Genomic DNA, 288,358 nt, shown 5'->3' with positions numbered 1-288,358 from the left:
AGAAATCGGTAGACGTGATGTACATGCACAGACAAAAAAATTATTACGATTTCAGAGAAATTGAATGATTTATCCAAGAGAAAAATCCTGACAAATTGAGCAAATACACTAGTGGCCATTAAAATTGCCACACCAAGAAGAAATTCAGGTATTAAACGGGTATTCATTGGACAAATATATTATACTGGAACTGACACGTGATTACATTTTCACGCAATTTGGGTGCATAGATCCTGAGAAATCAGTACCCAGAACAACCACCTCTGGCCGTAATAACGGCCTTGATACGCCTGGGCATTGAGTCAAACAGAGCTTGGATGGCGTGTACAGGCACAGCTACACATGCAGCTTCAACACGATACCACAGTTCATCAACAGTAGTGACTGGCGTATAGTAACGAGCCAGTTGCTCGGCCACCATTGACCAGACGTTTTCAATTGGTGAGAAATTTGGGAATGTGCTGGCCACGGAAGCAGTCGAACATTTTTTGTATCCAGAAAGGCCCGTACAGGACCTGCAATATACGGTCGTGCATTATCCTGCTGAAATGTAGGGTTTCGCATGGATCGAATGAAGGGTAGACCCACGGGTCGTAACACATCTGAAATGTAACTTCCACTGTTCAAAGTGCCGTCAATGCGAACAAGAGGTGACCGAGACGTGTAACCAGTGGCACCCCATACCATCACGCCGAGTGATACGTCAGTATGGCGATGACTAATACACGCTTCCAATGTGCGTTCACCGCGATGTCGCCAAACACCGATGCGACCATCATGATGCTGTAAACAGAACCTGGATTCATCCGAAAAAATGACGTTTTGCCATTCGCGCACCCAGGTTCGTCGTTGATCACACTATCGCAGGCGCTCCTGTCTGTGATGCAGCGTCAAGGGTAACCGCAGACATGGTCTCCGAGCTGATAGTCCATGCTGCTGCAAACGTCGTCGAACTGTTCGTGCAGATGGTTGTTGTCTTGCAAACGCCCCATCTGTCGACTCAGGGATCGAGACGTGGCTGCACGATCCGGTTCCGTATTACCCTCCTGAACCCACCGATTCCATCTTCTGCTAACAGTCATTGGATCTCGACCAACGCGAGCAGCAATGTAGCGATACGATAAACCGCAATCGCGATAGGCTACAATCCGACCTTTATCAAAGTCGAAAACGTGATGGTACGATTTCTCCTCCTCACACGAGAGGCATCACAACAACGTTTCACCAGGCGACGACGGTCAACTGCTGTTTGTGTATGAGGAATCGGTTGGAATCTTTCCTCATATCAGCACGTTGTAGGTGTAGCCACCGGCACCAACCTTGTGTGAATGCTTGAAAAGCTAATCATTTGGATATCACAGCATCTTCTTCCTGTAGGTTAAATTTCGCGTCTGTAGCACGTCGTCTTCGTGGTGTAGCAATTTTAATGGCCAGTTGTGTAAATAAAGACTTGGTCCGCCTCTGGTCCTTAGGCAGCAATTGTAAGATGTCTTGCTGATGGGTGTCGGGCCTGTTTCTATCCATCTGTCGAATTAGATAGTCAAAATGCCGAGATGGTTGGAGGGCCCTGCCCATAATGCTACGTGACAACCAAAGCTGTCTTGCTATGAGAAGAAATGACACTACGCCCTGTCACTCTTGGTTGTCAGGCCATATGGTGAGCGCCAGTCGTTTTGGTATCCCATTGGCCTTTGGCTGATATCTAGACACGTTTTCGCTGGGCAACGCGGTTCAATTCGAAGCGTATGGTGTTGGCCGTTTTACGACAACGTTTGGATTCATTGATTTGACTAACACTCAAGTGCCTGTTAAAGCTCGACTGGCTCACTAAATCTCCTGCTCTTATTCTCACAAAAAATTATTACGGCTGTTGAGAGCAGAGGGTGAAGCCTGTTAATCAGTCTCCCAGCAAGTTAGTAGCTCTACGATATCTAATCTTTAAATAGTGGCTTCAGTTGGATATGCAGTACCTCAGTAAACTTCTGGAGTTTCGTCCTCACCGAATGGTGGACTTTATCAAGGCTAGAGCTGTTGTAACGCGGTAATAAGTGTGATATCTCCTGGGTGGGACTAGTTTTTGTAGCGCGTGCTTCAAAGTTGTTTGTCCATACCCACTTCCACTTTTGCTCGTATGATAGTGTTTGGCAACCTCATTTATATTTTGCGCAGATGGTTTTTCTGTGTGTTGAAGTCCCGTAGAAAGAGAATACTCTTGGTGCGGCAAAACGTATTTTGTGTAAATCTTCTCCTCATCCACTCCACGTCTAAGAACAATCTCTGCCAAGCACGGATATGTCGGTGTATGTATTAAAATGTGCTATTGAGGGAAACAGACTTCCTTCTGCTCTCTGGTAGTGCGGTGTCAACCTTGACAATCTTTTGAGAACTCTAAGTCTGACAAAGTTTACCAGCCTTTTTTTTTTTCTTTTTAACTCTTATGAGACTTAACTGCTAAGGTCATCAGTCCCTAAGCTTACACACTACTTAAACTAAATTATCCTAAGGAAAAACACACACACCCATGCCTGAGGGAGGACTCAAACCTCCGCCGGGACCAGCCGCACAGTCCGTGAGTGCAGCGCCCAAGACCGCTCGGCTAATCCCGCGCGGCTCCAGCCTTTTCTCTCTGTGTTATTGGTTTTGAGATCGTCCTCCACTCTCCTATAAAGACTCATCTTCTCAGCAACTACTACCGGCTAGCTTTTTCGAGTGGTACTCAGGGTTCCGTCGTCGAGATAGTATTCATGAATGGTCATTGGAACATGCTTTGGTACGATTTCTATTTCGGACAGTGAGTGCTGATACTTGTCTTTTATTTGGAAATTGCTTCTCTAATTTCACTAAATGCATGGGAATGTTTATTTCTAATCATAGAAATTTTCTAATGATTTTCGCGAGTGATATTTGAACTTGAGTTCTTCCATTGTTCAGATCAGTACCAACTATGAGCGAATGGTGTATCTTCAATTGAGAATCTTCACGAATTTATTAAAAGTAGGGTTCCTTAAATCTATGAGCATAAGGATGTTGAAAGAAATTAACTTCTTGCAGTATAAGCAGATTTAGTATTTTGTTTGATGATTCTTGTGTAGAAGAAAGGTGAGGTTGCACATGCTTTGTCAAACGTATCGCCTTCAGAAATCAGCTCGTCGGTTTGCTGTGTATTTACGTGAATTTGATCGCAGGATTTGTTGTTGTTTCTCTTATTCTGGCGTAGGAATCTTTGTGAGACCAGACAGCCATTTCTGAACGAATTAGAGATAGTGTGAGCACAGGCTTTCCTACTGAGTGGAGTAAGTGATTCTAAGAAAACTGAACTTCATTTTACGCAACTTTATCAATTACAATGGTAGTAACGGAATTTACTAATTTTTATGGCAAGGCTCAGACATCGACTTCAGTCGATCTGTAGCTCAGCCTCCTTCAGCTGTTTGATTCATTGCTGGTGGAGAAGGAACTCTGTCTTTTATTCACTAGTTGTGTTTCATTATTCCAACGTCCGTGCAGGATTATCTTCCTTTTCTTTGTGATATCCCAGTTTTCATGTGCTTGCCTCTGAAGTCATTCACGCCGGCCGCGGTGGTCTAGCGGTTCTAGGTGCACAGTCCGGAGCCGCGCGACTGCTACGGTCGCAGGTTCGAATCCTGCCTCGGGCATGAATGTGTGTGATGTCCTTAGGTTAGTTAGGTTTAAGTAGTTCCAAGTTCTAGGGGACTGATGACCATAGATGTTAAGTCCCATAGTGCTCACAGCCACTTAAACCATTTTTTTGAAGTCATTCAAATTGGTTTCCTTTCGGAATCGTATATAAGCATGGTTATCGTGCAAGTACGGAACTGCATACTATACGATTGGCATCGTATCAGTTCATGTGTTTCATATGGGTTATTGAATCACTGGAATAAATCGACAGGTTCATTCATAGATGTTTTCCTAATTTTTGCCCTTGCCTTATACTCCCACATCCTACAGTTGTTTTCCTGAAAAATAAATAAAAAAAGTCCTTTTGGGATTCAAAATGACATTTAATCAGATTTAATGTGTAATGGATGTGTATCTAATGTGCACTACATTACCGAGTGGTCGAACCATATCACAAGGAGTTATTCTTTGAGCTATAAAATATCACGGTTTTGATGAAATTTGTAGATAGTACTGAACGATCGACATTGGACGAACGGTTTACTGAAGTGGAACCGAATTCACGTGAATTAAATGCCTCCGCCATTCAGTACTCTAGGGCAAATACCAAAGACCATGGCTGTATAGCAGCTAGTGTAATTCCCTGAATTTAAATAACAGCCAGTCTTCAGAGATTAATTACCCATTTAGAGCAAGCTAAGCAAAATTATTTACCAAGGATTGCATAGTTTAAATCATATTTCAGGCAAAATTCAAACAAAACTAATAATACGCCTGCGCGCTTACATGAACTGAAACATGGGACGGAAGTTGTTAGATGTGATGTACAGATATAGGTAAACAAATTCTTACAATTTCAGAAAAACTGCGTGATTTATACAAGAGAAAGAGATTCAGAAATTGGGGAAGTCAATAACGCATTAGTCCACCTCTGGACTTCATGCAAACAGTTACTCGGCCAAGCGTTGACTGATGCCCAGTAAATAATATTTGCATTTACAACAATTACCAATGACAACTGCACATATTTTTGTAAACAGTACATTGTGCTGATGGCATATATGTGCCTATATAAATAATATAATCGTATAATTACACGATTGTTACGAAATATCATCATAGATAGATGATAGAAGGAATTAAACGTAAGGCAGATCACATTATAATGATACGAAAAATCACATTCGCATGAAATACTGAACTAATCCGAAGACCTCCTTCAGTAGAGATTGATAAGATCCAAGAAAAAGAAAATAAATATAAATTATACACACCCTTCATATTCATACTCGAATTAACATTGAGCTAAGTACAAACAGCACATATAGTACGGCCTACGACAAAGCATTCGCGAACAGAAGAAATATTTTTTTATAAACAGCATCACAAAGTCAAATTGTATATACGCATATTCAAACAGAAACAAGCGTAACTTCAGGTGTGCCCCAGGGCAGCGCAATAGGTTCACTGCTTTTTACGATTTACATAAACGATCTGGTTGATGGTATTCACAGCGGCATTAGCCTGTTTGCCGATGATGCTGTAGTCTACACAAAAGTAGTATCACATGAAAGTTGTGAACAAATCAATGAGGATTTGACGAAAATAAATATATGGTGTAATGACTGGCAGTTATCTCTCGACATTAGTAAGTATAACCTACTGCGTATAACAAGGCGAAAATCCCCATTCAGGTACGAGTACAAAATAAATGCCCCGTCTTTGGAAGCTGTAACTTCCGTCAAGTATCAGGTTGTGACTATTCGAAATGATCTCAAATGTAATGATCAGATTACACAAGTAACGGGTAAGGCGAACTCTAGATTGCGGTTTATTGGTAGAATACTGAAGCGATACACTCCTTCAACGAAGGAAATTGCTTACAATACGTTAGTTCGCCCAGTCTTAGAGTATTGTTCGTCTGTATGGGACCCTTACCAGGTGGGTCTGATTCAAGAGATTGAGAAGGTCCAAAGACGAGCGGCAAGATTCGAGACTGGTACATTTAGCCATAGCGAGAGCGTTACAAATCTCATAGAAAGTTTGAAGTGGGACACACTTGCAGATAGACGGCGCGTTAAACGGAAGGGACTGCTCACTTAATTCCGAAATCCGATCTTCACCGAGGATGTAGGGCATATATTATAACCACCAACTTTCAAATCGCGCAATGAACATCATTTAAAGATAATGGAAATTAGAGCTCGTACTGAGGCGTTCAGACAGTCGTTTCTCCCTCGCGCTATCCGTGAGTGGAACAGAGAGAATACGACTTCGGCGCGAACTGTTCTCTCCGCCACACGCCGCTTGGTGGCTATAGGAGTATATATGTTGATGTAGAAACAGCATGAACATGAGTAGTTACAGGGTAGATACACTGAGGTGACCTAGTCATGGGACAGCGATTGGGGGTACTATCACGTACACAAGGTATAAAAGGACAGTACAAATGTACTTCTTATTTTTCCAGTCTTTGATAACAATATCAATTCTTTAGACGATGACCGGTCTCAGTCCGTAATGAACATCCTCAGATCTACAATATACAAATACATGCATCTAGTGAGCAGTGTGTCTTTCAACATAATACAGCAATACGTATCACAATATACTGTCATACAACCAGGGAAATGCACAGATAAAATACGGTAAAACGTACCTTTTTGTACAGCATGTCCTAAAGTGATAAGGCCATAATGTCATCTTCAAAACATATAAATATAATCAACACAGCATCGTCACGTAGATCTTAAATAAGGTGTAGAATAGGCCACATCGTCCACACAGTCATTATTGTAACTGGTCACTAAAGTACAGTAGCTACCAGAAATCTGTTTGCCTACATCCTCCTTAGATGTCGCTACTGTGGGCTTGGATGTTGTCATTATTCACGCAAAAAACGTAATCTGGTGCAAACACATTAGGCAAAATACATGTAGCAGACTTTTAAAATTGATAACTGTCATGGAAACCAATAGTGATACATTAAAAAACGAATATAGAATTATTAAACGGAAATATATGAAGAGAATAGGAATGATCCTTTATTATGGTGACTTTATGGTCAGCAACGGTCATCGTCTAAAGAACTGATATTGTGATCAAAGACTGGTCAAATAAAAAAAAAAAGCATTTGACAATATTGGATCACTGTTTGAATATGCGACCATGTCGCAGTTGGTGAAAGGACAGTACATTGGCGGAACTGTCGTCTATACTCAGGTGATTCATCTGAAAATGTGTTCGAGGTGATTACTGCCTCACAGTATGAATTAAGACTTCAAACGCTAAATCGTAGACGGAGTTAGACGCATGGGACATTCCATTTCGAAAATTGTTAGGGAATTGAATATTCCGAGATCCACTGTGCCTAGAGAGTGCCGAGTATATAAGATTACAGGCATTACCTGTCACTACGGACAACGCAGTGGCCGACGGCCTTTACTTAACGACTGACAGCAGTGGCGTCTGCGTAGACTTGTCAGCGCTAACAGACAAGCAACACTGCCTGAAATAGCCATAGAAATCAATATGGAATGTACGTTGAACGTATCCATCAGGACAGCATGGGAAATTTGGAGTTAATGGGTTACGACAGCAGACGACCGACGCGAGAGCCTTTGCGAACAGCACATTATCGCCTACAGCGCATATCCAAGGCTTGTGACAACATCGTTTTGACCCCAGACGACTGAAAACTGTGGCTGGTCAGATAAGTCCCGATTTCAGTTGGGAATAGGGATGGCAGGAGTCGAGTGTGGCAGAGACCTCACGAAGATAGGGACCCACGTTGTCAACAAGACACTGTGCTATTCGGTGGCGGCTCCATAATGGTGTGGGCTGTGTTCACATGGAATGGACTGGGTCCTCTGGTGGAAGTGGGGCGATCATTGATACGAAATGGTCATGTTTGCCTACCTGGAGGCCACTTGCCGCCATTCATGGACTTCTTGTCTACAAACAATGATTGAATTTTTGTGAATGACAGTGCGCCATGTCGAAGGGCCATAATTGTTCGCGATTGGTTGAAAAACATTCTAGATATTTGGAACACGACATGAATACCATCGAAAATTTATGGGACATAAACTACAGGTCAATTCGTGCACAAAATCCTGCACCGGCAACACAGTCACAATTATGGGTGGCTATAGAGGCAGCATGGTTCAGTATTTCTGCATGTGACTTCCTACGACTTGTTGAGCTCATGTCACGTCGACTTGCTGCACTATAACGGGGAAAAGAAGGTCCGACATCTTAATAGAATTTATCCCATAACTATTGTCACTTTAGAGTAAATATCTGAACTAAATCGGTAACAAGCTTTTCGAATATTTTTGCAGCAACGTTAAACTACTACTTGTCTTTATATAGTAGTATAAACATATGAACAAGGCTTTATAAAGAATATGTATCTCTTGCGTAACACATACACAGCCAATGATGGTAGATGCCCATAATTATTCCGGTTAAATAAAGTAAAATTAACAAGAACCTTCTGTCAAGCAATTAATTGATAATATTACATAGTTAAAAATATCCTTGAATACAGATTAATAGGTTTCAATAGACGGAAGAAACATACGCGTTACTCACACGCTTCATATCTATTCTCAAATTAATGTGAACTAAGTACACACATGTTCGTCACATCTCGCATATAGGCCCACGACAAAGCCTTCGGGAGCATAATTAATCTCTTTCTAGACTGAAGAGCCAAAGAAACAGGTACATCTATCTAATATCGAGTAGTTCCCCCCGCGACCACACAGGAGTGCCCCAACACAACGTGGTACGGACATGACTGCTATCCGAAGTAGTGCTGGAGGGAACTGACATCATGAATCCTGCAGGGCTGTCCATGAATTCGTAAGAGCATGAGGGCATGGAGATCTCCTCTGAACAGCAGGTTGCAGGGCATCCCAGGTATGCTCAACAATGTTCATGTCTGGGGAGTTTGGCAGCCAGCGGGAGTGTTTAAACTCAGAAGAGTGTTCCGGGAGCCACTCTGTAGCAGTTCCGGACGTTGAGGTATCGCACTGTCCTGCTGGAATTGCCCAAGTCCGTCGGAATGCACAATGGACATGAATGGATGCAGCTGATCAGACAGGATGCTTACGTACGTGTCACCTGTCGGAGTCGTATCTAGACGTACCATATGACTCCAAATGTACACGACCCACACCATTACAGAGCCTTCATCAGCTACAACAGTCCCCTGCTGACATGCATGGTCCATGGTTTCATGAGGTTGTCTCCATACCCGTACACGTCCATTCACTCGATACAATTTGAAACGAGACTCGTCCGACCGGGCAACATGTTTCCAGTCATCGACAGTCCAATGTCAGTGCTGACGGGCCCAGGAGAGGCGTTAATCTTTGTGTCGTGCCGTCATAAGAGTACTCGAGTGGGCCTTCGACACCGAGATCCCATATCGATGATGATGACGCACTTCGTGAAAGTCCCACATTGAAATCTGGAGAAATGTTGCACTTCTCTCACGCTGTACGATTCTCTTCAATCGTCGCCGGTTCTGTTCTTGCAGGATCTTTTCCGCCCACAGCGATGTCGAAGATTTATTGTTTTACCGAATTCCTGGTACTCACGGTACACTCGTAAAATTGTCGTACCGGAAAATCTCCAATTCATCGCTTCCTTGGAGATGCAGTGTCCCAAGTTCAAACTCACTTAAATCATGATAACCAGCCATTGTCGCAGCAGTAACCGATCTAAAAACTGCGCCAGACACTTGTTGTTTTATATAGTCTTTGCCGACCTCAGCACCGTATTCTGTTTGTTTACATAGCTTTGTATTTGAATACGGATCCCTATGTTACTTTCTTTAGCGCTTCAGTGTGTAAACAACGTCAAGAACATTTGTGTAGGTATTCAGGAGCAGCATGAATACGAGGAGCTACGTAATAGATAAAACACAGGTAACACCTAAAAAAAAAAGCCTTCAAAGATATAAGACCTGAGAGAGATGCAGAAATACCGACTACATTTTCTGAGCTACCTCAGAAGGCGCCGACACGCCCGCAGAGAGGACGTGGCCACTGCAGCGGTGGCACCTTGCATACCAGACGCCGGAGAAGCTCTCGCTTTGCGCGCTGGGAAGCCGGCAGCCGCGGTCAGATAACGTGCTCGCTCCAGTTGCCCCTTTGGCGAAATACCCGACTAGCCGCGTGCTTGCAAGCCAACTCCGCGCTTTCCTCACCGACGGGGCAAACCGCAGGCAGCCAGCAGGGAGGCGCAACGAGCCGGCGAGGTGGAAAGTGCTCTCGTGAGCAACGCCTTGCTCCGTCTTCATCCTCACACCAATAAACGCTCCATAATTCACTGGAAAAGGCAGCAGCTGCCACGAAATCTTTCGTCGAGGTTTGAGTGTTTGAATGTGAGTGCTTAAATCCTACTTTCCCAGCTGTTATTAGAGTACTACCATTTTAAGACTCCCATACACAAAACACAAACACACACACACACACACATATATATATATATATATATATATAGGGTGAGAGGGTGAGTCACCTAACATTACCGCTGGATATATTTCGTAAACCACATCAAATACTGACGAATCGATTCCACAGACCGAACGTGAGGAGACGGGCTAGTGTAATTGGTTAATACAAACCATAAAAAAATGCGCGGAAGTATGTTTTTTAACACAAACCTACGTTTTTTAAATGGAACCTTGTTAGTTTTGTTAGCACATCTGAACATATAAACAAATACGTAATCAGTGCCGTTTGTTGCATTGTAAAATGTTAATTACATCCGGAGATATTGTAACCTAAAGTTGGCGCTTGAGTACCACTCCTCCGCTGTTCGATCGTGTGTATCGGAGAGCACCGAATTACGTAGGGATCCAAAGGGAACGGTGATGGCCCTTGGGTACAGAAGAGACTGGAACAGCACATTACGTCCACATGCTAACACCTTTTTATTTGTCTTTTTCACTGACGCACATGTACATTACCATAACGGTTGAGGTACACGTTCGACGGGCGTTTCATAGGACGTGGAGGACTCATAAATTGGCCAGCCCGTTCTCCTGATCTTACACCTCTGGACTTCTTTCTGTGGGGTACGTTAAAGGAGAATGTGTACCGTGATGTGCCTACAACCCCAGAGGATATGAAACAACGTATTGTGGCAGCCCGCGGCGACATTACACCAGATGTACTGCGGCGTGTACGACATTCATTACGCCAGAAATTCCACTGTGTGCAGCAAATGATGGCCACCACATTGAACATCTATTGGCCTGACATGTCGGGACACACTCTATTCCACTCAGTAATTAGAAAGCGGAACCACGTGTGTACGTGTACCTCACCCCTCATGGTAATGCACATGTGCGTCAGTGAAAAAGACCAATAAAAAGGTGTTAGCATGTGGACGTAATGTGCTGTTCCAGTCTCTTCTGTACCTAAGGGCCATCACCGTTCCCTTTCGATCCCTACGTAATTCGGTGCTCTCCGATACACACGATCGAACAGCGGAGGAATGGTACTCAAGCGTCAACTTTAGGTTACAATATCTCCGGATGTAATTAACATTTTACAATGCAACAACCGGCACTGGTTACGTATTTGTTTATATGTTCAGATGTGCTAACAAAACTACCGGGGTTCCATTTAAAAAAACGTAGGTTTGTGTTAAAAAACATACTTCCGCGCATTTTTTTATGGTTTGTATTAACCAATTACACTAGCCCGTCTCCTCACGTTCGGTCTGTGGAATCGATTCGTCAGTATTTGATGTGGATTACGAAATATATCCAGCGGTAATGTTAGGTGACTCACCCTCTCACCCTATATATATATATATATATAGTCTTGGATACTATTAAATAATTCGCGTTTTCTAACGTTCTAGGAATGCTTTCGTGATTGTAGGATTTTGCAGAACTCCTGCGACATTTTACCGCTACTCAAACAAGTCAGTTGATAGTCTTTCTTTAAAGTGTTGCCTATCAAATTCTTCATTCTTTACGAGGTCTGAGTCGCAAGTCCATTGCACAGACCTTCTGTACTATGTTATCAAATGGCTCTGAGCACTATGGGACTTAACATCTGAGGTTATCAGTCCCCTAGAACTTAGAACTACTTAAACCTAACTAACCTAAGGACATCACACACATCCATGCCCAAGGCAGGATGCGAACCTGCGACCGTAGCGGTCGCTCGTTTCCAGACTGAAGCGCCTAGAACTGCTCAGCCACACCGGCCGGCCTACTAGGTTATCGATTGCTTTTTGTACTAGTTGATTACATTCGTTTCTACTAGGATATAGCGTTAGTGAGGAGGAATGATTTGAGCTGTGATAGAACTTGTTAATCTGAACAAAAAACTTCAGATGAACATATGACCATTTCTTCACTGTATCCGACGTACAGCTGTTTGAAAAACACGAGCATGTGCAAAAATGCTCAAATGTGTGTGAAATCTTATGGGACTTAACTGCTAAGGTCATCAGTCCCTAAGCGTACACACTACTTAACCTAAATTATCCTAAGGACAAACTGTGGTGTCACCGCCAGACACCACACTTGCTAGGTGGTAGCTTTTAAATCGGCCGCGGTCCGCTAGTATACGTCGGACCCGCGTGTCGCCACTGTCAATGATTGCAGACCGAGCGCCGCCACACGGCAGGTCTAGTGTGACGTCCTAGCACTCGCCCCAGTTGTACAGCCGACTTGCTAGCGAAGCTACACTGACCAATACGCTCTCATTTGCCGAGACGATAGTTAGCATAGCCTTCAGCTACGTCATTTGCTACGACCTAGCAAGGCGCCATGACCAGTTTATACTGATATTATATAATGTATCAACAAGAGCGATGTTCTCCAATTATGGATTAAAGTTAAGTATTACATTAACTCCGTACTTTATTTATTAGACTCAACTCCTTTAATCTGTTCCAGACCTCACGCCAGTCTGAGTGAGCTTAAACGCGTGCTATTCGGCTACAAGTCATAGTGGATTGGCTGTCGGGTCAGTCCACTACAGAAACACACACAGCTATGCCCGAGGGAGGACTCGAACCTCCGCCGGGACCAGCCGCACAGTCCATGACTGCAGCTAGCATGTCCTTTTTCACCAGCACTCACATGCGAATACAAACAAAGCGACAGTAGGCTATGTATTTTGTCCTTACTGACCGTTTTAATGCAGTATTATTGATGACCAACCCAGAGCTGTCCACTCGTTTTAGATAACCATGTTAATGGAGTACGCTATCTTGATTACCTTCAAAATGCGTTAACAGAATACCTGGAAGATATTACTTTGGCATCACCACGTCCCATGTACATTCAGTACGACGAAGCTCCTGCACATTCCGCATGGCCGGTGACACAGTACCTCAATGAAACGTATCCTGGGGGTGGATCGGTCGCCGTGGAGTCGTTTGTTAGTCACCGAGGTCAGTCAATCTTGCTGCATTAGATTACTGTTTGTGGGACTGGAGAAGTCTACAAACGGGTACTGGACACAAAGGAAAATTTCCTCGCTCGCTTCTTATGAATATATCCCTATACTCAAGCATTGAACCTTACGAATTACCTCAGATAACCAACACAGCAGCTGTCTAAAACAGCTGCAAAATGTATTGCGGTTGAATTTGAACTTTTTAAACATATTTTGTGAGGAAATATATACAATTAATCACGACATTAGATCACAATGTTTGCTTTATCATCAACTACATTTTTCTTTGTCCTCAATAATTTCATTGGTTTCCTGGTAACTTTTGAAAACAGGGCATACGTTCATATGACGTTTTTTGTTCATAATCACAAATACTATCAGTCCTCAAAGCATGTAGCTTTCCTCCTAACTCAGCCTGTATACACTCACGTTCAGAGAAAACAAAATACCTTGAACGACTATAGTTGTTGTTGTTATGGTCTTCAGTCCTGAGACTGGTTTGATGCAGCTCTCCATGCTACTCTAGCCTGTGAAAGCTTCTTCATCTCTCAGTACCTACTGCAGCCTACATCCTTCTGAATCTGCTTAGTGTATTCATCTCTTGGTCTCCCTCTACGATTTTTACGCTCCACGCTGCCCTCCAATACTAAATTGGTGATCCCTCGATGTCTCAGAACATGTCCTACCAACTGATCCCTTCTTCTAGTCAAGTTGTGCCACAAGCTCCTCTTCTCCCCAATTCTATTCAATACCTCCTCATTAGTTATGTGATCTACCCATCTAATCTTCAGCATTCTTCTGTAGCACCACATTTCGAAAGCTTCTATTCTCTTCTTGTCCAAACTATTTATCGTCCATGTTCCACTTCCATACATGGCTACACTCCATACAAATACTTTCAGAAATGACTTCCTGACACTTAAATCTATACTCGATGTTAACAAATTTCTCTTCTTCAGAAACGCTTTCCTTGCCATTGCCAGTCTACATTTTATATCCTCTCTACCTCGACCATCATCAGTTATTTTACTCCCCAAATAGCAAAACTCCTTTACTACTTTAAGTATCTCATTTCCTAATCTAATTCCCTCAGCATCACCCGACTTAATTTGACCAAATTCCATTATACTCGTTTTGCTTTTGTTGATGTTCATCTTATATCCTCCTTTCAAGACACTGTCCATTCCGTTCAACTGCTCTTCCAAGTCCTTTGCTGTCTCTGACAGAATTACAATGTCATCTGCGAACGTCAAAGTTTTTATTTCTTCTCCATGGATTTTAATACCTACTCCGAATTTTTCTTTTGTTTCCTTTACTGCTTGCTCAATATACAGATTGAATAACATCGGGGACAGGCTACAACCCTGTCTCACTCCCTTCCCAACCACTGCTTCCCTTTCATGTCCCTCGACTCTTATAACTGCCATCTGGTTTCTGTACAAATTGTAAATAGCCTTTCGCGCCCTGTATTTTACCCCTGCCACCTTCAGAATTTGAAAGAGAGTATTCCAGTCAACATTGTCAAAATCTTTCTCTAAGTCTACAAATGCTACAAACGTAGGTTTGCCTTTCCTTAATCTATTTTCTAAGATAGGTCGTAGGGTCAGTATTGCCTCACGTGTTCCAACATTTCTACGGAATCCAAACTGATCTTCCCCGAGGTCGGCTTCTACTAGTTTTTCCATTCGTCTCTAAAGAATTCGCGTTAGTATTTTGCAGCTGTGGCTTATTAAAATGATAGTTCGGTAATTTTCACATCTGTCAACACCTGCTTTCTTTGGGATTGGAATTATTATATTCTTCTTGAAGTCTGAGGGTATTTCACCTGTCTCATTCATCTTGCTCACCAGAACGACTATAGATAGTATAGAAATAAACAGGATTCGAACAATGTCGACCCGCGGGTTCAAGGTCAACATCGATATCACGGCGCAACACCACCTATCGTTAAAATGTTCCTGCCGCTCTCGTTGTCGTTACAAACCGCAGGTAATGGATCAATGTGACTTGAGTAGACGTAGAGGATGCCCCGGAGACTTAACCGCGAAGTGTACCGTAAAATCAGTTATTTTTAAACAGTGCGCATTATTGGCATGAGAGAACGCGGTGCAGCCATCAGGGAAATAGCTGCTCGTGTGGGACGAAGTGTTTCGGCGGTACAAATGTGTGTGCAGAATGGTTCACAGACGGTCGTAGAACCCGACGAGGCTGCCCCCCCCCCCGCCCCCCCCCCCCGAGAGGATCGACACCTCGTCCGAATGGCATTACAGGACAGATCTGCCTCCTCCTCCGCTCTGGCACAACAGTGTGAACCATGGTACACTATCAGGGGTTACAGCACGACGCCGTTCAATGCGGCATGGTTTACGTGCGCGTCGCTCTCTTCTCCTCCTACCATTGACTAATGTGCAGAAACATGCTAGGCGGCAGTGGTGTATGGATTTACGTCAGTGGGGACAGAAATGGCATCAGATAATGTTGCCGGGCGAACCCAGATTCATTTTTCTTGAAAATGATGAGTGCATTTAGGCCCGTCGCCGACAGGGGGAGCTTCAACACAGTGACTGCTTTCACAGAAGAGATAAAGCCCCACTTTAAGGCCTTATGGTATGCGATGCTATTGGGTACAACCACAGACTACAGCTGGTTCATGCCAAGGGCACTCTGACCAGTACGACCTACGTGAATGACGTCCTGTGACCCGTAGCCACACGCCTTCTGCACAACACCACAGACTCCATTTTTCAGCGAGATAATGCACTATCACATGTTGCTGCACGGACACGTGCCTTCTTGGTGTCGCGGGAAGTCAGCAGTTTGACCTGGGCCGCCAGAGCACCAGACTTAACACAAGTCGAAAACATGTGGTATATGGTGAATCGACAGGTATAGCGCTGTAGCTCCGTGCCAACCGCCAATGCAGGATGCATGGCTACACCACAGGACGCCATTCGTGCCTTGCATGCGTCGATGACATCACGCATGCAACAAGTTACCAGGGCCAATGGAGAACCCTGTGCTTACTAGGCAACAGGACACATGGTCAACAGAGGTGACTGAAGTGCTAATCATTTCTGCTGAAGATGCTGACGTATATGTCTTGTGAATATACACGTCCAGTATCTAGCCGTTCAAGGTGTTACGCTTTTTCCTGAACAAGATTGTACTACGGAGACAGTGCATACAGGCCATTACAGGCGTGCAGGCGGCTTGTCGAGTCTTTGTTAGCCCCGCCAAATGGTGAAAAAGAAATTCCGTTCCTGTTCTTGGCTTTTGGGTCGCCTGGCCGCTACCACGGTGTACTAGGACTGATATAGCAACTTGCTTATACATGTTCGGTATTAGCTTTGAGTTACTTTCTGGTCATTCTCATGCTAGAATGTACCAGAATAATAATGAGGTGGTGGTTGGCATCTGCAGATGTGTGTAATACTTTGTTTGGAGCATTTTAATGCTTTAAATGTGCCTTAACTCTGTTCAGAGTTCCAGAGCCAGAATTGTTCCCTCCGGATCACGGAGTCCAGAGTTCGATTCCCGACCTGGTGGGGTCGGGTGTTTTTGTTGTACTCATCATTTCCTAATCAATCGGGGAAGTGGCGAGTGTGGACAGTGAAAAATTGAAAATTTGTACGGTCGCTAATAACTGCATAGCTGAGTGCCCGACAAACCAAATATCACCATAATCATCATCATAGTGTTAAAAACTTAACGTACGTTGTTCCAAGAGTTAGGTCGCGGTCCACGCACGTTGTATAGTGTGAGTATTTTAGTCGTTGATCTGCAGGAAGGTTTATTTGTTCGTTTTCCCCTCGCGCTATTCGACAGTGGAATGGTCGTGAAATTAGCTGAAAGTGGTTTCATGATCCCTCTGCCAAACTCTTACATGTTAATTAAAGACTAATCATAGAGACGTAGACGTAGACGTAGTGTGTATGAATTCACCTTTCTTCTGAATAAACCGGTGAACAATTTCATTCCGGTGCTTAATTTTATTTTTCTCTATACCATCCTTATTATTGTATCGAGTAACACTAAGTGGGAGGTGCTGTTCTACTGCTGCAGGCTTTGAGATACCAGCGTTCATTTGCAACAATAGCTGAAATTCATAGGGCATTCTGCGTTCAGAATATTTCGGAGTTCAATCAGGGTGACGCCAGCAGGCGTTGATGGTCCATTGTTACGATTTGCTGGTCGTTGCCGAGCGACACACCAGTTTCGAGCTGTCAACATGCAGGGCAAGAAGATAGATGGCCCAACTGGACATGTGGCTGTTTCCGTGAGAGGACTGGCTCCTGCAACAGGGCGTTTCCTGGTCAGAAAGCAACCTCGGCACTGTGAAGAGATACAGGTATGTCCCACGAGCTAAACTTCACTATAATAGAAGCAAATATTTGAAGAAATCCTACCAAGGGTAAACTGCAGTACTATCCAGAAAGAAGGACAGTTGGTAACGATAAACGAGGGCTTCGGTTTCGTCTCTTTCAGGCATGCTTAAGAATTAGCTTCCAATCTTCGCACATGTAATGCCTCGTACGGAAAATATATGAATGTAGTGGAATTTCTTTGGGTATTATTAATTAAGAAAAAGGCAGTAAGTTTGATCTGAAATTAGTTGTTCTTACATAATATGCTCCATGGCGTACGAATTTTGTTGAGAATCTGTGGGGGTTTCCGAGGTGGCGGTTCTGTTGGGACATAGAAACTCGGGCTAAATTGTGCGAATGCAACGAGAAGCAGTAATTTTCACAAACATTTTTGTCCCATATGTTTGGCGCTGTTTCGGAATATACTGCGTTTTCCTAGCTTTATGTTGGGACCTAACTTACATACTCTGTTCTGTTCCATGTAGTATATATGTATATTTCCTGGTACCACCCCGTACCTTGCTGCAGGTGTCAGGATGACGTGTACCGAATAGAATTCTGTCTTCGATCCCACAGCCTTATGTAATCAGTCAGAATCGTTTATTTCGAACTACTATCCTGTATTTTGCAAATTTGCCTCAAAATATCGTTTTCAGCATTTTATGAATATTTTTGTTAGATATACTTCTCACCTACATTTCAGTATCACAGATATGTATATGATACGCTATTTGACAATTGCTATGGAACAACTGACACTAGGCAATGAACGTCTGCTAGTTGCTACGGAACATCCTAAAATTGCTGCGGAACAACCGGCTAATGGCATTTAAGGGAAATGTAGAGGGTGGGACGTGTTAACTGCAGCAAAGCCCGTGCACGAACATCTGTGTGCATTCGACATTTCATGCAGTGCAGGGTTTGGCTATGGTGGATGTGGGAATGGTTAGTAGGACATTCCTTGTGGTACGGTAACATGTCTGCAAAACATCATTTGAGTGTTTGCGATCATAGCTGAGCAGTTCAAAGTGTCACTACAGTGGCCACAGTAATCTGGCAACTTACTTATAGACTTCGGCTGTTTATTTTGAGTTGCTTTCTGGTGTCCATTCTCGTGCAACGAGCTACCAGAATAATAGTGAGGTGCTGGCTGGCACGTGAAGCTGTGTGTAATATTTTGTCTGCAGCATTTTCATGCCTTTAAATGTGCCTTCACTTGTGTTCAGAAGTCCGGAGCTCTTGGTCTAGCGGCTAGCGTTTTTGCCTCTGGATCACGGAGACCGCGTTCGATTCCCAGCCGGGTGGGACTTTCCTCTGCCTGGGATCTGGATATTTGTCTTATTCTCATCATTTCTTCGTCATTCGGGGAACTGGCGAGGCTGGACAGTGAAAAGCTTAAGAATTTGTACGGGCTCTGATAACCACGTAGCTGAGCGCGCCGGAAACCAAATATCACCAGAATAATGTCATCATCGCGTTTAAACTTGACTTACGTTGTTCAAAGAGCTAGGTTGTGGTCCATGCACGTTGTATAGTGTGAGTTTTTCGCTGTTGATCTTTACTATAGTGTACTGGCAACATCAGAATCCAGTTAATTTAAATATGTCTACGATATGATAATGTGTCTAGAATTTTTCTTTGTTAAGTTTATTATACAATGTGACCCTGCATACAACGTGGTCCATCATAGGACAAGTGTAATATTTCGTTTGATGCGGGTTTGAAATACTCCTCCACCTTGTTGCACTCGCTGGACAGAGTGTCTAAGGCGTTCAGCCTGACCGTGTTGCCTCCAAACACGCCTCCGACGATTGTCTGGTTGAAGGCATTTGCGACACTCATCGGTGATGAGAACGTGATGCCAATCTTGAGCAGTCCATTCGGCACGTTGGTGGACCTATCTGTACCGTGCTTCATGGTGTCGTGATTGCAAAGATGGACCGCCGAGACATAATCCGTAGCCGGCCAGAGTCGCCGAGCGGTTCTAGGCGCTACAGTCTGGAACCGGGTGACTGCTACGGTCGCGGGTTCGAATCCTGCGTCGGGCATGGATGTGTGTGATGTCCTTAGGTTAGTTGGGTTTAACTAGTTCTAAGTTCTAGGGGACTGGTGACCTCAGTAGTTAAGTCCCATAGTGCTCAGAGCCATTTGAACATAATACGTAGTTAGCGGTCATCCACTGCAGTAGTAGATCTTAGGCAGCCTGAGCGAGGCATATCATCGACAGTTCTTGTCTCTCTGTGTCTCTTCCATGTCCGAACTACATCGCTTTCGTTCAGTCCGAGACGCGTGGACACTTCCATTGTTGAGAGACCTTCCTGGCACAAAGTAACAATGCGGACGCGATCGAAACACGGAATTGACCGTCTAGGCATGGTTGAAGTGCAGAAAACAATAACCGTGTACTTTCTTTCTGGTGGAATGACTGGCACTGATCGGCTGTCAGACCCCCTCCGTCTAATAGGCGCCGCTCATGCATGGTTGTTTACATCTTTGGGGTGTGACATCTCTGAACAGTCAAAGGGACTGTGTGTGTGATAACAACATCCACAGTCAACGTCTATCTTCAGTTCTGGGAACCGGAGTGATGCAAAACTTTTTTGATGTGCATACACACACACACACACACACACACATATATATATATATATATATATATATATATATATATATATATATATATATATATGACCGTGTCAGCCAGTTTGCCGTGGCATACGGAGCTCCATCGCAGTCTTTAACACTGGTAGCATGCCGCGACAGCGTGGACGTGAACCGTATGTGCAGTTGACGGACTTTGAGCGAGGGCGTATAGTGGGCATGCGGGAGGCCGGGTGGACGTACCGCCGAATTGCTCAACACGTGGGGCGTGAGGTCTCCACAGTACATCGATGTTGTCGCCAGTGGTCGGCGGAAGGTGCACGTGCCCGTCGACCTGGGACCGGACCGCAGCGACGCACGGATGCACGCCAAGACCGTAGGATCCTACGCAGTGCCGTAGGGGACCGCACCGCCACTTCCCAGCAAATTAGGGACACTGTTGCTCCTGGGGTATCGGCGAGGACCATTCGCAACCGTCTCCATGAAGCTGGGCTACGGTCCCGCACACCGTTAGGTCGTCTTCCGCTCACGCCCCAACATCGTGCAGCCCGCCTCCAGTGGTGTCGCGACAGGCGTGAATGGAGGGACGAATGGAGACGTGTCGTCTTCAGCGATGAGAGTCGCTTCTGCCTTGGTGCCAATGATGGTCGTATGCGTGTTTGGCGCCGTGCAGGTGAGCGCCACAGTCAGGACTGCATACGACCGAGGCACACAGGGCCAACACCCGGCATCATGGTGTGGGGAGCGATCTCCTACACTGGCCGTACACCACTGGTGATCGTCGAGGGGACACTGAATAGTACACGGTACATCCAAACCGTCATCGAACCCATCGTTCTACCATTCCTAGACCGGCAAGGGAACTTGCTGTTCCAACAGGACAATGCACGTCCGCATGTATCACGTGCCACCCAACGTGCTCTAGAAGGTGTAAGTCAACTACCCTGGCCAGCAAGATCTCCGGATCTGTCCCCCATTGAGCATGTTTGGGACTGGATGAAGCGTCGTCTCACGCGGTCTGCACGTCCAGCACGAACGCTGGTCCAACTGAGGCGCCAGGTGGAAATGGCATGGCAAGCCGTTCCACAGGACTACATCCAGCATCTCTACGATCGTCTCCATGGGAGAATAGCAGCCTGCATTGCTGCGAAAGGTGGATATACACTGTACTAGTGCCGACATTGTGCATGCTCTGTTGCCTGTGTCTATGTGCCTGTGGTTCTGTCAGTGTGATCATGTGATGTATCTGACCCCAGGAATATGTCAATAAAGTTTCCCGTTCCTGGGACAATGAATTCACGGTGTTCTTATTTCAATTTCCAGGAGTATATATATATATATATATATATATATATATATATATATATATATATATATAAAGCGGCTGTTTCCATATTGAAAGCTGAAAATTCTACTCTCTGAGATTTAAATCAGCGTAAATCGGCTTGCAATATACTGAGTGGCTGAGCCGCCCACGGACTTTCATTCACCCAAAACATCTGAAAATGTCGACTTAGCACCTTTACCTGCCTCGACAGTGAACCTGATCACACGCAAGGTTGTCGTCGTGAGCAATTTCATTCACAATCTGAAATCGATCTTCCACGTTTCATCCGTATTCTCTTATTGCCTGAAAACACTTGGTAACAGACCATAGTAGAGTAGACGCTTTTACGAAAGGCGTGATTATTTGTGACCCCTAAGTGTGTACTGCTGCCTTGATTGTATTCAGCTTTCGGATTCAAGTGGTTCTCCACTTTTCAGTTTTCCTCAAAATGTTCCCAATAGCCACTGCTAACTGTTTTCTATTTTGATTCTCTACAGTTTAGCTATCTGAAGGTCATTCCTACTTAGATATCGACAAACTCTCCTTGAAGAGTTATTTATTCGCAAACTAGCCAAACCAGTTTCGGAGCAAACGTCTATTTTCGGGGACAAACATCACTACGGAAGACAAGTAGGAAATCTAATAACCAGTGTCGTGCATAAATCAGTGCAAAACATCGTTGCCATACTACTGTCATGTCATAGCGAGAGTTTGTTACATTTTATGAAACCTTAAACTTTCATGGTATGTTTGGTGCGTTACGTGATATGGATCCGTACAGTTAGCTAAAATAATTTCAGAGTCAACGATGTCACAAATAACGTGATATTTAAACTTCAATATGTAATTATCTACGGCGTAACAGATAACCGCAGTGCAAACAAAACTGATGAATTAATATTTAAACTGAACCGACACTTCTCTTCCATAACATTTTACCCCGAAGCACATATACATCAAACCGACTAGTAATCGTGTGATGTTCATTCCGCTAAGCTTGTAACAATTCATATCCCAATATTTGCTGCAAACAGTAAAAACGTAATTAAAGGACGCTATTGTCTGTGTATTGGTAAGCCCATTACGAAATTTCTCCTTTCTTTAACGTGAAAACAAATTCAAGGTTAGCTTTGGCGATGAAATCTGTACTTTTGCGGTTAACAAATCAGTGCTTCACTTGAATAATTACTTTCCGGTGGGAATCTACCTATCTCAACACTAGACCGCCTTGTTTGTGAATATGCAGCCCTTCATGCAGATTTTGTCGGTTTCCGAATCACAATCACATTCCTTAAATCAATTTTGAACATAAAGTTTGCGATTAGGGCTTACAGTGATTCATATCTGACGTAATGTGTTGCAGATCATACAATTGCGCCTCTTCTATTCAAAGATCAAATCAAGTCTTCTCGCTTTTGTTTCTGCGTTTTGTGGTGACACAGTGGATAGAGCACAGAACTACCACACGATAAGAACTGGGTTGAAAGCGTCGACCGGCGATACGAACTTAGTTTTTCCTTGTTTTCCCGCAATCGCTTAAGATGGACGCCGAGATATTTCCTTAGAAAACGATGTAGAGGATTTATTTACCACATTATTGAAATAAGCGATAGTGCTCGAACGGCTAGGGACGTTCGAAAGTAAAATTCGTCAGTCTTTCTCACATAGAAACTTTATTTCCAAAAACAAATACACCACAGCATCATGAATTGTACACCTTGCACTGTTTTTCGTCACAGTGGATATCGACATTGAGACTTTGGTCTCAGAGTGCAATTAGTGTGAAGAAACCACTTTGATGAACCTCGGTGCCCTGTGATGCAAGGACGTGTCATACACGCTGCTCCACCTCTGCACTAGTTTGAAAGTAACGTTCCGGGTGTGCGGCTTTCAGTGTAGGGAAGAGAAGAAAGGCCAGTGGGGAAAGATCGGGGCTGCAGGCTGGGTTATCCAGTCTCTCCTATCTGAAGCGACGAACCTGATAATGTCTGACCCTTACTGTGAGTGGTTTCACATTGTTGTGCAAGAGCACAACACGTGCACGCAAGATCCCTGGTCTCTTTCGTCGAATGGCGGAGCTGCGTTTGGAGACGGTGTGACAGTAGCTTGCCGAATTGATTCTCCTTTGCAAGAAGAAAGCAAAGGGTATCACCGCTTTTACATTCCCGAACAGTTTGGCCATAACCTTTCCTGAGGATGGTGACACGTTGAAGTTTTTTTCTCACTGGTGAACTGAGGTACTTCCACGTCAATGTGACGTCAATGTGACGGGGTTAAGTGGTGCACAAATTTCTCAAGCCAGTGATGATTTTGAGCAGGATATGATTTCCCTCTTGCAGTACGGCGTAGACTGATTGAGGCTGATTTCAATTCTTGCACTTTTGTGATACATGGCTAGATTTTTCGGCAGCCATTTAGCAGACACATTTCGATAATCCCACACATCATGGAGCATGTGATGGTTCTGAGCACGATTTCCCTCTAGTACAATGTAAGTCGTTCCCTGATTTCTTAACAGATGTCTTATCATCCTGTCCCTTCTCCTTGTCAGTGTTTTCCACATATTCCTCTCCTCTCCGATTCTGCTTAGAACCTCCTCATTTCTTACCTTATTAGTCCACTTAATTTTCAACATTCGTCTGTAACGCCACATCTCAAATGCTTCGATTCTCCTCTGTTCCGGTTTTCCCACAATCCATATTTCGCTATAATACAATGCTGTGTCCAAACGTATATTGTCAAAAATTTCTTCCTCAAATGAAGGCCGTTGCTTGATACTTATAGATTTCTCTTGGCCAGGAACGCCCTTTTTGCCATTGCAGGTCTACTTTTGATATCTTCCGTGTTACGTCCGTCATTGGTTATTTTGTTGCCTAGGTAATAGAGTCCGCCTCCATAGCTGAGTGGTCAGCGCGGCGGTCAGTCACGTCGAGGCGCCCGGGTTCGATTCCCGGCTGGGTCGTAGATTTTCTCCGCTCAGGGACTGGGTGTTGTGGTGTCCTCATTATCATTTCATCATCATCAGTGGAAGGCAACGGGAAATCACCACTGGAATCACTTCCCTAGACGCTCATCCCGTGGACCTCTCTGACGAGGCTTCCCCCATGACAAGACCTGCCGTAAGGCAGAACACAAAGCTTTCTTAAGGTAATAGAATGCTATGAAAGTGTCTTGACTTTTCTTTAGTCTTGATTCCGTTATCAACCGCAAGGTCATAATTGCCTCTATGTTGCCTTTGCCTCTACTAAAGCCCACTGATCTTCATCTAACACATTCTAAATTTACCTTTCCATTCCTCTGTATATTATAAATAACACTTTCTTAAAGATTAACGATTAAACTAAACAGGCAGGGTTTACAATGACGAACAACTTAAATTGAGAGCAACTCACAGGAATTGTTAGGGGAAGACGAACCAAAGATTGCGTTTTACTGGCAGAATACTTAGAAGGTGCAACACATCCACTTAGGAGACTGCCTACACTTCGCTAGTCCTTTCTCTTCTGAAGTAATGCTGCGTGGTGTGGAATCCTTACCAAAAGGAACTGACGGAGGACGTCGAAACAATCAAAAGAAGAGCAGCTCGTTTCGAATTACCACAAAATAGAAGAAACACTGTGAAAGATATTATAAGCGACTTTGGAGAGGAAGTAATTATATGACGGTGGCGGGTAAATTTTACAAATTTTCAAATCACTAACTTACTTCTTTGGATGTCAAAATATTAAGTTCACTTCTACCTACAAAGGGATAAATGATCATCGTAATAAAATAGGAGCAATTATTGGTCGCACGGAAGGGTTTAGATGTTTGTTTTTCCCTCGCGCTATTCGACAGTGGAATGGTCATGAAATTATCTGAAAGTGGTTCCATGATCCCTCTGCCAAACAGTTAAGTGTTAATTAAAGGGTTATGAAACAGACGTAGACGTAATGTGTATGACTTCACGTTTCGTCTGATTAAACCAGTAACCACTTTAATTCTGATGCTTGATTCTTTTTTCTCTATATAGTCCTTATTATTGCATCGAGTAGCACGTAAGTGGGAAGTGCCGTTCTCCTGCTGCAAGGTTTGAGTTAGCAGTGTTCATTTGCAACAGTAGCTGAAATTCATGAAGCAGTCTCCATTCAGAGTATTTCGGAGTTTAATCAGGGTGACGTCAGGAGACGTTGACGGTTCATTGTTACGATCTGCCGGTCGTTGCCGAGCGACACGCCAGTTTCGAGTTACCGACATGCCACGCAAGAAGAGACTCCAACTGGACATGTTGTTGTTTCTGTAAGAGGACAGGCTCATTGGACAGGGCGTTTCCTGGTCAGAAGGCAACGCTGGCACTGCGAAGAGATACAGGTATGACCCACGAGTGAAACTTTCCTAAAGTAGAACTTAATATTTGAATAAAACCTACGAAGGTTAAATTGTGGTACTATCCATAAGGAAGGTCGGATAGTAACGATAAACAGGCCCTGTGGTATCTTCGAGCTAATCTAAGAACTAGTTTCCAGTCGTCGGAGATACAGCGCCTCGTGAGGTAAATATGTGAATTCAGTGGGATTTGTTAGGGTGTTATTTGTTAAGAAAGAGGCAGTAAGTTTGATTTGAAATCAGACCGTATTACGCAGCTTGCTACATGGCGAACGGATTTTGTTCAGAATCTAAAGGGATTTCCAAGGTGGCGGTTCGGTTGGGACCTGAAAGCGGAGTACAAAATCTGCGAATGAAACGAGAACCAGTAAGTTTTACAAACATCATTGTTACGTGTGTTTTCCAAGAGTGAGTTTATGCAAGGACCTAAGGACGAAGCTTATACTAATTTACATGTTCTGTTCTATTTCACGTCGGATTTATATTTCTTGGTGCCAAACTTTATCTTGCTGCACGTGTCAGGATGACGTATACCGAACACAATTCTGTCTTCGATACCGCCGCCTTGTGTAATCAGTCGGCATCTCTAATTTCGGACTCCTATCCAGTACTTTACGAATTGGTATTAAAATATCATTTTCAGGATCAGATATCTCAAGTTTTATGAAAAGTTTCAGTAGATATAGTTTATATCTACATTTCAGTATCACACACACACACACACACACACACACACACACACACACACACTGCTTAACAGTTGATATGGATCAATTAACACTTGCTGATAAAGACTGCTAGCTGCTACGGAAAAACCGACACCTGCGAAACACCAGAAAAATAATAGTAAAAGGAGATGTAGAGGGCAGGATGTGTTAACTGCAGTGAAGCCTGTACACTAACGCTCTGTATGCATTCTACGTTTCATGCAGCAAGGGGTTTAGCCAATGTGGTTGTGGAACAAATTAGTGGGACATTCGGTATGGTATGGCAGAATGTCTGCAAAATATCATTTTTGAGTACTTCCGATCATGGTGGGGCAGTTCAAAGTGTCACTATATTGGCCACAGTAATGAATGTGTCCAATAGTGTCAGCTTGTGAGTAAAAAATAACCCAGAAGGTGGAAATGCTATGCAAAAGCATGCTGCTTGTTGTAGACCGACCACCACATCACAAGAAAATCGATACGTACTCCTAGTGCCGAAAAGGAACATACATCTCACTTGCAGTTTGATCGCTGCAGACCGTAAAACCGCTAGCGGTACACGCGTCTCTGCCAGAAGCATTTTGCTGCGATTAAATCAGACTTGTTGGTGTACTCGGATGCCAGTTGAATGCATCCCACTTCAACCACTCCGTCGTCGAGAAAGAGGCCGTTGGTGTAGGGAGCATGTTTATCGGAGTCAGCAACTGTGGTCCGGTTTGCTGTTCTCCGACGAATCTCGCTTCACTGTGACAACTGATTCTGGCTACCAGTTAGTTGGACAGAGAGGAGAACGCACTACACACAATCTCCAAGATATTCTTCGGTTTGGGCGAAACATTGTGGTGTGGGTAGGCATGATTCACAGTTGGTTTTATGGGTGCGGTAGGTCCAGACTTTCTGTTTATGGATGACAATGACCACCCACAAAGGACCTCTGAGATGTCGGATATTGGAATGTGAAGATATTGAGCGCATGGAATAGTCTGCGTTCTCCTAGGACCTAAAACATATAAGTCGTGCCTCGGATTCTGTTCACAGATGTGTTTCTCAACGAACATCCAAGAAATCAAAATCGCCCTGAGCGAGTAGTGTGACAATATCCCCTAAAGACTTATCAACAGCGTGGAGTCAGTATGTGTAACACGTGCGAAATGTACGTTGTTCTGCTTTCTCCTGTAGTGAAATCCGTACATTATTTCGTTATAACTAAACCTCTCCAGCTGTATTACGTACACTATGTGATAAAAAGTATTCTAACACCGCCAAAACATACGTTCTCCGTATTAGGTGCTGCCACCTACTGCCAGGTACTCCATGTCAGCGATTTCAGTAGTCATTGGACGTCCTGAGAGAGCAGAATGAGGCGCTCTGCGGAACTCGTGGACTTCGAACGTGGTCAGGTGATTGGGTGTCACTTGTGTGACACGTCTCTACGCGACATTTCCACACTTCTAAACATCTCTATGTCCACGGTTTCCGATGTGGTAGTGAAGTGGAAACGCGAAGGAAAACGTGCAGCACAAAAGCGTACCGGCCGACCTCGTCTGTAGACTGACAGAGAATGCCGACAGCTGAAGAGGGTCGTAATCTGTAATAGGCAGACATCCATCCAGATCATCACACAGGAATTCAAACTGCATAACGATAGACTACACGTACTATGACAGTTAGGCGGTAGGTGAGACAACTTGGCTTTCATGGTCGAGCTGGTAAATGCCAAACGACGCCTCGCTTGGTGTGAGGAGCATAAACATTGGACGATTGAACAGTGGGAAAACGTTGTGTGGAGTGACGAATCACGGTACACAATGTAGCGATCCGATGGCAGGGTGTGAGTATGGCGAATGCCTGGTAAATGTCATCTATCAGTGTGTGTAGTGCCAACAGTAAAATTCGGATACCGTGGTGTTATGGTGTGGTCATGTTCCTCATGGCGGGGCTTGCGTCCTTTGTTGTTTTGCGTGGCAGTGTCACAGCACAGGCCTACATTGATGTTTTAAGTACCTTCTTGCTTCCTGCTGTTCAAGATTGTATCTTTCAACACGATCGAGCACCTGTTCATAATGCACGGCCGGTGGCACAGTGGTTACACGACAATAACATCCCTGTAACGGACTTGCCTACAAAGAGTCCTGACCTGAATCCTACAGAACACCTTTGGCTTGTTTTGGAACGCCGAATTCGTGCCAGGCCTCGCCGACCGACATCGACACCTCTCCTCAATGCAGCACTCCGTGAAGAACGTGCTGCCATTCCTCAAGAAATCTTCTAGCACCTGATTGGACGTATGCCTGCGATAGTGGAAGCTATCTTCAAGGCTAAGGGTGGGCCAACACCATATTGAATTCCAGCATTGCCGATGGAGGGCGCCACGAATTTGTTAAGTCATTGTTAGCCAGGTGTTCGGATACTTTTGATCACATAGTGTATGTACGATGTTTCACACCGTCTGTCTTTGCCTGTCCAAGAATTTCTCTGTTCCTTCGCAATTGTCAAGGAGTGTATATGCCCGCAACTTTCAACTGGTGTGGGACGCCTGTTAAAGATTTACCGCTACCTAGGGTCGATCGTAGATAAGTTCAACATCATCTCCTTGAGCGCACGTGGCGCTACTCTTGTTAATCGAACAACAGAACCAATTGAAACCAAGGAGCCCCGTTTCAAGAACGTTCCTCGGGAAGATGTACATACCCACAAAAAAATGGAAACACCAACACAACACGTTACTATGCCTAATATAATATAGGAAATCTTTCGGCATTAAAAACAACTTCCAGACACCTCGGATTGGATAAATGCAAATCCTGTATCATTTCCGGGGAATCTTGTACCGTTCATACTGCAAAATAATGGCAAGATCAGTTAAAGATGATGGAAGTGGACAGCGATCACTCACCCTTCTTTCGAAAGTAGACCACAAAAGCTCAGTAATACTGTGATACGGTGACTTTGGTGGCGACGAGAGGTGCGAAAATTGATCCTCATTTTCACAAAACCAGTACTGGATGATGCGAATTGCTTTCACAAGGTTCCTGTCGTTTTGGAATTCAGCATCACTTTTGGGGAACAAACATTGAAACATGGGACGGACATTGATCGACCAGAATGATCATGGGGCCCATGGAACACCACGATATGGCTGCACAAATCGTCGTCGAACGCTACCATTCTTCACCCCCTGGACGTAAATTCAGCCAGAATTTGGAAACAGCGTGTAACAAGATTCATCATATCGAATGCCTTTCTTCCATTGCCCCATATTCTAGATTTTGTGGCTTCTGCACCATGTTTTCCTCTTATGGGAGTTTAGTGACATTGGAATTCCAACTCGTCCTGCACTTCTCTTCTAACCGATCTCCTTTACTGTTGTTTTGATAGTGACGGGGTTCGCGTGTGCGACATGGAGTTCAGCAGTGACTTCGGACCTGTAACCCTCCTATTTTTCATAACAATCCCTTTCAGTGACTGTTTTCCACGACCACTCAAAACACACTTTCGTCCGCGTTCTGACACAGCAGCTGACGTTTTCCCAGTTTCCCTGTATGCGGTATAAATCTTTGATAGCTGCCTCTTGAAAAACCAAACACCTAACTCCGGCATAATGCACTCACAACTACACAGAACACTGCAACGTGCTGAGAACATTGCAAGGTGCGGTATGTATTTAAATAAAACAGCGCAACCTGCAGGCTTAGCTGGAAGTCGGATTTACGTTCAAGCGCGAGTTTCTCACGATACTTCCGTATTTATGATGAACCTCAGTATTTTGCTGACGTCAATCTGTTTTAGAATTACCGCAGTCTGTCTGAAGGTGGCATATTATGACATTTCTGGAAGTTCAAAATTTCCTTTGCAGGATATCGATTTCACAAACAGGGATCATCTGTAACCCATCTTGTTGCTTCTTCCACGAGGCATAGCACGTTAATAGTGTTTTCCTCGACTGTCGAATGACATTTGATTCGGTGCCGCAGTGTTAGTGAACAAGGAACGATCTAGATCAATTACGTAGAGCTTTGTGAAAGCATTCAAAATTTCCTAGCACATAGAGCTTGCAGGCCGTTACAGTTCAACGTGGGAATTTCCGTGAGGCTTTACTTTACACTCTTGTACATGGGAACGCTCCAATGCAAGCAAACCGTAGTGAAACGGAATAAGACCTGCAGAGAATGGACGATTGACGCAAGGACAGGTAGATAGCAAGTATTTTCTTTAAGTATAGGACGATCGAAAAGTTCTTTAAGATTTCAAAATGCGCTACTTCACGGAAGAATGTGGGTATATAGGTAAATTTGACACACATGTATGAGATGATGCGGAGCTTTATTAAAACCTAAAATGAGTGCAAAAACCAGAGAACAGATGGTGTTGGAAATGCGAAGTGGTGCCTTTCAAATTGTCAGCGCGATGGGTTCGAGGTAGACTGATGTGTTACAGAATCGCAACATCCTTCATCCTTAGCCTGGCTGATAAACACCTGCTGGAAGATAGGACTTTTATGCAGGATGGCGCTCCACCCCATAGTGCTACAACTGTGGAAGACCTCTTGCGCACATTGTTTGGTAAGGATCAAGTGCTGAGCTGCCATTTCCGTCATGCTTGAACCCCCCTCCCCAGACCTCAATTAGTGTGGTTATAGGCTGTAGGTCCACTTGAAGTCGCAAGTCTAGCGCAGTAGTCCGACCGGGTTACGGATGCTTGAAGTCAAAATCCACTGGCAGTTTCTCACCACACTTAATGATTTGCTGTACAGTGCTATTCGCAACGCTCTCCTTCGATTACGGGTATTATTGATGAATGACGGCCGACATTTTGAGCATCTGTTATAAAGAACACCGTCTTTGTTAATAATCTACTGTTACGTTAATTACTGTTTCTGTGTGATATGAAGCGCTATCTAATGGTCATTTTCTGCATCTTTTTGATTTCAATAAAATCACACATCATTTGAAGCAAGTGTGTCAACTTTTACCTCTTTACCTACATTATTACGTGAAGTACTGGATTTGCATATATTGGCTCTGAGCACTGTGGAACATAAATTCCCAGATCATCAGTCCCCTATAACTTAGAACTACTTAAACCCAACTAACCTAAGGACATCACACACATCCATGTCCGAGACAGGATTCGAACCTGCGACCGTAGCGGTCACGCGGTTTCAGACTGTAGCGCCTAGAACTGCTCGGTCACCTCGGCCGGCTTTGCAAATATTAACGGACTTTCGGGTGACCCAATAAAAAGAATGACACGTTGATGTTTGACTACATTATTGACCACGAAACACCACATATTCTGAAAGAAGAAGAAGAAGAAGAAGAAGTTGTTTTCGTCTTTTGAGATGGCCATTAATCGGAATCGATCGATTACGAATATGTAACTTGCCTGGATAATTACTGATGTAATTTTCAATGACTGTTCTCGGCGTTTTTAGAAACTTCTTCCCTTTCATAATTAACTTTGAAACGCAATGCGGACATTTTTGTTTAGTCATCGAGGTGCGATGTCTTAATTTTGTGGCTGTCACATAAGTTCCTGTTGTACATATAGCGAATGAGTCCTACTTTTTATACTTTTGACTTCATTGTCTGCTCATTTATATTCATTTCACTGAGGTACTCAAATCACGTGACTTTGTCGATCTTTGAAGTATCTTCCTTTTTATACTTCTGACTTCATTGTCTGCTCATTTATATTCATTTCACTGAGGTACTCAAATCACGTGACTTTGTCGATCTTTGAAGTATCTTCCTTCCACGTTGTAGTCTGCTCTCTTGTTCCAAGTAAGGTATTAATTCTTTTTATACTCTACTGGCCATTAACATTGCTACACCACGAAGATGACATTCTACAGACGCTAAATTTGACCGACAGGAAGAAGATACTGTGATATGCAAATGATAAGCTTTCCAGAGCATTTACACAAGGTTTGCGCCGGTGGCGACACCTACAACGTGCTGACATGAGGGAAGTTTCCAACCGATTTCTCATACACAAACAGCAGTTGTCCGGCGTTGAAATGCGAACCATCACGTTTAAGACTTTGATAAAGGTCGGATTGTAGCCTATCGCGATTGCGATTTATGGTATCGCAACGTTGCTGCACGCATTGGTCCAGATCTAATGACTGTTAGCAGAATATGGAATCGGTGGATTCAGGAGGGTAATACGGAACGCCGTTCTGGATCCCAACCGCCTCGTATCAGTAGCAGTCGGGAAATGACAGGCATCTTACCCGCATGGCTGTAACGGATCATGCAGCCACGTCTTGATCCCTGAGTCAACAGATGGGGACGTTTGCAAGACAACATCCATTTACACGAACAGTTCGACGACTTTTGCAAGGGCATGGACTATCAGCTCGGAGACCATGGCTGCGGTTACCCTTGACGCTGCATCACAGACAGGAGCGCCTGCGATGGTGTACTCAACGACGACCCTGAGTGCACGAATGGCAAAACGTCATTTTTTCGGCTGGATCCAGGATCTGTTTACAGCATCATGATGGTCGCATCCGTGTTTGGCGACATCGCGGTGAACGCACATTGGAAGGGTGTATTCGTCATCGCCGTCCTGGCGTATCACCCGGCGCGATGGTATGGGGTGCCATTGGTTACACGTCTCGGTCACCTCTTGTTCGCATTGACGGCATTTTGAACAGTGGACGTTACATTTCAGATGTGTTACGACCCGTGGCTCTACCCTTCATTCGATCCATGCGAAATTCTACGTTTCAGCAGGATAATTCACGAATGCATGTTGCAGGTCCTGTACGGGCGTTTCTGGATACAGAAAATGTTCGACTGCTGCCCTGGCCAGCACATTCTCCAGATCTCTCACCAACTGAAAACGTCTGGTCAGTGGTGGACGAGCAACTGGCTCGTCACAATTCGCCAGTCACTACTCTGGATGAACTGTGGTATCGTGTTGAAGCTGCATGGGCAGCTGTACCTGTACACGCCATCGAAGCTCTGTGTGACTCAATTCCCAGGCGTATCAAGGTCGTCATTACGGCCAGAGGTGGTTGTTGTGGGTACTGATTTCTCAGGATCTATGCACCCAAATTGCGTGAAAATGTAATCACATGTCAGTTCTAGTATAATATATTTGTCCAATGAATACCCGTTTATCATCTGCATTTCTTCTTGGTGTAGCAATTTTAATGGCCAAAAGTGTATTAACTTTGCTGGAACGTGCACTTCGGTTTTAATTACTCTTTTTCTTGTAGTCGCACCGTAACGTACATTCTGAGTTACTCTCTTGTGCGCATCTAAGCAGCTTGTAAGAATTCGCAGTAACTTTAGAATATGCCCCTGTCCACTTCATAGCAAAGCAGGTGTCAGAAGGGCTTGGTTGCTTGCAGAATCCTTATTAAGGAACATTTCTGCTGTTCGCCGGCAGCGTAGCCAGGCGTTCCCAGAGTGTGGGAGGCTGGAAGCTGGGCGGAGGGCGGGGGTGGCGGAAGTCTGGCATTATTGCGAGCGACACATGCCTGCGAGCGGCGCGGGATACTCCCCCCGAGCCCTCACGAGGCGCGAATTCTCCAGCCAGACTCGATAATGCGCAGTGCCGGAGGCCTGGAATGCTGAGGGTCGTCGCACGTGCCTTCGTGTCTTTATGGCGACCTGCGGCAGCCGTGGCGCGTCCTCTCCGCTGTCACGTCATAAGGCTTCCATTAAAGTTGTGGAAACACCCGCGACTTTAAGGGAGTTCATGGAATTAACTGATACTGTCAATTTTCAGTTTATTTCTTATTTATTAGCAGAACTCATGAACAACGTCTTCCCAAAGTTTCAATGACAAAATCACATCCTAATTGCGTGAAAAAAGAAATTTAAATGCGGGTCACTTTTCGAAGCAACACTTCAGTACTAGCTCGATTAAAAGCAATTCAGTGGATTACAAGGAAACTTGTACCAGATCCATCTAGATGGATTTGATAAATAATCTTGGTTTTATAGATCATCCGTGAATTTGTTCCGTAGCTTAGAAACAATAACAAACCAGCTACTCTGCTCTGTTTATGAGGAAGCAATACTTGCTTTGCCTTTAGGTGTGTTATGGAAAGCTTACCAGACAGAACCTTTCCAGTTTAAGTGAGATGGGAAGTGCAGTATGGACTTCGTATTTCGGCACGGTGTCAATAGATAAACATCCCATTCATTATCCGTGCCATATTAGCAGTTGTAGATATCTGCAGACTCAGAGGGATAACAACCCCTGTTTTCACAATAACAGGCTTTAAAATTGATGTTGCCAAACCTACTTCCAGGTTTCTTGCCGATCCTAAACTTCTGTAAAAGTGTGTTCCAACAGTACCTTAACCCACGTTTCCACCTGATACAGTTGCAGCTTACGATGCAGTTCTTATCTTTAATGATCGTAAAGTTGGAATGATGAAGGTATTAGAGAGAATGGGCTCTATGACAGGAAATGTCACTCAAGACATTTTGAGAAGGAGAAATTTATAGCGCCACTCTCCAGCCGAAATGTCAGTTGAAACCCTGGTAACGCGGGACTGCTACGGTCGCAGGTTCGAATCCTGCCTCGGGCATGGGTGTGCGTGATGTCCTTAGGTTAGTTAGGTTTAAGTAGTTCTAAGTTCTAGGGGACTTATGACCTAAGATGTTGAGTCCCATAGTCTCAGAGCCATTTGAACCAAACCCTGGTAAAGTAGAGACAGTAGATAACAAGAAACCGGAAGGGAAACCTTGAAGGAGGAGAGGACCCTGAGTACACATCTGGGGCCTTCTGAAGAGGTCACAGAAGAAGAAACGTTAAGATGAACTTGAAATTGGACTTCCTGAAAATTATATTTTTTGATGTTTATGTACCTTTTTCTCAGAATATTTGAAGGCTGTAACTATCAAATTTTGCACACTTATTTCTATAAAGCAAATAAATGTTGTCTCAAGCGTAAATTTTGAAATTCTGGGTGTAAGCTGAGGTACAGAGCAAATTGCTTGGAACTTTATATGAATTTAATGTTGTACTTGCACAATTAAAATTAATTATTATTAAAATTTTTCTGTTCCCTATATTCAAAAATACTTCTTGAGAGAAGATTACTATATACAAAGACATTGATCAGACTAAATATTGTAGAAATCTCATGAAGACTTTCTGAGTGAAAGGTACATTATTTATTTCAAATAAAATTTTTAAATTCCATAAAAAAATTCAATGTATTAATTTTATGCAAAGTATGGTACAAAATCTCATTGTTGTTCCTTCAAGATTGTGGATTTGACATATCGTTTAAATAGCCTGTGCTGTTCACAAACGTCCCCCACTTAATATGTTTCCTGCAATGAATATTACAGGAAGCGCATGAAGCGGCACATATGGCTGTATGATACGTTCTTCTTTCAGTGACCATCAGAGGGATGATCATCAATTATGTTTAACCTTCATAAGACGATTAACAGTTATTAGCCATAAACACCATAAGCTCCAAATCATAGTACATAAATCTTCCGAATGTTTGTGCGAAGACATAAGCTCCAGAATCGCAAACACAAGTTATGAGTAATTTGGCCTGCCTATCTTTATAATTTCGCAAGACAAAACATTAGTCATTCTGTTACAAGAGCTTGTTAGTCGCTTTATATCTCTGTAGTTGGCGTAGAGCTGATACTAGGTAGTCATGCCAGCGATGTGGTGTGTATGTGACGGTCGGATGTATGAAATCAACGCAGTCAGTTAGGTCGACATGGGGCGCAACAATAGGAGACAAGGCAGCTATTGTGTTTGACCGTGCCCATGACGATATGATAAATCAAGATACCTAATTTGTAGCTATATCAACATTTGTTGCTGTATCAACACGGATTGTGACACACGTGTTTAAGGAATGATATACCACTTGCAGCCATGAAAAAGGATTCCAACTGACAAGTACCGCCGCTGTCTGTCACGCCTTGTCAGTCACAACTCTTTTCAAACTCGGCAGGGATTGCTCCTGTGAGTCAGGGTATCGGGTGCTTATAATTAAACTGACGAAGTTCCAAGAGCTGTACTGTGGGCGGTATATGCCGCATGACGCTGAAACATTGTAGGTATGTTCATTAATCCGTGGGGCTCGAGAGGCAACCTTCCGAAAATAATAGTTCCACTTCCTGACACCAGATGCGATTACGGCTCTGTAAGCAGTTAGAATGTGGCGTGGGTACAGGAAGGGGGGGAACGAGTATTGTATGACAACGGCGGTTCTGGCACATTTGCTAGGACGTGATCACAATTTACAACATTTGTTCAGCAACATGCTGCATCGGCAAGACTGTATAGTCGACAGTTGCTCGCAGCAGATCCAATAGGAGCAACATGTCGTCGTATACTGTCCTTCGGATCAGGAAGAGTTCCGACACATTCCTGATAGACACCACCTTTCAGATGTTCCCACAACCAGAAGTCACATGGTTTCAGGTCGGGTGATGTGGAAGGTTACTCGTCTTGAAATTGTCCAGAAATGATACGGTAGTCACCGAAGGTTTCTCGGAACAAAATGGAGTCGCACCATCTTACATGAAAATACTGGTGTGCTCGCAGTTGCGTTCTTACAAAGCTCGAATCACATATTGCACAAGGGAGTCCTTATAGCTTTCACATGTTTCTGTACATAGAACAGCCTCAAGAGGTGTCTTCACCTTGAACAAAAACTGACCGACACTGAAGGACCGTTTGAAACCATACCACACAGATACATAATTTGAAAGTAGTAGATGTTCCTGCACAGCACATGGCGGAGTAGAACAGTTCTGTACTTCCACTTACTTTGCATACAGGTGATGATGTCAAGGATGGCGGTGGCAGTGGTGTTGATGGTGCCGGACTAATGGTGACCATATTTGTAATTATGATTAGTAATTTACCGTTTATGGTTTTTACGGGAGAAACATTAAAGATGATGATTATGTTGATAGATGCTGCAGTTACTGTTGTTGGTGGTGATGCGTGTTATAAAAATGATGGTATGATCATGGTAATTGTGATAGGTATTTTTCTGCTGTGGATGGTTGTGGTGATGGTGGTTGATGCTGAAGTTTTAAAAATGTTGATTAATGTGGTAGGTGTTAGTGTCTATGACAGCATCATGAATCCTTCAGAAAAACATAGTTACGTAAGATTGTTCATACAATGTGTACTGTGGGATGTAATAGCCACTTGAACAACGCAGTTAAAGACGTGCGACCTACATTTCTCACCCAGATGAGCTTGTAATTCCAATCGAGTACAAAAAGTAGAAATTGATATTTAGATAATTTTAGAAATATAGATGCCCCAACCGAGGAATAATAGGAAGGTTGACGATTTATAAAACTGTATATTTTTTGTAAGAAACATTCCTGTGTTGAGCATTAATTCTTTAACTAGACGCAACGGTGGAATTAAGAGTCATGGAGTGCAAGAGTCGCTGGCGGTAAAGCACACGTGTGAAATTGTCTTCTTCATTAAAATAATATTCATGCTCTACACCCTTCGGCCATGTGTCTAACAGAGAGTTTCCAACAAAGTTAAGACGTTAATGCTCTTTAGAATATCTTAATGAGGAAGTTTATGTCAGTCGTTTCATAACCGTACCCTAGTAGAGACAGAAGTCGCTTCCTTATTTAGGGGTCACGAGCGTTTGTCGTTCAGAAGGAAGACAGCTGCAGCACGAAGAAGCCCTATGCGCCGCAGAGCTCGGGATTTGCGGCCGCTTACAGAAATTCCTGCGGCTTCCCGGTCTATTCCGACGCCCGCTGCCATTGTGGAGCGCCGAGTGCTGCTGAAGTTCTGCGAGAATTAACAGCCGTTCTGCTGAGCGCTCAGGCGCGCGCTGACTTGGGTAGCTACATCGAGACAATACAGGCACTAAGTATATCAGGCGCGTTTCTAATTACCAGCTGCGAGGTTTTCGTCATTCTCTGTGCATCCAAATAAGCAGGGTTGGTAAATGGCTTCTTGCCCTATTGTAGGAAAGTACACTATTCTGAAGCAGAAACTGCATATAAGCGTGTTCTCCGCACAGGTTTAATATTTAAGCGCTCCATCAACAAACGAATTTAAAAAATCTTCAGCCTCTTGCGACATTAAAACATAGGGAACCGGGAGTTAAAGGCTTAAAGCCTTTTCGCATCCTCCCCCGTACGTCTTGTACTGTTATCATTTACTTCAGCATCTGTGAGCATTAAGACATATCTTTTCATTATTTCGTTAATGTTATCTTTTTTTTTAGATTGAATAAGACTTATGGATATGACACACGTTAGCTTGTTCGTAAATCCTAGATTTCGTCTTAACCTCTGTACCTGCTGGAGACGCTTGTACAGGGTATTCGGAAATCCCCGTTACGAACTTCTAGGACTCGTGAAGGGGAGAGAGTATATAATATTTTGAATAAAAATCCGTTTCTGGAAATGTACCGTTTCTATTCAACTACGGTTTCAATTCTGATTTGTTTGTTTTGTTTTGTTTTAGAGCCCAAAAACAACTAGGGTAATACGCGCCCATGTCAAAACTGATAGAACATGAAGACAAAGAGAGGAGTTAAAAACTACTACACGTCAAACCCAATCGACGGAAGAGAAGACAGCTGAAAACAGGGACATGGAGAAAGGTCTGTAAAATGTGCCATAGAGAAACGGACGTCCAGAACTAAAAATTAAACGGCTTTCGTCATATTTTTACGACGGGTAAAAAGTGAAACGCGGTCCACAGCCCACATGTCGTTCAAAAATGATTCAAATGGCTCTGAGCACTATGGGACTTAACATCTGAGGTCATCAGTCCCCTAGAACTTAGAACTACTTAAACCTAACTAACCTAAGGACATCACACACATCTATGCCCGAGGCGGGATTCGAACCTGTGACCGCAGTGGTCACGCGGTTCCAGACTGTAGCGCCTAGAACCGCTCGGCCACCCAGGTCGCCACGCATGTCGTTCTCTAAAATGGCCCACAGCTGAGACGGCAAACACAGACGGGAACGTAAACGAATAAAAAAGGGCATTACGTCAGGAAATGGCGGACAGTCAAAAGTTGTCCGCAGTGTGCACAAAGTGGTGGGAGAGCAACACTTAGCAAATGGCGAGGGCCATAAATACAGTAGTGTTTAACGCATTCGCTTCTGCTTGATGAACTGAAGTAGGCGTGATGCGAAATAATTATCTGGTAACAGTTCGATAGGAAACATAACGAACATCCAACGAAACAACGTAAGCACATTTGTTTGTGTTAACAGTTAAACATTACTTATTTACATTATTACAAAACATAGAATAACGCAGCATACTGTGTGTACAGAACAGTAGTGATGTATTAGAACAACAAAAAAAAATTTTCAAATGGCTCTGAGCACTATGGGACTCAACATCTTAGGTCATAATTCCCCTAGAACTTAGAACTACTTAAACCTAACTAACCTAAGGACAACACACACACCATGCCCGAGGCAGGATTCGAACCTGTGACCGTAGCAGTCCCGCGGTTCCGGACTGCAGCGCCAGAACCGCTAGACCACCTCGGCCGACTATTAGAACAGCATCTCGATGTGGCCACCACCACGTTGTTTCAGGCGTTGGACTTACGAAGCGAGTTCTCTGACACTCTCCCCATCCCACCTGGTGTCTCTTCAGTTTCTTGTGCAGCAGCCGGAGCTCGGGCGAGCAGATCGTCCTCTGTCTCTGAAGGAGTTTCGTAAAGTAAACTTTGTACAGGCCGGCCGCTGTGACCGAGCGGTTCTAGGCTCTTCATTCCAGAACCGCGCTACTGCTACGGTCGCAGTTTCGAATCCTGCCTCGGCCAAGTGTATGATGTCCCTAGGTTAATTACGTTTAAATAGTTCAAAGTCTAGGAGACTGATGACCTCAGGTGTTAAGTCCCACAGTGCTTAGAGCCATTTCAAACTTTGTACACAAACCCACAGGAAGTACTCCATAGGAGTTAAATCCGACGATCGCGGCGTCTACGGGAATGGACCACCTCGGCCTATCCGTCTTTCACCATATCGTCTGTTGAGATGTCTCCGAAGTGCGGGTGAGAAGTGAGATGGTGCACCATCATGCTGAAATCCCATTTCCTGACGGATATTCAGCGGCACGGCTTCCGAGAACGGTTCTAATATGTTTCGGTAGAAAGATAAAGTGTGTAGGATCTGTTAGCTTGAGTAGCAGCAGACATAGGAGCGTTACGCATCTGAACTGAAACCGCCGTAGAACGGAAATGGTACGTTCCTGGGCAGAGGTTCCTACTCAAAATATTATGTACTCACTCCCTTCTCTAAGTCTAACAAGTTTAAAGGGAAATTTCGAGAACCCTAAATTCGCGTACTTGCGCGAGTTCAAAAAAATGGTGCAAATGGTTCTGAGCACTATGGGACTTAACTTCTGAGGTCATCAGTCCCCTAGAACTTAGAACAACTTAAACCTAACTAACCTAAGGACATCACACACATCCATGCCCGAGGCAGGATTCGAACCTGCGACCGTAGCGGTCGCGTGTTTCCAGACTGTAGCGCCCAGAACCGCTCGGCCACACCGACCGGCACTTGCACGAGCTCTGTACCAAAAACGTATACAGGATGTTCAATAATTCAGTGCCCAAATTAAGAGAGATGATACAGAGGAGAAAAAAGAACATATTTCGTTAAGCAACCATGTGTCGCAAAACAAATATTTCTTGAGCACTGAGTATGCGTAGGTAATACTACAAACACGAGTGGAGCAGATACGTCTTTATCACTTACGCTGTTATACCAAATGTTAGTTTGAGGTACGTACTACGTTGTGAAGTCACGCTCTTCGACACTAAGTCGGTAAACAACGGGTTGCACTAGTGTTTGCAAGACAGTTGCTGTGTCAACATGCAGCACCGCGCGTGGGGAGAACTGCGAGACGTGCACTTTGTCTAGGGTGCTGTTGAAGTCCATAGTCGAAGAGCCCAGCGAATGTACGGCGAACGTTTCCGTGCACGCTGATGTTCACATTATCGCACATATACTGCGACCTATGGTCGATATGAAAATACCGACACATTGATGGTAAGCAAGGCTAATGCCTGCAGACCACGAACAGCGTGTGTACCTAACATTGAGGAAGAAGAACTGTCAAACGTTGAGAACAATCAAGAGAGATGGATACGAGCAATTGTTGCTGCTCTCTGTATTCACCATTGCTTGGTATGGGATGTGTTGCATGAACAGCTGATTGGTCCTTTCGTCCTATGATGGTGCTTGGACCAGATTATTATCCATCTGGTCTTGAGTATGCACGCTGGTTTATCCCGAAGTTATGTTTATAGATGAGGCTTAGTTTACTCGAGAAGGCATTCATAATTGTCACAGTTGACTTGTATGGTCCGATGAAAACCCTAGTATTACATTTGTCTAAGGTCATCAGAGACATTTGGCAGTAAATGTGTTGACCGGTATCGTGGTCGACTACTTATTGGACCTTACATGTTGCCTGCTCGACTCAGGTGACCAATGTACAGAGTGTTCTTGGAAGTTCACCTGCTGGAGTTATTAGAGGAAGTACGCCTAGACATAAGGAGGAGGATACGATTTTAGCAGTGAGGCCCCAGTCCGAGTAGTAGTAACCGGTACTTTGGGCAGTCGGGGGTTTGGCTGAGAAGAACCTATACATTGGACTCGAAAATCTCCTGACCTTACCCCATTAGATTTCTTTCACTGGGACAACATGAAAGTCAAGGTGCGCTCTACGCCTGCCGACTCACACGCCGAATTGCTTGGAAGAATTTTTGCAGCAGCCGCACAAATACAGAACACACCACGCATTTTCTAGTGAACCCAGGACTCCCTCCTATGTCATGTCGACGCCGGCCGGAGTGGCCGAGCGGTTCTAGGCGCTTCAGTCTGGAACCGCGCGATCGCTACGGTCGCAGATTCGAATCCTGCCTCGGGCATGGATGTGTGTGATGTCCTTAGGTTAGTTAGGTTTAAGTAGTTCTAAGTTCAAGGGGACTGATGACCTCAGATGTTAAGTCCCATAGTGCTCAGAGCCATTTGAACCATTTTATGTCATGTCGACTCCACGTTGAGGTTAATGGTGCTCGTTTTCAACATTTATTACAATGTAGTAGTGATCAGAACAATAAGGCAATGATGTCATTTAACACAGTTTTATTCTCAATCGCGCACAATAACCTACTGCATACTCAAAACTCCAACAATATGCACTTATAAGACGTGGTTGCGTTGCGGAAATATATTTGTTTTTGTCTCCGTCATCAACCCTGTAAGTTTGGGACATGAATTCTTGAAAACCCTGTATATACGATAGGAGTGATTAGCGTTAGTAGCGCAAATATCAGCTGCGTTCTTTTTGATGCTTTATTGCAGCATAAAAACTGCCTTACAGCGCTTCATGGGGTGGCTAATCGTAATAACAATTTTATTAATAGTGCTCGTAGACTGCAGAAGAGGCTTTTTTATTGGCGATTCGCTTCTCTTGGTGGAATTATAGGGCAGGAACGTGTTGCGAATCTGTTTGAAGATAAGCAAGCACGGCAAACGCGGATGTGGAAAGGTTACTTACAAATAGTGATATAGAGCTGAATTTAATTTTCCTACTCTCTCGGATGAAAATATTGTGCATATGTTCGATTCTGGCCCTTTTACATGTCGCGAAGAACGGTTTTGTCAGTGTTGTTTCCCGTACCCTGCTCAGGGAGTGAAAATGTTCAGGGTAAGGCCTGTTGGTGAGAGCGTAGCAAAAAAATGCTGATCTCTACTCATTCCGTTTCCAAACGTATGTGTTGACGGAAGCTTTCTGCTGTTCAAATGGTGTCACGTTTTAATGTGCCACGTTTTTAGGCAGTATATTTCGTCGAAAACAAGTGGTTTCGATATAAAACTGTTTGTTCCGCGTGACTGGATTTCTCAGTGCACACAGACTGATATGTTAATTAATTTAGGTCATTTATAAAGATCAAATGATACTGTAACATCACTTCTGGAAACTCACTTCGGGAAACGTACGACATTGTACGTTGACAGCTAGCAAAAAAGTCCAGATATTTTTAATTATTTACATGACAAATGAAGTAATGCACCAGGAGCTTCAGACAGTAAGTTACGCATGTCTTCCCACACATAAAGATCATTGCGAAATAAGAGTGGCGCATTGTCAGAGAAAGAGTACGCGTTATGGATTTTCTGAAAGCACAGTTGTGTCGTGATACGGATAACAGACGCATCAAAAGTGTGCGATTAAAACTGCGCTGCAAAACGTCCTCCAAAACTAAAGTAAACGAGACAGTATAGTTACTTTGTGCAAAACGCCTAAATTGCTCTCAGATTCACTGTGATATTCTGGTGGTGTGTAGACCAAGTGCAGTGTCGCTTCCAGTAGTAGTGAAATGCTACCTACAATTCGACTGCGGCCGCTCTGAGGTGCGTGATGGTGATGGGGAATCGAGGTCTTGCACTAGCAATTTTTTCCATCTTTCGGCAAGCTGAAAGAGAATCTATGGGGAAAGTGATTTTTCTACGGTGTGAACGATTACTCAGTGGTTCGCAAATAACTCCTTGACCAATCCGCGGATTTGTAGTGTTGAGGAACTAAAATGATCGTATGGCATTGGCGGCCGAGAGGCGCCATTCGGGGAGTTCGCCCTTTTTTTTTTTAGTTTACGCCACGTTGGCGATTACTGACTCAATGATGATGAAAATAATGATGAAGGACACACAACACCCAGTCCCCTGCCAGGAATCGAATCCGGGCACCCTGCGTGGTACTGAACTATTGATAGAACGTTCTGAGCGTGTTCACAGAGAACTTTTGAGTGTTTTGAAAAATAGTGTCGCGTATTTGCGTCACTCTGAAATTTGGTGCAGCATTTAATAAGTTGTTCTGCAGGCTATAGTAACGCAACAGTAATGTGTAATATCCTTTTCGGAGTCCCCTCGTAGAGGTATAGAAAGTGAAAAAAAAACATGAAAACACCAAAAGCACGACACATTATCTTGCCTGATAGTCTATAGGAGATCCGTTGGCATTCAAAACAGCCTCCAGTCGTCTATAAATAGATAAATACCGGTCTTGTGTGGTTTTCAATGGAAACTTGTAAAAATATTATGCAAAATAGCGGTAGTTACGGATAACGACTTATGGAGTGGGTAGCAATCACACACCCTTTTCCCCAAAGTGGAACACAAAGGCTTAGTAATTTTGTGATCTGGTGACTGTAGTGCATAGGGAGATGAGACACTTATCCTCGTACTTACAAAAACGGTCCTGGACGGTGTAAACAGAGACCGTGCCGTCTTGGAAAACGGCATCACCGCTAAATAACGAGTATTGTAGCATTTTATGGACGTGCTCAGATAAAATAATCGTATTATCCTTAGAAGTACTACGAAATTACAGAGTAAACGCGGGGCCCATGGAATATCACGATACGGCTCCCCAAATAAACACCGATCTCCGCCATGTTTCAATCTTAGGATGGAATCTCCGCCAGAAGTTTGAAACAGCGTAAAATAAGACTCATCTGACGAAATAACTTTCTTCATTGCTCCACAGTCCAGGTTTTATGGCTTCCGGACCACGTTTTCCTGTTACGGGCCTCTGCATCACTGATGACTGGCTTTGTAATTCCTGCTCGCGCTGCAACCCCTGCTTCTGTTGTTTTGCAGGGTTCACGAGTGCGACATTTACTTTTGTGTGACTTTTCCAGCTGTCGTTTTCTTATTTTTCATCACTATTCTCTTCAGTGATAGTCCGTTACGATCACTCAACAAATTTTCGTACGCGTTGTGACGTAGCGGATGAGGTTTCTCTGCTCTCCCTGTATGTGGTATAAATCTTCGGGACGGCGCCTCTTAAAACACTAAACACTTCAGCTACATCGATTACGGCAGCAGCCACTGTACGAACACTGTGTTACTGAAATTGCGCGACAAAAGAGACCCGTATAGGTTAACCGGGTGTCACACAACAGACATGACATCAACAGCAAAAACAGACAGCCAAAGCAGTTTAAAAAAAATCACACTGTAATTGGTGTTGGACTTTAGTTAATCAAAGGGAGGAGTGCAGAAATGTAACATAATACACTGACAGAAGAAAATCGCAACATCAATAAGGAGTTGTGTGACATAAGCGAAAGTTGGGAGTGTGTTTCTACATCTGAAAGATGATATCTATTCCGATTTCACGTCAGTTGCATAAGAGTGGCACCACTATGAGGATGCAAATCAGGCTTGCATTAAATACACGCTGTAACGGTCGTGTGCGTTACTTTTGAAATTGGACCTGGTGCGTTGACGTTAGTAAATATTTCCATTAAGGCGAAAAAGGCGTCAGCAGCTCACTGAGTATAAACGAAATTGTATAATAGGTCTACAAGAAACTTGATGTTCCTTCGGCGATAGTGCAGAAATACTTGGCAAGAGTGTATCCACTGTACATGATTGCTGTCAGAGATGGTCCGGAGAAAGTGCGGTTGCAAAAGGACCAGGTTCCTTATGGTCACACGCCACTACCGAGAGGGACGACCATCGTGTTCGGCGTGAATCTCTGGCGCATCGTGCTGCATCTGCAGCAGCAGTATGAGTAGCAGCTAGCGCCACAGTGACACAACGAAATGTTACCAATCAGTTACTTTGTCGACAGCTCCAGCCAGACGCCCTGTGACGTGCATTCCACTGACCCCAAACCACCGCCATTTACGACTTCTGTGGTGTCAAGCGAGAGCTCACTGGAGACCAGCGTGAAGGTCTGTTGTGTGTTCTGATGAAAGGTGGTTCTGCCTCGGTGCCAGTGATAGCAGGGTGTTGGTTCTATGGACGCAAGTGAGGATTTGCAACCAACCTGTCTGCGTGCTAGGCACACTGGATGTACAACTGGATTCATGGTCTATCATGAGATTTCATGACAGCAGGAGCACTCTTTTGGTTATCCCACATACACTGACTGGAAATTTGTGCATCATCCTGTTGTGCTGCAGTTCATGAACAGCATTCCATGAGGTGATTTCCAACAGAATAACGCTCGTTCACATACCGCTGTTGTAACCCAACATGCGCTATAAAGTGTTACCATATTGCCATGGCGTACTCAATCGCCAGATGTGGCTCCAATCGAGCACGTATGGGACTTCATTGGACGATAGCTCCACAGACATCATTATCAGTCGCTGTGCTGACCAAGGGGAACAGGTGTGGGACACTATTCAACCAATTGACATCGGGCATGTCTACCACACCATGCACAAGTGTTTGCATACTTACATTAAACATTCTGACGGTTACATGGGTTGTTAATGTACCAACATCTCATATTTGCGATGGAAAACAATAACTTGTGATCTTGCAATGTTAATCGGTTGTATACGTTATTTAGACAAATACATTCCCGAAATTTAATTACTATACATGAATTATTTTTTAGTGTTGCGACTTTTTCCATCAGTGTACTAAGGACAAAAGAGTGTGTTCTTATAAAACAAGATAAAATAAAAAGTAAAATTCACGCTCTTGACTTAAAATTAATAAATCCTCGTTATTTCCTAAGACCATAGGTAAGAAAACCAAATAAAGAAGTATCCCATCTGACTTTTATTCGTGAAATAATAAAGAATCGTGACGAAGAAAGAACGACTTCCACCTATCAGCTTTATCGTTTGCCACCTGAATTCATAACATTCGTAAAAGTTCTGTTTTGTGAAGAGGTCAGTTGATTTCTCCATATACAGCATCTATCGTTTCCATAGTATAGCTTCTACAACTTCACATTTCTCCTCAAGCAATTCCTACTTCACCATTTTGCATTTTCTATTGGTCACAATTTTTTAGACGTTAGTACTCCAGTTTACCTGCATCGTTTGCTCCATTTTTATATTTTATCCTTTTGTCAGTTAAATTCAGTACCTCGTATATTTTCTAAGTATTTCTACTGAACCTTAACGTGCCATCGAAATTCCACACAAAATTCATCATTGGCCGATGTGTCACATGTTAATGCAGTCCAACATAGGACTATCTTATCTCATTCACAAGTCACGAGTAGTTCAGTATAAATAAAACCAACGTAGAGCGATCAGAAACCATATAAACACAATATAGTGCTACATAACACGTGCAATACAGTGAGTGTTCAGATGATACAAATGCATAAAGTGTTTATCAAACTCACAGTAATGCAGGCGTGTGGTAACATCGTCCATGGCAAAGAGAGCATGGCCATAATTGACATAAAATGCAAAAGGATTAGCGATAAAAATAGATGCATATTTTAACTGCATATTTTTCATTGTTGATAATGTAATTGGGCATCGGATGGAACACGCATTAAGAGACAACGTAAAAATTTTCAGGATTATGATACACGTTCCTGAAATTACAGGCTTTATGCCGCAGTAGTAATTTCAATTTTGGCGGATGGATCTTACTGATGCAGTTTGTGATCATTTCGTAACTTCAGTAGTGATACAGACCCTTCTTTAAACAAAATTGCGTACGTTTTGGGGGTGAAATGTTTTCATGAGGTCGGTTAATTTCGCGATATCGCTATTTTTGCCGCATTTTTACTGCGACTGGAATGAAAAGAATGTTCTGTGTTATTACAAATAGCAATTATTTAAGAGACAAAGAACATTACATTAACTCCGATGGGTTGCAGTGCCATAGCAGGAATGCCACAGTGGGGGAGTAATTACAGGTGGCTGTATACTGCAAACGGCCGAGCAGATCAAGTATGAAAATGTTCAGCGTTAGAGGGAAATTGAATCAGAATAAAAAAACATTTTTGTTACATATTCTCTTAGCCCAAATAATAACGTATAATAGCAATATCCCCCCCCATGAACCATGGACCTTGCCGTTGGTGGGGAGGCTTGCGTGCCTCAGCGATACAGATGGCCGTACCGTAGGTACAACCACAACGGAGGGGTATCTGTTGAGAGGCCAGACAAACATGTGGTTCCTGAAGAGGGGCAGCAGCCTTTTCAGTAGTTGCAGGGGCAACAGTCTGGATGATTGACTGATCTGGCCTTGTAACATTAACCAAAACGGCCTTGCTGTGCTGGTACTGCGAACGGCTGAAAGCAAGGGGAAACTACAGCCGTAATTTTTCCCGAGGACATGCAGCTCTACTGTATGATTAAATGATGATGGTGTCCTCTTGGGTAAAATATTCCGGAGGTAAAATAGTCCCCCATTCGGATCTCCGGGCGGGGACTACTCAGGAGGACGTCGTTATCAGGAGAAAGAAAACTGGTGTTCTACGGATCGGAGCGTGGAATGTCAGATCCCTTAATCGGGCAGGTAGGTTAGAGAATTTAAAAAGGGAAATGGATAGGTTAAAGTTAGATATAGTGGGAATTAGTGAAGTTCGGTGGCAGGAGGAACAAGACTTTTGGTCAGGTGATTACAGGGTTATAAATACAAAATCAAATAGGGGTAATGCAGGAGTAGGTTTAATAATGAATAAAAAAATAGGAGTGCGGGTTTGCAACTACAAACAGCATAGTGAACGCATTATTGTGGCCAATATAGACACAAAGCCCATGCCTACTACAGTAGTACAAGTTTATATGCCAACTACCTCTGCAGATGATGAAGAAATAGATGAAATGTATGACGAGATAAAAGAAATTATTCAGGTAGTGAAGGGAGACGAAAATTTAATAGTCATGGGTGACTGGAATTCGTCAGTAGGAAAAGGGAGAGAAGGAAACATAGTAGGTGAATATGGATTGGGGGGAAGGAATGAAAGAGGAAGCCGCCTTGTAGAATTTTGCACAGAGCATAACTTAATCATAGCCAACACTTGGTTCAAGAATCATAAAAGAAGGTTGTATACCTGGAAGAATCCTGGAGATACTAAAAGGTATCAGATAGATTATATAATGGTAAGACAGAGATTTAGGAACCAGGTTTTAAATTGTATGACATTTCCTGGAGCAGATGTGGATTCTGACCACAATCTATTGGTTATGAACTGCAGATTGAAACTGAAGAAACTGCAAAAAGGTGGGAATTTAAGGAGATGGGACCTGGATAAACTGAAAGAACCAGAGGTTGTACAGAGTTTCAGGGAGAGCATAAGGGAACAATTGACAGGAATGGGGGAAAGAAATACAGTAGAAGAAGAATGGGTAGCTCTGAGGGATGAAGTAGTGAAGGCAGCAGAGGATCAAGTAGGTAAAAAGACGAGGTCTAATAGAAATCCTTGGGTAACAGAAGACATATTGAATTTAATTGATGAAAGGAGAAAATATAAAAATGCAGTAAATGAAGCAGGCAAAAAAGAATACAAACGTCTCAAAAATGATATCGACAGGAAGTGCAAAATGGCTAAGCAGGGATGGCTAGAGAACAAATGTAAGGATGTAGAGGCTTATCTCACTAGGGGTAAGATAGATACTGCCTACAGGAAAATTAAAGAGACCTTTGTAGAGAAGAGAACCACTTGTATGAATATCAAGAGCTCAGATGGCAACCCAGTTCTAAGCAAAGAAGGGAAGGCAGAAAGGTGGAAGGAGTATATAGAGGGTTTATACAAGGGCGATGTACTTGAGGACAATATTATGGAAATGGAAGAGGATGTAGATGAAGACGAAATGGGAGATAAGATACTGCGTGATGAGTTTGACAGAGCACTGAAAGACCTGAGTCGAAACAAGGCCCCGGGAGTAGACAACATTCCTTTTGAACTACTGATGGCCTCGGGAGAGCCAGTCATGACAAAACTCTACCATCTGGTGAGCACGATGTATGAGACAGGCGAAATACCCTCAGACTTCAAGAAGAATATAATAATTCCAATCCCAAAGAAAACAGGTGTTGACAGATGTGAAAATTACCGAACTATCAGTTTAATAAGTCACAGCTGCAAAATACTAACGCGAATTCTTTACAGACGAATGGAAAAACTGGTAGAAGCCGACCTCGGGGAAGATCAGTTTGGATTCCGTAGAAATGTTGGAACACGTGAGGCAATACTGACCTTACGACTTATCTTAGAAGAAAGATTAAGAAAAGGCAAACCTACGTTTCTAGCATTTGTAGACTTAGAGAAAGCTTTTGACAGTGTTAACTGGAATACTCTCTTTCAAATTCTGAAGGTGGCAGGGGTAAAATACAGGGAGCGAAAGGCTATTTACAGTTTGTACAGAAACCAGATGGCAGTTATAAGAGTCGAGGGGCATGAAAGGGAAGCAGTGGTTGGGAAAGGAGTAAGACAGGGTTGTAGCCTCTCCCCGATGTTAATCAATCTGTATATTGAGCAAGCAGTAAAGGAAACAAAAGAAAAATTCGGAGTAGGTATTAAAATTCACGGGGAAGAAGTAAATACTTTGAGGTTCGCCGATGACATTGTAATTCTGTTAGAGACAGCAAAGGACTTGGAAGAGCAGTTGAACGGAATGGACAGTGTCTTGAAAAGAGGATATAAGATGAACATCAACAAAAGCAAAACGAGGATAATGGAATGTAGTCAAATTAAGTCGAGTGATGCTGAGGGAATTAGATTAGGAAATGAGACACTTAAAGTAGTAAAGGAGTTTTGCTATTTAGGGAGTAAAATAACCGATGATGGTCGAAGTAGAGAGGATATAAAATGTAGACTGGCAATGGCAAGGAAAGCGTTTCTCAAGAAGAGGAATTTGTTAACATCGAGTATAGATTTAAGTGTCAGGAAGTCGTTTCTGAAAGTATTTGTGTGGAGTGTAGCCATGTATGGAAGTGAAACATGGACGATAACTAGTTTGGACAAGAAGAGAATAGAAGCTTTCGAAATGTGGTGCTACAGAAGAATGCTGAAGATAAGGTGGGTAGATCACGTAACTAATGAGGAAGTATTGAATAGGATTGGGGAGAAGAGAAGTTTGTGGCACAACTTGACTAGAAGAAGGGATCGGTTGGTAGGACATGTTTTGAGGCATCAAGGGATCACAAATTTAGCATTGGAGGGCAGTGTGGAGGGTAAAAATCGTAGAGGGAGACCAAGAGATGAATACACTAAGCAGATTCAGAAGGATGTAGGTTGCAGTAGATACTGGGAGATGAAGAAGCTTGCACAGGATAGAGTAGCATGGAGAGCTGCATCAAACCAGTCTCAGGACTGAAGACCACAACAACAACAACAACAATAGCAATATCACTTTTATGCAGGGTGTAAAGAACATTTGGTTTGTTTAAAAAAGTAAATCGGTATTTTCAGCGTTGGAGGTTCATAAGAACAGATCTTGATCTAATAATTGCAGTTCAATACGTTTTAGAATATAGACATCATTTAACAGTGCTGTCTACATGAAAATCATTATAGTTTGACCCTTCCTTCGTTTAAAATCGATCACGGACATTCTTCTGCTATAAGTAACTGAAAGAAACTGAAGAGTACTTAAATCAGAGTTCCAGTAATGCATTTTGAAACATACATTTTGAAACACAGTCCCTTACATACACCCTCGTAAAACCTTTTGCGTTTGGCATATTTTTTGGAATGTCCCCATGAATTACTTAGCTGTTAGGAGATAAAAGGAAAAAGATTGTACCTTGATATAAAAAGGTAACCACTTTACTCGCAGTTAGAAAGGAGACTGACTGACTTAAACAGAAAGTAATTAATGAAATTGATGTTTGTTGTTCTTCAAATATTGTGTGTAATAAGAACATTTTAGTGAACTTTAAGAAACCTTTTAGCAGAAAGCCTTTCCTCTGTCAATATTTACTTATGAAAGCAATCAACAAATATGCGATTCTAATGTTGTCTTCTGACTTGTATCTTCCAAAATTCGTCAATCCTTCGAAGATACAAAGCAAAACATCAATTTCCGCCACATAATTAAGTGTGCATCTGTACCCACGTAAAAATATTGAAATATCGACGATGCATGTATTTTTTTGTGACTTGCACAATGTGTTTCCCAGAAGTGCATGTTCGTATGCCATTTATCCATTTTATAAGAATACATACAGTGTTGTAAACAACAGCTTGCTATTTGTGTCATTATTTCTTAATATGTTTTCTGCTCCATTATTTGTTTATTCTACACCTTTGAAAAATTCGTTCACTTCTTATTTCTTAGAATTTATGATTCAGTTAATAGAGTAGAAGCGACTTTGGTTTTTTGATTTTCGTCTCACACAGCTTTAAACGTTTCGGGAAAACTCTGTAATTGTCGTTTGCGTCTATGAAGTTGAGCTTTGGAATTTGTGGGGCTATATTTCCTAGCATTATTTACTATCATGCTTGCAGCATACTGACCTAACGAATAGTAAACACATGGTAGAGATGTGCATATGGAGGAGAATAATGAAACATCCTTGTTGGGAAGAAAATCTAGTAAACCACTACCGTAGGAAATTAGGTAAAGCACGGAATTCGACTGTGCCAGGATTGTGGCGTATCGAGACTACGGTTTACCTTTCTGCAATATTGCAGCTCCCATTGATCGGCGTCCGTCCCTGGTACCTGAGTGGTCAGCGTTTCAGAATGTCATACCTAACGGCCTGGATTTGATTCCCAGCTGGGTCAGAGATTTTCTCCGCTCAGGGTCTGGGTGTTGTGTTGTCCTTATCATCATCATTTCATCCCCATTGAGACCCAAGTCGCCGAAGTGGCATCAACTCGAAAGACTTGCACCAGGCGAATGGTCTACTCGACGGGAGGCGCTAGCCACATGGCGTTTCCATTGATCGGTATCTCGTGACCTTTGTGCATCACGCGACTAGCGCCCAAGAGGATACATGTGTTGTTCACTCGTTACTGCAGGACTGCGCAGCCACGTCACATACTTTGAGTCAGGAAATGGAATTATTTGCAATACAGGTATCCCTACAGTCAGTGTAACGAGGAATGGAGCATCATGGGCGACCAGCACGGCGACCATTTTGTGGCTTCAGTTGACGTGTCAGTAGGGAGAGAGACGCTGGCAGTGATGTGACTGAGGACCACACTGGACACGAAAATGGCAGTATGTCTTCTTTTCAGACGCTGCTCGTTCTATGTACAACACTGCGATGGACATATGTGTTCAGAGGCTCTGAAGAGCTCGAACATTGTTAAGAATCTCTCGTCATCGTCAGTCACTATGACTGGTGAACTATGGCTTAGTGATGAAGCAACATATATAATTACAGAGCCTTACCTGGAGAAGAAATAAAAACTTTGAGGTTTGCCGATGACATTGTAATTCTGTCAGAGACAGCAAAGGACTTCGAAGAGCAGTTGAACGGAATGGATGGTATCTTGAAGGGAGGATATAAGATGAACATCAACAACAGCAAAACGAGGATAATGGAATGTAGTGGAATTAAGTCGGGTGATGCTGAGGGAATTAGATTAGGAAATGAGACACTTAAAGTAGTAAAGGAGTTTTGCTATTTGGGGAGCGAAATAACTGATGATGATGGTCGAAGTAGAGAGGATATAAAATGTAGACTGGCAATGGCAAGGAAAGCGTTTCTGAAGAAGAGAAAGTTGTTAACATCGAGTATAGATTTAAGTGTCAGGAAGTCATTTCTGAAAGTATTTGTATGGAGTGTAGCCATGTATGGAAGTGAAACATGGACGGTAAATAGTTTGGACAAGAAGAGAATAGAAGCTTTCGAAATGTGGTGCTACAGAAGAATGCTGAAGATTAGATGGGTAGATCACATAACTAATGAGGAAGTATTGAATAGGATTGGGGAGAAGAGAAGTTTGTGGCACAACTTGACCAGAAGAAGGGATCGGTTGGTAGGACATGTTCTGAGGCATCAAGGGATCACCAATTTAGTATTGGAGAGCAGCGTGGAGGGTAAAAATCGTAGGGGGAGATCAAGAGATGAATATACTAAGCAGATTCTGAAGGATGTAGGTTGCAGTAGGTACTGGGAGATGAAGAAGCTTGCACAGGATAGAGTAGCATGGAGAGCTGCATCAAACCAGTCTCAGGACTGAAGATCACAACACACAACACCTGTCGTTCAGGCTGAGTTATACTCAGTGCCCGGTACCGTTACAGCCATCGAAGCTACGGGAAATGGTGGACAGTTTATCACCCTATATACACCCAAATTACTTAAAAATTTAATCAAATACTGAGTGTCCAAAATTACAGTTCCAGTTCCAAAACATCGTAGAAAGAGAACCACTGCCCAAAATGACGTCAGATTTAAGCAGTATATTATTGACGTAGGATGACTGGCAATACCATGGTTATTCTAAGAGTTGCAAATTACACCATCGGTACTGTTTAGTGTGCATGACTGCAGAACTTGGGCAGCCAACAGCTGTGGCATTGTTAGTTAGGTAAGCCCATCCACCTCGGCAAGCCCGTCCCACATCTGATGGGAAAAAACGGTTGTTAATTGTCCAGAGGCCTAAAACAGCATAAAAAGCAAAACGACATTGGTTTATAATTATCCTGGGGGACAAAACACGCAAAAAAACAAAATAATGCCGCTTGATAACAGTCGTGAGACTAGCGCAAGCCATGTTCAGTATTCTGTTCTCCATTGGCTGCTACCATTTGATATCGAGAAACAGCATGTTCCTCAAGAGATCAGAGTGTCTTAGTTCAGAATGCGTTGCCCAATGCGTGTCTTAAATTCAGCCACTTTCTTAATTGGAACACTGAACACAGTATATTTCAGATAATCGCACAGCCGGAAGTCATACAGTTGAAGATCAGGCGATCTGGACGGCCAGAATGTGAAAAAATGACGGATGATAATTCTAGAATTTCCTAAATGCCTCTGCAGCATCCGCTTCACTGGCTATGCGATATGAGGAGGAGCGCCATCTTCCATTAAAGTGATCCTATCCATACGTCCACGCTACTGAAGTGCTGGAATGCTGTTGACGCGCAAAAGACTCTCACAGCGCTTACCAGTGACGATACAGGCAACTGGACAACAGGGCACATCTTCCGGAAAAAATACGGCACTACGATAAACAATACCGTCAACCCGTACCATACATTCAGCTTTGCAGAATGAAGTGGTACCGGTTGATATGCGTGCGTGTTTTCCGCTGCCCATATTCTACAATTCTGTGTATTGATATATCCTTGGAGATGGAAATGGGCTTCGTCTGTCCAGTGATTATTCACTGGCCACTTCAGTGGAGCAACAAATTCGACAACGGACGTTTGTCTTGCTGGCAGGTCAGCAGAAATCATCTCCTGAACACGTGTGATTTTATATGCATACCAAAACAAGGGATTTTATTAATCTTCCTTGTAGGTATGTTCGGTTATTCCCCGTGCACTGCATGTATTCACACCACCGCTTGACACCTGACCCAGTTCCTTGGCCACATCTTCCACAGACGTCTGATCAACTGCTTTCCCCTCTCTGCCACATTGCATATCAAAAGAACCTGTCTTTTTGAATTCTTTTTTTTTTCTCTCGAATACTTTCCACCCCCCCTTCCCACTCTCCCCCCCCCCTCCCCGTGTGTCAATAATATGCTGTTCAAATTTCAAGTCACTCAGATCATTGGTTCTCTTTCTAAAACGTTTTGAAATTGGAACTTTAACTGTGGACGCCATATAGTATTCCTAGTAAACTTCACACACAGAAGTCGTTATTTGCTATCCTTCCTGGTGTTGCAGTTTTAATGGCCAATAGTGCAATTACACGTTTGAATCGGTGTAAGAGATCCTGATGACCATTCTCAAATAAACCATTTTATACAAAATTTAGAACCGTGGTCCGCTACAACGCTAGAAAAAAGAGTTATCACAACATATAAATTGATGAATATGGCAAACAGAATTGAATGGCTGCAGCAGTGTCACTGCATTTTCAATACATTTACTGTGGTAAATATAGATGCCCCTACATAAAGAAATTTTCGTCTGGAATGCCAACTGTCGTGTCGGAAAAAATCTGGATGGTCGAATACATCACTGTAATTGTGGTTAGGTGAGCGAAGGTGCAAAGTGTCTGGGATATGACTGCTACAAGCAGCACACCTCTGGGCACCCGGCTGTGAAGCAAGCGACGGCCAAGTAAGCTTATTAGGTATTCGGTTCCAGCTCGCCTCCCAAGTACCCCTGAGGAGACGCGGCTTGCGCACCAGCCTGTGTGATGCCAGTTAGGCAGTTCTCCAGCCTGTGGGCTTAGTACAAAGCTGTAGAGGCTGTATGGAGGAACAACTCACTTCCCTTTACGTCGTTCTCACAAGATTTTCAGCATTTGCTGTTCACAGACGACGTCGTAATTGTGCAGCTAAAATGTTTTTCTTCTTCTCCTCCTTTTGCTAACGCCTTGTCCCGCGATTTCGCAGGATCGGCACGGGTACGAAAGGATTTGGCAAGGTTAGTGTTAAGGGGTGGCCAGATGCCCTTCCTGCCGCTATTCCGTACCCCCTGGAACAAAAATAGAGTACCCCATCTGTCTGTGTCTTGTGTATAGTCCATGGAATAATGCGAACGTGTTCAGATGTCTGCGAGTCGTGTAACTGAGGGAGAACATGGGGACCAGCCCGGTATTCACCTAGCAGGATGTGGAAAACCGCCTAAAAACCCACATCCAGGTAATCCGCTGGGCGGATTCGATAGGGAGTCGGCGCGCCTACCCAAGTCCAGGAGGCAGTGCATTAGCACTCTCGACTAACCTGGCGGCTATGGCGCTAAAATGTTCTGAAAGTTAAATTTCAGTTAAGTACATCAAGTACTTAGTGCGCTGCATTGTCGGAATGCAAACGAACGGTCGATCTGTTGCCTCTCCTCATATGACAAACTACAGCGAGGCGGCAGACCTCATGATATAAGGAGATGCTTATATACAGATGGCTGTAGTATCGTGTACACGAGGAGTCAAAGAGCAGTGCACTGGCGAAGCTGTCATTTGTACTCAGGTGATTCACGTAAAAAGGTTTCCGACGTGATTATGGCCACACGACTTTGAACGCGGAATGATAGTTGGAGACAGACGCCTGGTAAATTCCATTTCGGAAATCGTCAGCCAATTCAAAATTCCGAGGTCCATAGTGTCGAGACTGCGCCGAGAATACCAAATTTCAAGCATTCCCTCCACCACAGAGAACGCAGTGGCCAACGGTCTTCACTTAACGACCGAGAACAGAGCAGAATGCTTATAGTTTACACTGCGTGAAATAACTGTAGAAATCAATGTGGGACGTACGACGAACGTATCCTTTAGGACAGTGTGCCGCAATGTGGCATTAACGGGCTATGGCAGCAGCCGACTGACGCGAAGTGCCTTTGCTAACAGCACAATGTCATCTGCGGCGCTTCTCCTGGGCTCGTGACCATATCAGTTGGACCATAGATGACAGGAGAACAGCGACCTTGTTATATGAGTAGCGATTTCAGTTAATGAGAACTGGTGGTAGGGCTCAAGCGTGGTGCAGTTCCCATGAAGCCATGGACCCAAGTTGTCAACAAGGCCTGTGCAAGCGGGCGGTGGCTCCAAAATAGTGTGTGCTGTGTTTACATGAAATGGACTGGCTCCTCCAGTCCAGATGAACCGGTAATTGACTGGGAATGGTTATCTTCGGCTAGTTGGAGGCCATTTTCAGTCATTCGTGGACTTAATGTTCTCGAACAACGATGTGATGTCACAGGCCTGCAGTTGTTCACGACTGGTTTGAACAAAATTCTTGACCGTTCGAGTTAATGACTTGGCAACCCAGATCTCCGAAGATGAATCCCACCGAACATTTATGGGACATAATTGGGAGGTCAGTCAGTGCACAAAATCCTGCACTTTCTTAAAGATGGACAGCTATAGAGGTAGCACGGCTCAGTATTTCTGCAGGGGCTTCCAGCGACTTGTTGAGACCATGCCAAGTATGGTTGCTTCACTATGCAGGGATAAACGAGGTCCGATACTGTATTAGGTGGTATCCCATGAGTTCTTTCACCTCAGCGTATTTTATTTAAAATTAAGATTCAGTGAAATAAATTTTTATTTTCTTTAAGCTTTCAGTCTTTCGAATAGTTCTGGTTCGATTCAGTCTTATTACCTGTCACCTCTTGTGCTGACAGTTTCATATCTACGCACTGTAGCTATCATTCTTATCACTGTGTTGCTCGATTTTATCTCTGATTAGCTGGGAGTGAGATGAAATTGTACTCAGTCCATTTCACTTGCAAGTTTATATTACGTAAGAGTTATTTAAGAGACGCTTGATATCATGCCGTCTGTTTTAAAGCCCGGTGATATTTTATGATATTACGTTACTCCGCATTGTCCGCCGTCCGAATTTAATTCTACTTGTATTTTGTAGCATTCCAGGCCATCCAACTCTATTTTAACAATGCAGCACAATGTAAGGTTGTACTGTAACTCAGTTATTTCCGTTTTCATGTTATGCCAAAAATGGTCTCTCTTATTTTAGTTTTAAATTTTTATTCTGTTGGCTAAATGATTAATGGGCATTTGTTATAAGAATTTTAACTGTATTACCTCTATTGTATATAACATACAGTTGAAAGAATGAAACATGTTTCATAATTCCACAATAGATTGATGTCAACAAAGTGGGCCGATAATTGTCACTAGCTGCTCATAGTTGCTCAAATTACCTACGAGAAACTAGTGCTAGAACGGGAGCGAGTTCTTTCGCTTAATAATCTCTATAGAATCTTACGAGTAACTCATATGGCCTAAATGCCTTTCCACTACAAAGCAAACCGAGCGGGGTGGCGCAGTGGTTCGACACTGGACTCGCATTCGGGAGGACGACGGTTCAATCCTGCGTCCGGCCATCCTGATTTAGGTTTTCCGTGATTTCCCTAAATCACTCCAGGCAAATTCCGGGATGGTTCCTCTGAAAGGGCACGGCCGACTTCCTTCCCAATCCTTCCCTAATCCGATGAGACCGATGACCACGCTGTCTGGTCTCCTTCCTCAAACCAACCAACCAACCAACTACAAAGCAATTGTAGTTGGTTTTCTATTCCGTGTTGAGTTATCTCAATATCTGCCGTTTCGAAGTTGGTATAGTGATTGTAAGAGGGATGGTATTGCGATCATCCGCGATGAAAGTGTTTCGGAGGTCAAATCCAGTATTTCGGTCTTCTCCCTGTCATTTTCCTTTTCGGTATCATTATGATCACTGAGTGACTGAACTTTGATTTCGAGCCTCTTATTTGTTTCACGTAAAACCAAAATTTCTTAATATTTCAGCCATACCGGTTGATCAAATTTTATTTTCAAAGTAATTAAAAGCATCTCTGACTGCTCTACTTAGGCTCATTTTCGTTTCGTTCAGCTGTATTTTCGTTTCGTTCAGCTGTTTCTTGTCAGCTAGGACACGAGTTTTCTTGAGTCTGCGATAAAACTCTCTTAGTTTACCTAGAAGTTATATTATATGGCTGTCAAACCATGATGGTATTTGCCATCCCTTCAGACCTTGTTCTGAATGTAGGTATCCAATATTTGCATATTGAATGATGCTTTTGACATTTTTCCATTTGTGCTCCACATCTTCGTTCTGAGCACTGAATTTTTCATGTTGATTACTTACGTACCCTGTAATTTGTATACTGTCACTTTTGCTAAGCAAAAATATTTTCCTCTCTTTCTTAACATTCCTTGCAATGCATTAAATCATATGTAGTATCACACTGCATTTTGATCGCTGATACTCTTCTTCACGTTAACTGGTTCGAAAAGTTCAGGTCTGTTTTTTGCTAAGAGGTCTAAGACATTACCTTCAAGAGTTGGTATGGTATCTGCTAGAACTAATTTTCTGACAAGACATTCGGATTAATGTCGCACAAAACCCTGTCACTCATCAGTTTTGGTAGATGCCTCCCCCAGTCATTACCTGCTAAGTTGAAGTCATTCCCTGTTACAACAGCACGACAAGGAAACTTATTCCCTAAAATTTTGTAAGTTGTCCCTGAAGCGCTCTACCACTGAGTCTCCTGAAGCAGGTGGTCTATGAAGGCATCTGATAACCATTTTTTATCTAAGTTAGATGCTTGACTTTATCCAGATTACCTCCCGTTCAGAATCCGTAATAGCCTCTCTACATATTGCTGAGCTTAATGCAAAAAATACGCCGCAACCAATTGTGACGATAACAAAATGGTTCAAATGGCTCTGAGCCCTATGGGACTTAACATCTAAGGATATCAGTCCCCTAGAACGTACAACTACTTAAACCTAACTAACCTAAAGACATCACACATATCCATGCCCGAGACAGGATTCGAACCTGCGACCGTAGCAGTCGCGCGGTTCTGAACTGAAGCGCCTAGAACCGCTCGGCCACCGCGGCTGGCGGGTGCCGATAACATTCTATTCTTAATTTAGGATATCGTTGCTATTCACTTCCGGTTTCAAGCAGCTTTCTGTTGCTAGGATCTTTTGTACACAACGACCTCCAATAAGTGATATTAATACTGGAACCTTACCATTAATTCTCCCGCAGTTTACTAATATCAGTTAACGTTTTAACTTCCGAGCTGTGGGGACATCCTTCTCTGAGATTAATTTGGCAGATTTGTCTTCGATTTCGGGCAGGAACGTCTTCTCTGATCCCAAGGGCGTATGTTTCTCTAACCTACAAAACACGCATATGTACGCCACACCTACTAAACTTCCCTAGCAGTCGCTTCCTTCAAATATCACACCTTTAGACACTAGCACAACGTCGTCATCAGACAGTACAGGAAATGACTTGTTGATTTAGTCGTCCTTCTATGTTTATCACGATCATTACCATCTTCCTTTTAGTTGTTGTGGTTTGTTACACTGATAACCATTCGTAATACGGATGTTTTGGGTCTGACTATTTTAACCCAGTATTTTACCATCTGAGATTTTTTTTATGAAACTGCAACGTCAAACTAGGTGGCCATCTAATTTAGGTTTTCTTATGCTTAGCAGTTTAACCAATGTTGTTGTCTGTTTCATTTCTGTTAGTATCTTTTCATTGGATTTATTTTGGTACAGTGTGTTTTATGGCTCTTATATAAATCCGCATCTCTCTTGCTACTGTTGTGTTTTTTCCTGCTCTTGTTCGCCGATAGTCCATTTATTACTACCATAGATTTAAATTGTCTTTGTGAAATTATCCCTTGTCTCAAAATTAAGGTAATATTAGCTTATAAATTACTCTTACTTATGAGGCTTTGTTTGTTTACTTCAATTCTTCTGCCAACATTCAGCGTACTTCTGTTGTCATCTGTTAAATTATTTTCCAAATAACAACTCTCACGTACTTTCGTTAGTATTATCTTCCCAAACTCAATGATTTCCCTGACTTGTCTGTTCGATTTATTTCTCATTATATTACTTTTGTTTCTGTCATTTGGAGTCTGTGGATGTTAAGAAAGCCCATAAAATTTTTACTCTCTGTCCTTTCCAGAATCTGCTAATCAGATCGAATACAGGGTATTTTTTACTATTAATTAACACCCATTTAGTGCCGCAATTTCACTGTTTTCATTACAATTTGTAATACTACGTCAAATGAATATGGAACGAGAGAACAGCCTTGAAGAACAACAGCGCAGCTGAATTTGTGAGATTGGCAGAATATTGTCGTGGTGGTTTAGCGTGTTGTGGTTACAGCCAGATGGGCGTCCTGCTGTTAGCTCGCCACGGCAGATAGCAGGTAGTGGCCGCACCGTGTTTGTCGACGTCGTCTGTGCCAGACCCGCATCGCTGGCTCCGCGTCAGCTGTTCGCCTGGCAGGCAGGCAAACCCGCGCAGAGTGCTGCGGGCTGCCTGCTCACTAGGTCGCTAATTAGACACCTGTTCTTGCGCCGTAGCTGACGCTCTGAGCTCAGATTGCGGAACGTCCAGGCCACATTGCCGTCGCTACATTCACCTGAGCATGAAATAGTACCGAGCGCTAAATCTTCAGTGTGACACCTTCCTGGAAATTGCTTTCGCTCCATTTTGTGCACTAGAGAACAATACCCTATTAGAAATCTAATTTGTTTGAGTTCTCTTACGGTACCTATAACTTCCTAGTACACATAGTCAGGAAAATGTACAGTAGTATTAATCGAAGTAGTCACACTAAGAAAGTAGAAGCAGACGGCAACCAGAAATCAAACTACCGACTGTTAAGGAGTGAGCGGCGGTAACGTACAGCCGCTGGCCTAAGCTCAGCCTCTTGGAAATGCACGACACAGTGCCATCGTTACTGCCTGCAGTGGTACGGAAATCAAATTACTCTGTGTTGCTCTTTCAGGCAGTTTTTCTCATATCCGTTCGCATATGAGATAAAAGTAGTCAGTTAGGCAGGTTATTGATGTATGCTCCCTTTTAACAATAGTTTTAGTTTTAATCTGAATGTTACTCTTTGTGTCTGTAATTGCCTTCACCTTCCAGACCATAAACTAACCTTAAAAATTTACCATTCCTACCTATAACAACCTATCCTACCCACTCAAAATAAAGGCCCACATGTGGCCAAAGAAAACCAGAAATCGGCCAGCGGAAGCATCTAAACTAACGATTACATCTCCAGGACCACACACATATGTTAACAGCGCTGGAAATCGTAAGTAATGTTGAACGACAATTTCACATACGAAATTTATGCTACAAAGGTTGATTCTAACCTAAAAACCAAGAGCAAAACACCACAAAACGGAACATAGCAGCATACTGTATCTACCACGTAACACGTTTATTGTATGTATAAAAAGAAACATGTATTACAGGCCACTGAAGATGCTTCCCGAATAAAAGAAGCGAAACGCGTTTTGCAGTAAACAAATTGCCTTGAAGTATGCAGTTTTGTCATATGATGAAATGATGGAGACCGTGGCTGTTGTTTGAAGACAAATGTTGATGGTGTTAGGACAGCAACCAGCCACAAATTTACTTTCAGTTCCTTTATTGCCCGCATCTCGTGGTCGTGCGGTAGCGTTCTCGCTTCCCACGCCCGGGTTCCCGGGTTCGATTCCCGGCGGGGTCAGGGATTTTCTCTGCCTCGTGATGGCTGGGTGTTGTGTGCTGTCCTTACGTTAGTTAGGTTTAAGTAGTTCTAAGTTCTAGGGGACTGATGACCATAGATGTTAAGTCCCATAGTGCTCTGAGCCATTTGAACCTTTTTAGTTCCTTTATTCAAAGGAAACCGTTACCGGTTTCGAATCGTTGTGATTCATGCTCAGACGGTTTTACACGCTTTCTTTATGACATTTGGTGTGTTTTTACATATTAATTGTCGTGAAACGTCGGTTTCGAGTGTTTATTTTCCTAACATTCGTCCAACAGATGTAAATGCATTCCCACTGCATACTCCTTGTTGCACACGTAAATAGTTCTCACTGTACACTTTAGATTTGTCGCTGAGATCATTTCAACCACGCACCACATGTTTTGATACGTACAAAGAGCTTACAAACGCCGGCTGGTGTGGCCGTGCGTTTCTAGGCGCTTCAGTGTGGAACCGCGTGACCGCTACGGTCGCAGGTTCGAATCCTGCCTCGGGCATGGATGTGTGTGATGTCCTTAGGTTAGTTAGGTTTAATTAGTTCTAAGTTCTAGGCGACTGATGACCTCAGAGCTTAAGTCGCATAGTGCTCAGAGCCATTTGAACTATTTGAACCAGCTTACAAACATTTGCCTTGAAGTAGTAGCATACGAGGACCATACCTCCACCATTTTATAACAACTAAGGGCAAGACGGGGAACAGAACAAATTCATTAATTTAGAATAATTAAATTTCTGGAATACCGTTGTCTAGGTTACTTATTTAAGTGATTAAGATTGCAAGATCACAGGTTAATGTAAACCCGAGGTAAGCCACTGCAAATGTGAAATGCTGGTATATTAGCAACCGGTGTAGGAGCGAGAATGTTTAATGCAAGCCGGCAGACGTCCATGAACTGTGTTGTACAGGTGTCGGATGTCGGTTTATTGGATGGAGTTCCATGCCTGTGGCACTGGGTTGAGCAATAAAGGGATGGATAATGCGTGTTGTGGATGACAGTGGAGTTGTCGTTCGATACGTGCTCGATTGGAAACAGATATGGTGATCGAGCAGGGCAAGCAAATACGTCGGCGTACTATAGAGCATGTTGAGTTACAAAATCAATATGTCGGCAAGCGGTATCATGTTTGACAAAAGCCTGGAATGCTGTTCATGAATGGCAGCACAACAGGTAGAATCAACAGACCGATGTAGAGACTTGCAGTGAAGACGCGTGGGATAACCATACGAGAGTTCCTGCTGTCATACGAAAACGCGCCCCAGACCGTAGCTCCAGGTGTAGGTCCAGTGTATTTAGCGCGCAGACAGATTGGATGAAGGCCTTCAGTTACCCTTATAATGAACAAACGGCCATCAGTGGCATCCAAGCAGAACCAGCTTCCATCATAAAACACAGTAAACTCCATACTGCCCTCCAGTGAGATTTCGCTTGACACCACTGAAGGCGCAAATGATGGCGGTTTGGGGTCAGTGTAATTCACGTTACAGCCCGTCTGGCTGGGACCTGTCTTTGGAGTAACCGATTTTTAACAGTTCGCTGTGTCACTGTTGGGCCAGTTGCTCCTCGGATTGCTGCTACAGATGCAGTAAGATGCGCCAGAGCCATATGTGGAGCACAATGGTCTTCCCTTTTGGGAGCCCCACGTGGCCGTTCGAAAACCGGTCTACTGGCAACCGCACATTCTAGCGAGCACCACTATCACCAATCATGTACAGTTTCTAGATTCATGCGTAGTCTTCCTGCAGTATAGCAGAAGGTTCAGCTACCTTCTCATAGCCGTACCGCACGACCTCGTTGAAGCTCAATGATAATGGCGTCTTTGTTGCCTTAAAAGTATTGTGTACTATCATCAACTCACTACCTCCAATCTCAAAGATAACTAACCCTTACGACCGTAACAGCGTGTATTAAAGGCAAAACTGATTTGTACCCTCTTAGTTGCGCTACTAGCATCACTGTTATGTGACTTGCGTGAAATTTGAATAGACACTATCTTTCAGATATAGAAACGCACCTACAAACTTTCGTTTGTGTCGCACAACTCCTTCTTATCCCTGGTATTTTTTTCCGTCATCGTATAACGAATTCTCGAATACTTACTACGGTGTTGGCAGAAGAGCCACACCGTGTTACTAGAGGAGGCCGAAATGCACGCCGATTTAGCTCACGCAGGCTGGCGTGAGGAGGGAAGAACAATACTGACGTGAGGTCTGGATCATGACAAGGAATTAGAATTTAGAAAGCGGACGTAGCTAGTTTCATACTTAACTTTAATCCATTAATGATGAACGTCGCTCTTGACGGTACATGATTCACAATATCAATAGTAACTGAATATGGCGCCTTGCTAGGTCGTAGCAAATGACGTAGCTGAAGGCTATGCTAAACTGTCGTCTCTGCAAATGAGAGCGTATGTAGTCAGTGAACCATCGCTAGCAAAGTCGGCTGTACAACTGGGCGAGTGCTAGGGAGTCTCTCTAGACTAGACCTGCCGGGTGGCGGCGCTCGGTCTGATAGAGGCGACACGCGGGTCCGACGTATTTAACGGACCGCGGCCGATTTAAAGGCTACCACCTAGCAAGTGTGGTGTCTGGCGGTGACACCAGACTTACCTCAAATTATTCCCTGCCCAACGCTACCATTTCCTTCATCGTATTATTAATCTCATAATGCACGAAACGTATACGATACCATCATAATGTTGTCATAAATATCTCATACGACCTTTTTAATTTTTTAAGTACTCGAGTAGTACCTTTCGATGATGCAGTAGCCGAAGAGTCGCAGTTTTGTAGCTGCCAGCCCGCTCCGAGTAGAGAGTTGCATACAACATTAAATAGAAAGAGGGTTTCTAAAATTCTCTTAAATATACTCACTTGAACACTAACATACAAAAGCACACTAAAATTAGGAAAAGAAAAGAGAAATACGAACTTACAATGAAATGAATACCTTTAGCTGCATACAGGCATTGATATAAGTCAACGTGGACAGTTGAAAATGTGTGCCCCGACCGGGACTCGAACCCGGGATCTCCTGCTTACATGGTAGACGCTCTATCCATCTGAACCACCGTGCGACTGCAGGGACGTATCTCTGGCACGCCTCCCGTGACACCCACATTCGCAACGTATTGTCCCGCACTATATTTATAGTGCCATAGTGCCCCTGCCCATTATACTCACTACTCGCGGCTTTAATGCCGATTCCCGCAGAAAAGATGGTCAAATGGCCAGTGAGCCTTTATATATATATATATATATATATGGAGAGAGAGAGAGAGAGAGAGAGAGAGAGAATCTGTTCTTTCTGACACGTCCAATAGAAAAGGTACCATCTTTATATATATACAGAAATACGAACAATAATTGTAACGACCGTTCATATTTTCTGGTCAAACTTTGCAATCGATGTAAGACAGTCTGGAACCGCGAGACCACTACGGTCGCAGGTTCGAATCCTGCCTCGGGTATGGATGTGTATGCTGTCCTTAGGTTAGTTAGGTTTAAGTAGTTCTAAGTTCTAGGGGACTGATGACCTCAGCAGTTAAGTCCCATAGTGCTCAGAGCCATTTGAGCCAATAGATGTAAGAAAAAGACTATTCCCTGCTTGAAACACGCTTATGATTTGTTGTACGACAGACAGTGTAGGGGAATCCAACAAAAACGCATTGAAACTGGCCACGTGATTAACGATTAGGCTAGATACGGAGAAAAAACCAACTGTGTGTGTAACTAACAAGTACAGGTTAACCAACTCAGAATAAACGAAGATCCAGTAGTAGTAAGATACAGTTCGCCAGTCACAGTTGTGCTCGATATGCCACATTATCTCTCTTGTATATGTTGAAACGTTGCTTTCGTCCGTTCTCCGGAGCTTCTATAGCATTCCACGAAGTCTCACATGAGGCCGCGGACTTAAATCACGCACGTCTGGCGATGTGCAGCACGCAAGTGAAATTACACGACATACTGCTCCACTAATCTAATCGGTAGCATTTATTAGTGGAGCTGGATTAATTCTCTGCATACGAAATTAGTTTAAACAAGGGTCGCTAGGCTCGCTAGGCTCGCTTGCACCCGCAGGGCACGATGAAACTTCTCACTACTCCTAATCAAATAATTACTGCTCCATGCCAATCTAGCTACTGTCGGATTGATTCCGATATCCGACACTGGTCTATAATTTGTACACCGTCAACAGTTTATCCACCCCCGCAGGTTGGCTACTACCAGTTCCAGCCGATAATCATCACAACCATAAAACAGGATTACAGTTGAAGGCCAGTAGCACAGGAGTTACACACACACACACACACACACACACACACACACACACACACACACAAATCACCCTCACATTAACACTAGTAAAAACATAACTTTTTGGCTTCTGCTAATTCTCGCCAAATCCATACCATCCAGCTAGCTTTTGGCTCCTCGATCTGATGTAAGACCGCTCCCTACTGAGCACATTCATGTTCACTTAAAGCCAATACTCGGCTAGAAACGCCGGAAAGTTCAACCGGAAATCCACGTAGGTACACAGGAACGCACTTTTGAAATGCCTCTGTTTTCCGTACTGCAGGAAATAACTCTACTAATAATGAAGTATCACTATCACCCAACTTCTGAAGTAGACTACCAAAACACCATCTCTGTCGAAGAGGCAGACTACTTGTATGACCACTGGGACTAGGGATGATGCGATTCTGTAACGTATGGATGCACCTCGCAGCTGTCACACTAACAATCCGAGAGTCAACACCACGGATTTCCTGGAAGAAAATAGGTCCGATCACGATTGATTTTATAAATCCACGTCATATCTTGCACTCCTTTTCCTTTTCAATAAAAGCATGTTATTTCAGGCGTGTGTATCAAGTTTTATCTCTTTACCTACATTACTCCGTGAACTAGCGCATTTTCGAATGTTAATGGCCTTTTGGGGCTCTCTGTTCATTTCAAAAGCTCTCAAAACGCCTTCCAGTCAATTGGAATCAGGAGCAGAATGAAAGCAGCCTTGATATAATTTCACGTATAGGTTATTATTAGAGAGTCTGCACGCATCAAAATATGTTGCGTAAATGACTGTATCTTCTGACTGCATTGACTTAGAAGCTTAAAAGTTTTAGACCGCATCGGGACTGTAGATGTTAGTGTTCGACATAAATTTCAACTCCGTATTTCTACCGGTTCCTAGGAAAAATTGGTCTTAACAGATGGCAAGTCAAACGGACAATAGACTGATCCTATAAGGCTTCCATTTTTAACGAGTGAGATACGGAATCCTAAAAAGATAGATGGTTTAGAGTTTAAAGTACCATCGGCGACAAAATGATTCGAGAGAGAACACGAGCTCGGATTAGAAAAACATGAGGACAGAAAATCAGCCCTGCCGTCATCAAAGGAACCACACTAGTATTTCTCTTAAGCGATTTATGGGAATCACGGGAAACATAAATCAGTATAGCTGGATGAGCATTTGGACCGTTTGTAACCACTATCCCCCACCACTCTTTCCTGTTTATAAAGCTGATCTAAGGTGCACGTTTATGGCAGGACTATTAACAGGGATGTGTGAAAGACGCGGGCCGTGATGAAGAAATGACCTGCCCTTACAGCCAGACTACTCTGCTCCGACCACCACCCATTTAGGGGGTTTAGGGAAGAGCTGGCCTATCATCTTAAGACCGAAAAGAACTTCCCTACTCCTGCAGCCGGAAATTGGCATGGGTGACTACAATAGCGAACAGGTCTAGCTCACAAAGGTGGCCAGGAGCCTATACGTTACATGTTTATTACGACAACCCATATTTCTTTGTCTCACAAGGGAATGGTTTGACCTGTCATGTCGAAACAAGTCAGTCAACTTTAAAAAAGCTCCGTACGCAAAATTTTAATTTCGACATGAAGTCAGTAAACAGTGAACTACTACGTTTTTCTCATGATATCCACGCTTGAAACCGTCTTTCATAGAGTCTTGACCACTCTCGCTATATTTTGCCACGGCACCTAGGGAACAGATGGTGTTTGCTACGCGCCGCTCTCTTGGCACAGCGATGGGAGAGCCAATTCGGTATTGAAAACCACTTATTCGTAGAGAAATACAACAAATTTTATTTATAACTTCCTTCCAAAATTGGTGGGATGCGCGTACAGATAATGATGAAACTTCCAGCATGTGCAAATTCATTTAATTTTGTCTAACTATTTTGGCAATGTGCGATAATGATACAATGTTCCACACATACTCATACATTCATTGTGCTCCATGAACTTAAATTAGGTACGGAAATTCCCAGCCCTGCGATTAGCAGACAGACTTCCACGTTCTTACAGAAAACTAGACCTTAGTTAGGAATGAGACCCGTCCAATATACATACATACACACATGTTTTTGAAGAGTGCTGTGCATATTTAATCAGATTTTGGAAGCGACACGACGATTGAAATAGCGTACTAGTTGTAACAGATCCCGAATATCGTTATGCTATTAGATTCAAAACTGCCATGATGTGTCCATAAAATATATCACTTTTAATACTCTGTAAAGTCCAGCTGACTGCCTGATAAATTCTGGGGCTATCCGTTGAATTATATTCACCGTGACACATGGGATATGAAGTATCTGTTCATATTTATGCATGTCAGTTCGACATGCGGCTGATAATGATTCGAAGTTTTATCAGTTAACGACGAATTGAGAAGGAGAAGGAATATTTTTCCCGAACGGAAGAAAAGCGTGACATTGGAAAAATGTAGAATTTTCTTTTCCCATTTTTCGACTCTTTTATGTGTGTGCCATAAGACTTTCTCTGCAGAATATTGCTCTTTTTAAGTGTAGTGCCAAGTTTCCAGTTGTTTATCGAAAACAGTGAAACAACATAGATAACAATAAGCCATCCACGCCGATCATGTATACTGTTACGTATGGACGTGTGAGTGCAGACATGTATTCCACAGCCATCGGTATTGTTTCCTGCCTTTAAAAGTAAACGTTCTCTTAACCAGCGTTTAATTTTCAAACTTAAGCTGATATGCAGCGTACACGTACGATTGTTTACGAAAGTAATCATATTCTTCGTATCTGTAACATCATCTTAGTTAATCCAACACATCACTGTTTCATATTTGTGTACCGTGGTAATTTTAGTTTTTGAATTTCCCTTCGGAGACAGTTCTTAATTAAATGTGACAGTATCATTCAAAAATTCTTCAGCAGTATAACTGTCATAAGTTTCTTCCCCGCCACTCTATGTTCAGTCTATAACATTTGATCTTTTCAGTCATTCCTAGTCGTATGTCTTCATCATTTCACACGTGACATATTTGTCATGCGTCTTCTGTTAATGTCTTAAGTTAGCAAATGTTGTATATCTCCACAGCAAACAGCAAACCGTTCATAGGCTTTCCATCATCAAAACAATGTGGTTCATCGTATATAATATTTTTGTAGAACTAAAAGTGTGGTTAAAACGAGGTGATTCCAAACATTTACCGAAAAGTAAATTTTCATTTTCCAGAAAATACTGCAAAGAAAACGAATATTAGCTTGCATTATTAACATAATCTCTTGAAAGAACGCTGCTTACTACACTCCATACCAGCAGCTTGAATACCAATATATTAGCCGCAGGTGCGAAGCCAGAAAACATGGCATTTGCGAGTGTGTTTAGGTAAGTTCCAATGTGTATCGACATCTGAAATTTGGCTTCCGTACTACAAGTGGCGTCAAATCCGAGGGGAAAAGAAATTTCGGAAGGTTTCGACATGATAAAACATACCACTCCGTTACAACTGTTTCCATTCTTAAAGCATTTGAGGACTAACTTACATGGCATAAGCAACATAAATGGAGCATAAACTGAGTTTGAAAAAAAAAAAAAAAAAGAGCATTCTGACTCCCTTCTCTCCCTCAGGTATGCCCATCGTCATGTGAGCGCCTCTAATACAGAATGTTAAAAAAAGGTATTCCATATTTTGAGACGTGGTAATATGATTCAAAACGTGACGTAAACATCCATTTACGAATATGTAGGCTCCAAAATGCGTATCTTAAGCGCTAGGAACACTTTTTCATCTTCGCTACTTTCAAACATATCTCTTCTACAGCAATCTCTTTGCTATTACGAATTGCGTACAAAGTACAGTGTAAAATGGGGACACATACATGTGTCATTGACCATGTAATTCAGCATGCAATAAACAATGTTCGCGTTGTTCCTGTAAACCGTATTCACAGTTTGCATAATGGATCAAGACCAATTTCTCTGATATGTCGAACAACGCCTCACATAAAGTTTTAATGCGCAGTGGATTGGTTGCGGAGATCCAGTACGTTGACCAGCTTATACCCTCGATATTAACCCATGGACTTTTGATTCTTGAGACACTTTAAATTTTCAGTGTATGCGTGCCTCATAATGATTTACAAAATCTACATGAACACGTCATCAGTGCCTGCCAGTGCAAGCGTGACCAGACTGAAGATTTTCAGAGAGAGTGTGCTTCCGTAAGACGTGGGACAAAGGCATGCCTTACTATGACTGGACACCATATTGAGCAAGTTCATTAGTGGCTGCTCACAAAAACACATCGTATACACTGAGGAGGCAGAAGTCATGTGATACCTCCAAACATGGTGTCGGACCCCCTTTTGCTCAGCATATTGCAGTAACTCGACGTGGCATAGATTCCATAAATCATTGGAAGTCCCCCACAGATACGTTGAGCCAAGCTGCCTCTATAGCCGATGCAGGACTTTATGCACGAACTGACCTCTTGATTATGTCGCAGAAATGTTCGATGGTTTCATGTCGGGCGATCTGGGTGGCCAAATGATTCGCTCGAATTATCCAGGATTTTCTTCAAACCAATCGCTAACATCTGTGACCCGGTGACGTGGCGCATCCATAAAAATTACATCGTTGTTTGGGAACATGAAGCCCATTAATGGCTTCAGGTAGTCAAACGTAACCATTTTCGGTGCATCTGGACAAGAGAACCCAGTTCATTTCGTGTAAACACAGCTTGCATCATTCTAGAGCCACCAGAAGCTCACACAGTGTCTTGCTGACAACTTGAGTCGATGGCTTCGTGAGCTTTGCGCCACGCTAAATCCTACCGTCAGCTCTTAGTAACGAAAATCGGGCCTCATCTGATCAGGTTACTATTTTCCAGTTGTCTAGGGCCCAACCGAAACGCTCAGTAGCAAGGAAGAGTAGCTGCAGGCGATGTCGTGCTGTTAGCAAAGGCATTCACGTCGGTCGTCTCCTGCCATAGCCCCAAATTTCGCGGTAGTGTCCTACTGGATACGATCGTCGCACGTTCCACAATGGCTTCTGCGATTATTTCAACAAGTGTTGCTTGTCTGTTAGCACTGACAGCGCTACGCAAACGCCGCTGCTCTCGGTCGTTAAGTGAATGCCGTCAGTCTCTGCATTGTCCGTGGTGAGAGGCAATAACTGAAGTATGGTATTCTCGGCACGCTCTTGACACTGTGGATCTCTGAATATTGAATTACGTAAAGACTTCCGAAACAGAATGTCTCATGCCTTTGGTTCCAACTTCTATTTCGCGTTCAAAGACTGTTAATCCCTGTTGTGCACCATAATCGGTTCAACATATTTCACGTGAATCATCTGAATGCAAATGACATCTCTGTGGCGTCGACACTTACGATGCCACACCGTAGGTGCACGCTCTTGTAAGTTGGCACTACGAGAGAAGACTGACCACGCCGACCACAGCGCCCTCTAGCCGACGCTGTGGAGCTCAGGGAGTGGCGTCTTGATTTCCACCAATTTCCTCAAGAGCGGACGGCCTGGAAATATCGCTTCTACTACCGAGTGGGTTAGCTAGCTACTGAGACTTTGTATCAGTTACTTTCAGTTAAAGTTTTGACAGCAACGAGCAGAGTGAAAAATCTCATTCTCGAAACGAGTATTTGTTAGTTTTGAGATTATAGAGAACAGTCATCCTATCTACACACGTTCACTTGTGCCATCGGCTTCATCAGTGTTCTGTGCGCGGTGTCAGCGTGTTTTCAGTGTTGTTATCGTCACGTGTGAACGACTCCATGTTTTTTGTGTCTCTGTGACCTCTCTCTTTTGCCCGTCACTATGTTCATTATCATTCTTCGTTCTTATCCTATTGTAAACGCTATGGCTGAAGAGCGGCGTAGTGTGCCGCTGCCAGCCTGCCTGATTTGTACAGGTATTAAAATACCAATGAAGAAAAAAAAAACTATTTTCACAGGATTAGACGGCTTCACACCTACGTGCTCATCCTAGCCATAGTTATGTATACATTCGATATTTATAGTGTGTTGACTGTAAGACGGCAGAGTTGTGAGAGCAGTGCGGGGAGAGGAGGAAGCATTGGCTGGCGAGGGGAGAGGAGCCGTTGGAGGGGGACAAGGCACACCTGCCAGTTGCAGTGCTGGCACTACAAATTGCGCGTTATGCTTACACGAAAGCAGACGAAAGGCTTGGAAGTAAAACTCGCTTTAAATGTTGTTCGTAAACGAAACTGAAATCGTCATGTACATTGAAAAAAAAATATATATATATACACTCCTGGAAATTGAAATAAGAACACCGTGAATTCATTGTCCCAGGAAGGGGAAACTTTATTGACACATTCCTGGGGTCAGATACATCACATGATCACACTGACAGAACAACAGGCACATAGACACAGGCAACAGAGCATGCACAATGTCGGCACTAGTACAGTGTATATCCACCTTTTCCAGCAATGCAGGCTGCTATTCTCCCATGGAGACGATCGTAGAGATTCTGGATGTAGTCCTGTGGAACGGCTTGCCATGCCATTTCCACCTGGCGCCTCAGTTGGACCAGCGTTCGTGCTGGACGTGCAGACCGCGTGAGACGACGCTTCATCCAGTCCCAAACATGCTCAATGGAGGACAGATCCGGAGATCTTGCTGGCCAGGGTAGTTGACTTACACCTTCTAGAGCACGTTGGGTGGCACGGGATACATGCAGACGTGCACTGTCCTGTTGGAACAGCAAGTTCCCTTGCCGGTCTAGGAATGGTAGAACGATGGGTTCGATGACGGTTTGGATGTACCGTGCACTATTCAGTGTCCCCTCGACGATCACCAGTGGTGTACGGCCAGTGTAGGAGATCGCTCCCCACACCATGATGCCGGGTGTTGGCCCTGTGTGCCTCGGTCGTATGCAGTCCTGATTGTGGCGCTCACCTGCACGGCGCCAAACACGCATACGACCATCATTGGCACCAAGGCAGAAGCGACTCTCATCGCTGAAGACGACACGTCTCCATTCGTCCCTCCATTCACACCTGTCGCGACACCACTGGAGGCGGGCTGCACGATGTTGGGGCGTGAGCGGAAGACGGCCTAACGGTGTGCGGGACCGTAGCCCAGCTTCATGGAGACGGTTGCGAATGGTCCTCGCCGATACCCCAGGAGCAACAGTGTCTCTAATTTGCTGGGAAGTGGCGGTGCGGTCCCCTACGGCACTGCGTAGGATCCTACGGTCTTGGCGTGCATCCGTGCGTCGCTGCGGTCCGGTCCGAGGTCGACGGGCACGTGCACCTTCCGCCGACCACTGGCGACAACATCGATGTACTGTGGAGACCTCACGCCCCACGTGTTGAGCAATTCGGCGGTACGTCCACCCGGCCTCCCGCATGCCCACTATACGCCCTCGCTCAAAGTCCGTCAACTGCACATACGGTTCACGTCCACGCTGTCGCGGCATGCTACCAGTGTTAAAGACTGCGATGGAACTCCGTATGCCACGGCAAACTGGCTGACACTGACGGCGGCGGTGCACAAATGCTGCGCAGCTAGCGCCATTCGACGGCCAACACCGCGGTTCCTGGTGTGTCCGCTGTGCCGTGCGTGTGATCATTGCTTGTACAGCCCTCTCGCAGTGTCCGGAGCAAGTATGGTGGGTCTGACACACCGGTGTCAATGTGTTGTTTTTTCCATTTCCAGGAGTGTATATATATATATATATATATATATATATATATGTTTGTCTACTATGCGCTCACAAACCACTCATACGATTGGAATGAAACTTTGGTGAGTTGTTCTCCGAACGCCCGAAAAGAGTAATAGACAATGTTTCAACACTTAAGGTTACTGTTGCATGCGTAGCGCAACTGATTAGGTAAAGGCTTGTCATCCAGCGAACCGGGGTTTGATTCACACTGCTCACAATTTTTTATTTCATTCCCCACAATGTTAAACTATTAATTATAACATTTAAATATACTTAAACAGGTAATATAGTATAACGTAACTGTCAATCTCTATATATACAAATGAATGTATGTATGTCTGCCCTCTGTGCGTTTTGAATTTGGAAATGTACTGTAATATGAATGTGTTTGGAAATAATACAGTAACCATTGGTGTTTCCATACAAAGCAATACGGTAGCAAGGAAAAATGAAATATAAGGTAATTCGGACGAAATAGGGGGCTCCTTAAAAGTGATCGCGAAAAAAATATCTGAAATGGAAACTCACCTTTTCTTGCTAGGCGTTTCTGATGATACGCCAGGATGATTCTTGGAAAACTATTTGAGTCTTCCAATGCTACGCATGCTTTGTCCTGTGTATGTAGCAGCTCTCACTGAAGATTTGTAAATGGGGTGAAGCAATTTTTTCTGCTCCCTTTCCCTTTCGCAGCATTCAATCACACGCAATATAATTTTGCGAGCATCGCTACGTAATACTGGTTTCCTACTAACCGTAGGCCTACCGGTAGGGGTTGTTGGCGACTCCCGAGATGGGCCGGCAACTGCCTCTTCACTCATTTTGATAATATTTAGCACAACTGCACAATAAAAACACGCAGAACAGTACAGCGCAAAACAATAACGAAGCAGACGACAATGGCTACCTTGCACAACACAGTCAGCTACGTAATGTTGGTAGCAGTCGAAACTGCGTGCCTACCGAAGCCTCCCAACGTTTACCGACTTCTGCCAATTCAGGACTAGCGAGAGGTCTGCCATCTAAAAGTTTACACACTGTACTTGTGTTTTTGACTCTATTAAAAGTGTTAAAGTTACGTGCAGTATCGAAGTGCTTCACGCCTCCTGCTCCTACTCGCTTCCTTCACTCTCGGCCTATATTACAGATGCAGTTCGCAGGACCCGACCCACGCACAGCCTATCTAGGCGGGATACAAAAATCTCCGGCAGTGTACTATCTTTTATATCTCGTTTACGCGATACTACACCACCTGTTTATGTGCAACCGCAATCTCTGTCTTCTGTCACATCAGTGTATAGTAGATTACGTTAGGAGCTCTGCCGTTTCACAGTAACAGCATGATATGTTCTCATTTGTTTACTCATTCATTTAGAGCAGTCTCTAAGACGTTCGTAATAGCAGAGAAGTTGCAACAGAAGATGCTTCACTGTAGCGAAAATGAACAAGTGCTTATAGTCTTTCAGAGAACGTGTTTGCTATCTATTTTTGTGTTGTGTTGGCCCGTACTACTACATCTGAAAATGGGGAGTACTATTTTTAACTCCAAGTATTTCAGGAACATTTAACAGTACCGAAACAAGATTTTTAACAAGTAAGTGAATGCAGAAGGTGATGGTTTCACAGTATCGTTTTACCTCCACTTTTCGCGGTATTAACAGCGAAAGCTACGCTACAGTCGTCACGTTTGATGGAATAACTGCGATCGTGCAGCGGAGGTGTAACTGGGCGTGCTGGGGAACAGTTCGTGCCGCGCTTTGTGGCGTAGTTTGAGCAGTGGTCAGCTTTCCAACTGGCGAGGTGCGCGATAACGCCACGTCAGCCGCAAAGGCAGGCGGCGCCCGTCGAAGTTGGACAAAACGTGGCGAGCCGGGACTTCCCCTTCATTTCCCGACAGCCAGCAGCCTGCGGCAAGTTGGAACAGCGGCGGATGCGCCCGCTATAACAACGCCGGCCGCTTTCCCAGTTGGCTGCTCGCGTCCAGCAAATGGGCTGGTCGTTTCTGCTGGTCCGCTCGTGGGTGGCTCTCACCGGGCGAGAAATTCCATCCAGGTGCGAGAGACGTAACGTATCTACCAAATTGCGCTTCTGGCCATTAACAGTGCACCATCATGCTGACGTTGCACAACAAACGTGAAACTGGAACTGCTTGATTGGCTGTACAAATTAACATTTAACGTGTCAGATCAGTCACACAAAGTACGTAGGAGTAACGACAGCTACCTTCGGTACATAAGGAAAGATTTTGTGTGCATCTTGGTTAATGTCCACCGGCATATATTGCAATCTGACAATAACAGAACATAACAGCGTTTTGAGACTGCAGTTTATCGTTCTGCGATATTGCTGCTCGCTCTGGTGGGCATCACACGACTGTCACTTAACTATTGGACCGATAGGCTCAAGAGGGCCACACTCAACGCCATGTGGTATATCAACAGCCCCACGTGACTAGCGCCAGAAAGGAAAGATGTATTATTCTCCCAGCTGTGCATAATAGTACAGCCACACTACGTAACTTGAGTCAGGAAATGCGCTTGTTTAGACCATGCTGGTATGGGGTGTCACTGGGTACACAAACGTTAATCTGCATTGCTGGAAATTTGGCCACTTACATTTAAATTTGACTTTTTAAGTGTGACGCTATGCCTAATCTGTGAGCTTTTCGTACCGTTTTCTGTCCATAAGGGAACACAAGACTGCATGATTCCTGTGTAGTGCTGACCAAACTCAACACAGAGGATGTCCGGCTGTTGTCCAGACCAGTATGATACCAGATGTCTCACCCACTGAATACGTCTGGTCACAGGTTGCCAAGAGATTGGGAACCACCGGCACCAACCATTGCGATTTAAGAAACTTGACTTACAATTCAAGCAGCATGGAAAAATGTACTTTTATCTGTCTTCCAAGATCACCGAAAGTGGATACTCAGAAGGGTTAGAGTCATTGTTGCTGCGAAATCAGTGTCATCAGTTTACTAAATGTCGCAAGCTTTATACCCCAAAGCATCTAAAAATTTAATCAGGTAATCCTCTTACTATAGGCTGTAGTGGTCTACGGGGTAGACAATTGGAGTCCCACCCACCCTGGAGGTCTTTGGTTCTTTCCGGATCGTGACGGGTATTTTTCCTTCTTCCAAACCCTGAAGGTCGGCCTCTGGCCAGTCTAACGTGCTCTTAAAATTAGTATCATGGTTCTTTCGTGGGGATAACAAGCAGCTGGGGTAAGGGACACGCCAATCCTCCCGATCCTAGTGCCACGGCTAATAGATGGGCTGCAGTCAGGCCGACAGTTTTGTCACGAGCTCCCGCCACACGCATTCCTTTACTTTAGTTCCCCTACTGTGCTGTAGAGACGCAATACGAACAATTTACTTATCGTTCCTGGTGTTGGAATTTTAGTGGCCATCTTGTAGAAAACAGCAAGAAATACATTCTCTACACAAAAACGAATTCCAAGATGGTCAAGACAGAAACTGTATTGGGATGTTAACGTCCCGTCAACGGCGTTGTCATTAAAGACATAGTACAGGTTGGCATTAGAAATGGCTGTCAAAGGAAATCGATTGTATCCTTTACAAAGGAACTGTCCTGGCATTTGCATTATGTGATTTTTTTAAAACCATGGGCAACCTTGAAAGCCGTCTGTTTTCCGTGCATAAATCTGTAGATTCTAGAGTGCCATACTAATCACCATGTAGTATTTCAACGCCTCCACGTGACTAGCGCCTGAGACGAACTGAAGTACTTATTCTGAAATAGACATACTTTGTGTGTTTATTCATTTGGTGGTGTCGAAGTCTATTGGTGCCTGTAACAATGTGTACCATAATCTAACTTCAACCCAAAAACATGAAAAACAAATTAAACAATCAGCTGGATATAAAGGAAGGAAGATAAGCGTTTAATGCCCTGTGGACTCATTAGAGATGCAGCACATACTCGGATTGGTTCAGAGAGGGGGAAGGCAATTGGCCATACACTTTCAAAGGAGCCATCCAGGCATCTGCCAGACACAATTTAGGGAAATCACGGACAACCTAAAACTGGATGGGCAGACGTGGATTTGAACTGGCTTCCACCGAAATGCGCATTCAGTGTGCTAACCACTGTGCCAGCCTGCTCGGTGCTGCAAATCGAGTGAGGCGGATCTGGAGAAAATATGCTGGAGTTAGTGCATTTATATGTGAAGTGTGTTTGCTTAAGAATCTGCACAATACGAGTACATTACATGAGCGAAAAATCAGTGAAACACACCCAATTATTCTGAAGGAGGGTTTCCTCTTAAATAAATAATGAAATTTCACAGCTGAATACTAATAAGCGGCCACTTGGTAACCATAGCTTGTCTCGTGTATTACGCCTACTACGATGCGAGAGCCTGTAATGAAAATGACCTGTGAAAAAGTCGCTGGCACTATCGCGCGCAAGTCCCTAAAGCTAGCCTGTCCAAAGACTGACAGACCTACATTCATTTCTTGGTACGTTCTCACGCTGAGCCGAGAGCTTCTACATCTCAGTACAAAGATACCTGTATGAGTCTTTGGTGTCAGCGATATAATCGAAAGCTCCCATTCATGCTACTGACCTAACTGATTCTGTGGCCAAACAATGGCTTCACATAAGAATAAATAGCGTCCAGGACTCCGATATTTGCACCTTTCAACCTAAATCTGGATGGTTGCTAAGGGAGCTGAAATCTGTTTCTCCCGAATGAAGGCCCTATATGTTCACTTCTACGACGTTTCGCTCAGTACGGTTTCGTGAACAAGAGGCTATGGCTGTAGAGTATTTATTGTAAAACAGAAGCAAATAACTCAATATATATTATATCAGTTTTTAGTCTGAAAGAGGCGAAATTCGAGATTGAAAATCAGGGAAAACGGGTACAAGGGCATGCGGGTCAGACATTTGTACTGGCCTTTCAGACTGCATCTTAGGCAATTCAGAGTTGATGGCGCAGAAGAAAATATTTCCACACTGCGATTGCGGTAAAGTCCTTTTTAATGTTACATTAGGAAAAGGTAAGGGCTGAAATGTCCTGTGACAGTACTCTTTTACGAGAAGCAACATTTGCAGAAATATTACTCCTTCTTGGTGTCGGACACAACTTTACTTCTTTCGACTAACGAAGTTAAATGTAAAGGTGAATTTTACCTAACCGGCAAATCTTACTAGCTACATGTGAAGATGAAACGGAACAGAATGAGATACCATGACTAATAAACCCACAGAAACATACGATAATATTACTTAAACAACAAACTTGCCATTAATGAAATGGGCTGGGAATATCTAGTTATTAGTTATTATCTGTGTTAGTGGATCATTCTTACTAAACTACTTGGTTAAATAAATTTGAAGGCTCAGGAGGAAAATCCATGGAAGTTACTTTTTAATGGTAATTGAGTTACTGCTACAACTCCATTGCACATACTTAGAGCCTACAACTGGGAAGAAACCAAGTGAGTCTTAGCATCCCAAGTTTTGGAGTAAGGGGAAAGAACCAGGTACGTCAGTATTTCAGGGGATGTTAGCAGACAGGTCTGTGGTGACTCATCTGGCCATAACAGCTCATAAGAATCTTCAGTCGTATGTAATATTTCCCGCAATAAATTCGAGGTAAGGAAAGATGAAACGAAGGTTTCTTATCTGCAGACAATTTGTGAAAAGTGTATCCCTGCAAAAAATATAGTAACCAACAATGTTTACTCTAAGCGCCAACTTCCGACGCATTCATTCAGTATATATGTCCTTGCAACAAGGACAACAGGGAACCTCTTTTTTATGTTTACCTTAAATGAAATTCGAAAAAGAGTGCAAATGAGATGATTTAATTCCTTATTCACTTAATCTCTCATGCCTTGGACGACAAGGCTGAAGAATCTATATAGGGTGTCCGAGGAGGAGTGTTCAATATTCAGACTTGTGACAGGGAGGGTCACTCGAAGCAGAAAAGTAAAATGGAAAACACTGTTCGGCTAATTGTACACTGCAAAATGTCCTTTCAAAAATCAGCCTATTAGGATATCATCATCTCCATCCAGCCATTGCCGTATGCTGATATAGCAAACGACTTATCGCAGAGAAATGCAATCAGGCATGTTAAGGACACCATGACAATGTCAACCAATGGATGGGCTGTTTGAACTGCCTACACCTGCTTGTAACGGTATGTTTATCTTCAGAATTCGTTTCATGCCTAGTACTTGTACTTCGCTTCTACTCGCTAAAATATTCGTATAGGGATTAGCATAGCTCGATTAGTTTTTTCCCCTTAGAGGCTCAGCATTTATTTGCTGGGTATAGGATTGGCGACACCTGGATTCCTGAACTGGGGACTTGTAAGCGCCGCCTGTCCTCTGTGAGCCGGCCGCGGTGGTCTAGCGGTTCTAGGCGCTCAGTCCGGAACCGCGCGACTGCTACAGTCGCAGGTTCGAATCCTGCCTTGGGCATGGATGTTTGTGATGTCATTACGTTAGTTAGGTTTAAGTAGTTCTAAGTTCTAGGGGACTGATGACCACAGATTTTAAGTCCCATAGTGCTCAGAGCCATTTTTTTGTCCTCTGTGACTGTAAGCTCTGGGCATGCTTCAGCGACCACCGTGATGCGCGGTGGTGGAACGTTGGGTGTCACCGGGAACGGGGATCTTGGCTACACCACCTGGATCGCGATGATGGAATAAACCTATATATATATAAAAAAAACACGTCAATCTCAAGGTGTGCTGCGCGCTGATGAGATGCATGGCTGTTAAGGTGGAATAGCCGTTAGCGGGCAACCTCTGGGCAACCTGCTGACCTCAGTTGTGTAAGGTTTACTGAGCCACGAGGGACTCTGTCTGAGAGGACGCTTACTTCAGTAGCTGCTAATGGGACCGAAATAGATCGTCCGAAATTTTGTTTTCGTCCTCCCAGTGCAAAGAATGGACCTCTGGAAGGCACTAACACCAAATGTAACAAGAAGGTTCGTGTAGCCAGTCGTCCTGTCTCAGGAGCTCATTCCAAAAGTACGGTATCCAGTAACAGAATGCATGCTGGTCGTCATAATGTGTTTTTAGTAGTGGAACAGAAAGAGTGTAGGTCTGAGAAGTTTTCGTCCTTTTGCATATAAAAAGCGTTTCGAGGGAATCCATGGCTCCTTAAAATCAGGGAACTGTTTGAGCAGTGGAACATTGCTGGAGGAAACCTCAAATTCCCAACAAGCCAGTAATCTGCAATAAGCTAAATACCCTGAGGAAGTATTCAATAGACACTGAGCTGCGCAGTATCTTGAATTATAGCAATTGTGTGGTGACATGCAGGTATCTAATCGTCATTCCCAAGGAGAAATTACAATGTGAGTGGGCTCCAGAAGGTATAGTCGACGTGCAAAACATCATGAAGACAGTGGATGGGGATCTTAACAAATCCGACTCCTTTATCATGACATTCAGTAGCAAGAAACTTCCTAAGCTTGTTAAGACTGGCTTCCTTCGCCTTAGTGTGCGGCCTTAATGCCTGAACCCAACGCACTGTTTTAAGTGCCAGCGCTTTGGGCACACTTATGTCAGATGAAAGGTAGAATTCACTTGTGAAAAATGTGGGAAGGCCGTTCATGTAGGAGTTGGTTGTTTAACTCCTGTGAAGTGTGTCAATTGCTCTGCGGATCACACTGTCCGGATTAGGGACTGCAGCGTCTTTCTTGAAGGAAGGAAGATACAGGATATAAAATCAACTAAATGTACCTCGTCTGGAAAGGCCAAAAAGATCTATAAGGCCACGCAGCTCCCAACGTTCGCTACCTCCTTTGTGTCTGTTCTTAAACAGCCAGTCCCTAAGACTGATGCTGCTACACAAATGGAGGTTGTCAGTGTCAGTAGTAGTACCTGCGTCTGCCTGTACATTTGTTCTGTTGTAGTTATTTCTAAGCCCTTACCTCCGCAAAAGACTTCAGACAAGGCTATGTTTGACGCTGTTGTGGAGCTCCCTGCTCCTGCGAAGGTTCAGACTGGTCCACAGTCCACTGATGCTAATACCACAGCCACAGCCCTCTCAGGGCAAAAAATCCAAGACAAAAGGTCAACTGTCCAGTGATGTCGAATTCATTCTGTCTGATGTGTGTCTTGATTCTTCAGCCGGCCGTGGTGGCCAAGCGGTTAAAGGCGCTACAGTCTGGAACCGCGCGACCGCTACGGTCGCAGGTTCGAATCCTGCCTCGGGCATGGATGTGTGTGATGTCCTTAGGTTAGTTAGGTTTAAGTAGTTCTAAGTTCTAGGGACTGATGACCTTAGAAGTTAAGTACCATAGTGCTCAGAGCCATTTGAACCATTTGATTCTTCATCAGAGCTAATGGAATTTGATGTCAAACTGGGGCAATAATTTCGCCGCAAAGCTGAACGTCCTCGTATGATTGGCTCCGCTCCCAGCTGTAAAGACAGGGCAAATGTGCAACCCCTATGACAAATGCCTCCCAACGTCCAGTGGACCGTTAACAGATTGAGCACAAATGTAGAAGATCCGAAGCTCCTAGCACAGGAACACCCAGTGTGCATCTATATTTAGGAAACGCATTTTAAAGTGTCTGACGCCCTTGTCATATGGGGCAAGGATAACCTATTTTCGTAAATAACGCACGGCACTCCTCTGTCCTCCCCCTGGACAACCCCATGCAAGTAGTTGCAGTTGAAATTCAAGTATGCTAGAGGATCAGTTTGCTCACTGTATTTATCTCCATTTGATGCAGTAGACCCTCACAGATCTTATGGAACGACTCCCTCACCCATTTCTGCTCTTGGGAGACTTCAGTGCTCACTGTGTCTTGTGGGGCTCGACCTCCACTTGCGCTTGGGGTCAGGTTTTGGGGAGGGCCTCATGACACCCCAAAAACTGTGCGTCCTCAACACTGGAACACCCCTACATTTCTGAGTCGTCACTGGATCACTCTCAGCCATCGACCTATCTCTCTATTCTCCAGCGCTTTCAGACTTTGTTCGGAGATAAATCATTGATGACCTTCATTCCAGTACCCACTTCCAATTTCATCTTAACCTACCGGATGAAGAATTGCTTTAACAGAACCCACCAAAATGGATGGTCGGCAGGGCTAACTGGACGCTGTTCAGACATCTGGCTGTGTCACAACATCACGACAGCATCCAGGAATAGCTTGACCATATCACAAGAGTGATGCATCACGCCGCTGACTTATCCATCCCAAAGTCCTCTTGTCATCTTAGGAGGCGACATTTACTTAGGTGGACAGACGAGTGCTATTCAGTAATCTGGGACAGGCGTGTGACTCTTCGACGATTTAAATGCCGCTCTGCAGCAGACAACCTCATAGCCTTTCGAGCCGCGAGAACCAAGGCTCGACGCGCAGTTATGGAGAACAAGAAAAGATCATCGCAAGCGTTCCTGGACACTATAAACCGTTCCACTTGTTCTCCAAAAGTAAGGGAAACCATCTGGAGAATTTCAGGTAATCTCAGTCGTTCACCAATAGCAGCTGTACTGAAACAGGGGTGTCTCCAAACAACACCTGCAGATACCGCTCAGACGCTGGCAGAGCATTTTGCGAAAACTACTTCTAATGCAAGCCAGGATCTAGCGTTCGACTGTAGAGAGGGCCAGTTGGATTTCAGATCAAACGATTTTGAGTCCTGCAGCTCCCCTTCCTCCATGTAGGAGCTGGAGTCGTCACTGTTCGAGACTCCTGACACGGCACCGGGTCACGACCAAATCAGGAACTCCATGCTCCGCCATTTTCCAGTGGCGTCGGGAGAAATCCTCCTCGAATGTTTTCATCTTATTTGGCAGACAGGCGAATTCCCTCTTTCTTGGAGGGAGGCAGTTATAATTTCTCTCCCAAAATCAGGAAAAAACCGCGCATTTACCGGTAGTCATAGGAGTATCGCTTTAACGAGCTGTGAAGGAAAGACCCTGGAGCGAATGGCTAACTGTCGCCTGGTCTGTTTGTTAGAGACCAACCTACTCCTTAGCTGCTCTCAGTGTGGATTTCGGAGATTTCGGTCCACTGTCGCCAATCTGAGCCCACTAGAGCGACTATTCAGCAAGCTTTCCTACGTAAACATCACTGTATGGGGCATATTTTTGATGTCGGTAGGACGCAAGATACTGCTTGGAGACACTGTATTCTCGCACAGCTTCATAAGTGGTGCTTTAGTGGCCACCTCACCGTCTTCCTTCAGGCTTTCTTGTCTCAGCAGTTTTGTAGGACCCGAGTTGCTGACTCGCTATCAGATCATTTTGAACAGAAGAATGGTGTCCCTCAGGGCAATGATTCAAGTTTTACCCTCTTTGCCACAGCCATAAGCAGTATCACGCCTGGGGGAAGAGGTCCTGTACAGTGCTCCTTATTTGTGAACGATTTTGCTGTTTTCTGTCCGTCCTTTAGTGGTGTAACAGCAAGCCATCAGTTGCAACTTATACTGTGGAGGCTAAAGGAACGGGCTGCAAAGACAGGGTTTCAGTTTTCTCCAGATAAATGTGTGTGTGTGTGTGTGTGTGTGTGTGTGTGTGTGTGTGTGTGTGTGTGTGTGTGTGTGTGTGTGTTCATTTTAAGCGTCCTCTACATATTTTTAATTTACCTGAGTGGCATATCAGGGATACCACTCTACATTTTAGAGACTCTGCGAGGCTTCTGGGCCTCATTTTGACTCCAAGTTTTTGTGGTTGTCACACCTGAGAGATCCGAAAGCCAGAACCCCCAAGGCACTGAACATCATCAAGTGCCTTAGCTACAGGTCTTGCCGAGAAGAGAGGGCGTGTCTGCTCCAGTTTTATCCGGCTTTCGTGCGTTAGTGATTAGACTGTGGGTGTATGGTGTGGTGAAACATTTTTTTTTTAAAAAAGATCATTGACGCTGTCCACCATGAGTGGAATCAGCTGGCCACAGGTGCTTATAGGACCAGTCCTATATCCACCCTGTGTGCTGAGGTCGGGAAACCGCCACTCAACATTCGGCGGCACCACCCCATTTTGCAGCAAGCGTGTAAGTTCCTCGCAGCTCCAACTTCACCCACATACCATACTGTTGTTCGTCCGCCTGTAGAATGGCTTTTCTTCAACCATCCGCAAGCCACCATGCCGTCTGACATCCGCGTGCAGTGTTTTCTGGCGTCACTCGGTGTGGAACAAGTACAGCCCCAAGTCCAGGATGTTAACCATCTGCTGCCCTGGTTGCTGCTGAAGCCCGGCGTCATTTTGGATTTAGTGCACTACGAGGTGCATTCAAGTTCTAAGGCCTCCGATTTTTTTTTTCTAATTAACTACTTACTCGAAATCGATGAAACAGGCGTTACTTCTCGACATAATCGCCCTGCAGACGTACACATTTTTCACAACGCTGACTCAATGATTCCATGGCAGCGGAGAAGGCTTCTTTAGGAGTCTGTTTTGACCACTGGAAAATCCCTGAGGCAATAGCAGCACGGCTGGTGAATGTGCGGCCACGGAGAGTGTCTTTCATTGTTGGAAAAAGCCAAAAGTCACTAGGAGCCAGGTCAGGTGAGTAAGGAGCATGAGGAATCACTTCAAAGTTGTTATCACGAAGAAACTGTTGCGTAACGTTAGCTCGATGTGCCGGTGCGTTGTCTTGGTGAAACAGCACACGCGCAGCCCTTCCCAGACGTTTTCGTTGCAGTGCAAGAAGGAATTTGTTCTTCAAAACATTTTCGTAGGATGCACCCGTTACCGTAGCGCTCTTTCGAACGCAATGGGAAGGGATTACGCCCTCGCTGTCCCAGAACATGGACACCATCATTTTTTCAGCACTGGCGGTTACCCGAAATTTTTTTGGTGGCGGTGAATCTGTGTGCTTCCATTGAGCTGACTGGCGCTTTGTTTCTGGATTGAAAAATGGCAGCCACGTCTCATCCATTGTTACAACCGACGAAAAGAAAGTCCCATTCATACTGTCGTTGCGCGTCAACATTGCTTGGCAACATACCACACGGGCAGCCGTGTGGTCGTCCGTCAGCATTCGTGGCACCCACCTGGATGACACTGTTCGCATTTTCAGGTCGTCATGCAGGATTGTGTGCACAGAACCCACAGAAATGCCAACTCTGGAGGCGATCTGTTCAACAGTCATTCGGCGATCCCTCAAAACAATTCTGTCCACTTTCTCGATCATGTCGTCAGACCGGCTTGTGTGAGCCCGAGGTTGTTTCGGTTTGTTGTCACACGATATTCTGCGTTCATTAAACTGTCGTACCCACGAACGCACTTTCGACACATCCATAACTCCATCACCACATGTCTCCTTCAACTGTCGATAAATTTCAATTGGTTTCACACCACGCAAATTCAGAAAACGAATGATTGCACGCTGTTCATGTAAGGAAAACGTCGCCATTTTAAGTATTTAAAACAGTTCTCATTCTTGCCGCTGGCGGTAAAATTCCATCTGCTGTACGGTGCTGCCATCTCTGGGACGTATTGACAATGAATGCGGCCTCATTTTAAAACAATGCGCATGTTTCTATCTCTTTCCAGTCCGGAGAAAAAAAATCGGAGGCCTTAGAACTTGAATGCACCTCGTACATAAGAGATTTAATTCCTGCTTCTGTTTCTACTGCGTTGTTTTCTGACATTTTATTTGAGCACCACACGTATTTATCTGTCTTTACGCATGGGTCTACGTAGGAGGACTCTGTTGGTTGCTGTCTTTTTCCCGGACTGTGTCCTCAAGGTCCAACTGTCTCAAAAATTTACTGTCTTCGACGCAGAATTATATGCGACCTTGCGGGCGCTGGAGCAGATGAGACGTCTTTCCATTGCTAAATTTCTTGTCTGTTCCGATTCTCTGAGCACCCTTCATTCTCTTCAGCGTTTGTACTCAGCAGATAAAGCAATCAAGAATATCAAAGATGCCCTCCTCCAACTACGATAACTGGAGAAGGAGGTGTCATTCTGCTGGGCACCAGGGCGCGTGGGTATTGCGGGAAACGAAAGGGCGGATCTAGCAGCCAAGGAGGCGTGTCGCGATCCTCAGTTACTTCAATGTGTCATCCCCCTGCATGCTGTCACCTCGCTGTTGAGGTACAGGGTCTTGCGTCCAAGTGAAGACGATTGGCTGGAAGTGACAGATAATAAGTTCCGTGTAGTGAAGCCCACAAATTCACCATGGCGAACCTCCTTCCAGCCACATCGACGGGACAAAGTCCTTCTTACTCGTCTTCGCACAGGTGATTACCCTATGACGCATGGATTCTTACTCCGGCGATAATGTGTAGTGATCGTGGAGTGGGTATTACTGTGCGCCATGTTTTACTGGACTGTGCTTTATTTTCCGATTAGCGGGCCGATCCAAATTTACCGATGGATCTGCTTTCTATTTTAATTAACGTTCAAGCGAATGTGGTTCACGTTTGAAGGTTTTGTAAACTGTCCAACGTTTTTCCCAAGATTTTAGGTAAATGGTTTTACTGTGTACACACGGTGGCTGGCTCACCCAAGTTTTTGTAAGTGGTCAGCAAGTTACATTTCCCTGTGATTTTGTTTCAGCTCTACTATGTTTTGTTTTCTCTATGTTTTAATCTTATGTGTATATGCTTTCCCTTTTTCCAGTAGTTTTAGGGGTTGTGAGATAGAATGGCTGTGTGGTCATTTCAAGTGCACGTGCAACAGTTTTAGAGTCTACCTCCACATTCTTTTATTTTAATACGTGTAAGGGTGCCGATGACTTCGTCGTTAGGTTACCATAAGATCCATACACACACACGCGCGCGCGTCCTGGGGCTGTGAAGTTCTTGAGTATCAGCTCCACAGTTAAATGTAGTTGATATGATTACTATTCCTATATTATCACGCCAGAAATTAGTTTAGCCGTGATTATTATGTCTGTCTCGCATGACTTACCTGTTTCTTTCCGCTGACAGAATAACATTCGACTGCACATGGGAAATTACTTTATTCCGTGCACACTTCGGATGCCAATATGGCTATTCCACATAAAATATAGCAAAGATGTATAATTCTTTAAATAAGAAGTATTCTATGTCAATATCTATTGATGTAACTACAGTTCAAACAATAAAATCGCTATTCCTTGAATTTTATAAAAATTGATTTACCTGGTTCTTTCACTTGGCTCTTCATTTGTCTTCACATGTCTGGTTTCTAAATCACTCGACACTGCCCGAAATTACTGGACTATAGTAAACGAGCCCTCGAATGTACGTAGCATAGCGTGTAAATGAAACTGTAGAAAATTCATACAGTAGCGTACAGCATAGTAGCGAAAATATGTGGCAATTTGCAGTAACTGAAATAAACATGAGGGTAACTGCGGTACCCATTATCGTATGAGCAGTAATGTAATCTACATTAAGCAGACTATTGCGTAAATGAACAATGGTGTAACACTCGCTGGATCTATCGAACGGAAATTATTACTATCGCTGTAGTTATAATACATGAACGACCTTAAACATTCTGGATCAACGAAATAAAAGTGTATAAATATTCAATAACGCATGAAAGTGACTACTGTAGCTCGCCAATACTGCCGAAGTAATATACTTTGGTGATTCGATTGATACTTCATTGTTTTCTACGATGTTATAACGCGCCATGTCAGATGGTACTGTTGCACCTACCACTCTAGTTTCACTACCTTCGCTCATGATTTCGAGGAATAAACACAGCAAATCTCGACAGATATGGCCACAAATTTCCAGCAGATATTATTCGATGAGTAACATTTCTCGCTTTATATCTCTCTAGGTAATCTCACTACTCAATATCAGCGCACGAAAGCGAGATATATATCCGGAGTGATTAAATTCTCAGAGACTGAAATCTCGAAGTGACTTCTGTACAAATACTAGCGTATTTGCATTGCACCTCGCGGGTGCGGCAGTTTTGGACGATTCCCAACAGCTGCTTGAGTTCACTGAATATATTCTGAATATAGTTCTCGAACTGTTATTTGTCTGTTACAGTGTGGGCTATAAATTTACCACAAATACAATCTTTTAACTGTAACCCGGCCGATCGGCTCCCAAATTTGGAGGCTTTTGCCAGTAATCATAATCTTTTGGTTACAGTCAACAATGCCTAGATGGCAGTATTCTGCGAGATAGCCCTTGTTGTCGCCTCTGTTACTGTGTTGTATTTCACTCTATTTCATATTGTTTCCCTTCCTTGTCATAAAAGTACGTCATTGTTACAGTTATGATCTTTCTTAAACCTGTTAGTATATTCGTCCATGTTAATTTCGATTATAAACAACAGTTGTGCGATATTTACCTTAGTGTATGGTTTCTGCTTTCACCGAAGCGTGAAGCACAGGTTTGCTCTGTGGAAAGCAGTATTAGCACTTCCCCTCAACTTGTCACAATCTACGAGGAAGCGGGCCTTGCTTCCACCACTCGCTGGAAATCCGCCCTCAGACAACCTGCCAGTGTGCATTTAATACACCGTAGGATAAATTAACTGTTTTAATAAGAACTGTTATTGTCATCTTATCGCTTTTCTCTCTTTTCGCACACATTTTACGAAATATTCACATTTACCTACAACTGTTTACATCGAAACCACATTATTACCTGAAGTTTGTTCTGGATGCTTGTGTTTCCCAATCATTCTTCTTGGAACTTAGGCTGTTTACGAAATATTTATTAGCGTTTTGCTGGAACCTGCTGAAACTTGTCGTTTAAACGACGTTATTCTTTTTAACAGCTTTAATGTTTTGAAAATCAGTGGCACTTTGTAGTAATACAAAATATTTTCGTTGTAATGTGTACAGCTGTGGCAGTTTCCTAACTTTTCACCGTTCCGAAATAGTAATTTCAACAACAACTACTACAACAAAATAATTGGTGTTTCCGGTATGTTAACACTCCTCACTTTTGATACATATACACAGAAATACAGAAACCTTATTGAAATGAATGGTCTTTCCTGTGATGGCGTTCTAGAATCCAAAGGACGTGAAAATACAGGTGCCTTAATGTGGCACCTCTCAATGTTGATAGTAAAATTTTCACGATGATACTCCTACCAGTACGTACTGTAATTTTTTTTTAATTGCCTTGGCTTGTGAGACGATGATTGATTTTTGTGTTTGGTTAAATCTATATTTTTTTGCGGTAAACGTAGTCACCTTTTATAGAGACCTCAAAAGACAACATAGATCATTAGTATGCTCTTTTTACACAAATTTATGATAGTATCATCTATTTTAGCTTTTGTCTGTATCTGATAACGAAACCGAAAGAAACTTATCTATTTCTCGAATGGTTCCCTTTACTAAATCTTTCTTTCCCTTGGTGATACATTTCCGTGTTTGATTAGTTGTATGTTTTTGCAGAAAATATAATCGTCACCTGTGCTTGAAACCAGGAAACGCAACATTAATCACGCGTGTGCCTTTTTCCCACAAATTTGTGATATTTTCATCTGTGTTAGTTTCCAGCCGTATCTGAGCCTCAAATTGAAAAAAGGAAGCTAGCCCTCACACGATTCCCTTTATTAAACTTACCCTGTGTAAAGGTTAATTGTCAGAGTTTGTTTATATTGACCAGGCCTATTACCTATTTTTCCATGAAAAAAAAAACAGTATCTCGTAGCGTAATATGTCCATTGACAACTGCAGTTATAAGATTGGACAGGCATAGTAACGATGTTAACCGGGTTCGCGCGTGACGTACCTCTTTGCTGAACTCAGCCGTACGACACACTGTTGACTCTCTCCACCCCCTCCCCCACCCCTGTGCAGAAATTAACCGTAATAGGAATAACCACTTGCACATAGAAATACGTTAAGATTCAGTTGGTATTTTTTTCGCCTGTCTTCAGTACAGTTCTATTATTAAAAGTAAACTTGGGAGCTCCATTAAAAGTTAGGATCAGCTGAATTCATTCTTTCGTAGCAGGGTCTCTTTTTTAAAAAAAGAGCCTGGCTGCTGCAATGTAAATACGAAAGGACGGAGGAGGGAAAAAGGAACGCGAGGAATCGGAGAAACGTCAGCCATTGCCGGAGGCAGCGAGATCCTGCCGGCGAGGATGTTGACGTGTCAGCTAGAGTGCTGCGCCCGCTGTCTGCCGGAAATAAAGCGGAAGTAGGGGCGGGGGAGGGAGGGAGTAAGGGGTGAGGGAGGCGCAGTACTCTGCAGTGCTGACGACGCCGAATTATGGAAGTTGCCGTTCCGGCCGATGTTTGCCCAAAACTTCATTTTTCTCGAGCGATGGACTTCACCCTTCAAAATGCATTGAAGAAATGATGGAGGTAGCGATGAGAATAGGAGGGGGGAGAGGGGGGGGGCGGGCTAAGCAGTGAGGAGCCCGGTTGGCCGCTATTGTGTGACTCAGGCCCCACTCTAAAGAGCATTAATTATTGGGCCAGACCTCGGCAGGAGATAATCGATTGCGGCAGAGCCCGCCCTTGCAGTCCAATTTTCGCCGTGAGTCAGATTTGCCTTTCTGTTTAACACCTAATTGGGTTTCCTGTCCTCTCTAGCTGTGCACATAGCGCAACGTCCGTGTAGCGGATATCGGGGAAAATTTATGACGCGCGACGGCGAAACTTGGGCTCTCGCGCCTGCCCCATTAAAGACAATGCCAGACGTTAATTGGCTTGCTTGTTATCTTATTCGTTCCGTTACATTTTTTTAAAAATTAATTAATGTTTGTACTATCACTCCAAGTTAAAGACCTACAACTTCAGTAATTTCCTTAGAACATGGAAGAAATTCTTTACTTATCTTCCATTGCCGTGCACTTGTAATACCTTAAATTTCCCCTTACATCGGGTACATAAAGAGTCATCATTATAATCGTCATCTCTAGCTATTTTGTATACATTGCAAAATGAAGGCGTCCGCCAAACTTTTCCATGTGTTACGCTCTTCAGCTGCATGGGTGTCACCATATAGTCTAAAACTCCACTTTGTGTAAAAAAAAAAGTTCAAATGTGTGTGAATTCCTAAGGGACCAAACTTCTGAGGTCGTCGGTCCCTAGACTTACACACTGTATAAACCAACTTAAACTAAATTATGCTATGAACAACACGCACACCAAAGCGCGAGGGAGGACTCCAAACTCCGGCCGGCCGAAGTGGCCGTGCGGTTAAAGGCGCTGCAGTCTGGAACCGCAAGACCGCTACGGTCGCAGGTTCGAATCCTGCCTCGGGCATGGATGTTTGTGATGTCCTTAGGTTAGTTAGGTTTAACTAGTTCTCAGTTCTAGGGGACTAATGACCTTAGCAGTTGAGTCCCATAGTGCTCAGAGCCATCATCCAAACTCCGGCGTCAGGGGCCGCGCAATCCGTGACGTGGCGCCTCAAACCTCGCGGCCACTCCAAGTGACTTTGTGTCATCTACCCACCTTTCATTTTGTCGTCTTCTCGGCCTTTTTCTCTCTCTTGGTATCTCTGAATGTCTGTTATTTTGGAAACAGACAAATCAGCATCTTAGCACAAGTAAATCTGTACCAGACCAGAGCAATGGTTCAAACACTGTAGTCCTTCGCTACGCACGTCGCATTAAAGCGCTCCCTACACCGTCCGCGCCGAGATCAGTGGGGTCGCCTGCCATGGGCTGCCACAGCTGACAGAAACACAGCCAGCAAAGAAGAAAAAAAAAATGCTGAGAAGGGCAACGTGAAGACAAGAAGACAACGAGAAGAAAACACCACACACTATTCCATAGAAGACCTGTAGGCGAATTAGGGACAGCCCAATAGGACTCGGGGTGCCCCTGGTGAAGCCCGGACGTCATTCGTTACGCAGAGCCAGCTTGGTGGCCGTATGACGTTACCTTCCGCCGATCTTTGAAGCGACTTAGCCAGCTTGCTATAGGGGCTAGTCAAATCAAAACGAGACAGATGGGAAAAAATAAGTAAACCATTTATTACTTCAAAAGTAATCGCCATACCTGTTAATACATTTATCCAAATGGCTAAAAATGGTTGAAATGGATCTGAGCACTATGGGACTCAACATCTTAGGTCATAAGTCCCCTATAACTTAGAACTACTTAAACCTAACTAAACTAAGGACATCACACACACCCATGCCCGAGGCAGGATTCGAACCTGCGACCGTAGCAGTCCCATACATTTATCCCCCTGTGAGCCAAGCCTGTCAGTGTCTTCAGGGAAAAACCTTTGCAGTTGCCTACAGAACCATGGTTGGACCCCGCATTTTCGTCCGAAGCAAATCGACGGCCAGATGTCTTTCATCAGGGCTCCAAAAATGTGAAAATCTCGTGAGGGAAAGATCGGGACTACATGAGATGTTGTGTACGACTAAATGACTTGTTGGGTACGATTTCACTCACAATGAAAAGGAGAATTGGGCTGAAGGGGAGTGAGACAGTTGTCGCCATGGGAAAGCTGTATAATATTAGAATACTGACATTTAAAAGAAAGATAAAACAGTTTTATGAAATTTACTTATCACTTTTGCTGGTTGCAGAGCTTCTGAAATAGTAAAACGGTGCATAGAAGATTTTTACTTGCTTAGTAATGAATTTTAATTCCGCCATCCAGCATCGGATTCCCATCAGACCGACGAAAACTTGACCGACCGCATTGTTTAGAGACCAGTGACCGACCTCAAAATTACATAGTTTGCGTAATTACTTTGCTCGGATAGTGATAGAAAAGATCGGTAAAAGAGATCTTAGGGACGCTGAAATAAAATTTTGATAAAGTAAATGCCGATTGAACACTAGTAGCGTTCGGCTGTGGCCAGCGAACACTTCGTCGGCAACTCTCCTTCGCTGCAGCCTGAAAAAGTTCTAAAATGCAACATAATAAATTGAGATGTGGCATTAATGGAGGAGGAAAGTAGATTCTTAGTTCGAACACAGCTTTTATAATAAAATTAACGTAATTATTTAAATAGAAGTTACAGATACGAGAGCGAGACTTACAGTTTATGAAACAGCCATCGAATATAAACGAGAGAGAGAAAGAGAGAGAGGGGGGGGGGGTGGAGCTCACATCTTCTGCTTTCACTTAGTCCAAAGCAAATTAGGGCGAGTACCTTCAACTTTCTTTACAGAGTGTAAAGTTTCGGTTTATAAACATTTCTCGGGAAAATTCTTTATCGGAGCAGCAAAAAGAAAGTACATCCCCTGTACTAAATCATGGCCTCTTCTCCTTACCTTAAAGATTTATTCACACATAGAAAATATATTCTAATGTATTTTAGCCTTAATTAAATGTTTGGAACATGTTATTCAAAAAACAACAATTCATCTGGACGGGAGAAGAGATGACTAGCGAACAAGTTAACGCAGTGAGCAGATAATTTACTTAACTCCTATTTCTTCAAGTATACAGAGACTAATTACAAATAACGGAGCAAGAAATCGAGTCCGGCCCATACAATAGCGACAAGGATGAGGCTTTCTGACGAAAACACAAACATTGCATCCAGTGCGCTGTGTGACTGCCACCAGCCGCTCTGTATCGCTGTGGCAGATGATGCTCGCGGCACTGAGGCTCTGGAGGCATGGCTCAGCAGGTGTGCTTCACTGGGTCCTGCAGATCCCACATGACCACTACCGGCATGTGACTGAAACTTACAATTCTGTTGCCAACTTTAGTACGCTCGTGGAGTGTTATAGATATGTGGTACCACAAGAAGGATGTGCAAGGGCTTCTCAATAAAACTACTGCAGCAAAACAAGATTAGCAATTTCGGGGGGAACATGACTTTAAGAGCCGGTCGCGGTGGTCTAGCGGTTCTGGCGCTGCAGTCCGGAACCGCGGGACTGCTACGGTCGCAGGTTCGAATCCTGCCTCGGGCATGGGTATGTGTGATGTCCTTAGGTTAGTTAGGTTTAAGTAGTTCTAAGTTCTAGGGGACTTATGACCTAAGATGTTGAGTCCCATAGTGCTCAGAGCCATTTGAACCATTTTTTTGACTTTAAGACGTGGATTTGTTAATAAGATATATTTCTCCAAGTAAATGTTCAGATTTTTGGCAAATAATTTTTTTAAATGTGTACACACGCATTTAGATCGCTTCATACGTTAAATAACCATTCCTTTTTGGCTACCATGCCAACGGTCTTGCCGCAGTGGACACACCGGTTCCCGTCAGATCACCAAAGTTAAGCGCTGTCGGGCGTGGCTGGCGCTTGGATGGGTGACCATCCTGGCCGTCATGCCCTTTTGCCATTTTCGGGGTGCACTAAGCCTCGTGATACCAACTGAGGAGCTACTCGACCGATTAGTAGCGGCTCTGGTCAAAGAAAACCGCCATAACGACTGGGAGAGCGGTCTGCTGACCACACACCCGTCCTATCCACATCCGCACCCCCACTGAGGATGACGTGGTGGTCGGATGATCACGATGGGCCACTTGTGGCATGAAGACGAAGTGTGCTTTTTTGGCAACCATCATCATTAGACCTGTAATTAAGATTAAAGGAACATAAAGAGCGAAACGATTTTCTCATACAGTATCAAGCTTTGAAAGACAAAGGCTTAAAATTTTTTAAAACATTCCCTCACTGAAACTTGGTGATTCAAAAAAATGATACAAATACGTAAGCCGTAGCCGACAGGTGGCGATAGTATGATAGACCTTACTCTCAATTTTTCTTTATTCATACTTACACAAATCCAGATACTTCTTAAATCTTCTGGGCTTGTGGAGCTCTCGCTGATTACTCGGGAACTGACCTGCCTCTGGGAGAATGTCGCTGGTTCATCCTTAAAATGGTGCACCCTTCCAAAATATTTTAATTTAATAATCAGATTCTTTTATACTTCTGAATCTGTTTTACGAGTCTACACGTTTTGTTGCATTATTTGGCTAAATTTCAGTTTCTAGAACACATTTATTTTATTTATCGGGCATCTGTAACCAATCACACCAAATTTAAATTTTATAATCATAGCCTCATATTAATACGAAATTCTGTTCTAGCACAACAAGGTATGCAGGCGATAGCGAGTTAGGCAATACTGTAATCTATTCTGTAACAAACCGACTACACATTTTAATAACGTTTTTTTCTAATGACTGATTTATTAATGAAATTACTACGGTGAAAACGACTATTTCTGAGTAACTTTTCTTGCCATATACTATTTAACGATATTCTGTGCGAGGAAACTGAAAGAAATGTACACAGGCAGGATCTGAATCCGTACTGCCAGCATGGTAGCTATGAATCTCAGCGACAGCGCTACACGCACTTAGTCGAGAAGTAGCTAACATTCCAGAAGAGGGGGTACTCATAAAACTTTAGCTTCGGTTTTTTGCGAAATCAAGGGGCCATCGCATGAGAATCTGCTAGCCACTTATTGAGAAAATTTTGGAAATTTGTGGTAAGATCTTATAGGACCAAACTGCTGAGTTCATCGGTCGCTAAGCTTACACATTACTTAAGGGGGGTAGGACGTCAAGCGGGCCGACTTGGAGCAGGAGAGGCACCACAGGACATTTTAATTTCCACTGTCTATACTTTTACAAATAAATTCATAAAACTTTAACAGCATGATCAGGAAGGATTCAGGATTCGTACTCATAGCAGTGGAAGCTCAAAAACGTAACAAAACACATTTTTTTACATGCGAAAATTTCATCATTTTTTCACTTACTACTGGCTGCATTTGTTGCTATAGGTACACTTTTCTTCCTAAGTTAGAGAGATCCTTCGAAGACTTTTGCGCAGCATACAAACCATAGTTGCAGGTGTACGAAACTCTAGGAGTTATTTAATTTATGAAAAAATGAATGAACTGTTACATTTTAAACTTCAGGTTTGGAAAAAAATTCAAGTTTTTTAGTTAATTACCTCAATTTTTTCCACAGTTTTTTAATAGATTTGGAAAATTCAAGAGTTTCATACACCTGTAACTACTGTTTGTATGGTATGAAAAATTCATCGATGAATCTCTCTTACTTAGGAAGAAAAGTGTACCTATACCAACAAATGCAGCCAGTAATAAGTGAAAAAATTATGAAATTTCTCATGTAAAAAAAGGTATTTTGCTACGTTTTTTAACTTCCACTGCGATGAGTGTGAGTTCTCATTCCTTCCTGGTCATGGTGACAAAGTTTTATGGATTTATTTGTAAAAGTATAGACAGTAGAAATTAAAATGTCCTGTGGTGACTCTCCTGCTCGAAGTCGGCCCGTTTGACGTCCTACCCCCCTTGATCTAACTTAAAATAACTTACGCTAACGCCAACACACACCCATGCCCGAGGGAGGACTCGATCCTCCAACGGGAGGAGCAGCGCGAACCGTGGGAGGACGCCCCAGACCGCACGGCTACCCCGCGCGGCACTTATTCAGGACAGGTCCGTTTACAACATACCTAAGACGCATTAAAATACCTGATTACGAAGACTTGTCCCCTTGTCAGAAGAAAATCGGAAGATTGGAATTGGTGGGATTACAGCGGAAAACATTTCCCCCTATCTTTACATTTCAAGAAGGTATTCTGTGCCAAGAAATGTATCTAGTGACAGATTAAAAACAGAAATGATTTAATCAGTGTTGCTTTCGGTAGCGTCCACTGCGGCGAAAACTGCGAGCATAAAAACACTGAAATTGTTCGTCTCTCAACGGGCGGCGTCCAGCTATTCAAATTTTTGTTGACCAGGCAAACTAAATGCGATTTATGATACAAACACAAACGGCTGAACAGTGTTCGGCCGAATGCATCGGCGTAATTCGTTACTGAGGTCTCTATGTGTATAGGGCTGCGTTTACCCGCAGCTCTGAATTCCGCCGTGCATCGCAGCGATTCCATACATTCTCTTTCTGGAAACTACGGCGCGGATTTGGACTCGTCCCAGCTGTCAATAGCGTTCCGGAAATAATTTAATTTGCCTGGCAGCGCGCGCTGGAATTTCGTTACAGTATTTATTTTGCAAACGAGTCATGTTACGAGCGCTTCGGCGTATTCTCTAGTGCAGTGGGAAACCCTCCGAATGGCGCTCTCCTCCTCCAAATAGTTGAAGGTTGGTCTGTCAACCTTAAAACTCAAAGGATTCCCTTTCTTCGTCTTTGGAGATAAACGTAGCAGACTTTGAAATAAATACATACATCAAACACACTACTGGCCATTAAAATTGCTACGCCTAGAAGAAATGTAGATGATAAATGGGTATTCATTGGACAAATATATTATACCAGAACTAACATGTGATTGCATTTTCACGCAATTTGAGTGCATAGATCCTGAGAAATAAGTACCGAAATCAACCACCTCTGGCCGTAATAACGGTCTTGATACGCCTGGGCGTTGAGTCAAACAGAGCTTCTATGGCGTGTACAGGTACAGCTGCCCATGCAGCTTTAAGCACGATACCACAGTTCATCAAGAGTAGTGACTGGCGTATTGTGACGAGCCAGTTGCTCGGTCACCATTGACCAGACGTTTTCAATTGGTGAGAGATCTGGAGAATGTGCTGGCCAGGGCAACAGTCGAACATATTCTTTATGCAGAATGGCCCGTAAAGGACCTGCAACATGTGGTCGTGCATTATTCTCCTGAAATGTAGGGTTTCGCAGGGATCGAATGAAGGGTAGAGCCACGGGTCGTAACACATCTGAAATGTAACGTCCACTGTTCAAAGTGCCGTCAATGCGAACAAGAGGTGACCGAGAGGTGTAACCAATAGCACCCCATACCATCAAACCGCGTAATACGCCAGTATGGCGATGACGAATACGCGCTTCCAATATGCGTTCACCGCGATCTCGCCTAACACGGATTCGACCATTATGATGCTGTAAACAGAACATGGATTCATCCGAAAAAGAGACACTTTCCTATTCGTGCACCCAGGTTCGTCTTTGAGTACACCATCGCAGGCGCTCCTGTCTGTGATGCAGCTTCAAGCGTAACCGCAGCCATGGTCTCCGAGCAGATAGTCCACACTGCTGCAAACTTCGTCGAACTGTTAGTGCAGATGGTTGTTGTCTTGCAAACGTCCCCATCTGTTGACTCAGGAATAGAGACGTGGCTGCACGATCCGCTACAACCATGCGGATAAGATGCCTGTCATCTCGACTGCTAGTGATACGAGGCCGTTGGCATCCAGCACGGCGTTCCGTATTACCCTCTTGAACCCACCGATTCCATGTTCTGCTAACAGTCATTGGAACTCGACCAACGCGAGCAGCAATGTCGCGATACGATAAACGATGGGCTACAATCCGACCTTTATCAAAGTCGGAAACGTGATGGTACGCATTTCTCCTCCTTACACGAGGAATCACAATAACGTTTCACCAGGCAACGCCAGTTAACTGCTGTTTGTGTATGAGAACTGGGTTGGAAACTTTCCTCATGTCAGCACGTTGTAGGTGTCGCCACCGGTGTCAACCTTGTGTGAATGCTCTGAAAGGCAATCATTTGCATATCACAGCGTCTTCTTCCTGTCGCTTAAATTTCGCGTATGAAGCACGTCATCTTCATGGTGTAGCAATTTTAATGGCCAGTAGAGCACAATAAATACCTTGACTAACCCTCACATACTCGGTGTTTCACAGTTTCTGTTACACAGGCCCCTGGGAGATGTAGAGGAGCCTTAAAATTTGTAGATCAAGTTTTGACATGGAATCCAAGTCCGAAAATGTACCGTTTTGCTGTAAAATGAGTTTAAAGTTCTGATAACTTTCAAATCACCCGCTTCACGTTTCGCGCGTGGACTGAGAAGGGGTGCGATGCGCCAAAGCGCGGGTGTAGTGGGAGCACTGCGTGAGATTGGCGGAGCTTGTTCGCTACCATCACTCCTTCCTCCAATTTCTGAACCGCTTACAATTAGCGATCAGGAAAATTTTGGAGAAAAGTGCTTCAGATACTCTCGTACGTCGCATTTTTAATACACTCCTGGAAATGGAAAAAAGAACACATTGACACCGGTGTGTCAGACCCACCATACTTGCTCCGGACACTGCGAGAGGGCTGTACAAGCAATGATCACACGCACGGCACAGCGGACACACCAGGAACCGCGGTGTTGGCCGTCGAATGGCGCTAGCTGCGCAGCATTTGTGCACCGCCGCCGTCAGTGTCAGCCTGTTTGCCGTGGCATACGGAGCTCCATCGCAGTCTTTACCACTGGTAGCATGCCGCGACAGTGTGGACTTGAACCGTATGTGCAGTTGACGGACTTTGAGCGAGGGCGTATAGTGGGCATGCGGGAGGCCGGGTGGACGTACCGCCGAATTGCTCAACACGTGGGGCGTGAGGTCTCCACAGTACATCGATGTTGTCGCCAGTGGTCGGCGGAAGGTGCATGTGCCCGTCGACCTGGGACCGGACCGCAAGCCGGCCGGTGTGGCCGTGCGGTTAAAGGCGCTGCAGTCTGGAACCGCGTGACCGCTACGGTCGGAGGTTCGAATCCTGCCTCGGGCATCGATGTGTGTGATGTCCTTAGGTTAGTTAGGTTTAAGTAGTTGTAAGTTCTAGGGGACTTATGACCACAGATGTTGAGTCCCATAGTGCTCAGAGCCATTTGAACCGGACCGCAGCGACGCACGGTTGCACGCCAAGACCGTAGGATACTACGCAGTGCCGTAGGGGACCGCACCGCCACTTCCCAGCAAGTTAGGGACACTGTTGCTCCTGGGGTATCGGCGAGGACCATTCGCAACCGTCTCCATGAAGCTGGGCTACGGTCCCGCACACCGTTAGGCCGTCTTCCGCTCACGCCCCAACATCGTGCAGCCCGCCTCCAGTGGTGTCGCGACAGGCGTGAATGGAGGGACGAATGGAGACGTGTCGTCTTCAGCGATGAGAGTCGCTTCTGCCTTGGTGCCAATGATGGTCGTATGCGTGTTTGGCGCCATGCAGGTGAGCGCCACAATCAGGACTGCATACGACCGAGGCACACAGGGCCAACACCCGGCATCATGGTGTGGGGAGCGATCTCCTACACTGGCCGTACACCACTGGTGATCGTCGAGGGGACACTGAATAGTGCACGGTACATCCAAACCGTCATCGAACCCATCGTTCTACCATTCCTAGACCGGCAAGGGAACTTGCTGTTCCAACAGGACAATGCACGTCCGCATGTATCCCGTGCCAACCAACGTGCTCTAGAAGGTGTAAGTCAACTACCCTGGCCAGCAAGATCTCCGGATCTGTCCCCTATTGAGCATGTTTGGGACTGGATGAAGCGTCGTCTCACGCGGCCTGCACGTCCAGCACGAACGCTGGTCCAACTGAGGCGCCAGGTGGAAATGGCATGGCAAGCCGTTCCACAGGACTACATCTAGCATCTCTACGATCGTCTCCATGGGAGAATAGCAGCCTGCATTGCTGCGAAAGGTGGATATACACTGTACTAGTGCCGACATTGTGCATGCTCTGTTGCCTGTGTCTATGTGCCTGTGGTTCTGTCAGTGTGATCATGTGATGTATCTGACCCCAGGAACGTGTCAATAAAGTTTCCCCTTCCTGGGACAATGAATTCACGGTGTTCTTACTTCAATTTCCAGGAGTGTACACTGCTGTAAAAAACTTAAGCACGAGCTATATAAAGTAATGTAACATATTAACTATTCAGGGGAAATGAATGACTGCGCGGTAGCATGGCGCAGGTCACCCAGTCGCGCACAGTCAGTTTTCTGTCACATGGAGTGAGTTCGGGGTTTAGTGTCAAATGGGGCTCGTTCCGCATACGTGGTAACTGAAGAAACCGGTAAAGACAGTCTACATCTATACTCTGCGAACAACCTTGAGGCGCATGGCAGAGGGTACGTCCCATTGTGCCTGTTCTTAGGGTTTCTTCTGCTCCAATAACGTATGGAGCGCGTTAAGAATGATTGCTTTAATACCTCTGTGCGTGCAGCAATTATTCTAATCTTATCCTCACGATCCCTATGTGAGCGATAGGTAGGGGGTTGTAGTACATCCCTAAAGTAATCATTTAAAGCCGGTTCTTGAAACTTCATTAATAGACTTTTTTGGGCAGTTCTCGAAACTTCCTTAATAGAATTTCTCGGGACACTTTACGTCTATCGTCAAAACTCTTCCAGTTCAATTCCTTCAGTATCCCTGTGACACTATCCCACGCATTAAACAGACCTGTGACCATTCATACTGCCCTTCTCTGTATACGTTCAATATCGACTGTTAGTCTTGTCGCACTAGTTGTTTGTAAGCAATCTCCTTTGTAGAATGATTGCAGTTCCCAAGTATTCTACCTATAAACCGAAGTCTACCACCTGCTTTACCCACAACTAAACCTATGTGATCATTTCATTTCACATCCCTCTATGTGTGTGCATCTATCTCTCTCTCTCTCTCTCTCTCTCTCTCTGTCTGTCTGTCTGTCTGTGTGTGTGTGTGTGTGTGTGTGTGTGAGAGAGAGAGAGAGAGAGAGAGAGAGAGAGAGAGAGAGAGAGAGAGAGAGATCAGCGAGGAGCTATGGTGCAATTTGGTGACGGTCTTCATTACCACATGGCACGGAGACATCTGGATGGCTTCACACCGAGAACCATAATTGGGAAACTGGAATAAAGAGGAAGTGCTACGAGTACAGTCCAGGGGTTTGGTGCTGCTCATAACATTGCTTAACGTGCATGGGAGTGTTCCGAACCACAGGCTCTCCTGCCCGAGGGAGAGAGAAGTTGGTGGACCACGGTCAGCTGCAGCAGATGATGACCACTGCACAAGGGTCTCACGCTAAACAGCGGGTGCAATTGAAACCACATTTAACAGGATTGCAAGGCATGCAATCCCATGCTCTACGGTGGCACTGCGAGTGCATGGCGAATGGTCTCTTGGTCCGACGACCATTTCGTCGTGTTCCATTGACACTGGCACATTGTCGACACCGTTAACGATGGTTCCAAAGGCATAGGGACTGAACCAAAGGCATAGGGGTCGCATGCTCTTCTCGTAAGAAAACAGATTCAGTCTCAGTAATGATTCTACAAGTGCTGTCATACTGCAAGGGCCGCGAGGGGTAGCCACGCGGCCAAGGGCGTCTTGTAACGGATTGCGCGGCCACCCAGTCGGAGGTTCGAGTGTGTGTTGTTCTTAGCGTAAGTTGGTTCAAGTTAGATTAAGTAGTGTGTAAGCTTAGGGACCGATAACCCCAGCAGTTTGGTCCCATAGAACTTGCCGCAAATTTCCATATTGCAAGGGGTGGGAACACGTAAAGCACCCAGGAACATTAACGATCATGATCGTTTAGGTAGTCCATGTGGTTTGATGAAGATATAATGCTGCATGTGCACACTGACATCCAAATCTTTGGATATGGTACACTCATCGGTCAACGTTATTGTAGCGCTATACTCCTTCCCCATGCACGTCTTTACAGTGCTGCAAGCGGCCATGACATCGATAGAGCGCGACTGCATCGAAGAGCAAAGGTGAAGCACTCTTGGATCGCGAGGATGTTAGGCGAATGGACTGACCTGCCAGTTCCCCGACTTCAGTCCAATAGTTGACATGTAGGATGTCTTGCAGAGACTTATCGCTGCACGTCTACATGCACCAACGACCACCCAGCAGGTGTCAGCCTTACTGGTGGACGAATGGAACACCCTACCACAACGACCGTTTACCAACCGTATGTCCAGAATGGGAACACATTCCACGGCATGTTTTGCTGACCGTGGTAATCACACACACTATTGCCGGCCAGCGTGGCCGAGCGGTTCTAGGCGCTTCAGTTTGTAACCGCGTGACATCTACGGTCACAGGTTCGAATCCTGCCTCGGGCATGGATGTGTGTGCTCTCCTTAGGTTAGTTAGGTTTAAGTAGTTCTAAGTTCTAGGCGACTGATGACCTCAGAAGTTAAGTCCCATAGTGCTCAGAGACATTTGAGCCATTTGAACACACACTATTAACACCAAGTTCTTGCCTTTCGTAATGTCGATGGAATCATCATAAATTGCTGTGACAGTGTATTTATTGTCTTTGAATAAAAATGTCATTTCTGTTTGCCTCGTTGCATACTTCTTGAAGCTACCTTCTGTACTTACCGCAGTGGTTGTTTCTACGCGTGGTCCAAGTTTCATTGAGCTACGCTACATGACAGTGGCACATTATGTAAAAGTTACTTCGTCCGCAAGGTTTGCACACCATTGTATGCTACCCTGGTAATGCAGCACTAATAGTGCGTCACATTAGCTATCGAACTAGGCGGGGACAGTGATAGAAAGAGTGTAGTTTATAATCCTGTAATTGAAGAGATCATTAGAGATGGATCACTGTTCCTTGGAGAAGACAGAACGGCTGTTCAGTAATCTGCACAAGCATTCGTCTGTAACGACTGTAGGAATCATAGTAAAGCCAAATCGTGAGAACAACCGGAAGAGGGCATCTCAGCCTGAGTGAGTACGAACGCAACGTCTAAATCACAGTTGCTCGTTGCTCGAATTCAAAAAATGGTTCAAATGGCTCTGAGCACTATGGGACTTAACATCTATGGTCATCAGTCTCCTATAACTTAGAACTACTTAAACCTAACTAACCTAAGGACATCACACAACACCCAGTCATCACGAGGCTGTTCGAATTCAAGTTCGAGATGTTCTTCTCTTCCCTGTCTGCATCTGACACACTGTTTTAGTTCAATTACAATTCTAGATTTCATTTCGTTGATGAGATTTACAATTTTAGTTTTATTTCTTACCAAAAACAACCGAATAATGCCTCGAAATAACTGCACAAGCTTTAAAACTTTATTTGGTATCTACTGATACTGAAATAGACACAGTGAAGCAAGATATAGCACACTTACATACATCAATAAGACTGTTGCGTCCTACTGATGCATCAGGCAGTTGTGTTTGATACTGTGATTTTTCCTATATCGTTCGGACGGGCACCTCTGACGTTGTTTGTCAACATATACTGTTACCACTAGTGCTGCCTGCGGAAGTCTGTGAACATCCACCATGCCACGAAGGACAGTCGCGACCAATGAGTGACTCCGTTCCTTAATATTATACGTAGAAGGCTTGTCACCAGGGAAGTTGTTCGACATGTGCAACGGAGTTATCGATATGCTGTGGACATTGAATCGGTTGTAATTGCAGGTAAAGCTGAGGAGAACTTACACGAGACAGACTGTCCATGTTTGACAGGTATAGAGGATGATCGTTATCTACGACTTCGGAGTTAAAGGAAAGAGGCTCCAGAAGGAATTCGGCGTCCGTCGGAAGAGGCTACAGTATGTCATATAAGGGATCAAATTATTACGAAACGATTGCCTGATGCGAGTTCCCACACTAATAGACCATCGCGAGCATTACGTCATGAACCACAGCGTTGTGGACTCCGTTATAGATGGGCAAGAAATCATCCAGAATATACGCTCAGGGATTGGATTATCGTTGGGATGATCACAGACAACGTATATGAAGGCAAGCAGATAATCTCGTACACCTCCCGTGCTTGTTGAGGACAATCTCATTGCTCTTTCAACTAGTAGTGGATCTGTATTGCAATTACATCTTAATGGATGATAACTCGTGTGATCGTTATACTGCTCTCGTGAACACGTCCCATCAGAATGTTAAGATCACTATAACGGAGTGGCCTGCCTGAACTTCGGACGTGAACCTAACCGAATGTGTGTGGTGGACCGATTTAAACTATCTCCTTTTGAACGCCAACAACGGCCACTACATAACCTGAGCTACTTACGCAGTGCTGATGTTGAAGAGTGGGACAATTTGGACCAGGGATGTATTGGTGATCTCATCAATGGTAATGTCATGACGGGTTCGTGTCTGCTTCCCAACAAGGGCAGCTTCCGTGAAGAATTAATTTTAATTTTAATTTTAAAAACCAACAGCCTCAATTACAAAGTTTACCTAGATTTACCTAGGTTTCAGTCGGGATAACCCAACCTTCTTCAGAATAAAATTGACTACCGTTTGTCCATAAATGGTTCAAATGGCTCTGAGCACTATGGCACTCAACTGCTGAGGTCATAAGTCCCCTAGAACTTAGAACTACTTAAACCTAACTAACCTAAGGACATCACACACATCCATGCCCGAGGCAGGATTCGAACCTGCGACCGTAGCAGTCACGGGGTTCCGGACTGAAACGCCTACAACCGCACGGCCACTCCGGCCGGCCTGTTTGTCCATAGTGGACATCGTCTAGCTAAAACTAAAAATCCATAAATTATCGTTAGACAGTAAAAACGTATCTGAAAATGCGTTGGCCCCACTTCGCGACCTCCATGCGGTAGCCACGATTGCTGTAATGGAACTGACCGTAGCGTCATGAGACCCGCCTAGTTGGACACAAAACCTTGCGCCTGCGCATAAACTTTGTGATGGGTATTTGTTGGGACAAGACGTGAACCTAACTCCTGACCTTGAATTTAGTAGTAAAGTGAAGTAAAAGAAAGGTACAGCTGAGGAAAAGGGCATATATGTTATCCTGTGTAGAACGTACTTAGATCTTATTTCTGTGAAAAATCTCTTCCAGGAAACAGACGATTTTGTCATGACACAACTTTCTGGTTTTTTATTTTGTTATCTGGACACATTGCAAATGAATATATATGCCTGCCTCTGAGGCGGTTTTCGTTTTCTGTGCAATGAAGTTCGAAATAATGTTCTGACGCACAACTTGACGTTTTTATGCACCGTTTGTAGCTAAATTAATAACCGTTCTGATCTTCTACCAAAGAATAACACACTGAATCGTAATTTACTATTCCTTAAATTTATTGCTAAACGATTACACCGAATGTGGCCTGGAATGACGTTTAGAAGTACGGGGAAACCTATGCAGGTTGACATTTGTCACCTGCGTTAAACACATTTCAAAGGAAATATTTTGCAGTTTTTCCCCTTTGATGTGGCTGCGTCGGCACGCGTGGGCGCAGTATCCAATTTTCGAGTTAATATCGTTTAGCGAGTTCATTAAAACGTCACTTGTACAAAGGGTGCTACGCCCAAACACATTTGTTTGCTGATTCTCTAACGCAACGGAACTGGACACGATCAACGCCCTCGCTGTCCCATGAACGAACAAGTCAAGAAGATTTGGACTGAAGGTGGCACAAACAGATGAAGGTAATAAAGAATGTGCTTCAGCGTCGCTGCTGAACTGCCTGGTAGAAACTGAAATTGGTATCCCGTTATTCATTTTCATGGGACTAAATACTATGTCAGATGAGAAGCTCATGATTTCGTCCAGTGCCCGATAGGGTCCCAAAAGTGTGCCATCGGTTACGAATCAGGTAAATTTAGTTGCCAAATTATCAACGTAACTTCGTTAGCTTGCTCCCTAAAGTACTGTAGTACAATTCGGTTCAAGTGACACAAACAGTTTCTCAGCCGGAAGAGGCCATAACCCTCAGCGAAGACATCGAGCAGGACGGGTTGCGCGATGCTCCTTAGTCTGCAAATGCCTTGCTGACTTCGGTTACTATCACAAGTCCCGCGGAAGCCAAGGTGAATGACCCTAATAGCATAATACAGCCGCCACATGCTTGTGTCCCGTCTTTTGCGCTGTGAATGTTTCGAGCAGCTGTTTGTCTCTAAGACGGCATATCCGGACAAGACCATCCACTTGGTGTAAAAAGAAGCGTTCTTAAACTGACCAGATGACAAGTTTCAACCTTCGTAGTTGAAATCTGTCAAAAGTGCTGTCACGTGTTTTGGATTTCCATAATTTGACTCGACTGTAGGATTCTCTGGGTAGTAAGGAATAAATTTATTAAAAATTAATGCACAATACGGCAGTTGACGCATTCAGTGTTTATGACGTCATATTTCCCCAACTGTGATAGATAGGCACTTCTTACACCACAGCGATCTATGCTGACAGTAAGGCATGTGAATACCAAGTTTGACTGAAATCGTCCCAGCGGTTTTGATATGGAAATACGTACACACGTAGATACATCCATTTTTGTAATATGATGGGGTTTGCACATGAATGTGGTTCCTAATTTTCTCTCAAAAGGTTTCCTGAAATTGCAATGTAACTCTCCTCTGTCTCAACACTGCAAAAATGTCAAGTGCTTAACGGAATGTACCTGAAATAAAGCACTTCGTAGCAAACAGCTTGATCTCACTTGTTTTATTTCGTTCATCAGCATCCAATACCAAATAAAAATTGTTGCCCTCTCCCTTGAAAAAAGTATTTCTGTCCACATAATAGTGCAAGATGTGACACTGCAGTTTTACCAAATCTGTCTTTCACGTAATAGTGGGGATAAGTTTCATAAAATATGTACTGATGAATAGGAAAGTATTTTGAAATAAATCCGAATGTCAGAGAAATGACTCTCAATAATATAAACTATTTTGTTTCACACTGTCATACTATAAAAAATTTTTCACGATCTGTAAATTGCATAATATATACATTTTGTCTTACTTAATGAAATACTTTGACTAACAGCAGAGGGAGATAGATAACTACAATACTGCACATAAGACTGACAATTGATCCTGGATACCAACACACAGATATTGTTAGACACAAAGAAATATTCACGCTATAATACGTACTTAGCAATCAGTGCTTGCCACAAAATGAACTCATTACTAGTTACTTTTTTACAAATAAGCTGTCTCTCTATAAAATCATCTCAATTCATCCTTTATTCTCAATCACATCAGGGAGCATCTCAGCTCTCTGTGCCATGCGGCCGCCATCCAAGCTCCTCAATGTGCATCTCTCTCTCTCTCTCTCTCTCTCTCTCTCTCTCTCTCTCTCTCTCTCTCTCCAGTCTCTGGTAGCCAAAGTATACGTATCGCTCATGTGTTCAGCCATCCAAAGATGCTCATAATGGTAAAGGTTTAAAGTAAACTATCAAATACACACAAAAAACAGGCATTTCTGATGATATGTATGTCTTTCATAAGCATTTCTGGTAATATATACTCCATTCAACTTTACGTAATTCTTACACCACTACCCTGGACATAATGATGAACTAAATAAATGACAATATTCTAGCCTATAGCAGGTATTTTCATGACTTTGTATAGGCGTGAAGACGTCGATCGAAATTAATGCGACTGAGGGCACGATATTGCACCATATTGCCCAAATCATCGCGTACAATTAACCAGCAATAAAAGTTGTTCAACTCACTACGTACCATGTGAGGAGAATAAAAGGATTAGTTAAAATATGACAGCCCAAACAAGCCATAGGAAAACGTAATAAAGGTGGATCACAGAAAAGAGAGGAAGCTAAATTCTGCAATGCTTGAAAAGCGGAAACCTTAAAAAGTCTAATCTGTGTAGTCGTCGTCGTCGTCGTCGTCGCCGTCGTCGTAATTATTCTTGTTATTCTTGTTGTTGTTGTTGTTGTTGGTGGTGGTGGTGGTGGTGGTGGTGGTGGTAGTGGCGGTGGTGGTGGAGGTGCTTCTGCTGCTACGGTTGCTATTGCTGCTCATCATAATATTGATTATTCTGGCCCTTCACCGTCATTATACTATTTAAAAGAAATGTTCAACCATCATTATTTATGTCGACGATTATTCCAAATCATACACCAGCTGCGTTCATGCTGGGATCAGATTATTTTCAGCTATGTTAAGGTTGGACCTGAGAGTGAATAGGTCATTTAATCTTGTCGCTAATTTTAGTATTACTGTTATAAACTTGGATTGACCCTTGGGAGTTATTGCAGATCTTTCTCATTCTTGTTCGTGACTCAGTAGTCTAAGTAGATAATTCTTTTCTGCATGGATCCACGTAATTCCCAGGTTTTTCTAATTACAGAGGTTAGTTAAAAAATAATACTTTGTAGGGCTGTACATTTTCTTTAAAAGACAATCATTCCACATGTGGTACTTTCCATATTGGACTTACAGCCTCGCGACATTTCAACACGGCCCACCAAACTCGTTACTACCAGGACGGAGGCCGGCCGGAGTGGCCGTGCGGTTCTAGGCGCTACAGTCTGGAGCCGAGCGACCGCTCCGGTCGCAGGTTCGAATCCTGCCTCGGGCATGGATGTGTGTGATGTCCTTAGGTTAGTTAGGTTTAAGTAGTTCTAAGTTCTACGGGACTGATGACTTCAGCAGTTAAGTCCCGTAGTGCTCAGAGCCATTTGAACCATTTTACTATGGCTCTTTCGGAGGCATATTGTTAGTCGTTTTTCCCTCGCTCTATTTGCGAGTCGGCCCCTCCCGGCGGAGGTTCGAGTCCTCCCTCGGGAACGGTTGTATGTGTGTGTGTGTGTGTGTGTGTTGTTATTAGCATAAGTTAGTTTAAGTTAGTTTAAGTGGAGTGTAAGTCAAGGGACCGATGATATAAGCAGTTTGGTCCATTAGGAATTCACACACATTTGAAAATCTACTTGCGAGTGGGAGTTGAAAGGCAACGACAAGTAATATTACAGGATGATGATGATGATGATGATGATGATGTTTGCTTTTTGGAGCGCTCAACTGCGCGGTCATCAGCGCCCGTCGAAAGTCCCAATTTTCACACAGTCCAATTTTTCACATTCCAACTTAACCACTGTCATTAATGATGATATCGTGTGACTATGGCCTCCCGTCGTGTAGACCGTTCGCCGGGTGCAAGTCTTTCGATTTGACGCCACTTCGGCGACTTGCGCATCGATGGGGATGAAATGATGATGATTAGGACAACACAACACCCATTCCCTGAGCCTAGAAAATCTTCGATTGAGCCGAGAATCGAGCCCAGGCCCCTAGGATTGACAGTCTGTCGTGCTGACCACTCAGGTACCGGGGGCGGACACGAATGATGATGATGATGATGGTGATGATGATGATGAAATGTTGAGGAAAACAGAAACACTCAGTGCCCTGGCACATCAAATCCCCAACCCGGTAGGGAATCGAACCCGGGACCCCGTGATTCAGATGTAGCAAAATGGTTCAAATGGATCTGAGCACTATGGGACTTAACTTCCGAGGTCATCAGTCCCCTAGAACTTAGAACTACTTAAACCTAACTAACCTAAGGACATCACACACATCAATGCCCGAGGCAGGATTCGAACCTGCGGCAATAGCGGTCGCCCGGTTCCAGACTGTAGTACCTAGAACCGCTCGGCCACCCCGCCCGGCTCAGATATAGCAACGTTACCCACTAGACCACGAGCTGCGGACGTAGTACAGGATAGAATCCACCATTGCACCGGACCGTGGCCTCGGAGTATGTATGTAGATGTAGATGTATAAGTATATCAAAATTATTTTAAATGTTGAGTTAAAATTTCGAGATCATTGGATCGTGTTGTGAACTAATATACATCGGATTCTCCAATACTTGACCAAAGGTAGAGGTGCACTGACCAGTTTCGTTATATGATGCAAACATATTTTCGCGATCATACATCCTGGTGTCTAGAACTGAGATTATATGAGAGGACAAAGTATCCTTAGCACTGCAAACTCCCGGTTTCGAGTTTGGAATACAAAACCGTGGACCCCAGAACAGCTTTCCTCGTGTGTGCCAGACAAGACACCCTCCTGCACGGCGAGCAGTGGAGTACGTGGCGGCGGGTATTCCCCGCCGTGGAGTGACAGCACACAATGGGCGCCCGGTGAATAAACTCGGCGCCATTCTCCGGCAGTAGGCGAGAGTTGCGACGCAATAACAGAGCGGCTCCTCCCGGCCGTCGCGGCGCTGACAGCCTCCTAATGGAGACGGCCGGCGTCGGCGTCTGGGCGGCGCGTCCTGCGCCACTGCCTCCCACTCTGCTCGGATAATTACAAAGGCGCCCGGCGCCAGGCGGTTCCCTCGCTCCCGCTTCCGGCTTCCTTTCCCTCCGAGGCGCCACTGCCGCTCAGTGCTGCAGCTGATACCGCGCCGGCACTCGTCCCTCCCCCTAATTGCAGCAGCCACTCTTACCCGGACATGGGAAGCGCTTACCGCTTACCGCTGCCGCCGGTGCGAGTACCGCGTCACCCCTAATTACCGCCACGGCGTCTCGTAATTACCAGCACTGCGCATTCTAGATCTACAGAACAAATTCCTACAGGAGACGACTGCAATTACAGACAGGAAACCGCTTCACAACGCGCGATATTATACAGCACATTTATTCTCCACTTCCGCTGTGTCACTTACCCTTTGTTTGCACTCTGATCTGCTTGGAGTTAACCCGTGAAACTCAGCTCCCGATATGGAAGTAGCTTAGAACGGTATATCTTGTTTCACCGACAGTGAATTCATACACTCATGGAAATTGAAATAAGAACACCGTGAATTCATTGTCCCAGGAAGGGGAAACTTTATTGACACATTCCTCGGGTCAGATACATCACATGATCACACTGACAGAACCACAGACACATAGACACAGGCAACAGAGCATGCACAATGTCAGCACTAGTACAGTGTATATCCACCTTTCGCAGCAATGCAGGCTGCTATTCTCCCATGGAGACAATCGTAGAGATGCTGGATGTAGTCCTGTGGAATGGCTTGCCATGCCATTTCCACCTGGCGCCTCAGTTGGACCAGCGTTCGTGCTGGACGTGCAGACCGCGTGAGACGACGCTTCATCCAGTCCCAAACATACTCAATGGGGGACAGATCCGGAGATCTTGCTGGCCAGGGTAGTTGACTTACACCTTCTAGAGCACGTTGGGTGGCACGGGATACATGCGGACGTGCATTGTCCTGTTGGAACAGCAAGTTCCCTTGCCGGTCTAGGAATGGTAGAACGATGGGTTCGATGACGGTTTGGATGTACCGTGCACTATTCAGTGTCCCCTCGACGATCACCAGTGGTGTACGGCCAGTGTAGGAGATCGCTCCCCACACCATGATGCCGGGTGTTGGCCCTGTGTGCCTCGGTCGTATGCAGTCCTGATTGTGGCGCTCACCTGCACGGCGCCAAACACGCATACGACCATCATTGGCACCAAGGCAGAAGCGACTCTCATCGCTGAAGACGACACGTCTCCATTCGTCCCTCCATTCACGCCTGTCGCGACGCCACTGGAGGCGGGCTGCACGATGTTGGGGCGTGAGCGGAAGATGGCCTAACGGTGTGCGGGACCGTAGCCCAGCTTCATGGAGACGGTTGCGAATGGTCCTCGCCGATATCCCAGGAGCAACAGTGTCCCTAATTTGCTGGGAAGTGGCGGTGCTGTCCCCTACGGCACTGCGTAGGATCCTACGGTCTTGGCGTGCATCCGTGCGTCGCTGCGGTCCGGTCCCAGGTCGACGGGCACGTGCACCTTCCGCCGACCACTGGCGACAACATCGATGTACTGTGGAGACCTCACGTCCCACGTGTTGAGCAATTCGGCGGTACGTCCACCCGGCCTCCCGCATGTCCACTATACGCCCTCGCTCAAAGTCCGTCAACTGCACATACGGTTCACGTCCACGCTGTCGCGGCATGCTACCAGTGTTAAAGACTGCGATGGAGCTCCGTATGCCACAGCAAACTGGCTGACACTGACGGCGGCGGTGCACAAATGCTGCGCAGCTAGCGCCATTCGACGGCCAACACCGCGGTTCCTGGTGTGTCCGCTGTGCCGTGCGTGTGATCATTGCTTGTACAGCCCTCTCGCAGTGTCCGGAGCAAGTATGGTGGGTCTGACACACCGGTGTCAATGTGTTCTTTTTTCCATTTCCAGGAGTGTATTTAAGGTGGCACAATGTCTCCCAGTTACGAGTCGTACAAGAAGTTGGAATGTTTCGTGCCTAATAGCCTTTCCGTGTCACCTTACTGTGGCACTTCAAAGTTCGGACCATCAACGCATTATCTTAAGTTTAGTACCTCTGCTGAGATTCACTTTCATTACTACTTACATGGGGGCCGCACGGACGAACTTCCCCTCACCCACTCGATCCATGTGACTTCAGCATACGTAAACAAAAAGATGCAACTCTCTACCGTTTTCGAGAAAAACGTGTTTGAACATTTTACACGTGCTTACATACTTCGTATGGTCGCTGGTAGTCTACATCTACATCTACGTGATTACTCTGCAACTCACATTTAAGTGCTTGGCAGAGGGTTCATCGAGCCACAATCATACTATCTCTCTACAATTCCACTCCGGAACAGCGCGCGGGAAAAACGAACACCTAAACCTTTCTGTTCGAGCTTTGATTTCTCTTATTTTATTTTGATGATCATTCCTACCTATGTAGGTTTCTCTCAACAAAATATTTTCGCATTCGGAAGAGGAAGTTGGTGACTGAAATTTCGTAAATAGATCTCGCCGCGACGAAAAACGTCTTTGCTTTAATGACTTCCATCCCAATTCGCGTATCATATCTGCCACACTCTCTCCCCTATTACGTGATAATACAAAACGAGCTGCCCTTTTTTGCACCATTTCGATGTCCTCCGTCAATCCCACCTGGTAAGGATCCCACACCGCGCAGCAATATTCTAACAGAGGACGAACGAGTGTGGTGTAAGCTGTCTCTTTAGGGGACTTGTTGCAACTTCTAAGTGTCCTGCCAATGAAACGCAACGTTTGGCTCGCCTTCCCCACAATATTATCTATGTGGTCTTTCCGACTGAAGTTGTTCGTAATTTTAACACCCAGGTACTTAGTTGAATTGACAGCCTTGAGAATTGTAATATTTATCGACTAATCGAATTCCAACGGATTTCTTTTGGAACTCATGTGGATCACCTCTCACTTTTCGTTATTTAACGTCAACTGCCATCTGCCACACCATACAGAAATCATTTCTAAATCGCTTTGCAACTGACACTGGTCTTAGGATGACCTTAATAGACGGTAAATTACTGCATCATCTGCGAACAACCTAAGAGAACTGCTCAGATTGTCACCCAGGTCATTTATATAGATCAGGAACAGCAGAGGTTCCAGGACGCTTCCCTGGGGTACACCTGATATCACTTCAGTTTTACTCGATGATTTGCCGTCTATTACTACGAACTGCGACCTTCCTGACAGGAAATCACGAATCCAGTCGCACAACTGAGACGATACCGCATAGGCTCGCAGCTTGATTAGAAGTCACTTGTGAGGAACGGTGTCTAAAGCTTTCCGGAAATCTACAAATACGGAATCAAGTTGAGATCCCCTGTCGATAGCGGCCATTACTTCGTGCGAATAAAGAGCTACCTGCGTTGCACAAGAACGATGTTTTCTGAAACCATGCTGATTACGTATCAATAGATCGTTCCCTTCGAGGTGATTCATAATTTTTGAATACAGTATATGCTCCAAAACCTTACTGCAAACCGACGTCAGTGATATAGGTCTGTAGTTCGATGAATTACTCCTCCTACCCTTCTTAAACACTGGTGCGACCTGCGCAATTTTCCAATCTGTAGGTACAGATCTATCGGTGAGCGAGCGGTTGTATATGATTGGTAAGTAGGGAGCTATTGTATCTGCGTAATCTGAAAGGAATCTAATCTGGACCTAAAGACTTGCCCGTATCAAGCGATTTGAGTTGCTTCGCAACCCCTAAGGTATGTACTTCTAAGAAACTCATTCTAGCAGCTGTTCGTGTTTCAAATTCTGGAATATCCCATTCGTCTTCCCTGGTGAAGGAATTTCGGAAAACTGTGTTCAATAACTCTGCTTTAGCGGCACAGTCGTCGGTAACAGTACCATCGGCACTGCCCAGCGTAAGTGTTGACTGCGTCTTGTCGCTTGTGTACTTTACATACGACCAGAATTTCTTCGGATTTTCTACCAAATTTCGAGACAATGTTTCGTTGTGGAACCTATTAAAGGCATCTTGCATTGAAGTCTGTGCCAAACTTCGCGCGCCTGTTAATTTTAGCCAATCTTCGGGATTTCTCGTTCTTCTGAACTTTGCATGCTTTTTCCGTTGCCTCTGCAACAGCGTTCGGACCTGTTTTGTGTACCATGGGGGATCAGTTCCATCTCTGTTCCATCTCTTACCAATTTGTGAGGTATGAATCTCTCAATTACTGTTGCTACTATATCTTTGAATTTGAGCCACATCTCGTCTACATTTGCATAGCCAGTTCGGAAGGAATGGAGACTGTCTCTTAGGAAGGCTTCTAGTGGCACTTTATCCGATTTTTTAAATAAAATTATTTTGCGTTTGTTTCTGGTGGATTTGGAAGAAACGATATTGAGCCTAGCTACAACGACCTTGTGGTCACTAATCCCTGTATCAGTCATGATGCTCTATATTAGCTCTGGATTGTTTGTGGCTAAGAGGTCAAGGGTGTTTTCGCAACCATTTACAATTCGCGTGGGTTCGTGGTCTAACTGTTCCAAATAATTTTCGGAGAAAGCATTTAGGACACTCTCGGAAGATGTTTTCTGCCTACCACCGGTTTTGAACAAGTATTTTTGCCAACATATCGAGGGAAGGTTGAAGTCCCCACCAACTATAACCGTATGAGTGAGGTATTTATTTGTAACGAGACTCACATTTTCTCTGAACTGTTCAGCAACTATGTCATCGGAGTCTGGGGGTCGGTATAAGGAGCCAATTAATAACTTAGTTCGGCTGTTAAGTATAACCTCCACCCATACCAATACGCACGGAGTATCTACTTCGACTTCACTACAAGATAAACCACTACTGACAGACACAAACACTCCACCACCAATTCTGCCTAATATATCTGTCCTGAACACCGTCTGAGACTTCGTAAAAACTTCTGCATCGCATCGAAGCTGGTAAGCGCTTAGTCTCATAGGCCCGAAGTCTGTTGACCGATCCTCGCTTCCGGTACTCTCATTCCCACGTAATTCTCACAACAGATATGTGTGGTGCGTCTCGAAATTCTGTGACTTTTGAAATAGGCACACTGAAAAAGCCATGCACACGCAAAGTTCGGCGTTCATTACGCGTGCTGTACGTCGAAATAATTATTGTTTCCCATGTTTCTAAGGTCACTATCATTCTCATTCGTGCAATGCACCTTGTGTTACACATTTTATTTGACACACTGTTGTTGTTGTGGTCTTCAGTCCTGAAACTGGTTTGATGCAGCTCTCCATGCTAATCTATCCTGTGCAAGCTCCTTCATCTCCCAGTACCTACTGCAATCTACGTCCTTCTGAATCTGCTTAGTGTATTTATCTCTTGGTCTCCCTCTACGATTTTTACCCTCCACGCTGCCCTCCAATGCTAAATTTGTGATCCCTTGATGCCTCAGGACATGTCCTACCAACCGATCCCTTCTTCTCGTCAATTTGTGCCATAAACTTCTCTTCTCCCAAAGCCTATTCTATACCTCCTCAATAGTTACGTGATCTACCCACCTAATCTTCAACATTCTTCTGTAGCACCACATTTCGAAAGCTTCTATTCTCTTCTTGTCCAAACTATTTACTGTCGATGTTTCACTTCCATACATGGCTACACTCCATACAAATACTTTCAGAAACGACTTCCTGACACTTAAACCTATATTCGAGGTTAACAAATTTCTCTTCTTCAGAAACGCTTTCCTTGCCATTGCCAATCTACATTTTATATCCTCTCTACTTCGACCATCATCAGTTATTTTGCTCCCCAAATAACAAAACTCCTTTACTACTTTAAGTGTCTCATTGTCTAATCTAATTCCCTCAGCATCACCCGACTTAATTCGACTACATTCCATTATCCTTGTTTTGCTTTTGTTGATGTTCATCTTATATCCTCCTTTCAAGACACTGTCCATTCCGTTCAACTGGTCTTCCAAGTACTTTGCTGTCTCTGACAGAATTACAATGTCATCGACGAACCTCAAAGTTTGTATTTATTCTCCCTGGATTTTAATACCTAATCGAAATTTTTTTTACTGCTTGCTCAGTATACAGATTGAATAACATCGGAGAGAGGCTACAACCCTGTCTCACTCCCTTCCCAACCACTGCTTCCCTTTCATGCCCCTAGACTCTTATAACTGCCATCTGGTTTCTGTACAAACTGTAAATAGCCTTTCGCTCCTTGAATTTTACCCCTGCCACCTTTAGAATTTGAAAGAGAGTATTTCAGTCAACACTGTCAAAAGCTTTCTCTAAGTCTACAAACGCTAGAAACGTAGGTTTACCTTTCCTTAATCTTTCTTCTAAGATAAGTCGTAAGGTCAGTATTGCCTCACGTGTTCCAACATTTCTACGGAATCCAAACTGATCTACCTCGAGGTCGGCTTCTACCAGTTTTTCCATTCGTCTGTACATAATTCGCGTTAGTATTTTGCAGCTGTGACTTATTAAACTGATAGTTCGGTAATTTTCACATCTGTCAACACCTACTTTCTTCGGGATTGGAATTATTATATTCTTCTTGAAGTCTGAGTGTATTTCGCCTGTCTCGTACATCTTGCTCACCAGATGGTAGAGTTTTGTCAGGACTGGCTCTCCCAAGGCCGTCAGTAGTTCTAATGGAATGTTGTCTACTCCCGGTGCCTTGTTTCGACTCAGGTCTTTCAGTGCTCTGTCAAAGTCGTCACGCAGTATCGTATCTTCCATTTCATCTTCATCTACATCCTCTTCCATTTCCATAATATTGTCCTCTAATACATCGCACTTGTATAGACCCTCTATATACTCCTTCCACCTTTCTGCTTTCCCCTCGTTGCCTAGAACTGGGTTTCCATCTGAGCTCTTGATATTCATAGAAGTGGCTCTCTTTTCTCCAAAGGTCTCTTTATTTTTCCTGTAGGCAGTATCTATCTTACCCCTAGTGAGATAAGCCTCTACATCCTTACATTTATCCTCTAGCCATCCATGCTTAGCCACTTCCTGTCGATCTCATTTTTGAGACCTTTGTATTCCTTTTTGCCTGCTTCATTTACTGCAGTTTTAAATTTTTTCCATTCATCAATTAAATTCAATATTTCTTCTGTTACCCAAGGATTTCTGCTAACCCCCTTTCTTTTTACCTACTTGATCCTCTGCTGCCTTCACTACTTCATCCTTCAGAGCTACCCATTCGTCTTCTACTGTATTTCTTTCCACCATTCGTGTCAATTGTTCCCTTATGCTGTCCCTGAAACTCTGTACATGTTAGTAAAATAATGTAAATACAATGACTGTACATATTTGATTGAAAGTTCTTGTGTATACTTTTTTTTCCCAATCAGATTATGAATACTTTTTACTCCTTTCTTTCAGGATAAAGATCATGAAAACAGTAAATGAATCATTCAATTATGACAGTTTTCATACTGATAATAATTACGTTGGAAGGAAAAAAAAGAAGTGTAGGCAGGGATATTCTATTCTTGGATCTCACGCTCTTGAAACTGATCGATAACACGCGCGGCTGCAGATTTCTCGAGTAGCAACGATTATGCAGAATATATAAATTCGTGTAAAATTCTAGAACTGGATTTCTTCTGGAAATGTTTCAGAGGGATGTATGGCTTGATAGAGGAAAGAATGAAGGCAACGAAGCAAGATTTCTTACAAAATAAAATTGTAAGTTACTAATTCTAGTACTTGATACTCATCAACATGCTAATGAAAGGCACCTTATGCTGTATGGTGGAGGGTAAAATGTACCACTCCTTGCCATTTCCATTCCAGAAATGTCTGTTGGCGACAGGATAATCGTTCTGTATTCGGCCTCAAAAGTCTCTTCTCTAAACTTTCTCACCGCTGTTTCGCGAAAAGAATGTCGTCTTACCTCCAAGGATTGCCACTTGAGTTCACGAACCATCGTCTTGAAGCTCGTGTGTTGATCGAACTTACCGGTAAAAAATCTGGCAACCCGCCTCTGAACTGCTTCGATGCCTTCGTTTAATACGACCGTGTGGGGGTCCGAAACCTTGAAGCAGTACTCAAGAACGGTCCACACAAGTGTTCTATACGCCTTCTCATTTGCAGATGAGCTACACTTAACTAAAATTATTGTAATAAACCGGAGTCCATCATTGACATTTCCCCTTACTGCCCTTAGGTGCTGTTTTCATTTCATATCACTTTGCAACGTTACGATTAGATATTTAATCGAAGTGACTCTGTCAAACAGCACAGAACTAATACTGTGTTCGAACATTCAGGATCGTTTTTTTTTATTTTTTTTTATTTTTTTTTTTTACTGGTCTGCACTGACCTACATATTTCTACATTCAGAGAAAGCTTCTATTCAGCAGACGAAATAGAAAAGTCACCCTGTGTCCTTCTACAGTCACTCATAAACGATGGTGTATTCTGTAGGGCACCATGTAGCACTGGTAGTCATTTCCATTCCGTTTCCACTCGTAGATGTAGTGAAGTGTCTATGGTGCCTTGAGCAAACAACTTCGGATTGCTGCTCACCTTACCCCTCAGATAATATATGTAAAGAACAAGAGCACTCGTATCACACTTCCCTGGTCTTTGATAAACTCTCGCCGTGGAGGACAACATACAGGGTGACACTAGTTAAGAACTCTTCGAGCCACAAATCTGGGAACCTATTCCTCACGCTCATACCTCCATTATCAATGGACAGTGGGGCACCATTTCCAAAGCTTTTCGGAAATCGAAGGATAAGGAATATGCCTGTTGCATGATTCGTAGGATTGTGCGAGAAAAGGGCACGCTGAGCTTCGCACCAGTGATGATTTCTAAATCCGTGCTGATTTATGGATAGAAGCTTTCCTGTGCCAAGTCAGTTTATCATATTCGAACGTTCCTACGGTATACTTTCAACTGAAAGAGTGTAGCTTGTACGATATTTCTATCTATTATTTTGCAGTCAGGCGGATAAATTTCAGATACGTGTATTACTTCCTTTGCTCATATATTTAGGCAAGTAGCTTGAGAGAAAAAAATTACGAATTTGTTTTCCGATTTCCGCTGTAACGTTCCTGGTTTGACGGACAATGAAATGCTACAACACCTACACTGGACCACTGAATCACCACTACCCCCGCCCCCTCCCCCTCTCCACTCATTCTCCCGCCCTCCAATCTTTATTCCAAAGAAATTTACTGGAGCTGTGGAGCTATTTGGAACAGAGGGTGAAACATAGCTGTCAATCAATGGGCGCTAATGACCATAGCAGTTTTGCGCCCTAAAACCACAACCAAAAAAAAAAAAAAAAAAAAAAAAAATAGCTGTCAATATACCCGCAGATAGGTAACTTTGACTCAGTCATGAATGGGTAGCTTCAGTTGGATACGATAAACCTGAAGAATTTTGTAGGGTCCCCTTCTCACCGAAATAAGAGTAATATCGTTGTCAACGCTAGAGGCGGTGTTACACGGTATTAGTGTTCTCTCATTCTACTTAGATTTTATAGAATCTACTATATTAGGATTACAGTACTAAGTTTGAAAGAATTCGGTCAAGAATCATGATGGAATCGCGAGGGAAGACGAGAATAACTCACTGGCGATGGATCTGATGAAAGAGAAATATATCAATCTGGTGATGTTATTGCAGTACTCTGAAATTGAAAAGGGAATCAATCAAGAAGGGCACGACCAAAGACCTACACAAAAATTAGTAGAGTCAAATACGTCGACGTACGGTAGACCATAAAATGGGACACGAAAGATAACTCCACAAATCAGGAGCACGTGGCGGTCGCTGATAATAGTTTCCTGATTAGAATTCGACCGTCGCTACTAGCCATAACATCGCCATAGGATTCATATGAAGTCACCAAAACGCTATAAATGGTTTGTCAGATGCACGGTGTCAGCTATATATACTTCGGATGCACCATACATAGAAATAAACTGGATTGTTTATTCTTGTTTCTCAATAAAATCTTATTGAATCTGTGTGCTGTAAATTACACGAGTGTTATATCAATAAGAAAGGAAAGGAAATCCAGCAACGTTCCACTGGCTGTATTGATGTACCCTGAGATATGTAAATAAAAAAAATATTTCCTCTACATCAAGAAACGATCCAGCAAAATGCGTTATTACCCTACTCATCGTTTTAGACGCACTACAGATTCTGCACCTCTACGTCCAATGTATTTATCAACCGCTAAAAATATTTAACGATGTTACATGACAGCGACTCTTTTAAGCGACCTAAAGTTCATGTACGCTTTTAACAACTGAAAGTGAAAATAATTTATATGGATTGCGTTCATTTCATATCTCATAAAGCAATATTTTATGCACATCCAATATGGTTCCGGGAAAACTATTCCTCAGTAGTAGCGATTGTATTTTCCATTTTAATTTTTAAAGCACAAAACGATCGTTTGTTGAGGACCGATTTAATAATTTTGTTCTTAATATGATAAAGCTCGGTAGAATTGCTGCCACACGGAAACATTTACTTTATTTTCCTACTTATTTCATGAGTTATCTACTTCCTTTAAATTTGTATTTAAAAAGTTCTATGTTTTATTTTCTTACAGTACAATATTTATACATTTAATAATTTTCTGTATCTTCTGTGGTCATTCTACATTATACTGCAGTTACATCATTTTCTACGTATCAATTACTATTATTTTATTCGTTTCACCTTTTAAATTAGATTCTGTTTTATGCATTAAAGCAAAGTAAATGTAGCCCTTTCATTTATGTCCTTTCTTTAGGTTATCCCATTACGAGTAAGATTTAATTCACTTGAAATGTTGTCTAAGCAACCACAACTATGCCACATGCAATACACGAAACTGAAGACTTGGTCCTAGGAAGTTCTACCGAATTTCTGGAATATCACAATAAGCAACTGTACGTGTCACCTTGTATTGCTGTGTATTAGTATGAAATTGTTTCGTTTCTTGTGTTGTAAATGTGGAGGCTTGACTCAATTTCTTCTGACTCTACATTTTTTTCCTATCTCACAACGGCCGAAGATAGTCATTAGGTGGTTTAAATATTTTTAATCGTAAAATGTTCTTGTGACTATGTGAGTAATAGGACAACCAGCATCAGTGAGTCTCGTTACATTACGTCTTCCATAGGGAAATTTTTAAAACGTCACGAGTCCAAAGTAGATAGAAGAGCAAGTAGAACCAAATATTACGTAATAGTTGCTACTTAACAATTCAGCGGGCTATATATGGCGTACCTTGTCAGGAACATCAGTAGTGAAACTGTGGCGACCTGGACATCAAAGCTGGTTGCCACCGCACAATTATCCGTCCTGAAGGCTTACTGAACAGGACTGTGATGCTCGGAGAGGGTTTTGGGAGTAATTGTAGCGAGATACCACCAACTATACACCGTAAAATCAACTGCTTAGTATATATATTACGTCAGTTTTGTATGCTAAACGGTTGACTGATAAATTATAAGTCCTAGACAGGAAGACATGTAGGAATGTTTCGGCACCAATCAACGATACTGCCTAACCAGAAGCTACACTGGACATCATCAGAAAGATATGTCTGGTATTTTATGAACACTTACCGGAACAGGCCAACTAGGCTAGCCAAACAGCTTATCATTTGCTGCAGAAACGGGACATTGAAAAAACCGTGCCCGACACAAGCTAGATTTTCGACTTGAAAAGACTACCTTTAAGTTCAAACTTCTTTGCTAAGTTAGTTCGAAGGACGTCATTGTCACTTTTGACTCTAAAACTATTTATTCATAAAATCAAACGAAATCCACTACTGCAGTTTCGACCGTGTGGCCATTATTAAGTTGAATACAGGAAAAATTGTGCTTCCTCACATGTTAAAACTTTGAAAGATACTTGACATAACACAGCTTGATTTACAGCTACAGGTACAAACTACAGGGGCGAGTAGAGGACGATGAAAGAAGCAAACATTCCTTATAAACAAAGGTACGGAAATCAATGGTTTCCACGGTACGACGTATGTACAAATGCAGTCATTCCGACTCTGAATTCGTGTTTACTACCATTTCCCGCAACACAAGCTGATCGACTGTTTGGGTAATGTTCGTTGTGGTAAAATAATGCTTATGTGATACAAGAACGATAGTACACCGGTACAATTTCATAAGGCTGTCCTGGAATACATAGCATGAATCTTCTAGAACGAGTGTATTGGTAGTGGCACACCAATACCATGGTCTCCCAGGTTCTTCTGCTTAAACTCGTTACATTATTTTGTGGTGGGATATTCAAAAGTTTCGATGCATTTCAGCCCTACTGAAAGTGTCCATGAACTCCAGGAATGTTGTTTGGATGGTTGTTAATACATTTAGCCTACTTCTCGGATCTTTGAAAGTGTACAGGTGTCGAGGTGGGGACGTCCTGAAGCCTCGATTTGCACTTGTAATGTGTTCGTCCTCAAGTGCATATCTGCAGTTTGGATACTCGGAGACACTTAATGGTGTTGATGTACTCAGTTGCTAGATGTCGTAACTGAGGAGACTACTGGTTTCCTAAAATGTGTTTGTAATTTTTGAGAACATTTCTGTTGGAGTAGAGCAGCTTTTTTATTACTTAAAACCTCACACGAACAGTCACAACCGCAATAAACCTCTTTCTGATATGAGGTTACCGGTTTCGGCACGTTTTAGATAATCTTTAGGCTTCCCATGGTTAGCGTTCGTGGAGTCTTAGCGCCTGTTGCGTCCACAACCAACATCTACCATCTTGTTGCGAGATCTGAAGATGGTGTAAAACAGACGAAACAGGTAACCTCGTATAAAAATTTCATTGCTGTTGCGACTGTCCATGTACATTTTTAAACATGAGTTTGTTGGGGTTATTTGCTTAAATGAAACCAAATGCTTCCAGAGAACTTTTCAAGTATCAAACATGAGTGATGTATATAAGCATACTCGAGTGACAAACAAAAAAGACCACGATTCGGACCTAGGTCTCCTCCTCACTAGGTGGAAGCGCTAACCACTGCAACGCCTTGGCACAGTGGCTTTGCACAACTGAACGGACTAGCTAAGCACACCTCCCTCCTCACACGAAATTTCCATTCACGCCTCAGCTCACTTGGTATTCCCGCTAAACTCGAACTTCGTAGGTATTTGAGACTTGAAAACGTCTCTGGAACCATATAGTTTCATTTGATTAAAGTATCTATGCCTGGATTTGAGGTAGGATCCTCCATTTGGTTCGCTGCTGAGATGCTATTCCAGCACAGTTGGATAGTCTCTCAATGCTGTTCGAATTTAGGGGGAAAACCAAGTGGGCTGACGCGTGAATAGGATTCTGGATCGAGGAAAGAGGCGTGCTGCAATAGTCCATGCAGTTGTGCAAAGCCATTGTGCCAGAGTGCCAGGTTAACTCATCTACCTAGTGAACAGGAGACCTGGATTCGAATTTCAGGTTTGGTATAAATTTTCATTCGTCATTCACACCGCATTTATATATTATTTGCTTGTTTCACTGACCTCTATTTGTCTCTTTAGTTTGTACCTGTAATAACCAAGTAAGCTGTACACTTGTCAGAGGTGACTATGACATCGTTTAAAACATTTATGTGATTGTTAATCCCAATCACAAAAATTATTTTTTTTCCCGAACCATTCCGAATCTCCAGGCTGAATCACGCCTTTAGAAGACAGTTACGTATTTGGAGCAGTTGAGAAATTTATTTCATAACCAGAGAATGCGGAATTGCTTTGTAAATGTCAAGAGCTATTTCAAGGTAATAAAATGGACGTAATATTACATGAGCTAATATTACATGAGTGATCTTTCCTACCTTTAAGGAAAAATAAATGGTTCTCGCAGCAGAAATTTATGTTACGAAAAAGCTGATGGATCAGGCTTGCTAGGTTTCAGGTGAAAGGAACACCGCGCCATTAATTAAGAAAATCGCACTGTTCTATTGTTCGTGACAGGTATTGGCTGCGGAATACACTCACTGATCACGCTCTAACCCCTAACTGTGGATACATGGAGTACCTTGCGCTTTATCGTACAGCTACAGCGGGTTTGCTGCGATGCACTGATCCCCGACACGTCCGTAGCGCGCCCTAGCCATAAATTCTCGATTCTGCGTCAGAACGGGCCGGCTCCACTGCGACGGACTTAGCCGGGATGCGTTCCGGAAGGCAATATCGGCGCCGGGGGCGGGGACGTGCGGGGGCGGTGGGGGCGGTGATAAATCTCCGGCCGTGTCCGGCGCACTGGCTCAGCGCCTCCAGCTCCCAGCTGCCGCCGCCTAGGGAATACCGAAGCAGCCACGCAAAAACCGCACGGCTGGTTCCCTCTCTGACTGGGAACTTTTACCTCATTAACATTTCATAATCGCTTCAGTAGTACTCTCGAACATACTCACAATGATTCAACAAATGGAAGCAACTAATGTCATTATATAATGTAACCTGACGTAACTCACAGCCACAGTTTTGAAATGGTAAACAATGTTTTATTTCGAAACCTCCTCACAGATTACGACTATATAGCGACGGTTCCAAATAAAGTTGCTCGATATGACATTACTGCCAGAGTGCTATTGACTGTGGGAATCATATATTTCACGTGTACATATGATCTTCAGCAAATGTTGAAGATTATATAATGAAGTTTTTCACTGTTAGGTGTCTTGGTTGCTGGTGAGACTTCCGAGCTGAAAGGTCGTGTTCGAGAGAATTTTTCGGTTCCTGGCGTTTCGTCCAGAACTGCGCTGGACATCTTCGGAGGTGCTCCAAATGACGCAGAGTCTTGCCTGCTCGCTGACAGAATGAAGGTTTTCACGACCGGATGTCATACTTGCTGAAGAATCTTCCGGCCAGTATGGCGGAGGTAGAAGGAAATTTTCAGTTCCAAACGTTTCATCCAGAGCCGCGCGCGACAGCCTCAGTGTTGACTGGTAGTCGGAAACAATCAGCGTCCCCATGAGCACTTCTGAATATGTCCAGCTTAGCTCTGGACGAAACGTCAGGAACCGAAATGTTTCCTCGAACGCGGTCACATATCCCGGACGACTCATGAGTAACGATGGTCGTACAGTTCCATTTAGTGATTAATACGAATCTTCAGAAAAGAACTATCGGCAGAAAATGGAATTTATTCTTTAGCGTGTGAGGCATTGCCATTGCTAGATGAAAGGTCTTTTCTTTGATCTTACAAAACACTCCATTGGAAAGATTAGGGGTAGGTTGGAATATTGTGGCATTAGGAAGAAAAGCTAAACAATCATTCACATCATACCCGGATAGTAGGAGGAGGAAGGTTGTGCTCCATCCTCAAAAAACAAAGAAGAGGTTTGAATCTGTTTAAAGCACTTCACTTTTACTGATATAAATCAGTGATAAGTTATCAAAGCATGACTGGTGACGCAATTTGCTTTTCTTTGTAGGTGACACAAATATTATTGTGAAAGTTGTGGAAAGTAGTGTAAATGACTTAGCTAATAGTACCTTCGGTAAAATCAGCAGTCACTGCAACAGAAAACAAATGGCGCTGCATATTCTTTCTAACACGGGAACCTTGTAAAAACGAAATTTTATTCCCCCAGCATGGCTAAACATTGAATGAAGTAGATCATTTGAAATTATTAGTACTGACTGGGGACAGGACGCTTTCTCGGAGGAATTAGGATCAAGATTTTATGCAGAAATTGAATGCTGTGGTCTTCACCGTAAGAATAAATTTCACTGTATCTGGCACTGGAATGTGTAGGCTTCTGAACTTTCTCACTTGCACTCAGTTACTTTGTGTGGTAATAAACACAATTTAAAAAAAAGAAGAAGAAAAATTACCATTTCAGAAAAATTAGATGATTTATTCAAGCGACAGACCTTCACAAATTGAGTAAGATAAGTCAATATCGCGGTGGTCCATCTCTCGCCATTACGAATGCAGTTATTCTGCTTGGTATCGATAGATACAGTTCTCGGATATTCTTCTGAGACATATCGTGCCACATTATGTCCAGTCTGCGAGCTAGATCGAGAGCCCTGCCAATAATACTCCAAATTACAGTCAGTAGTAAAGAAGTAATAAATTAAAACGTCATACTTCATGCGGTCGCTTTACTGTATGAACATCGGAAATGTAGAAAGCGATACACTTTTTTCCTATCGTCAGCTGGTTGGCACTGTCAACGAGAAAAACTTTCGTATATGTTAGAAATTATGTGTAAAGTTCGTTGTAAGCCACAAAGTTCTCTCATTCTCAAATACTGGATGACCAAAGTAAGGGTATTCGTCCCTATCCCAACCCGTTTGATAGATGCGCGGTTCTTACACTCACAACGATTCTTTCCAAACAGTAAGTGAAATGTGTAACAAGTCTGGTTGAAACTGGTATACTAATTTAGGAGGAGAAGTAAGTCATACAGACGTACATCCGTACATCCATTGTTATATGCATGATTTAAAGTGTCTTGTGTCGGATTGGCTCCGCCACGTATACAGCAATGGGAGCCAGTGTTGCTGTCTCCGCTGTGCAGTACCTCATGCAAAACGTAACTTTTGTCTAACTATCATTATTAATTCGCTTCGCCCTCTAAGGATAACGCGGAACCATTAATTAGCACTGGTCTTCTTAGCTTTCTTGTTCTTCTTTTCTTCCCTAAAATTCTTCATCCTTTCACTATAGGCCTGTCTTCTTTCTTGTGTCCAGGCGTTTTTCAGTTTCAGATTCTTTCCGTCGGGTTTTTGGTTGTGAACTTATGAGAGTTGATTTTTTGTCAGTACGCAGTCCGTGTGGTTTATAGTGGGTCAATACTGAGTTCCGTGAGGTCATTTTGGGTTTCTGTTGGCCAGCGTGCCCTGGTTTGGCGAGTTCCTTAGATGATAGGGAAGATTTTCCTGGTCATTCTAGAGGCGTCCATTCTTGCTAAATGTCCGTAGAATTTCAATCTTTACCGTGCAATTGACGTGGAACGTTCAGTCCTTGAGTAAAGTTTCTCAGAGCTTTTGCGTATCCAGATACCATCTTGAATCTTGGTTCCAAATATTTTCCTGAGTATTTGCTTTTCCATTTTCTAAATGTCCTTAATGTTGATGATTAATGATGATGTTTCAATTGCGTAGAGCGCTTCTGGAAGAATGGCTGTATGATAGTGGTGAGGTTTGGCTCGGATGGATAGCGATTTCTTATTGTATCTGTTCCCGGACATTATATACGCTTTACGTAATTTTTATGCTCGTGTTTTGTGAGCTACTTTTTCGTTGCCAGTGTTGTTCATCATTTAACCCAAATACTTGAAGTACTTAACTTGTTTTGCGTAATTTATATTAGTAAATTATATCTAACAGCTCAGAGACACTATTAAGATCCACACGGTACACGAACTTCAGATTTGTACGTGACTTTTGTAGGAGATAAATTCTTGAAAGAGTGTCTTTATCGCTGCGGTGAGAGGAGCGCTTTCGCGGCTGCCTGCAGACACTAATCCTCGCGACAACGTCGAAACTTCGCGCGTTAAATGTCAGATGCCAACTACTTCAAATCAGACTGTAGTCCAGTTGATCGGACGTCGTTCTGTAATGCCGGCAATGCCGCAGTACACGTGTCCGAGCTTAGCGCAAAGCGGACGCCGTGTCTGCGATTCCAGAGGATTATCCGTTTCACGTTTCGAAGCGCCGTGAACAGCCACTTTAGCGCACAAGTCCGCAAAGAGCGATTCGGACTGAATTTCTTTGAAACACAGCAGACTCGCTGGAAGCGCTCCTTGCGCCGGCGGTACTGGCGGGAGGGGAGAGGTCAATGGTGTTCGACCGCGGGGCTCCGAAACTCTAGCAGATGGCCGGCGGCAACTTGGCCGAGTCCTCAAAGAGCAGCGGGCGGCGCCGCGCTCCCAAGTTGGCCGCCTCCCCGCTCCCGGACAGCTGGCGGCTCGGACAATGGCCAGAGTTTGAAAGCTGGCGAGAAATACAGCGCGCGCAGCCAGACGGCCATTACAGAAATGAAGACGCACGGCGCCGAGTCCGGCCGCTGCCGGGGTTGAGCGCGTTATCGGGCTTTACGGCCGGAACGCGCCAACGGCCGTTTAGCGTACAATTGCTCTTCCTCGCGAGCCGCTGCGTTAGTTTCCGCCTGGCGTAGGAACAGTAACAAACACTGACCGAGAACGTGCGGCTGGAACCTTGCAGTCGGCTCGCGTAACCACTTTGTTTTGTCTGCTGAGAAATGGCCAAAGAGGTAGCAAGAAGTGTGGGGAGTTGGGGTCCTTGTGGCACACGTAGCCCATAGGCAATCGGTAGGAAAGTACGAGGGCAGTTCAATAAGTAATGCAACACATTTTTTTTTCTGAAACAGGGGTTGTTTTATTCAGCATTGAAATACACCAGCTTATTCCCCAATCTTTTAGCTACACAACACTATTTTTCAACGTAATCTCCATTCAATGCTACGGCCTTACGCCACCTTGAAATGAGGGCCTGTATGCCTGCACGGTACCATTCCACTGGTCGATGTCGGAGCCAACGTCGTACTGCATCAATAACTTCTTCATCATCCGCGTAGTGCCTCCCACGGATGACGTCCTTCATTGGGCCAAACATATGGAAATCCGACGGTGCGAGATCGGGGCTGTAGGGTGCATGAGGAAGAACAGTCCACTGAAGTTTTGTGAGCTCCTCTCGGGTGCGAAGACTTGTGTGAGGTCTTGCGTTGTCATGAAGAAGGAGAAGTTCGTTCAGATTTTTGTGCCTACGAACACGCTGAAGTCGTTTCTTCAATTTCTGAAGAGTAGCACAATACACTTCAGAGTTGATCCTTTGACCATGGGGAAGGACATCGAACAGAATAACCCCTTCAGCGTCCCAGAAGACTGTAACCATGACTTTACCGGCTGAGGGTATGGCTTTAAACTTTTTCTTGGTAGGGGAGTGGGTGTGGCGCCACTCCATTGATTGCCGTTTTGTTTCAGGTTCGAAGTAATGAACCCATGTTTCATCGCCTGTAACAATCTTTGACAAGAAATTGTCACCCTCAGCCACATGACGAGCAAGCAATTCCGCACAGATGCTTCTCCTTTGCTCTTTATGGTGTTCGGTTAGACAACGAGGGACCCAGCGGGAACAAACCTTTGAATATCCCAACTGGTGAACAATTGTGACAGCACTACCAACAGAGATGTCAAGTTGAGCACTGAGTTGTTTGATGGTGATCCGTCGATCATCTCGAACGAGTGTGTTCGCACGGTCCGCCATTGCGGGAGTCACAGCTGTGCACGGCCGGCCCGCACGCGGGAGATCAGACAGTCTTGCTTGACCTTGCGGCGATGATGACACACGCTTTGCCCAACGACTCACCGTGCTTTTGTCCACTGCCAGATCACCGTAGACATTCTGCAAGCGCCTATGAATATCTGAGATGCCCTGGTTTTCCGCCAAAAGAAACTCGATCACTGCCCATTGTTTGCAACGCACATCCGTTACAGACGCCATTTTAACAGCTCCGTACAGCGCTGCCATCTGTCGGAAGTCAATGAAACTATACGAGACGAAGCGGGAATGTTTGAAAATATTCCACAAGAAATTTCCGGTTTTTTCAACCTAAATTGGCCGAGAAAAAAATGTGTTGCATTACTTATTGAACTGCCCTCGTAGAAAAGTAATTTGGTGCAAATTTCCCTGCTAGTGCAGCCTATCCAAGTCTGCTTATTTTTGCATAACAGATGCAACCTATGCCTTTGGCATCTGCTCATTGTATCCAGACGTCGTTCTGTCTCTTCCCCCCCCCCCCCCATTTTCCACAGCCACTACCTATCTCCCTCACACACACACACACACACACACACAGCCACAGCCACACTCTACTCTTCCTTACCACTTTCGCCAGTCCTTGGCGCCTGAAGGCCGTCATATTAATAGATTCCTTCTTTTTGTCAAGTTACGCCATAAAACTTTTCTCCCCGCTTTGAAACACTAGAAATTTATTGGTACCTCGATCTAGCAATCTGTCAGCATTCTCGTATATCACCACGTTTCAAAGGTTAGACTAGGGGTGTCTAAAGAATGGCCCGCGGGCAGCATGCGGACCAAGGCAAGTATCAGTGCAGTCCAAGAACTGACAATCCATCACACGATCTGTGAAAAAAGAAATTCCATATAATTCTGCTTATCCAGAGTGTTTCACAATTCATGTTACACACTTACAAAGGTTGTAGAGGTGGCTTACTAGATTAAGTTTTACATATGAACCCCATATCAGTAAATATCATCAAAAATGGTTCAAATGGCTCTGAGCACTATGGGACTTAACTGCTGTGGTCATCAGTCCCCTATAACCTAGAACTACGTAAACCTAACCATCACACACATGCATCCCCGAGGCAGGATTCGAACCTGCGACCGCAGCAACACGGTGTTCCGGACTGAAGCGCCTAGAACCGCTCGGCCACAGCGGCAGGCGGAAATACCATCCAATGACGCTACAGTGCGTTATAGTTATAGACGCAAGCGCCTGTAAATATATGAATATACAGAATGATTCTGTGATGATGTTAGGGACTTTCAAGGACGATGCAGATGGATAAATGTATCCTGCGTACTTCAACTTTGGAATGCCTTTCCAGTTACCGCGCCGTTTCAGTTGCACGTTGTGGTGCGCCTGTTATCCATACCGCAGCAGAACTGTGTCTGGAGTTTACTCTGATCATGTAGTCTCCTCTGACAAAGCGCCACTGTTGTTGTCCTATGGTCTTGTGCTATGGTCTTCGCTCGGAACTACATGTGTAACATTACTTCTGAAGTGCTTAGGAATACGATGCTTCAAAATTTCTTTTCGCTGATCATTTTGCTGCCCAAACAGCAAAATTCATCAATTACATTTAGTATTATTTTCCTAATACAGTTCTCTCAGAATTTCTTGATTTAATTCAGCTGAACTCACTCTTGTTTCACTTTATTGTGCTTGCCTTATAACGTTTTCCAGAGGTGTCATCCATTCTGATCATTTATTTTTGCCCTCCCTGACAGATTTTCAATTTCATTGGCATCCTTCAACTTTTTATTTCTTCTCCCTAAACATTAATTTCTTTTCCAGACATCTCTTTAATTGAATTTACTGCTTGCTCTATGTACAGTTGAGTAGCATAGAAGACATGTGGAAAAACTGTCTCACTCCCTTCTTACCAACTACCTTTTATTTATTAGAACAGACAGGTTTCTCTACAATTTTAAATAAACACTAGATCGTGTATTTTATCCCTGATACTTTCAACATTTTTATGGTATTCCAATCGACGTTGTGGAAAGCTTTTTATAACGCTATAAATGCTAAGAATGCATATCTCTCTTCAATTATCTTCTAAAATGTGTCGATGCCTGAAGTGACCTACATTCCTCCGGAATGCAAACTCATATTGCCACATACATTTCATCCTTCAGTTGATAATTTGCATTAATACTCTGCAACGACGACATATCAGATACATGGTTTATTAATACGTATATCTATGAGCACCTGCTTCCTATGGCATCCATATAACAAACCAAAAGAAAAGTTAGGAATGTTTTGTGCCGGCGATAGTTCAAGGAATGTAAATGTTTATTGAACATGAAATTCATCAATTTAAGCTGCGCATGTCTAAAAAATTGTGTACATTCATTTTGGATCGTTCACATATCTGAAGACGATTTCTAGGATCACAACTGATAGTATATATTTTTCTGTTTGACATGTGAACGTAGGTGTTCTTAGAATCAGAGTGCTAGCTCAGTTGAGAGAAGCTGAGGACTGGAAAACGTGTTGTTTCAATAGGAGCTATCCAGGATTCATTTGAAGCGATATAGGTTAACTACGGGGAAACTCAGTCAGCATGTTAGTTCTGCTGTCGCATAATCGTATGACTGGCTCCAATTACGTTTTTCTTAAAAACTGAAAAAAATGCGTACTGATAACCGGAATCGCTATCGAGGAAGCCCGACTAGCGAGGTCTAAATTTTCCGCAGTTTCTCTAATTCGCCGATGAAAACTCGAAAACGCAGCGCTCATTTACTTCTGCATCTGCTGCTGTGCTGAGTGAGGAGGTGTGAGCTTTAGGAGCTCCTCCCATATGTCGTTGCGGATTGCAGCGAGCTGTCGATAGCGTCTGTGGTATCGATTATATTTGCCAGCTTTGGTGTAACAACGCGGCCTCTCTATGATACGACATGCATGAAACGTTTTTTGACAGATTGAAACTTTGACAGAGTGGATTGCGAGCTTGAAAGCTTGCTGTTTTCAGGAAATAATTTTAACAAATTAGCTTACATGGACTATCCACAACTTAATCTTAGCTCCTCAATCTTGCCACTAACCTCCTCCTAAATTCTCAGATTCCCTTTCCCACATTTCGTTGGACTACCACTCATGGAAGAAAAAGAAACGGAGACAAATTGTTTAGCCACAGCCTACAGGCTGTTTGCATAATGGATACCTTTATAGCTCACTCAGTAAGAGCACCGTCCGAGAAGGGAAAGCTTCTGGGTTCGAGTCCCTGTCGTGTACAGGGATTTAATCTATAACTAAGCTTCAAGACTACGCACACTCTGTCGCAGAGTGAAACATCAGCGACTAGTAAATTAAACTGCCCCGGGGGAATTCCGCCACCTCGCAATAGTTCGAGACGTAATGCCGAATAGTACTATTAATCCACTTGCTCGCCCCAGGCATATTACTTTTTCAGAATCTGAGCGGAAGTGGAGAAACATCTTGCTTTCAGGAAGATGTTACATAGGATTATTCGTAAATGCCTCTGGGGTTTCAGGAAATAGAGCGCGAAGACTGTGAGAGTTGCAGGAAAATAACACATTTCAGTGTAAAAAGCACCTTTCAAAGGTTCGATTCGTAACACCCACCGTGGAGTAGCGACGTAGCGCACCACTATGAGGCAAGGGTGTCAAAACATGCAGACAAACCATGCGCGGCCTACCGTCACAGCGAGTTAGTTCCCGCCCACAGACAGACAAAACAGTGAACAGATTTCCAGAGCGAGCTGCTTTCTTAGCACGAGCAGCGATTTCAGTTGCTTGGACGGCCGTGCTTCTCTGCCCGTACTGAGGTTTGTCGCATCTCAGGACCATACTAAGCACTTATAATGTCAGTTAAAAACTTGGAGTGATGATCTGCGCACGGATACGTGTCTGTTTTCTGTATGTCTTGTAGCTATCATGAAGTCTATTTCTGAAACCCTGGAGATACAAATGTAAAACATTGTATTGATACGGAAGAAATTAACATCGTCATTTGCACAGGTAACACGGGCACTATCTGGTTTACTTAGAGGTTGTGTGAAATTTTCTAACGGGAAAATGTATTATATAATTTATGTTCTCCTCGTTAAGAAACACGTTAATTAGAACAAAAGTTTAATTTCATCGTCAGTCGTATGCAGTTTCAACACCACCTACGTACAGAATCCGTAAGCTCTGTTCAGCAAACAATTCACAAGTTTGCTGCACTCTCAGCACATACGTCTCCCAGTAGAAGCTGACACAATTCAGTCCTCTCTCTCTCTCTCTCTCTCTCTCTCTCTCTCTTTTAGACTCAACATCCGTTTGGATCAAACTGAGAAATTTAGCTGAGGTAATGAGAAACAGTAGAAGAGCTGCAGATTAAGAGAGTTTTACAAAGATGAGAATTCAGAGTCAGTAAAAATAACACGTTAAGGCGTTTAGTTCAGCGGCTGTATTCATGTTAATTCGCGCAGAAACCATACGAACGATAAATGCTGCGTTTAAAGTTTGCCAGATAAATTTTAGAGGTTCTTTACGGTTCTTAAGGAGTCTACATCCTTCTATGTGTCCTCTGATAAGTATCGTTGAATTTGAGGAAAAATAATGAGATTCTTAGTTGCATTTGAAGCAAATGGATCTGGGTACGAGATGCCTACTCATCCGTCGTCAAGAGCCGCTGATATTAACAACGATAGTTGCGTAATTTCTAATTAAGTTAATGGGTAACAAACAACTAGCTGCAGGACGGGGACGTGTTCTGAAGTATAAATTAAATAAATTAAAGTAAACATTTAGGGACACGAAAAAATGAAACTAAGTTCAGTTTATAAAACAGCACTTTTAATTTATACCAGCAATATTTTCAATATAGTAATTGCAAAACTACATGTCGCAGGCGTTTGCGTAGCCACAAGAAGAATCATCTACCCTTTTCATAAAAGTACGCTCCATTTGCTTGTTTATAAATGTTGGTAGCGTAGAGTAAATATCTATGAGCGCAACGTCATCTATTGAACGTTTAGGAATTCACGGAAGTCATTCTTATGATTCAGTAGTCATTTCACTGTGGGTGAAGGTAAATACTCCCGAAAATTTACAAATGTATTATATATTTCTATTCCGTGCTCAGTGCATTAGAAGCTGCGCGTACTTTCTGAGCCGACAACTCTTAATGCACCTGAGCACGTGAACGTATATACGTCACGCATTTGTAAGTTTGTGGGAGTGTTCACCTTCACCAACAGTCAAATGACTACTGAATCACCGAGTGAGGTGGCACAGTGGTTGGCACATTGGATTCGCATTCGGGAGGACGACGGTTCAACCCCGCGACCGGCCATCCTGATTTACGTTTTCCGTGATTTCCCTAAATCGCTCCAGGAAAATGCCGGGATGGTTCCTTTGAAAGGGTACGGCCGACTTCCTTCCCCGTCCTTTCCTAATCCGATGAGACCGATTACCTCGCTGTTTCGTCTCTTCCCCGAAACAACCCAAACTCAAGTACTGAATAATAAGGACGACTTCCGTGAGTTCCTAATTCCTAAACGTTCAATAGAGGACACTGCTCTCATACATCTTAACTCCAAGCTACCAACATGACAAGCAGATAAAGTCTTACAGGTGAACCAAAAACTGTGAATTGATCGATGGCTATCTATCAGCTCGGAACCACCACTATTTACACTGTTGTTACGTGCACACTCGGGCGTCACGAACTGTCTGTAACCTGGCTATCTAAACTGCTAACGGATCATCACAAAGAGCAATGAATGTCAAGCGGACGAGCTTTTTGAACCGGTTTCGACAAGATGGAGGCGATTTGTTTTCCCACATTGTTACTCACGACTTGACGTAGATATCCTACACCAAAAATGGCTTGTCCAGCGCATCTAGCAGATAGTCACATATTTTTACATGAATTGTTGCTGGATCTAGGTTTCCAACTTCACGCACCACCACTCATATTGACAGAGTCTCATTTTAGCCAATGGTTTATACAGAGGTTCGACTCTAAGCTAGCCTACAGAACGAAACACACCAGCACACGATAATACCAGCTAATAGACGTGATCCTCTGCCTCGAAATCCTATCAGTCGAAATTAACAGGGCTGGAACTGTAGCTTGGTTTAAAATGGCTCATCACTATGGGACCTAACATCTGAGGTCATCAGTCCCCTATAACTTAGAACTACTTAAAACTAACTAACATAAAGACATCACACACATCCATGCCTGAGGCAGGATTCGAATGTGCGACCGTAGCAGTTGCGCGGTTCCGTACTGAAGCGCCTAGAACAGCTCGGCCAACGCTGACGGCGGAACTGAAGCTACAGCTATAAATGAAAGGCATGCTTGTAACCTGTGGTTTATTACGACGACCAAGTGGTCGCTAGAAGTGCTCGCTTAATGCAACCTCACAGTATCGTAAATGATCTTAGGTGCTGGAATGCGTAACGACATCAAGCAGTTGATTCAACTTCCTACGGCCACTTCACAACAACTACGTACGTCAGTCGCATGTGCTACCTAAACACATCTGATTCCTTGCTCCGTCTGCCACGTTGTGATGCAGTATAGGGCGGTATATAAGCTCCTTAGCCCTGGGAAAGGAAAAGGTTTCTGCCTAACATCCAACCTACTCTTGTGGTTGTCGTTTAAATGTCCAAAATTTGCGAACGTTGCTTTGCACAGAAAAAGCCATTTCCCTTGTACGGGCGGATGTTGGAAGCGGTTGCTAATCGTCTGAGCAGGCTTCACCGTTTCCAGCCAGTCACTGCCGTTTGAAGCCCTGCAACAATATATTTAGCACTGGGTAGTTCCACTCCTGCAGTGCAACAAATGTTAAGAAATTATTCGGAAACTCGAAATCCTCAGACCTTTAACGCATCACCAGTGCTTTTTGTCTATCGTTCAATATCCACCACCTGGTCTTTCGTTACCCCTTTAGTCTACACTTAACATACTGCCAAAGTAAATCTGTTAATAGGTATTACTTGGTGCACAATGGTATGAAGAGAAAGATGTGGTAAGACCACGAGCATCAACTGGTTCGAGTTCCACTTAAAGAACTGAGCAGTAGAGTCCAAGAAGCTAGTGAAACTTTGGGAAAAGTGACTGAATGTCTACGAGGAACACACGGAAATAAGTAGGTTTTCAGGACTTAAAACCACTATTAAACGCTTTTTCCAACGAATAAATTTTTAAACGATTCAAAAGCTATTAGCTCCCACATATGCCTCATTTTATGCTCAAATGGCGGGATAGCCAGTGACACCACAAATGGACGTAAAATATAAATAAATGAAACTGTCTAAGATTTACCACCAGTTGCCTTACAAGGAAAGCGTAGCCGCGATGGATCACCGATTTATGCTGCTGTAGTACGATCCGCTTCTGTAGCATTTTCGAATAACTTTCCGAGTCTGTTGAATGATGTACGACAGTGTTCTCCGTCGAGCAGCGAGATAACCACAGCCGGCGAGGCCGGCAGAATAGAAATGAGACGCTACTGCGTTGCGCCTACATCTCCATCTACGTACATACTCTGAAATCCACTGTTAATTGTTTGGCAGAGATTTCAGAGAATTACTTTCAGACTATTGTTCTATAGTTCTACACTCGATTAGCACGTGAGGATAATAAAAACCTATACCTTTCCTAACCAGCTGTGATTTCTCTTATTTTATCGCGATAGTCATTACCTAGGTAGGTGAGAGTCAACATAATGTTTTCGCTTTCGGAAGAGGAAAGTGGTGATTGCAATTTCATTAATAGATCTCGCCACGACTAAAAACGCCTTCGTTTTAATGACTCCCACTCCAACTCGGTTGTCATATCCGTAATACTCTCTCCTCTCTCGTGATAGTTTAAAGTGAACTGCTGACCTTTTTCAAGATCTTCTGTGAGGCCCATCTGGTAAGGATCTCAAACCACATAGTAGCATCCAAGATGATGACGGATAAAGTTAGTGAAAGCAGTCTCTTTAGTAGATATGTTGCACTTTCTAAGCATTCTCCGATCAACACTCAGTGTTTCTTTCGCATTCCCCGGCCGATATTATTATCCGTGAGGGCGTTCTAATTTAAGTTGTTCGTGATTGTAGTCCGTATGTACTTAGTGGAATCAAAAAACTATAAACCTATGTGTGTTATCGTGTAACAGAAATATAACACATATTTTAGCATTTACGTCAGACAATCACTCTTTATGTTGTTTAGGTTGAACTGCCAGTTCGTGAACCTTACAAAGAACTTGCCTAAATCACTTTCCAATTCTAGATATTCATCTGATGACTTCACTCGACGGTAAATGACAGCATCATCTGCAAATAATCTAAGGGCTTTACACTTGGATTGTCCCCTAAATCCTTACTCAAACTTAGTACAGCAGAGGGCCAATACAACTTCGTTGCTAAACATCAAGTACCTCTTCGATTTAAGTAGATGTTAATTATTACGAACTGCGATGTTTCTCAGAACAAATCACGAATCTAATGACGTAGTGGAGTTGATACTGCAGGGAGACGCAATTTAATTAGAAGCGCTGGTGGACGAATGGAGTCAAAAGTCCCCTGGAAATCGAGAAATGTGGAGTCGACTTGCGATTCCCCGGCGTAGCATTCATTACCTCGTGTGAATAATGAAACACTTATGTATCACATGAATTTTATTTTCTTAATCCGTGCTGATTATTTGTCTGTAGAACGTCTTCTTCGAGATATTTCGTAAAGTTGGAACACATTATACCTTCGAAAAACCTTCTACATATCGATGTCAATGATTTGGATCTGTAATTCAGAAAATTATTTCTATTTAATTTCTTGTGCGTTGCGGTGACCCGACCAACTTTCGTTTACTTTTTCTCCCTAATCTTCTACCAAACGCTTGTGACGGCAGCAGGAATAATATAATCGCTACCACGAACAATGATAATATTGATGGTACATTCTTGGCGATGTGTAACAAAGCATCATAAGCAAATTATCGTTTTGTTATTGATACATTCATGCATGTATAGCAAGTAGAATGTACATTGTTTGAAGCAAGTGTAGCCCGGTGTTTTACTGTGATAAGCGCATTCATGTATCGATAAATAAACATCCATTTCATTACATGACTTATTAGCTGTCGATTATACCTCGTCACGAATGTACCACTACGATTTTCACTATTATTGTTTTACCCTTCCGAGCAAACATGATTCGTTGTAGCAACACAAGTATTTAATGGAAGATTAGAAAGAAAAAGAAAAGGAAAAGTATGGTAAGTCTAGAATAATCGTCTTTCTCCTTTCGCAAAAAGATGCCGTTTCTTTCTAGGATTGACACATTTATGTCATTCGAAGATTTTTTTCCACTGGTCTCGTCCTGAAATTAATCTGTTTTATGAAAAATCTATTTACTAATAATATGCGTCATCGAAAGACTTAGTTGGTTCACGCTCTTATAAGCTATAGCAGCTGCACAATAAAACCTTTTGGTCTACCGTGGTGCTTCTTTGGTATGTACCACAGAAAGTTTCTAGTCGCCATGTGACGCGTACGTTTTAATCACGGACTGTCCTGACTGTATCTCTATTGGCTTCAACTGACTGCCTCATCCATATGTGAGTGTCATCCGGCTGCGAACTGCGGTACCACGCGAGAAACTATTTCCTACAGTGTTTAGTGCATCATGGATAACAACATCCCGCCAGAATGAAGACGTTTCTCACAACAAATGAGCCGCGCGGGATTAGCCGAGCGGTCTAGGGCGCTGCAGTCGTGGTCTATGCGGCTGGTCCCGACGGAGGTTCGAGTCCTCCCTCGGGCATGGGTGTGTGTGTGTTTGTCCCTAGGATAATTTAGGTTAAGTAGTGTGTAAGCTTAGGGACGATTGACCTTAGCAGTTAAGTACAATAAGATTTCACACACACACACACACACACACAAAACAAATGATGTGTAACTGTCTCTACATCTACCTGGATACTCTGCAAATCGCATTTAAGTGCCGGGCAGAGGGTTCATCGAACCGCCTTCACAATTCTCTATTATTCCAATCTCGTGTAGCGCGCGGGAAGAATGAACACCTATATCTTTCCGTACGAGCTCTGATTTTCCTTATTTTATCGTGGTGATCGTTCCTCCCTATGTATGGCGGTGTCAACATAATATTTTCGCATTCGGAGGACAAAGTACGTGATTGGAATTTCATGAGAAGATTCCGTCGCAACGAAAAACGCCTTTCTTTTAATGATGTCCATCCCAACTCCTGTATCATTTCTGTGACACTCTCTCCCATATTTCGGGATAATAGAAAACGTGCTGCCTTCGTTTGAACCTTTTCGATGCACTCCGTCAGTTCTATCTGGTAAGTATCCCACACCGCGTAGCAGTATTCTAAAAGAGTACGGACAAGCGGAGTGTAGGCAGTCTCCTTAAGTGACTTGTCAATAAAACGCAGTCCTTGGTTAGCCTTCCCCACAACATTTTCTATGTGTTCCTTCCAATTCAAGTTGTTCGTAATTGCAATACCTAGGTATTTAGTTGATTTTACTGCTTTTAGATTAGACTGATTTATCGTGTAACCGAAGTTTAACGAGTTTCTTTTAGCATTCATGTGGATGATCTCACACATTTCGTTATTTAGTGTCAACTGCCAATTTCCGCACCATTCAGATACTTTTTATAAATCATTTTGCAGTTTGTTTTGATCTTCCGATGATTTTATTAGTCGATAAACGACAGCGTCATCTGCAAACAACCGAAGATGGCTGCTCAGATTGTCTCCCAAGTCGTTTATATAGTTACGGAACAGCAAAGGGCCTATAACACATAAATACATACTTTAAATAAATTTCTAGAAGATGAACACATTGTATTTAATTACTGTGTTTAGAACCAATGTAAATACTCTCTCTCTCTCTCTCTCTCTCTATCTCTCTCTGTGTGTGTGACAGGGAGAGGGAGAGAGAGAGAGAGAGAGAGATGCATACTGAGGAGCTTGGATGGGGGGGTGGAATCACGTCAGAAGTTCGCCGATAAATAAAATAAAAATGAAAAAAAAACTCAGTAGAGTGAAAAAATATCGATATGACTACCACTTTTACGGCAATGGCTAAGACCGAAAAGTGTGCATAATTCCCCGATAAGTCTGTCAAGCTGGACAGTTATCTGTCAAAGTCGTGCACTAAAGGAAAGTATTCCCTATAGTAGAACTTCTGAAGGAAGAAAAAACTGCTGATCTAGTTCATACTTTGATATAAGCTGTCCTACCAACAGCCCGCCATAAAATAAGTGTCCACATGTTGGTGAGGGCGAGTGTGCATAACGATAGTAGTTAAGGCATAAGAGAATGACAAGTGTTCATTCACTCTTTTTCATATAATTATCAGGTTTTCGTAGGTGTTTTTTCTTCTGAAACGCACGCACCGTTTTTCCCATGGTATGTTGGCGACACGTTGGTTAAATTCAAATTGCTCTGAGCACTATGGGACTTAACATGTGAGGTCATCAGTCCCCTACAGCTTAGAACTACTTAAACCTAACTAACCTAAGGACATCACACACATCCATGCCCGAGGCAGGATTCGAACCTGCGACCGTAGCGGTCACGCGGTTCCAGACTGAAGCGCCTAGAACCGCACGGCCACACCGGCCGACGCAGGACAGAACTGCGTCCTTCCAGCTCTGATGCAACAGTGTAGTAGTGTAACACATGGTACACTGTCAGGGGTGACAGTCCATCGCCGTTTATTACGGCATGGCTTACGTGGGCGTCGTCCACTTCTCCACCCACCTTTGACGAATATGCAGAAACGTGCTAGACGTCAGTGGTGTATGGAACGACGTCAGAGGGGACAGGAATGGCCTCAGATAGCGTTTTCCGACGAATCCAGGTTATGTTTGTTTGAAATTGATGGTCGCATTTTGGTTCGCCGCAGACAGGGGGACTGGTATCATAGTGACTGTAATTACACGAGACACAACGCCAACTCAAGGTCTGATATTGTGGGGTGTTATCGGGTGCAAGCACAAATCATAGTTGGTGCGTGTTCAGTGCACTGTGACCAGTTTGACCTTTGTGAATGACATCCTGAGGCCCGTATCCATACCCTTTCTGCACAACACCCCAAACGCCATTTTTCAGCAGGACAACGCACAGCCACATTTTGCTCCACGAACACGTGCCTTCTTTGTGTCGCAGGATATCAGCCTTTTGCTCTGGCTCTCCAGATCACCAGACTTGTCACCAATCGAAAATGTGTGGGATGTGGTGAAACGACGGGTGCAGCTCGTGTGACCCAGTGTCAACCACGACAGATGAATTCTGGAACCAGGTGTATGCAGAATGGAGGGCTATACCACGGGACGCCACTCGCCCATTATACGCGTCGGTGCTAACACGCATGGAACAAGTTATCAGGGTCCATGGCGAACCCCGTGCCTTTTAGGCAGCAGAACACATGCTGAATCGAGGTGCCTGAAAAGTTAATCATTTCTGCAGAACATACCAATGTACTTGTCCTGTGAATATCAACGTCCTATCTCTAGTCGTTCAACGTGCTCTGCTTTTTCTGAACTTGAGTGTATATTACAGCTACATTGAAGATATTGGTTTTCTTCAGTTGCAGATTTTTATGCCGAGTAAAATATTTCATTTCTGTAATACTAGTTACATAACATGTGAACTGCTAAGTCGTACTTCGTTAATCACGCACCATATTATACACTGAAACAGAAAGTATTTTTATCGTGAAACGCGTGATTTTTGCAAATTAATTGAGTCTCTTTAATGTCGTAACAATTTTTCCTGTCTCTGAAATGGAAATTTGTATTAGTTGCCAGCAGCTTCTATTTCAAAACGTGTGTAACTTACAAATAGTTCCGACAATATTCCTTCTTAGTAGATTGTTCAGATGCAGTAGAGTAATAATGTAACAGACGGAATGTTAAATACGGCATGTAAAAGATTTCCTTGACTGCCTTATCTGTTACTAGGTACGTGACCGTGTTGCCTACGGAATATCAGACCAGCAGTGTGGCTGAAGTGAAGAGTTTTTAGCAAACAGAAGACAGCATGTTGTTCTCAATGGAGAGACGTCTACAGACGTTAAAGTAACCTCTGGCGTGCCACAGGGGAGTGTTATGGGACCATTGCCTTTCACAATATATATAAATGATCTAGTAGATAGTGTCGGAAGTTCCATGCGGCTTTTCGCGGATGATGCTGTAGTATACAGAGAAGTTGCAGCATTAGAAAATTGTAGCAAAATGCAGGAAGATCTGCAGCGGATAGGCACTTGGTACAGGGAGTGGCAACTGACCCTTAACATAGACAAATGTAATGTATTGCGAATACATAGAAAGAAGAATCCTTTATTGTATGATTATATGATAGCGCAACAAAGACTGGCAGCAGTTACTTCTGTAAAATATCCGGGAGTATGCGTACGGAACGATTTTAACTGGAATAATCATATAAAATTAATTGTTGGTAAGGCGGATGCCAGGTTGAGATTCATTGGGAGAGTCATTAGAAAATGTAGTCCGTCAACGAAGGAGATGGTTCACAAAACACTCGTTCGACTTATACTTGACTATTGCTCATCAGTGTGGGATCCGTACCAGGTCAGGTTGACAGAGAAGATAGAGAAGATCTAAAGAAGAGCGGCGCGTTTCGTCACAAGGATTTTGTTAAGCGTGATAGCGTTACGGAGATGTTTAACAAACTCAAGTGGCAGACTCTGCAAGAGAGGCGCTCTGCATCGCGGTGTAGGTTGTTGTCCAGGTTTCGAGAGGGTGCGTTTCTGGATGAGGTATCGAATAATGGTTCAAATGGCTCTGAGCACTATGGGACTTAACATCTAAGGTCATCAGTCCCCTAGAACTTAGAACTACTTAAACCTAACTAAACTAAGGACATCACACAACACCCAGTCATCACGAGGCAGAGAAGGTATCGAATATATTTCTTCCCCCTACTTATACCTCCCGAGGAGATCACGAATGGAAAATTACATAGATTCGAGCGCGCACAGAGGCTTTCCGGCAGTCGTTCTTCCCTCGAACCATACGCGACTGGAACAGGGAGGGAGGGTAATGACAGTGGCACGTAAAGTGCCCTCCGCCACACACTGTTGGGTGGCTTGCGGAGTATAAATATAGATGGAAATGTAGATGTACCGTGGAACATGATTTCACATTTGGGAAAACTTAATTTTCCATTGTAATTTACGTAAAATCAGAAAAAGGCTGCAGCACACACAAAGTGAATGCTGTCATTTCAAAACGGAATCAGAAAATACATTAAACTTCTGTTGCAACACTCTCCTCCATTACAATTGTTCGAAAGATTAGTAAAATCGGAGAAAAATATCTAGTTTTCGCTTTCACTGCTAGATACAACAGCGAAAAGAACAACTAGGTATTAAGTTTCAAGCTGTCGACGCGATTGGAAACTACGTTGATTGGTGCACCTCCACAAAAGTAGGAAAAATCTCGCCCGGCTTGCGAAACGCGACGTAAAAACCTCCTCGCTCATCGAAAATGAGTATCTGTTGGGAAGCGTAACGAAGCGGAGAGGTTTCGGCGCGCGTAAAAACCGTCGAGTTATCGCGAATTTATCAGGAAGGCGTCGCGGCCGCGGCCGGCGAGTATTAATTACGGCGCCGCACGGCCCGGGGCAGCCCGCTTATCGGATCCACTGTGCGGTGCCAGCACGCGCCGCGCGCCACACGGCGGCCGGCCGGCGGCATGCGGACCGTATAAATCGGAAGCAGCGACAGCGCGCCGCGTTTTTAATCAGCAGGAAGTGCTTTCCGCCTGTCCCGGCGTCACGCCAGGGCGCGCCCCAATGTCCCGCCCACGGCGTGCCTAGACGTGCTGCGACTCTTCCGACGGGTAACGCGCCCTATGGGGTCTCTCATATTCCTACCACTCCACATTATTAAACGGAGCCGTCACTTTCCACTCTTCGACTACGATTAAACAACTCTCTTTGTTTCATTAGTTTTTCGGTTTACTAATCCTAGCCAGGATAATATACAGTATGGTCCATTGATTGTGACCCGGCCAAATATCTCACGAAATAAGAGTCAAACGAAAAACCTACAAAAAACGAAACTTGTCTAGCTTGAAGGGGGAAACCACATGGCGCTATGGTTGGCCCACTAGATGGCGCTGCCATAGGTAAAACGGATATCAACTGCGTTTTATCAAAAAAATAAGAAACCCCATTTTTTTATTACATATTCGTGTAGTACGCAAAGAAATACGAACGTTTTAATTGGACCACTTTTTTTGCTTTGTGATAGATGGCGCTGTAATAGTCACAAACACATGGCTCACAAATTTAGACGAACACTTGGTAACAGGTAAGTTTCTTAAATTAAAATACAGAACGTAGGTACGTTTGAACATTTTATTTCGCTTGTTCCAATGTGATACATGTACCTTTGTGAACTTATCATTTGTGAGAACGCATGCTGTTACAGCGTGATTACCTGTAAATATCACATTAATCCAATAAATGCCCAAAATAATGTCCGTCAACCTCAATGCATTTCGCTATATGTGTAACGACATTCCTCTCAACAGCGAGTAGTTCGCCTTCCGTAATGTTCGCACATGCATTGACGCATTTTGTCAGGCGTTGTCGGTGGATCACGATAGCAAATGTCCTCCAACTTTCCCCACAGAAAGAAATCCTAGGACTTCAGATCCGATGAACGTGGGGGCCATGGTATGGTGCTTCGACGACCAATCCACCTGTCATGAAATATGCTATTCAGCACCGCTTCAACCGCACGCGAGCTATATGCCGAACATCCATCATGTTGGAAGTACATCGCCATTCTGTCATGCAGTGAAACATCTTGTAGTAACATCGGTAAGACATTACGAAAGCAATCAGCATACATTGCAGCATATAGATTGCCATCGATAAAATGGGGGCCAATTATCCTTCCTCCCATAATGCCGCACCATACATTAACACGCCAAGGTCGCTGATGTTCCACTTGTCACAACCATCGTGGATTTTCCGTTGCCCGATAGTGCATATTATGCCGGTTTACGTTACCGCTGTTGGTGAATGACGCTTCTTCGCTAAATAGAACGCGTGCCAAAAATCTGTCATCGTCCCGTAATTTCTCTTGTGCGCAGTGGCAGAATTGTACAAGACGTTCAAAGTCGTCGCCATGCAATTCCTGGTGCATAGAAATATGGTACGGGTGCAATCGATGTTGATGTAGCATTCTCAACACCGACGTTTTTGAGATTCCCGATTCTCGCGCAATTTGTCTGCTACTGATGTGAGTATTAGCCACGACCTACGTGGGCATCATCATTTGTTGCAGGTCGTGGTTGACGTTTCACATGTGGCTGAACACTTCCTGTTTTCTTAAATAAAGTAATTATCCGGCGAACGGTCCGGACACTTGGATGATGTCGTCTCCAGGATACCTAGCAGCATGCATAGCACACACCCGTTGGGCATTTTGATCACAATAGCCATACATCAACACGATATCGACCTTTTCCGCAATTAGTAAGCGGTCCATTTTAACACGGTTAATGTATCACGAAGCAAATACCGTCCGCACTGGCGGAATGTTACGTGATACCACGTACTTAAACGTTTGTGACTATTACAGCGCCATCTATCACAAAGCGAAAAAAGTGGTCCAACTAAAACGTTTATATTCCTTTACGTACTACACGAATATGTCATAAACATGGGGGGTTCCTATTTAAAAAAACCGCAGTTTGACCTATGGCAGCGCCATCTAGCGGGACAACCATAGCGCCATCTGGTTTCCCCCTTCAAGCTAGATGAGTTTCGTTCTTTGTAGTTTTTTCGTTCGATGCTTATTTCGTGAGATATTTGGCCCGGTCACTGTCAATGGACCACCCTGTATACTGATCAGCCAGAACATCATCACCATCGACCTACTATCGATATGAAACCGTCCAGGCGATAGCAGTGATACCTGGCGAGGAATGAGTGCTAGTCAGACACACGTACGTTGCATGTAATACCAGTGAGCATACTGTCCGTGTGTAGAGTGAAGAAGGCACACGATCTTTCTGAGTCTCGCCAAGGCAGATTGTGATGGCCCCCGAGGATCGGCACGAGAATATCGGAAACTGCACGACCTGTCGGGTGTTCGAGCAGTGCTGTGGTGAGTGCTTTTAACAAATGGCAGAACCAATGTGAAACCACTTCCACATGTCGGGGGGTTTGGCAGCCAGCCCTCATTACATGTGTCGTACGCCGTAGGCTGAGCAGACTGATAAAACAGGACAGGCGGGGAAATGTGGCGGAACTAACATCAGAGTTTAATGCTGGGCACAGCACAAGTGTGTGTGAACACACAGTGCACTGAACACACCTAACGATGGGCGTCTGCAGCCGACGACCCATGCATGTGCCAAAGATAACATCACGACACCAGCAACTACCGCTGCAATGGGCAAGTGACTATCACCACTGGACGTTGGCGCACTGGAGAGCATTGCATGGTCTGATGAATCCCGATACTTTCTTCATTTTGCAGATGGGAGGGCGTGAATCTGTCTTCTTCCAAGGGAACTGCTTCTTGACACCTATACTGCGGGATGGTGACAAGCTGGCGACTGTTCCATTATGCCCTTGGGAGCATTCACGAGGGCACCCATAGGTCCAGGTGAAGCTCATGCAAGATACCATTACGGCCAAGGCGTGCCGTCACGTACACCCCGCAATGACTATCATATTTTCCGACTGCAGAGGGAGTTTCAAACAAGATAATGCTCCGAGGTCAGGTGTGTGATGGAGTGATTTGAGGAACACAAGGGTGATTTCCAAGTCACGTGGTGGCTCCCCAACTCGCCAGATCTGAACCCAGTCGAAAACACCTGGGGTGTGACTGAACGTGGCGTCAGAGCTCATCGCTCCCCTTCCCGGAATTTACGCGACTTAGGAGACTTGTGTGTTCAGATGTGATGCCAACTCTCTCCAGCGACCTACCAAAGTTTCATTGCTTCAATGCCACGAAGCGTCGTCACTATTGTCCGTGCCAAAGATGAACTTACAGGCTATTATGTAGGTGTTCATAATCTTATGGCTCATCACTGCAAAAGGAGCTAACTGTTATTCACAACTTGTACGAAGACTAGACTGCAGTAATAGCTGTTACATTGCAGTTTTTCAATATTTAATTAGCTATTTTACAAGTCAATCATTTATGCTTACTAGCTATTGCAGGGTTATCGCAGGCATGCTGGAAATTGTAAATTTGTGGCAAGGTGTTATGGGACCAAACTGCTGAGGTCATCGGTCCCTAAGCCTACACACTACTTAATCTAACTTAAACTAAGTTACGCTATGGACAACATGTACACACCCATTCCCGATGGAGGACTCGAACCTTCGAGGGTGGGTGGGAGGGGGGGTAGCCGCACGGACCGTGACAAGACGCCCTTAGACCACGCGGCTACCCCGCGCGGCCAGGCATGCCGTTATGTACCTAGTGTCTAGTACAAACAAATTAATTATATCTGTCATAAGTCTGTGAGGCATCTTGGAAATCTTCTTTAAGTTCTGGATGGGCGAAACCATGAGATCTGTGCCCGTTCATTGAGAATTCTGGTGTTGGAATAGCTTCCGTTGTGTTCGCTTGTGTGGAAACAAGTCGTGCTTGTAGTCGAATGTTCCGAGTTGCTGTGTTTCTGTTCGGTACAGTGCACACTTTTGCGGGCTGCAATCCACACAGTGTTAATCGGGAGCTTCCTGCTTATATAAACGAGAAATTTTATTCCTCGGTAAAGCAAGAGAGCCGAGTACGTTGTGATCGGAGAACCTAATAACACCCACATCGAGCCACTGAAATTGTTTTATCTGTTATTCAAATATGCAGGACAAAATTCGTTTTACTACCCTGCTGTTTTGACTCTTTACATGACGTGAACTGACTTAAGGAAGAAAGTAAATCTAAAAGAAAATCTGATAAAAGAACTGGACTATTATTTTCCGAAAGAGAACTGGAGCATGTGATATGAAGTACTATTCTTTTGCACTTTGCAAATAAATCTTCAGCATCCGACGATTAAAGCGTAAGTGACGCAGCGGACTTTGAAATGTAGCGTAGATCATGTTTTATAAATGGCAGTTTCGTGGAAAAACAGTGTGTATTTTGAGTTATCCATGTTTACTGTGTATCGGCGCAGTATCGAGTCTGCATTAAACCCGGATAATGGGGTGTTTTTTATATCCCCGGTAGAGTGAGAACACCGCCGATTAATACGAATACTTGACGCAGTTCAAATGAACGTTCGATCACAGATAAAATGTACGAACAGTTTGATAAGTAATTGTTTCATATGAGGTATTCCGAGTGAGACCAAACAGCTCTGCCAGGAAATCTAGCAAAGCTGAAGCTGCAATGTAGAAAGGTTTATTAGAAGTTGTGGCAGGCAGGAAATATTCAGGCAGTATGTAATTCCATTTTTGCTGATAGCGTAATAAACGTGAAAAACATAAAAAAGCAAATTTGTTTCCCGTAACTTATCACTGTAAAGGACAGCCTCCATTGTCCTTTTCATCCAGTCCTAACTAAAAGCATTTAATAACTATACTAAAGCAAGTCGAGACGAACCTCCAGCATGCTGGAGTAGCTGTGGGTCAGCAACTTCTGTTAATCAGTACAACGAAAAACCAGCATAATTTGCAAATTTCACTTTTCTTTCTCGGTTACTACTTTCGGACTGGGTCCCATTTTCAAACCATCGTAGCATAGTCAAAAATGATATTTCAGAAACTGCAAAAACCATATTATAAATCTGCAAACGATCAATTACTGTACATATATGTATGGTTTTTTTAAGTTTGAATTTGAAAATGGGTCCCGACCGGAAACCAGTCGTCGAGCGAATTAAAAAAAAAGTGAAATCTGCAAAGTTTAATGGTTTTTCACTGTACGAAGTTGAGACGCTGACCTGCTGTTTAATGAAGGGCAAGAGAGGATTGTAATGGGAGAAGAGGATTAATTTTGCATGATCATTCGGTAGCACTCCTCCATCGAGCAACGAGGTCTGTGGGTTCTATCGTATGCCTACGAATTGAAATTATTCGAAAAATGATTCAAATGGCTCTGAGCACTATGGGACTTAACGTCTTAGGTCATCAGTCCCCTAGAACTTAGAACTACTTAAACCTAACCAACCTAAGGACATCACACACATCCATGCCCGAGGCAGGATTCTAACCTGCGACCGTAGTAGTCCCGCGGTTCCGGACTGCAGCGCCTAGAAGCGCACGGCCACCGCGGCCGGCAATTTAAATTATTGAATGGAACCATTGCTTTGCTCGTTTCCTCTTCGACTACGATTCAAAAGCCTTTTTTAAATTAATTTTCCAGTTGAATTTAGGTCATCGTTTTATCCCTGATGGACTAAGAACATGTGTAGAAATACGTAATGCAATTCAATTAAAAAATGGCATACTCGTATGATGGTCGAGAAGAGTTTAGTTGGTAATTTTGTTGTCCAACTTATGTGATGACAAAACCTTCTGCACAGATGTCCATTGTAGCTGAAATGCCAGGAAGGATGGCAAACAACAAAATTTGTCATATTTTCGGTATACAAAAAAGCAGCATCTCAACATGGTTAAACTTTTTGGTGATCTGAGTGTATACAGGTCTCGAAATTCATTGCACATGCCTTCCGTCTCTGGCAAAAACGGCTCTACCCTGTGTTGACATCGAGTGGGACTCAGACTGAATGACAGACATTGATACGTCATACCACGCTGCTCCATCTCTTTGTCATAATGTGTAATGAATGCCAGCGCGACACTGTTGGCAATCCAAGGACAAATTTTTCCTCTGAGTGTGAGATCTGGAGAACGTTCAACGCCTAAAGTCGAACACGCTCTGTGTCGACATAATAATACAGCAGGGACAACATGCTGAATTGCGTTATCATGTTGATGGATTACATCATGGAGATCTCGAAGCCATCGGACTTAACATGACAGGAATGCAATTCGTGCTGTACAAACTACCGGCTATGCAAGCCACAGGTGATCGAACTGTGTAACCATGATCCCAGCTGCTATGCCAGTAGTTCCCAACCTGGGGGTAAGTACCCGTGAGGGATGAAATGAAATTTTCTGAGGGATAAAAACCAAACGATTCGATTTTGATCAGTCACGAAACTAAATTATTTTCAAAAGATCATTACAATTATACCAATTTTAGAAGACTCTAATATTGATTATATGTGTTGTCAATGATTATTTTTTCTCAGTTTGTAGCATTAATACGATGGAGATTACAGGTTCCTCACACAGTCCACGCACTACACACACGCACACGTTGTGCTTTGTCTTGTACATCACTGATGATAAAAGTGAGTCATATACCTAAAATGCTAACTATCTCAAGAAAATGTCTTCCCCATGTTGTAGATAGTAGCTGCAGTAGTCCATAAATGCTTCACTGTCCGCTTCCAAACAGAAAAATGAATTAATTGACAGCATGATTCATCAGTAACTACATAAGGGTTATTATAGTGCTGTAAACAGTATTATTATTTTTATTATTATTACGTGTCTGTGGCCAGACAAAAAGCATTAACAGCCTGAAGTCTTCCAACTCCTGCCAGCTCAAAAGTAAGGAGCGCAGCAATCAAGTGATTTACGAACAGTAAGTACAGTGTACACATTTTAAGTTGGTGGGTTTTAAATGACGGTTCTAGGCGCTTCAGTCTGGAACCGCGTGACCGCTACAGTCGCAGGTTCGAGTCCTGCCTGTCCTGTGTGTGATGTCCTTAGGTTAGTTAGGTTTAAGTAGTTCTAAGTTCTAGGGGACTGATGACCACAGAAGTTGTCCCATAGTGCTCAGAGCCATTTGAAACATTTTTGATTTTAAATGAGGTTGCAGTGTGCAGTTCAAGAGAGTGTCATAATGAAGACGAGAAATGGAGGGGAAGTGTGTTTTGTAACAAGCGTCTACCTTCACTGTAGATGTTTAGCTTCCTTGTCCGAGAAGAAGTTGCGAGTAGCACTTGCGGTGCACCACGGATTCCTTCGTCGTTCATTTTAACACACACACACACACACACACACACACACACACAGACACACACGAGCGCGACCAACCTCGTGCGCACACACACAATCTATATATAATTCATCTCTCAGAGCTTTAAAAAGAAAGGTGTTTCATTCTACAGTTTAGTTAGGTGCTGAAGTTGGTGATAATATGGGAGAGAGGGGAAGGGAACAGATGGTGTTGGGCGGAGGGCGAGGGTACCAACAAATGTCTAATTCCACTCTAAGAAAGACTGCGAACCACTTTGCTAGACCAATATAACGATGACGAATGTAGTATGATAACGTTCTCCTCACGTCACCCAGGTGTTTAGACGTCCATAATGATGATGCCACTGTCATTACCTCCCTTTCCTGTTCCAGTCACGCATCATTTGTGGGAAGAACGACTGCCGGAAAGTCTCCGTGCGCGGTCGAATCTCTCTAATTTTACATTCGTGACCTCCTCGGGAGGTATAAGCAGGGGGAAGCGATATATTCGATACCTCATCCAGAAACGCACCTTCTCGAAACCAGTACAGCAAGCTACACTGCGATTCAGAGCGCCTCTCTTGCAGTGTCTGCCACTTGAGTTTGCTATACATCTCCGTAACGCTATCACGCTTACCAAATAACCCTGTGACGAAACGCGCCGCTCATCTTTGGATCCTCTCTATCTCCTGTCAACCCACCTGGTACGGATCCCACACTGATGAGCAATACTCAAGTACAGGCCGAACGAGTGTTTTGTAAGCCACCTCGCTTGTTGATGGAGTAAATTTTCTAAGGACTCTCCCAATGAATCTCAACCTGGCACCCGCCTTACCAACAATTAATTTTATATGATCGTTCCACTTCAAATCGTTCCGTACGCATACTCCCAGATATTTTACAGAAGTAACTGCTACCAGTGTTGGTTCCGATATCATATAATCATACAATAAAGGATCCTTCTTTCTATGTATTCGCAATACATTACATTTGTCTATGTTAAGGGTCAGTTGCCACTCCCTGCACCAAGTGCCTATCCGCTGCAGATCTTCCTGCATTTCACTGCAATTTTCTAATGCTGCAACTTCTCTGTATACTACCACATCATCCGCGAAAAGCCGCATGGAACTTCCGACACTATCTACTAGGTCATTTATATATATTGTGAAAAGCAATGGTCCCATAACACTCCCCTGTGGCACGCCAAAGGTTACTTTAACGTCTGTAGACGTCTCTCCATTGAGAACAAGATGCTGTGTTCTGTTTGCTAAAAACTCTTCAATCCAGCCATACAGCTGGTCTGATATTCCGTAGGCTCTTACTTTGTTTATCAGGCGACAGTGCGGAACTGTATCGAACGCCTTCCGAAAGTGAAGGAAAATGGCATCTTCCTGGGAGCCTGTATCTAATATTTTCTGGGTCTCATGAACAAATAAAGCGAGTTGGGTCTCACACGATCGCTGTTTCCGGAATACATGTTGATTCCTGCAGAGTAGATTCTGGGTTTCCAGAAATGACTGGATACGCGAGCAAAAAAATGTTCTAAAATTGTACAACAGCGAATGCGAATGCAGAAGTATAGTACTTAGCCAATATCAGCCCGAAGTACGTTTCTCAGGTAAGGTAATGTACACTCCTGGAAATTGAAATAAGAACACCGTGAATTCATTGTCCCAGGAAGGGGAAACTTTATTGACACATTCCTGGGGTCAGATACATCACATGATCACACTGACAGAACCACAGGCACATAGACGCAGGCAACAGAGCATGCACAATGTCGGCACTAGTACAGTGTATATCCACCTTTCGCAGCAATGCAGGCTGCTATTCTCCCATGGAGACGATCGTAGAGATGCTGGATGTAGTCCTGTGGAACGGCTTGCCATGCCATTTCCACCTGGCGCCTCAGTTGGACCAGCGTTCGTGCTGGACGTGCAGACCGCGTGAGACGACGCTTCATCCAGTCCCAAACATGCTCAATGGGGGACAGATCCAGAGATCTTGGTGGCCAGGGTAGTTGACTTACACCTTCTAGAGCACGTTGGGTGGCACGGGATACATGCGGACGTGCATTGTCCTGTTGTAACAGCAAGTTCCCTTGCCGGTCTAGGAATGGTAGAACAGTGGGTTCGATGACGGTTTGGATGTACCGTGCACTATTCAGTGTCCCCTCGATGATCACCAGTGGTGTACGGCCAGTGTAGGAGATCGCTCCCCACACCATGATGCCGGGTGTTGGCCCTGGGTGCCTCGGTCGTATGCAGTCCTGATTGTGGCGCTCACCTGCACGGCGCCAAACACGCGTACGACCATCATTGGCACCAAGGCAGAAGCGACTCTCATCGCTAAAGACGACACGTCTCCATTCGTCCCTCCATTCACGCCTGTCGCGACACCACTGGAGGCGGGCTGCACGATGTTGGGGCGTGAGCGGAAGACGCCTAACGGTGTGCGGGACCGTAGCCCAGCTTCATGGAGACGGTTGCGAATGGTCCCCGCCGATACCCCAGGATCAACAGTGTCCCTAATTTGCTGGGAAGTGGCGGTGCGGTCCCCTACGGCACTGCGTAGGATCCTACGGTCTTGGCGTGCATCCGTGCGTCGCTGCGGTCCGGTCCAAGGTCGACGGGCACGTGCACCTTCCGCCGACCACTGGCGACAACATCGATGTACTGTGGAGACCTCACGCCCCACGTGTTGAGCAATTCGGCGGTACGTCCACCCGGCCTCCCGCATGCCCACTATACGCCCTCGCTCAAAGTCCGTCAACTGCACATACGGTTCACGTGCACGCTGTCGCGGCATGCTACCAGTGTTAAAGACTGCGATGGAGCTCCGTATGCCACGGCAAACTGGCTGACACTGACGGCGGCGGTGCACAAATGCTGCGCAGCTAGCGCCATTCGACGGCCAACACCGCGGTTCCTGGTGTGTCCGCTGTGCCGTGCGTGTGATCATTGCTTGTACAGCCCTCTCGCAGTGTCCGGAGCAAGTATGGTGGGTCTGACACACCGGTGTCAATGTGTTCTTTTTTCCATTTCCAGGAGTGTAGATGTATAGTTAGTTACCTGCGGAGTATACAAGCGGATCTATATAGGCAACCACCAGCGTTCACTCACTGCTTTGCTAGATTGTTTTCGTTACATAGGGCAGTTTGGATAATCAGGGATGGAGCACGGAAACATCAGAAGACTCGGCGTAGGAAATTAGCAGATCTGAGACAAGACTGAGTGCCTAAGCAAACAGCTCGCTGCTTGTTTGGTTTTGTGCACGGCGTGCAGCGGTGCGTTGCGTAACGAGACTAGTCTGCGGTGTGCAGTTCCCAGGGCGCTGCAACCCGCCGCGGGCGGTTCCTGCTCGCCGACTGCATGTCGCGTGCGATTTGCGCCACGCAGGTATTTCGATCGCAAAGAGACGACGAAGATGAAGGTAGTCACACTACGTAGAAACTAACAAAACTTTTGAGCTGGCCGAGTTTAAAAATCACTTGTGTTTTAGGATGTGTATTTTACTTTTCGTGGCAGTAAAAAAGCAGCTGAGATACACTCCAAAAAAGAAACACTTGTGATACTCTTTTAGGACAGTGCGATGAAATCTGGCGTTAATGGCCTATAGCAGCAGACGACCGAAGAGAGTGCCCTTTGCTAACTGCACGACAGCGCCTCCAGCGCTTCGCCTGGCCGCGTGACCATATCGCTTGAACCCTGGACGACTGGAAAACCGTGTCCTGGTCAATGAGTCCCGATTTCAGTTGGTAAGAGCTGATGTTACGGTTCGAGTGTGGCGCAGACCCCACGAAGCCATGGACCAAAGTCGTCAGAAAAATGTGGAACGCTTCACGATTTTGCGTATCACTTGGGGCCGCTACGTTCCTGCATGTTGTTACGCATGGACCTCCTTGGAACCAATGACTCCATACTCGTACGAAAGTCGCGCGTTCCCGACCAACACGCGAATAGCAACATCGCGGAAGAATAAACGCCACTTATGATAGGCTGCGACCCTGCTGATGTATCGAATTCCAGCACTTGCTATTAGACGTTTCTCCTTACACAAGATGTAGCACGGTCTTCTAGCAAACTACCGCCATTCAAATGCGATAAATCAGATGGAAACCTGCTGCGTAGTCTTTCATTATATACACAATGCAGATGGCGCCACTCATACCTGCATTCTGCGTATGCGCTGAAATGCTCATGATTTTTATACCTAAGAATGTAGCACGCTTCCTGCCAATTTGACACTTGTTCATGCCACGTTTATGGTGCCACTATAGTGGCGGTTTTTTTCTTTTCTTTTTTAAAATTGAATATTGAAATTTTGGAATTTAATTACCACCATATTTTTTCCTATGCGTCTCTACCGGGATTGCCTGTTGGCGAGTATAATTTTCGGATGTGATTTACGCCTAAAAGCCACCGGGTTTCGTTTTGCAAAAGTTGAAATTTTAGTTGCACGTTCTATTTTGAAAGCAGATCAATCGCATTCCACTGATTGGTGCCGTTAATATGCGGTCGTTCACCAACAGACATTCCCACACAAAGTAAGCCACATTTACTTATCAAATTCAGGAAAAAACTGAGGATAAAAGGTATTATTATTACGCAAAATGAGCACAAATAACAGAATCTCTACTCAATGGTGAACCTACCGGATAATGGTTGGTCAAGAAGAGAGAGAACTTAAGGTTCATATAACATTACATAGATACTTTTTACAGAGAGGTTTTATTGTAATCGCAATGTCTGTTAAGCAGCTATAAAACCGTCTCAGCGCTAATGCGTGAAAACGCACAGTCACGAAATATGCTATCACTTGTGGGAACATTACACCACAATTTTAATGGTTAGCGGTTTAAGTTACATGATAGTGTTTGAGACGGTATAGCCAGTTCCTACTTTAAGAAATTATGATTTATTTATGTAGACATCTCGTAATTCATTTTTTTACTCGTGTTATTTACATTTCCCGTTTCTTGTTTCAGGTGAGTAAAATCGCTGATCATCGCGCATGCAGTGACGAGTATATGACACTGTAAGTACCAAGTACTGTTAGTATTTTGGATAAGTAAAAGAAAGACCATTTCATATCAACTGGGACATGTTCTTACTTTTCTATGTAGCGTCATAACACAGCGAATCATTCGCAGCGATGCAATTGATACTGCTGCTGTACGTATAAGGAATTCTGTGGGTCGAAGAATTTTCTAGGCTATTGCAGAGCGAACTCTGATTCTCCTAAATAGAAACAGGAGCTGAATGCACTCATTACGTAATCTTCTTATAGTCTGATCCAGACAACTGCCTCAAGGGCAGGTGCCGTTGATGTTAATGGAGAAACAAGAGAGGAAACCATACAGCTTCCATGTTAAAGAAACTAAAAAATTAGAAATAACCAGACTTTTTGACGGAATATGTACCTCTCTCAGGACGTCCAGGCTGATTACGGATATCTTGATTTTTTATGAATCCTTATAAATCGAAACTGTCTTTCAGTACAACATACATAAATAAATAATGAGTAATAATACAAAGTCTAGAGTTGCGCTCTGTGCTTAACGAAATGGAATAAATGAAACAATGTACTGACATAGAATGGGTTGGAATTTTAATAGTAGCAAATATTTATTTACACTTTATACAAAATAAATACACGTTTCAAATTTTTACTGTACGTCAAAGTAGTACCAGTGTTCTATATAACCAAATTCCAGAGACGTGGAAGTCGTAGGGTACTCGTAGCAGTTTCAAGTTGTGTTGATAGTTGCAGTGTAGCTGTCTATTGGCCAAAAAATCTCTGTAACAGTTCTGAATCGAAATGCCGTGAAGTGCTTCCTTCAAATAAAATGTTCAAATGTGTGTGAAATCTTATGGGACTTAACTGCTAAGGTCATCAGTCCCTAACCTTACGCTCTACTTAACCTAAAGTATCCTAAGGACAAACACACACACCCATGCCCGAGGGAGGTCTCGAACATCCGCCGGGACCAGCCGCACTGTCTATGACTGCAGCGCCTTAGACCACTCGGCTAATCCCGCGTGGCGTGCTTCCTTAATTTAAGCAACCAAGTTGAAGTCACAAGGGGAGCGTGATGAGTGGTACAGCACTTCCCATGCTCATTGATCGAAAAAAAAAACAATCACAACTCGCGTCATATGAACACCCGAGCACTGTCCTGCAAAATGTTGGGTGAGTCCTGCAGAAAGTGTAAGTGCTTCTGTCTGTAAGTTGTTCATTTTTGGAATTCAGCCTGTGGCCAGCCTAGAGAAAGGAGCAACGACGCTTTCTGAAGAACAATGCTCGTGTCCGTAAGGCATTAGTTGTGACTTTTCGGTTCGATGGATGGGGCTGATTTCTACGTGATTCCTTTAGTGAAGGAAGCACTTCATGTCATTTCCTTCAGAACTGTTACAGATATTTGTCGGGCAGTAGACAACTCCACTCGAAGTACCTACACAAAGGCGCAGCTAAGTGTATCGCATCGTTAGCACAGCGTTACACATAATAGTGGTACTACTTTGAAGGACAGTAAAACTTCGAAACAGGTATCTACACTACTGGCCATTAAAATTGCTACATCACGAAGATGACGTGCTACAGACGCGAAATTAAACCGACAGGAAGAAAATGCTGTGATATGCAAATGATTCGCTTTTCAGAGCATTCACACAAGTTTGGCGGCGGTGGCAACACCTACAACGTGCTGACATGAGGAAAGTTTCCAGCCGATTTCTCATACACAAACAGCAGTTGACCGGCGTTGCCTGGTGAAACGTTGTTGTGATGCCTCGTGTAAGGAGGAGAAATGCCTACCATCACGTTTCCGACTTTGATAAAGGTCAGATTGTAGCCTATCGCGATTGCGGTTTATCGTGTCGCGACATTGCTGCTCGCGTTGGTCGAGATCCAATGACTGTTAAGAGCATAGAGAATCGGTAGGTTCAGGAGGGTAATACGGAACGCCGTGCTGAATCGCAACGGCCTCGAATCACTGGCAGTCGAAATGACAGGCATCTTATCCGCATGGCTGTAACGGACCGTGCAGCCACGTCTCGATCCCTGACTCAACAGATGGGGACCTTTGCAAGACAACAACCATCTGCACGAACAGTTCGACGACGTTTGCAGCAGCATGGACTATCAGATCGGAGACTATGGCTGCGGTTACCCTTGACGCTGCATCACAGACAGGAGCGCCTGTGATAGTGTACTCAACGACGAACCTGGGTGCACGAATGGCAAAACGTCATTTTTTCGGATGAATCTAGGTTCTGTTTACAGCATCATGATGGTCGCATCCATGTTTGGCGACATCGCGGTGAACGCACATTGGAAGCGCGTATTCGACATCGCCATACTGGCGTATCACCCAGCGTGATGGTGGGAGTGCCATTGGTTACACGTCTTCGTCACCTCTTGTTGGCATTGACGGAACTTTAAACAGTGGACGTTACATCTCAGATGTGTTACGACCCGGGCTCTACCCTTTATTCGATCTCTGCGAAACCCTACATTTCAGCAGGATAATGCACGACCGCATGTTGTAGGTCCTGTACGGGCCTTTCTGGATACAGAAAATGTTCAACTGCTGCCCTGGCCAGCACATTCTCCAGATCTCTCACCAATTGAAAACGTCTGGTCAATGGTGGCCGAGCAACTGGCTCGTCACAATACGCCAGTCACTACTCCTGGTGAACTGTGGTATCGTGTTGAAGCTGCATGGGCAACTGTACCTGTAGACGCCATCCAAGCTCTGTTTGACTCAATGCCCAGGCGTATCAAGGCTGTTACTACGGCCAGAGGTGGTTGTTCTGGGTACTGATATGTCAGGATCTATGCACCCAAATTGCGTGAAAATGTAATCACGTGTCAATTCCAGTATAATATATTTGTCCAATGAATACCCGTTTGTCATTTTCATTTCTTCTTGGTGTAGCAAGTTTAAGTGCCAGTAGTATATTTTGTATTTACTTTGAATAAATAGTTATCACTATTAAAGTTCCAACCCTTGTATAAACTATATAAGATTGTTCTAGCATCAGTGGCTGCCTGCAAGCAACCAGGCGCCCGCGTACGTGGGTCGTCAGGGATGGCCAGATAGCTGACTCATAGGCAGTCACTCAGCCAGGCCGTTGTCTACACGACCGCACTGCAGCGGTCGAGCGACCGTGGGCAGTGGTGCCCAAGCGGCTTGCGCATGAGCATAGCTTGTACAATGTGACTGTCTTGTCAATGGGCTACTGCCCTATAACACCTGTTTGCCTGGCAGCGTCACAAGGGGCACCAGGATCGGTCTTGTCTTGGGGGCAGCGTTGGAGTAGCCCGATCTAGATCTATATAAAAGCGGTCTTGAGTTCATCATTAATAAACAGCTGCCCACCGATCCGTGCTATGAAGTTCGCTGATTGCGAGCTCAGAATGTAGGATAGATGGTATAAAAATCCAGAAATTCTTCGTACCGCTGTGTTGGACGGTGCTTTCCGTACCGACCTCACACGCAGTTTGCAATTACGACCTTATACATAGCTGTCAAGTTAGTAGTGACGCGTCCAAGATGAACAGCTTCATCAGACACGGTATCAATAGATAACAGTCGGAAATGTCGCAGTTTTAGGACCAAAAGTTGTAAGATATCATTCGGCTCTTTACCATGCACATTTTAGACCAGTTCCAAAGAATCAACAGCACTGTCTAATCTTTCTTTCACTCATTACTGTTGGCCTAAAAACTTGGTACAAGTCTTACTAATTTTACCACCTTTTGAGTCTTTTACATACAAGTCTGGAGTTACAAAACTCTCGTCGTTTCATATTTCATATTATTGTCTGATTTAATCCAGCATCAAACGTATATCGAATAACAATGCATTCTTTGGGTAGTAGAACAATGAATAGATGTCGCTGTATTGTTTTTGTTTTGGTCTTCAGTCCAGAGACGGGTTTGATGCAGCTCTCCATGCTACTCTGTCTTGTGCAATCCTCTTCATCTCCGAGTAACTACTGTAATCAACATCCCTCCCAGTTTGCTTACTGTATTCATTTCTTGGTCTCCCTCTACGATTTTTATGCCCAACGCTTCCCTACAGTACTAAATCGGTGATCTCTTGATTATCAGAAATAGTCCAACCAACTGACACCTTCCTGTACGCAGGTTGTACCACAGATTTCTCTTCTCCCCAATTCTATTCAATACCTAATTATTAGTTACGTGATCCACCCATTTAATCTTTAGCATTCTTTTGTAGCACCACATTTGAATATCTTCTATTCTCTTCTTGTCTAAACTGTTTATCATCTATATGGCTACACTTCATACAAATGCTTTCAGAAAGGACTTTCTGACACTTAAATCTATACTCTATGTTAACAAATTTCTCTTCTTCACAAATGTTTTTCTTGCCAGTGCCAATCTACATTTTGTATCCTTCCTACTTCGACGGTCATCAGTTATTTTGTTTCCCAACTGCTCTCCCCTGTCTCATTCAACTACCAACCACCGCTTCCCTTTCGTGCCTCTGGTTTCTATACAAATTGTAAAAAGTCTTACGCTCCCAGTGTTTTACCACTGTCACCTTTAGAATTTGAAGGAGACTAATCAAGTCAACATTGTCAGGAGCTTTCTGTAAGTCTACAAATGCTATAAACATAAGTTTGTCTTTCCTTAACCTATCTCCTATGACAAGTCGTCGGGTCAATATTGCCCCTCGTGTTCTTAAATTGTCCCGGAATCCAACTTGATCTTCCCCGAGTTCGGCCTCTACCAGTTTCTCCTGCAGTTGCTGCATTATAGCATTAAATTAGTTGGCATCTGACGTTGAAGGTACCAAGCTGAGACGTCGTCATATCGAGTGCTGTCCGCAGGTAGCCAGCAAAGCGTTCGCTATCTGCGGCGATAGAAAATTACCTTAAGAGTCTCTATCTCCTACAAAAGCAACGCAAAAATACCCTCATGGATGGCTTAGATATCTATAATATCTCCGATCGTGTCGCAAGAGTCTGAATCAGGTGAAAATTTCCATCCTGAAAAACTGCATTACACTTATCATATCCCGAAATCTATTGATACTACTAAAATATTTTGTTTGTCATTTCATTCCCAAAATACGTCGCTCAGCAATAAAACTTTCCAAAAACGTTCATTATGAATAAGCTGGGAAAATGCAATTTTCTTTGGAACTTTGTCAGTATTTGACTTGCAGAAAGTATGCAGTTTAAAGTCATAGAAACATATTCAAATGCGATATGTAGGGCGTGGAAAAACTTCGTATATAAAAGTTTTTGAAGCGCTTAGGGGAGATAAAAAGAAACAGATTTTTATGTGACAAGAGATTCGCAGGGGTACAGTTTCTACGCTAGGGATCCATCAACGTTTTGATGTTAGTGAAGTTCAAACATCTTGTTTAGCCTGTCGTGTGTTGAAATTTGCCCTAGAGATGTTGCTGTCAATTTCTTCCTTTTACAGTAATGCAGAACTGGTAACGGCTTGCTAATGTTTGCCTAACGCGCTCAAAAGTATCATATGTTTCATGAATAACGGCTGCAGCTTCAACCAAACGCGAAACCATATCTTCTGAAGTGTCTGTTGGTGTCTCGGACAGCAAACACTTCATCCCCACCCTACAAAAATAATTGCATAAGAGTTGAGCAGCATCTCTAGAACAGTATTCACGATACGGCAGTATGAGCACTATTCTGAGCATCACTAGTGTCATAAACTTATGGACCCGTAGCGGATAAGCGGTGCATTTCTGACAGTTTTGTCGTGCTGAAAAGTGTTTCTTCTTATCTCCTCTCAGCACTGTATAATTTTGTATTCGCAGTTTTTTACACGGTATAGGTTTCTAGAGCGTCTCTAAGCATGTTAAAAGTCTGTTCTTAGTTTTAATCAAGACCGGAGTTACATTTTTTCCTGAAATAAGTGAAATTTTCGGATCTGACAAAATTTTCCTATTTGAGAAATGGCATTCACAGTACTTAAGCGTATCGGAAGTGGCCAATACAGCTCCCGTTGGTGTGCTGGTCGAGGGAATAGTCGGCCCTGCTAGCTGCCAAATGCCAGCTACATGGCTTCGAAACACAGTGCAACTGTATTCAGAGTTGCCAACATTTAAATACAGCCAAACGGTCCTTTCATTTCAAATACGCCTCGTATAACGCCAGGGCATTTCCGCGCTGTGCAAAATGGCGTGTGACGCGGTCGTAATCCAGCGGAAGTTCGGGCGGTCAGTTAATGGACGGAACCGGAAACCGTTTCGGAGCTAGGTGCCAGTGTTTGGAGCGCGTGTTGTATGCGGCGCCGCAGCCATTACCAGCCACGTCGACCCCCTCGAACCTTACTGGGTTAACTTTTCCCACGGCGCCAGAACGCTGCGAGTGTTACCTGTTTACTACGTCCGACGTGCCGGCGCTTTCACCGCCAGGCAAACGCTGCTGCCTCTGCTGCAGAGCGCCGCTCGCAAGTGTTTTAAGGGGCGCTGATATGCATCGTAGGGGCGGTCCTGGGAAAGAGAGGGGGGGGGGGGCAGGCAGACAGTGTGCTGAGTATTGGAGGTGGGGGTGCGGCAGATCGCAAAAATGGATTCGGATTCGCGGGCAGCGCCTGTTTCGGAGGCGTTTGTGTCGCTGGGCACGTTCTGGCGGGACAGAGGGTGGGGGTGGAAATTAATCTCTGTAAACTCCACCCAGAAAGTTCTAATGCCCAACCGCAGGGTAGAAATCTGCAGCGTGCAGGCCTAAAGCATCCGCACTCAACGCTCTCTGCTCTGCCAGTTTACTTTGCTCCGACAGTGCTCTGCGCGTTTCTGGACATTTCCCTGAGAGCGAAAGATGTTAAATTACAGATACCGTGATCACCGACTCAGTTTCTGTAACCATTGTACTCACGCATAGTTTCACGTTCAAGCAGACGCAGTTTTTCTAATTTACCAATATTTGGATTCGAGAAGGGTTGCTCGACTGAAAGTGATATTTATACACCATTTACACACCAAATGTTATAATCCTTAAAAAGAAAATATCGCCTGTTTGTTTTGTCCCTGATCTTTCCAAGGCACTTTATTTCTGGAAATGGCTTCAATCATACTTAATAAACACAATGCAAAAAGTTATGCTGAATAATTCAGACAGTGTTGGAAAGTGTTGGAAGAAAATAAAATTTTAGTAACAGGGGAGAAATCCGAATGGAAACCCATAAGGGTCAATTTTGGGTCCACTCCTGTCACTTATATGACTTCCCACTTAACGTTATTGAAGTAGAGCTGGTACTATTCGCAGATGATACTACTGTTAAAAAAAGGAACGATAGAGAGGAAGCAGCAGAACAGATTGTTAATTGTGTATTTCATGTGGTTCTCTGAAAATGGACTCTCCCTAAATATTGAAGAAGCACGCTACGTTTATTTCTGTGAAACAAAGAGTGAGACCAGTAATTGATGTAGCGCCTGAACAGGAGTCAGTAGAGTCAGTAAACAGATTAGAATTCACTAAAGTTTTGGTGTAGATGATGTAAACTTGGAATGGAAGATGCCTGTTACGCAGTTATTCAAAATCTTAAGTTCAGTTACTTTTTCTCTTTACATAAATGCTTGTCTTCAAACAAACAAAGCTATCGCCGCGCGCGGTTAGCCGAGCGGTCTAGGGCGCTGCAGTCATAGACTCTGCGGCTGATCCCGGCGGAGGTTCGAGTCCTCACTCGGGCATGGGTGTGTGTGTTTGTCCTTAGGATAATTTAGGTTAAGTAGTGTGTAAGCTTAGGGGCTGATGAGCGTAGCAGTTAAGTTCCATAAGATTTCACAGATTTGAACATTTTTTGAACAAACCTATCAACTGCCTGAAATATTTCGCAAATATCCTCTCAGTAATGTCTTATGATATAATTTTCTGGGGTAAGTGATCGCTTAGAAAGAAAGTATTGATTAAACAGAAGTCAACATTAACAATAGCATGTCGGATTCAGCCGCGGTCGTCTTGTAGGTACCTCTTCAGGGTCTCAGGTGTTTTAAATACACCACATTACATACATCCATCAATAAAATTCGTCATATATAGTAGATCACAATTTCACAGGAATAGTGACGCACATACATGGAACACCACAAAGGATAATGACCTTTATTACGCATTATGAATGCTGTCACTGGCTCAGAAATGAGTTCAATATGCAGCAACAAAAATTTTCGATAATTTGCCCAATAACATAAAATATTTGACATGGAACAAAGGAAGTTTTAAATCCAATCTAAAATTGTTTTCCATTAACAAGTCCCCCTATTCCACTAACGAATATTTGTTTAAAAACTGGTAACCTGTAAAATATATATATAAAAGAAAACTGACAGCTAGCTTTCAAGTGCAGTTGCATGAGTAGAACTAAGATATAATACGTTTATGTATGTTGACACTTGTAAGTTATACATATCCTGTAAACTGACTCGTTTCAGATCTTTCTTCTAAAAAATTATTCAGATGATCTATGAAACATGTACGTAACTCTCAACTGAAACTGAGCTGTACGAAGAAAAGGGTTTCTCTCTTTCTTTCAAATGACGTTTATACCTTCCTCGGTTGTTGTTGTAAGGCCTTAACAGAATTTTGTCGTTAGAGACCTGCTATAATAATAATTATAACAATAATAATAATAATAATAATAATAATAATAATAATAATATAAATATGGCTTTTGGAACAGACAAATGTAAGAAAAATATCATAGTTAAGGGAAAACACACTAAACAAGAAGATTACATATTGGATAACCACAGCGACTGCATAGAAGCGATGGAAAAAACAGATACCTATAAATATCTAGGATACAGACAAAAAATAGGAATAGATAATACAAATATTAAAGAAGAACTAAAAGAAAAATATAGACAAAGACTAACAAAAATACTGAAAACAGAATTGACAGCAAGAAACAAGACAAAAGCTATAAATACTTATGCTATAACAATATTGACCTACTCATTTGGAGTAGTGAAATGGAGTAACACAGACCTAGAAGCACTCAATACACTTACACGATCACAATGCCACAAATATAGAATACATCACATACATTCAGCAACAGAAAGATTCACATTAAGCACAAAGGAAGGAGGAAGGGGATTTATCGACATAAAAAAACCTACATTATGGACAGGTAGACAATTTAAGAAAATTCTTTCTAGAACGAGCAGAAACTAGCGCAATACACAAAGCAATCACGCATATAAATACATCGGCTACACCACTGCAATTTCATAACCACTTCTACAACCCTCTAGATCACATAACATCAACAGATACGAAGAAAGTAAATTGGAAAAAGAAAACACTACATGGCAAGCACCTGTATCATCTAACACAGCCACACATCGATCAAGACGCATCCAACACATGGCTAAGAAAAGGCAATATATACAGTGAGACGGAAGGATTCATGATTGCAATACAGGATCAAACAATAAACACCAGATATTACAGCAAACATATTATTAAAGATCCCAATACCACAACAGATAAATGCAGACTTTGCAAACAACAAATAGAAACAGTAGATCACATTACAAGCGGATGTACAATACTAGCAAATACAGAATACCCCAGAAGACATGACAATGTAGCAAAAATAATACATCAACAGCTTGCCTTACAACATAAACTTATAAAACAACACGTCCCCACATACAAGTATGGACCACACAATGTACTGGAGAATGATGAATACAAATTATACTGGAACAGAACCATTATAACAGATAAAACAAAACCACATAACAAACCTGACATCATACTCACCAATAAAAAGAAGAAATTAACACAACTAATCGAAATATCCATACCCAATACAACAAATATACAGACGAAAGCAGGAGAAAAAATTGAAAAATACATCCAACTGGCTGAGGAAGTCAAGGACATGTGGCATCAGGATAAAGTTGTCATTATTCCAATTATACTATCAACTACAGGAGTCATACCACATGATATCCACCAGTACATCAACGTAATACAGCTACATCCAAACTTATATATACGACTACAGAAATCTGTAATTATTGATACCTGTTCAATTACCCGAAAGTTCCTAAATGCAATGTAACATATACCGTACAGTTAAAAGGAAGTCACGCTTGATGAAGGTCCGCGTAACTTTCCATTTTTGACCAGACATAACGTCTGAGAAGAGAAAGAATAATAGTAGTAATAATAATTCCGCGTGTCTCAAGGGTCTTCAACTCGACTTCTGTTCAGCTATTTGTGTGTCGATAATCTACCGCAGTGGCTCTACCGAGGAAGGGGCCTACATTTTAATACTCACATAATTGAGAGAAGAAGGCTAGATGATTCAAGATCGTGAATGACCGGGATTCAATTGTGCGAGCTTTAGTTTCCAGCTACGCGTTTTACCTTTATAACACCATGATGGATAGAAACTGCTGACTAACAAGTTTCGAAAGCACAACAACAGACGAGTAGCGTGAAGCAAAACAGCACACTAAGAGTCAAGTTCAAATGGTTCAAATGGCTCTGAGCACTATGGGACTCAACATCTTAGGTCATAAGTCCCCTAGAACTTAGAACTACTTAAACCTAACTAACCTAAGGACATCACACACACCGATGCCCGTGGCAGGATTCGAACCTGCGACCGTAGCAGTCCCGCGGTTCCAGACTGCAGCACCAGAACCGCTAGACCACCGCGGCCGGCAAGAGTCAAGTCTCATATCGCATCTATGACTTACCAGAATATAATTGGCAGTGGAGGAGAGACGGGGTGTAGGTGTCGGGGATACATTCTTAAATTTCCTAAAACTAACTCTGAATTCAAATTTGAAAACTAACTTAAATTTTAAACAAAAGTTTAAGTTTACTGGTTTCATTACGAATAATAGCACTTAACAGCACTATTGGAAGTTACTTTCCGTTTTATAAAAAGAGACTATGTTTCTACAAAATCTGACTTCGAACAACGCCAGCTCCCCCTCACTACACCCTTGTTTTGATTTTATACTTGAATGTCATGACATGTTTGCGCTAAGACAAAGAATTTTTAATGGCCGCATTTTCCAACATATCTCGCACTTGCAATATTTTTAGTAAAGCGGTTCACCAGGTTGCTAAGCTCTTTTATCTCGTAAGGTATCTAGATGTCTTTATACCGTGTAGAAGGAAGCAGAACCTATAATTTACTTTTAATGTCATTCGTCGCTATTAATTTCAGAATTAGTCTACAGACACAATTCCAATTCATTTTAATTTCGGTGCAGTATACTAAAAACGGTCCGTCTACGTAGATCAGTGGTCAGCGTAGGTCGTTCATATGTGGAGGACCCGGGTTCCATTCCTCGTACTGCCAAGTATTATTCCTTGGTAGGAGTACTGTTACGGGATGCATTCAGCCTCGTGAGGCCAATTGGGGAGCTAGTTGAATGACAAGTAGTTGTTCCAAGGCTAGAAAGCCTAGAAAAAATCCAGGGGTGCGGTGTCCCGACCACATGCCTGTACACATCGCATCCGCATAACGCCGCGTCGCATTGGGTAACAAGGCGACTGGACAGTATCACTTTGACCTTCAAGGCCTGGACGAGTTCACTTATTATAAAAATGAAAGAAGAAACAGAATAGATATTTTTCTCCTTTACCCTGACGTACTACTGGAATAAGAACCCTAGTCTGAATTTGAAAATAAAATTGTAAATGGTCATCCCCGATGAGAACATGACACTATCAAAGTAAGTTAAAGCATGGATAAATTACTTCAAATTTGTGAAAAAACAAAAGTTAATGTTCACGGAAAGAACACTCTAACTTCACGTATTTGTCACTATACGAATAGTGTGGTCTAATACCTATAACCAAAAAGAATTTCCTACTCAGCTGCCTTCGAAGGTTGACCACATATTCGATGCAAAGTCTTGCAGACGACTAGTAGGTTGGTACCCGTACTGCCATCTTTAGGGCAACGTCCGTGGAAAAGTTTTAGTTACCGCGTAAATATTTAATTATAAAGTAAGAATTTTTAGACGGTTCATCTTCTCCCACCACTTTTCCCGTATTATAAATTTTCCCTACTTGTTAGCCGTTCTCTAACAGAAATTTAAGGACGTGGTGTCGCAACAGTAATAACCACCAGGAAATGTTCATTTTATCCATACATTATTATTTCCTTTACGACCTTTCTTCTTCCCCGTAGTAACAGTTTGCTTCAGTTTGTGGTCATGTCTCCAACGATCAGTGAATCCAGCTATCTGCTTGTTGATAGACCATTGTGATATTTCTTCAGATTTTGACTACGAAATATTACCCTAATTTAACCTTGAATATCTGCCAGGAAAGAATGATGTGGAAATTCAAGTGACACAGGTAAGTATTACGACATGCATGCAGCTATCGTTAGCGTTTCCTATCATCTATATACGCGAAGCAATTAGTAAAGGGAAAGGAAACCTCGGAAGATTTTACCCTCTTGGATAAAAGTAAGGAAGATTAAGAACATCTATTGAGACGATTGGGAAGCATTCTTGCAACACAATACACATTATGTAACGGATAAACACGACAAAAATAATAGTGATGAGGACTACTAGAAAGAAAAATACAGACTTTAAAAATAATGACAGACACACTATTAGAAATTATGGATTCACCTATAATAGAACAAACACGATGAAATAAACGCATCATAAATAAACAGGAAAAGGATGGGTACGCTGTAAGAACCAAAGGAGTTGGTGCCAAAAGTCGACTTGGAATTTAGAAACCTGTTCCGAAAATCAATTATTTCAGTTCGCAGAAGTATATGGCAGGAAATGGTGGGCCATGGGAGTGCCAAAGAAGATAAGAAAGTGGTTTTGAAATTTGCTACCAAGGAAGGATTTTAAAAGAAATGGACAGATAGGTGCTACTTTAAAAAGATTAGGAAAGGGCTGAAGTCTATGGAAAACTACTATGTGAGGAAGTCACAGTTCCTTTGTATACCTGCTACGGAAAGCAGGAATGATCAACTTTGCTCTGTCAGTAGAAAAATGGCACTGAGCACTATGCGACTTAACTTCTGAGGTCATCAGTCGCCTAGAACTTAGAACTAATTAAACCTAACTAACCTAAGGACATCACACACATCCATGCCCGAGGCAGGATTCGAACCTGCTACCGTAGCGGTTGCTCGGTTCCAGACTGCAGCGCCTAGAACCGCACGGCCACTCCGGCCGGCTTCTGTCAGTAGAAGATAAGGTTATTAACTGTTGGAACAACTATGTATTAGACCACGAGAAACAGATAACTCGAAATAATGTATGTTCTAGGTAGGAAACGATTAGGCCTACACAGAAAAAGTGGACGCAGGTATAATAAAAAAAGACAATTTATAATCTACGTTAAAATATGTGATAGTGAAATAATGCAGGAGCAATGACCAAGCTGCTCAAAATTATTCATAACATGTTACAGCACAATAAAGGTAAGGACTGGAATCACGAAAATGATTAAATACATGTAGCAAACCATTACTGTATCATGAATTCGAATTCTGAGTATGTTTAAGGCCTGTGATTTCACATCACTACAAAACCTTACTCAGGAATGTATGAAACATCTAAAGTAAATCCATTACAGTTTTCTGTAAGATAAAATTGTTGTCCTAGTTTCGATTTAAATAATGATTAAAACACCGCACTAAATCGATGATCCCTTAAAAGTTTACTAAGAAAAAAATTTCCTTGTCTCCTAAGACTGAAATGGAAAAAGGGATTCACATTTGTCGAAATTTTCAGATGCAGAATGAACTGATCAGCTAGTTAAGATGTGTGGTAACTGTACAACGTAAAAGGCGATTGTGTATAAAAGTACAAGAGAGATAGAAATTTTAAAACGTTGCTAGTAAGTTTTCCTTAAAAATTTCGGGAAAATTGACGATATATTAGCGTGCACGCAAATGGTTTCTATAATCTGTAATGTGAATATTACAACAGGACGTACCCATTCGTACGGAAAAACAATGACCTCATTTAATGGTGAAAGGATTCGGAAAGTTATGAAACCATTTTTCACGTAAACTATTATTTACAGAGGTATCTGTAAGAGAATGACAAGTTGGAAGAACGTAGAACGAATTAGCTTATTCGTTAAAGCTACAACCTTATAAAGAATTAATTCACCTGTTTGGTCCAAACATAACACTTTGTTCCCAAATTGCGCGAAAAATTCGGTAGTTAATAAAACGAAAAAGGGTCGTAACTCTGGATACAACGTACGTGCACAGGGCTTGGTGGGAAGCGCCACTTAGCGAGTGTCGTCGGGTAAATATGGTGTACTCTACCTTCCCAGCAGATTTTTGAAGCCGTTACTCACGAGCGACTTCTAACCAAACTGCGTGCCTATAGAGAACTATCTCAACTGTGCGACTAGGTTATTGATTTCTTGTCAGGAAGGTCACAGAACGTAGCAAATGACGGAAAGTCATTGAACAGAACAGAAATAACATCTCGCGTTCCCTATGGAAGTGCTACAGTTTCTCTGCTGTTCCTGATCTACATAAACGATTTAGCGGACAACCTGAATAGCTCTCTTAGATTGTTTGGAAATGATGTCGCCACTTACCGTCTTGTAAAGTTATCAGATCAAAACCATATGCAAAATGATACAGACAAGATATCTGTGTGGTGCGAAAACTCGCTGTTGCCTCTCTATAATGAAAGTGGTGTCATCCATTTGAGTACTAAAAGGAATACGCTAAATTTAGGTTGCAAGATAAATCATACAAATCTAAAGCCTTTAAATTCAACTAAATACTTTGGGATTACAGTTATGAATAAGATAAACTGGAACTATCACATAGATAATGTTGTGGGGAAAGTAAACCAAATACTGCGAGTTATTGGCAGAACACTTAGAAGATGAAACACTCCACTAAAATGGGCACTAATACCACACATTTCCGGCCTCTTCCGGAGCACTGATGTGCGGTGTGGGATCCGCATCAGTTACAATTGACGGATGACCCCTAAAAAGTTCGATTAATATTAGCTAGGTTTGTATTATCACGAAATAGGAGAGCGAATACCACGGATATGTTACGTGAACTGGGTAGGAATCATTAAAATAAAGGCGTTTGTTGTTGCGACAGGATCTTACCATATCACAATCACCAACTCTCTTCTTAGAGAGGGAAATTACTTTGTTGGCGGCCACATACTTACGGAGGAATGGTTAGCATAATAAAATAAAATAAATCAGAGCTCGCATGGAAAGACGTAAGTATTCATTTTCCGTCCACGACATGTTTGATAAACACGCTTTATGAAACTGACTGTTTCTCGCACTGCAGATTGAAGTGCGAAGGAATTACCGGTGTTAACAACGCCGAGCTTTTGCCACTATGGCGGCTACACTGACCCTCCCCATTTCACAGTAAGTTTGCCATTCTCCCGCGTCGTTTAGACCACACTGTGCGCACAGCATTTCTCCTCACTCCACGCCACTAGGTAGTCCGCTCTGGTCACGAACAGGAGCCTGGCTGGCGCGAATGTTCACACTCTAATATTTAGAGAGTATAATGAGCAAAACAGCTGTGCTGAAGGGGTAGATATGTCCAACACAGGATTTGTGAGTGTGAAAGGTGGTGGAAGTATGTAACCTGTACCTGTAGCGTGAGATTAATTTTAAACAACCGTCGAGCTACATGTCAATAGTCAAAGACATACTTCAGAAATGTTTAAGTAAAAGTACAGCACTGGCAATTGCAGACAGTTGTCGGAGATCCACTATACTTTCGAAATAGATGACTATGCAGCTCGAATTTGTTTGTAACATCGTGGTGGATAACTGCGCCATATCGACTGTGCTCAAGCTGGAGTCTTCAGCTTATTCTGAATGTGGCTCGAAGATAACCAACTGAAATATTGATACAAAATGTTGAATAAATTCTGATACATATTTTGCATCTCAAAAGTTAATTGATTTAGCTTAATTTTAGCTAACAGTAAGGTTTTGTGGTTTGGTATCATTAGATACACAAGAAACAAAACTAATCGTACAGCTTATCTTTGAAGATAGACAGAAGAAAGACAAATCTACGTTTATATCATTAAAATATTTACAGAAATCTGCTGACTGTTATTTACAGCTTGTATAGAAACTAGGCTGCAGTTATTAGTCGACCACACGCAAGGGAAGCAGTAGCTGAGATGGGAGTGAGACAGGGTTGTAAACTGTCTCCAGTATTATTAATATGTATATTGACAAATCTGTGAACGATTCCAACAAGCAAAATTCAGAAAGGTAATTAGAGTTCGGAAAAAAAGAAATTAAAGCTTTGAGGTTTGCCGATGAATAGATTATTCTGTCAGAGACATCGAAGGACTTTGAGGAACAGTTGAAAAGAGAATGTAAGATGAATGTGAACAAGGGTAGCCGAACGTCGTCGAATTAAATCATTCGACGAAATCTGATTACAAAATGAGATATTAAAAGCAGTAGATGAGTTTTAGAATTTGGGGTGGATAATAACTTCGACGGCTGACGTAGTTTATAAAGTGCAAACTGGCAACAACACGAAAATCTTCTCTTGAAAAGAGAAATTTGTTACCAACGAATAGAAATTCAAGTGCTAAAAATTCTTTTCTGAAGCGTAACTGTGTACAGAAGTGAAACGTGGAAGGCAAACAGATCAGAGAAGAAGAGAATAATAGGTTTCGATGTGACTACGTGCTACATGCTACATGAAAATGATGAAGGTGAGGTGAACAGACTAGATAAGTAATGATGAGGCGAAATCTTTAACATGGAAGCAGACAGCAACTGCAGAATTGTGGATACAATGGGAATCATACAGACAACCAGTGGTATGTTAAAGACTATTCAAACCTCTACCTAGGTTTTGACACATATAAGCTCGACTTCCTCAGAAGTAATAACACGTCAAGTGTCTTTTGTGGTTTTACACCCCTTCGTATGTGAGCACCACCTGGCATAAGTTTCCTGCGGGCTTGTCCCTTCTCTTCTGTTAGCTACTTGTTTGGATGTGTGATGCACGTAGCCTCAGATTTTACGTGGATGATTTACTGTTGACTAAGCCTTATGGCTGCACCATAGCATTTATATGGATCATTTTACTGTTGACTAAGCCCTATCACTTTGTTTCACTTATTACCCAATATGTAACACGTGATATTACTCCTTCTGGGGAAGACCGGTTTAGATCTGTACAATCCTTGGTAAAGTTTTGAATAAATTTTTTACGTGCAACTACTCAGCTCTATGATTCCCACTGTATCATATGAAGAGATACTGAACTGAATTTATGGCACACCGTGACTAAGAGAGGGAATCAGTTAATAGGACACATCCTCATACCTCAAGGAATCATCAGTAATTTTATTTTAGATGGATATATGGGTGGTAAATATTACGGAGAGAGACAGACAGACAGACAGACACACACACACACACACACACACACACACACACACACACACACACAACAGAGAGAGAGAGAGAGAGAGAGAGAGAGAGAGAGAGAGAGAGAGTGAGAGTGAGAGAGAGAGACAGAGAGGGGGAGGGGGGCCAAGGCTTGATTATATTAAACAAATTTGACTGGTTCAAATGGCTCTGAGCACTATGTAACTTAACTTCTGAGGTCATCCGTCGCCTAGAACTTAGAACTAATTACACCTAACTAACATAAGGACATCACTCACATCCATGCCCGACGCAGGATTCGAACCTGCTACCGTAGCGGTCGCTCGGCTCCAGTCTGCAGCGCCTAGAACCGCACGGCCACTCCGGCCGGCCATTTGACTGGATATAGGTTGTAGCAACCATGCAGAGACGAAAACGATTAAAGAGAATAGACTATCTTGAAGAGCTGCGTCAAACCAGTCTCCAGACTGAAGATCACTCACTACAACATCATCGTAAGATATTATCTGGTAAATTAATTCAAACTCGTAGCGAGGCTTACTGTAGGAATAACCCGTAAAAGATACTGTGGGCTCTATTATGCACTGAACGTTGAAACACGTATTTGCATAACGGCGGAGACGCGCGCCTTCCTCCTTCGGGCCCGGCCACACTTCGGACATCGCTGTGCTGCGGGTGGCCTGCTATCGCGGCGCGCCATTCAGCCGGCAACTTCATCCCGCCTGCGCTCGCTCGCGCCCCCCGGCTGCGGCCTTTGATGTGTCAATGAGAACCTAAAGCACGCCTGAGCCCGGCCTCCTTTGTTAACGAGCGCCCCCCGCGCTGTATGCAGATTAAAGAGGCGGGTCCGCCGCCCCTGGGATTCCAGCGTCGGCGTACGACTCTCACTGCACCGCGGCATCTCGGCGCTGTAAGCTGTGGCGCTCCTCGTAATAACTACATTCTCTAGTCGCAGGGAGCGTGCAAGGTTGTAGGATTTGGACGGACTTAGTGATGCTACGCCGTACTTATAGTGTGCCGAATAAACGAGGTCGGCCAAAGCCAGCTACTACTCGGCAAGTAAAACTGAGAACGTGGACCTCCGCGAGGATGTCACATTCACGTGGCTGTACCAAGCTCTGTGTTGCGCTTGACGTATGACGCCGTGAAGTATCAGCTGCAAAACAGTTTTGTTTGCTGTTTAGTGATAAGGATTTTCCTGTACTTTTACGGAAGAGTGCAGCTACTAAATTTTACGGCGTCTATTGGTGGGCCATCTTCATTGGGTGAATTCTGAAAGCAGATACTGCAGATAGGATGAACTCAAAATACGAGTTGTTGCTCCGCATCGTCTGTTTCGTGGGAATTCTAGACCTCAATATTATTGCATCTGGCAGTGATGGCGCTTCGGTGAGTTTTTATCTTGATGTTTCCCAAGGACACGAAGAAGAACTTGGTTGTATATGCAGACCTATCTAATCATTCACAGTGCGATGCGTTTCTCATAAACACCACTGTACTTTTTTATTGTTACGTCACCGCTTGTTACCGATAACGGCCACGGGAGGCCAGTTCAACAATATCGTGGGCAGATAGTAGCTGTCTTTGTTAAAAAAAAATGGCCTTGAGCACTATGGGACTTAACATCTGAGGTCATCGGTCCCCTAGAACTTAGAACTACTTAAACCTAACTAACCTAAATAAATCACAAACATCCATGCCCGAGGCAGGATTCGAACCTGCGACCATAGCGGTCACGCGGTGTCAGACTGACGCGCCTAGAACCATTCGGCCACTCCGGCCGGCAGCTGTCTTTGTTCCTCGCTCGCCGTGATTGGCCGTTTGCTTCCGTGACAGCGGGCAGCAACGAAGACGTAGCCCAGTAGCTGCCATCTTGTACTATTTTTGTCGATATTTCTAGTGATTCACAGTTTTTCCTTCTGTAAATATCACTTTCCTTTACTAGCACGCGTATGTTCATTTATTCCATAAAATGGTCGTATGCACAGCCTTACGGCACAGTAGACTTTATCATCAGTGACAAAGGCCACGAAAGGAAGGAGATTTATATATTTTATGTCCTACTTCACTTATAAAGTCCTGACCCAAATTTTAGTTTATAGTGAACAATAGAATTTCATGAAATAGTAATTAAAAATATAATGGGATACTTTCATAAAAACTTATGATTCAATGTCGGAAAATTTCTTTTCCATTAATTAGATTTGAAACATCCATATTACGCTACACACTTCGTTTTCACTCGACTGGTAGTGGTGATAACATATAACTGAAATATGTACCTTTCTGTTATCATACAGAAGCGAATATTGCACTTAATTATTGGATGATATGATATGTGCCAGTAAATTACGTAAAACTGTCATTAACTCAACTTTTTGCAGTACTTGACTTTTTCTAAAAAAACCAGGAATTTAGTCTGTTTTCAAATGAACTTTTATATAATGAAATTCATATATAAATGCATAATGTGTTTTGTTTACAGAAAAACACATTTAGAGTACATATAACAGTAAATCATTAGTGGAATTAAACAAACAGAAAAAATTTCCGAAATGGAATTGCAAATTTCATTATTTATCTTTGTTTCTGAAACTGCGATTTTTTTATGAAACAATCTGCATTTATGACTGTCGATACTGTACAACAGTATTTTGCGTATATCTTTAATTTTGTTTTCATAGACTGGACACACATTTTGCACAAGCATATGTGATTGCTAGTTCTGGGATATGTGGATTGTTGGCCCAATTTTGAAACAATGTTGTGTTATTCCTGCTATGAATGGTTTTGGAACGACTATACTGGGATCTGCAGAAAAGAATGAACGATGCCTTTTTATTTCTAGGGATGTTCGTAACGGAAGTCTCTGGGAATTAGCATTTCTTCCGCAATAATTTGGCCACCAGTTGTTGTAATGATGAACATCCTCACTTTCAACGACAGTAATAGTGCAATTTCATTTAGTATTGGAGCCGATTATGCATCCACACGCATCTTTAATCGTGTAGAGTTTGTACTCACACTTCATTTTTCTTTCCGTCCGCGGCTCTTGGTTTTGCGGCAGCGTTCTCGCTTCCCGCGCACGGGGTCCCGGGTTCGATTTCCAGCGGTGTCAGGGATTTCTTCTGCCTGGAGATGGCTTGGTGTTGTGTGTCTTTCATCATCATTTCATCCTCATTCACTCGCAAGTCGCCGTAGTGGCGATAAAGAACTTGTGGAGCGGCGGCCGAACCGCCCCGCGAGGGGTCTCCCGGCCACCAATGCCAAACGCTCATTATTCATTTTTCTTTCCACTATCTGATTTCAGATGGTGTCGTCTGTTAGAGAAAAGAAGCCTGATATTCAAAAAACGCCTCTGAGCACTTACAGCCGTTAAAATCCTCATGAAAGTGTTGGTCCTATTCCAGACTGAACAACCATAACAAAACAAAAATAGATGTTTAACATCAGATGAAACAATGTATTCAAATAATGGAAGAGACTACTGCATACCGAATTTGGAATTTTTTAGCTTTCCCTTCATAGTAGACATAGAAGGATACTGAATTAGATTTCACGTTGTACACAGAAGAAACTGGAACTGTCAGTTAATGATAATAAGACATGTCTCGAAGTGGTATTTTAGACAAGAATTCATTTTGCATGTAGTCAAACGTTAAAGCAATAAATCCCCATTCTCAGTGCTTAGCTTGTTTGCATCCTGAAGTGTTTTGCAGAACTTGTTGATGCTACGTTTGTGACCAGGTGCTCTGTTGCAGCTACACGTCTCTTCATTTTCAACAATACCAACGTATAACGCACTGCTATTAGACCTCATTTTTATTTTCAATTTGCAACTTACGTATTGTAGGTCTACTTCAGAAGCAAAAGTAATATAGACATTCTACCAGTTTATCATAACCTGATTAACAAAACGACTTTAGTCCAACACTAAGACCATTTTTCCGGCAAACACGAACATTTTGTCACTGGAAACAAGGTGTAGAAGATGAGGACTAAAGTCATTTTGGTATTTAATGATGTGAGTTGGGCATCTCGACATTGCTTTATGCGTAACTCTGAACCATGGGAATGTGGACTTTCATCGCTTTGCAAATTAGTATATATTGTGTGTGTGTGTGTGTTTTACTTCATTGTGACTTCATTTAGGCTGTTGAAATAAAAAGTGTCACATAGTTCAAAAGAAGAAAATATTGATCAAAATTGGAAAGAAAAGTTCCTCTAATTATGTATTCGGAAACCAATATCTGTTGAGTTATGGGGTGCGTTACTTGTGATGACTAATGTTAGAATTCGGTTTTGTAGGCCACTACAAGGGATGTAAGAGTAAATTACCGAAATACGCACGTGTGAGCAAATGCAGTTCCTGGAGAAGTCATGGAAGTGATAACATTAGTATCAATGTACGGGGAGGAGTTCTCGGTGGCGGACTCCCAGGGCTATACCCTTTAGCAAACAGATTAAAAGATGACGTATATCACTCGTATTTATGCAGTGAATTACCAGCGCTGTTCGGAAACATTACGCTTGCAGAATGGTGACAACTGTGATTTATGTAGGATGGGTCACCACCCCAATTTCTACAGCTTCTGCGACAGTACCCCACCGTGACAGATCATGGGAGGTTAATCGGTCTAAGAGGCGAGGTAGCATAGCGCCCCTATTCACCTGACCTGAATCCACTCTATTTCTGGCTATAGGGACATTTAAAGGCATTGGTGGATCCCCATCCCGTCGACAATGTGCTGACGTCACCGGAGTGTGTGATCACTGCATGTGATGCAAAACGAATGACGTCACGTGGATTTGAAAGACTGCGTGATTACTGCAAAGAAAGGTTGAAGGATATGTCAGGATGCGTGGTACCACATGCAGCACTGCCTATATTATTTGCTTCTTCGTAAGAAAGAGATGGGAAAATAGAAAATAGATCTGCTCATCCCTCAGCAGATGCTGGTTTCCCATCTATCAGCAACGGAACTTATCTTCCAGTTTGACCAATACGACCCCTATAGGAACATACAAAAGTAAACTAGAAATTCCGTCCGAACAGGCGTTCAGAGGCCTAACGGTAGTGTCCGGCCGTCGTGTCATCCTCAGCGCACAGGCATCACTGGATGAGGAGATGGAGGGACATGTGGTCAGCACACCGATCTTCCGGCCGTATGTCAGTTTAAGAAACCGGAGCCGCCACTTTTCAATATAGTAGCTCCTCGGTTGGCCTCACAAGGGCTGAGAAGACACCACTTGCCTGCAGTGCTCGGTCCACCCATCCAAGTGCTAGCCTAGCCCGACATCGCTTAACTTCGGTGATCTGAGGGGAACCGGTTTCCCCCTGCGGCAAGGCCGTTGGTTATAGGAACGTAGAAAATAAATCTGTAAAATTCGTAAATATACAGAAATCTACTTCCAGGCTGAACTTTAAACCCGCCGAAAAATCTTCGGGGGATGTTCAGGCATATTTTTTTGAGTGTTTTGCTGTAATGGTTTCGAAGTCTCCAATGGGCCGTTACAGAGCAATTACGTTTATTTAGAATTCTCTCTACCTCATTTACCTTTGCACAGAAAATATCTGTACACTAGTAAAATATTGGCGGCACGTGATGTGTGTCGTTCTGGGGAACTAACTCTTTTCCAGTCTGCCACGGAACTTGCGGCCGAGACCACTATTTCCAACTTTACTCTTCATCTTACAGCTTTCGTTGAGCACTGTTAGGTCTTGCCTTGAGGCTGTTCTCCCAACAGTGTTAGTTCTACGTTTACACTGATACACATCAGTATGGATAGATTTCGTGATGAAGAACTGGGGATATGTACCTCGTGTGCGGGTTCGTCTAATGCAATAAAAGAGTGGCACCAAGACGTTACAGCTGTCCCCACAGAGAGCGCAACCACACTACTTTTACACCAGGACACAAGCATCTACGAGAAACTGGATTCTTCTGAGTTAGAAAGGAAGAATGTAAGGCCGTGCGAGCTGTTCCGGAAGACGAGATCCGGAAGAGCATGCGTTACACTTGGTTGGTGACAGTCGTGCCACTGGTAGTCGGCACGTGCGTGAGCTCTGAACACAAGCCAATAACTGTTTCGAGAATCTTACATAAAAAACAATAGCATCTCTGCCGCTGAAGTCCAGTCACTAGGACCAATGGACTTTTCATATTGACTGGAGTTTCCAGATTGCAGTAACACACAGAATGAATCACAATGGCATTTTTACTCTGTAATAAGCCTCGGAAGGCCATGTGTCCCGTAGCGGTCCGTGCACGAAAGAACAGGGCACCAACATGTTTCAAAAAGATGCGCGCAAAAAATGCGATTTTCCAGGGGATCATATCTCGGGTGCTATTGATGAAACAGGTAAGGGGTCAAGCGTTTCGGATAGCCATTAGCCTGGTTATGTCAGCTGCTGACAGTTGTCCAACGCGCACGCATGTCCGCAATAATCGTTACGAGACCAGTTAAAGGTGCTGTTGTATTTACTAACACAAAGGTTACTCAATTGAAGCTGGCCTGAAGATGACGTAGTGTATCGTCGAAACTGGTAGCCTAGAAAGAAACCTAAATAACGGCGATTGGCATTGTTTTATTGGATATTTATATATGGGGTAACACGTCTGTAAACGTCGAGTCGGTACCAATAAACGCATTGTAACATTTCTTTAAATTGCTTATTAATTGTCAATGGATATGTTAATTAAACAAATGTTACCAAATATATTTTTAATGAAATAAAATCTTTTTATTTTTAGTTACTGCTCATATGAAATTAAAACTTGATGTGGTTATGCGATACTCTACTTTGATAATGAAAAACGTAATATGCACCCATGATACTGTTAATTCTCTGGAAATAAAAAAAAATTATGATTGATGTTTCGCATTTTTGTGGCAAGCTTTAATTTATTGTAAATACTGTTACGCGCATTTGAATAGTAATCAAAAATGAAAAGCTGTTATTTCTTTAAAAAGGGCGACTCAGTAATTGTCACGTCTTTTACTACCTTTGCGACCTAAAGTGGTTGGACAAAAATATACAAAAACATCGAAAAATTCCTGTTTGAACCTAAATGCAGATGCTGGCGAAGTCACCAGGTTTCCCTCTTGTGTTTGGTCGGTAGCGGCAGGTGTGCAAGTGTCGGAGCTAAGTGAATTCGAACGTGGGGAAATTGTTCGTGCTCGTACGGTTGGTGCTTTCGTAACGAAGAGTAAAAATGGTTGGAATGGCTCAAAGCACTATGGAACTTAACATCTGAAGTCATCAGTCCCCTAGACTTACAATTACTTAAACCTAACTAACCTAAGGACATCACACACATCCATGCCCGAGGCAGGGTCCGAACCTGCGACCGTAGCGATCGTGCGGTTCCACACTGTGGCGCCTGGAACCGCTCGGCCACGCCGGCCGGCTGTCAGCCCCATTTCGGCCCAAAGGGAGCTCCATGAGTGGTGATTTGCAAGGAGTGCTGGAAGTCAAAAACCACTCATCAGTGATTCAGTTACACAGAACAGGAAAACGTTTGCCACGTCTATTAAACTCGTATTGTGGAGAAATGAAAGAAAGTCATTTGGTCGTATGAGTCTTGTTGCTCACAATTTCCAGTTTCTGAGCGAATTTTCGTCCCCACCAGAGCGAGACACGGCGGGGATCCGGTGATGATCGGCAAGACATATCGTGGTATTGCATGAAACCCGTGGTTTTACCTGATCAACTCCGTCCCATAGCACAATATTTGTTTCGCAATGATGAAGCTGTGTTTCAAGACGATACGGCTCCTCTCCACACAACTCCCACCGTCCAGGACTGGTTTTTATGAGCGTCTCCTTTGTGATCAGATCCCAATATTTCTGAGCCTCTGTGGTCTACTTAGGAGGGAAGCGTGCGTGGTCGCTAGTCACCTCCATGATCGTTACCAGAACCTGCTACTATTTTGCGGGAATAATCGTATAATACTGCATTGAAAAATCATATAGATCCTGTATTTTTCTGTTCAAAGACGATCAGAATCTGTTTTGAATGCCAACGGTTTTGTTCACCAAATAGGAGATGGTAATGTGTTATGCTTTTGGTGTTTCCAGAACTTTGTCCAACTCTTTTATGTGCCACATAACAGATTATCACGGTTTTGTAACTCGACTGCAGGAAAAATACTAGATATATGCCGGCCGCTGTGGGCGAGTGGTTCTAGGCGCGTCATTCCGGAACCACGCTGATGCGACTGTCGCAGGTTCGAATCCCATCTCGGGCATGGATGTGTGTGATGTCCTTAGGTTAGTTAGGTTTAAGTAGTTCTAAGTCCAGGGGACTGATGACCTCAGATGTTAAGTCCCATAGTGCTTAGAGCCATTTTTTTTATTTGACGAGATATACAGGAAAATGTCTTATCACTGGACAAAGCATCTCTTCAACTTTTGATTGGCAATACCTACCGTGGCATAGCTGCACTAAGGGTCAGGCCGGTAGGAGCTAGTAGACAAACCAACCACTCCCTATCGTCGCATCGCATCAGTTCACGCCGGAAGGTAGACAACCCGGTGCACAGATTTTTGAAAGTGAGCTGCTGCAGTCAATCTCCGGTCATTTCTATTAAATGCACGCACGTAATGACGTTTTCGCGCCACAAAGTGTTGAGCATCTGTTACGCAAGATAGAATCTTGGAAAGCTTCTCTAGCCACTAACGTGTGTCTATATTCAGTATGTCTTATAATCTTTTCCTGGTAGATGTTCTCAAGCTCTGGGAGACACTTAAGAATAACCCTCTACGTGCCATCACTCCCCGCATTGAAAAACGAAACGATGGGAAATATTATTTCCGTATTGTCACTTATGAGTACGAAATTAATTAGAATAATCATAACGCCTTTCACTCTGAAAACAACAATTGTTACTGAAAGTGGTAAAAAATACTTCCTTTTGTTAGTAAATATGGAATTTTAATATAAATAAGAAATGCTGTTACCGAAATTTGAATCACTGAATGTGTTTACAAACCTACCATTTTATCAATTTCCTACTAGAGAATACTTTGATAAAATAAAACTTTTTGCACTACTGGCCATTATTAAAGTTGCTACACGAAGAAGAAATGCAGATGATAAACGGGTATTCATTGGACAAATACGTTATACTAGAATTGACATGCGAATACATTTTCAAGCAATTTTGGTGCATAGATCATGAGAAATCAGTATCCAGAACAACGACCTATGGCCGTAATAACGACCTTCATACGCCTGGGCATTGAGTCAAACAGAGCTTGGATGGCGTGTACAGGTACAGTTGACCATGCAGCTTCAACACGATGCCACAGTTCATCAAGAGTAGTGACTGGCGTATTGTGACGAGCCAGTTGCTCGGCCACCATTGACCAGATGTTTTCAATTGGTGAGAGATCTGGAGAATGTGCTGGCCAGGGCAGCAGTCGAACAGTTTCTGTATCCAGAAAGCCCCGTACAGGAACTGCAACATGCAGTCGTGCATTATCCTGCTGAAATGTAGGGTTCCGCAGGCATCGGATGGAGGGTAGAGTCACGTGTCGTGACACATCTGAAATGTAACGTCCACTGTTCAAAGTGTCGTCAATGTGAACAAGAGGTGACCGAGACGTGTAACCAGTGGCACCCCATACCATCACGCCGATGACGAAAACATGCTTCCAATGTACCTTCACCGCGATCTCGCCAAACACGGATGCGACCATCATGAAGCTGTAAACAGAACCTCCATTCATCCGAAAAAATGACGTTTTGCCATTCGTGCACCCAGGTTCGTCGTTGAGTACACCACTGCAGGCGCTCCTGTCTGTGATGAAGCGTCAAAGAGTAACCGCAGCCATGGTTTCAGAGCTGATAGTCCATGTTGCTTCAAACATCGTCAAACTGTTCGTGCAGATGGTTGTTGTCTTGAAAACGTCCCCATCTGTTGACTCAGGGATCGAGATGTAGCTGCACGATCCGTTACAGCCATGCGGATACGATGCCTGTCATCTCGACTGCTAGTGATACGAGGCCGTTGGGATCCAGCGCGGCGTTCCGTATTACCCTCCTGAACCCACCGATTCCATATTCTGCTAACAGTCACTGGACCTCGACCAACGCGAGCAGCAATGTCGCGATACGATAAACCGCAATCACGATAAGCTGCAATCCGACCTTTATCAAAGTCGGAAACCTGATAGTACGCATTTCTCCTCCTTACACGAGGCATCACAACGACCTTTCACCAGGCAACGCCGGTCACCTGCTGTTTGTGTATGAGAAATCGGTTGGAAACTTTCCTCATGTCAGTAAGTTGTAGGTGTCGCCACCAGCGCCAACTTTGTGTGAATGCTCTGAAAAGCTAATCATTTACATATCACAGCATCTTCTTCCTGTCGGTTAAATTTCGCGTGTGTAGCACGCCATTTTCGTGGTGTAGCAATTTTAATGGCCAGTAGTGTATATTTGGCAGCGTTCAGAAATCTTCCAATCTTCCAAGGCCATTTTTCGGAGTTTCTTTATGAAGTGCGTCGTACTACGATAGGAAATTGATGTCAGGACAGTAACCTTCGTATCTTATAAGTATAGAAGGAATTGAAAAGAACCTTTCTCCTTTTTATTGTGCTTGTCCCTTTAGTGCCGATAATGCAGCATACTTGATGCCAACGCTGCGTTTTGTGCATTATGCCTTCATGATGTTGCAATTCTAGTGCAGTAGTACATTACTCTGGCCTCACGTATACATAAAGGCACTTCTGCTGCAAACTTCCAAGATGACGTCACTCCGGCGAGAGAGATCTACGCACTATTTTCGTCCTGAAACGGACCTCTTCTCTCGGCGCAGCGGAACCGGTATTCAGCGTCAAGTGCAGGGGACGAATACACGTCCCAGTAACGGCCAAGTGGCCATAAAACCCGGAGCGGGCGTTGTCGCCACACGGAAGAGTGGCTCCGAAACCACGGAGCCCTAAGTCAAGGCGCGACCGCTGCTGCTGAGAGGATTCCGCACAGGGCGGCGACCGAGTCCCGAGGCGAGCCACTCGTGGTGCCGTGTAGCGCGGTGGGTTTACAGCACCGGCGCTACGTGACGGTCCGGCTTCCGTATCGCCGGCACTCAGCTTCCACTGTGTTTCTTCTGAGGCTCCATACATTCTCACCGTAGATGGAAGTAATACGCAGTAGAAGGACCAGGCGTGATGCAACAATACCACTGGGCGCGGAATCTATATTTTAATCTAGGCCTCAAGTATTCAAAGGTCACGTTCATATCAGTTCGTTATTTAGTGCAACAGCTATCTTCAGACTTTAAAGCAGACTGTATTGTCTGTTTGGACAGTAGTAACGCGAACACAGGATATAAAAGGACAGCGCATCGGTGGAGCTATTATTTCTACCTAGGTGATTCATATGAAAAGGCTTCCGACGTGATTATGGCCGCACTAGGGGAATTAACAACTTTGAACGCGGGATGATAGTTGGAGCTAGAAGCATAGGACATTCTGAGATCCACAGTGTCAACAGTGCGTCAAGAATATCACATTTCAGACATCAACTTGTAACACCATAGCTTAGACATTACATGCCTTTTGTTGATTCATTTAGCTTTCTATTTTGTTCAGCATCCCATCGTTGAACTTCTGTAATTAGTGTACGGTTAATTCGGTACTGTAATGAAGTATAACCTTTGTAATGATCATTTTTATTCCTCATATAATCTCTTTGGTTATCTTTAAAATTAAATAATTTTGTGTAGAACTACCAATATATGCAAATGTTCTGTTTTATTTAAAATGTTTGTTTGCTGTTATGTAAACTTCTGACCTTCGCTTAGGGTTCTTAGTTATTTTGTATGTAAAAGGTGTTGTGGTTCCCCTCGGGAACGGAACTGTGTAGCGCGCGCAAACTGTGCTTGGCCTAGGTAGAAAAGGTGGAATTGAGAGTCAGTCAGGGATGAGCTACCTAACTATCAACTGCTCATGTAAAGGTTGTGTATTGTTCTGGTTCCGACAGAGGCTTTTCCTGACGCTTTCCAGTGCCTCGGATGGATGGATAAAGAGCTGGAACTATTCTGGAATTGGTATATATCATCGCCACTAAGAATTGACAGTGTCCAGCAATTCTACCTGCAAATCCACCTACCAACATGCAATCGCCACCACTTTGCGCAATGACTGTAATGGAACACTATAGTAATGTACAGTGAAGGATCAGCTCACAGGATGTTATAGAGTATCCAAATACAAGGTAAAATTTGACTGAACTCTTGTATCTACCGTGATTTATCCTCAGTCACATATCCACTTAGAGTCCCTCCCACTCTAAAGTGTTTACCGAATGTCTTTTATTGAAGGCATATTAAAATTAATATAGCATTAGAGTGTGCTAAAATTAATATTGTTTGTTGAAAGGATCTTACAAATATCTCAAATTTGTGTTTAACTGCAGTAAAAGTTAAGAGCTGCAACTGTTGAGAGTTATTGCTGCAGTGGTTAAAATTAAGGGCCCCCCTCCTTTGAAAGTAGTTCAAATGCACAAAGTTACTTAATTATAGATAGTTTTAATTACTCTTGCTATTCAATTCAAATTCTGTACAATATTGGGTTTCTCTTGTATATTGAAAGTGCATATTAATAATGTAATGCGATCCACGGTTTATCCTTTATGCTCAGGATAAATAACAATTAATAGAAAGACCACTATCTATGAAAACAGTAACTTTTTATTCAAAATTCAGTGAGAAGTGTTTTGTTAGTGAAATACATTTAACTTTCATTCTAAATAGAAAAGTATTTAGCTGAGAGTGACACTTAACCTATGACCAGCTCATAATTTTGCAGAGAACTACATTTACAATTTTTTTGTCAGATAGGAAAATGTTTGAAAAGTAATATTGAACCTATGCCTATTCTATGATTCTACAGTGAATATTGATAGTAATATTATTGAGACCATTCAGTTTGACCAAACCTTCAAGGCAAAAGTATATGTCATTTTCTGTTATCCTTACGCAAATAGTCATGTTCAGTGCACTCTCGTGTGGCAAAGTATAGGTTCTTTGCCCGTTAAAGTTACTCATACTTAGCTTCTTGAACTAGAATGTCAATCATTCTCTTGCCTAATTAGGCTGGCAACGTTTTCTTTATTCTTTGAACAGTGTAGATACATAAAATATTATTTGGTACTGTTTAAATATTTACGTAACTTTGACTTTCACTTCCGATAAGCCACCCCCGTTAGGTACAACACGGTCAATAAAACGAAATTTCTCTCAGAGGGTAACACTGTTCTGCTTCTTTATACTATAATTGCTTGAATAAAAAAATTTTCGCTATACGAACTGCCGCCGGCTTTAAGGTTATAGTACAACAGTAGCACACAGGAGTGTTATAACCCCTCCCCACGGACAACGTAGTGGCCTACGGCCTTCACTTAACGACCGAGAGCAGCGCCCTTCGCGTAGAGCTGTCACTGCTAACAGACAAGCCACACTGCGGGAAATAATCTCAGAAATCAATGTAGGAGGTACGTCGAGCGTATTCTTTAGGACAGTGTGGCGAAATTGACCGTTAATGGGTTATGACAGCAACGCCGACGCGAGTGCCTTTGCTAACAGCACAAGATAGCCTGCAACGCCTCTACTGGGCTCGTGACCAAGTTCGTTGGACCCTAGACGACTGGAAAACCATGGCCTGTTCAGATGGTTACAAATTTCAGTTGATAAGGGTTCATGATAGGTTTAGAGTGTGACGCAGGTACCACAAAGCTATGGACGCAGCCAGCCGCTGTGGCGGAGCGGTTCTAGGCGCTTCCGTCCGGAACCGCGCTGCTGCTACGGTCGCAAGTTCGAATCCTGACTTGGATATGGATGTGTGTGATGTCCTTAGGTTAGTTAGGTTTAAGTAGGTCTAAGTTCTAGGGGACTGACCTCAGATGTTAAGTCCCAAAGTGCTCAGAGCCATTTGAACCATTGACCCAGGTTGTCAACAAAACAAATGAACCCAGGTTGTCAACAAAACACTGTGCAAGTTGGTGGTGGCGCCATAGTGGCGTGGGCTGTGTTTACGTTGAATGAACTGGGTCATCTAGTCCTTCTGAACCGATAATTGACTGGAAATGGTGATGTTCAGCCACTTGGAGACCATGTGCAGCCATTCATGGACTTCATGACACTTAACCATGTCGCAGGTTCACAACTGATCGCGATTGGTTTGAAGCATGTTCTGGATAATTCCAGCGAATGATTTGGCCACCCTTGTCGCCCGGCATGAGAGTCATCGGGAATTTATGGGAAGTATCGAGAGATCAGTTCGTGCAAAATATCCTACACCGGCGCTAATTACGCGATTATGGATGGCTATAAAAGGAGAATGTCTAAATATTTCTGCAGGGGCTTCCTAAACGACTTTTAGAATCCATCAAATGACTTTCGTCACCTCAGTGTGCCAGCGGAAGCAAACATTCCCTGGCAGGGTCAATGTTATTAAAGTATATATCTTTGGCTACATACGCTGCTCAGGGGATGTGCCGAAAACATCCAGTTGCGACCTAACACAGGTCTATCACTTTGTGTGGGCCGACACTTTCCTGGTGACAACGCGGTACAGAAGAGGTATTCTCCATGGACTGCCCTGCAAGCTATGAATAATAACAAAGCTTCCATTATTCTTGTGCATGTTTTCTTGAAAGACTTTTTATCATTCCTATTATTTGTGTTATTAGACATAACTTGAGGCAGATTCTGTGCTTATTATTATAGCAAAATTTCGATTTCTTCTTCGCCAGTCTTAAGGTACGCAACGACTACATTTACACCTACATGATTCCCCTGCAGTTCACAATTATGTGCGTGGCAGAGGGTTCATCGAACCTCCTTCAAGCTATTTCTCTATGATTCCACTCTCTAACGGCGAACGGGAAAAACGAGCACTTACATCTTTCTTTGTGAGCTTCGATTACTCTCATTTTATCATGATGCTCATTTCTCGCAATGTAGAGGGGAGTAAAAAGAATATTTTCACATTCAGTGGAGAGAATAGGTGTTTCAAATTTCACGAGAAGATTCTGCCTCAACCAAAAACACCTTTGTATTATTGACAGCCACCATAATTCACGCACCATGTCTGTTGCATCTTCTCTCCTATTTCGCGATAATACAAAACGAGTTGCCCTTTTTGAACTTTTTCGATGTCCACCGTCATTCCCACCTGATGCGGATCCCACAACGCACAACAGTACTTCAGAAGAGGGCGGACAAGCGTGGTGTACGCAGTCTCTTTAGTCGATCTGTTGGATGTTATAAGTGTTCTACCAATAAATCGCACGCAGTCTCTGATTTCCTTTACTCACAATATTATCGATATGATGGTTCCAATTTAAGTTGTTCGTAACTGTTATCCCTAAGTATTTATTTGAATTTACAGCTTTTAGATCTGTGTAGCTTATCGTGTAACGGGCATTTAGCGGATTTCTTTTAGTACTCATGTGAATAACTTCACACATTCCATTATTTAGAGTCAGTTGTCACTTTTTGCACGTTACATATACCTTGTCCAAATCATTTTGCTGTTGGTTTTGATCATTTGATGACTTTAGAAGACGGATAATGGCAGCATCTTCTACAAACAGTCTAAGTGGGCTTCTAGGATTGTCCCATATGTCCTTTATGTACTCGTAGATCAGGAACAGCAGAGGGCCAATAACAGTTTCTTGGAGAACGCCAGATATTACTTCTGTTGACGAATTTCCGTCAGTTATTGCGAACTGTGACCTACCTGACAGGAACTCATCAATCCAGTCGCACAACTGAGACGATACTCCGAAAGCATGCAATTTGATTACAAGACGTTTGTGAGGAACGGTATCGAAAGCCTTATGAAAATCTAAAAATACCGAGTCAGGTTGGCAACCCCAGTCGGTAACGCTCATTACTTCGTGGGAATAGAGAGGCTGTTGTGCTTCACTAGTTAGTGTTTCAAGACGTGTTGTGGCCCAAATGGACGTTCTTGTTTCCAACATTCATTCTTTATATTCTCATATACCATTCCACATTGTTTCTTTTCAAACGACTCTTTATAATTATAATTAATGAAAGAGTTAATTATAATTGATGAAAGAGTTTGCAAGGGCTGCGCTTTCGGTAAGACGTGGTCACACACTGGGAGCTTTGAAGATTACTCATTTGTATGTTTACACTGTAACTAGAATCTAAAATGTTTTTGGTGTTTCAGAATCAACATAGATGTATTAGAAATGGTTACTGACTTTACGCACCCTGTACACGATCTTCCGTACTCCTCGTTAGATCTTTCCCATACTCACACTTTAGCGTTACTTTTCGACCAGACAGAGCCTACATAGCACACTATGGTACGTAAACGTTTTATTTTAGCGTATGATGTTGGTTTGTTGCTGTACAAGTCTATGAGACGTGGTGCACGTGCACGTAGAGATTCCATTGCTTAAATTATTGATGAATTATCGTGTTCAGTCTTTTCAAGGTTGTCAGGGATACGATGGATTTCTAATGCACGTTAATGTCGGGCTCACCCATTACTAGAGGCACTGTCTACTTTCAGTAAAACTAATTCTTAACTGTCTGTCAGAAACAAACCATAAACATATATAAATTTAATCTTCAGTTCATCGTTTACATTATTTTCACACAATTTCCTCTTCATACACTTCTGTACAGTTATCGAAATGAAATGTACCGTTGGTATTCCAGACCATGATCTAATGAGGGGAAGATAAGACGGTAGTGCTTCCCATTTTATACACACATCAAAAAAAGTTTTGCATCACCTCGGTTCCACGAGTTCCGGAACCTGTACAGAAAATTGGAATGGAGATCAACATAAACACCATTTCCGCCATTTTTATTGCTCATGAAATCCACACATTGCGTGTTGTACCACCATACAGCGAGACCTTTGCAGGTGGTGGTCCACATTGCTGTACACACAGGTACCTCTAATACCCAGTAGCACGTCCTGTTGGATTGTTGTATGCCTGTATTCGTCGTGGAATATTATCCACAAGTTCATCAAGGCACTATTGGTCCTGATTCTCCCACTCTCAACGGCGATTCGGCGTGGATCCCTCAGAGTAATTGGTGAGTCACGTCGTCCAGAAACAGCCCTTTTCAATATATACCACGCATGCTCGATAGGGTTCCTGTCTGGAGAACATGCTGGTCACTCTAGTCCAGCGATGTCATTATCCTGTAGGAAGTCATTCTCAAGATGTGCACAATGAGGGCGCCAATTTTCGTCCATGAAGACGAATGCCTCGCCATAGTTGCACTATCGGTCGAGGATGGTATTCACATATCGTACAGCAGTTACGACGCCTTCCATGACCACCAGCGGCGTACGTCGGTCCACATAATGCCATCCCAAAATAGTAGGGAACCTCCACCTTGATGCATTTGCTGGACAGTGTGTCTAAGGCGTTCAGCCTAACCGCGTTGCTCCAAACAAATCTCTGACGATTGTCTTTTTGAAGGCACATACGACACTCATCGGTGAACAGAACGTGATGACAATGCTGAACAGTCAATTCAGCATGTTTTTTGGCCCATCTGTACCGCGCAATATGGTGTCGTAGTTGCAAAGATGGACTTTGCCATGGACGTCGGGAATCAAGTTGCGCATCATGCAGCCTATTGCGCACAGTTTGAGGAGTAGCACGACGTCCTGTGGCTGCACGAAAAGCATTATTCAACATGGTGGCATTGCTGTCATGGTTCCTCCGAGACATAATCCGTAGGTAGCGGTCATCCACTGCAGTAGTAGCACTTGGGCGGCCTGAGCGAGGTATGTAATCTTCAATTCCTGTCTCCCTGTGTCTCCTCCATGTCCGAACAACATCGCTTTGGTTCACTGCGAGACTCCTGGACACTTCCCCTGTTGAGAGCCCTTCCTGGTACAAAGTAGCAATGCGGACGTGATCGAACCGCGTATTGACCGTCTAGGCATGGCTGAACTTCGAACACCATGGGCCGTGTACCTCCTTCCTGGTGGAATGATTGGAACTGATCGGCTGTCGGACCCCCTCCGACTAATAGGCGCTGCTCCTGCATGGTTGTTTACATCTTTGGGCGGCTTTAGTGACATCTGTGTACAGTCAAAGTACTCTGTCTGTGATACAAAATCCACAGTTAACGTCTATCTTCAGAAATTCTGGGAACATGGGAGATGAGAAACTTTTTTGATGTGTGTATATATCATATGCTGTGCCACTGAGATAACTGTGCTTAAGTGCTTGAAAATCAAGTCGTTAAAGGATTTGAAACCAATTAGAAATAAATAAAAAGCACTGCTTAGTGGAAAATTCCTATGAAAAAGCGTTTCTGCTCCGTAAGAAAATGTTCCACAGCTGGAGTCCACAGAATGAAGCGTCATGGCAGCAATAAGATCGCGATATCACACTGAAAATTGATCAGTGAACATTTTAATGGCACTCTTTTGTGGTATCTAACCACCCCATTAGGAACGTTAAAAGATCTCGACATCATTTTGGATGGGTATTTAATCTACAGAACAAATTTTTATGCTATACGGTTAATATCTCTTGTCTCCACGTACTCAAAAAAATTAGGGAAGTACTTCCTCGCATACTAAAACATTAACCAATCCAAAACATCCAGACAGTTCAAAACTATGTGCTGGACAGGAACTTCAACGTTCTACATCTGCCTTTTGCAAGCAAGCGCTGTACGACTGACCTTTTTTTTCCTTCAAGTACGACTCACGACACCTCACGAGTTCACTTCCGCCAGTACCTCTTCTCCTACCTTCCAAATATAACGAAGGATCCCCAACATAGTATACGAGAGAACCACTTTCGGAAGAAATGATAACGAGTGCTACGATCAGTTATGTTTGCGCAATTTGGCTGTTTGATCATGTTAGTAATTCTTCTGCTCAATTAAGTTGGCTGCTACTGGATATGCGATGGCCGGCCACTCGCTCTGTTTTCTTCAGTGGTTTCTTGGACAGTCATTGTTGTTCTCCGTACCCCTCCTTGCACATCTGTATCTACGTTTATTCTCTGCAAACTATTGTGAGCAACATGGCAGGGAGTACTAACAATTTTTACGGCTTCCTGTCATTACATTCACATATGGAGAGGGGCTGGAATAACTGTTAAAAGAAAATATGCTGTGCAGCACTTCCTTTAATTAAGGTATGTACATGACACAATTTATCAGGTTTTTCTGTCTGAAGACTTGGAAATGCTGTATCTGGTGTTCATAACGGTTTTGGGTTGGATACGTACATAATCCGCTTATGAAATAATTTTAGATTTTTAATTATTAATGTGAAGTTCGAAGATGTTTGGTATTCTTGTGAATTTAGAACTATATTCTGCATCCTTCTTTCACTATCAGCTGTTAAACACCACTCGCATATCTTAAACAGTGACTGGAAATACCAGTCACTTCGGCTTCAGATATTTATTGTTAAAATGACATTTTTGTTTTACCGATGAAAATATTAAATTAATTTAGTGATAATAATAAACCTTTTTTTACTGTTGTTATGATCTTTACCTCAGTTTGCTCTCCATCAATCGTTATCCTAACATACGTAATTTCAGTTTCTGTTTAATTTCGTTCTTTAGTCTTCCCAGCTCATGTGTGTATGTATTTAGATCATGATACTTTGGCAACTAATAGTACAAAATGGTTTTCCTAGATCAATAAAGGTTACGCAAGAATCTCTACTTAGTTCCAGCCTTTCCTGTTGCTATCTCTTCGATATTATGAAAACTTCTCTTGTTCTTATTTTTGACAAAAACGGAATTGTTCCTCTGTTAGTTGTAAGTCTTGTTTCACATTTCGCTCTATTCTTGAATACCAACATGAGTAGTTTTTTCGAAAAAGATGTAAACCAGTCAGGTGACAAATTATAAATACAGGGAAAAAGAGATAAAAAAAAGTAAACTCATGGTAGAACAATGTACTCTTCCGACAGTTTGCACAGGAAGATATTTGCGACAGAAACCGATCCTATACAAATGGTTGGATATAAAATTTGTTCTTATTCCGCAATAAATAGCTTTGCTTTGCGTTAGCATAATTCTGGAAATACTATTCCCATATGACGTTACCTAAACTCGGTGCAACCAAGATAACTTAAGTCAAGAGTACACAGCGTCTAAGAGTACGCCACAAAGTCTTTTTGTGTTTGGTGCACTTAGCGGGAAACTAGCAGTCCCTAGCCATTTTAGCTGTGCGTACAGATATAAAACCTTCACCTTTGCTATTTTTCTTCTTTCTTGTCACTCAAATAAAAAGGAATCTTTGTTTGCATGAAAAGTAACATAAGAAACTCGCAATTTAAAATTTTTTAATGAAACGCTTTCCGCAGTTTTAGTTTATTCTACTATTTCTAAAGTCATTCCACTACTTCTTCAGTCTCCATGGTATTGCTCTATTGTTTGCGTGGTACTAGCAGTATCATGTTGTGAAATTTAATTACATTTGTCAACCACGCATCTTTAGGGCGAGGTTACTCCCCACCGCGACCGATTATTCAGAAGTATCTCTTGACGAAAATTAACAATAGCGAAGACAGAAGCGGCATTTGGTATAATATAATATGCCAATAAGATCGTAGTGTTTATTCTACCGACGATTTTGCTTCTTCTCACGTAACGCCAATGGACGAAACTGTAGTTCGGATTATCGAACCTGACTAGCGAAGGAAGGTCAGCAGGGACTAATTCGCGGGTTCCGTAATTCAGTGCCGCAAGCATACATGCCATTTATGACGTCACGTCCTCTAAAGAGACTGACGTCAGATGACCGAAGGAAGCGGAGCGACCAAAAATTGGAAATCTTTTGCTCCCCACATACGGTGAAAAAAGTAGGTAGATGAGCAGAAGCTAGTCCGAAGGATAGAGAGAAAAAGGAAACAGCATTTTCTAGAACGTAAGAATACCTTATTCCGTAAAAAGCAAATCAGATCCTCAGATAAACTGATTCAGCAAAAAAATATGTTGCTGCAATGTGGAATTGTGATTTTAATGATGACTGGATCCACTACGATAAATGTAATGACTACTAGCGTGGGAACTGTACAGATTATAAAGGTGTAGGTAGTTAATCAATAATCAGTATTATAATTGAAAACTGCGCGCGGAAGGTAATGAATCAGGTAATGGAACTAAAAAATATTTGTATTTTTTTTCCCCAAAATTTGGCATTACCAGCTCCTGTTTCTTTGCTGATTGCCTAGAAATATTCTTCTTGTACGAGAAACATACTACGACAGTTTTGTTCTGAGTAGAATGATCAAAACAAGTATGACTCTTCGGGCCTCACGAGATGCTTACGCGGGCCGTGAGTTTGCAAGTCACAGGGTTGGCGTAACGCAGCCCTTCGGTCACCATGTACACCTGTCAGAGACTTTGCCTGGTCTGTTTTCCGACGTAAACGTCCGCCACAAGGTTGGTCGACGTTTCAGTTTCTTTCTACCGAGGGCAAGGCTATTAGAGTGCCTACGCCACGTTTTCGACCGATATACTTCCTTCCACTTCTGCACGTGTATCGGTCCTGAGTCGGAGCAGTGCCTTCTGATTGGCCCTCATCCCCACCAAGGGCCGCGCGTGCTTTTTTCATAAGCAACCACCCGTACCGACGTTACCCTTCGCTACACTGCGCTTTCTTTTCATTTCCAAAGGAAACCAATTCATTCTTCCGTGCGCTGCGTGAAATGAAGGCAGCATTCGACGAATCGAGTCGCAAAGATGGTTCCTTCTTTTCCTGTACTGCGACTCGTATCTGGTATTCATGAAAGAACAAATACAGAATTAATTAGGTTGGTAAGAGTAAAGAACTTCCACGTGGAGTGAAATGCATCTTGTTAGTTCCGCTGAGTAGTATTTGTCTTCGTAAAACATACCACTGCTGGTCTACTAGCACGCAAAATGTTTCGAGAATTAATGTGACCAAGGTTTGAAACACCCTGTCTGTTTCCAATAAATATTACCTACCCTATCAGTTTACAATTATAGGCTCGCTACAAACTTAAGAGTAGCATTTGCCTTACCATCATGTTAATGGATATCAGCTTGTGATTTAAATTCGACCATATTTCTGAAAAATTCCATCACATTTTAATAGGTTACCCAAATTATATTTTTATTGATTTAGAGTGAAATATTATTCTGTGTTTTTTGGTATGCTGTTGTGTTTGTAGTGAGCTTACACGAAGCAGTAACTACACTAGAGGATCCACGCATTTGGATGTGCACAGGGACGAAAAGTAATCTAGAATAAATACATACAAAACAGTTTTCTAGAAATTGAGGTTCGGCTACTTCAGAACTGCGAATAATTTCCAACTCTTAGGACAAAACTAAACAAGTTAATATATTTTACAGTGTGTTCGTAAATCAGTAACGTACGGAATGTTATTTCAAGGCAATTTCTCATTTGTCCAAAAGCATTCAGTGCGTAAAAATGAACAACAGTAAGAATCGCTTGAGTGGCTCATGCAAGAATGTTTTGTAAGTGAATTTTAGAACTTTTTTAAACTTTATATTTTCTGGGAAATGTAGTTATTTTTCTTTTCCATAGTCATCCATGTCGTGTTTTTATGAAAACCAACTTTAATCAAACAATTGTAAATAGTGATTCAGAACCAAAAGTATCCCCAGTTTACGAATGTCTTTCCATTACAAAGTTTACTGTCTTTATTTATGTATGAGTCTGATATTCAGGGAACAATAATGCTAGTAAAAATGTCTATCGATTCATGATTTATGAGGTAAATCGTACCATTTTTATATTAAATTCCCTCACCTGGAAAGAGCATTTATAGCTGATAACTTGTCCGTCCTCAATTTACGTGTACTGTACTATTTCACTCAGTAATTTTGTTTTAGCTACATGTGGTGGTGGTTGTTGGGATGTTTAAGGGGGACTAAACAGCGAAGGTCATCAGTCCCCCAAGCTACATGTCAGCCACGTTCTACTGTACTGCAAATGTAAAGCTTGTTTATTTTTTTAGAACATAAACACCTAAGAGTATTTCTGTGAATTAATTAGATAACATCCAATGAAAGAGTAATTCTCATTTAGGGAACCTTTGCCATTTATAGTGTAGACTGACATTTCTGGACTTAGGGAGATTGGCTTATGTATTTCTGCGTGTACCTCTAAAAGTGACAGAGCTGGTCAAGGATGTCATATAGTCCATCTGCCGCTTGCTGATCCTCAGGTGATGGGCACCTAATATAAGACAGAAACGAAAGTAATGTCGGTGGTGCTCCAGGAAAGTGCTTTGAGTTGTCAAATGCTCACAACGCACTGTCTGCTAATTCGTTCGAATGTTACATTTTCGAATAGGTTGTCCCTGTGACACTCCTTAAACCACTATTCAGCTGAACGCTAAACGTCCTCAGGTCTATAACGCATCGTCACTAGTTCGGAATTCAGTGTCCTAGGAATCTCATGTGGTCCTTAACATTGTCAGGGTTTGTAAATATTATAGGCCTACGTTGACAAAATTGTTTTATGAACATCTTCAAAATCAGTAATATCAGTTGTAGATATTGCAACTACCCGAATGGTTTCATAGTTTTAGATGACCCAAATACACTGGATAAATCCTGCGGTACAATGTCTTTGTTTGCAGTGGCGCCTCGTGAGCATACATTCTGTGTGTTCACAAATAGTTGTATTCAGATAAACATGAGAATGTGAAATTAATCTTCTGTATAACAGTTTTTCTTATCAACATATTTACACAACTACAGCCAGTGCCAATAACAGTAACAACAACAACAACAATAATAATAATAATAATAATAATATGCATAACTTGTCTGAAAACGGAAAAAAATGTTTTGGGTAATTTTGTTGTTTTGTACATTACTGTGTACAGTTTAGGGCAAGAACGAAATAAAGTGTAAACTTTCGTTACTCTCCGTTTCGCATTTTGGTGTAAGTGGGAGTTTTCGTGCTTTTTATTTTTTCGGACGAATGTTCAAGATCTTTAACACATGAGTTAGTTAAACGAATTAACTTGCGGGCTGAAAATCAGACATTCTTACGTTGCACCCACTCAAGAAGTTCTCTGTTAGTTTGTAGTCACGCTTATTTGATTTCGTCACGTTCTCAGTCAATGTACACTCCTGGAAATTGAAATAAGAACACCGTGAATTCATTGTCCCAGGAAGGGGAAACTTTATTGACACATTCCTGGGGTCAGATACATGTGTGATCACACTGACAGAACCACAGGCACATAGACACAGGCAACAGAGCATGCACAATGTCGGCACTAGTACAGTGTATATCCACCTTTCGCAGCAATGCAGGCTGCTATTCTCCCATGGAGACGATCGTAGAGATGCTGGATGTAGTCCTGTGGAACGGCTTGCCATGCCATTTCCACCTGGCGCCTCAGTTGGACCAGCGTTCGTGCTGGACGTGCAGACCGCGTGAGACGACGCTTCATCCAGTCCCAAACATGCTCAATGGGGGACAGATCCGGAGATCTTGCTGGCCAGGGTAGTTGACTTACACCTTCTAGAGCACGTTGGGTGGCACGGGATACATGCGGACGTGCATTGTCCTGTTGGAACAGCAAGTTCCCTTGCCGGTCTAGGAATGGTAGAACGATGGGTTCGATGACGGTTTGGATGTACCGTGCACTATTCAGTGTCCCCTCGACGATCACCAGTGGTGTACGGCCAGTGTAGGAGATCGCTCCCCACACCATGATGCCGGGTGTTGGCCCTGTGTGCCTCGGTCGTATGCAGTCCTGATTGTGGCGCTCACCTGCACGGCGCCAAACACGCATACGACCATCATTGGCACCAAGGCAGAAGCGACTCTCATCGCTGAAGACGACACGTCTCCATTCGTCCCTCCATTCACGCCTGTCGCGACACCACTGGAGGCGGGCTGCACGATGTTGGGGCGTGAGCGGAAGACGGCCTAACGGTGTGCGGGACCGTAGCCCAGCTTCATGGAGACGGTTGCGAATGGTCCTCGCCGATACCCCAGGAGCAACAGTGTCCCTAATTTGCTGGGAAGTGGCGGTGCGGTCCCCTACGGCACTGCGTAGGATCCTACGGTCTTGGCGTGCATCCGTGCGTCGCTGCGGTCCGGTCCCAGGTCGACGGGCACGTGCACCTTCCGCCGACCACTGGCGACAACATCGATGTACTGTGGAGACCTCACGTCCCACGTGTTGAGCAATTCGGCGGTACGTCCACCCGGCCTCCCGCATGCCCACTATACGCCCTCGCTCAAAGTCCGTCAACTGCACATACGGTTCACGTCCACGCTGTCGCGGCATGCTACCAGTGTTAAAGACTGCGATGGAGCTCCGTATGCCACGGCAAACTGGCTGACACTGACAGCGGCGGTGCACAAATGCTGCGCAGCTAGCGCCATTCGACGGCCAACACCGCGGTTCCTGGTGTGTCCGCTGTGCCGTTCGTGTGATCATTGCTTGTACAGCCCTCTCGCAGTGTCCGGAGCAAGTATGGTGGGTCTGACACACCGGTGTCAATGTGTTCTTTTTTCCATTTCCAGAAGTGTATTTGGTCGGGGAGCCATACTTTCTTTGCAGCTAAGTTTTCCTGCTAATTTTCTTTTCTGTTAGCACTTAAAACTGATTCAAGAGAGTTCATGTTGACACTACACGCGGAAGCCAATTACAGCACAGTAAACAATCAAACTCCAAACAAAACTGCCGTTTGTGGAAATGATTAAATTCATTTAGTACTGTCTACCAACATGATCACCTGACTAGATAGAAATGAGGTGCTAGAATCATAAGGGCCAAAAACACACTGTCTTGGATCCCACATTTAACTGAACATCAAAGATACCCGTGAAACAGCTTTTCGTGAATGTTCGTACATACAATGTGCGCCTACAGCATAGATAACCTGTCCCAGCATAATTACGTTTTTCTGTCAGTATAACTATAATTTGTCCGATCAAATTTTACTATATAATGAGTGAACTGGCATATCTGAGGAATGTGATGCCGTCTGCTGTAACGTGCTACCACCTGGTGGCACTGACGGGAACTTGTACTTGAGTGGTTAGGCCATCTGTGGACATTGTGAATAAAGCATGTTGTTTATCAAATCCGAACGTATTTGGCCCGTAACATCGCGCCAGTTGTGCATGTGCGAAATCTGCTTAAAACGTACACAACTGATGGTGTGCTCGTGACCCTGATGCCAAGTTTACGGAGTCTAGAAGAGTAGCAATGTATTGTAGGGCGGTAAATTTAGCGCCCTGTATTTCAGATTACCGCATGTACATTACGTTTAACACCATTCAAAGAAAAATAACCAGTAACTCCAAAAGGTGTCGAAAGTTAAGGTGTTCACGTGCTCTTGTGCTCGTACACAACACCTGCCACTGCTTGTTTGGGGTTCTTCGTTTCTCCGTAATTACGATATCTCTCGCACAACTCAGAAAGTTGTGTCTTCTCACCTAAAACTTGTGTGTTATCTCTTCAAACCATCCCAGGCCGGGTGGGCAATAATTACATAGAGGAGACCTTATCGCATACCGCTTGGAACTCGAGAGGGAAGCACTGCTTGGTGCAAAGACCATGCTCCATATGGTAATAAATTTTAGAAAAATTTTCTCCGTAATTTTGTACTTGAACCAAGTCTAGAGGCATACAACAGAGTACTGAAAACGCCTTTGTTGAAAGAATGGTACTGAGAATGTTTTACATTTCGAATCTTCAGATAATAAATAGTATAGAATGTTGCTCGAGTGCTGTCTGTTTTTATTCATAAAAAACATAACTCACAGTTAAAGAAGAAATTATGAGTACTTGTAAGTTGTCATTAGTTAGCCGGAATAAACTACAGTGCCTCTCATAAGTTTCGGGACAAACATTGTGCACAGTATGTCTGGGTATGAAAAAATTAATGATGGTTAATAAGGAAATAAAGATTTACATCTGCCAGTTGTACATGTAATTATGGGCGACGAAAGGTGCAATCACGTATGTTTGCTTGTTTACAACAGAACAAAAGTCAATTCTTACTGCGACATATGGAACTCTGCTATTCAAAAGTTTTTGGACAAATATTGGCAACAGTGTCAGTGTGCATATCCCTGATATACGTTACTTCCTGCGATGTCAGTCATTACATGTCGAGAGATCAAAGGAAACACAAGTGTGTTTGTACACAGTGGTATGTAGAGGTAGAACCAAAACTATTGAACATACTGATAAATTGCAACATTGGTGAACATGAAGAAAAGTGCTGTAGGGAACATCGTCCGTCGCTATAAATATAAGGACAGGATAGAAAATCTGCCACAGACAGGCCGTCCAAGGACATTTGTGAGGAGAAAAGAGAGGTAAATAGTACAAAAGGTCAAGAAAGGTCCACGAATCACAGCTACATGAATTGCCATTGAGGCCAAGGAAGAGTTTGGGAAGGAGGCGAGTCCTAGCATAATCAGACGAGTACTATACAAAGAAAATTACCTTGGGCGAACTGCAATAGGAAGAAGACGCTGCTATTCGCAAGGGAACATATAAACAAGAACATGGAGTGGTGCAATCAAGTAATTTTTTCGGATGAATCAAAATTTAACATATCAGGACCGGATGGACGAATAACGGTCTGGCGTCAGCCCAATGAAGACCTGGAAGAAAAATAAATATGCAACCTGCAGTGAAACATGGCAGGGACCGCGGGGTTGCATGTCGGCCCAGGGAGAAGGTAACTCCTCATTGATGAAACAATGGATAAAAATGTGTACTTGCGGATTATAAGGAACAATTTGAAGAAGAGCGCAGAAAATATGGGAATTGGAGACTGTTTCAAATTTTATCAGGACAAAGGCCCCAAACATATCGCCTATATTGTACGGTTGTGACTCCTGTAAACTTGCCCAGTAGTTGTCAATTATCGTCCACAAAGTCCTAACATTAACCCCAAAGAGAATTTATGGGCTGCGTTAGAAATAAAATTCGAAAAGGTCCCCATATAGTCCAAACAAGACGTCAGGAGATGACTGCAATAAGAATGGAAAGCTCTAAGTATTTTGTACTTACAGAAGCTTGTACAAAGTATGCCAAAACGGCTGACACAAGTGTGTGTGTGTGTGTGTGTGTGTGTGTGTGTGTGTGTGTGTGTGTGTGAATTTCGAAGGGATCAAACTGCTAAGGTTCAAATGGTTCAAATGGCTCTAAGCACTATGGGACTTAACATCTGAGGTCATCAGTCACCTAGAACTTAGAACTACTCAAAGCTAACTAACCTAAGGACATCACACACATCCATGCCCGAGGCAGGATTCGAACCTGCGACCGTAGCAGTCACACGGTTCCGGACTGAAACGCTTAGAACCGCTCTGCCAACGCGCCTAGCAGCTGCTAAGGTCATCGGTCCCTAGACTTACACTCTACTTAAACTAATTTACGCTAAAGACAGCACACACACCCATGCCTGAGGGAGAACTCGAACCTCCGGCGGGACAGCCGCGCAATTAGTGACATGTTGCCTCTAACCACGCGACCACTCCGCGCGGCGCTGACACAAGTGATATAACATCGCGGTAGAAGTACAAAGTACTAATTCCTCGTTATTTCCTCGTTTTTTATTTATTTATGCACTTTTCCCCAAAACATTTGCGAAGACAAATCTATGTTGTTTCACATAAATATGAAGTTAATTATGTTTAGTGCCGATCGATGTGGCCGAGCGGTTCAAGGCGCTACAGTCTGGAACCGAGCGTCCGCTACGGTCGCAGGTTCCAACCCGGCCTCGGGCATGGATGTGTGTGCTGTCCTTGGGTTAGTTAGGTTTAAGTAGTTCTAAGTTCTAGGGGACTGATGACCTCAGATGTTAAGTCCCACAGCCATTTGAACCATTTGTATTTTTTGAGTCATTAAATGAAGTAAAATGTCCAATTTATTGCTCTGCGAATATCACACTGTCTGTCGGAATAACAAACGTAATACGCTCAACTATTTATCTGTTATTTCTCAAAGTAAATATAAAAATTATCTGTTTGTCCCAAAAGTTATGAAAGTCACTGTAAAAGTATGATGTTGCTAGACAGAACAACATAGTTCCCAGACAGGGGTAGGTTGCCATTACACAGTGCAGAGAAGTTCAATGTAGAGCAACAAGTACCACTGTACGGCGTATTGCTTCGCTGTGCAGCCGTATCGTGTTTCCACTGGCGTAGTTCCATTCCAATGCAGCTCGCCGTCCCCGATAACTCCCGTACCCGGAGAGTGGTCGCCGCGTCGCAGGGAAACTGCTGCTCCGGCCATCGCGGCAGTCCCCCGCATTAATTCCGACGGCTCCGGCCTTATCTCGGCCGGCCGTGCCGATTACATTTGTCTGGGTGCCTCCCATAAGCAACGCAAATACAATTTGGGCGAGTGCCGGAGTCCGTTTTTCCGGCTCCCGCTGCGCGCAACTGCGGCGGCGATGCCTCCGGTTGCAAGGAGCTCCGTCCGCTGCGGGCGACACTGTGCAACGTACACGGAAAGTGCACGGGCGGGGAGTCAACCGGGCGCCGGACAATATGATTCAGCAGCCACGCTGCGCTGAGCCGCGCCGTTTATACGGCTCAGGGCGAGTAAATAAGACTGAATAAAGGGCGGCGATGCTACGACCGGTAGAGACGTGAAATAGATCGGAAGAATTGGACGGAATGCGGCAATACCACGGCGTTCCATCGGTCTCCGTTGGCGCGTTACTCAGTCGCGAGTGGAGCGAAGGAAAAGAGGAGAAGAAAGGAATGGGGGAGATGGAGTGAAAGAGGAAGATGGGCGGAGGCACATAGCGGAGTAAGAAATTCGGGCTTCGGCGAGGCTTCGCGTGAGCAAAAGGGTCAGCCCCTCGCGAGACGTACATTCGGTGTGGAACGCATGCCCCAGATTCGAAGCGTGGGGGCTGCCGTGGAGAGGAACGCGCCGGCCCTAACGATTCCTTACAGAAAATGGTTCCTGCATCCACCGTGTCTATTCTTCTGAGTTACTTCGCTGCTACGTTGAATCAAGTTGCGTTTTCCGAAGACTTACGGCCACTATCTGCTCTGGTCAACTGTTGCATTCAAAGCAGTACCAACGACTTTGAACAGTGAATTTACTTTCAAAACTTTTCCTTTAGAATTTACTTATTTACCAGCGATTCATCAAGAACATTAACACATTTCATCACACTATGTGAGCGTGGAAGTAGTTGCCAGTGGGTAACTGATGAAAACAAATCAAATTTCTTTCAACAAATGGAAATTTTATTCCTCAAAGCCTTTTTTTCAAACAGATTTAAAATTATGATCAGAAAGCACCCTCTAAATATCGAAGTTACAATTTATTCAGAGGCAGAAAGCAACAATTTTTGACTGTATGAGCTTTCGCGCTAAGAGCCTTGCCGCTCCCTTTTGACACGGCCGTAGTCACGACCACTCACAACAACCTCTGAAAGACTACACTGATGCAAACCTGCAACACACTAGATTACTTTAACCTAAAAATTTTAACAACTCACAACAAGCACATAAACTATGCACCCTGTAGGAGGGATGGAAATGGTACAAAACACTAATATTAAAGATTAACTTGCCACCGAAGATGCAACTTCATTAAAAAAAAAATTCTTCAGGTGGGAGGGTGGCAACTTTATATACAAAAATGACCATTTAAATAAAAACCCATGAAATGCAGTCTTACATAAAATACACAAGGTTGGCCAAACATGCTCTACATTACACATATACCGCCTCTCAAGATGATAGGCAAGATAAAAACATATTTCAGGAATTCGGCCGTTACACTTCAAGCAATAAATTCGTTAACACCGAATCCGACAAACATGACAGAGACAGCTATTAACGTACGGCAGACCGACAGACAGACAGATAGACACTAACTGCCTAACAAATGCGCATGGGAGACAGACTGACCAACAAAACAAGTAGAATTTAACAAGTAAATGAAGCAACATATCACGAATCACTTAATTTCTAATAAACTGCTATGTCTGGCGAAGACCTGGCGCAGCGCCCCCAAAACGTTCTCCCGAATCGTCCGCTGCCAGCCGCTTCAACGGACCCAGGAAGGCGCGCCGGTCTCCCGTCTCACGGCGTCGCAGCTCGCACCGGCCAGACAGATGTCGTGGGTTGACTCCTGTTGCTCTCGTGTCGGCCGCGAAGCCACTACCCCTCGCTATAAGGCGCGGCCCACTGGACTGACGTGGCGACCTCACATGCGCCGACGCTCAAGACGGGCAAAGCATCTTGTGTCTCAGTGAGCGACCGATCAACCGATCGATCCAACCGGCCTTAAGGGTCGATCCGAACGACAGACATACTGTCTCTCCAGACGACAGACAGACACTGATTCGGACGAGAGACAGAATAGCAAGGTGGGGACGAGAGACTGACCCAGACTCACTCGCCAACCTAGTGAGCTCATAGCGCCCCTTAAATGCACGTGAACATGCTACCTTTCCTCTTTCCCACTAAAGGGAGACACCAAAGATGCGATTGCCGCTGCGGCGCCACCGCCAGAAATGGAGGGCGACTGCTTCACACAACGCGCTGCGGCGCGCTCTTCAAAACAGCCATTTTTACCACGGCTCAGTCTTCATTCTGTTGCTTATATGACTTGCAGTGACTCAAGTTTATGTTTCGTATCCTACATGAATATGATGTGATTGTTATGATTCTAGTAGACTTGTAAATAAAACTAAAGAGCTGCATGATTTATCATTTTTTGTATTCAGAATGAGATTTTCACTCTGCAGCGGAGTGTGCGCTGATATGAAACTTCCTGGCAGATTAAAACTGTGTGCCCGACCGAGACTCGAACTCGGGACCTTTGCCTTTCGCGGGCAAGTGCTCTACCAACTGAGTTACCGAAGCACGACTCACGCCCGGTACTCACAGCTTTACTCCTGCCAGTATCTCGTCTCCTACCTTCCAAACTTTACAGAAGCTCTCCTGCGAACCTTGCAGAACTAACACTTCTGAAAGAAAGGATATAGCGGAGACATGGCTTAGCCACAGCCTGGGGGATGATTCCAGAATGAGATTTTCACTCTGCAGCGGAGTGTGCGCTGATATGAAACTTCCTGGCAGATTAAAACTGTGTGCCCGACCGAGACTCGAACTCGGGACCTTTGCCTTTCGCGGGCAAGTGCTCTACCAACTGAGCTACCGAAGCACGACTCACGCCCGGTACTCACAGCTTTACTCCTGCCAGTATCTCGTCTCCTACCTTCCAAACTTTACAGAAGCTCTCCTGCTCGCAGAAGCCATGTCTCCGCAATATCCTTTCTTTCAGGAGTGCTAGTTCTGCAAGGTTCGCAGGAGAGCTTCTGTAAAGTTTGGAAGGTAGGAGACGAGATACTGGCAGGAGTAAAGCTGTGAGTACCGGGCGTGAGTCGTGCTTCGGTAGCTCAGTTGGTAGAGCACTTGCCCGCGAAAGGCAAAGGTCCCGAGTTCGAGTCTCGGTCGGGCACACAGTTTTAATCTGCCAGGAAGTTTCATTTTTTGTATTTCTGCAGAGAGAACGATAAATGTATCTCTGGAATTCAGCCACGTAGCGAGCTCAATGGTAAAGAAACACGCTGAAAAAGTTATTGGTCTGCTGCAGTGAGCCGGCCGGAGTGGCCGTGCGGTTCTAGGTCCTACAGTCTGGAACCGAGTGACCGCTACGGTCGCAGGTTCGAATCCTGCCTCGGGCATGGATGTGTATGATGTCCTTAGGTTAGTTAGGTTTAGTTAGTTCTAAGTTCTAGGCGACTGATGACCTCAGAAGTTAAGTCGCATAGTGCTCAGTGCCATTTGAACCATTTTTGCTGCAGTGCTCATTCTCGCGATGTTGTAGAAACATTGAACAACACAAATGTCTTGGTGGAAAAACATCGCAACGCCAAAAGATAATTAATACGAGAGTAGGAACTTAAATACGATCAACTATTTATTCAGAACTGCTACAACATAGTTACATGTTTGCACCTGTTACTGTCCTTCAAAGTAGTCAGCGATGTGGAAGGCGTAGTATACCGTTAACAGAGCCTGTTCTGTTGATGGTGCGAACGGAGCGGTCTACTGCCTATCGAATCTCTGGAACAGTTCTGAAGCGAATGCCTGCGATCAGCTTTGCGAAAGAAGCGGCGACACTTTCTGTGCAACCCACTCATCCTTTTGCACGACAATGCGCGGGCGCATACAGCGTAAGCTGTGGCTGCTCTGTTTGGTCGATGGGACTGGGAAGTACTGTACCATCCACCAGACTCACCGGACTTAAGTCCTCGTGACTTTGATTTGATTCCGAAGACGAAGGAACCACTTCGTGGCATTCGCTTCAGAACTGTTCCAGAGATTCGACAGGCAGTACACCGCTCCATTCGCTCCATCAACAGAACAGGCTCTGTTAACGGTATACTACGCCTTCCACATCGCTGACGACGGGTTCCTCACAACGATGGTGACTACTTTGAAGGACAGTAAGAGATGCAAACATGTAACTGTTTTGTATCGGTTGTTAAAAAATGGTTGCCACTATTTAAGTTCCAACCCTCGACTATAGTAATCAAGTTTCTGGAATCCATTTTTCTTTGTATCAGATTTAAGTGAGTAACATTGCAAGGTAACAAGTTAATGTAAGCGCGTGAGAAGCCACTGCAAATGTGAGTAGGAGGAGGTTAGTATTTAACATCCCGTCGACAACGGGGTCATTAGAGACTGGGCACAAGGTCGGATTAGGGAAGGTTGGGGAAGGAAATCGGCAGAGTCCCTTGAAAGGAACCGTCCCAAAATTTGCCTCCAGCGATTTAGGTAAATCACAGAAGATTTAAATCCGGATGGCAGGACGTGGGTTTGAACTGTCGTTCTCCCGAATGAGATTCCGGTTTGCTAACCACTGCGCCACCTCGCCCCGTGCAAATGTGAAATGCTGCTACGTTTCCGGTAGTAATCTGTGTTGAATGGAAGAATGGAAACGTGCATGTATTCTATTGTAAAGGTGCCGGATGTCAGTTTGTGCAACGGCTTCCGATCCCTGACGTGATCGGTTAATACGGGGACGCATAATGCCGGCTGTAAAGACGCTGGACTTGTCGTCTGCTGATGTCTCATATTTGATCGGTTGCAGACAGATCTGTTGAGCGATCAGGTCACGGTAACATGTAGACACTCCCTAGAACAAAAATGTGTGTGAAATCTTATGGGACTTAACTGATAAGGTCATCAGTCCCTAGGCTTACACACTACTTAACCTAAATTATCCTAAGGACAAACACACCACACACCCATGCCCGAGGGAGGACTCGAACCTCCGCCGGGACCAGCCGCGCTCTCTAGAACATGTTGTGTTACAACAGCGGTATGTGGGCGAGCGTTATCCTGTTAGAAAACACGTCCTGGAATGCTGTTCGTGTATAGCAGCACAATAGGTCAAATCACCAGACTGACGTTCAGTTTTGTAGTCAGGGTGCGTGGGATAACCACGAGATCCGAAGTCGCACCCCAGACCATAACTCCAGGCGTAGGTCCAGTACGTCTAGCATGCAGACAGGTTGGTTGAACCCCCTCAACTGGTCTCGTCATAACCAGCATACGGCCATCATTGGCACCGAGACAGAACAGGCTTTCATCAAGAAACACAACAGACCTCTGCCCTGCCCTCAAATGAGCTCACGCCTGACGCCACTGAAGTCGCAAATGCAGTGTTTTGATGACAGTGGAGTGCAGGCTACAGGGCGTCTAGCTCGGGCTGTCATTGACGTAACCGATTTGTAACAGTTTGTTGTGTCACTGAATTTGCAACTACCGCTCGAATTGCTGCTGCAGATGCAGTATGATGCCATTCGCCGAACACGATGGTCGTCCCTGTTGGTAGTGCTACGTGGCTGTCCGCAGCCCGGTCTTCTCGCGACCCTACATTCTCCTGACCACCGCTGCCTGCAGTCATGTATATTGACTGCCTTCTTATCAAATGCTTCTGCAGTATCCAGAAGAAACATTCAGTTTCTTGTATCCTTATTACACAACCTCGTTCAAATTTATTGAGGTATTGACAATGTGTATTTGTCGCCATAAGTGCATTCGTGAGTAATATGAACTCACCACGTCCAGACTGAAAGGTAACTGGCGCTCACGACTAAATTTGCTTCCTCATAGCGGCACTACTAGCGCCGATCTTATGCGACTGACACTTAATTGAAATAGACATCATCTTTGAGATCTTAAAACACGCCTGCCAACTTACGTTAATGTCGCACAACTCCCCTCATAGTGTCGCAGTTATTTTTTTCTGTCAGTGTAAGACAGATTGCACTTCATACTTTTAAAGGATTCCAGGCCAACTAAATACAGGAAAGGAATACCAAAAGGTCATTTTCTAATACTTTCATGTGTCATCAGTCCTCATTCCCACCTTCACCACCAATTGTTGTAGTGTTATCTTACCGCTGCAGTATGTTTATAATAATAATAGTAATAATGAGTTATCAGTATATCGAATGCGTTATATATATATATATATATATATATATATATATATATATATATATATATATATATATATATTATGAACTTGGCCAGCTATGGATCGCATACAAAAAAAAATGCCTCTGAGCACTATGGGACTCAACTGCTGAGGTCATTAGTCCCCTAGAACTTAGAACTAGTTAAACCTAACTAACCTAAGGACATCACAAACATCCATGCCCCAGGCAGGATTCGAACCTGCGACCGTAGCGGTCTTGCGGTTCCAGACTGCAGCGCCTTTAACCGCACGGCCACTTCGGCCGGCGATCGCATACAACTTAAGACTTATGGTGTTTCTTTTTCTTCCGTTCTTCCCAGTACTTCTTGATTTTCTCGCCAACTGCTCGTCTCTCCTCATCTGTCCACACTCTCTTGGGTCGAGGTTTTGGCGCATCTTCTTCATAGTTTGCGTTTTCTATAAGTAGCCTAAAGTTATTCCTGTCACGTATTATTTCTTCTGTAACACCTATTTTGTTGGCGTCTTTCTTTACTGCTTCTATCCATCCTACAGTGTTTTTCAGCTTACTAACGTAATTAAAATTTTTCATTGTAATCCGTGTTTCTTCCATTCTTTTTAAATGTCCATAAAATTTTAGCCGTCTCTTCCTCATTGTATCTGTGATCTTTTCTGTATTTTTGTATAGGTCTTCATTTCTCCTTTTAATCCACCTACTTTCCTTGTTTTTCTCAGAACCTAGAAGTTTTCTTAATATTTTTCTCTCTCTTTTTTCTAGTTCTCTTAATTCGCCTTTCTTATTCAATGTTAGGCACTCTGATCCATATTTTGCTTGTGTCCTAATAACTGAATTATAATGTTTAATCTTTGCTTGTATGGATATTGATTTCTTATTGTAGTAGTTTTGTGTTAATTTATATGAAAATTCCAACTTTTTTATTCTTTCTTTATTTGTTGTGTTATCCAGTCCATTGGCTTGAATCCACTCCCCCAGGTATTTGAATCTATCAACTCTTTTAATTTTTCCATACTTTGTTTTCATAAACTTTTCTGTATTATGTTTGTGTTCTATATACTCGGTTTTTTCGTAGGATATTTTTAGCCCAGTCTTTTCAGCAATCTCGTGTAACAGATCAAGCATAACTGTTGCGTCTGTTCGGTTTTCAGTTGTCAATGCCATATCATCCGCAAAGGCTAAACATTTCACTTCAAATTTGTTCTTTCCTTGGCCCATGCTTATACCTTTTGTGCCTCTGTTTTTAATGTGTTTTCCCGTGTTTTTACTACTTTATCTAAAACCAAGTTAAAGAGAATTGGGGACAGTCCGTCACCTTGTCGAACTTCTGTTTTGATTTTGAATGGTTCAGAAATTTCGCATTGAAACTTAATTCTTGATGTTGTATCTGTGAGCGTTTGTTCAACAAGTCTTCTGGTGTTTTCATCTATCCCTGATTCATAAAGTATCTGGAATAGTGTTTGTCTGTCAACTGAGTCGTAGGCCTTCTTGAAGTCTACGAAAGTAACAACTGTATTTTTATTTTGTATAGCTCTCACTCTCAAAATTGTTTTTAAATTAAGAATCTGTTCTGCACATGATCTACCTTTTCTAAATCCTTCTTGATAATCTCCTATATTAGGTCCTGCTTTTTCCTCTATTCTATTTAAAAGTGCTTTAGAAAGTATTTTGTATGTCACTGGTAACAAGGATATGCCCCTGTAATTGTTGGTGTCTGTTTTATCTCCTTTTTTATGGAGGGGGTGGATCAATGCTTGTTTCCAGTCACTGGGTATGATTCCTTTTGTCCAAATGTCTTTAATTACTTTGTGAATTTTCTGACGTGCGGATAAGCCCCCTAGTTTACACATTTCTGCCACTATCTCATCCTCACCTGGTGCTTTGTTATTCTTCAATGCTTTGATAATCTTTTCTATTTCTTCTACTGTAGGTGGTTCCGACGGTGGATTTTCATGTTGTGGTTTTTGAAATTGTAACCTGTCATTAGGCTCCTCACAATTTAATAGATTTTCAAGGTATTCAGCTAAGATTTGGCAGTTCTCTTTATTGCTTAAAACCATTTTTCTATTTTTATCTTTAACATGTAAACTTGGTGACTGGAATCCTGTTAAAACTTCTCTGAAAGTCTTATAGAAGTCTCTAGTGTTGTTCCTTTTGAAATCATAATCCATTTCTTCTAATCTGTCTTTGTCATATTTTCTTTTCACTGATCTGATGATTTTTGCTGTCTGTTTCCTTTCTTCTTTAAACTCTTCCCAGTATTCGTGACCGAGCGAGGTGGCGCAGTGGTTAGACACTGGACTCGCATTCGGGAGGACGACGGTTCAATCCCGCGTCCGGCCATCCTGATTTATGTTTTCCGTGATTTCCCTAAATCGCTCCAGGCAAATGCCGGGATGGTTCCTTTCAAAGGGCACGGCCGACTTCCTTCCCTAATCCAATGAGACCGATGACCTCGCTGTCTGGTCTCCTTCCCCAAAACAACCAACCAACCAACCAGTATTCGTGTTTCTTATTACTGTTCCATTTTTTCCATGCCTTTAGTCGATTGTCAATTGCTTCATCACACAGCTCGTTCCACCATCTGTGTTTTGGTATTCTTCGTGGCTGTCCCATATCTTTAAGTGACTCTATCATTGTTTCTTTAATTTCTTCCCAATTATCCATTTTTCTTGTGTTTAGTATATGACAGAATTTGTCTTGCTTTTGCAGGAGAAATTTAGTGTTTACTCTTGGAAATCTTCTTGGTTTTGGTTTACGTTTGTTTGGTTGGAGCATGGTCTTTATTTCTGTCAGATAATGATCTGAGTCTATGTTTAGGCCCTTCCTCACTCTGACATCCAAGATTTCCTTGTAGTTGCGAGTCGTTATTGCCACATGGTCCAACTGATATTCACCTTGATTTGGATTAGGTGATACCCAGGTTTTTTTCTTTCTTGCAAGTTTCCTGAAACATGTCGACATTAATTTTAGATTAAACTGTCTACAAAAATCTGAGTCTTTCCCCATTTCTGTTGGTTCTTGCATGTGCTGGATGATCTCCAACTACTGATTTAAATTTTATTTCTTTGCCAACTTGTGCATTAAAGTCTCCCACTAAAATTTTTATATGTTCTTTTGGTAATATGGATGTTTCGTGTTCAAGTATTTCCCAAAAATCTTCCACTTTGTCAACATTTGTTCTGTTATTTTGGTTAATAGGTGCATGTGCATTTATTATAGTGTAGCGTTTATTGCCTGACTTGAACGTCAGAAATGAAATTCGTTCTGATGGGGAGCTAAAATTAGTTATTGATTCCGTAAGTTGCTGTTTGACCATAAATGCGGTCCCTAATATAGTCCTATTATTGGAATTTTTAATGGCTGGTTTTCCTTTGTACATCCTGTATCCATCTGATTCAAATGCATTTTCATCCAGATACCTTGTTTCTTGAAGAGCTAATATAAGTACGTTGCGTTGATTGAGAGTGTCCGTTAGGTGTTTTAGTTTTCCAACTTTCATAAGTGTGTTGATATTCAGAGTCCCCAGTAGATGTTTTTTCTTGGGTCTTATCTTTGAAGAAGTACTAGGGAGCTCCGACTCTTCCTTACATGACGTTCTAGGCTCTCCAGAATCCAAAGGCCTAGATGCACCGCCATGAATAGCGATGGAAGATTGGTTACTTCCTGGAGTAGTTTTCATTTTGAAATTTACCATCATGTCTTAGGTTAACGTTTGGTTTGGGGAAAGGTAGTTGAACCTTTCGATGATAAAAATTCAAGCATTTAGCTTAGAATTATAAGTGAGGCCGCCACTAACATGTGGGACAGACGCCTTTTGCAGCCGCCCACTGTGGGAACAGACGCTACAGTCTGGTGCTTTTATACAAAAGCCTGCCTCTTCCGCCAGTTCCGCCGTTCTGATGATCTTCATCGCCGCCTTAACTGCCGTTGTGGTCTTCGCAGTTTCCCTGGCAAGGGACCCTCACGATGTACTGGCACCCGGGCCAGGTGAACCAAGGTTTTTTAACGAGATGTTACTCCCCCCCCCCGTCCTCCTTTTTCAACCGGGATTGGGACCGGCTTTGGCGGAGTTATATATATATATATATATATATATATATATATATATATATATATATATATATATATATATATATATATATATATATATATACAAAGTATATATATCCTATGTCTGTCTGAACGTTTATTGGGGTACTGTGTAGTAATTCGCTCAAGAAACTTTTCGTGATTTTTGCTAACAATGTTTCCCCATTATATATCATATATTTAAATATTACAGCTATGTTAGAAATTCATAGTCTATGAGCGTCCAAATGTTTATTACAGTATCGTGTAAAAATTTCAAGTAAATCGCTAAACTCTTTTCGAGATTTTTGCTAATAACTCTTCCCCCTTATATGTTACCTATAGATATCTACATCTTATAATATTAGAAATGGACACCTTATGTCCAGCCCAATGTTTACTAGAGTATCGCGTTAAGATTTGAATTATGTCGGAGAATATTTTTGGAAACAAAGTTTCCCTTTATATTGTAGGATAGATAGGTGTAACACAAGCAGGTCAACTGCTGCCATACTGCGGCCGATCCACGTAGCTTAGAATAATACTTAGCGTACCAGCACCTTCGAAGTTCGCTGAATGGAACCAAAGTTAAAGTGTATGTCAGAACATCATGGTTCGCAGATCACGTGTGAACATCCTTTTGTAACATTATGCCTGTCCAATTGTTCAAAGAGCGAAAAACCAGTCCAACTTGCAAATTTTTACTTTTCTTTCAGTCGATGACTAGTTTCGGGCCGAGACCCGTTTTCGAACCGTCGTAACATAGTAGAAAATGGCATATCCGAAGACGTCAAAAACATGCAATGAACGTTTGCAGTACTTGCAGAGTTGCTGTCATAAGCTACGCCAGCATGCTGGAAGTTCGTGATGTCACACGTTCAGAAATTAATTTCTCAAAAAAAAAAAAAAAATAAAATAAAAATAAAAAAAAAACTGAAATGGCTCTAATGACTATGGGACTTAACATCTGAGGTCATCAGTCCCCTAGACTTAGAACTTCCTAAACCTAACTAACATAAGGACATGAACAAATCCATGCCTGAAGCAGGATTCGAAGCTGCGACCGTAGCAGCCGCGTGGTTCCGGAATGAAACGCCTAGAACCGCTCGGCCACCGCGGCCGGCTAATTCATTTCTCCTTGTTATTTACCTGCATATTCACTAGAAGATGAGTCAAATAGGCAGTAAATATTTAATAAATATATGTGAAGAAAAAATAAACATGTCATAACAAAGAGAAAATAAATCGACAGAACTTTAAAGTCTACCCACTTTTCAATGAACAAATTTAATTGGCATTTTGCAGCTATAAAATTACTTCTTAAAACGCCATTAAATTTCCTTCATGCCTTACCACTTTCCTTAAAAGTTTCTCTGTGTTTTCTGTGAACATCGCGACAGGTTAAGTCATAACAATGAGCTATTATTCGTTCAACATCGTCACTAGATCACCTACTACGTTATCACATTTGCTTTAGCATTTACTGATTTTCGTAAAGGTTTTTAAATGTTTCCTGTAAATGTTTATTAAGTCACAGTGACGAGTCGCTTTTCGTTCAACATCACTGGTGTACCAGCGAAGAAATTAAATTTTAATCATCCTTTTGTCCTCAGTTTCATATAAATTTTCAATAGAAATGGAATAGAGATATTTCAGTTTTTTAAAACAACTTTAAATCAGCTACAATGTATCCATCGACATGCTACATCCTCGTCGTTAATCTTGTAGAATCTAAATTCAGATACGATTTTCTGCTTCTCTGAACTTTTTTCCTCAGTAGTGTTTTGAAACAGCCAGGTAACGTCTGTAATTACAGTAACCTCAGTGGATATGGTTCACCATCCGCAAGCGAAGATGCCCTCGTCCCGTGTCACAACCTACGATTTTTTGTATGGTGTAAGGAATTTTCTCTCTCAATTCCTCTATCGCCCAGTGACACTGATGCCAGCTGTTCTCTGATTAATTTAGTTCTCTTTGACATATGAAAATTATAAATTTATTTGTCGGCTTTTGAAGTCTCGCATACACTTCTACTTCTTCTTAACTACTAAACACTCCATTGGATATCTATGACTTCGGTTTTCGTCTCTCTTTTCTCAGACATTTCAGCTACTGTTTTATGTGCGCTCAGGTGACGACTGTCTCTTACATGAAGTACAAAAATGGTTTTTTCACTCTCATTGAACCTTCATCACAAGCTCTACAGTAACTGAGAATTGACTATATTTTCAGATCTGTGCCATCGTGTGTTAGCTGTGTCTGAGGGGAGTGTTTCGCACAAATTCGCTATGTATTTCGCGTACTCGGCCTGGAAAAAAGAAGTGGAGCAGCCAGAAGGGTAGCAGGAAAAAATTTGAAACTTCATGAGTTGAAGGGGTATCTGATGTTACGTCAGGCACTACAAAATCGTGTCAAGTTCATGAAGAACTGGACAGTATGAACCCACCTATGAGTGTGGCGTTACCCCCCGTCTAGTCTGGATGCAACCATTGATTCGGCGGAGAAAAGTGTCATAAAGATGTTGTATACTCTTCTCAACCAAATTGGACCGTAAGAGTTTTATCTGGTCCTTGATATCCCGGATACTGACACTGAGATAAGGTTGACGTTGGCGTTCATTCAACACTTTTTATTGTGGACAGTTTTGGGGACGTTACTGGCAATGGCAGCATCTCATTATCACGTAATCTGTTCATATACACACTGGCTATAAGTGAAATAGCATTTTCTGTTGACAAATAGGTCCACAATACTTCCGCATGAGATGTGACGTGTGGCGGCGCACGATGTCCGTGACGTATCCCTAAGGCGTCTGAATTTCCTTAGTCGCCACCAGCCATGACTTGATGTCGTACCCGATGGCTCCCCACACTATTGTACAAGATGGGAGGATGGGACTGCGGTGGGCGTTTTGGGAAGAGCAGGACAAAGTTTCTTTTGTAAGGCCATTTATTGGCAGCAGCTACGCTATAGGGAATACATTGTTGGGCCAAGGGAGGTGAGGGTGAGCCAGAAGGTAAAGTATGGCAAAGGTTGGTGTCTGTGGAAACTAGGTCCATAGTGCCGCAGCACCGGGAGAAGCGGGAAGATATACGCTGCTACAGGGCATGTGTCAGACTCGTAGGAGAGCAAGAAAAACAGAGAGCGGGCCCAGCGATAGGCGGCTGGGTATATTCGACGCACCACGTGGCTTCCTCTGCCCTGATTGGTCAGGATCAAGAAAACCCTGCAGGCGGCATGGAACTTTCCAGAGTATCACTTTCTCAGTGACGCCTCCACATAACATACCCTCGTCAGCACACGAGGGAGGAGCGTGGTCAAGGTGCCCTTCCTTGGTGCTGACTTCCTGTTGGTAGACTGTGGGACGAAAGAATTTACAGGCAGCGAAAACTGCCAGCCGTGGCTTGGCCGTAGTGGAAAAATGAAGTTACCACTGGGAGCTAGTAAAATAAATTGAGTGGCACATCCTTTACACTATGAACCCAGAAATACCAAGGCTCTGCGTCTCTAAAACACTGGAATAATGTGACCTCTCCCCATTCCGCCGCCATCCGCGATATTTTAGAAATACAATTCGTTGCTAAACGCAATGCGACAGCATTCATCAGCATTGCACGCTTCCTGGTCGCGGCACCATTACAAACGTAGCCGTTTGTGTTGTGGTGTTAGTTGCAGCCTAAGTATGGGACGGTAATTCCCTGTCCGGCTGTCCCTAATCTCCGACCAGTGGTGCTGGATGACGTGAAAGCAAGCTTTTCGAGGACCTTTAGTAGGTTTATCATCAATAAACATAGCTGTACTTAATTTTAAATTTGATGAATTGTTCACATTCATGGGGATATGATAAATATGCGAATATCAGTATCACTATTGTCTCTTGATACAGCTTCCTCTCATTGCAATCAGCTTTGAACTGAACAGGCCAACCGAAGTGTAGACGTAGGGCCTAAGGTATCAGACTACTCTCACCATCTTCATGATTCTTTATGCACTTGTGTGCATTTTGAAAAGCACTGGAGGGTTATTGGAAGGATTGACTCTGTGAGTGAAGGTTGTGTCTTGTGCCTCGATTGGTTAATCGATAAGTGCGAAAGATAAGATTCTGGCTTGAAGCCCCGGCCCAAAAAACAGTAATGTATTGTGTTTAGAGACATAAATGTCCACACCATTAGGTGCTATCTTGAATATTTGTGTCCTGAATTATTCTATACAAACATACAAAAAATCGCAACATCAAGAAAGAGTTGTGCGACATAAATGAAAGTTGGTAGGCGTGTTTCTACACATGAAAGATGGTGTCTATTCACATATTGCACCAGTCGCATAAGGGCCACGCTAGGAGAGCCACTGTCACGACGCTAGTCAAGTTTGCTTTAAATACACACCGTAGTAGTCGCGAGCATTAGTTACCTTTCAGATTTTACATGGTGAGCTGACGTAATTCAAGAATGCCCTTAAGGTGACAAAGACGCCATTATCAACACTCCATTGAAATTTAAAGAGGTTGTGTAATAGGGCTACGAGAAACTGGATATTCCTTCTGCGATATTGCAGAAAGACTTGGCACGAATACATCCACTGTACGTGATTGCTGGCAGCGGTGGTATGAGAAGCTACAGTAGCAAGATGACCAGGCTCTGGATGGCCATGTGGCGTTGTCGAGAAGGAAGTCCACTTTGTTGGGTGTATGGCTCTGGCGTAACGTAATGCATCTGTGCCAGCAACTGGAGCACCTGTTGGCTCCCACGTGACACAACGAACTGTTAAAAACACTTAACTTCAAAGACAGCTCCGAGCCAAACGCCCTGTAACGTGCGTTCCACAAACTCGAAACCACCGCCATTTGCGACTTCAATGGTTTCAAACCGGAGCTCACTGGAGGGCAGGGTGGTGATCTGTTGTGTTTTGTTTATTAAAGCCCATTGTCTGACAGTGCCATTGATCGGCGTGTGTTGGTCAGAAGGAAGCCAGTTGAGCGCGTGCAACCAACATGTGTGTGCGCTGGACACACTCCACATTCACCTGGAGTTACAGTCCGGGTTGCGATTTCATATAATAGCAGGAGCACTGTCATCGTTATCCCATTTAATCTGATTTCAAATCTGTGCGACAGGCTGGTGATTCGACCTGTTTGCTGCTATTCATGAACAGCATTCCATGGGGTGATTTCATACAGTATAACATCTCCCCACATACCGCTGTTGTAATCGAATAGCTCTATAGACTGTCTGCACGTTGACTTGGACTTCTCGATCACCATACCAGTCTCGAACAGGCGAGGATGTCCGTCCCAGAAACTGACACGCTGAACATGTACAAGAGAATGCATGCTCGTTCACATTCTGGTGGTTACACCGGTTATTAATGTGCCAGCATTTCATATTTGTAATGACTTCATCTCAAGCTTACATTAATATGTGATCTTACAATGTTAGTCAATTAAATATGTTACCTAGACAAATGTGCTCCCGAAATTTCATTACTCTACATTAATTATTTTTTCGTGTTGCGATTTTTTTCCGTCAGTGTAGATGTAATAGCGTGGATAAATACAAAATTAAAGCGAGAAGTATACAACTCATCGTGTTGTTTCTCGTAGCCCTTGGCCTACATTGTGAGTACGAAGAAGTGGCAAGATAATGATCCCCACGCGTAAAAGTTCAGAAAGAAACGTTATTTTAAGAACACTAGTACTTGCTAGGTTGCGATTCTCCGTTTCGTCTTTGTAGTTATCTTTGACATTCCGCCCGCGTAACAGCAGTGCGACGCCTGGCCACCGAGAAAAGGTTTTTATTAATCCAGGAGTTAGACAGCACAACGCTCCAGAAATTTTCATTACAGATAATGATGGGTCTGAAAAGAGTGGATCGCTTTCCCTTTGTTGATGGAGACCAAGTCTCATTAAGCCAGAACGGAACGTGCCGCTATTCATCTTCTCTTCAGCAATAGTTCTCGCGGTCACAGGCTCTTCGGACAATGTTCAGAGAGGAAAAAAATAATAATGAGCGTCGCTATTCCATTTCGTTCTCATTTTTAAAACTTTCCTTATTTCTCTTTTAAAATTTTCTTTCGTCGCACTTTGAACTCGCCAAGCCTGTAGTTTGGTATATTTTCCATTCTGCATTCCGAAGGCGGGCTGTGCCACTGTGATCCATCACCACAAAATGGGTGCCTAATCATAAAGAATAATCTCTACTACGAATGGATGTCTCAGTAGTACCGCTTCCATCATACAATGCAAGATTTCGCTATCCTGTTTGTATCATAGTTGTCACTGGTTCTGTGAACATAAGCCAGTGGCCTTTTGCATGTTTCTGACTCTAAAGTTTCATCTCCATATATTGGAGACATCCTCAGAGGCTAAAAAGACGTAGATAGTTAAGTTTCTTACGTACACTAGTTTTAGCTTGCTAAACAGATAGAGGTTAACAAATAAGCTGGAGTCGATCCACATGAGTTTGGCTACGCCACTCCTCCACAGTATCTTATCTTAAAGTGATTATAGTTCTCCAAAAGTGAAGACCGATGACTACATTTAATCTTTCAAGCTGTGAGTTCTTAAGACATTATGATCTCAGTTCTAATGCCCTTAAACATTCTCCCTTGAACGAAATTCGACCATAAGTGATCAACAGTGCAAGCTGATCTCACTTTACTGTATATAGTGTACTGGACAGGACTTTCTCATAGTACAGCGGAATGACGAAAGGCAGAAGTAGTTTAAGCTACATCAAGATAAGTTAAAACCATACCCTTCTAAAAACTCTCATCTAGGTATTGCTATTAGTGTACAGAATTTATAACACACAAGTATAATTCGAAAAATGAGTACCAATGTGTACTCTCTATTCTACAAGAAATTTAAATGAGATCGTATGGGATGAAATATGGACGTCTTCGTCACCGAAAACAGGTGCCCTGAAATTTCATTGCGACACAAACTTACCTTGTTAGCTGCAAATAACACTAAGAACCGGGGTGCTCGTTCCGCTGATGGCACGTTTTTCACTTTCCTACTGAAGCTACATATGCCGAAAACTGTACGGCGAGCTGTCCAAAACCACTCTTTAGTGATGCACATGCCCGTAACAGGAAAACGTGAAGAAGAAGAAATAAAACCTGGACTATGGGGCAGTGGAAGAAAGTCATTTGGTCAGATGAGTTTTGTCTTTCACTGTTTCCAGCTTCTGGCCACGTTTACTTCTTAAGGGGAGTTGGAACTGCATATCCCGACCATGTTAAATTTAGTGACATGCCTTACCTTTATTTCACGAACCATTATAGCCATTGGCATGAAACTTTTACAGGACATTAAACGGTATGTTCTGAGCCTACTGAATTACAATAATTGCATTTCAGCGACTGCTTTCGGAAATACATTTTTTTTATTTCACAGTTAAAACGTTGTGTACCTTTTTGGACGTTATCCCAAATAATTTTAATTAAACAAAACATTGTGTTCTTCTTTCAGTTCAGTAGACTCAGGATATGTTTGTTATTACTCCCTGAAAATTTTAATACTCTTCTCGAAGCGGTTTCTGATATTAGGGAAAAATGCAACAAAATGTAAATTTTCAGCAACGCCTTCTAAAGTTTCAAAAGAGTGTAACTCACTTGATATATGCTTAACTTTTTAATTTTAGTCACTCAGAAGCACCCTGCACCATACCGTATATCATCCTCTTGATCTTTTGCCAAGTTTTTTCTTCTTTCCCTCTTTCTGGACTCCTTAGTGGCCATTTGTGCTACATCAGTGTTCTCTGATGCAGTTAGCTCCAGGATTAATCCCCATATGCTGCAGCACTTTCACCCTACCAATGTTGCCATCATTAAACGCATTAAAAGCATCACTGATAAAGTTTTGTGTTGATATACAACATCTCTAGGTTATAAAACAGTTAACGCCATTTTTTTTTCTTTACGTAAGTAACTGATTACTTGCGATTATTCGATTTGGTTGGCATCTGCGTTTCCTCTCGTCTGGTCACATGCTAGAGGTCTCATTATAACTTTTCCTATAAAATGTGCTTATGTTTCTTAAGTGAAGTCACAACTGAATACGCAATTTCCTGTCAGAAAGGTCACAGTTCGTAGTAATTAATGGGAAATTATCTAATGGAATCGAAGTCATAACCGAGGTTTCCGAAGATAGTGTTATAACTAGTGAATAAGAAATTTAGGAGGCAATCTGAGCTGCTCTATCATACTGTTTGCAGATAATGCTGTCATTTACGTCTAGTGAAGTCTTCAGAAGAAAAAGGAATTGCAATATGGTTTACACAATATGTCCATATAGTGCGAAAGTTGTTAGTTGTCTCTAAATAGGAAAAGGAGACAGATCCTCCATCTTAGTCCTAAAAAGAATCTGCTTAATTTTGGTTGCACGACAAATCACACTAATTTCGTTTCGACAACGCTACAGATGCTTCGCTGGAAAGCCCTTACACGTTCTCCCCGCAGTCTTAGTCTCTCCTGATGGGATTTCCTTATTTTTGGAGCCCTGAGGAGAGACGTTTGTGGTCGTCGATTTGCTTCGAACGAAGAGGTGCATGTCTGGGTACAATTATGGTTCTGTAGGCAACCACAAACATTTTTCCATGAAGGCAATGATCGTTTTGCCTTACCGTGGAGTAAATGTATTAACGGTTATGGTGCTCACTTTTGAAATAGTAAATAGTTTACTTACTTGCTGCATCAGGTCGTTTCCATGTGAGTGTCCCTTGTAGACACACAAAGAGTTTGTAACACAGCAGAGTCGAAGGCGAAACGCACCTGGAAAAAATAAAATACTTAGCATAAAGAAGCGGCGGTTTTTAATCTCAGATCGAATATTTCTATACGTCTTTCTTGCATTTACAGCTCCAAATTTGCCCATGGTAGAAAAAAGTGGAACCAATTTTTTCAGCGTAAATCCATTCCGCATGCATTACAATATCTACTACGTTACGCTTTCATGCGGTAACTACAGCCTACACTATACCTCTACGGGTAGCTGCACTTTAATTACAGCCATACGGCACATGCAGAGTCAACACGGAATACTTAATTTGGTAATCGAGAGATTTGCGCACAAGTGTGTGTGTGTGTGTGTGTGTGTGTGTGTGTGTGTGTGTTTTAAGGGGGCAGAAGTATTGCCTGTTCTATACAGAATAGCAAGACATGGTTTTTAACATGCATTAATCATGGAGATCTAAAGAGTCTTGTACAAGACAAACTATAACGGAAAACTGCATTAAACCAGTCGTTAAATGATAACAACGAACGAACGATATCTCATACGTACATGTGTATATGTACAAGAGGACAGAGAGGTGAGAAAATTTTAATGAGAGATAGGGGTGACTAAATAAAGAGTTATTGACTGGTGTGTAGCGTTCCGACAGCGCTCTTTCTTTCAGCAGCTCGTTCGCAGGGACTTGACAAAAGCCATTTGTTGGCGGCTTGCACGTGGTGACCGCACGAGCCCGCGCCTGGACTGAGCAAACAATTACCGCTCGGGCAGGCATAATACGGCAGGCTGTCGAGAGGAACCGCCGGCTGTTGTAATGAGTTTTGGGGCAAGGAGGGCGGCTGGCCCGCAGCGTCGATTTCAATTATCGGCGGCGGGGAAAGGCGGGAGTGGGAGGGGAGGGTGTTGGGGGTTGGCACCGCCTATTTGCGAGCGGCGAGTCTGCGGCGAGGATCGCTGGCTGCGCCGCCGGCTGGCCCCTTCACACTACTGCTGCCCTAAACGTGCCTCTGCAATCACGCGACCAGTGTCTTGCAGTGCTCCGGCTAACGCTAACAGACTTTTGTACGGACGAGCAGTAATGAAAAATTGCAGTTCTATGATTGAGTAAATGCATAGTGGGCGTAGCTCGCCGCTGTTGCCAGTTTCATGAAATCCTGTCAGGGTCGCCATTTTTAACTAGACGGCTTGGTTGACTCATATTATCAACCTCTTGTACTGCTCCAGTTGAAAAACATGCTAATGATATTTAAGCTCTTAATAGATGTGCAGTCATGTAAAATTACGAGGCAATGATTGTGTAAATGTGGAACGTGAAATAGTAATGCCCAGTGCACCTTTTTTTTTCGCCACAGATTTGAGAGTCCGATATAAATTAGTTGAGATTTCAGTGCAATAGGATCGAAATCGTAACCATGCATTCACCATAATTTTTTAATTACAACAAAGACAGTCATATATCTTATAAACAGCAATAAAACATGAGTATCACATAAGATTAATTACTTTTTGAGATCCTAATGATTTTTTATATTTTAGATATGTTTCAGTCACAATCAAATTTCAAATCATGAATATTTAAAATTATAATTGTCATTATATTTATCCGTTCTATATTTATTCTAAAAGTTAAAGTAATTGATATATGTTTCTAAGTTTCGACCGCATCAGGAAAAACCGCTCTGGGCACATAGACAATCATCTCACCGTCGCACCAGCTTGGAGGTACTCGTTTGGTGAAACACTGTGTCCTTCTGTGTAAAGAGTTTCGTAATTTCCTGTAGCTCATCTGCGCCCTATAGGAACGTCGACCCTTCAAGGCCTTTTTTAAAAGACGGGAAGCTTGATAATCGTACGGGGGGAGGACAGGACCATAGGACGGGTACTAGAGTCTCTCCCACTTGAGTTGGCGTAACGTCTCCGTTGTGACATTTACGATATGGGGACGTGCGTTATGATGGAGCCGCAGCACACCTTGTTGCACAACTTTCCACAGCTGTGATTTTTGACAGTTGTGCTGTCACACATACATTTTTCATTCTCCGTTGGATGTCTACTAGTGTCTGTTCGTCACAGCCAATGCGTCCGATATGGACACATTTGATAATAACGTCACCATAGATCACGTTTCCGCATTTACCGCTAGCACGTCGGAAAGACACGAAAGCCACATTGATTGCTTGCCTAGATGTCGGTGCTTACATACCCGTATGGGAGTCACACTACGTTGCATTCATGTTGCAGTAACACACTCAAACGGAAACTTTTTGAGCGCCCGTTATATAATTACAGTAGATAACTAACTATCCTTTTCATTCTCAGGTTAATGCTGAAAATAGCTGAACATTTTGTGATTCCACCATCAATGCAGTTGTGGCGAGTGCTGGAACTATTGATATAATGCATTACTTGGTGAACTCCCCTCCTACTATTCTACTGCCACTCGTATTAGACAGCGTTATTCAGCCAAGCTGGTCATCTCAGGAAATCTAAGCTTGTCCTCCCAGAAATTTCGTGAATCGTTTATGAATCGTAATTATGTGTCCATCCAAACTAACTGTGAAAAATTCCTCTCTACAAGACATATATCATCCTGTCATAACTATGTTAATTACTGAGATATCGGTATTATCTTAGTATTTTCAAATGGACCTACAGCAGTTTCTGTTGTTAGTATCACTGTTCTAAAAGGGATGAATTCAGATGATTTCACTCTTCAGAATATAATTGGTAGCTATGGAGAAGTTGCAATACTTAGAACTCGGCACTTACTTGTTTTGGACATGAAACCGGTAGCTGTCTTACGGGGAAGTTGATGGTGTGGTACAGAACTGTCGCTTCAAATTGACTGGGCACTCCATCTTGGTGCACGTAAGATAATATACTTACGAAAGCGGAAAATGGAGAGAGGTTTGAATTAAAAGATTTACTAATTATACCTGGCTACATGTGATTGTAACGACACACCAAGGCAAAAGTCGTGTCATCTAAGGAAGATGCACTAGTCAACTGCGATAACAGTTCTGCGGTTCTTCCTGCTACAGCTCTGAAGGAAAGGTGCACGTCAAAAATTAAACAGATTTGTAAAATAGGTAATTCAGCTATGAAGATTATTAAGTAATAGATTCGCGTCATGTGTTAATGTAAAGCTAAATAGTTAAATAGCAAAGATACATCAGCAACAAAGAGAAATCACAAAATAATGTGGTCATAAATACTTCCTTGAAATCCGATTTACATAATCTAATTTTCTAAGCGCACCGCCGTCTCTGTAATACACGTTTGGATTCAGTGGTGCATGCAGACTAAACAGATTCCTAAAATGGAACTTCCTAGCAGATTAAAAGTGTGTGTCGGACCAGGACTCGAACTGAGGACCGTTGACTTTCACAGGAAAATACTCTACCAACTGAGCCACGTGAGCACGACTCACGAAGCGTCCTCACAGCTTTACTTCTGCCAGTATCTCATCTCCTATCCTTCCATACCTTGGTAGACTACTTACCCGTGAAAGGCAGGGGTTCGAGATTCGCGTCTCGGTGTGGCACGCAGTTTCAATCTGGCAGGAAGTTTCATATCAAACTTCGCGACAGGGCGAAAATTAATTCTACACCCCTAAAATGTCACTGCGCATACTCCAACAATGCCATGTTTCAAATCCTCTTAGTTCGTCGGACTTTGTGGATGGACTATGTTCTTGACTCTTCCCCAGAGAAAAAATTCCAGAAGCGTCAAATGAAGCGAACTGATAACAATTTCACTTTCCGTCTAGCGACTAGTAAAAAGCAGGTTGAGCGTTTATCTTGAAACAAGTGAGTAGTGACTCGAACACCCATTGTGCTGATATGACATGCATCTTCGCATATGTTAAGGTTTCTTCAATAAAGTAAGGACCAATAGCGTAGTCTACAATAATCCCGCACCAAATATTCACACTCCACTACCTGCCTCAACCAGCACGGATTGTCAGTCATCCAGTTATGTTTTTTACTTACAGTGAGCTTTCAATGATTTGTAACGATAGCTTCATCGGTAAGGAGAACTATTTGAAGAACGAGCCTACTGTCCTACGCAGCATGAGAACCAAGCGACAGAATTCCATGTTTCTAGAATCTCAAATTTTAATCCGCAGGTGAAGTGCCACAAGATGAGAAGATAAGCTTCAGAACGTAAAATTCGAACAATTGTTGGCTGACTTATTCCAGGGGCTAGTTCCTTACTATGCGTGTATTATCCATTGCCCTGTGAATAACAATTTATTGTACATTGTTTGAATTGTTTTTCGTATTGGACACTATAAAGAAGTAGCATTACTAGTTTCAATTGGTTTGGGAAGGACAATTATTATTTATAAATAACCAGCACTGGACAAACTTGAAAGATACGGACAGAACGAAAGTTCCATTTCCTGTGTGCCATTTTTATAGTGGTATCGCGGCGGTGTAACAGTCTGTTTTCTCGTTATCGGACGTGAAGTCTTTCCTTGTTTGGGGACTACGTCATGAATTCCCGCATAAGAGCAATCTAATTCATGTTCCAAACAAAAAAACGCTGTTGAATGCTACACTTTTAGAGCTACGATATTAGTAGCAGAGATTGCACCAGATCTACTTCAAAACGCGAAGTTGTTACCAGTATCTACGTCATTAGTATTTATGTATATAATATGTGACTGTCCTTCATTTAATGAGGACATTAGATGTATCTCCGTGCAATCCCCAAGGACGAACGGGAGAGGCTGACGAAGACACGCCCTAGCACGGAGATCATTACAGTGCTGAATTTTGAAGTGGTTTACACCCATTTTGTGACCTCGTCTGAAGCAGTCAGCATCGTTGACTAGTTGGCTGAAAGTGTTATTCCATGATGTATTAGTTGTCAATGATAGCTGTAAATTATCAGGCACTCCTGACTCAAAGGACCGTATCAAGTTAAGTAAATCTTGTAATAAAAATGGTTCTGAGCACTATGGGACTCAACTGCTGTGGTCATAAGTCCCCTAGAACTTAGAACTACTTAAACCTAACTAACCTAAGAACAGCACACAACACCCAGCCAAATCTTGTAATAAAATGAACTAATGACCTATCTAATAAACTAACATGTAATTATGTGAACTAATATTTCATATGTTGTAGCGTAGATGAGCCATCTCCCAAAGAACCCACAGTTATGACCGGACGATTGAGCTTCGTCTGCTCATAACAACTGTCTCGCGTTCATAGTCAGTTAACAGCCGGCCTGCTGCTGTGTTCACTACTCATCACGTTTGAGCACACAAGACAGTAAGATATGGTACACACTCCCTCGCGGCAGAAATATCTTATTAACAGACAGCGAAGGCATGTAACTTGGGATGACCATCTCAGAAAAGAAAGACTTCAGTTAGCTAGTGTGCCGTTAAACATTTTAGAACATATTCCAACAGGATTTAAAACGTAAACTAGTGCCAGCACTCGTTCTGCCGGCCTTTATTACTGTGATGTAATCCAATGTGGCACTAGTATTGAGAGCACTCCATGATCAGAACTAACAATGAATAATAGTGTACGATACTTCTGCAGCATTCATCTGTTTGTCCATACCAGTAATTCTCACGTCAAGTAACGCTGGTTGCGGCAGAACAAGTTACATGACAGGGATACATTGTGTTTCCTTCATCGGATTGTCACTACATACTCATTGCGTTACGTCAAGTCAAGGAGGGAATACTTGTCGTAATACCATTGTAATCGAAACACTAGGCCTCAGTTACCTAGTTCCCTAGCTGTGGCCGTCTATAAACATATTCAAATTCCTATTTGTTGCTGCTGTCCACCTTTGGAACAAGCTACCCTGCACTCCGAGCCCATCTAAATCCGCTGCTGCTTTTAAGAAGAAGTTGCAGCACTTTTGTCGCCTTCATGTCATTCCCTAAAGATTACCGTAATACATCGCCAGATATCACTACGTCAAACAGTAAAGGAAAAGCCCTCAATCTTTTCCTATTTACGTTTCTATCTCATTTTATTACGCGAACCGTCACGACACTTGCTTTTACCAGACCTTCGCAAATTGTATTTTATTCACGTCTTTGTTTCTTTACCATTTCTGTCATATCCGTTGCAACAGTTTTTTTCGCGGAGGTATTGACGGTCTTGTCGCACAGAGGGATAAACGTATTAAGAATTATGGTGGTTATTTTTGAAATAACCAACAGTTTACTAAATTTTTCCATTCTCTTTTCACTTGGCTTTTCTTAATATCGTGCATTATATCTATTACGATAAGCATGTTGTAAGCTATAGATCTTATATCTACCTTCTTGTAACTTGTCACTTTCGTTGTACTTTTGGTGAACAAATGTAATCTCGCTCTACTTTCTTTTTCTCTTGTATCGACGCCTTGCTGTTCGAAGCGTCGCTGAGCTGTAGCGTAAAATCGCAGGTCGTCACGCTTTTTCACCGTTACAGAGGTGACTTGTGCACAACTGTGGGGCAAATTTGAAACTTCTACGTCATTATGGGAGAAAATTGCAGGGTTTCAAAAAAGTTATGCTTCAACATTGTTACATAGTGTATTTTATAAAGTGTCGATGTCAGGTTGTGTCCCTGAAGTGATATACACTACTGGCCATAACAGATGCTACACCAAGAAGAAATGCAGATGATAAATGGGTATTCATTGGACAAATATATTTTACTAGAACTGACATGAGATGACATTTTCACGCAATTTGGGTGCATAGATCCTGAGAAATCAGTACCCAGAACAACCACCTCTGGCCGTAATAACGGCCTTGATACGCCTGGGCATTGAGTCAAACAGAGCTTGGATGGCGTGTACAGGTACAGCTGCCCATGCAGATTCAACACGTACCACAGTTCATCAAGAGTAGTGACCGGCGTATTGTGACGAACAAGTTGCTCGGCCACAATTGACCAGACGTTTTCAATTGGTGAGAGATCTGGAGAATGTGCTGGCCAGGGCAGCAGTCGAACATTTTCAGTATCCAGAAAGGCCCGTACAAGACCTGCAACCTGCGGTCGTGCATTACCCTGCTTAAATGTAGGGTTTCGGAGGGATCGGATGAAGGGTAGAGCCACGGATCCTAACATATCTTAAATGTAACGTCCACTGTTCAAAGTGCCGTCAATGCGAACAAGAGGTGACCGAGAGGTGTAACCAATGGCACCCCATACCATCACGCCGGGTGATACGCAAGTATGGCGATGACGAATACACGCTTCCAATGTGCGCTCACCGCGATGTCGCCAAACACGGATGCGACTATCATGATGCTGTAAACAGAACCTGGATTCATCCGAAAAAATGACGTTTTGCCATTCGTGCGCCCAGGTTCGTCGTTGAGTACACCATCGCAGCCGCGACTGTCTTTGATGCAGCGTCAAGGGTAACCGTAGCCATTGTCTTCGAGCTGATAGTCCATGCTGCTGCAAACGTTGTCGAACTGTTCGTTCAGATGGTTGTCGTCTTGCAAACGTCCCCATCTGTTGACTAAGGGATCGAGACGTGGCTGCACGATCCGTTTCAGCCATGCGGATAAGATGCCTGCCATCTCGACTGCTAGTGATACGAGGCCGTTGGGATCCAGCACGGCGTTCCGTATTACCCTCCTGAACCCACCGTTTCCATGTTCTGCTAACAGTCATTGGATCTCGACCAACGCGAGCAGCAATGTCGCGATACGATTAACCGCAATCGCGATAGGCTACAATCCGACTTTTATCAAATTCGGAAACGTGATGGTACGCATTTCTCCTCCTTACACGAGGCATCACAACACCGTTTCACCGGGCAACGCCGGTCCCCTGCTGTTTGTGTATGAGAAATCGGTTGGAAACTTTCCTCATGTCAGCACGTTGTAGGTGTCGTCACCGGCACCAGCCTTGTGTGAATGCCCTGAAAGGCTAGTCATTTGCATATGACAGCATCTTCTTCCTGTCGGTTAAATTTCGCGTCTGTAGCACGTCATCTTCGTGGTGTAGCAATTTTAATGGCCAGTAGTGTATTTAAACTTTAAATCCAGATGTATGGAAGTTTTGTAGATTTATTCTTGTTATGGCGTTTTCATATAGATTCTGAATTGCTTTAAGTATGATAGGATTAACATTAGATGATTTTATAGACTTCCAGAACTTTCTGCCACCTATAGTACTTAGTGTTGCATAGCAAAAGCACGGGCGGGCGGGAGAGGGACGGTGGAAGGGAGCCGGTCTGCTGCGATTCCACGTAAAGACACAATACACTCTTTATGGAGGCTCAATGATAGATGCTTTCGACAATTTCACAAGTAAAAGCAGAATATTGCACTCGGTGGAGAGTTTATCATTTTTGCACGCCTCTGAGTACGAGTGGAAAAATACAAAACGCTCGTGTGCGAGTGTACCGGAACCAAGTGTATTTACCACCGAGCAAAATTTCAAGCATTTCTCAGCTCGTACGTACAGTTGTGGAAATTCTTCGACGTACCTCGTCAAAGTTAATAAAAGACCTGTGGAGCGGAAATGTTTATTTCCCAGTGGAGCGTGAAAAAAAATGTAACGGTTTCTTTGTGTCCAACTGGATACACACAGATTTCAGCACCCGCAGCTCAATAGACGGGAGGGGCGTACCGCTACAGTCGGCTACTGAAAAAGGGAAGGATCCGCGCGCGTTCACGGTCGGATGGAGTGCGGGGGTGGGACCACAATAGAGACGCGTCTTGGCTGCGTCGGCTCGTGTGTGCGGCGCCCTGCGTGAGCTCCCGTGTGTGTGTATGCGTGCCTGTGGTGGTTTGCCGAGGCGAGCCCAGGCTTTCACGCGGCTCTGCTCGCGACAGCCGCCTCCTATAGGTAGGTCCATACGCCGCTGTGCTGTATAGCCACCTGCCATGCACGCCGGATACCACTGCCACCTGTGAGCGACTCACCGGCGCACTCTTTACGGACCATTACAATGAAACGACGAAATGATACTGCTGTCCATTGAAACTCCAATACCAGGAAGGAAGGATACAGGAAAATTTATGTATTGTGTTTGTCAAGAGGCGTGTTTCCTAGCTCTGACAGGTGCAAAGACTATGGCGACTCTTTCGTCCATGCCGTCATAAAGAAATTGTTAAAAACCACTCCGTCTTCAGGCCACGAGGGACCATCCGACCACCGCATCATCGTCCGAGGAGGATGCGAATAGGAGGGGCGTGTGGTCAGCACACCGCTCTCCCGGTCGATATGATGGTATTCTTGTCCGAAGCCGCTACTATTCGGTCGAGTAGCTTCTCAATTGGCATCACGAGGCTGAGTGCACCTCGAAATATGGCAACAGCGCATGGCGGTTGAATGGTCACCCATCCAAGTGCCGACCACGCCCAACAGCGCTTAACTTCGGTGATGTCATGGGAACCGGTGTATCCACTGCGGCAAGGCCGTTGCCGAAAGAAATGGTTAAGAAATATTTAATCATTATAAGATCCGAGCACAAATTCGAGCCGAAGAATAGGTCGCGAATCGAACGATTGCAGTCGTGGGCTGGTTGTTCCCATAGTTAACGTGCTGGTAAATTTTCCTCACAATTCAGAATCGAGCGACGTATTTCCAGGAAAAAGGACCACAGGCTGAGAATGTCCGCGTAATTGTTAGATCTGTGGTTACCAATTTAGCAAAACAGTCCCCGTGGTGGCCTGTTCGTTAAAATGGAGACAGGAGACGTTGCGGCCAAACTTGTGCCGCTCACACGCTTCCATAGAAAGGACCTTTTCTTGCGCCGCCACAGAATGAGAGACTTAAAATCCTGCGAGTCTCCTGATACAGTCCACCTAAAAGCCCGCAAGGGGATCAGTGCTGCCTCACTGGTCAAGCTGGCTAGCAGAAATTACCTTTATCGGTGTCGTCACTCCACAGCGTCTCCACTGGGGGTGTAAAATCGAGGGAGACATGCCGCGAAACCCTATCCTGAAGCAATATCTAGTCGCTGTCACTGTATATCGGGGCTCAGTTCGAAGCGGGACTCATCACTGACAAGTCTACTCCAGTCAATGAGATTCCAGGACGAAGAGGTGTCTGGAGATGCCCCGAACAGCGGTGGGAGACCAACCTGAATGTTGCCTGGCATACGGCCAGAAAACTAGGACCGATGGTCTGGAGTGGCATTTCTTTTCACAACAGAACACGTCTGGTTGTCATCCGCGACACCCTTACAGTACAGCGGTTCGCTGACGATATTCGACACGCCGTTTTGTTGCCTTACATGGGAAAATATCCTGGGCTTTCACTTCAGGGAGATAATGCCCGCACACTGTTAGAGTTCATAATGCTTGTTTTCGTCCTTGCCAAACCCCACTTCGACCAGCAAGGTCATCGGCCATCTCCCCACTCGAGGCCATTTGGAGCATTATGGTTTGGGACCTCAGACCAACTCACGATAGTGACCAACTCTAACGATCAATGTAAAGCCGCCTAGCTACTTGCATAAGGGCCAGAGGTTGACCAACGCGTTACTGACTTCCTCAATTTGTGAAGCTCTTTCTCTTGAATAAATCATAGAATTTTTTTACATGTACATCACATCTACCGATTTCCGTCCCATTTGGATCTTCGCGGTACGTCGTTTTTTTTCTGTCTTACAATGTATAAAGCGAGGGCAAAAAGTTTCCATTTGAGGGCGTTGCTGACTTGTATATGCAGCCCAGCCCAACAACAATTCTCATATACAAGCATCGAAATAGGGAAGAGGTTAATGTGGCTTTCGGAAGCAGACTTTTTGATCGCTCTTTACTGAATACTTCATACTAATCTGAAGTCTCTTTCATGAACCTTCATAGCGTTATAATTTTAATAGAGCATAGGCACTCATAGCTTCGTCGAAAGGCCACACTACCCTGATGTGCAAAACTAGTGTGTCACTGGCAAATAATGTAGCTCGATCGGTCTTGGACCATATAAACAAAGAAGTGCTACAGTATAGGTCAAAAGGTATCTGAAATAAATACGCAGTGAGACGAAAAGAAATGACATATTTTTTCTTAGACAATAATTACACTGAAGTCACCGTGATTCGTGACAGTCCTCTGGACATTGGGGAAGAAGAAATATGATACATAATACGTTGTATGTCCACTACAGATGGCAATACGTGCTCTGCAACGTACTCCCATTCTGACAAAGGGAGTTCTTTTGGTACGGCGGTTGACAACTGCTGGATGGCGTCTAGTGCATATAGATATGCTACTGCAAGTTTCACCAAAAATTCCACATGTGCTCGATGAGATTTAAGTCTGGGCAACAGCAGTCCCGTCCATCCGCCGAATATCTTTTCGTTCCTAGAATTCTTCCACCCGCGCAATTCCCGCGTTGTCATCCATAAAAATGAAGTCAGACCCGAATACACACTTGGAACGACAGTTATTTTCATCCTTATGTTTTCCCACTGATAGACTTCAAGTCCAGTGTCACAATAACTCTAACTAGTTACTGTGCAATATTCAAAAATTTGGAGGTCAGTGCGGCAAATGTTCATTATGCCTACCTACACCCTAACACCTGGACTGCCAAAGCGGCCATGTTTGACGATGTTCCTGGGTGCCTTACGTATTATCACCTCTCGCCATGTGTGAGTGCATTCCAGAGAATGCATTACCGTTCGACGGCCGATGTGGCCGAGCGGTTCTAGGCGTTTCAGTGTGGAACCGCGCGACCGCTACGGTCGCAGGTTCGAATCCTACCTCGGGAATTGATGTGTGTGACCGCCTGCCTACAGATCTGAGTACCGTCGGTTTGGAACTGTTCTTCCAATAGTTCATCAAAACAGAAGATTAGATTCTTCCTACTTTGATTCAGAAAACTTAATTTAGTTTGTGTTCGTGGAACTGTAGTCAACGCAGGACATGTAGGCTAAACCTGCATTCTACAATTGCTGTAACCAGTGTTACCTGAGATGAGTAATGTATTTTACTATTCATTACTCTGAGTTACTTCCAGAGGTTTGTGTGTGTGTGTGTGTGTGTGTGTGTGTGTGTGTGTGTGTGTGTGCGTGTGCGCGCTGTCCTAGAACCCACGCTAAGGGCGACCAGGACACCTTTATCAGTCGCTTTCAGAGCCACCGTCATTTTCGTCATTTTCATTGAAGTGGAAGGCCCCAGTCTACAACAGAAACAAACAAGGAAATGAAAAGAGCCATTGGTGATGCTAAACCAAACCTTCAGGTACAGAGTAATCTAAATGAAGGACTACTTGACAAAGGGAATTTCCTTATCATCCTCTGAAATATTTTAGTGGACATTTTCGGAGGGAAATGACCACATTACAGATCCTACTGAAAGTTGTTCTGAATTTACAGTTTAACTTAACGGTGGGGCTTAGATAACACGTTTTTCTTACGCCCACTTGTCCCTTATCTCCTTTGTGTGGTACTGGAATCCGCAGAATCCCCTTAAATTTCTTGGGCTTTGCAGCAGTACAGAAAGCAGTCGTCCAGGGGAGCCCGTACAATTCCTCCTCGGGCTTGGCAGCAACGTCTTGCAGGATAACACGAGAGAAATAGGGCTTTGCTGGTAGCTTTACGAGGGCGGGCAGCGACTGTTTACGACTCGCAACATAAGGCGGCCCGCCTGACTAATGCTGGCGCTCGGTTTTGTTTGCTCGCCTCCGTGGCTGCAGACTGCAGGTCGTTACGGCGTCGGTGTAGCTCAGGTGTCTCAAAGGCCGCACTGCCGTCGCGCCAGAAACGTTCTTCTTAGATTTCCACAACAGCAATAAATGGAAAATGACAGCACGCGGATACTCTAGATCTTGCCTGCAAATGAACACGACAGACACTGTGCGATGTATTTTCGAATGCTTAGATGGAAAGGTAAGTAATCTGCTAAGATATTGGATTACGAAAGTACGTAACGTGATATACTCACAGTTACAGCTATGCCGGTCATAAAAAAAATTAATTATCACCTCGGGATGAAAAGTTATTTAATTAAGTTTTTGTTTACAGGCGTGATCAGAAACTGACCGAATACGATCCCCGTGTTGCGGGTTGCATACTTCACAAGACAAGACGCCGCTGTTACGTCACTGGTAACGGACCACATTCGTTCCCACTGTAATTCCGCGAGTACGACGAGTCTGAGGACTGTCCCGCTGTGGTCACCACATACTCGTCGATTAATTCTCTCTTACTGAAGCATGCCGTCGTGTGAGGGTAGTCGCCACTTGCTGTTAGTACGGAAGATGAGTACACGTTCCTCCTGCTGTAAAGCAGCACTGACAAAGCGAAATGACCTATTGTCGGAGTCAGATGGGCTTTAACTAAGCTGTGGCTTGTGAGGCTGTGGAGAGTGTAAGACAAAAATTAGAAACAATTGCAAACGTGTTTCACTAGAGGAAGAGTGATATGGAATAAGTTTCATGCTGTAGCCCATGCTTCAGATGAGGAACATACAAATTTCGTCGGATGAAAACAAAATAGTTATATTCTTGTTTATTCCACTTCCACCATAAGGAAACGTAAGTACTGCGTCAAACGAAAACTGGGTGCAGAGCCACTTCACTGTTTTATCCCTGAGACAAAAAAGCGTGCTATTTGTGTAATCATTTCGTCATGGAAACTTGCGTATATGGGCCAACAGTGACTTGAGTAGCTTATCATTCATTTCTGTAATACATTTTAATAATTAATCACAATTTAGACTCGGTATTTCCTTCTCATGTGGCCGAAGTGGCCATGCGATTCTAGGCGCTGCAGTCTGGAACCGCGAGACCGCTACGGTCGTAGGTTCGAATCCTGCCTCGGGCATGAATGTGTGTGATGTCCTTAGGTTAGTAAGTTCTAGGGGACTAATGACCTCAGATGTTAAGTCCCATAGTGCTCACAGCCATTTGAACCAACCTTCTCATGTCATGTTTTCTGGTACTGTCATTACAGACTCGGCAAGACCTCGATAGACTGCATACGTCAACGTATTTGTTAGACACTTTCTGGCTGTTGTTGTTGTTGTTGTTGTTGTTGTTGTTCTGATCTTCAGTCCTGAGACTGGTTTGACGCAGCTCTCCATGCTACTCTATCCTGTGCAAGCTTCTTCATCTCCCAGTACCTACTGCAGCCTACATCCTTCTGAATCTGCTTAGTGTATTCATCTCTTGGTCTCCCTCTACGATTTTTACCCTCCACGCTGCCCTCCAATACTAAATTGGTGATCCCTAGATGTCTGAGAACATGTCCTACCAACCGATCCCTTCTTCTAGTCAAGTTGTGCCACAAATGGCTCTGAGCACTATGGGACTCAACTGCTGAGGTGAGGTCATTAGTCCCCTAGAACTTAGAACTAGTTAAACCTAACTAACCTAAGGACATCACACACATCCATGCCCGAGACAGGATTCGAACCTACGACCGTAGCGGTCCCGCGGTTCCAGACTGCAGCGCCTAGAACCGCACGGCCACTTCGGCCGAGTTGTGCCACAGGCTCCCCTTCTCCCCAATTCTATTCAATACCTCCTCATTAGCTATGTGATCTACCCATCTAATCTTCAGCATTCTTCTGTAGCAGCACATTTCGAAAGCTTCTATTCTCTTCTTGTCTAAACTATTTATCGTCCACGTTTTGCTTCTATACATGCCTACACTCCATACAAATACTTTCAGAAACGACTTTCTGACATTTAAATCTATACTCGATGTTAACAAATTTTTCTTCTTCAGAAACGCTTTCCTTGCCATTGCCAGTCTACATTTTATATCCTCTCTACTTCGACCATCATCAGTTATTTTGCTTCCCAAATAACAAAACTCCTTTACTACTTTAAGTGTCTCATTTCCTAATCTAATTCCCTCAGCATCACCTGACTTAATTCGACTACATTCCATTATCCTCGTTTTGCTTTTGTTGATGTTCATCTTCTACCCTCCTTTCAAGACACTGTCCATTCTGTTCAACTGCTCTTCCAAGTCCTTTGCTGTCTCTGACAGAATTGCAATGTCATCGGCGAACCTCAAAGTTTTTATTTCTTCTCCATGGATTTTAATACCTACTCCGAACTTTTCTTTTGTTTCCTTTATTGCTCGCTCAATATACAAATTGAATAACATCGGGGATAGGCTACAACCCAGTCTCGCTGTCTTCCCAACCACTGCTTCCCTTTCATACCCCTCGACTCTTATAACTGCCATCTGCTTTGTGTACAAATTGTAAAGAGCCTTTCGCTCCCTGTATTTTACCCCTGTCACCTTCAGAATTTGGAAGAGAGTATTCCAATCAACATTGTCAAAAGCTTTCTCTATGTCTACAAATGCTAGAAACGTAGGTTTGCCTTTCCTTAATCTTTCATCTATGATACGTCGTAGGGTCAGTATTGCCTCACGTCCCCCCTGCGGGTCCGGGGATTAGAATAGGCCCGAGGTATTCCTGCCTGTCGTAAGAGGCGACTAAAAGGAGTCCATCCCCCTCACGGGGGTAGTTAGCGCCTGCGTCCGGAGACGGACGGTTCCTCGACCTATTATTGTGGTCTTTTTGGTTTTTCACTTCTCGTTTCTTCCTTCCTTTTGTTGGTTCCTTTCTTTGCTCTTCTCCACCTCACTGTCTTCCTTACTCTTTCCCTTGACTTCTCCTTGCCTTCTCATTGCCTTCTTCTCCTTGCCTTCTCATTGCCTTCTTCTCCTTGCCTTCTCATTGCCTTCTTCTCCTTGCCTTCTCATTGCCTTCTTCTCCTTGCCTTCTCTGGTCTCCGCCTCGGCGTTTGAGACAGTCTGTCCTCTTTCTCCCTCTCTCTTCTTTTTCCTCTTCTTCCTTCCTCCCTGTGCGTGCCTGAAGGCCGACCCACGCGTTCGCACGCGTAGCCGGTGACGGGGTAACGCGTAAGTCCCCGCCCTGGGTAGACATGTAAGGCACGCGCGTACCCCCTGGTAAAGGCCAGGCCCGGGGAGGGGTGATTGCCTTAGCTGATACCTTCTGACCATGCCGATTGGTCCCTCCGTCTGTTTCTCGGGAGGTGTGACCTGAGGTGTAAACATTCACCTAAGGCGGGAGTGCCCTCTGAGAGGGTCCCCACAAGAAAGGAGCGCGCCATCGGAGACGCTGGCAATCATGGGGGATTCCTCCGCAATGGATTCTACTCCATCTCTCTCGACTTCTGCCCAAAAACGGAAACGTGACCAGCCAACAGTGACAAAAGTACTACCGCCTGCCCCAAAGTTCCTCGTCGTTTCTCGATCTGAGGACGGAAAGGATTTTTCCTCTGTCAACCCTTTCGTTATTCAGAAGGGCGTAGATGCCATAGCCGGATCTGTCAAATCTTGTACCAGGTTGCGTAACGGTACCTTATTACTAGAAACTGAGAGTGCCTTTCAGGCACAAAAACTGCTTCGGGCCACACTCCTGTACACGTTCCCTGTCCGGGTGGAGGCCCACCGAACTTTGAATTCGTCTCGTGGTGTAGTCTATACTAGCTCCCTCGACGGATTGACTGACGAGGAGCTTCAATCTTTCCTCGCTGAGCAGGGCGTGACGGCTGTCCATAGGGTCATGAAGAAGGTCAACAATGACCTTGTACTGACCCGGACACTTTTCTTGACCTTCGATAGTGTTAAGCTGCCATCGCGCATCAAGGCGGGCTACGAGGTTATTTCTGTTCGCCCCTATGTCCCGACACCTACGCGCTGCTACCAGTGTCAGCGTTTCAATCACACTCGACAGTCTTGTTCCAATGCGGCTAAATGTGTCACTTGTGGCAGGGATGCCCATGAGGGTGACTATCCACCTCCGTCTCCTCGTTGTGTGAACTGTCAGGGTGACCATGCCGCATCCTCCCGCGACTGTTCTGTCTATAAGGAAGAACGCTGTATCCAAGAAATTCGGGTCAAAGAGAAAGTGTCCACCTCGGCTGCTCGCAAGCTATTGGCTAGTAGGAAGCCCGCGCTGCTCCCAGCGGGGAAATACAGTACTGTCCTCGCCTCTCCTCGGACTACCAGGGAGGTAGCAACACAGACATGCGATCTGACCTTCAGCACCACGGTCGTCCGTTCGGCCAGTGCTAAGATCGCGCGGTCGACGTCTCCTCTTCCTCCCATCACCCCACAGACACCAGCCCCTTCATCAGCTTCTGTTAAGACGAAGACCCCGAAGTCAGATGCACGGGCCTTCACGAAGGAACCATCCCGTGCAGAATTCCTACGTTCCTCGACCTCCCAGCCTTCGACCGGTACTTCCACCAAACGTCCTTCCAAAAAGGCTCATAGGAAGCACAGTTCTCCTCCGCCACGGCGCATTTCTTCTCCTGCGCCACCCAGCGGTTGCCGCCCCAGGCCGTCATCCGTTTCGCCTGACCGCACCGCTGGTAGCCGTACATCTGGCCGTTCACCGGCGGAGGAAGCTCCCCCTCCCGGCCATCCTCCCGAGATGGCCGATGAACCTATGGACCCAATGGACGATGACTGTCCGCCTACTGATAGCGGCGGCAGTGCTCGCTCGAAGCCATGCCCTCAGCGGCCTTCGAGGTGACCCCTTTTTTCATCTTCCTTTTCTTACGATGGCACTTATTCACTGGAATATTCGCAGCATTCGCTCCAACCGAGAGGACTTGAAGTTGCTGCTCCGCTTGCACCGTCCGCTCGTCGTAGCCCTCCAGGAAACGAAGCTACGCCCATGCGATCAAATTGCCTTGGCACACTACACCTCTGTGCGTTTTGACCTACCCCCTGTGGTAGGTGTCCCAGCTCATGGAGGGGTTATGTTGCTGGTCCAGGATGATATTTACTACGATCCCATCACGTTGCACACCGGCCTGCAGGCAGCTGCCATCCGCATTACACTCCCCACTTTTACGTTTTCCTTTTGTACCGTTTACACTCTATCGTCATCTGCTGTTACCAGGGCAGACATGATGCAACTTATTGCTCAGCTACCTGCACCATTTTTGTTAACTGGAGACTTCAATGCCCACCATCCCCTTTGGGGCTCTCCAGCATCCTGCCCAAGGGGCTCCTTGTTAGCAGACCTTTTCAACCAGCTCAATCTTGTCTGCCTCAATACTGGCGCCCCTACTTTTCTTTCGGACACATCTCACACCTATTCCCATTTAGACCTCTCTATATGTACTCCCCAACTTGCACGCCGGTTTGAGTGGTATGCACTTTCTGATACATATTCGAGCGACCACTTCCCGTGTGTTATCCATCTCCTGCAGCATACTCCCTCTCCGTGCTCCTCTAGTTGGACCATCTCCAAGGCAGACTGGGTGCTCTTCTCTTCCAGGGCGACCTTTCAGGATCAAACCTTCACAAGCTGCGATCGTCAGGTCGCACACCTCACGGAAGTCATTCTCGCTGCTGCTGAATATTCCATCCCTCACCCTACTTCTTCTCCACGTCGCGTACCGGTCCCCTGGTGGACCGCAGCATGTAGAGACGCTTTACGTGCTCGTCGACGTGCTTTACGCACCTTTAAACGCCACCACCCTACAGTGGCGAATTGTATTAATTATAAACGATTACGTGCTCAGTGTCGTCGTATTATTAAAGAAAGCAAGAAAGCCAGCTGGGCTGCTTTCACAAGCACCTTCAACAGTTTTACTCCTTCTTCTGTTGTCTGGGGTAGCCTGCGCCGGCTATCTGGCACTAAGGTCCACTCCCCAGTTTCTGGCTTGACGGTCGCGAATGACGTCCTTGTGGCCCCTGAGGCTGTCTCCAATGCCTTCGGCCGCTTTTTCGCAGAGGTTTCGAGCTCCGCTCATTACCACCCTGCCTTCCTCCCCCGCAAACAGGCAGAGGAGGCTAGGCCACCTGACTTCCGCTCCTCGAATTGTGAAAGTTATAATGCCCCATTCACCATGCGGGAACTCGAAAACGCACTTGGCCGATCACGGTCCTCCGCTCCAGGGCCTGATTCTATTCATATTCAGATGCTGAAGAACCTTTCTCCTGCGGGTAAAGGTTTTCTTCTTCGTACATACAATCGCATCTGGATTGAGGGACATGTTCCCGCATGCTGGCGCGAGTCTATTGTTGTCCCGATTCCTAAGCCGGGGAAGGACAAGCACTTGCCTTCCAGTTATCGACCTATCTCGCTTACCAGCTGTGTCTGTAAAGTGATGGAGCGAATGGTTAACTCTCGATTGGTTTGGCTGCTCGAGTCTCGACGCCTACTTACCAATGTACAATGTGGATTTCGTAGGCGCCGCTCTGCTGTTGACCATCTGGTTACCTTGTCGACCCTCATTATAAATAACTTCTTGCGGAAGCGCCCGACCGCGGCTGTGTTCTTTGATTTGGAGAAGGCTTACGACACCTGTTGGAGGGCGGGCATTCTCCGCACCATGCATACATGGGGCCTTCGCGGTCGCCTCCCTCTTTTTATTCGTTCCATTTTAATGGATCGACAGTTCAGGGTACGTGTGGGTTCTGTCCTGTCCGACACCTTTCGCCAGGAGAATGGGGTGCCACAGGGCTCAGTTTTGAGCGTCGCTCTCTTCGCCATCGCGATCAATCCAATAATGGATTGCCTCCCAGCTGATGTATCAGGCTCCCTTTTTGTGGACGATTTTACCATCTATTGCAGCGCGCAGTGTACACGTGTCCTGGAGCGCTGTCTTCAGCATTCTCTTGACCGTCTTTACTCCTGGAGTGTCGCCAATGGCTTCCGTTTTTCTGCCGAGAAGACGGTCTGTATTAACTTCTGGCGCTACAAAGAGTTTCTCCCACCGTCCTTACGACTCGGTCCCGTTGCTCTCCCAATCGTGGAGACAACCAAATTTTTAGGCCTTACATTTGACAGGAAACTTAGCTGGTCTCCACATGTGTCATATTTGGCCGCCCGTTGTACCCGTTCTTTAAATGTCCTCCGTGTTCTCAGTGGTATGTCGTGGGGAGCGGATCGAACTGTCCTACTTCGTCTATATCGGTCGATCGTCCGCTCCAAGCTGGATTATGGGAGCTTCGTATACTCCTCTGCACGGCCATCCATCTTACGCCGCCTCAACTCCATACAACATCGGGATTTACGACTTGCGATCGGAGCATTTTATACTAGTCCCGTAGAGAGTCTTCATGCTGACGCTGGCGAATTGCCACTCACCTACCGGCGCGATATACTGCTTTGTCGGTATGCCTGTCAGCTACTGTCAATGCCAGACCATCCGTCTTATCGTTCCTTTTTTGACGACTCTCTCGACCGTCAATACGGGTTGTATGTCTCTGCCCTGCTACCCCCTGGAGTTCGCTTTCGTCGCCTCCTTCAACACCTTAATTTTTCACTCACTGCAACCTTTCGAGTGGGCGAGAGCCACACGCCACCTTGGCTCCAGGCTCAGGTCCGCGTTCACCTTGACCTCAGCTCGCTCCCAAAAGAGGTTACCCCCGGTTCGGTCTACCACTCCCGTTTTTTGGAACTTCGTTCGAAGTTCATCAACATGACTTTCATTTATGCAGATGGCTCTAAGACCAATGGCGGGGTCGGGTGTTCCTTTATTGTCGGGGCACAAAGTTTCAAATACCGGCTCCATGGCCATTGTTCGGTCTTCACAGCTGAGCTCTTTGCCCTCTACCAGGCTGTTCTTTACATCTGCCGCCACCGACATTCTGCTTATGTCATCTGCTCCGACTCCCTGAGCGCCATCCAGAGCCTCAGTGATCCGTACCCGGTTCACCCTTTCGTACACCGGATCCAACGCTCTCTTCAGCAGCTGGTGGACGTCGGTTCTCCGGTTAGCTTTATGTGGGTTCCTGGCCATGTCGGTATCCCTGGGAACGAAGCTGCAGATGCCGCGGCCAAGGCTGCGGTCCTCCAGCCTCGGACAGCTTCTTGTTGTGTCCCTTCGTCCGATTTTAGCAGGGTCATTTGTCGGCGCATTGTGTCGCTATGGCATGCCGATTGGGCTGCACTTACAGACAACAAGCTTCGGGCCTTAAAACCTCTTCCCGTGGCTTGGACGTCCTCCTCACGCCCTTATCGGTGGGAGGAGGTAGTTTTGGCCCGGTTAAGAATTGGACACTGCCGGTTCAGCCATCGCCATCTGCTGACGGCTGCGCCAGCGCCGTTCTGCCCATGTGGGCACTTGCTGACGGTTCGACACATTTTAATGTCCTGTCCATATTTTAACACACTGCGTCTAGATCTTAACCTGCCAAGTACTTTCGATGCCATTTTAGCGGATGACCCACGAGCAGTTGCTCGTGTTCTTCGTTTTATCAATTTGACACACCTCTCTCAGGACATTTGATGATGCTGTTTTTTAATCCTATGCCTGTCAGTCTGTCTTTTATTGTGTTTTCCCTTTTAGTTGTTGTTGTCCACTTGTGCCTCGCGGTGCATTCTTAGTGTAGTCAGGGCGCTAATGACCATTGAAGTTGTGCGCCCTAAAACCACAAAAAAAAAAAAAATTGCCTCACGTGTTCCAACATTTCTACGGAATCCAAACTGATCTTCCCCGAGGTAAGCTTCTATCAGTATTCCATTCGTCTGTAAAGAATTCGGGTTAGTATTTTGCAGTTAGTATTTCTCGCTAGATAGTAAATATCAAATAAATTCTGAGCTGTCTTAGAAAAAGTTGTTTCTTGATAAATGTTTGTATAAACAACACAATGTTCAGTACTAACCGAACGTATATATTGGTATACAATAATTCCCGTGTCCTATGATTGCTTCGGTCACTTAGGTTGGTTGGATATTTCGTGACAATTAAATTCGCGCTTGAGAATGGCTTGGGAATGAATAGTAAATTACAGTTAAAAGTCGAATCTGCTAATAGCCGACAAAAGACTAAGGCGACGAGTGGGCTGGAGTGGACACTTACACCTGACAAGTCGAGTTTACGGGCACTTGGAGACAGCGAGTTCGGGGATACCGACACAGGACTCATTTGCGGGTGTAAAGCCAGCATGTAGAACTCATTTGGTTGGATGGTTGATTTGGGGAGGCTATCAAACAGCGAGATCGTCAGTCCCATCGGATTAGGGAAGAATGGGGAAGGAAGTCGGCCGTGCCCTTTCAAAAGAATCATCCCAGCATCTAGCTGAAGCGATTTAGGGAAATAGCAGGAAATCTAAACGAGGATGGCCGGACGGGGACTTGAACCGTCGTCCTCCAGAATGCGAGTCCAGTGTGCTAAGCACTGAGCCACTTCGCTCAGTCCAGCAGAGCTCATCTCTGATGAGTACTTTGCAAATAAGTTTCTTGAGTGCTTGTACACACTGAAGTCTCAATGCCACATGTCGTAACATACCACTAAAGGAACTTGTAAGAAGTAGTTCAGTCCACCTCTACGTCATCAATGTGCCCCGCTATTTTGCTTTGGCTGCTCTTACAGCGTGCTACGGAATTGTGGCGCAAGGATTTTAGGGTACTGAAGGACTGAAGAAGTCGTCATCATCGTCATCACATTTTTTCAAGGATTAGTAACTTCCGACCTCGCAAAAAAAATCATTCCCATTTTCTAGAGGCCTTCGAATATCTATTTACCATTTAGCTTGTCGTCCAGGATCTTCTGGGCAATTCTGTGACTTAGCATTCTCATGAGGTGTTGTTTCCAATCTTAATGAGATTTTTAATTTTTTCATTCGTGTTGAAAACATTTGATTCTGTTCCTGTTCCTAATTATGTCCATTCTTCTGTAGACATTCGTCTTCCTTAAGAACCTTCAAAAGCTGCGTGGCATTTGGCCTGTCTCTTCTCGTAATTATTCACTTCTTCATCAACATTATTCGGTTGTACATTGAGCTCGGATAGTAGCAAATTGCGTAGGAACTAATTTGAGATCGAGTAATTGTATGGTATGGTTCCCTTGCATGCAGTCGATGGTGAAGTGATTTTCGTGTCCTAACTGAACTTCATGCTGGGAATTTCCCTTCTAAACCTGGAAGCGAGCCATGAGCATGGTGGGCGCTGAAGACTGCGCATCTAACGCTACGGTGGGGGGCGGCTTGGTGAAAGCATCTCGCCGGAGGCCCTCTGCGGATTTGCGGATCAGTATCTGGGGAGCGACCTCGGTCGAGCCAGGCTGTCTATTTAGTATGAAACAGCGGTAGCTCCGGGGCACTAAACTGCGGTACATCTGAAGTTATGGAGCCCAAGGTGTGAGAAATTGGCCCCTGTGATAACATCTGCCAACTGTGGATATTTTCCGCAATAGGCTAACATAGAGCAAGAGTGTTGGAAGTGCTACGACAGTGTGGGACTAGCCTACAACCCAACAGACAGGTTTCTCGCGGACTACAGCAAGACTAGGCAGTAATTGTGACGTCAGATGGACGTAGGACATTTGTTGAACATGCGCTTGGCTCTCGCACTTTTTGGAAGGAAAGCAACTGAAGAAAGCTTAAGAATGAGGAAAAAAGGCGATTCGAATCAGGGAGCGAGAGACGAATCGTTATCACGAAGGCAGATCCCGCATGACTTCGCCAGGTGGAGCGCGGGGCTCAGTTCCGTGACTCGACCACAATAGGAGCTCTACGACAGCACCGTACTGGATGCATCATCGAGTGCATACTATGGTGAACATGTATGCAACATCGGCATGATAGAAAGCTGAGAGATAGTATCACATCAGGGTTTTAGGACACGGATTTGCCAGCCTGAAAACATACGCTAATTTCCGAGGCTCTTTTTCCACTATAGCTTCAAGTAACAGATGATTATTCACTGCAATTAACGAATATGACGGGTAAGCTTTGGGAATCATTTCATCGTAATTTGCTAGCTGATTCAAATGGCTCTGAGCACTATGGGACTTAACATCTGTGGTCATCTGTCCCCTAGAACTTAGAACTACTTAAACCTAACTAACCTAAGGACCTCACACACATCCATGCCCGAGGCAGGATTCGAACCTGCGACCGTAGCTGTCACGCGGTTCCAGACTGTAGCGCCTAGAACCGCACGGCCACACCGGCAGGCTAATTTGCTAGCTGCTAATTTCTTCGCCCTCCTATAATTTTGCCACATATTAGCTTTAACAATGCTTGCTTTTATTTGTATATTACTTTATCGAACGAACAGAATGAAGAGTAATTTTTTATTTAATTACATTGCACATGTCTTGCTTTCATTTAATAAATCATCTACTTGTATTTTAATATGCCTCTTATTTCATTAATGAGCGACTCCCTCATCACTTCCTTTAAATTCAAGAGCAAAATTTGCGATTTCTCCATTTTAACATTCAACGCTAGGGCCGTGATGTTTTATTAATATTAATTTGTGATAAGTTATGGGACCAAACTGCTGAGGTCATCGGTTCCTAGACTTACCCACTACTTACTCTAACATAAACTATCTTACGCTAAGGACAACAAAAGAATAGAATAGAATAGAATGGTCGAGCAGCTCCTCAGAAGTCACAGTATTTGTAGTCAGTGCTAAACGTGGCGTAAAGAGCGATACCATTAGACAGTGAACGACTGGAAATGACTGGATTGACATGATGTATCACGCTATCTCCTGTAGCAATCGGATGGAGAGGTTTGGGTTGATGAAAGCCTGGACAAGGTTACCTCTCTTCGTGTATAGTGCCAAGAGTGTAGTCCGGAAGAGATGGTGCTAAGGGATTGGGCTATTTTTGGTGGTTATGGCGTGAAATCCTTATTATACTTCAGAAAACAATAAATGGGGAGGGATATGAACACATTTTACGGCACTCTACTGTGAGTACAACTGAGGAACAATTTGAGGGCGATGACTATTCCTGTCAACATGGCAGGGCAACCAGTAATGAAGCAGCATCTGTGAGGCAGTGTTTTGTGGAAAATAACATTTCTGAAATGAACTGGCGTGCCGATAGTCCCAACATGAATCCAGTGGAACAGCTGCGGGATGAGCTAGAACGTCCAGATCCCGGCGACCAAAATCACTACCTTCTCTGGTTTCTACTCATGACGAAGGATAGGCTGCCATTCCTCCACAGACATTTAGACACATCACTAAAAGTGTTTCCAGCAGAATACTTTCTGTCGTAAAGCTGAAGGATGGAGACACCCCATATTGTTGCCATCTAAGAGGTGTCCTGCTACTTTGCATCAAATAGTGGAGTGTTTTTTTTCTTTCGAATAACCCATTTGGAGGGTACGATGAATCAACTTTGGCTACTCCTCATTGTATTAGATTTCTTCAGTTTCCAAATTTCCTTCATCCTTTTAGTGTGTTGTTCCCTTTCTTCTTGAGTCCACTTTCGTCTAGTTATTTTCTTTCTCTCCTGAAATTATGCCTTTTGACCTGCCTTTCTGAAATGTGTTCTGTTTTCTATTGTGTCTATTGTAACTCCAGCATTTTCAATGTCCTTTTCAGTCTCTATGAACCATGCTGCCTTGGATTTGTAGCTATTGAGCAATGTGAATATCCGCTTGGTTAGTCTGTTGTTATCCATTCTGAATATATGTCCAAAAAACTGTAGTCTCCTCTTCCTCATTACATCAGTTAGTTTCTCCGTTTTCAGATATAGTTTGAGGTTATTGAACCATACAGTATCTCCATATCTAGGGCATTTAATGTTGCTACGAGATCCAACTAGTGTTTCTATTGGACGTCCTCAGAATTACAAAACGTGAACAGTCGTTACATGTTCAGTGATAATGGTAAGAAATGAATGGCGTCTCAAAAACTACGTAAAATGGTTAGAGTTGTTATTTATGAAGGAAACCACAAAAGCAGAGGACAACAACGCAAGGAGAGGATTCTGACCTTGTTCTCGACGGAAGCCTGCTGCGAAGAACCAGCCCCTATGTTATAAATGCTTTCTTTCTTAATATAGGAAATAACTGAAACTTATGTCTATATCTTTGATGACTAATGAAACGTATCAGTACTCTGACTGTGACGCAAATAAACGAATGTAAGTAGCACCGTATCAACACGGTGACTGTGTATATGTATGAGGGTTTCTCCATGCATTCCCTGGGAACCCCTGAATACGTCTGCACTGCTTATTACATCTCGAGCATTTTGCCAGACCCTTGACAGAAGTTCGTTCTCCGCGACCTCCTGCCGCCGAGCTCAGTCGCTGCCTCGGAGTCCTGTGCGGGAACATTAATTTCCTGTGCGACTGTCTGTCCCGAGGCACAGCCTTACTCAGAAGGGATGGCTCTCCATTGTCCGCCGAAGTGCGTATCTGGCTCCCTTTGTCTGTGGACAGCAGCTGCGAGTCCTCCGGGTCCCCTGACTATCCAGATTCTCTGTCATCTGTGGCTCTTCGATCGGAATCTGCTGCTCCATCCTTACGAATACGTATGAGTTAGTCCTTCCCTGTAGGCTGGTCACGCTTTCTAGCGTCTTTGCTAGACGCTGATGACAGGGGTGAACCATAGCTCTAAAATGAAGAATCGTACTATCATAGACTAGTGTATCTCTCATTCGAAAATATCAAGAAAAAATAATTTCATTTGATTATTAAGTCGACCGTCCTCAGGGCGACTAAACACATAGGAAGGTACCTAGCGATGAGATGCACTTCTGATAGAGAAACTCAGAATTCCAATACAGATTCTGTCATCTTTATCTGTCTTTTTTGTGGCTCCTCTAAGAGGACATCTAAGGAACTCTACGCCTTATTATTGTTAAGTCCTTCTCCACTGCGAGCATTGCCCCCGACTCCACTTCCCTCGGTCTTGATGGGACGCTTGCTCTAACCCTTAACTGCTCTAGTGGGGTCCTGGAGAGCACCAGGCGATATGAATACAATACATAGTAGGCGAACGGAATTACACTGGTAGTCCTCAGTGATGTGATGCCGTTTAACGCGGAGTGTTGGATGCGGTGTTTCCAGTAATATTTTGTGAAATAAAGAGAAAGAGGTCTCAGAATACCCCTCCAGAATATTGACATAAGTTGTTTTTCATTATCTCAATTGGTCTTTTACGCAACTGAAGTCTTAGATTACTTTGAAAAGAGCAAAATTTCAACGATAACGACAATTTTTAAGGTATGTGAGTATGTATGCTCTATTTTTTCGGAATGGCATCATCGAAGTCGTTAAGAGATGATGATTTGGAAAAAGTAGTGAATGATCCTGCGTTTTGCAATCTGATGAGGACAGCACAGCAGATGACGATGCATTTACACTAAGTGATGATGATTCCATCTCTGAAGCTACATCAGAAAGTAGTTGTGAAGGACCAGATGAAGAGGCGTGTATTAGGCTTTCCGCTGACAAATATTTTTTTTGGAAAATGTAGTGCTACAAGTGGTCAAAAGAAGCTCCTCCTACAACTCGTACACGTGCTCTCACAATATAGTTAGTCGCCTTCCAGGCGCTAGACGTGAAGCAAAAACGCTTGATTCAGCTGAGATATTATCTGCTTGGAAATTGTTCATTACTGAACATTTATTACAACTAATATTCACCAATACAAACGTCAAGATACACGACATGTCAGACAAATACAGAGCTCTTCAACCAGCATTCATAAAGCCGCTACATATAATAGAACTGAGAGCATTTCTAAGTCTACTTCATTCATCTCGAGTAATGAAATCTAATCACGAAAATGTTACTGGAGTTTTTGCTTATGATGAAACTGGTCTTGATGCGTTTCGAGCCACTATGAGCGTTCACAGATTTTTATTCATTTTGTCTTGGTTGCGTTTTGATTGTGCCACTACAAGAGATGCTAGGAAGACTCATGACAAACTTGCAGCTATTAGGGATGTCTGGGAACTCTTTATAGACAAATTTCAAAAGTTTTATACTCCAGGAACGAACGTGACAATCGTGGAAACGTTAATACCCTTTCGTGGTAGGTGCAAATGTCGCATGTATATGCCTAAGAAGGCAGCCAAATACGGCCTCAAAGTATGTGCCTTTGTGATTCACGAACATTGTATTTATGCAATGCATTTGTCTACACAGCAAAGGGACAAATAAAAGTATGTTATGAATTCCTGCACAGGATTTTTTGAAATTAATAACACCAATTGAGGGAAGCAATATAAATGTGACAGTAGACAATTGGTTCATGTCACCTTAAGTCTGTGATCAACTGGAAGCCAAAAGGTGACGGTCTTAGGCACTCTAAAGCTAAATAAACTGCAGATCCCAGAAGAATTCAAAGCACTCTGCAGAATCTCCATTATTTGGGTATAACGAAGGAAAGACAATTTGCTCTTATGTTTCTTGGAAAGGTCGAGCTGTTGTGTTGCTTTCATCTATGCACCACGATCAGAAAATTAGTACTCAAAAGAGAAAGCCTGAAACGATCATTGAACGCAACAAAAGGAGTGGATGCATTGGACGAAATGTACACCAACCATTCGGTATCACGGCGAACCCGTAGATGTCCAATGTCTGTTTAATATGCCATTTTAATCATAGTAGGTGTCAATGCTGCTGTTTTACTTCAGTGTACCAAACAACTTGATCAAACTGATGATTTAAAAGGAAGAGAATTGCTACAGAGGCTTGGAATGGATTTATTAAAACCCCATATACCACGTTGGGATGTCCTGCCCCTTTCTCGTGAACTGAGAAACATTGTCGTTAAATTTGGTGGTACTCCTCTTGCCTCAACATCAACCCATGAGGAAAACAACATGCTACACGTGTGTAAGAAATGCGGACAAGAAAACCAAAATAGTGTGTGAAAAATTGTTCAAAGATGTTTGTCCCAATCACAGATTTTCAGTGTGCCAAAATTGTTTGTAATCATATCTGAAATGCATAAAAATGTTTATAATATTCAGTGATAAAAGTGTAATTCAAAATAAAATTTCTTTAAATTACAGTTTCGTTTAACTTAGATGCGTACTCCGAAACCCAACTAGAGTATTAGCGTATGAGCAATTCACTAGAGTAGTTAAGGGCTAACCTTCATTTTTGAAACATTTCGGAAATAAGTAATAATTTTAGTCTATTATCATGGTGTATTACTCTAGAGACGCCAGACTTCAGGTACAAACGTGAGGGATAAGTAGAAGACAATGAAATAAATAACAACGGGACCCATATCAAACTTCCGTATTTTGTAGTTTTAAATAATGGATTATGTGTAGTTGCTGGGACAAGGGTATGAAGAAAAGCATCTCTAAAACTGAACCGAACGACTGAAATAATAATCATGAGTTTCTGATACATCCTTGTATATACATTCTCATGTGTCCAAAAATGTGTTGTGTACTCAGAAAATTTGTCAAGGCTTGTACGACGGGCAGATATCAGGGACTATCATTAGGGCCACATAACCTAAAACTTTAACTCGGTAAACATTTTCAATTGCAGCAAGCACGTTAGGCCGTAGTAGCGATAAGTAAATCACAATTCAAGGTGACACTGACAAATATGTTTGTCGTTTCGGAAAGTATAGTCGTTTACAAAGTCAACCTGTACGACGGGCAGAGATAATGAACTGCCGCAGCGGTCGCTGTTATTATTTATGACAATGTTGTATACAAATTATCTGCTTGATTAATAATTTAAAAGAAATAAAACTGTATTTGCAATAAGGAAATATGAAAAGAGTGTCTCTTATTCGTCATTAGTAAGATAGCTTTGTCAAGAATAGGTATGTAGCTGGACATCCATGGTGCCGTTTTCGGGATGATACTTAAAAGTCCACAAATAGTACTTTTAGTTCAAAATCGGTACATGGTGTCAGAAGCTGGTTAAAAATATTTCTAACCATACCCCCCCGTTCAGTCCTACACGATTTGTAGGTGTTGAGAAAAAGGGATGTTAACTGGACAAATAAATATAGGTTCAAATGGCTCTTAGCACTATGGGACTTAACATGGCAGGTCATCAGTCCCCTAGAACTTAGAACTACTTAAACCTAACTAACCTAAGGACATCACAGACATCCATGCCCGAAGCAGGATTCGAACCTGCAACCGTAGCAGTCGCGCGGTTCCAGACTGAAGCGGCTAGAACCGCTCGGCCACCGCGGCCGGCAACAAATATAGGATCCTAACAAACAAAGGTCGGGAAACCAATAGTTTCCCCGATACGACGTATTACGAATGACTACATGGACACCTTCTAGCGAAGACCTCGAGGATCCAAACTGCAAATGTGTACCCGAAAACAAATACATGGCAACAATTTTCCACATGGCCTCCGTTCATGTGAAGGGTTGCTTCAGCACTTCTCATAGATGCCCGTAAATGTTACAAAATTCCAGGCGTATGCTGAGTGCATTGACAATCATCCACAATGCGTTCCCGGAATTTATTGACACTATCAATACGTTTGGAATACACCACTTTTGTAAATAATTATTTAATTAACATATTTAAAACATAATGTAAAATTTGTATTATTGCTTAGAATATGATTAATAAATGTGTGTGTGTGTGTGTGTGTGTGTGTGTGTGTGTGTGTGTGTGTGTCTGTGTGTGTGGGTGTGTGTGGGTGTGTGGGTGTTTTATTAGTTATGTCCATTATTCATCAAAATAAATGTTACCCACTGTATATGAGAATGCTGTGTCTCAGTGGCTGGCTGAGTAATCATGACCTATGGTCACAAATGAAAATACTCCTAATTTGAAAACAGTTAATAGATTAGGAAACTATCTGTTTTCCGGAAGTTCCCATCAACTCTCTGCATTTAGTAATGACTGATTACTGCCCACTTCGAAATTCTTAACGAACATTATTACGGTCACTTTAAACGTTCTAGCCCTTTATTTTACCATGTCCTCGCTTGTAACATTTTCTAAAAAAGCTTCACGAATGTAACGATGAATTTGAGGTGCTATCAGATCTTTTACACACAAAAAAGGATTCTCTGAGCTTACTGCACGCTCGCAGAGGTTTTGAATCATTTAATGCACTTTAAACAACAACAAACGAACGTAAACATGTGTCATTGCTCCGTTATGATGTCTGAGAGTTGCCAATAGACATAAGTTCTCAGCTCCCATTCACGCCATGTATATACAGGGTATTACGGTTATAAGTGCAGATATTGTGATCATTAGTACCTTACCATGTTCCCAATTCTGTACAATGATGTTTTTTTTCTATGCATCTAACAGTCTTCCAGCAAACATGTCACGTAATTTAGTATCTCATGTTTTCTTCATGGTCGCAACTGCATCACTAAGCGGACAATGCCTGTCAGTATAGTGTGCAAACTTCAATACGTATTTGCTGCCCAGACGAATATAAGCATTAATGGCTTGGTCTTGGCACACATCCTTGGGGATGCTACCAAACTTAAGAACATAGTACTAGTAATTGCTGTAGTTATTAGTCTGCAAATGAAGTACATACTGATGTAATGTTTTTGGGTGTACTGTCTTCAGCCACCAATACAAATAACTGCACTTACAACCCTTAACACATTATGCTGCTACTGGTGGATCGATTTTGTTGTTATTTTTGTTAATACTGTGTAGTTCCTTCTCCAAGCATCATCAAATTTTCTGTTCTTTAAAAGTGCATAAGTGTTGGCCTAAAAAGAAGGTCCTGCAAATCGACAACCAGGTTTACACAAAAGGCACGACTGGAATTGACCCTAAATCTTTACAGTGGCTCCAGATATAGTAAAATAATAATAATAACAGTAATAATAATAGGAATAAAAATAATTGTCACAGTTGTAATTTTGTAGCGCTATGGGATACCGTTTGAAAGCAGCTGTCATCAATGCAACATATCATCGCTGTACACTCGATCTTCACGCTGACTGTCCACGGTACAACGTCGCCACTCATTTGTTCCGCACTTGTCCAGCTGACAGACAACTGCTTCGTGCGACATTGACAGATGAACTCCATTAACAGTCGGAAGCGACACATTTGCTCTGTGCTATGATGAACTGCCAAAGCCGAAAGATTGCCCACAATTTAAAATAGGTGCTCCTTCATAATTATTAGTGCCTACGCTTTGTGGAACTGGTCAGTGCCGATATCTCTAAACCATTCTATTGCTGTGAAACAAAATTTTTTATGAAGTGAGACTCTGAGATGTAAACTACCTTGTTATCGCAAGATTATTATATTTGAATAAAACTGCCTGGGCTTTCTCTTTCATCGTTGCGACAGCTTCATCCGTCAACATTCTCTAGCGTCTGGCTTTTCGTAATTTGTGCTGTGATGGTATTTGATACTCTACAGTCAGTCAAATAGCCTCATGGTGACTTCACACGTATGTGTAGTGGCGACACTCATTGCTGTGAAAAAAATTCCATTGTCAGTTGCAAAATGCCTAACGTGGCATGAAAGCTACCGAAAGACCAGTGTTAGCTTTTAATTACTTTTATTCTTAATTTACGAAGTACGTATTGTATTTTACACTGAAGTGCAAAACTCATGGGATAGCGATATGCATATACACACATCAAAAAAAGTTTTTCATGACCCCGGTTCCCACAACTCCAGAAGATAGACGTTGACTGTGGATATTGTATCACAGACACAGTCACTTTGACTGTTCAGAGATGTCACTAAACCCGCCCAAAGATGTAAACAACCATGCATTAGCAGCCCATATTACACGGAAGTGTCCGACAGCCGTTGAGTTCCAGTCATTCCACCAGGAAGGAGGTACACGGCTCGTGTTGTCTGTAGTTCAACCATGCCTAGACGGCCAATACTGCGGTTCGATCGCATCCGCATTGTTACTTTGTGCCAGGAAGAGCTCTCAAAAAGAGAAGTGTCCAGGCCTCTCGGAGTGAACCAAAGAGATGTTATTCAGACATGGAGGAGATACAGAAAGGCAGGAACTGTCGAAGACATGACTCTCCCAGGCCGCCAAAGGGCTACTACTGCAGTGGATGACCGCTACCTACGGATTATAGCTCGGAGGAACACTGACAGCAACGCCACCATGTTGAATAAAGCTTTTCGTGCAGCCACAGGACGTCGTGTTACGACTCAAACTGTGCGCAATAGACTACATGATGCCCAGCTTCACTCCCGATGTCCATGGCGAGATTCATCTTTGCAACCACGACACCATGCAGCGTGGTACAGAGGGGTCCAATAACATGCTGAATGGACCGCTTAAGATTGGCATCACGTTCTCTTCACCGATGAATGTCGCATATGCCTTCAACCAGACAATCGTTGGAGACGTGTTTGGAGGCAACCCGGTCAGGCTGAATGCCTTAGACACACTGTCCAGCGAGTGCAGAAAAGTGGCGGTCACTTGCTGTTTTGGGGTGGCATTATGTCGGGCCGACGTACGCCGCTGGCGGTCAAGGAAGGTGCCATAACGGCTGTACGATACGTGAATGCCATCCTCCGACCGATAGTGCAACCGTATCGGCAGCATATTGGCGAGACATTCGTCTTAATTGACGACAATTCGCTACCTCATCGTACACCTCTTGTCAATAGTTTCCTTAAGGATAACGACACCCTCGACTAGAGTGGCTACATGTTCTCCAGACAAGAAACCTATCGAACATGCCTGGGATAGATTAAAAAGGGCTGTTTCTGGACGAGGTGCCCCACCAACCACTCTGAGGGATCTACGCCGAATCGCCGTTGAAGATTGTGACAATCTGGACCAACAGTACCTTGATGAACTTGTGGATAGTATGCCACGACGAATACAGGCATTCATCAATGCAATGCTGGGTATTAGAGGTACCGGTATGTGCAGCAGTCTGGACCACCACCGCTGTAGGTCTCGCTGTATGGTGGTACAACATGCAATGTGTGGTTTTCATGAGCAGTAAAAATGACGGAAATGATATTTACGTTGATTTCTATTCGAATTTTGTGTACATGTTCGGAAACTCTCGGAACCGAGGAGATGCAAAACTTTCTTTGTTATGTGTATACAGATGGCAGTTGTATGGCGTACACAAGGTATAAAAATACAATGTTTTGTCAGAGATGTCATTTGTATTCAAGTGATTCATGTGAGAAGGTTCCCGACGTGTTTATGGCCGCAACTCGACCATTAAAATAATTTGAACACAGAATTATAGTTGGAGCTAGACGCATAGGATATTCCATTCCGGAAATCATTGCAGAATTCAGTAGTCCAAGATCTACATTCTGAAGGGTGTGCCGAGGGCACCAAAATTAAGGCATTACCTCTCTGTACGGAAAACACAGTGGCCTACGGCCTTTACTTAACGAACGAGTGCAGTGGCACTCGCGTAGAGTTGTCAGTGCCAAGAGACAAGCAATACTGCGTGACACAATCGCATATATGACTGTGGGGTGTACGAAGAATGTATCCGTTAGCACGTTGAACGGCTGTGGCAGCAGATGACCGACGTGAGTGCGTTTGGTAACTGCGTGACATCGCCTGAATACCCCTCCTGGGCTCGTGACGATATCGATTGGATCCTAAGCGACTGGATAACCGTGGCCTGGTCAGATGAGTTCAGATTTCAGTTGGTAGTGTTTCCTCCGTAATGGTGTGGACTGTGTTTAGATCGAGTAGACTGGGTCTACTGGTTCAACTGAAGTGATCATTGACTGAAAATTGTTAGGTTCGACCACTTAGAGACTATTTGCAGCTATTCATGGACTTCATGTTCCCAAACAGCGATGGAATTTTTATAAATGACAGTGCGCCATGTCACCAGTCCGCCCCCGGTAGTTGAATGGTCAGCGTGACGGATTGTCAATCCCCTGGGCTCGGGTTCGATTCCCAGCAGGATCGGGGAAGATTCTCCGCCCAGGAACTGGGAGTTGTGCTGTTCTCATCATCATCCTATCATCCTCGTCGACCGAAGTGGCGTCACATCGAAAGACCGGCACCGGGCGAACGGTTGTAAGTAGGCTGCTTATGTTTTCTTTATGTAAGTAGGCTGTTTAGATTTTTATATTGGTAATGCCACGTAGCGCTCTGTATGGCTGTGCTGTGTGCAGTCTGTGGCTAGTTTGCATTGTTGTCTGCCATTGTATTGTTGGGCAGCTGGATGTTAACAGCGCATAGCGTTGGGCAGTTGGAGTTGAGCCGCCAGCAGTGGTGGATGTGAGGAGAGAGATGGCGGAGTTTTGTAATTTGTCATGAACTGCTATATATATTATGACTATTAAGGTAAATACATTGTTTGTTCTCTATTAATATCTTTCATTTGCTAACTATCCCTATCAGTAGTTAGTGCCTTCTGTAATTTGAATCTTTTATTTAGCTGGCAATAGTGGCGCTCGCTGTATTGCAGTAGTTCGAGTAATGAAGATTTTTGTGAGGTAAGTTATTTGTGAAAGGTATAGTTTAATGTTAGTCAGGGCCATTCTTTTGTAGGGATTTTTGAAAGTCAGATTGCGTTGCGCTAAATAATATTGTGTGTCAGGTTAAGCACAGTCGTGTATAAATTGTTCTAAGGGGACGTTTCACGGTCTGCCCGACAGGGGGCCCTAGCCATACGATTAAATAAAATAGCCCTCAATTGTTCGCGACTGGTTTTAGGAATTTTCTGGATAATACTTTGGCCATACGGATCACCCTACATGAATTCCATCGAACATTCATGGGACATAATCGAGACGTCTCTTTGTAGTCAAAATCCAGCACGGGCAACACTTATGTAATTATGGTTGGCTATAGAGACAGCATGGCTCAATATTTCTGCAGGAGACTTCCAACGAATTGTTAAGTCTGTGCCACGTCGAGCTACTGCAGTACGCCCGGGAAAAGAAGGTGCGACATGATGTTACGAGGTATCCCATGACATTTTTCACCTCTGTGTAGAGTCATTTGTATTAGTAAATTGACACAAAATATGAATGATCTCGAAATAAATGTAAAAAGAGCCGAATTTCTGTGAGTCAGTGACACAGGTCATACTATTTTCACGATGAAAGACTTTACAAAATTTCACATAACTGCAATCTGTTACACGAAAGCAAGACAATATTCAGTGTTTCATGCATGAAACTCGTGTATCTCTGCTGCAGACTCTTATTATTATGATAGCCACTGTGTTTCACACCTAACAATTCTGCATGGAGGCTAACTCTTTCCAAAGTCTCTAGTGAGGTTTTACTTGACTTTCCAATACACGAATATTTTTGTAAATACAGTTAAGTTTTCTTTGAAAAACGTCTGTGTTAATGATTCAGCCGTTTATGGTTCAGGAGTAGAAACAATTGCGCAATTGAATGGCATGCATTCGGTGTTACGAATATGAACCACTTCCACCTGTCACGAAAATTGGTTTTTGCTGAGTTGGGAAACTGTTTACTGCATTTGACGTTCCGTAATCATGCCTCTGTGGTTTTCTCTTCAGGTGCAGTTGTGGTGGCTTATTTGGTATATACATTTCATTTTGTATGTTACAATTTCTTTTCGTAAAGCGTCGTATATTCTGCTGTTTATTAGCCCTTCTTTTGTTCATGAAAGGAAATAACGTTCTTCACTAAATGTCTATTCCATGTCCTGTCTCAGGTTACGCAGGAAGCTTAATAAAAACACATCTGTTGTCATGTTTTTGTTATTATTCCTATTTACTGCTCTGAGCATGTTCCATTTTGTAAATAATACGTTGCGTATCATTATAAACGATCCGGTTTGCTCTCATCCAATATCCTTTTCACATGCAGAGCTTTCTGTAACGGAGTCGGGGAGAATGGAGTGGTGCCGGCCGGTGTGGCCGAGCGGTTCTAGGCGCTTCAGTCTGGAACCGCGCGACCGCTACGGCCGCAGGTTCGAATCCTGCCTTGGACATGGGTGTGTGTGATGTCCTTAGGTTAGTTAGATTTAAGTAGTTCTAAGTTCTAGGGAAATAGCAATCCACCACTGCTTTGCAACGGCACCATGATGAATGATGTCATCAAAGCTACAACATTAAAAGGACCGAGCGAGGTGGCGCAGTGGTTAGCACATTGGACTCGCATTCGGGAGGACGACGGTTCAATCCGTCTCCAGCCATCCTGATTTAGGTTTTCCGTGATTTCCCTAAATCGTTTCAGGCAAATGCCGGGATGGTTCCTCTGAAAGGGCACGGCCGATTTCCTTCCCCATCCTTCCCTAACCCGAGCTTGCGCTCCGTCTCTAATGACCTCGTTGTCGACGGGACGTTAAATAACACTAACCTAACCATTAAAAGGATATTTCGAAGGAGAAGATGTAGTGTTACCTCACATCCCAACGATTCCAACAGATATTCCATTCAAGTTCAAACGCTTGCAGTTTCCGGTGTGACTTGCATTTGCAATGACCTTCACGAGGGCGCAGGCACAGTCAGTACAAGCATGTGGACTAAATTTGGAAATTCCATCCTCCTCTCATGGACAACTGCATGTGGCTTGCTCACGCGCCTTCAGACCGTCTGACTTATTTGTGTATACTCCAGGAGGAAAAACCAAAAGTACAGTGTGTCCAAAAGCACTTCAGTAATTTGATTATAAAACCAAACAATTTTTTTTCTTTCGGTGGCAGGTAGTATTTCACAAAATTTTGGAAACTAGGAATTTATATTTGCAATTCGTGCGATATGTAATTAGAAACATGAGTCCTGCATTTTTCATAAAAATTAGTATTAGATAAGTGTTAATTAACATATTGTAGATGAATTTTATTTTTAAAAGATGTAGACATTTGAAATGAATGAAAAGCGTAAAACGAGTAAAAAAAACCAAAGCGATAATTGGAGCAGCAATTCATTGGTCACCCGAGCACCATTCTCCAATGCTACCGAGAGAGCCACGCGGCCCTTCGTGTACATGGCATTAGATTTACAAAATTAAAGTTCCTCGGGAATCTTCAAATTCTCTTTTCTCGATAATTTGAGACTTGCTTTGAACGGCTTTGGCTGAGTTATATTTGAATTCTCAACTTGAAGCACCATAGATACTAAAATTTACAAAATTCCGTTTGACGGGTGGGGTGATTCTCAGTCAGGATGGCAAAGCAGCATCCCTGCTCGGGAGGCCTGAGCGCAACAGGCCGTTGACCAGCCTAGCGGAAGACTTTCTGTGACGTCCGTATGACGAACCCCAGACCTATAGCTGGAATTCTGCGTCTTGCAGCGTCGGATACCGGCGGCGTGGAGCTGGGAGGACCTCGGTTAGTAACTCGGGCCATGAGACGGTGGCAAAGTTCCTGGCTGGCGGCGTTGTAGGAACAGTGACAGAGTAAAAGCGACCTGATCTCTAGATTACCAGGCAGCTGTCGTTGGTTTAAGGCCGGACTGTGTGGATAACAGCTCCATCAGAAGTGTGTAGACGATCCCACGGTACAGGTCTGTCGGCCGGTGTGGCCGTGCGGTTCTAAGCGCGTCAGTTTGGAACCGCGTGACCGCTACGGTCGCAGGTTCGAATCCTGCCTCGGGCATGGATGTGTGTGATGTCCTTCGGTTAGTTAGGTTTACGTAGTTCTAAGTTCTAGGGGACTGATGTCCACAGTAGTTAAGTCCCATAGTGCTCAGAGCCATTTGGACCATTTGGTACAGGTCTACGGCGACGGGTGTCGATGCATAGCCCAGTTGTGCGGAAGACTTTCTCGGCTGACTGGGGTTATCTACATATGATCAAGGGCGGCTTGTCAACGCTTAAGACAAATACTGCCACATCCTTCAGAGCCGCTGGAATTTCCTGACATATTGCTGAAGAACTGGGTCGCTACCGAGGAAGCTGTGGGTGTGGCGAAATGCTGGCTACAACCTGCGCCCTAAATGCGGGATCAGGGTGTCCTAAAAGTCTTTCCCTGATTGCATAAATTGATAACTCAGGCTAGAAGTAAGATACAAATATGAAACTGGTGTCTAATTGTTTACAAACTATCAAATTTTTTTTCACACATCAGTAAACTTCCACATGAGCACCCTTGGCAGCACGTAGCACATCTAGGCGATATTCAATTTCCGTCCACACATTAGCCAACATCATTGGAGGAATCGATTCAACGACCGTGGTTATCCGTTGCCGCAGGGTTTCAAGATCTGGTACACGTGTTCCGTAGACCTCGTCCTCGACATAACCCCATAAAAAGAAGTTTAATGGGGTTATATCAGGAGAGCGCGCACCAAACGTTCACCTTTGGACTGCCTCTGGTGCACTCCATGACCTCGCCAAGGGGTTCTGCACACCAAATGCGCACATTATGGTGATTCACTACTCTACTGACAAAAAAGGTCGCTTCGTCGGAAAAGGCAATTCGTCTGAGATAACAATCATCGTCCTCAATAAGTGACAGTATTTTGACCACAAAGTCATTGGGCAACAAGGCCTGAGAGATTTGCACTATTTTATGCATGAAACAATAAAAGTTTGTGTAAAATGTCATGGAGAGAGCGTTTTGGCATCTGTAATTCACGTGTGGCCCTGCGCGCCGATTTCTTCGGACTTCGCAGAAAAGACTGCCTTGCAGCTTCCACCCTGCCTGCTGAGGTTCTTGGTCGACCAGACCTCGGAAGGTCAGCAACCGATTCTGTGTTCTTGAACTTCTCATACCAGGCTTTAATGCTCTTGACATCAGGTGGATTCCCTCCCAATGTTGTCTGCAAGTGTCTCTGCACTGTGGTTGGTGATCGTGTCTCATGGTACCACAGGACACACTGTGCCTTCTCCTGATTGATTAACATGGCTTCTTGGGCACTGCACCTCATCCACTACTTACGTACTGCGAACCGAAAACAGAAAAAAACTTTGATAGTTGTAAACAATTCGACACAAGTTTCATATTTGTATCTTACTTTTAGCCGGAGTTATCAATTTATGTAATCAGGGAAATATCTTTCGGACACCCTATATTACTGCCTCCTAGAAGCACTGCTACTGAAGGGTCTAAAAGGGTGTCTCGAATGTGTGCACTAGATTCTCCGTCCAAACAGACCTCAGAACGCTCTACGGTACCGACCGAACGCCGTGTCATCCTCGACCGATAGGCGTCGCTGGTTGCGGATGTGGAGGGGCACGTGGTCACTACACCCTTCTCCCGATCTTTCTCACTTTCCGTGACCGGAGCAACTACCCTGGAATCACGTACCTACTCAATTGCCCCCACAAGGACTGTGTGCATCCAGCTCCTAGACAGCTCTCGCCAGACCCGGACGGTAACCTATCCAAATTCTCACTAAGCCTGACACTGCTTCACTTCCATGAGCTGAAAGAAACCGGTGTTACTAACGCGGCAAAGTCGTTTACCGTGTGCTAGAATGTGTTGACTCAATGATAAAAGTAAGGAATGTACGTAGACTTGCAGTAAGGATACTCATGACTGCGCTAAAAGATCATCCATCTCACTGGAAAGTATACAAGTCCGCATATTCCCTTGAAGCCTCCCAATATTTGAATCAAAGAAGATTATGGTTTACAGGCGCAGTTATAGATGAGGCACTGACTCGAACTGTGGGAGGATGGGGAAGGAAATCTGAAGTGCCCTTTCCGTAGGAACCATTCATGTAAGGAGAGTATGGAGACCAGGACAGACTGAAAGATCGAAATGGTGAATGTACAGGAAGGAAACTGAGTGTGTCCACTAGTCGAAACCATCCCAGGGGTTTGACTTCAGTGATTTATGGAAACCGTAGGAACGCAAAGTCTGGGTGTCTGGACGGGAATATGAACCAGCGACCGCCAAAATGCAAGTCTCATGTCTCACTACGGCGTTACCTCGTTCGGTCTCACTTCTTGGTTTGGAAATACTCCTTGCCCATCTAAGAAATGTTGTTAAATACTCTGATCTCAAAAACTTCCTTGAGAACAGACTCTCAGTAAGTCATACCATGGGATAAGACTTTTGTCTCCTGAAAAAAAGTTTTTTGTTTTTATTCTTACAGCAGTGATCGGCAACAGCTTACTGGCAGAATTCTCAAATCTGAAGCGACATTAGTATATAGTGGCACAGATGCAAGCCCGAAAGTATGGGGGAGTTTCAGCCGTTATGATGGAAAGCTTTCGGGCCCCTAGCCAAAAGGCATTGCTGGAACACTGCTACGTTTCGAAGAGGGTTATACTTCTCAAATACAGGACGCATGATGATGATTATGACACTCGACGAAACGTCGTGGTGTCTCAAGACTGACAACTATGTTGGTGGAGGATATGTAGTTGTTCTGTGCAGACCAGCGTGGAGAATAGCATCAAATCAATTTTGTGCTTATGAAAACAACAAAAGAGTAAAATATGAAACCTGTAATTTTCAGCCTATCAAGAATTAGATCAAAAGATGATTGTTTAAATTATGTGACCAATTTTAATGCACAAATGACAAAGCAACTTACAAACATCTCAGAAAGGCAACGAAGTGCTGTAATTATGATTATTATTATTTCGATTCAGTCTGGTTATGTGCTTAATTTTACTATGTATCACTTTTATTTAGCACTACTGAGCTTTTAAATGTCAACAACTAATGCATTCCTCTTTCTTTACAGGTAACCGACTTCTTTGATACAACTCAGTGCAAGTAAGGTAGATTCCGGTAAGAATGCCCAATTTCATACGACTTTCCAACAAATTAAAATTTCTTGCAATCATCATAAAAAAAGATGCAACCGTAATTTATTTTGGTAGGTTCCATCTCATTCACTGAAATGAATATAAGAGAGATTCTGTGGTGTTCGAATCATATTATACTTACATAATTTGATGTCAAAATGTTACTTGTAATGACAGCACAAGTAAGCATTAATTACGAAACATTATGACTCTGCAACAACGTGGATTTATTAATCTACGAATTGGCAGTGATTTTATATATGGGGTTTACCGGTATAGAGACAGACATTGTGATAGTCTCTTAATGTACCCACTTCCGCATGTTAGATGTTTCTCTCTCTGTGTCCAGTAATCTTCTTGCCAATATATCACATACTTTACTACGTGATGCTTTCTGCACCACAAAGTGGACGACGCCTGCCAGTAAAGACTTCTCGTTTTGCGTCCACAGATCCACACTGCAATACCTGACCAATTTCTGAGGGGAAAAAACATTAATGGCTTGCCTTTCGCGGGCAACTGCTCTACCATCTGAGCTAGCGAAGCACGACTCACGCCCGGAACTCACGGCTTTACTTCTGCCAGTACCTCGTCTCCTACCTTCCAAACTTTACAGAAGCTCTCCTGCGAACCTTGCAGAACTAGCACTCCTGAAAAAAAGGATATTGCGGAGACATGGCTTAGCCACAGCCTGGGGGATGTTTCCAGAATGAGATTTTCACTCTGCAGCGGAGTGTGCGCTGATATGAAACTTCCTGGCAGATTAAAACTGTGTGCCCGACCGAGACTCGAACTCGGGACCTTTGCCTTTCGCGGGCAAGTGCTCTACCATCTGAGCCACCGAAGCACGACTCACGCCCGGTACTCACAGGTTTACTTCTGCCAGTACCTCGTCTCCTACCTTCCAAACTTTATGGAAGCTCTCCTGCGAATCTGGCTTGCTTGCGCCCAGTGTGATTGGAGGTACTAACGCAGCTAAAAACATACTATTCGTAATACTTATAATAGTTTTTATATATACAGGGTTTCTCTCCTTAGTCTCGTTGTGCGCTTTTTCTATGGTGATTCAACAGATATTTGTAATTTCGCTATTGCTGCGTGTAGCTGGAGTCATCCCAAATGATTACTGCTGAGCACGTTTCTCATGTGATTTCCTTTGTCAAAGGAAATCGCTGCTTTGTTTCCCCATTACAAACAAAACTGTTTTTAAAGCGGACTTTTACATACCCACCCGACCGAGCAGTTCCAGATTAATCTAGTGCAATGTGTGTTTTATCGGCATGGATAGCCAGAGGCAGTGCGGACCAGGACGATGCTTGTCTGCTGGAGTGCTGGATTTTCTTCGTGTTTTACTGCTCACGCTAAATCATATTGTTAAAAAAAAAACATCGCGCAGAACTAATCTGGGACGCTCTGTCGAATCTGCATACACAATCCCACTTTAAAAATAATTTTGCTTCTAATGGGAAACAAACCGGGGATTTCCATCGGCGCTCGGAGTCGCTTGGGAGATGTGATGAGCAGTATTTGTTTAAGCTGACTGCTGCTACACATTGAAAGGAACTAAAATGTACGTATCTGCCAAAACACTAGAGAAAACCTGCTACATGGCTCTTAGGAGAGACACATACATTAGTAAAAGTTCTGATATTTCTATTGATGACTAAGAACAGTGCATTGAACAACATTGAACAACATTACATCAGTGTTTATTTCCATTTGCAAGTTAATAATTTTTTACAAGTAGTTTATTTTTAGGTTGATTAGTAAGTGTTTCACAAGAAAGGCCATTAAATTTTGTTTCCGTCTGTGCAGCAGTTCAGGCATTGCAATGTGGATTTACGGAAGCAAAAGGATAGCCTATACTGAAAGGTGTAGTTGAATTGCTATAATAATAATTATAAAAGGTGGCAATTTTATTTATGCACTGTCTTTTAAATAGATCTGATGGTATCTGATACTCAAGTACTAATGCAAAAAAGCGTTATGATGCTAAAATTCTTCAAAATTCTTGCTATGATTTAATCTTTAAAATTTAATAATTCTCTTTCTGTTAATATTTAATTAATTAACTTACGTCGTTCAGATTTCGTAACGCTGACGGAGTTAAAATTTAAACTTGTTCAGTCCTTGATTTGTTTTCTTTCAATTGTTGCGAGCCAGCGATGGTGCAATGCTGTTCGCTTTCAAGACTACACTTTTATAAAAATCAGGTCCAGGAAACACTTTTATGATCACGGTTGCGATTTAGACGGTAATCGCGTAATTGTACTGATTAAGAGTTATCGTTTCCGAAAGATGCAGGTTCGATTAAAGCTGTGTGCACTTTTGCGCGTATAATGAAAATATTCCTATCACGTCGTGCAACAAAAAGTAAGATGCGAATCACAACCGTGGTCAAACGAAGGAAATATATGACGACATAAATGTTCTTCGCTGTTATTCAGGACAGGTTTAGATTAAACACCGCAATTTTTAGTCTTTAGAAATCACAAGACGATACACTTTAGAGATATTTGTTTTAAATAAGTTTTATTTACCTTTTCTTATACAATATGGTGATTGTCCGCAAGGATTATCTCTCTCTCTCCTTTTTATAGCCTTGTACATTCACATTACATACATCGATTAAGAAACTTTTCTTTCTCTACTGACCAGTACAACAGCAAAATCCGCCCAGACAAAATGTCTTATATAGAATCAGTTCTCACTTACCAGTCATACATAGTTTCGTAGTACAAACAATGCTAGTTTATTCCGTGCACTAGAAAGTCTTGGTTTCACTGAGCACAAAAATTAAAATAATAAAATTATAATTACGTTTTTAATATCGCCAATTCTCCTTCATATCATGAAAATAAGTTCTGACATCGTCGTAATATTATTTTTCACCGTTGTAGCACTATATAGTCCACTTCACCCTGCAGACAACGTTTGATAGTAAATTAAATGGTGTGTTTGCAGGAAGACTGCTGGACGCATAGGAAAATTAACCTACACATCGAACTTGTTACATATTAAGGTACCAATGATGACAGTATCTGTACCTATACCCCTAGCACCCTCTACAGGTGGGGAAGTCAGACACAGTCTGATAAGCTTGTAAGAGTGTTGTAGGGTAGGTTAGGCTGAGAAGAAATTATTAAGAAAACATTCTATTTTTTTTGTCGTTACCGAGTTAAATAGCATTGAAGTTAGTTAATCAGGTCATTGGTCCACGCGAATTCAAGTGTCACCAAATGAGTTCTTTGTTTCATTTCTTAAAAGAAACCCGCACTGAAAGTGGACATATGAAAGCCAGAAGTAATTAGTGTCAATAGTTCTCATAGCTTAGATGACAGTGCATCCAGCAGCTTACCATTTCGTTCCCATTCGATCCTTACAACCGTCTCAAGTCCAATTTTTGTATAGCTCTCTTGATTGGTTTTAGGAAAGCAAACGAAGAAAACGTTTGACGTCACCTTCCCTGGCGGGCCGCTTGAATCGCGTGAGCAAGGGCCTAGCTGGATAACTTTAAAGCTAATTGCCTCGAAAACGGCGCCATGTACCGAAATATTTTATTAACAATTATTTCTAACTACGATCTACTCTACAACAGCCTAACAACCTTTTCACGCTGCTTCTGGCCATCCTGTATACTAAAGTTGTTATGAGATTTTCAGCCTGTACAAGAGTTCTTCTTAACACTATGGAAAGTAATTAGACTGCAAGCTCAACGGCAGCATAAATTCTGAATCCGGGACTGTACTGAGAGCCTTAGTTCAAGAATTTATAACGGTATTTCTAGTGATCATCAGACAGTAAAAAGTGAGATACATTGATACCTCTGAAGTCCACTGTGTAATGGAAGAAAACCACTTCGTGATGAAGTTATTTCGCAAACATGGAACTGCAAGGTATAAAGAAAACAAGCAAACTACTGTTACCTACCAGCAACAGTCTGCCTGTAAAGCAGGTGACTTTCCTGTCTGGGAATAAATGTTCCACGCTGTCGCCTCAATCCTTTCAGTGTAATGGCAAATACATCTACCTGCTGATTCGCACAACGTGGGCCATGTAAATTTATTTCGAAGAACCAGGAGCTGCAATCTTCTAAAGAGCTCTGGCGTCTGCAAGGCAGAGGAGTTGTTCTGCATAATGGAAGTCTGTTGCCATTTACAAACTTTCGTCGTTTGTAAACTTTTAAAGGAATGAATGGTTTCCACGCAGACACAGCGATTCGTCTGTACAGAACGGGACGCTGACAAGACATCATAAACCTTCCGAATTTATCTGCAGTCTTACTTCAGGAGTTGTCGCTGCATTTCGATTCCTTAATAACACGAGATAATCATCTGCCTCATTGAACAATTCATGCAAAATAGTCGGTGGAGGAACCCCAGCATCTTACGCACGCTGCTTTCAACTAGCAACAAAGCTTTTATTGAACCTGAGTAGCAAATGAAATACTATATTACGAGGGAGAGTAAAAATTGTTCACCCTTTTTGTTGTGCAATGCATTTAAAAATAAATGGTGATTCGTCAAGTACATAACTTTCTATGTATTCTCCTTTCTTTTCAATGCCCTTAATCCAGCGATCAGGAGGGTTGCGTATTCCTACCAAGAAGAGGGTTTCGGTTGGTGGCGAAGCCACCTTGCCGTATTTTTTGTGAATCCACATTTGAGGAATGGCGACGATCTCGTAAAGCACTCTTGATCTGCACAAATAAATTAATGTCGGAGGAAGCAAGAGGAAGCGGAGGATGTTCCAACAGCTCAAAAGCAAATTTCTAGATGTTTCACGGTTTGAAGAGCCACGTGTAGGCGTGTGTCGTCATGCAACAGCAACACTTTCTTTGCTCGTCAATTGCTGTAAATTGCTGGCCTTAGCACGTTTTTTGTTAATTAACACTTTGTTCATGGTCGTTCCCTTTTACATTTCCTCCTCCATTTCAGGCCCATTTGCATCCGAGAAAAATAATTATCACAGCCTTTCCTGCCAGTGGGAAACGTTTGGATTTACCCTTTTTTCTTTTTTCCCTTATCATCCACGGTGCTTCCACCCCATATTACGGCGTTTTGACTCAGGCCCATATTGGTGTATCGCCGTTTCGTCTCCATTGACTGTCTTGATCAACAATGAGTCGCCTTGCCTGTTGAAATGGTCGAGTGTGTCGGTGGATACCAAAGGTTCAACCTTGAGTTCTTCAGTAAGGTGTCTCAGAAACTTACTGGAGTCCGAAGTCATAGTGGTCGATCTGACAGAACCATCAGTAATATCCAAAATGGCGCAACCATATCGATGGTAACTCGCATGTCGACTAAAATCATCTTTCGAGTTTGCTGAATCTTCTCGATTGTAGTAGACGTTGAAGAGCATCCTGGTCCCTCTTTATTAGTGACACGCGTCCGGCTACTTTCAAACATTTCGATATATAAATAAATACTTTTACGTGACAGGGCACTGTCTCCTTATTGTCCTGAAAGTCTAAGGGGAATTTCAGACCCTTTCATTCCCCTAGAACAAAAAAGTTGAATGGCGTCCCTCCTTGGTGCACACTGCTGAGGAACATACATGTATACACTGTTACCGAAAGAATCAAACTGAAGCGGATTGGGCCGAATGGTACATGGATGACTATAGTGATATCAAATGTAAGTGTGTATGGTCAGAAGAAATTTGAGAAATGTTAATGTGTGTTATGTTATGATGGAGGTGCAAACAATTTTGATTCTCCCTCCTGAGTCTTAAGTAATCAGACTATGAGTAAAGGTAATACACACATGTGTCAGCTATTTTTTTTCCAACAGTATCAACGTGTTGACTGACATATTCGCTATAACTCTGTTCCAATTGTGTGTGTGTGTGTGTGTGTGTGTGTGTGTGTGTGAGGGTGTAGGGGCTCAGGGTAAATCATTGTGAACCAGCTCCTGTATCTCCTTCACGAAAATATCTCCAGCCAGTCTGTGGAGCAATGTACAGGGAGAGAGGCTACAAAAATATGAAAACTCTAAATGCACAACTCGGTACTATGTCTAATACAATGTAAGCAGCCCCTTGGCAGTCAATACAGCTTCCTCTCGTCTCAGAAACGATAAATACAGGTCCTGGGTGGTTTTCAATGGTACACAATGTAGTGATTCTTTGTCGCGCCGTTAGGACAGGCAGGATGGCGGTTCTATCGCCCGAGCCGCCTTTTAACCCCGGTGAAAATCCCCGGTACCTATTTGATAACAGGTTGGGGGTATTGAAACGAGGAAAAGTCCCCGAACCATCTGCAGCACTGAACATCGGACCTTCAGGTTTCTGTGCGTGCACTCAACCAATACTGCCTACAGAGTACCCATTGTTTGGTAATAAAAGCCACTAAAGTACTCGAATAACAGATCGACCTACCGATGTTCTGAGCAATAACTTACATCCAGGAAAAAGTATCGGGAGATGTAATGGGTATGTTCTCTTGTTTGTGGCTGAAGCCTGTGACAGTTATTGGTCTGACCGCAGGCAGACTGCAGCATTCCTTCGCAGCGGCACAAGGAATATCAACTTGGTGGGCCATTTGCAACGGCTGCCTTTTACTCGTGAGAAAAGTCCTGGATGGACTCGCGTTTTAGCAGGCCGAGTGGACCTGGGACTGGAAAGAGGAAAAGTCCCCCGCCTATCCGTGATTCAACCAAGCTCCTCCAGAGCCGAGGTCCACTTCTCTACACGCGACACTACTACCCTCACTGGACACAATTAGCCTATATTTTCTTTTTTTCGTTTTACTGCTTGAAAGTAGAAGATCAGTTTGGATTCCGTAGAAATACTGGAACACGTGAGGCAATACTGACCTTACGACTTATCTTAGAAGAAAGATTAAGGAAAGGCAAACCTACATTTCTAGCATTTGTAGACTTAGAGAAAGCCTTTGACAATGTTGACTGGAATACTCTCTTTCAAATTCTAAAGGTGGCAGGGGTAAAATACAGGGAGCGAAAGGCTATTTACAATTTGTACAGAAACCAGATGGCAGTTATAAGAGTCGAGGGACATGAAAAGGAAGCAGTGGTTGGGAAGGGTGTAAGACAGGGTTGTAGCCTCTCCCCGATGTTATTCAATCTGTATATTGAGCAAGCAGTTAAGGAAACAAAAGATAAATTCGGAGTAGGTATTAAAATCCATGGAGAAGAAATAAAAACTTTGAGGTTTGCCGATGACATTGTAATTCTGTCGGAGACAGCAAAGGACTTGGAAGAGCAGTTGAACGGAATGGATGGTGTCTTGAAGGGAGGATATAAGATGAACATCAACAAAAGCAAAACGAGGATAATGGAATGTAGTCGAATTAAGTTAGGTGATGCTGCGGGAATTAGATTAGGAAATGAGACACTTAAAGCAGTAAAGGAGTTTTGCTATTTGGGGAGCAAAATAACTGATGATGGTCGAAGTAGAGAGGATATAAAAGGTAGACTGGCAATGGCAAGGAAAGTGTTTCTGAAGAAGAGAAATTTGTTAACATCAAGTATAGATTTAAGTGTCAGGAAGTCATTTCTGAAAGTATTTGTATGGAGTGTAGCTATGTATGGAAGTGAAACATGGACGGTAAATAGTTTGGACAAGAAGAGAATAGAAGCTTTCGAAATGTGGTGCTACAGAAGAATGCTGAAGATTAGATGGGTCGATCACATAACTAATGAGGAGGTACTGAATAGGATTGGGGAGAAGAGGAGTTTGTGGCACAACTTGACCAGAAGAAGGGATCGGTTGGTAGGACATGTTTTGAGGCATCAAGGGATCACCAATTTAGTTTTGGAGGGCAGCGTGGAGGGTAAAAATCGTAGGGGGAGACCAAGAGATGAATACACTAAGCAGATTCAGAAGGATGTAGGTTGCAGTAGGTACTGGGAGATGAAGAAGCTTGCACAGGATAGAGTAGCATGGAGAGCTGCATCAAACCAGTCTCAGGACTGAAGACCAGAACAACAACAACTGCTTGAAATATACTTTCCTGTTTTTTAATGTGCTTTGTCGAAAGAAACTGAAATCAACTAGCCATGGTTAAAAATAGAATGTTGTTCAATAACGTAACGACCGTAACGAACTTTACATTCTTGCTGCCTGTACATTTAATCTCTTTCTTTTCCTATTAATTTTAAATATACACTGTGTGATAATAAGTATCCGGACACCAGGGTGAAAATGACTTACAGGATCGTGGTGCCCTCCATCGGTAATGTTGGCCCACCCATAGTCTTGATGACAGCTTCCACTCTCCAGGCATACCTTCAATCAGGTGCTGGTACGATTCTTGGGGAATGGCAGCACATTCTTCACAGAGTGTTGCACTGAGGAGAGATATCGATGTCGGTCGGTGAGGCCTGGCACGAAGTTGGGGTTCCAAAACATCCCAAAGGTGTTCTATGGGATTCAGGTCAGGTTTCTGTGCAGACTAGTCCACTGTAAGGACGTTATTGTCGTGTAACCCCTCCGCCACAGGCTGCGCATTATGAACAGATGCTCGAGCGGATGAAAGATGCAATCGCTATCCCCGAATTGCTCTTCAACAGTGTGAGGCGAGAAGGTGCTTAAAACATCAATGTAGGCCTGTGATGCCATAGTGCCACGCAAAACAACAAAGGGTGCAAGCCCCCTCCATGTAAAACATGACCACACCAAAACACCACCGCCTCCGAATTTTACTGTTGGCAATACACACCCTGGCAGATGACGTTCACCGGGCATTCGCCATACCCACACCCTGCCATCGGATCGCCACATTGTGTACCGTGATTCGTCGCTCTACACAACGTTTTTCCACTGTTCAATCGTCCAATGTTTACGCCCCTTACACCAAGCGAGGCGTCGTTTGGCATTTACCGGCGTGATGTGTGGCTTATGAGCAGCCGCTCGACCATGAAATCAAAGTTTTCGCACACCCCATAACTGTCTAGTGTGATAGTCTAGATAGATGTCTGCCTATTAAACATTAGGGCCCTCTTCAACTGTCGGCGGTCTCTGCCAGTCAACAGACGAGATCGGCCTGTACGCTTTTATTCTGCACGTGTCCATTCACGCTTCCGCTTCACTACCACATTGGAAAGAGTGGACCTAGGGATGTTTAGGAGTGTGGAAATATCGGGTACAGACGTATGACACAAGTGACACCTTATCACCAGACCACGTTCAAAGTCCTTGAGTTCCGCGCAGCGCTCCATTCTGCTCTCTCACAATATGTAATGACTACTGAGGTCGCTGATATTGAATACCTAGCAGTATGTGGCATTAATGTGCACCTAATATGAAAAACGTATGTTTTCGGTGATGTCTGGATACTTTTGATCACATAGTGTAGGTGTGAAGTGAAATCCATTCATACTATAAAAGTGGAAAATTTTATATGTATATATTCCATACCTGCTACTAAACCACTGGATTGATTTCAGCCAATCGTGGTACACACATCGTCTATTGTCAGCTAACAATAGCTGTGGGGATAAGAGCAACCTACCTATCATTGGTCAGGAGATTTGACGGCATAAACAATGAGAAGCGTGAAAAACTGCTACATCAGACATGACGTTTGAATTTATTACTTCTGTATTACTAACTCTACTAGCAATTAATTTCGAGGGCAGTATCCACATATGTCGCTAAACGTTCCTACGTTGCCTTTCGCGCTAGGCAATCATGGCCGTTGTTGTTGTTGTGGTCTTCAGTCCTGAGACTGGTTTGATGCAGCTCTCCATGCTACTCTATCCTGTGCAAGCTTCTTCATCTCCCAGTACCTACTGCAACCTACATCCTTCTGAATCTGCTTAGTGTATTCATCTCTTGGTCTCCCCCTACGATTTTTACCCTCCACGCTGCCCTCCAATACTAAATTGGTGATCCCTTGATGCCTCAGAAGATGTCCTACCAAATGATCCCTTCTTCTGGTCAAGTTGTGCCACAAACTTCTCTTCTCCCCAATCCTATACAATACCTCCTCATTAGTTATGTGATCTACCCATCTAATCTTCAGCATTCTTCTGTAGCACCACATTTCGAAAGCTTCTATTCTCTTCTTGTCTAAACTATTTATCGTCCATGTTTCACTTCCATATATGGCTACACTCCATACAAATACTTTCAGAAACGACTTCCTGACACTTAAATCTATACTCGATGTTAACAAATTTTTCTTCTTCAGAAACGCTTTCCTTGCCATTGCAAGTCTACATTTTATATCCTCTCTACTTCGACCATCATCAGTTATTTTGCTTCCCAAATACCAAAACTCCTTTACTACTTTAAGTGTCTCATTTCCTAATCTAATACCCTCAACATCACCCGACTTAATTCGACTACATTCCATTATCCTCGTTTTGCTTTTGTTGATGTTCATTGTATATCCTCCCTTCAAGACACCATCCATTCCGTTCAACTGCTGTTCCAAGTCCTTTGCTGTCTCTGATAGAATTACAATGTCATCGGCGAACCTCAAAGTTTTCATTTCTTCTCCATGGATTTTAATACCTATTCGGAACTTTTCTTTTGTTTCCTTTACTGCTTGCTCAATATACAGATTGAATAGCATCGGGGAGAGGCTACAACCCTGTCTTACTCCCTTCCCAACCACTGCTTCCCTTTCATGTCCCTCTGCTACATCAGACATGACATTTGAATTTATTACTTCTGTATTACTAACTCTACTAGCAATTAATTTCGAGGGCAGTATCCATATATGTCGCTAAACGTTCCTACATTGCCTTATGCTCTAGGCAATCATGGCCATCAAAAGGAAACTTATGTAAAAACACATATTTATTTAAACCATTTGCTGTCATGCATACTAGTGTGCCATTAAGGTATAACGAGGCGTGTGGAGCATTGACTCCAACCCAGTGCCATGTTACATAAGGAACAACGTCTGTTTTTCCTTCTTGACACACATAAATCAATGCCGGGTGTAGGATCACTAAACCTCCAGCAAACGACTCGAAGAACTCGTCGAGAACAAACTTTCACACCAGATTGCCTGTACTGGGACACGGGACTCCGTAGCCAGAAAGCCACACCTAGACGTTGAACAGCTGTTTTATTATGACTGTCGGGAGGTGCAAAGCCCGCGAATGCCGTAAAACGGCCTCGTCTTGGCGCTCCCCGTGGGGCGCGGGCCGGCAGATTTACGCGGCCGACGTCCCGCGGGAGTTAGCCGGCATGGCCGGCGCGGCGCGTCACGGCTGACCGATGCGCCGGGGTGGGTGTGGCGCGCCGACGCCGAGGTCGGCTTCTTGCACCGCCCCGCCGCTCCACGATGAACGGCGCCTCTGCTCCGTGCTCGCGCCAGCGCGCGACCGTAAGTCACGCCGAGAGTTGCGCGTCATTTGTTACTGCGCTAAGAGGGTCACCTCCACCACCGAACACCGGCAAGAATGGCTGCTGAAAAGCGTTCTTCCCGCGGCTGGACTGTTGGAACCGGTTACTTCGCTTCCCGTAATGGCTTGCGTGAGAATAATTAGGGTGGTGTAAGCTGAACTACTCTGTAATGACTCCACAAGGAGTCTTTCACTCTACTAAGGGCTGAACGCCGTAATGAAATTTCCCAGCAGATTAAATATGTGTGTCACATCGATACTTGAAGACAGATACACGTCTGGGGGTGAACTGCGCTATCCACGCAAGCCTGACACGATGTAGTGTTGGATTTAATTAGCTCCTCGTTGGTAATGAAACTTCCCCCTGGAAAAATTTATGAATTAATGTGCTGGTAAACCCCTTACGTTATTTCATTTTCAAACAGCTGACCAGAACTGAACGTGTACTCAGACATTTCTCTCTTTACTTATTCTGATCAATACTAAACTGAGACACAATATTTCTAGTGCAACGCAATCTGACTTTCAATGATCCCTATAAAAGAATGGCCCTGACTAACAATAACCTATACCTTTCATGATCACTTACCTCACAAAAATCTTTGTTACTCGAACTACTGCAATACAGCGAGAGCCAATACTGCCAGCTAAATAATAGGTTATAAGTACTGAAGGCACTGACTACTGATAGGCATAATTAGCAAATGAAAGATTTTGATAGAGAACAAACAATGTATATACCTTAATAGTGTTCAAAAGTCATCATATATATATGTATCAATTCATGACAACGATCTTTACAAATTTAGTTTTTCTGTCGGACACACGTCCAGATCGTCCGCTCTCAAAACTCTGCCATCTCTCTTCCCAAATCCACTACTGCTGCCGGGTCACTTCCAACTGCACAACACTACGCGCTGTTCACATCCAACTGCCCAACACTACAATAGTGAGCCAGCCGGAGTGGCTGTGCGGTTCTAGGCGCTACAGTCTGGAACCGAGGGGCCACTACGGTCGCAGGTTCGAACCCTGCCTCGGGCATGGATGTGTGTGATGTCCTTAGGTTGGTTAGATTTAATTAGTTCTATGTTCTAGGCGACTGATGACCTCAGAAGTTAAGTCGCATACTGCTCAGAGCCATTTTTTTTTTACAATAGCGAATATTCCAACAATGCCAACCAGCCACAGACTCCACACAGCACAGTCAGTGATTTTCATACAGATCGCTACATGGTGTTATCAACATAAAAACCTAAGCAGCCTACTTATAGTAAGTTACGTTATAAGATAACCAACTGACAAACCCGGCATTGCACGTGAATCAATTTTGTCAATTTTCTGTTGGAAGGAAAAATATCGACGTTTGTAGTGTACAGTTCTGTACACTGGGAAAAATATGGAAATTTGTGGTAAGGTCTTATGGGTCCAAACTGCAGACGTTATCTGTCCCTAAGTTTATGCACTACTTAATCTAACTTAAACTAACTTACACTATGGACAGCACACACACCCATCATGCCCGAGGAGGACTCGAACCTCCGACGGGGGAAGCTGCGCGATCCGTGACCAGGCCCCTGAGACCGCACGGCTACCACGCTCGGTGCCTTGCGCGTCTACGACTTGATTTTGCAAACGACTCTGTGGAAACGCCTACTCACAGCTCATAGACGGCTATTGTTTTCGCCTAAAGCCGCTGGCGCTTCGCGGTTGAGAGCTGTCAAAAAGGCTGTGAGGTGTCAGAGATTTCCTTGCATTGACTCGAATGTAGGAGTGTCTTCATAGTAACGAATAAATCCCTTAAAACTTCATGCATGATGCGGCATTCTTCATTCATCTCCCTGTTTATGACATATCTCTTGTACGATGTGTTGTCGTATGATATAGTGTAGGTACATTCAGATGCATATGTCGGTACTGTCTGCAAAATGTGTTGCGAATGGAGCTAGTATCAAAGAAGTACTACGTATAAACATCGAACATAGTGGGACAGATTTTCAGGCAGGACAGTGTTTATGACACACCTCATGAACTGTGTTTGTTACCACGATATAAATTTGTAGGTACAGTCATACTCAAAAGTATCCGAACGATCTGAATTGCATTTCGCCTGATTCGCATGCAACCGGCATAACGTAACTGTCCAACAGGTCCTCTAATCGCTCCTTGGTACAGTCGTTTGAATATTGAAAATGGTTCCAACAAGTCACCATTAGAAAACTCTGCTCTGTATCGCAGTAAAGCAATACCACGATGATACAAATATACCTCGATTTTAGAAACTATGAGTTGGCAAATATAAACTTTAAATTAGATAACACAAACATTTTTAACGGACGCGAATACCTCCCCAGCATCTCTCGTCCCTGTTAGCGAACTACGAGAGATGTTAAATATTGCTTTTTCACAAGTAACTTACTTGAAATGCCGCGAGGTAAAGCTTTGTGTTGGACAGGGGCTCGAACCCAGAACCTAATCGGATTGGTTATCGAAGCACAACCAACTGTGACATATCGGATTTTCTCGGCAGTAGCTAGATGTTTTAACTGATATGACAAGAAGAAACATTAATTTTTTTCCTTCCCAGGACTCCAACCCGGCACCTATCGCTGTTATATTCTAGAGAAAACGAACGTTAAATAAGGGTTTGTTGCACCAGCAGTGACATGTGAGCATGTTTGAACTAGAAATAATATGCTAGAGTTTATGGTCAGCGACTAAGTGTAAGGTCAATGAGTCGGATACGAGTTTTGCAACTGTGAAATACTTTCCTACATTATAGAAGCGAATATTAAATTTGAACTAATATTGCGAAAATTTTGTAATTGGATAGCTTAGAATGAAAATCTTTCTGTTTATTTCAAAGGAAAACAATTGATTTTCTAAAACATTATCTGTCATACATAACTTGAAACAGGTCATGTCGATCAAATCGTATGAAAGAATTGACAGCGACGTATATCGGAAGGCAGTAAGATCTCTTGCCTTTTGGTTTGGCAGTATTCGACAGCCATTTCTATGCGCAAGTAAATGAAGAAAGGTAGAGCGTTTTTGTTATCAAGTATCGTCTTCATCAATTACTTTAGTTTTAATAAAATCTACGAGTAACTGCTGATGTTTGATATTAACATGAAAAGAATTTCGTAGACAGGGAAAGAACCTGTTCTTGGGAAACTACTTCTATTGTGACCAAAAGGCATTAGATGATCTTCAAGCACTTGTGTTCCAGCAGCGGTATGAATAAAATGATAGTAATAATGACGGTAATAATCGAATTATCCGGTAACTTCACACTTCACGGTGGATTTTCTCTAACTAAGAAATTTGCTCAATTTGTGAAAATTCAAAATGGCTTTACTTCGAGCCTATGATGCCTAGAAGAGTCTTTACATCCTGCTGACATGAGAATAGCATAATCTTCGCGTCAGAAGCTTACTTCTACTTAACCATTTAATAGACTCGTATTTTTTCCACCGTGACTAATTTTGTAAGCTAAGCACATCATCCGTTTCAGCACACTCTTGAGGCTGGGAAATGTGGCCACAATGGTCTGGTGGAACGAGCTATCACAGGTGCGCTGCGTGGGTTCAGGAATTTATTTTTAAGAGGCAGAAACAGATTTATTTTACCTCTGGTAACCTCAAGAGAAAGACGTTATAATCCATAATCCGCATTAAACATCACGTACCTTCATTACCAACTGGGCAGAGCCGGTTTACGTTGGGAAATGACATAGCGGAAGTCACAGAAACAGAAATACAGTCGCCAGTAAACTCACTTACATTAAAAAATTTTATTTTATTTGATGAACCGACAGCCATTTAAAGGAACAGGTCTCTTATTTTACTTGTACTTGATTGAACTAAAGACGTTGAAAAATTTGGTGCTGGACTGTGATTCGTATTCGTATCTCCTCTTTCGCGGATCTGAATCTCTCAGAATAGTATAGTTCAATCATTTCGTTCCTTTTCCCAAGACTGCAATTTTCTCTAGGTCTCCTCCAAAGAATCCAGTACAAAAATATTCATAATTTCATTTCAAGCCCTATCAAGTGCACACTCACCTGCTAGTGAAAATTAACGTGCATTTTTAATGTCTGTTCATGTGTTGCCAACAATCGCAATAGGTGTCGTTATTTCTGGTCAAACACGCGCACATCTTACCGTTGGTGAGTAAGCAACTGATAGTTGAGCTATATTCGTGGATGCGGCGTAGGTGTGCAGTTCGATTGTCGCTTAGGCACAAAACTTTGTATCCTTATTTTGGATTCAAACACCTAGTACCTCGTAAGAAAAACCGATACGTAACATTTGATTTTTCTTACTTAACAATCCGATTATGTGTTGGGTTCGTATCTCCGTCACAGAACTTCACATCTTGCACAACATCTTTAAATGCATGCACACTTTGTTACTTCAGAATGGAGGTATATCAGACATCTTTCGTGGTTAGCTAACAGGGACGAAAGGGTCTTGGTAGGGGCCCCGGTTTATTACAAAAATTGTCGTCTTTTATTTTCAAGTTTAGATTTGGTTGCCGGTCAGTGTGGCCGAGCGGTTCTAGGCGCTACAGTCTGGAGCTGCGCGACCGCTACGGTCTATGTTCGAATACTGCCTCGGGTATGGATGTGTGTAATGTCCTTAGGTTAGTTAGGTTTAAGTAGTTCTAAGTTCTAGGGAACTGATGACCTCAAATGTTAAGTACCATAGTGCTCAGAGCCATTTGAACTATAGATTTGGTTACTGGTATTGGCAAAAATTTCGGTACTGCATGACTCTTTATGGCTAGTCATCAATATGATGTGATTAGATTAGATTAGATTAATTATTGTTCCATAGGTCATGAATACGACATTTCGTAATGATGTGGAACGTGCATTTTAAATGAAAGATTTCTTTACATACCATGATTCAATTTCTTTACAAGATTTTTTTACACACACACACACTCTCTCTCTCTCTCTCTCTCTCTCTCTCTCTCTCTCATTCTTTTTTATTTCTCTCTCTCTCTCCCTCTCTGTCACACACACACACACACACACACACACACACACACACATTTTTTTTTATTTGTTTGTTGTGCTCGACTATCGGCGAGGCACGAAAACGCCTGTGATTGAGTTTCTTAGTTTTGAGTACACTTGCGAAAGAAATATAAAAACAACTATGAGAGTTACTGATTTATGATGCTTAGTTTGCAGTCAATTCTGAGTATTTTTAGTAACTACGCTCCAGTCCCTAAACCTAGTTACAGAAATGCGAATCAGTCGCATTACGTATTCCAGGCCGTAGCAGCTGCGACTTGGAGACACCAGCTATGGTCACTTCCCACCCCGCTGTAGGATCACATCAGTTCGTCTTCTTCCTGCTGGTACTGTAACTGAGATTTGGCAACGAGGCGAAGTATATTTGGCAACTCTGTGATCGACGAGTTACTTCCTTGTGTGCACGAAATTAAGCTTCAAAGTTCACTTGATTTTAACTGTCATTTCCATTGAATAATCTCAGTTATTATCGCTTGAGGTGTAACCAAAGATTGTAAACTTACGGTTATCAGCCCAGGAAAGTCGTTGCAGGTGGAAATCGCAACTAATGTCGTCCTGTAAATAGCGGTTTATGAGTTCTAGCCACTATTGGTCTCGTAAGAGGAAGCTCATTCACATACCTGTTCGCCAGCTCTGTGGTAACGTGCTGACCTGTAAAAAAGTGACTGTTATGGTTTGCACTTCCAGTCTCCCTGACTTAAACGTTTTTACCCCTTGTGTGAAAGAGCTACAAGCAGTCAGATCAAACTTCGATACAGAAATCGCAAGAAAATACTTTCGGCTCATAGTGCAATGGTGAAAAACTTACTATGCTGCACAACAGGTAACGCCTCTTTCCGCTGCTCACAAGCAAATTTTGGGTTTCTAGAAATACATAACTATATTTATGAAATGCCACATTTGCATACCTCTTGAGTAAGACACAGCATGCCAATTAAACACAGACCCAATCGAAATCCAAGTGAGTAGTATTTTACTAATTTGTGTCGATAGAGGCATGCTTGTGTACAGATACTCAGTTTTATTAAAACAGACTTTCGTCGTAAGGTTATCGTGGGTAGTTTTATTTCATTTCTTATAATACAGTGCACAGTTTTCGTGAGGTTTCCTTTAGTCTTGATGAAACAATAGCAAACATTAGAGTGAAATTAATCATCAACGACATATACGAATTCTCTGATGTTATCTATAATAGTCTGACAATGCACATGCAGGTTATTGATTACATGCATGTAGAAAACTTGTTCTGAGTTAAAGTTGTTAAACAATGTTTTAAGATCAATCAAATGCCACTACCACGCGACAGTTAATGTAAAAAATACTTTTCTGAGGTATTTGGGCACGATGCGCTCTCCCCATACATAATACAAAAGATTCGAGATCCATCTGCTGCCTGGCTGTCTATTAAACCTGAAAAGAACAAAATGTCACAGAAGTTAGCCCTTTTTCCACATGCGACTACTTTGGGTTGAGAAGTGATGGGAATTATGTTCAAGGTTCCATTAGATTGTTAACATCAGCAGACAGCAGAATTGCGTTTTAAAGAAATCTAGTAGTAAATGTATTCGAACTCGCGACATCTTGTCTATGGTACACGACACTTTCCATTACGCTACTAGCTGACACATAGCTACAGCAACTCCAGACCTGAACAACAAGTCCTCCAGAACTTCTGCATACCACAGCCCTGCGAGATAATGCAAATGGCCGGGTCTAGACCTCTGAGAGAAACAGTTACAGCTTTTCTTTTGCGCTGCACGACGTTTTTTACAAACAGATAGCGCAATAGAATAGCTCAAGTGGAAAGGAACACTTCCTATTTAAATTTCTGCATCCTACACTGTTGGCACTTCTGTGTAGGAGGCAGTTACGTGATTTTATTTCGGTGATTACAAAATAGAGACGAATGTATGCACTGGGTAGCCGAGGCAGCTAGTTCATGGTGATTCGGTCAACCAAGTAAATGAATTTACTGAACATGCTGCAATTTACTACAGGGAGCCTGTGTGTCAGAATTCTCATCCAGTGTGGCGCAACAGCGTTACAATAGAAGAATGAGTCACAGAAGAGAGGGTTTGGTGGTCTGTTGGACTGATGGTGGGTTCTCATACCTATGGTCTGGGTTCGATTCCCACTTCTGTCAATGATTTTAGATAGGGAGAGAAAGATTCCATTCTCTTCTGACTACGCCAAGTGAAGAAGATATAATGGCAGTGTGGTCTGAAATTCACGTTAAAGATGATATTCCTTCTCTTCCAAGTAGACGTTCGGTTGAACAATAAAGTCTGGAGTGGCGACATGTAGAAACTCTATCACCAATAACCTTTCTTATACTAGTTATTTATTTCTAGTGACGAAACAAACGCTATGTAGAGTCACAGGACACTTATTCCATCTTTTATTTGAGCTTCTGTATGTCGATAAAGTTGCTTCTGAACTGAGAATGCAACTCAGACCGCCCTTAACGCAGGATTTCATACCTTCGTGGAAATACAGCTCGGCTACAATTTGTTGTTTGTTCAAAACTGCAGATTCCTCAGCATCTCCACATATTACGTGTGAATGGGTTCAAATCCTTGCCCGGCACTAAGGATTTAATTATGTATTATCAAGCTTTAGCATGAGAACACTTATCTGCTGGTGGAAAATAATTTTGATTTTCAATGTTTTTTTCATTCGTTGTCAACACTAACGTTATCTGACGTTTTTGACTCCCAGTGGGGCACAGAACTATTTGCGAGATCACTGTAAGTTTAAGATGTTATTCCGAGCTGCTGGTGGAGAAAAATTCGGTAGATAACGTCTCTTTGTGTGTAGTCAACAACGATATGTCTGGGGATCTATTCCCAGTGAGCACTGAACTCTTCGTTATATTATTTCTAGTTCAAACATGCTCACATGTCACTGCTGGTGCAACAAACCCTTATTTAACGTTCGTTTTCTCTAGAATATAACAGCGATAGGTGCCGGGTTGGAGCCCTGGGAAGGAAAAAATTAATGTTTCTTCTCGTCATTTCAGTTAAAACATCTAGCTACTGCCGAGAAAATCCAATATGTCACAGTTGGTTGTGCTTCGATAATCAATCCGATTAGGTTCTGGGTTCGAATCCCTGTCCAACACAAAGCTTTACCTCACGGCATTTCAAGTAAGTTACTTGTGAAAAAGCAATTTTTAACATCTCTCGTAGTTCGTTAACAGGGTCAAGAGATGCTGCGGAGGAATTCACGTCTGTTAAAAATATTTGCGTTATGTGATTTAAAGTTAATATTTGCTAACTGATACTGTCTAAAATCGAGGTATATCACTCTCTGTATGCCTAATCAGGAATGACTGTTAGTTTGCGTCAGTCACGAAATCTTTGCTTAGTCTGCCTGAGGTGGGTTTGAATCCATATGCAGAACGAGACGGTTCGTCGTGTCATTTGCAGTTCATACATATTCTCAAGTAGCAGCTCGTGAATAACTTAAATTTTTAATGTCATTTTGTGTTAAATAATATGTACGGTATGTTACTTTGCAGAGGAAATCATGAATACGAGGAACATATCACGTGCATTACCTATCTGACGTAATAATGAGCGTGGTAAAATTTCAGGTATGTCATTTATTGTAATAAATGTGAGCTTACAAGCCTTAAGGACACTCTTATCTGTAATAACGTGTTCCCTGATATTTGCTGTATGGTGGTATTACTTGACATCATGAGTGGTTTCGAGACAGAGCAGTGTTTTCTAGTGGTGACATGTTGGAACCATTTTCAATAGTCAAACGGCTGTACCAAGGAGCGATTAGAGGACCTGCTAGACAGCTGCGTTATGCCGGTTGCACGCGAATCAGGCCAAATGCAATTCAGGTCGTTCGGATACTTTTGAGCATGACTGTACATTTTGCGACATTTGTGGTAAGTACCCTCGAAATTTATTGCGAAAAGAGTTAGTAGCACAGAAGTAATAAATTTAAACGTCATTTCTGAAGCGGCAGATTTTCACGCAGGTCATTGTTTATGACGTCATATCTTCAGAGCTATGTTAGGTTAGTGGTTCTTACTCCAACAGCGATTGTAAAGTGATAGCAAGGGATATGTGTACCAAGTTTGGTTGAAATGTATCCAGTGGTTTAGGAGCAGATGTGGAATAAACACATATCCATTTTTATGATATGATGACATGAATGTATTTCGCTTCAGAGCTAGTCCGCAGCTCGTGGTCTAGGGGTGATTGGTGCATGGAGGGTTGTGAGTTCAAATCTCACCTGAACTGTAAAAATTTTTCATCCAGAGAGCTAGTTGCTTTCTGTAGTAAGAAAACTGAGTGAAGGGATCAGCAACTAACTTCAAAGGATGTCACGTGATGTTCGCTACGACCAAATACAACGAAAAATCACGAACAAAACGATATTTGGGTGTTTGTGTCGTCCCCATCATATCATCATTATCGTCATCATCAATTGTGAGAATGACTAGATTAGATTGCGAAAAGACAATCGTCTGTGTAAACGTTTGGACTTTGTAAGGGCGCTGATGAGCTCGCAGTTGAGCGCCCCACAAACCAAATATCAACATTTCAGAACTATATTGAAAATTAATGGGATAAGAAAGAGATTAAATGTGTAGGCAGCAGGAATGTAAAGCACATTACAGTCATTAAGTTCTTGCACAATATTCTATTTTGAGCCGGCCGCGGTGGTCTAGCGGTTCTGGCGCTGCAGTCCGGAACCGCGGGACTACTACGGTCGCAGGTTCGAATCCTGCCTCGGGCATGGGTGTGTGTGATGTCCTTAGGTTAGTTAGGTTTAAGTAGTTCTAAGTTCTAGGGGACTTATGACCTAAGATGTTGAGTCCCATAGTGCTCAGAGCCATTTGAACCATTTCTATTTTGAACCATTGCTAATTATTTTCAGTTACTCTTGACAAAATACAATAAAAAACAGAAATATATATTTCTGGCAATGAAATGAGAGAAAAAGAATATAAATGTGTCGATTGACCGTGGTGGTGTAGCGTGTAGAAATGGACTCCGGCACTGGACGTGCCTGACTGAATCCCGGATAGGTGCGGACACTTTTCCTCGATCCCATCCCAGGTCCACTCAGCCTGCTGAAAAGCCAGTCCGGGGTCGTTCCCACCGGTAAAAAGGAGCTGTTGCCAAGAGCCCTCCACGTAAATCCTCCTTGTTCCGCGGAAAGGAAATGCTGCAGTCTGCCTGCAGTCAGGCCAATATGTCAGTCACAGACTTCTGCCACAGGCTGGAGAATACACCCATTACGTCCGGTAGTTTTTCCTTGATGTTAATTCTTGCTCAAGACATTGGTAGGTGGATCTTTTATTCGAGTACTTTAGTGTCTCTCATTACCAAACAATGGTTAGTCTGAGGGTAATATTGGTTGACAGCACACACTGGAGCCTGGATGACAAAGTGAACGCAGTGTGTAATGTCTGAACTGCTGCTGCGACCACTGCTAGGCTTGGACTATGATTCGCTTAATGATCATTATGTTCAAACCAAAGTGCGGAGAGAGCTCCAAACATAACAGGAAGTACCCCATATCAAGCTTAGCAGCGAAGTCTCACTCATGAAGCGTTGCATCAGTGTGTCCTAACTACGAAGGTGTATCTCTTACCCTTCTCAAAAATTTTGCACAAGCATGTTCGTACACCAGACTGGATAGATAGAATTCATCGCCCTATTGTTTGAATTATACGTACGTTGCTGTTCCATTATTTCGTTTTTTCTCAGGCTAAAATAGATATAGCATCTATGCAGTATTATGAATTAGGTTTACATTTCCCAATACTGACTTTTAGCACACATCTTCGTCCATGTGCCCATTTATCACATACATTTCAAACGTCTAAGTATTTCACATACACTGAACATGTTTTTGTTGTTGTTGTTGTTGTTATGCT

Source organism: Schistocerca cancellata, chromosome 3, assembly GCF_023864275.1.
Source record: "Schistocerca cancellata isolate TAMUIC-IGC-003103 chromosome 3, iqSchCanc2.1, whole genome shotgun sequence".
NCBI lineage: Eukaryota > Metazoa > Arthropoda > Insecta > Orthoptera > Acrididae > Schistocerca > Schistocerca cancellata.
Note: the sequence above shows the minus strand (reverse complement) of the source record.